This window comes from Bufo gargarizans, chromosome 3 (assembly GCF_014858855.1).
Source record: "Bufo gargarizans isolate SCDJY-AF-19 chromosome 3, ASM1485885v1, whole genome shotgun sequence".
NCBI classification, from domain to species: domain Eukaryota; kingdom Metazoa; phylum Chordata; class Amphibia; order Anura; family Bufonidae; genus Bufo; species Bufo gargarizans.
This window is the reverse complement of record NC_058082.1, coordinates 335,364,558-335,652,915: the sequence shown is the minus strand read 5'-3', so window position 1 is coordinate 335,652,915 and position 288,358 is coordinate 335,364,558. Positions and strand designations below refer to the sequence as shown.

The following is a 288,358-nucleotide window of genomic DNA, read 5'->3' as shown; positions in this document are numbered from 1 at the left end:
TAAAGTCCATGGACAGATGTGTCCAAGGACAGGAAGGAATGGGTAAGGGAAGGAGAGGACCTGATGGCCATGAATGAGGGACTTTGGCACGAGCGCAAGTCTCGCAGGCTGCCACAAAACCCTCAACCGACTTACGAAGCGCAGGCCACCAGAATCTCTGAGCGATGAGATCCAGTGTGGCTCTTGCCCCCGGGTGCCCAGCAAGGACCGTATCGTGGTGTTCCTTAAAAATCTTGTGTCTTAAAGCGAGAGGCACAAACAACCTCCCAGGAGGACAAAGATCGGGAGCCTCTGACTGGGCTGCCTGCACCTCTGCCTCCAATTCAGAAAAAAGAGCAGAGACCACCACACCTTCAGCGAAAATGGGACCCGGGTCTTCAAAATTCCCGCCTCCCGGAAAACAACGTGACAGGGCATCTGCCTTCACATTCTTAACTCCAGGGCGGAACGTGACCACAAAATTAAACCTAGAAAATAACAAAGACCATCTGGCCTGTCTCAAGTTCAGACGCTTGGCTGACTCCAAGTAGGCCAGATTTTTATGGTCAGTAAATACGGTAATAGGGTGTCTGGCTCCCTCTAGCCAATGGCGTCATTCCTCAAAAGCCAACTTGATGGCCAACAATTCCCTATCTCCCACATCGTAATTTCTCTCTGCGGAGGAGAGTTTTTTCGAGAAAAAGGCACACGGTCACCATTTGGCAGGAGAGGAACCCTGAGACAAGACCGCCCCCACACCCACCTCAGAAGCATCAACCTCCACTATGAAGGGGAAAGAAATATCAGGTTGCACCAAGATGGGAGCGGAAGCAAAACTCTCCTTGATATTAGAAAAAGCCTTACGCGCCTCTACTGACCAAGAAGAAAAATCTACCCCCTTTCTGGTCATATCAGTGAGTGGTTTAACAATAGAGGAATAATTCAAAATAAACTTCCTGTAATAATTGGCAAAGCCCAAAAACCGCATCAGCGCCTTCTGATTCTCAGGAAGCTCCCACTCAAGCACAGCGCGGACCTTCTCGGGGTCCATGCGAAAACTAGAAGCGGAGAGAAGAAACCCCAGAAATTGAATTTCTGGAACCGCAAACACACATTTTTTCAGTTTCGCATATAATTTATTCTCCCGCAGGATGAGCAAGATCTGACGTAAATGTTCCTTATGAGTTTTGAAATCAGGAGAAAAAATCAAAATGTCATCCAAAGACACTAATACAAATTTTCCCATCAAATGATAAAAAATGCTGTTCACGAAATGCTGAAAAACGGCTGGGGCATTGATCAAACCAAAAGGCATAACCAAATTCTCAAAATGGCCCTCAGGGGTATTGAAGGCCGTCTTCCATTCGTCTCCTTCTCTGACCCTGACCAGGTTGTATGCCCCTCTTAGATCTAATTTGGAAAATACTTTAGCCCCAACAACCTGGTTAAACAGGTCCGGGATCAGAGGAAGCGGATAAGGGTCACGAATAGTGATACTGTTCAGCTCCCTGAAATCCAGACAAGGTCTTAAAGAACCATCTTTTTTCTTAACAAAGAAAAAACCAGCTGCAACAGGTGACTTCGAGGGTCATATGTGTCCTTTTCTCAGACTCTCAGAGATATAAGCACGCATAGCGATCCTCTCAGGTTGGGAAAGATTGTATAAACGAGATTTAGGCAGTTTGGCGCCTGGGATGAGATTAAAAGGGCAATCGTACTCCCTGTGTGGGGGCAAATCCTGAACTCCACTCTCAGAGAAGACATCCGAAAATTCAGAGAGAAAAGATGGTACAGTCTTAGTAGCAACCTCAGAAACAGATGTCGTGAGGCAATTCTCTCTGCAAAAGTCACTCCAACCATTGATTTGCCTCGCTTGCCAATCAATGGTGCGGTTATGTTTAGTGAGCCAGGGTAGCCACTAGAGGAGTAGGCAAACCGCTAAGGACGAAACATGACACATCCTCAACATGAGCATCACTCACAATTAAACGGATATTGTGAACTATGCCATTTAATGATTTCTGAGAAAGTGGAGGATCAATAGCATCAATAGCATCAATAGCAAAAACAGGAATATCTTTTCCCAAAGTGCGCACCTGGAAACCATGAGTTATCGCAAATTGATTATCAATGAGATTGACCGCTGCTCCACTATCCACAAAAATCTCACAAAAAATGTTCTTGCTCTCTAGCGCCACCCTAGCCGGCAGGACAAAACAGGAACTACAAACAAACGGAAAGCCTTCAATTTCCGCCTCAACCCTGCCAATAGTAACAGACGGAACATTTTTAAAAGATTTTTTCCTGTTTGTTTCTTTATTACTCCCAGAAAACTGCCTGAATCTCCTAGAGGGACAAATATTTGCCAAATGATTTATACCTCCACAACAAAAATAAACCCTCCCATGCGAGCTGAATCTTCTATTGTCAGAAGCAATCAACCCCAGCTGCATTGGCTCCTGCTCAGAAGGGGCTGACAGCGACTGAGACCCCTGCGCACAGAATGGGACCGCTGCACTGTCCTGGGACTGAGTATGACAGGAAGGGGACATCTCTCCTCTCTCTCTAAGACGCCTGTCAATACGAACGGCCTGAGACATAGCAGAGTCCAAAGAAATAGGCCTGTCATGAAAGGCAAATGCATCTTTCAATCCCTCTGAAAGACCATGGCAAAATTGACTTCGGAGTGCAGCATCATTCCAACCAGTATCAACTGCCCATCTCCGAAATTCTGAGCAGTATATTTCTGCGGATTGTTTACCCTGGCATAATAGACGTAGTCTAGACTCAGCCAGAGCAATACGATCCGGATCATCATATATCTGACCCAGGGCTAAAAAGAATTCATCCACTGCACGGAGAGGCCGTGCCCCCTCCGGCAGCGAAAAGGCCCAGGACTGAGCGTTACCCCTGAGCAGCGATATAATGATCATCACCAGAGGAATGGGGAAGAAGGCGAAAATGGAGTTTGCAAGCCTCTCTAAAACGCACAAAATTCTCACTACCCCCGGAGAACGTATCCGGGAGCGAGATCTTAGGCTCAGAACAAACTCCATGAACGCAAGCTGAACCGGTCACTTGAAGCTGAGAAAAAGTCTTACGGAGATCAGCTACCTCCAATGACAGACCCTGGAAGCGTTTAGCCAAAAGTGAAACCGGATCCATGCTTGAGACGGTTTTGGCGGCTTATAATGTCACCGACGGTGTACAGGAAACAAGACAAAGCAACATGCATATATGACTGAGTGGATCCAAAGCTAAGGAACCAAAAGGGAGACCCCTGCACAAGACCTGAGATTTTCCCTGGCTGCTCAGCCTATGCAAAGATCCCAGAGGTGGAAGTTTGCATATCCACGTACCTCGACTATATAACCCCTGAACACCCTACAATAGTGAGGGGATACGACCACCGGCTCCCTACACCAGACACGGAGGGAGTCAGGGTCACCTGGGATCCAGCAAACAGAAAATAACAGATAAATGTTCAGCACTTAACTTTGTAGCAGACTGGAAAACAAGATCAGCATGCACAAATACTCCAGGAAGTAGTATAAGCCACCCAGTAATGCACCATGGGGAGGAATTTAAAGGGAAGCAATCAGTCCAACTCCATGACAGCTGAGAGAGGCTAACGAGATGAGGAACTGAACAGCACAACAAAGAGAACTCAAGGAGGAGGTTCTGAAAGGCCTCTGTCAGTGCTTCTCAGCTGTCTGGTTGTGACACCTGGCCTCCACAGTCACCGGACCTGATCCCAATCGAGATGGTTTGGGGTGAGCTGGACAGCAGAGTGAAGGCAAAAGGGCCAACAAGTGCTAAGCATCTCTGTGAATTCCTTCAAGACTGTTGGAAGACCATTTCAGGTGACTACCTCTTGAAGCTCATCAAGAGAATGCCAAGAGTGTGCAAAGCAGTAATCAAAGCAAAAACCTAGAATATGACATATTTTCAGTTGTTTCACACTTTTTTGCTATGTATATAATTCCACATGTGTTAATTCATAGTTTTGATGCCTTCAGTGTGAATCTACAATTTCCATAGTCATGAAAATAAAGAAAACTCTTTGAATGAGAAGGTGTGTCCAAACTTTTGGTCTGTACTGTGTATATATATATATCTATATATATATCTTTATATCATTAGTATAGAAAATATAAAAGGTGGCCAGTCGCCGCTCACCCCCTTAGTAGGTACCAACGTTGCAGTGGCAGGAGGATCATCAGGAGTATCTTTCCTTTCTTTCTCCATCATGGCTTGCCTGGAGGTCCAGTGCTCCTAATCCGGGTTTTCTTCAGGGAAACCACCAGGAGACACTCACATGCGGTTTGTATTCCCGCTAGACCTGCTGGCAGCTCACTTCCAGGTTGCGCGCATTATATGCGCCTCCCCTGACGTCATCAATGATAGCGCTGTTCTTCCGGCGCTGTTCACCATTAAAAACTACAACTTGCCCCGTAAAACACAAGCCCTAATATGGCTACATAGATGAAAAAATTAATTTAAAATAAAAAAGTTATAGCTCTTGGAAGGCGACAATGAAAATAAATAAATAAATCTCCTGGTCATTAAGGTCCAAAACAGGCTGATCACTAAGGGGTTAACGGCAGCTTACTGGTCTTCAGAATGCACTTCCATGTAAGGCTACTTTCACACTGATGTTTTGAATTCTGTTTGTGAGATCCATTTTAGGATAAGGATCCGTTCAGAATGCATCAGTTTGGCTCCATTCCGCTCTGGATGCGTACACCAAAACACTGCTTGCAGCGTTTATGGTGTCCGCCTGGCAATGCGGAGCCAAACGGATCCGTCCTGACTTACAATGTAAGTCAATGGGAGCGGATCCGTTTTCACTGACACAATATGGTGCAATTGAAAACTGATCCGTCCCTCATTGACTTTCAATGTAAGTCAGGACGGATCAGTTTTGACTTTGTCCTTCATAATGTAAACGGATCCGTTCTGAACTGATACAATTGTTTGCAATATAGGTGCGGATCCGTCTGTGCAGATACCAGATGGATCCGCACCTAACGCAGGTGTGAAAGTAGCCTAATTCTATTGGCGGCCATCAAAAATTTAATATTTACAATTTGTGAGAGCTACCAGGTGTGTGCTACTTTACCTATGTAATGGAGAGTGCCAACTAACCAGTTTGACTTTCAGCTAAACCTAAGGGTGTTGTCGTTACAGTAACAGTACACCCTCCTGCTTAAGCCCTCTCTTATTAGAGCCGGATTGTGCAAAGTATTTCTTCAGGATGACTGGAGCATTGATGGTTTCTGCAGGCTCCCAAGACCCCTCCTTATGACCAAATCACTTCCAATCCACAAGATAAAAGGTCTTGCCCCTGACCTTTATATCCAATGTATTGCTGACCTCAAATTAATCTTCAGCACCAATAGGAACAGTAATGGAAGACTTGGAGTAGCAGTTTAATACAAGGGGTCTTAGAAGTGACATATGAAAGGAATGCAGAGAGATGGTGACAGATGAAGCTAACTGGAGAAATAATTTTGAAGGACCCCAAGAACAGAGAAGCAAATTTGAAAGATGAGACTGGAGATGAGCGAATTTTCCAAAAAGATTTGATTTGATCCCAATTTATTTGTGACAAATCGTGTAAAAAATCTGCTATTTTCTGGCTGCAGAGAGCCTGTATATTGGTGTAGAACACTGTGCATTGCAGAAACTTGCATAGGTAGTTCGCTGTGGTAGTGAAACAGTTACTTTGCGTCTGTATGACAGGCAGTTGACAAGCGTCACTCTTAGAATCACTTCATACTTCACTTATTAAGTCAGTTATGGGGCCAAAACTGACCAAATAACTCAAGTGTGAACTCAGCCTTACAGGTCAATGTTAGCGTCAGTTATAAAGAACCGTGCAGTGGCCTAAGATTGTACTATAGAGTGAAAGAGCGCACACTACTTTTACACCATCAGCTGATTCCGCATAGATTTCTACAGAACCTGTTCTGTTACACGCTGATACAACAAGGCCCCATTTCCCGACAGAGTGGAGAAGGTGTCAGCACTAAGTTTGCGTTGACGTCACTGTTTATTTTGCCCATCTACTGATCCGTCATAAGAATAACCCCCAAAAAAAGGATCCTGTCTTTTGAGTATCCGCCTTCACACGGTCAGCATTTGGTCAGTAATCCATCAGTATTGCTAAGACCCCCAAAAAACAGGAGTGGATCCAAAACAGAGATGACACGTGATTGGAAAGTTTGCATGTCTTCTGTGTTTTGTACCCACTCCTGCTTTTGGCTTTCAAATCATGAGCATATTCTGATGCAAAATAGGGACCGTGTGATACAAGCCTCACGGATGCTCCAAAGACAGGATCCATTGTGTTTATCATTTTTATGTACTTCTGACAGATCATAAGGGTTAAATAAATAGTGTTGTCAACAAGCCTGAACAGGGACAATAGTGGCCCTGTCATAGAGTGGGGAGGCTGGCAACCACATGAGGAGTCAACACAATGGCCTAGTTACAGAGTGATGAGGTGGCAACCGCTTGAGGAGTCAACATAGTCGTCAGTCACAGAGTGGTGAGGGTAGAAAACGCATGAGGAGTCAACACAGTGGCCCAGTCATGAAGCTGGGAGGGTGGGGGCAACAGCAGTGGCAGGAGAACATGGCAGCAGAGGGAGCAGGTGTGTGGCATCAGGCAGGTGGCAGCATCAGAAAAGTGATTGAAGCAGGTGGCTAGAAGAAACAGGTTTCTTTTCACAAAGTTTGGGTGTGGACCCCAGAATGATCTAGTCTGATGCATCAGGCACTGGCATGTGGAAATCCTGGCTGATCCACTCCTAATTAATCTTCATAAAGGTCAGTCTCTCCACATTTTGGGTGGAAAGGCGAGTTCTCTTTGGGTAACTATGCCCCCGCCGCACTAAACAACCGCACACTACTGGCCGGGCAGGAAAGCTTGTCCAGGTCAAACTCAGCCAGTTGCGGCCACAAATCAAGTTTGGCTGCACCATAGCCCAAGAGATCTTCCATGTGGGATGGCAGGGTGCAGTCCAAGTATGCCACCACCTGCTGGTTCAGGTTCTGCTTCATGTCTTGCTGCTGGGTGGTTTCTTCAGTAGGGAGGTGAAGAAAAGTGCTCATGAAAGATTCCAGACTTTAGATGTTGCTGATAGAGCTGGTGCTGCTCCGGCCCCCCATCCATCAGCCATGGCAGTGGAACGTGAGTGCAGAGGACCCCCAGGTCAGACCTTCGTGGTGTAGGTGTAGACATAGGATAGACCTCAATAGACCCCAATTTTGGAGTGGTCTAACATGGTGGAGAGCCAGTAGTCATCCCTCTGCTGAATGGTGATAATACGGCTGTCACTATGCCAGCAAATCTGCATGCATCTGGCCATTTGCGCAAGGGACTCGGAGGGACTCCATCTCCACTGCATACTGCCACAGTGTGTCGGGTCATCTGCCTCCTCTCTTGTCACTTGTGCAGAAAAACCACCCATGTCTGTATACATTGCTTGTGCATGAATGTCCTCCCGTTCAGCCCCCACAGGGCTCAGGTGGCAGTGAGATGAAGGCGCCAACCTCTTCTGTCCCCTGGCCAGCCAGATTTATCAGCATCTGCTCTAGGACGCGAAGGAGTGGAATGATGTCGGTTATCCCGTAGTCCTGGTAACTGACTAATAAAGTGGCCTCCTCAAAAGGTCTGAACAAATGGCAGGTGTCACGCATGAGCTGCCATTGCCAACGTCGAAGTTACACAGGGAAGTGCTCCTGTCTGCCTGCATCATCAAGAAATTGTTTACGGCCTTTCTTTGCCCATATAGTCAGTCCAACATGTGGAGCAGTTCCTTCCCAATGTGACTCCGTTCGCCCAGGCAAACCAGGTGCAGAACATTGTGACACCACCGTGCTCTGTATAGGTGGTATGCTGGAATACCACTCCGAATTGTGCCTGCAGTGGAGGCTCTGATTTTAGATGGCTTTGAGTGCCTATGTTTAATTATTCTTGAACATATCCACAAATCAACTCAATCTAGATTCAAAAGATTGGTAAATAGAAAATGTTTCTGGATATTTCAATTAAGTACTTTCTTAGTGGTCTGAATGAGACTATTGAACTAATCAAGAAGTAATTTGAAAACGGAAAAATTAATTATTATTATTATTATTATTTTTTGGGGTGAGGGGGTTTATACATGTATTATGAATTCACTTGGTGACCTATCAAATTCACCTTTCTGACATTGAATTTACCTTGTGGTGGTATATTCTTGTATGGCACTTTATGTGAACATCTATTATATGGGTGTAGTTTACTATTGTTTACACATTAGTAGTATTCCACTATGTCTAGATCTATTATTGAAGAGAATGTATTTGTGCGCAGATGTACAGGTGCATCTCATGTATGTCTATATTTATGGATAGCTGGATCCACATAAATTATATATCTGTATTCACATGAACCAACGTTTAGATATCTGCATCCACATGAATATTATATTAAATTATGGTCTGATTATGTTTTCATTATTTTGGATCATGCTTTTTCTCCCCAATCTTTTTTATTCTTTCCTTTTATTTGAGTCCACTTCATGTATTTTGGATGTCTTTGTAGTTTCTTCTAGTTCACTTCATTTGAGTCCACTCTATGTATCTTTTGTTTTTCTTTTTCTGCACCTTGTTGAGCGAACGTGTTTTTTTAACCTTTAGAGGACCTTGCAATTTTCCATTTTAGTTAATCACTCCCTGCATTTAAAGAGCCGTAACTTTTTTATTTTTCCATTCACATAGCCTTATGAGCGCTTGTTTTTTTTTTGCCGTTCAAGTAGCATTTTCTAAAGACACTATTTAATATAACATATGTTGTACCGGGGAGCTGGAACAAAAATCCAAATGGGGTGAAAATGGGAAAAAACGCATAAATGCAAAAGAGGTTCCCTATTGACCTAAAACCTTAATTCTCCAGGTGAGTACAATTACGATACCAGACTTGTATAGCTTTTCTTGCTTTTTAATACCGGAAAAAATAAAAACCTTGAAAAAAATAAATGTTTTCTTTGCCATATTCTGACCTGTATAACTTATTTGAAGTTAAGTATATGGAGCTGTATGAGGACTCATTTTTTTGCAGGGGGATCTGTACTATTTAGTGATACCCTTTTGAAGTGTGTGACTTTTTGATCACTTTTTTAAAACATGTCTCACTTCTTACCTACTTTCAGAGACTTGCCTGCAATGACATTTTATATTATGTTGGTATATGTTCTAATTTGATGGTTGTGCTTTGGTACTCCAAAGTCTTTGCTGTTAGTCACCCACATTGTTGCTTTCTAGGATCTCTTCCATTTAATGCATAATGGGTCATTGACAATGGGACTAGGGGCCTATGGCCTGAAACTATTTTCTACACCTCCTCTACTTGACAGTACAATTTTTCTCCTGTACTGTCTCATATTTTATTCTAGTTTTCTTATTTTTTCCTACCTTTGCCATTACCCTAACCTCCACCTGCCAGGCCAATGGCTAAAAACTCTTCCTGTCTTTCCCCTTTTAGTTTGCCAGATACAGAAAGCTTGGCAGGCTGAGAGCCTGAGCCTGTCGGAGATCTTAACACAGATGTGGTAGAGGTCTTAAAGATCAGCTCGCCGAAGCTTTACAAGATATTAAAGGGGTTATCTAAGACTAAAAAACGATGGAAGCTGAGTCTACCAGACTAAACAGACCAAAGCACTTTATAATTTTCTAAAAGCTCCTCATAATTTGCTTCCTGGGCAACCCCTGCTTAAAAACTTTATGTAGGCAAATTGTAATAAGCCATAGAAAAAGACAGATGTAGGGTCCAGGTTTAAGTCTATGTATGCCCAAAGTGGACTTAACTATTGCCAGACATTCCAAGAAGTCTATGGGCCAGATTATTAGCTAAAATCGAATTTATGGCGTGAAAAAGTTTCAAATTTTTGTACAATCGATAAAACTGTGCAAAAATTTGCAACTTTTTCTGGCTCTGTGCTATGCTCGCAAGTTTTCTGAAAGTGGCATGAAAGTGGGCGTGTTTTCTTATGTAAATAAATCTCTAGACATATTTACTATTGCAACAATTTAAAAAAGTCACAAAAAATTGTGCAATTTCACTCCAGTGAGGACCATGCTTATGTTGGGAACATTATATATATATATATATATATATATATATATATATATATATATGTCCTGCGCTTATAACATTGGCATAAAACTGAAGACTCTTTTTACCTTTTTTTATCTTTCCTTTAAAAATGTTGAATGTTAAATGTAAAAATGTTCATCAACATAAATTAATTTGTTTTCATTATTTTACTAGAATTAATAATGTTTTATTAATGTATATTTGGTTAAATATATTGTAAACTATAACATGTATTTTTTTTTTAAAGCAATTTTTTTTAAGTTTCATAAAAAGATATATTAATAAAAAAATATATTTCAAAATATTATTTTTGGTTTTGCACTGGTTTTTTCAAAAAACTAAAAACATTTGTTTTCTATAAATGTGGACAGTCGGATGGGTATCGCAGACCACATTTAAAGTGAATGGGTCCTATATCTGTATGCGGCGGTCCCACGAACAGATGACACAATGGATGTTACAAAGGGACACACATCAAAAAAGACAAAAAAATTGCACTTCACATTCAAATATTACACTATACACACTTATTACACTTTTTAACCGATTCCTTTTTTTTTTTTTACCTTTTCAACTAATACTTTTTCTTCTTCTCTAAAATTCTTCTTTTACCATCATCAAAAAGATCTGCCATCAAAGATGGGTCCATATTTGCCATGTTCTCTCAGGTACAACTGATAATGCAGTAAATCTTGCGACTTTTCTGTCAGAAACCTATAAACCTGTGACTTTTTATCTATAACATATGCAAACGTGCAACTATTTAATTAGAACGTGCAAATTTTTCGTAAAGACGTGCGACTTTATTAAAGCCACTTACTGAAGGATAAACTGCTACTGTCAAACCACATTTATCAAAGTATTAAAGTACCATTAATAAAAGTGACTTTGGACATATGTAAAAGTGGAGTAAGATGTAAGTGTAATTATAAAGAATCCTTTATCTGAAGAATCCTCACTCTTATAAGATGCTATGGACAGGAGGAGAGAGGCCTCCTTGAATAGAATCTACCCTGCAGCAGCTTCTGCTACTATACCTGCGGCTAGAGCCTTAAGAATATGGCTTTTACAGCTTTCCATGGGATTCCTAGTGACCCAATTTTGGAGGGTCTTCGGACATCAAGTTGGGGGAAGATTTCCTCAAGATGATCTTTTGAAATTTCTCAGGCTGGATAGAATTGTAGCCCTTTCTACTGCCTCTAGACGAGCTCTACGGCTCAAGGAATGGTCAGGTGATATTCTGTTTAAAAAACACTCATGCTTACTGCCGTTCTAACCTATTTGGGCTCCAATTGGACAAAATTCTGGAACTGCACAATTAGTGTTAAGGTGTAGTTTTACTTCAACAATACAGGAAACCTAGAGTCATGCCTATCAGAAGGCAGTTCACAAGATCTCTCAGGCGCAGTGGCAATGGCAGGTTCCCAGACAGACAGTAGTCCAGATCTAGAAGAGATATACCATCACCCTCTAAGAAAAAATCTTTTGCTGGTCCAAAGACCCTAGCCTTTGACGCAAGGCATCAGGCACCCAAAGTTGGAGCGAGACTGTCCCAATTTCTTCCTGCATGGCAAAATACCATACGCTTGGGCTCTGTATATAGTTCGTAAAGGTTATGCTATCAAGTTCTTCCAGATCCCTCTAAGTCTGTTTCAAACATATTTCTGCTCTGGTTCATGAGTTTATTCGCAAAAAGGGAGTTAGAACTGGGACCCATACACTAAAGAGTTTGGGGTGTCTACCCCAGAGTTTTTGCTGTGGTAAAGAAAAAAAAGAACTTAGCATTTAGTTATAGATCTGACTTTCCTAAACAAGTACATGGCCAAAAAGAGGTTCAGGATGGAGACGGTCAGGTTAGTCATGTCTATGCTTCAAGAGGAAAATTTCATAGCCACCATCGACCTAAATGATGCCTACCTTCACGTACCAATCCTCAGGGCCCACATCAATGGCGGATCCAGAGCCTGGTCTCGGGAGGGGCACTTTCAGATTATTTTCTGTCCGCCGCCAGAAAACAATGGTGCTTATAGAACAGACTACACAGTGTAGCTGTATATTGTGTGGCACAGTGTATGCTATATGTGTATAACAAACATATTTCACATGAAAACTTACAATTACTTGGCTTGGCCCTTGGGGATCTCGGACACCACTTCAACACTTTGGCCGGGGGCTCGGCGGAGCTGATGTTCTGTTTTATCCTAATGAGAAAGATTTCATAATAAGGATTTGGAGAAGGGGCAGATGGATAGCAGAGCAGGGAGAGGCCGGTGCTGCTACTAGGGGGTCATACCATGGGGGAGTAATAAAGCCCACCATAATGCCCCCCCCAGTAGTAATAATTCTCCTTATAATGTGACAGTGCAAAAAATACCCCCTTGTAATGCACCCAGTTGAGCTAATGTCCCCATAGTGCCCCCATAATGTGCCAGTATAAAATACCCCTATATAGTGCCCCTAGTAAATGACCCCATAGTGCTCTACACCCTCCTTCCTCCTAGTGCCCCCCATAATGTACCAGTATAAAATGCTCCAGTAGATGCCCTCAGTGTCCCCCATAATTTGCAAGTATAAAATACCCCTTCTTAGTGCCCCCCGTAGATGACCCCATAGTACTCCTCTCCCCCGTTCCCCATAGTACCCACCATAATGTGTCCCAGTATAAAATTGTACTGTACAGAGAGCCCATATAAAATACCCCTTCTTTGTGGCCTCAGTAGATGCCCCTATAGTGCCCCCAATCATGTGCCAGTATTAACAGCCCCCCTGCCAGTAATAATAGCCCCCTATGCCAGTAATAGCAGCCCCCAGTAATAACAGCCCCCCTGTGCCAGTAATAACAGCCCCCAGTAATAACAGCCCCCAGTAATAAGAGCCCCTCTGTGCCAGTAATAACAGCCCCCAGTAATAAGAGCCCCTCTGTGCCAGTAATAACAGCCCCCAGTAATAAGAGCCCCTCTGTGTCAGTAATAACAGCCCCCCTTTGCCAGTAATAACAGCCGCCAGTAATAAGAGCCCCTCTGTGCCAGTAATAACAGCCCCCAGTAATAAGAGCCCCTCTGTGCCAGTAATAACAGCCCCCAGTAATAACAGCCCCTCTGTGCCAGTAATAACAGCCCCCCCTTTGCCAGTAATAACAGCCCCCAGTAATAACAGCCCCCCATTGCCAGTAATAACAGCCCCCTTTGCCAGTAATAACAGCCCCCCCTTTGCCAGTAATAACAGCCCCCAGGTGCCAGTAATAACAGCCCCCAGGTGCCAGTAATAACAGCCCCCCCCTTTGCCAGTAATAACAGCCCCCCCTTTGCCAGTAATAACAGCCCCCCTTTGCCAGTAATAACAGCCCCCAGGTGCCAGTAATAACAGCCCCCCCCCCTTTGCCAGTAATAACAGCCCCCCTTTGCCAGTAATAACAGCCCCCCGCCAGTAAAAGTATTGTATATAATAAAATAAAAAAACACATACTTACCTCCATGTCAGTGATGTGATGCAGGCCTCTTCTGGCCTGTGTCCCACGCTGTATGGCTCAGGCGGTGCGATGACGTCATCGCGCCGCCTGCGCCGGCCTCTGATAGGCTGCAGGCACTAGGCCGGCAGCCTATCAGAGGAAGGGAAAGGGACACGCCTCTCCCTCCCCTACCGCAGCACAGGCAGCCATCTGTATCGCTGTCCTGAGGACGGCGATACAGATGACTGGAGATGAGCGCTCATCTCCCTGTGCCCAGCCGCCGCCAGCTCGGGGGGGGGGGGGGCAATTGCCCCGTTGCCCCCCCTGGATTCGCCACTGGCCCACATACGCTTGCTCCACATAGCCATATCTTATGGAGAATCTCCAGTTGACTACCAATTCACCTGTCTCATGTTCAGCCTGTCCTCTACTCCCGGAGTGTTTGCAGAGTGAACAGTCATTATTGCAGCAGCTCTCAGATTGCAAGGCAAATTTGATATCCCGTACTTGGACGGCTCCTGAAGGTATCATCAGAGACTCTTCTGTCCTATCAAGTAGATCAGGTTGTTTATCTACTACTTCAGCATGGGTTTGGAACCAGCCACAATCCGCAGCTACTTGGGGTTTGTCATCAACTCCGAAGCCATGACTCTGCAGTTGTCCCCACAAGGTTCCTGGTGGAAAGGTTCATGTCGACTGAGGACTACCTCCGTGATATCCCTACCGCAGCAACACCTCCCCGGAGTCATCTGTGGGTAAGAGAGTTACGGCTGTTGGGGGGGTGTGGAGGGGTGCAAGAGGGAATAAGGCTCTAGAGGTTGGGCGTGGGCATAAGGCTGAGTCTCCCGGGCAGTCCGGACCCGGAGAGGTTTTCTCACCTAGAAGACCTGGGGCGACCCAGTGCTGGAGGTGCCATGAGTGGGGAAACATTGCTGCCTATTGCCCTCTGACCTCAGAGCTCATGGAGTGTGCCGGGAGCCGGAGACAGTCGCTGTATGCGGTGCCAGTGTGTGCGGCCTCCCCAGGACTAGAGACTGAGCCGCAGATGTGTACCCTGGTGATAAATTACTGCTCTGTCAGGGCTCTGTTGGACTCCGGTAGTCTGGTCACCTTAGTGCATGCCAGCTTTGTGGCTGGTAATTATGTGCCGGACAAAAGAGTAAGTGTGCTGTGCATCCATGGGGATGCAAAATCATACCCGGTGGCTTGCGTTAAGCTAGAGACTCCGGCTGGGACTGTATCTTATGAAGTCGGGGTCGTAAAAAGACTTATGCATGATATGATATTGGGCCGGGACTTCCCCTTGTTTTGGAAGTTGTGGGAGAAGAGAAACATTCCTGCAGAATCTGTGCCGTCTCCTTTAAATAATCATTGCTATGAGGGGCCCATTGAATCCAATGGTTTAAAGGAAAAGACCATTGAAAACAATGGTGCCGATAAGGTGCAAAATGAAGATGTCATGGTAACTGAAATGTCTGATGTAAATATGGGGTTATGTGATGTACCGACCTGATAGAACATTCTGTGAGAACTGAGCCCCACAGTAAGGTGAATTTAAAGCCCTACAGGATACCAGAAGCACTCAGAAAAGCGGTATCCTCTGAGGTCAGGCGCATGCTTGAGTTAGGGGTCATTGAGGAATCTACCAGTGAGTAGTCAAGCCCTATTGTCTTAATCCCGAAGCCTAATGGGACTTGGAGATTTTGTAATGATTTCCGGAAGCTAAATGAGGTATCAAAATTCGATGCGTACCCCATGCCCAGAGTAGACGAACTAATTGAGAGGCTTGGGAAACTAAGGTACATAACGACCCTTGACCTTACAAAAGGGTATTGGCAGATACCATTATCAGATAATGCTAAAGAAAAGACGGCATTCTCCACTCCAGAGGGGCTGTTCCAGTACACAGTGATGCCGTTCCGGTTACATGGAGCCCCTGCTACATTTCAGAGGTTGATGGACCTGATCTTGAAGCCACATCGTGACTATGCTGCCGCTTACCTTGATGATGTGGTCATTTTTTCATCTGATTGGAGAAGTCACTTCTGGAAGGTACAGGCCGTTATAGACTCAATTAGTGATGCTGGCCTAACCATAAACCCTGAGAAGTGTGCAGTGGGTCTAGAGGAAGCAAAATATCTGGGCTACATTATTGGTAAAGGGCTGGTTAAACCCCAGATCAATAAGGTAGAGGCGATACAAGACTGGCCTAGGTCCTTAACGAAGAAACAAGTCAGGGCCTTCCTTGGCATGACAGGGTACTACCGCCTGTTCGTACCGAATTTTGCCTTGATGGCAACACCATTGACTGAGTTAACGAAAGGCCCTAAGTCAGTAATGGTGAAGTGGACCCCAGAGGCAGAAAAGGCCTTTCAAAGCCTAAAGTCCGCTCTCTGTCAACAGCCAGTGCTCATTTCCCCGGATTTCAGAAAAGAGTTTCTGGTCCAGACTGATGCATCTGAGACAGGCTTGGGAGCAGTCCTGTCACAAGTGATAAATGGGGATGTACTCCAGTGATGTAGGAAGTTGACTCCAGCAGAGAAAAATTATGCCATAGTGGAACGAGAGTGTATAGCCATTAAATGGGCTCTGGAGTCACTTAAATATTACCTGCTGGGTAGGAAATTTCTGTTGGTAACAGATCACGCTCCTTTAACTTGGATGAAACAAAACAGGGAGAAAACCGCAAGAGTGACAAGGTGGTTTCTCTCCCTGCAAAATTTTAATTTCAAGGTTGAACATAGGCCGGGGAAATTACAGGGGAACGCAGATGCTTTATCCAGGATACACTGCTTGTTGGCTAAAAATATCCAGACCTCCGGTCTGGAGAAGAGGGGGGGGGGGGGGGGGATATGTGGTAAGGTAAACAGAAAAGTGTATGGTAAAGTCCTGGAAGGGGTGTATATCCCACCCAGCTTCCTCAACTGGGTGAGGTAAATAAAATCCAGGACAGGTTTTCCCCTAGCTTGAGGAATGCCTGGAAAAAGCCTGGGAAGATGGCTGCGCTGCTGGCTAGAGAAGCCGAGATCTCTGTGTGACCTGTGTTCAATAGGTGAGCTAGGATCCTTACTGTATTAGCCAGGGCCCAGACGGGCAGGTGTTTATTTTAGTTTGGTTTATGTGTTGTGGTGCTGGTCCTTCACCTTACCCAGTGAATTATAACTGGGGTTGCCTGTATTGCTGGAGTGTGATAAATAAAGCAGCATTTGGACTTTAACCCTGTGGTCTGCAAGAGAATCTGTCATCGCCGCCCAACCTGAGAGTGTAACCCCTTACAATATATATATATATACTGTATACATATATATACACACACATACCGTACATATATATATATATATATATATATATATATATTCAAATCAAATCAATCCCTTTCCCATATTAAAAAATAAATAAATATAATTGCCATCACCATGTCCCAAAATGCCCATACTATTAAAATATAAACTCTATCCTGTACAGTGTTTCGATGGTTTTTCATCACTTCGCCTCCACAAAAAAATTGAATAAAGTGATCAAAAAGTCATACACACCCCTAAATGATATAAATAAAAACTAGATTGCCCTGCAAAAATTGTCTTGTTAGATAAACACCCTGTATCTATCACTTACCATATTTCTTGCTTTATAAGATGCACCTAGGTTTTAGAGGGGGAAAAAAATATATATATTTTAATCAGACCCCAGAACAGATGTCCAATCTTCATCAGACCCCCCCAAATTAGACCTCTAGTCTTCAGATCAGACCCCCCATGTTAAACCCCCATCAGAGCTCAGGGTTTGCCTTTATGTAAAGTTCTGTCGAAAGCCCACACTCCAGGAACATATAAGAGAGGGAAATGAACATGCAGAGAAACTGAGGGTAGAAATACATGCTGCTGCCATACGGAGACCTGACTGGACACCGGACAGCCTTGTGAAAGGATCTCTACTGTTGACTCGAGTGAACGCCATCTATCTGACTGTTCCTCCTCACTTGACCTATTACTTCTCCTGCACTCTTGAGCTAAGTATCATGGCTTGGCAAATGAATTGTTGAAATGTTGCTGCTATCAATTGTGCCCTTAGCTATAACCATCTTGTTAATGCTAGGCCACTTTTCTGTTTGCAAGTCCCCTGATGATCTGGCCTAACAGCCATTGAAACGTGTCAGGACACTGATTTATGTGTTGGGACACTGAATTGTCCGCTATTACTAGTATTTCTGCTGCTGCTCCTTATTCCCTCATGAAGCTGGGCAGTCGACTGGCGCAGCACAGGGATAAAGAGGACTATACTGGTAGGCAGGGGTGTATCTATCACAAGGCAAACAAGGCATTTGCCTAGGGCGGCACTTGCCAATGGGGCAGCAAAATGCCTTGTTTGCTTAGTGATAGTTACACAATATGCTAAATATTTTGTTTGCCCCTTGTCCGATCCAATCCTTCACTATGCGAGCGGCATCGCCGGCGACTCATAGTGAAGGAGTTGAAAGACTTACTTCCTCCTCCTCCTAACTTCCTCCCGACCGCCCCCTGCCTTTTGCGTCCCCGCGTTGCTGTCGTGACGTCACACGGAGGTGGAGTCATGGGCTGGCAACGCTAGGGTGAGCCTTATCACCTTCAAGTGCAGAACGGATCCTGCACACGGTCACCGTGAACACTGAGGCCAGGCCCAGGCCACCAATGCACTTATCCCTGAGCCTGCTGTCTTCAAAAACTACTTAAATTACAGTAATTCACAAAAAATCTATTACTTAGTTGTTTTATAGGGTAAGGGGGTTGGGACCCGTTGGGTGGTTAGTGGGGGGAGAATTAGGGAGGGGTTAATACTGTACTATCTCTAGCTGCACATTGTTTAAAAAAATAATAAAAATCTGTAAAATACATTTGTGTTAGAAGTTGTGCTTTTTTAATTTTTAGAATAATGATACAGCCATTTTATTTAATGTATTTGTATCATGTGGACTGACCACATGCTAATTCAAACAATTTGAGTGTCTGTGATCAATATAGTATAGTTGACCTGGATGACTGACCTTTGTAAAGTGGTTGAATTTACACTTTATATGATTATATGTAAAGATTCTCTTAAAATAATAGATGCAACATTTGGTACAGAAAACACAAAATATTGGCCTCTGTTATTCACTTTTAAATACAGAAAGGAAGATGTGAAGCTCTAACAGGAAAGGGTGGAGCCTAAAGAGGAAGGGGTGGGGTTATAGAGGAAGGGGTTTGGCCTTGACAGGAAGGGGTGGGTCAAATTTATATTAGGGGGGTGTCCGAGTTTAGTCTCGCCTAGGGCAGCACAAAACCAAGATACACCACTGCTGGTAGGTAGGAGTGTCAAAGGGGCTATCCTTGCAAGTACTATTGTGCATTGCCCCCGACATCGGTTTGAGAGTAGGGATATTTAGGGACAGAGACCCAGCATCCGGATCCCACCCCTCCCTACTCCAATCCTTTAGATAGACCTTGTAGAAAAGTTTATACTCCTCCATAATAATGCAGCGCGTTTTTTTTCAGCACCTCGATGTGCTTTTAATTGTTATATGCACTAGCATGACTTTTTAATAGAAGGCTTAATAAAAGTTAAGTATTAATTGAGGTACTTTCCATTGTTATTTAATTGAGGTACTTACCATTGTTATTTGTTGTTAGAAATACATGGAGGCAGAAAAAATATAAAATACTGATAGGAGTTTGTTATAAGCCACTTAATATACCAGAGTTCATAGGACATCTACTACAAAGGGAAATAGATAAGGTGGCAAATCAGTGTGGTAGTTATCATAGGAGACTACAACTTATCACATATAGACTGGGAAACTGAAACCTGTGGATCTCATAAAGGAAACAGTGTCTTATCAATAATGAACTGGTTTGAGATCCTACTGGAGGGATGGACTTCGTATTAATCTGACAGAACAACAGGCATGCAGGTTGGGGGAACAACTGTGAAATAGTGACCGTAAAATAATAACCTTCCAACTGTCATTCAAAAGAGTGTTTCTTGAGGGAGGCACAAAAACACAGAACTATCAAAAAGGAAAAATGTGACCAGCTAAGAGAAGCCATTGGCCTCACTGACTGGAACATTGTCCTCAAAAATAAAAATTCAGCCACAAAATGGGATATTTTCAAAAGCATCCTAAACTCTAATTGTGAAGGGTACATACCTTATGGGAATAAAAGGATTAGGAACCAGAAAAATAAAATAAAAATACAAATGTAAAAGGGGGAAATAAATCCCCCCCCCCCCCCAAAAAAAAAAAAAGAAAAAAGCATTTAAATCAACAAAACAGGAAGATAGCAAAGAAGCATTTAAAAACTATAAGGAGAAAAATAGAATATGTAAAAGACATAAAAAGCAGCGAAGCTGGAGACAGAGACTCACTGCGAATTAGAGTAAAAATAACCCTAAAATGTTCTTCAATTATATAATTGGTAAAAGGTTTTAAATATGTGGCCTGTCTGACCCAGGAAGAAGTGCAGCGGAGTCCTAAAAAGATGAAAATGGACAAATCACCGTGTCCAGTCGGCATACATCTCCGTATTTAAAGAGGATTAAGTAATTTCATAGAAAGACACTTATTTCTGACATTTAAGGGCTCTATAATGACAGGATTGGTGCTTAGCTAATGTAGTGCCAATATTCAAAAAGGGGTAAAAAAAACTCGTTGTGTTTAAAGAGTTTAAAGGTTTTCTAAGAAATGCTATCCTGGAGTATGTCAATGAAAATAAGCATATCACGTCGTATATCTATGGCTTCATAAAGGATGTGAAACTAACTTAATCAGTTTCTATGAAGCGGTAAGTTCTAGACTACACCAGGGTGAGTCAATGGATCATGATTAACAACGAGGTCATGATTAAGAACCATCTGGTTCGAAACATGTAGACCGTACTGGGGCTTATTTTTGGAGGTTTCTATCACCGCTGTACATTTGGTTTGTGGAATAAACGTCAAACAAGAAAAACAAGGTGCTGGATCTTTCTTCCTTTCTGAGTCAATGGATGTCATACAGTCCTGATCAAAAGTTTAAGACCACTTGAAAAATGGCAAAAAATCATATTTAGCATGGCTGGATCTTAACAAGGTTCCAAGTGGAGCTTCAACATGCAACAAGAAGAAATGGTAGGGAGACAAAACATTTTTTTGAGCATTCAATTTAATGAAAACAACAAATAAACTGAAACAGGCTGTTTTTCAGCTGATCAAAAGTGTGGGACCACACCTCCCAAAAAAAACGAAACCCCCCCCAAACAGAAAACCAACTTCCAAACATGAACTCAGTAATGAGTAGCTCCGCCGTTATTGTTTATCACTACAAAAATTCGTTTCAGCATGCTTGATGCAAGCGTTTCCATGAGGTGAGTGGGAACATTTCTCCAAATGGTTAAGACGGCCGCACGAAGGCCATCTACTGTCTGGAACTGTTGTCCATTTTTGTAAACTTCCCTTGCTATCCATCCCCAAAGGTTCTCAATTGGATTTAGATCAGGGGAACATGCAGGATGGGCCAAAAGAGTGATGTTATTCTCCTGGAAGAAGTCCCTTGTCTTGCGGGCATTGTGTACTGTAGCGTTGTCCTGTTGAAAAACCCAGTCATTACCACACAGACGAGGGCCCTCAGTCATGAGGAATGCTTTCTGCAATATCTGGACATAGCCAGCGGCCGTTTGATGCCCCTGAACTTCCTGAAGCTCCATTGTTCCACTGAAGGAAAAATCACCCCAGACCATTATGGCTCCCCCTACACTGTGGCGCATAGAAAACAACTCAGGTGGGATCTGCTTGTCATGCCAGTAACGTTGGAAACCATCATGGTTACATTTTTTCTCATCAGAGAATAAAACTTTCTTCCACCTTTGTTTGGTGCTCTCTTGCAAAGTCCAAACAAGCAGTTCTGTGGCGTTCAAGGAGACGAGGTCTTTGAAGACATTTTTTTGTTTTTGAAGCCCTTCAGCCTTAAATGCCGTCTGATGGTTATGGGGCTGAAGTCAGCACCAGTAAAGGCCTTAATTTGGGTCGAGGTTCGTTCAGTGTCTTGACGGACAGCCAATTGGATCCTCCGGCTCAGTGCTGGTGAAATTTCCACTTGACTTTTTTGTTCCATAACCCTCAGGATCATTTAAGAAATTCCAAATGACTGTCTTACTGCATCCCACATCAGCAGCGATGGCGCGCTGTGAGAGACCCTGCTTATGCAGTTCAACAACCTGACCATGTTCAAAAAGGGAGATTTTTTTTGCCTTTGCCATCACAACGTGTGACTACCTGACAGAAAATGACAATGAATCCACATCTTTGCACAGATTTGGCCTTTTAAAGGCATGTGGTCCTAAAATTTGGATCAGCTGAAAAACAACCCATTTCAGTTTAATTGTTATTTTCAATTAATTGAATGCTCAAAAAATGTTTTGTCTCACTCTCATTTCTTCTTGTTGCATGTTGAAGCTCTACTTGGAACCTTGTTAAGATCCAGCCATGCTAAATATGATCTTTTGCCATTTTTCAAGTGGTCTTAAACTTTTGATCAGGACTGTATAAACTACTCACAAAAAGTTAGGGATATTTGGCTTTCGGGTGAAATTTATGGAAAACGCAAAAAGTTCATACTACAGTGATTATACCATGAAAGTAGGGCATTTATGTAGAAGCATGCAATGCAATGGTGATTTCCTCATCTTAAACAATTTATTGATGGGTATACCACAACAAAAAATGTCAATGTCTCAAAAACTTGTCATGTGGCTTTGAGCATCATTTATAGCTTGACGATGTCTCATGCTGTTCATGAATCAAATTATTATCTGCTGAGGCATGGCATCCCGCTGTCATGGTAGGTAAGATAAGGGAAGGAAACAGAACACGGTAAAGCAAACAAAACAACTGACTAGGCCCCAAATGCTAGGGAACAAAGGGGTCACCGCCTATCAATCCCTAAAGCACTTTCCCTAAGCTGCTATGCCCATGTGCATATCTCGATGGCAGATATGAATATGCCCACGTACCTGACTATAACACACTGAACCAAACCCTCAGCTGTAGGAAATAGGAAAAGAGACACCCAGCTCCTTCAACAACCAAAGGAGCTAGCATCACCCTAGAGGCCTAGTAAAAACAGAAGGAAAAAGGACTTATCTAGAGATGTGTTGGAGCAGACGATCCACCAAACTTCCAGAGCTCACACAAGGCAGAATTATGTTTAATCATATTTTATAAATCTTTTCAAAAGATCAAAGTGTATAATAAAGCAGACGAACACCTTTAACCCCTTAAGGACTTAGGGCGTACCAGTACACCCCATTTTCCCGAATCCTTAAGGACTCAGGGCATATCCCTAAGTTTAAATCGCGATTGCGGCACCACGGGGGTTAATCCGAACATGATGCCGGCTGAAATCAGTCAGCCGGCATCCTGTCACAATGCCAGGGGGGGTCATGTGACCCCCCGTATCGGCGCTTTCTGCAGTTTCTGATCCCCGCAGTCCAAAATGTAGATTTTTCACCCCCCTGCACCCCTGAATGATTTTATGCTGGTGGGTGGTGCGGGGGGGGGGGGGGGGGGGTTGTGGGTGGTGCGGGCAGGCCTCCTCTTGAAAATTAATTGGTGTCCAGTGGTTATACCAGAGTGTCAGCACATTGCTGACACTCTGGTATAAACAGCTGACATCTGTGCAGATGTTAGCCGTTTAACCCTTTCCATACCGCGGTCCGTACAGACCACTGTATGGAAAAGGTTAACAGTCAGGGAGCTCCCTCCCTCTCCCATCAGGGGGCTGCTGTGCCTTTGCAGCCCCCAGACAGGATGGGGTCACAGAGGGAGGGAGCCCCCCTCCTTACCCTTCCCCATCTGCTCAGTTGTGGCCACAACCGAGCAGACGGGGAAGGTTCCCATGGCAACAGGATGCCTTCTCAGGCATCCTGCTGTCCATGGTGCTGAACAGATCTGTGCTAAAGGTATAGATCTGTTCAGACAAATAGTAAGTAAAATACAGTACAATACGCTATATAGTGTACTGTACTGTATTATACAGACATCAGACCCACTAGATATTCAAGAACCAAGTGGGTCTGGGTCAAAAAAATGTAAAAAAAAAAGTGAAAAAAGTAAAGATAAAAAAAACATTTATCACTGAATAAAAAAATAATAATATACATTACACATATTAGGTATCGCCGCGTCCGTAACGACCTGATCTATAAAACAGTCATGTTACCTTCCCTGCACGGTGAACGTCATAAAAAATAAAAATAATATGAGAAAATTGAAATTTTGCCCACCTTAATTTCCAAAAAAGGTAAAAAAAGTGATAAAAAAAGTCGCATGTACGCCAAAATAGTACCAATCAAACTGTCATCTCATCCCGCAAAAATCATACCCTACCCAAGATAATCACCCAAAAACTGAAAAAACTATGGCTCTTAGACTATGGAAACATTAAAACATTATTTTTTTTGTTTAAAAAATGAAATCCCCCAACCCGAAACTGTCATCTCATCCCACAAAAAAATGAGATCCTACCTAAGATAATCTCCCAAAAATGAAAAAACTATGGCTCTCAGAGTATGGAGACACTAAAACATGATTTTTGTTTCAAAAATGAAATCATTGTGTAAAACTTACATAAATAAAAAAAAGTATACATATTAGGTTTCGCTGTGTCCGTATCGACTGGCTCTATAAAAATATCACATGATCTAACCTGTCAGATGAATGTTGCAAATAACAAAAAAAAACTGTGCCAAAAAAGCTATTTCTTTGCTGTCACCACCAGACATCTGAGAAGCTCTGACAGATGTGCTTCAGAACCTCCTGCTTGAGGTTCCTTTTGTTTTGCTTTCGTTTTCTCATCTCGTTAGCCTCTCTCAGCTGTCATGTAGTTGCACTGATTGCATCCCTTTAAATCCCTTCCCATACTGCATCACTTTACGGTTTATACAACTTCCTGGAGTGTGCTGATGCTAGAAGCTGTTACTACTGCATCCACAAGATAAGTTTGTTTTCTTTATTTCTGTTTGCCTGTGGGCTTGATCCTAGGTGACCCTGACTCCCTCCGTATTAAGTGTAGGGAGCCGGTGGTCGTGTCCCCTCACTATTATAGGGTGTTTAGGTGCATACAGTCGAGGAACGAGGATATGCAATTTTCTACCATTGAGATGTTTGCATAGGCTGAGCAGTAAGGGAGAGAGCTAGGGCTCTTACAGGGCTTACCCTCCTGTTCCTTAGTTTTGGATCAAGTCAGTCGGATCTTCATTTGTGTCTTCTAGTTTTCTGTAACACCATCCGTGACATTATAAACCGCCAAAACCGTCTCAAGCATGGATCCGGTTTCACTTTTGACTGAACACATGCAGGGTCTTTCATTGGAGGTAGCAGATCTCCGTAAAACTGTTTCTCAGTTTCAAGTGACCGTTTCAGCTTGCGTTCATGGAGTTTGTTCTGAGCCTAAGATCTCGCTCCCGGATACGTTCTCCGGGGGTAGTGAGAATTTTGTTCGTTTTAGAGAGGCTTGCAAACTCCATTTTCGCCTACTTCCCCATTCCTCTGGTGATGAGGAGCAGAGGGTGGGGATCATCATCTCGCTGCTCAGGGATAACGCTCAATCCTGGGCCTTTTTGCTGCCGGTGGGGGCATGGCCCCTCTGTTCTGTGGATGAATTTTTTTAGCCCTGGGTCAGATATATGATGATCCGGATCGTATTCCTCTGGCTGAGTCTAGACTGCATCTTTTATGCCAGGGTAAACAGTCCACAGAGATATACTGTTCAGAATTTCGGAGATGGGCAGCTGATACTGGTTGGAATGATGCTGCACTCCGAAGTCAATTTTGCCACGGTCTTTCAGAGGGATTGAAAGATGCATTTGCCTTTCATGAGAGACCTACCTCCTTGGACTCTGCCATGTCTCGGGCCGTTCGTATTGACAGGCATCTTAGAGAGAGAGGAGAGATCACTCCTTCCTGTCATACTCAGTCCAAGGACAGTGCGGCGGTCTCATTCAGTGCGCAGGGGTCTCAGTTGCTCTCAATCTCCTCTGAGCAGGAGCCCATGCAGCTGGGTTTGCTTGTCTCTGACAATAGAGGATTCAGCTCTCATAGGAAGGTTTGTTTCTGTTGTGGAGGTATAAATCATTTGGCAAATGTTTGTCCCTCTAGGAGATTCAGGCAGTTTTTTGAGAGTAATAAAGAAACAAAAAGAAAAAAATCCTCTAAAAACATTCTATCTGTTACTATTGGCAAGGTTGATGCGGAAATTGAAGCTTTTCCGTTTGCTTGTAGTTCCCGTTTTGTCCTACCTGCCAGGGTGGCGCTAGAGAGCAAGAACATTTTTTGTGAGATTTTTGTAGATAGTGGAGCAGCTGTCAATCTCATTGATAATCAGTTTGCTATAACTCATGGTTTCCAGGTATGCACTTTGGGAAAGGATATACCTGTTTTTGCTATTGATTCCATTCCACTTTCTCAGAAATCATTAAAGGGCATAGTTCACAATATCCGTTTGATTGTGAGTGATACTCATGTTGAGGATGTGTCATGTTTCGTCCTAAGCGGGTTACCTACTGTGTTGGGGCTACCCTGGCTCACTAAACATAACCGCACCATTGATTGGCAAGCGAGGCAAATAAATGGTTGGAGTGACTTTTGCAGAGAGAATTGCCTCATGACATCTGTTTCTGAGGTTTCTACTAAGACTGTACCATCTTTTCTCTCTGAATTTTCGGATGTGTTTTCTGAGAGTGGTGTTCAGGACTTGCCCCCTCACAGGGAGTACGATTGCCCTTTTAATCTCACCCCAGACGCCAAGCTGCCTAAATCTCATTTATACAATCTCTCCCAACCTAAAAGGGTCGCTATGCGTGCTTATATCTCTGAGAGTCCGAGAAAGGGACACATACGACCCTCAAAGTCACTTGTCGCCGCTGGTTTTTTCTTTGTTAAGAAAAAAGATGGTTCTTTAAGACCATGTCTGGATTTCAGGGAGCTGAGCAGTATCACAATTTGTGACCCTTATCCGCTTCCTCTGATCCCAGGCCTGTTTAACCAGATTGTTGGGGCTAAAGTTTTTTCCAAGTTGGATCTAAGAGGGGCATACAACCTGGTCAGGGTCAGAGAAGGAGACAAATGGAAGACGGCCTTCAATACCCCTGAGGGCCATTTTGAGAATTTGGTTATGCCTTTTGGTTTGATGAATGCTCCAGCCGTTTTTCAGCATTTTGTGAACAGCATTTTTTATCATTTAATGGGGAGATTTGTATTAGTGTATCTAGATGACATTTAGATTTTTTCTCCTGATTTCAAAACTCATAAGGACCACCTACGTCAGGTCTTGCTCATCCTGTGGGAGAATAAATTGTACGCTAAACTGGAAAAATGTGTGTTTGCGGTTCCAGAAATTCAATTTCTGGGGTTTCTTCTCTCCGCTTCTGGTTTTCGCATAGACCCCGAGAAGGTCCGCGCTGTGCTTGAGTGAGAGCTTCCTGAGAATCAGAAGGCGCTGATGCGTTTTTGGGGTTTTGCCAATTATTATAGGAAGTTTATTTTGAATTATTCCTCTGTTGTTAAACCACTCACTGATATGACTAGAAAGGGGGTAGAGAGGCGCGTAAGGCCTTTTCTAGTATCAAGGAGAGTTTTGCTTCTGCTCCCATCTTGGTACAACCTGATATCTCTCTGCCCTTCATAGTTGAGGTGGACGCTTCTGAGGTGGGTGTGGGTGCGGTCTTGTCTCAGGGTCCCTCTCCTGCCAAATGGCGACCGTGTGCCTTTTTCTCGAAGAAACTCTCCTCCGCAGAGAGAAATTATGATGTGGGAGATAGGGAGTTGTTGGCCATCAAGTTAGCTTTTGAGGAATGGCGCCATTGGCTAGAGGGAGCCAGAAACCCTATTACCGTGTTTACTGACCATAAGAATCTGGCCCACTTGGAGTCAGCCAAGCGTCTGAACCTGAGACAGGCCAGATGGTCTTTGTTCTTTTCAAGGTTTAATTTTGTTGTCACGTTCCGCCCTGGGGTTAAGAATGTGAAGGCGGATGCCCTGTCACGTTGTTTTCCGGGAGGTGGGAATTTTGAAGACCCAGGTCCCATTTTGGCTGAAAGTGTGGTGGTCTCTGCTCTTTATCCTGAATTGGAGGCAGAGGTTCAGGTAGCCCAGTCAGAGGCTCCTGATCTTTGTCCTCCTGGGAGGTTGTTTGTGCCTCTCGCTTTAAGACACAAGATTTTTAAGGAGCACCACGATATTGTCCTTGCGGGGCACCCGGGGGCAAGAGCCACAGTGGATCTCATCGCTCTGAGATTCTGGTGGCCGGCAGTTTGTAAGTCGGTTGAGGGTTTTGTGGCAGCCTGCGAGACCTGCGCTCGTGCTAAAGTCCCTCATTCACGGCCATCAGGTCCTCTTCTTCCGTTACCCATTCCTTCCCGTCCTTGGGCACATCTGTCCATGGACTTCATTACGGACCTGCCTCGTTCCTCGGGGAAGACTGTGATTCTGGTGGTGGTGGACCGTTTTAGCAAAATGGTGCATTTCATTCCTTTTCCTGGCTTGCCAAATGCTAAGACGCTGGCGCGGGCATTTATTGATCACATTGTCAAATTGCATGGTATTCCTTCAGACATAGTCTCTGATAGGGGCACGCAGTTTGTTTCCAGATTCTGGAAGGCTTTCTGTTCTCGCTTGGGGGTTCGGTTGTCATTCTCTTCTGCTTTCCACCCACAGTCGAATGGCCAGACAGAGCGCGTCAATCAGAATCTGGAGACATATCTGCGCTGTTTTGTGGCGGAGAATCAGGAGGATTGGTGTTCTTTTTTGTCCCTTGCGGAGTTTGCTTTAAATAACCGTCGTCAGGAGTCCTCTGATAAGTCACCATTTTTTGGTGCATATGGGTTTCATCCGCAGTTTGGGACATTCTCTGGAAAGGGGTCTTCTGGTTTACCCGATGAGGACAGATTCTCCTCGTCTTTGTCATCTATTTGGCAAAAGATTCAGGATAATCTAAAGAGCATGAGTGAGAGATATAAGCGTGTGGCGGATAAGAGACGTGTGCCTGGTCCGGACCTGAATGTTGGTGATCTGGTGTGGTTGTCTACTAAGAATATCAAATTGAAGGTTCCCTCCTGGAAGTTGGGTCCTAAGTTTATTGGGCCTTACAAAATCTTGTCCGTCATCAATCCTGTTGCCTACCGTCTTGATCTTCCTCAGACTTGGAAGATCCATAATGTTTTTCATAAGTCCTTATTAAAACCTTATGTCCAACCCATTGTACCCTCGTCTTTGCCTCCTCCTCCGATTGTGGATGATGGTAATCTTAAATTTCAGGTGTCTCTAGGATTGTGGATTCTCGTGTTGTCCGCGGTTCTCTCCAGTACCTCGTTCATTGGGAGGGTTATGGTCCTGAGGAGGGGATGTGGGTCCCAGTGACGGACATTAAGGCCAATCGTCTCATTAGGGCTTTCCATAGGTCCCATCCTGAGAAGGTGGGCTCTGAGTGTCCGGAGTCCACTCGTAGAAGGAGGGGTACTGTCACCACCAGACATCTGAGAAGCTCTGACAGATGTGCTTCAGAACCTCCTGCTTGAGGTTCCTTTTGTTTTGCTTTTGTTTTCTCATCCCGTTAGCCTCTCTCAGCTGTCATGTAGTTGCACTGATTGCATCCCTTTAAATCCCTTCCCATACTGCATCACTTTACGGTTTATACAACTTCCTGGAGTGTGCTGATGCTAGAAGCTGTTACTACTGCATCCACAAGATAAGTCTGTTTTCTTTATTTCTGTTTGCCTGTGGGCTTGATCCTAGGTGACCCTGACTCCCTCCGTATTAAGTGTAGGGAGCCGGTGGTCGTATCCCCTCACTATTATAGGGTGTTTAGGTGCATACAGTCGAGGAACGAGGATATGCAATTTTCTACCATTGAGATTTTTGTATAGGCTGAGCAGTATAGGAGAGAGCTAGGGCTCTTACAGGGCTTCTAGTCTTCTAGTTTTCTGTAACACCATCTGTGACACTTGCCTCACAAAAAGTGTAATATAGAGCAACCAAAAATCATATGTACCCTAAACTAGTACCAACAAAACTGCCAACAGTCCAGCAAAATCTGCCTTCCAAAAACAGTATGGCATTCCTTTCCTTCTGCGTCCTGCCGTATGCCCGTACAACAGTTTATGACCACATTGTCATGGTCTTACCTCCTTGCTGTTCTCCTTCGTTTGACATGTGCTGGCGGCCATCTTGGTTTCTGGGTTTCTTGTAGCCTCCCACCCTGCGGCTCCTCCTTCCCACTGGGAGGAGCTGGATGCCTAGCTCATATATATAGGAGGTCTGTGGCTTCAGTTCCCTGCTTGGTCCTCCTGTGCTCACATGCTTCTAAGACTGCTGCTGCTTCTGGTTCCTGATCCTGGCTTCGTCTGACTACCCTGCTGATTCCTGATCCTGGCTTCGTCTGACTACCCTGTTGGTTCCTGATCCTGGCTTCATCTGACTAACCTTCTGGTTCCTGATCTCTGGTTTCGCAAGACCCTGCTTCGGTTTAGCCATCCGTTTGGACTTTTGCCTTACAGCTTTATTTTCAATAAAGCCTTCTTATTTCCACTCATCTCTTGTTGTACGTCTGGTTCATGGTTCCATGACATTAGGACCAAGCCATGAATTCTGACGGTACAGGGCCATCCTCGCTACCTACGCTGGTTGCCAGACTTGATCAGCAGGGTCACCTGTTGGGTCGGTTCGCTGTGGCGTTGCAAACCCTGCTTGAACGCATGGCTCATTTAGCTTCCGTTGCCGATGGGTCGGTTGTTGCTCCTGGGCCCGCTCCTACTGCCGCTCCGGTTGTTGCGCCAGAGTCTACCCCGACACCTGTTGCTGCGCCTGCGGTGTTTCGGGGTATGACCGGTTCTGCCCCCCTTCCACAGCGCTTTGGAGGAGAGCCAACTCAGTGCCGAGGTTTCCTTAACCAGGTGGGCATTTACTTCGAGTTGCTGCCACATGCCTTTCCTACTGAGAGATCAAAGGTGGGCTTCTTGATCTCGCTGCTCTCGGACAAGGCCTTGGCCTGGGCCAGCCCTTTATGGGAGAACAACAATCCGGTGGTGGCCGAGTTTTCCGGTTTTGTTGCTTCTCTTCGGAAGGTATTCGATGTGCCGGCTCGTGCTGCCTCTGCTGCGAAGCTCCTTATGTCCATCAGACAGGGTTCACGATCCGTAGCTGAATACGCCATTGAATTTCGTACCCTGGCAGCAGAGGTGGGCTGGAATAATGAGGCTCTGGTCGCTGCTTTCTCTCATGGTCTCTCGGATGCCTTGAAGGATGAGGTTGCAGCTAAGGACCTACCTGTGGAGCTCGAGTCTCTTATTTCTTTCCTGATTTTGATTGACACCAGACTCAGGGAGAGACCTTCCTTTCAGGAGAGCCTGCGGAGGCCTTCTAACAGATTGGCGCCTACGTTTGCTGTCCCACCCGTGCCTCCCTCTCCTCCCACGCCTCCTGGGGATGACTTGTCTGGGGGTGAACCCATGCAGCTGGGGTTTGCTCGCCTGTCCGAGGGGGAGAGGGTACTCCGGAGACGCGAGGGCCGATGCATGTACTGTGGTCTCGGTGGGCATTTTCGGTTGGCATGCCCGAACCGTCCGGGAAAACGCTCGCACCCGAGATCCTGTCGGGGGCAGATCTTGGGTGGAGTCTCCTCGTCCCCGGTTTCCCGTGTTGACAAACCACTGATTACTGTTGTCCTCTCCTGGGTCGGGGGCTCGGTGACGACCCAGGCGTTGGTGGACTCTGGTGCTGGTGGTTTGTTCATTGATAGTGTGTTCGCTGCCGCCAATTCCATTCCTCTGCAGCCTCGAGGTTCCCCACTGGCTCTTGAGGCGATAGATGGCAGACCCCTTCTGCCGCCACACGTGACTCATGAGACCCTTCCAGTGGGGATGGCCATTGGTGCCGTTCACAGAGAGTCGGTCTGTCTCCAGGTTATTTCGTCTCCACACTACTCGGTGGTCTTGGGGTACCCCTGGCTCCAGAAGCATAATCCGACTTTCGATTGGAAATCGGCCGAGATCCTCTCGTGGTCACCGCAGTGTGGGGCTAGTTGCATCCATGGGCCTGTCAAGTTGCTGTGTACTTCCTCGGACTCTCTGTTGCCTCCTGAATACGAGGAGTACCGGGATGTATTCGATAAGGTGCGTGCGGTTGCCCTACCTCCGCACCGCCCATACGATTGTGCCATAGAGTTACAATCTGGTGCCGTTCCTCCTCGTGGCAAAGTCTATCCACTGTCGGTAGCGGAGAATGAGGCCATGGAGGAGTACGTGAGGGAGGCGCTTTCACGCGGACACATTCGCAAATCCTCGTCCCCGGCAGGGGCTGGATTTTTCTTTGTGAAAAAGAAGGGCGGTGAGTTGAGGCCTTGCATCGATTACAGGGGTCTCAATCGCATCACGATCAAGAACGCTTACCCGATACCCTTGATTTCCGAGCTGTTCGATCGCCTCAAAGGGGCCACGGTCTTTACCAAACTCGACCTGAGGGCGGCATATAACCTGGTAAGGATCAAGGCGGGCGATGAGTGGAAGACCGCGTTTAACACCAGGACCGGTCATTATGAATCCTTGGTTATGCCCTTTGGGTTGTGCAATGCGCCCGCAGTCTTCCAGGAATTCATCAACGATGTTTTCCGTGACCTGTTGCAGCAGTGTGTGGTGGTCTATTTGGATGACATCTTGGTATATTCTGAATCCATGGAGGCCCACATTCTGGATGTCAGACGAGTGTTGCAACGGTTACGAGAGAACAAGCTGTTCGGTAAGCTTGAGAAATGCGAATTTCACCGATCCCAGGTAACCTTCTTAGGTTACATCATTTCCGCTGAGGGGTTCTCCATGGATCCTGAGAAGGTTTCGGCTGTCTTACAGTGGCCCCAGCCCAGTGGTCTTCGTGCCCTGCAGCGCTTTTTGGGCTTCGCCAATTATTATCGGAAGTTCATCAGGGACTTTTCCATGCTAGCCAAGCCTCTCACGGATCTGACCAGGAAGGGCAGTAATCCCCAGGTCTGGCCGCCCGAGGCCATCCGAGCTTTTGAGGCTCTAAAGTCCGCCTTTGTGTCGGCTCCGATTCTGTCGCATCCCAACCCTGGGTTGCCGTTTGTCCTCGAGGTGGACGCGTCTGAGACGGGAGTAGGCGCCCTCCTGTCTCAGCGTAGAACACCAGAGGGTCCTCTGCTTCCTTGTGGGTTTTACTCCCGGAAACTGTCTTCCGCGGAGTGCAACTATCAGATTGGTGACAGGGAGTTATTGGCCATCGTGCAGGCCCTTAAAGAATGGAGGCACTTGCTCGAGGGCTCGGTGGTTCCGGTTCTCATCCTGACGGACCACAAGAATCTGACCTACCTCTCTGAGGCCAAGAGATTGACACCACGTCAGGCCAGATGGGCTCTGTTCTTGTCACGTTTTAATTACGTGGTCTCCTACCTACCCGGTTCCAAGAACATCAGAGCGGATGCCTTATCACGGCAGTACTCCGAGCTGTCCGGGGAGGAGTCGATTCCGACTTCGGTCATACCTCCGAATCAGATCCTGGCCGCCATTCGCACCAGCCTGACCTCTCCCCTGGGTGAGCAGATTTTGGCGGCTCAATCTGGTGCTCCCTCTGGGAGACCCAACGGCAGGTGTTTTGTGCCTGAGGAGTTGCGCACTCGGTTGTTGCGAACCTACCATAACTCCAAGGCCGCGGGGCATCCTGGAAAGAATCAGCTGTCCTGGGCTGTTTCACGTCTGTTCTGGTGGCCTTCTCTACGTTCCGACATCGCCGCATATGTAGCGGCATGCTCCGTTTGTGCCCAGAGTAAGTCCCCTCGGCACCTTCCGTTGGGCCTTTTGCAACCCATAGCCACCGGGGAGCGTCCATGGTCACACCTGGGGATGGATTTCATTGTGGACCTCCCTGCATCCCGAGGCCATACGGTCATTCTCATGATAGTGGATCGGTTTTCCAAAATGTGCCACTGTGTACCTCTCAAGAAGTTACCCTCTGCACAAGAGTTGGCCTCGATTTTTGCCAGGGAGGTCTTCCGGTTGCACGGTTTGCCCAAGGAGATTGTGTCAGATCGGGGGAGTCAGTTTGTGTCCAGGTTCTGGCGCGCCTTTTGCTCCCAGTTGGGGATTCATCTCTCTTTCTCATCGGCCTACCACCCTCAGTCCAATGGGGCCGCAGAACGATCCAATCAGGCCTTGGAGCAATTCCTTCGTTGCTATGTCTCCGATCACCAAGACAATTGGGTTGACCTCCTGCCTTGGGCTGAGTTTGCCAGGAACACGGCGGTGAACTCTTCCTCTGGGACGTCTCCCTTCATGGCCAATTATGGGTTCCAACCTGCCGTGTTACCGGAGGTATTCTCTCCCCAGGATATTCCGGCTGTGGAGGATCACCTTTCCGTCCTACGTGCTTCTTGGGTACAGATCCAGAGGTCCCTTGAGGTCTCTGCGCAGCGCCAGAGACTCCAGGCTGATCGCAGGCGAGCGCCCGCTCCTTCCTACCAGGTCGGAGACCGCGTATGGTTGTTCACCCGCAACCTCAACCTTCGAGTGCCCACTCCCAAGCTTGCTTTGTTGGTCCCTTCCGAGTGCTTCGCAGGGTAAACCCGGTAGCCTATGCCCTTGCGCTTCCTCCTGGCATGCGGATCTCCAACGTGTTTCATGTCTCCCTCTTGAAGCCACTGGTGTGTAATCGTTTCACTTCCTCGATTCCTCGGCCTCGTCCGGTCCAAGTGGGCAATCGTGAGGAGTATGAGGTGAGCAATATCCTGGACTCACGCCTGGTCCGCGGCCGGGTGCAGTTTTTGGTCCATTGGCGTGGTTATGGTCCAGAGGAGCGTTCCTGGGTTCCCTCCGCAGATGTCCATGCTCCTGCCTTGCTCCGAGCCTTCCACGCACGCTTCCCTCAGAAACCGTTCCTTACTCCGCGGAGGAGGGGCCCTTGAGGGGGAGGTACTGTCATGGTCTTACCTCCTTGCTGTTCTCCTTCGTTTGACATGTGCTGGCGGCCATCTTGGTTTCTGGGTTTCTTGTAGCCTCCCACCCTGCGGCTCCTCCTTCCCACTGGGAGGAGCTGGATGCCTAGCTCATATATATAGGAGGTCTGTGGCTTCAGTTCCCTGCTTGGTCCTCCTGTGCTCACATGCTTCTAAGACTGCTGCTGCTTCTGGTTCCTGATCCTGGCTTCGTCTGACTACCCTGCTGATTCCTGATCCTGGCTTCGTCTGACTACCCTGTTGGTTCCTGATCCTGGCTTCATCTGACTACCCTTCTGGTTCCTGATCTCTGGTTTCGCAAGACCCTGCTTCGGTTTAGCCATCCGTTTGGACTTTTGCCTTACAGCTTTATTTTCAATAAAGCCTTCTTATTTCCACTCATCTCTTGTTGTACGTCTGGTTCATGGTTCCATGACATACATATGGAGTGTTTCTGTAAACTACAGAATCAGGGCCATAAATAATGAGTTTTCTTTGGCTGTTAACCCTTGCTTTGTAACTGAAAAAAAAAATTAAAATGGAAAATCTACCAAAAAAGGGAAATTTTTAAATTGTATGTCTATTTTCCTTTAAATCTTGTGCAACGCCTAATGGGTTAACAAAGTTTGTAAAATCAGTTTTGAATATCTTGAGCGGTGTAGTTTCTTAGATGGGATCACTTTTATGGAGTTTCTACTCTAGGGGTGCATCAGGAGGCTTCAAATGGGACATGGTGTAAAAAAAAAACAGTCCAGCAAAAGCTGCCTCCTAAAAACATATGGCGCACCTTTCTCTCTACGTCCTACTGTGTGCCCGTACAGTAGTTTCCAGCAACATATGGGGTGTTTCTGCAAACTACAGAATCGGGGCAATAAATATAGCATTTTGTTTGGTTGTTAACCCTTGGTTTGTTACTGGAAAAAATGGATTAAAATTGAAAATTTGCCAAAAAATCAAAATTCTGAAATTTTAACACCATTTGCCATTAACTTTTGTGGAACACCTAAAGGGTTAAAAAAGTTTGTAAAATCAGTTTTGAATACCTTGAGGGGTGTAGTTTATAAATGGGGTCATTTTTGGGTGGTTTCTATTATGTAAGCCTCGCAAAGTGACTTCAGACCTGAACTGGTCCCTAAAAATTGGGTTTTTGAAAATTTCTGAAAAATTTCAAGATTTGCTTCTAAACTTCTAAGCCTTGTAACATCCCCAAAAAATAAAATATAATTCCCAAAATGATCCAAACATGAAGCAGACATATGGGGAATGTAAAGTAATATCTATTTTTGGAGGTATTACTATGTATTATAGAAGTAGAGAAATAGAAATTTGGAAATTTGCCATTTTTTACAAATTTTGGGTAAATTTGGTATTTTTTTTAAATAAAAATGAATTTTTTTACTTCATTTTGCCAGTGTCATAAAGTACACTATGTGACAAAAAAACTATCTCAGAATGGCCTGGATAAGTCAAAGCGTTTTAAAGTTATCAGCACTTAAAGTGACACTGGTCAGATTTGCAAAAAAGTCCTTAAGGGGTTAAATTAAGCGCTCTGAATCAATCTGTAGATACTTCTAACAAGGCAGAATTATAACCCGCAAAGGCTATAGGGACAGGGAGGAATAAATAGCCTCACCAGTTACCTAAAGAACAACACCTGGGAGGAGGTGGGATTCAGTTCAAACCCACAACAAAACAAACTGTCAGATCGAGTCACGTGCAGCAACTCTGACGGATCTCCTCAGAACACCCACAGGGCAGGGCGTGACACCTACTCTTCATGAAGGTCAGCGCTCCGGTCATTGAGGTTCTTGGGTACAGAGTTACTAGCGCCTACATGGCAACTCAGCTGATCCCATAGGTTTTCAATGAGATTCAGGTCTGGAGAAAGTGCAGACCACTCCATGAGGTACCCCACTCTCAAGAAACTGTTCCCTAATGATGAGACCTCAATGAGCTGGCGCATTGTCGTCCACGAAGATGAAATTAGGCCTGTGTTGTTCATGCAGAGGCACAATGACTGGATTAATGATGTTATTCAACTAGTATGGGATTGTCACTGTACCATTCACAAAGTGTAGAGCTGTTCTGTATTGACCACACACCTGTCCACACTGTAACACCACTACCACCACCAAAGGCTCGTCTGGTGACAACAGTGGCTGATGCATAGCACTCTCCTTGATCTCTCCAACATCGTTGGCGACCATAATTCCTGCTCAGCGTAAATCGACTTTCATCAGTGAACAGCAATGAGGCAAACTGGTCCAGCGTCTGGCCCATGTAAGATGATGACGCCTGTGCCTGGTTGTGTGGTCAGGTACCCTTGCAAGTCGTCTAGCATGCCGACCATGCTGATGGAAATGGATTCAAATGGTCTGACGTAACACATGTACTGTGCCCACTGCCCACCACTCATATCTGGTGGCACAGTACCTTGCAGATAAAAAAGTAATACAATTTTTTCTCTGTAACATAATTGCAGTTGCCTGCCAGTGTGTGTCAGGCCCACAGACTGTACTGTGCCCACTGCCAGTGCCCACCACTCATATCTGGTGGCACAGTACCTTGCAGATAAAAAAAGTCATTACATGTTTTTCTCTGTAATATAATTGCAGTTGCCTGCCAGTGAGTGTCAGGCCCACAGACTGTACTGTGCCCACTGCCCACCACTCATATCGGGTGGCACAGAACCTTGCAGATAAAAAAGTCATTTAATTTTTTCTCTGTAATATAATTGCAGTTGCCTGCCAGTGAGTGTCAGGCCCACAGATTGTACTGTGCCCACTGCCCACCACCCATATCGGGTGGCACAGTACCTTGCAGATAAAAAAGTCATTTAATTTTTTCTCTGTAATATAATTGCAGTTGCCTGCCAGTGAGTGTCAGGCCCACAGACTGTACTGTGCCCACTGCCCACCACCCATATCGGGTGGCACAGTACCTTGCAGATAAAAAAGTCATTACATTTTTTCTCTGTAATATAATTGCAGTTCCCTGCCAGTGAGTGTCATGCCCACAGACTGTACTGTGCCCACTGCCCACCACTCATATCGGGTGGCACAGTACCTTGCAAATAAAAAAGTAATTGAATTTTTACCCTTTAATATAATTGCAGTTGCCTGCCAGTGTGTGTCAGGCCCACTGACTGTACTGTGCCCACTGCCAGTGCCCACCACTCATATAGGGTGGCACAGTACATTGCAGGGCGCACAAGCAGTGCCCCAGATTGGGAGTAAGAGGACCGACCAATCATCTTTTTCCATCTCCCGGTTCCTAAAATCTATTCCATGCACCGGCCCCTGATAGGGGACGTAACAGGGATTAAACTGATAGGAATAGTACTACTTAACACACCACTCATATAGGGTGGCACAGTACATTGCACGGCGCACGCGCCGTGCCCCAAATTGGAAGTAAGAGGACCGACCAACCATCTTTTTCCATCTCCTGGTTCCTAAAATCTATTCCATACACCGTCCCCTGATAAGGGACAAAACAGAGATTAAACTGGTAAGAAGGGATTTTTTTAATTTAAAAAAAAAAGAGGACAGCCTCTGCGAAGCTGGGTATTTTTTGGCCGCGTTACTGAACGCTCATGCACAATGGCTGTAGGCTCATGCGTCCTTTTGCGGAGGTGACAAACCTGGTCAGTCAAACCCAAGGCAACATCATCGACCTCATCCCATATGCGTTTTTTCTGGAACGTGCCCTGCGAAGAGTGCTGGATCAGGCCGTAGATGAGCATGAAGAGGAAGAGTTGTGGTCACCATCACCTCCAGAAGCAGCCTTGTCGTCGTTAATTGCTGGACCTGCAGCAACGCAGAGAGAGGAGTCTGAAGAAGAGGAGTCAGAGGAAGAAGGTGGCTTTGAGGAGGTGGAAGACCAACCACAGCAGGCATCCCAGGGGGGCTTGTTGTCACCTTTCGGGGACCCTTGGTGTACGTGGCTGGGTGGAGGAAGAGACCTTCAATGATGTCAGTGAGGACAAGGAACGGGACATGGCTAGCTTGGTATCCAACCTTGTGCAAATGGGGAGTTTGTGGTTGTGCAAATGGACTGTTTGCGGTTGTTTGCGGTGTGTTAAATGGGGAGTTTGGTCTGTCAGAGTTTGGTCTGTCACTGTGAAGCGGGCGTAACCCTTATACTGCCTGATCGATACAACATCATGCCTGATGTTTTAAAGCACGTTATTCCAAACAATTTAGGAATGTTAGGTGATTTATGCCCTTTATAGATTAAAACCCGACTCTGCGTCAACTACGTAATTTTCCATGGGAGTTTTGCCATGGATCTCCCTCCGGCATGCCACAGTCCAGGTGTTAGTCCCCTTGAAACAACTTTTCCATCACTATTGTGGCCAGAAAGAGTCCCTGTGCGTTTTAAAATTCGCCTGCCTATTGAAGTCTATGGCGGTTCGCCCATTCGCGAACATTTGCGGAAGTTCGCCGTTCGCAAACGGAAAATGTTATGTTTGCGACATCTCTACTGCTGATGATACTCTGTGAAACTAAGCTCAGTGGCCACATCCATCTGAGAACATACTGCTTGAGGCTCGCAATGGCGAGGTACTGTTGGTCTTATGATGTCAAAATGTGAACAGCATGATGACGACTGTTTAAATACCAATTCTAATTGAACCAGGAAATCTATTGGCTGACTCAATAATCACACACCTGTTATGAATTTTACCATTAAGCTCCTTGTTAGAGAACAGCAAGTTGTGCAAAAAGTACTGAAACGCTGAATAGTTGGACATGTGCATTGAAAAGTTTAAAAAAGGTCACATTAAGTTCACCTGTAAAGGTTAGAATACATTTTAGGCTACTTTCACACTTGCGTTTGGGGTTCCGCTTGTGAGATCCGTTTGAAGGCTCTCACAAGCGGCCCCGAACGGATCCGTACATCCCCAATGCATTCTGAATGGATGCGGATCCATTCAGAATGCATCAGTTTGGCTCCGTTCCGCCTTGACGTTGACACAATATGGTGCAATTGCAAACGGATCCGTCCCCCATTGACTTTCAATTAAAAGTCAGGAGTCCCTATTAATATACCATCGGATCAGAGTTTTCTCCAATCCGATGGTATATTTTAACTTGAAGCGTCCGCATCACCATGGGAACGCCTCTATGTTAGAATATACCATTGGATTTGAGTTACATCGTGAAAACTCAGATCCGACAGTATATTCTAACACAGAGGCGTTCCCATAGTGATGGGGACGCTTCAAGTTAGAATATACTAAAAACTGTGTACATAACTGCCCCCTGCTGCCTGGCACCACCCGATCTCTTACAGGGGGCTGTGATCTGCACAATTAACCCCTCAGGTGCCGCACCTGAGGGGTTAATTGTGCGGATCTCAGCCCCCTGATAGGGTGCTGCGGCCAGACCCCCTCCCTCCCCAGTATTAAAAGCATTGGTGGCCAGTGCGCCCCCCCTCCCTCCCTCCCGAGTATTAGCATTGGTGGCCAGTGCGCCCCCCCCCCCTCCCTCCCTCCCCAGTATTAGCATTGGTGGCCAGTGCGGCCCCCCTCCCTCCCCAGTATTAGCATTGGTGGCCAGTGCGTCCCCCCCTTCCTCCCTCCCCAGTATTAGCATTGGTGGCCGGTGTGCCCCCCCTCCCTCCCGAGTATTACAAGCATTGGTGGCAGTGGCCACAGGCTAACAACCCCCCCATCATTGATGGCAGCGGAGCGGCATTTCCGATCGGAGTCCCAGTTATCGCTGGGGATCCAATTGGTTACCATGGCAGCCAGGACACTACTGCAGTCCTGGCTGCCATGGTTACTTAGCTTATACTTACCTGCGCTGTCTGTGGCCGACCGACGCTCCTCCTACTGGTAATTGACAGGTCTGTGCGATGCGCACTGCCCACCAATGCTAATACTAGCGAGGGGGGGCCACCTGAGGGGTTAATTGTGCGGATCACAGCCCCCTGTAAAAGATCGGGGGGTGCCAGGCAGCAGGGGGCAGTTATGTAAACTCAGATATGAAAAAGCTGTTATGCAGACGGATCCGTTCTGAACGGATACCATCATTTGCATTATAGGTGCAGATCCGTCTGTGCAGATACCAGACGGATCCGCACCGAACGCAAGTGTGAAAGTAGCCTTATCTGAGTAAACAGCAGCAGCAGCCTCCAGCAGTGAACACTTCATCCAGGAAGTAGTATAAACCGCAAAGTGAGGCAGTATGGGAGTGAATATAAAGGAAGACGATTAGTCTAAATAGGTGACACCTGGGAGAAGGAAAGGAGATGACAAAGTGAAACCAAAACAAAGAACATCATGCAAGAGGTAGAGAAGGACGTCTGCCAGACCTTCTCACAGAACTGGCGGTGACACCTAGGTGGTTTAGTATTGCAAATATATCTATTTAACTGGCTTTGTGCCTTTTTAAAAAATGAGTTTGGGACGGATATAGGCAAAGTGCGGAATATGTATATCAATTTAGGGAGGGTCATCATTTGAAAGGATGATACTCTGCCTATCCATGACATCTCCTTCATGGCATACCCTTTGAGATCTGTTTCAATTGTGTCTAATAGGGGCAAGTCATTTCTCTTATCTAAGTGGTAGTTGGATTTAAAGGTCCGAAGATATGCTGCACCTATCTGCATTGGCAAGGCTTGGGATTTAGACTCATAAATTTTATAATATGATAAGATTCTGAAATTAATAAGTTATATGGCTTTTTGTAGCGATTGCCCCGGATTCGTCAAGGTGAGCATATCGTCTGCATATAGTGCAATCTTGTACGTTTGTTGGCCAATAGTTATCCCTTCAATATCTATTTAGCTACTAATAAGTTCTGCTAAGGGCGCCAAAATAAATATTAAAGGTGACAGAGGGCACCCTTGTCTCAACCTGTTTGTTAAGTTAAATCTATTAGAGAGGACTCCGTTAGCAAACACCTTCGCTGATGGATTTGCGTATAGGCTAGAAATAGCATTCTTAATTAGTCCCTGGAATCCCATCCTGTCCATCACCGGGAAGGCGTAGGACCATCTGAGTCTGTCAAAGGCCTTTTCTGCATCTAATGTTATAGCAAGAAGTGGTATATTCTTCAATTCCGCATAGTGGAAGATATCTAACATTCTTTTCGTCTGGTCCGTTTTAACTAATGAAGGCAGTATAGGGGCCAAGCGACTTGCTATCAATTTAGAGAACAGTTAATTATAGAGCTGCTCATAGTACGATCTAAATTGATCCACTATGTCTCTGGGATCTATAAGTTTAACTTGGTTTTGAGGATGCAATATATGCTCAATATGAGATCTCGTGTAAATTGATTTCAATTTGGATGCCATAAGTTTCCCAGCTTTATTCCCTTGCATGTAGTATCTAGCTTTGGTCTGAGAAAGGGCTTTCTCATAGTTAAATAAGAGAAGGTTACGCAGCTTTTCTCTTTCCAATGCTATTTCTGCTGAGCGTGCGACGGTAGGTCGCTGCTTGTTTACCTTTTCTAGCTTAGTCAAGTGGGTAATGATGTCCTATCTTAATCATTATTCCCCTAATGTATGCTTTGTGAGCTGGTCCGCCACTGAACCTACATTCAAAGTGAAGTACTCAGTAATCGCTTCTTTCAGTTCTTGGGAATACTCATTATGAATGCGTTATTTCTCCAAATTGGATTTCTATGTGCTTGAGATTGTTCTGTGATAGCTAATGTTATTGGGGCATAATCTGACCATTTGATGAGGCCTATTGTAGTGGATTTTTTGAGTAGCTCGGTCAACCAAGAATAAATCTAAGCGGGAATAGGATGTGTATGAAGTAGAGAAATATGTGTAATCTCTTTCATGTTGGGCCCTCTAAACATCGTATAGGCCCTCCGCTTGTATCAGAGCAGAAAGACCCCTATCTGTTCTGCGACTTGTGTTGGTAGAATCAATAGACGGATCCACTATGGTATTAAAATCCCCACATACAATCAGTTTACCCTGTTTTACGCGGTTCACTTTTTTCATAACTTCTTCTCAGAAATACCATTTGGTGCACATTGGGGGCATATATATTCACCAGGGTATATACTACATTATTCATAGTACATACTAGCATGACATATCTACCTTTACTGTCTATATGTTGGGAAATCTAGGAAAAATTCTGCGAGTGTCGTAGGGCGATGAATAACCCTTTTGTTTTCTTTGTATTGTGTGCATGAATTATGGTTGGGAAAAGGTGGCGTGACTCCTGTACACAGAAGATATCCGCTTTCGCGGTCAACGCCTCTCTCCAAGCATAAGTTCTCTTTTGAGGACTGTTCAACCCTCTTACATTAAGTGACATTAGAATAATCGCCATTTGACCCACAAACCCAATCTTGCAAGTACGCCAAACACTGGATGATTGAGATAATATACTAACCAATAACTCAGTAACTGTAAAAACATACAACTGACATTAATAGACCCATACGGTACTTCGCCACTCGCGGCCATTGGGGGTGAAAGTTCCATGTAGTTACCAGACAGGTTCCAACTGCCCGACATTTCCCGGCAATTGAATAACTATGTACGGATCATCTCTTGTGCGGTTTTCTATTTGAGACTGTAGCCCAGTCTTTGTGCAGAGGGGGAGGAGGCGTCTTCCCTTTTTCTTTGTACGCTTAGATCTTGATCTTCTATCCCTGAAGCAACTGTTCCCCTTCTTCAAAGGTTTTTACCACGTGCAGTGATCCTCCCTCATGTATAAGGAGTTTTAGCGGATAGCCCCACTTATATGCAATATTGTGAGCAGGTAATGCTGATGTTATGGGGATAAGAGTCCTCCTTTGGCGGAGTGTAGCAGCCGATAAGTCCATAAAGAACTTGACGGATTGAAAAGGAGGTGGCAAGGTCTTGTGTTTACGTGCAGCTGTCATCATGGCTTCCTTGATGTGGTAGAAATGTATTCTCGCCAAAGTGTCCCTTGGAACATCCTTGTCTAAAACTTGTGGTTTGGGCACTCTGTGTGCTCTATCAATTATTAACTCTTGGGGTATGAGGTCCGGTAGCAGCGCCGAGAACAGCTTGTGGAGATATGGTTGAAGTTCAGCATTAGTCACATTTTCTGGTATCCCTCTGAAATTTATGTTGTTGCGACGGGAGCGATCCTCCATGTCTACAATCTTCGACTTTAGCATCTCCACCTCATCTGCCATATCATTATGCGTGTCTATAATATTATTCTGAGATGTAGCTTAATCTCCCATTTTGTTCTCTATGTGATGCACCCTTTCCTCCAAGTTTTGTATAGAGGTTGAGAGGGTGGGGAGTAGTAGCTGAGTCATGTCAGTATGCAGGGAGCTCTGTAAGGCCACAAGCATCTGCTTAATGGTGGCTTCTGAGGCCATCTTATCTGAGGTAGAAAAACTCAGTATGGATTCTGATGGCTGTATTGCACTCAGGAAGCTATTGATATGTGCCCCCACCTGGGTTATGTCTTGCAAGTCCAGCCGCCATTTTTGTGTCTGCATGCTTCCCAGTGGTATGGTAACGCTTCCACAGGCCTGTCCGCCATCTTGCTCTCTCCCTTCCTCCCTTTGCAGCGCTTTGATGTCATCTGGCGTCGGAGGGAGAGAAGGTTCCGATATGCTAGAGGAGAGCTGAGCGCCCCAATCTGCTGCTGGGGAATTGGAGCGGGGTGAGTGTGCTCTGGAGAGATAATGCTGCTGGTTCGAGTCCTCCATGTGGCGGTGCTCCTCAGCGCCATGTTTCACCCCGGTCTTTGTCAAAATACAGCTCCAGGTTGTTAGCGATTTTGGGGAACAGCCTCCGTGATTTCCCCATCATCTGCTGCATCAGACCCGACTGGGTGTCCAGTTTGCGCTAGGTTTCCTTCTATGCAGCCATTTTCTCCGGCAGCCTAGCCACGCCCCCGCTGAACTGGCTTTTAGATACCATGTCCCATTTGAAGCCCCCCCGATGCACCCCTACTACAGTAGAAACTCAAAAAAGTTACCACATTTTGAAAACTACGGGATAGGGTGCCAGTTTTGTTGGTACTATTTTGGGGTACATATGATTTTAAATTGCTCTATATTACGTTTTTTTGTGAAGCAAGGTAAACAAAAAATTGATGTTTTGGCACCGTTTTTTTTAACAACATTCATCTGACAGCTTAGATTATATGCTATTTTTATAGAGCAGGTTGTTGCGGACGCAATCATATCAAATATGTCTACTTTCTATGATGTTTGTTTCAGTTTTACATAATAAAGCATTTGTTAAAACAAAAATTAAGTTTTTGTATCTCCATTTTCTGAACACCCTATTTTTTTTATTTTTCTGTCGATCGTCTTGTGCAGGAGCTTGTTTTTTGCAGGAAGAGTTGACGTTTTTATTGGTACTATTTTTCGGTACATATGATTTTTTGATCATTTATTATTACACTTTGTAGGGCATGGTGACCAAAAAATTTGTTGTTTTGGCGCAGTTTTTATTTATTTTTACAGCGTTTACCTGAGGGATTAGGTCATGTGACTTTTTTATAGAGCAGATCGTTACGGATGTGGCAATACCTAATATGTCTACTTTTTCTTATTTAAGTTTTACACAATAATAGCATTTTTGAAACCGAAATATTGATATTTTAGTTTATCCAGTCTGAGAGCCATAGCTTTTTTATATTTTGACTGATTCTCTTAGGTAGGGTCTCATTTTTGAGGTAACGGTCTAATTTGTACTTTTTGATCACTTGCTGTTGCAATTTTTGTGATGTAATGTGACAAAAATGGCTTTTTTTTTACAGTTTCTAAAAATATCACAGTTAGGTCATGTGATATTTTTATAGAGCTGGTTGTTACAGACGTGGCGATACCTAATATGTATACTTACATTTTTTTTTTACTTTAGCACAATAATAGCAGTTTTGAAGCAAAAAATAATCATATTTTAATGTCTCCGATGTCTGAGGGATAGCTTTTTTTTTTTTTTGACCGGTAAATGTATTTCAATTTAGCACAATAATAGCAGTTTTGAAACACAAAAAAATGATGTTTTAGTGTCTCCATGTTCTGAGAGCTATAGTTTTTTTAATTTTTTGGGGGGGATGGTATTAGGTAGGGGCTCATTTTTTGCAGGATGAGGTGACTGTTTTATTGATACTATTTTGTGGGACATACGCCTTTTTGATTGCTTAATGTGGCACTTTTTGTGATGTAAGGTGACAAAAATGGCTTTTTTTTACATTGTTTTTATTTTTTATGGTGTTTATCGGACAGGGTAGATCATGTGATATATTTATAGAGCCGGTCATTATGGACGCGGTGATACCTAATGTTTTTTTTAAATATAAAGTAAGGGGAAATGGGTGTTTTATTTCTTTTTTTACTTTAATCTTATTAAAACACTTGTTTTCTTTACTTTATGTCTGATGTTCACTTTTGGGGGTCTGATCCCCCCTGCAATGCATCTGTATTGTAATGCATTGCCTGTTAGTGTGACACTGAGTCATACACTAACAGGTTGCCTAGGATACCCAGCCTGAAACTCCTTGGCATCCGTAGAAGGCAGTTCCCGATGCAGGCATTGGGCAGCCTCTGCACGGCATCAGGTCCCTGCCACAGCGTGGGGACTCAATGCACTCACTCACCCGACGCAAACCCCTTCTATGTCACGGACTGCGGCATAGAAGGGGTTAATCTGCCGGCATCAGCTTTTACAGCGATGCCGGCAGATACAGCAGGGGTGCGCGCGATCACCATGATGTATTATTACGTCAAAATGCAGGAACACAGTGGTTCCCATGACAGAGTAGTACGTCATGTGTCGGGAAGGGGTTAAACTATTTATTTGGTATTGCTATAATTGCACTGATGCAGAGAGAACATTTATCATGTTATTTATTCCACACGCTTTGCAATCCGTGCTTTTTTTTTTCACACTAACGCTAAAATCTTCTGGCAGGTTGTTCCGGAAAGAGAAATAGCATGCTGGAGTTCTTCATATCTGGGATAGCTGTCTACCGCCTTTTCACATCGCAGCCCATTGACTCTAATGGGATCGGGCCTGTTTCCAGTATTAGCGCCAGACAAAAAACAATGCTGGTGGCATACAAAACCAGATACTGTGCTAACATGGTTGCAGCATATTATACATCCTACTTTCACTGTTATTGTGCACAAACCCCAAATACCAGCATTAAATCTGTATACAACTGCTTCTAGGACTACTAAAATGAACTCAGGCTAGTGCTAGTATGAATGCCAGCCATATTCTGTTCATTCTACTGATATGAATTAGAATCAAACTACAAAACATATTGCCCTAGTAAAATAATGTGTTACAGGTGATTTTCTTTCAAAATAAAAGTTGAGCTAAACTACAGCTTGTATTTAAAAAATAAAAGGCTTTATATAGCTACATCAATGGAAAAATGCAAACTTATTGCCCTTGTAATTTGACTATTCATACATGAAGGATGTGTGTTTGGTCCTTGTGTCCGTTTTTTGACCTTCCGTGTGCCAACCGTATTTCACAGACAATACTCAGCTGAAAATTGATTTCAAGAGCATCTCCTAGCAACGATCTGGGATGCCATCAATACCATCCATGTTATGTCTGTGTTTTTTCACTGACCCATAGACTATATTGGGTGTGATAGATGCACGGACAAAAATAGGGCAGGCTGCTATGGTGTATTTCTTGACCCCCGGACCATGGTAAATCACAGATATGTGAATACATACATTAAAATCAATGGGTATGTGTGCGGTCTGTGATTCACTGATGTCTGAATAAGGCCTAAAATGGGCTAGTCACGTCAGTAAATAACATTTATTATGTAGAGAAAGTTAATACAAGGCACTTACTAATGTATTGTTATTGCCCACATTGCTTCTTTCGCTGGCTAGATTTGTTTTTCCATCACATTATACATTGCTAATTTCCATGGTTACAACCACCCTGCAATCCATCAGCGATGGCCGTACTTACACTCGACAGAAAAAAATCACCAGCCTATGTGCACTCCCATGGTCCCGGCCACCAGAAAAGCCAATACTTTTTTCCATAGTGTGCAAGCAGCCACTGCTGATGGATTTCAGGGTAGTCATAACTATGGAAACAAGCTGTGTAAAATGTGATGGAAAAATTAACCAAGCCAGCAAAGGAGGCAATATGGACATTCATAGTACATTAGTAAATGGCTTGTAATAACTTTCTCTACATGATAAATGCAACTAGCTGAAGTGAGACAGCCCCTTTAACCACTTCAGCCCCGCTAGCTGAAACCCCCTTCATGACCATAGCACTTTTTACACTTCGGCACTACACTCCTTTCACAGTTTATCGCTCGGTCATGCAACTTACCACCCAAATGAATTTTACCTCCTTTTCTTCTCACTAATAGAGCTTTCATTTGGTGGTATTTTATTGCTGCTGACATTTTTACTTTTTTTGTTATTAATCAAAATATAACGATTTTTTTGCAAAAAAATGAAATTTTTCACTTTCAGCTGTAAAATTTTGCAAAAAAAACGACATCCATATATAAATTTTTCGCCAAATTTATTGTTCTACATGTCTTTGATAAAAAAAATGTTTGGGTTACTCCCCGGCTAGCTGGGAGCTGGACCGCTTGGATAGTCTGGATCTCTGTTTAGGGAGAGAGAGAGGAGCCGCTTTGTCGCGATATCCAGAAGGATCCTGTAAATGTAGAACAATCCCGGTAATGATCTTTCAGCTAGGATAATCCTTCCCCCCTCCACAAACGAGTCGAGGCTGCGATTTGAAGGTTAAGCAAGACTGATGTTTATTGACCCGGGGCCTCCTTTTATGCCATCCTGCCCTGGGAAGGGCTACATTTACATGATTACCACAATACACAATTACATGTCTGGGACAGCCCCCACGTCTCCTCCCCTCAGATAAGCCTTTAACATAATCAACCCACACACAATGTTACCCAAGTTCTGGATGTACCCCAAAACCAGGGGGTACATCTTTACATTCGGTATCCTCAGACAGTCCTGGTGTAGGGGAACAACATATCCAAAATCCGGCTCCGTCGGTCCAAGGGTTCGGGAGTTACGGGTCCCTGAAGTCCTGACCGACCGCACACAGTGTAATTAACAGTTTTGTAACAGTGTAACTAACAGTTTTGTAACAGTGCTCCCTTTTTGTGGAACACTCTGGCAGACACTGTCTGACCCCTTTTCGGGGCAGACTAAGGCTGTCCAGACCGCGGGTTATGCTGGGCTGAGGTCTGTTTGTCTGGACAACCCGTCCGCGTTGCCATTCTGTTTCCCAGGTCTGTAGGTAATGGTGAAGTTGAAGGGTTGTAATGACAGACTCCAACGTAAAAGTCTGCCGTTATCCCCCGAGACCCGGTTTAGCCACACCAACGGGTTATGGTCAGTAACCAGAGTGAACTCTTGTCCATACAAATAGGGAGTCAATTTCTTTAGTGCCCACACCAAAGCCAAACACTCTTTTTCTACCGCTGCATAGCTGACTTCGCGTGGCAGGAGCTTACGGCTGATGTAGACAACTGGGTGCTCCCCTCCGTCTTCGCCTACTTGGCTGAGGACAGCTCCCAGCCCGAACATGGAAGCGTCTGTATGGACGATAAAACGTTTGTTAAGGGCTGGGGCCGCCAAGACAGGAGCGTTGACAAGAGCAAGTTTGAGAGCTTGGAAAGCCGTTTCACAGTGGGGAGACCACAGGACCTGTCGAGGTAAGTTTTTCTTGGTCAGGTCAGTCAGGGGTTTGGCAAGTGTGCTGTAGTCTGGTACAAACCGTCTGTAGTACCCTGCTGTGCCCAGGAATGCTAGGACCTGAGTCTTAGTGGTGGGGGTGGGCCAATTGGCAACAGCTTCTATCTTGGCCGGCTCTGGTCGCTGTTTCCCACACCCCACCCGGTGACCCAGGTACTGTACCTCGGCCATCCCAAAGTGGCATTTTTCTGGCTTCAGAGTCAGGCCCGCAGTCCGGATCTGATCCAGAACCATTCCTACGTGAGCTAAGTGGTCCCCCCAGGACTCACTGTGGATCGCTATGTCGTCCAGGTATGCGCAAGCAAAACTCTGGAAGCCATCCAGGAGCCTATCAACCAAGCGCTGGAATGTAGCTGGGGCATTCTTCATCCCAAACAGCATTACCTTAATATGATATAAGCCGAACAGGGTGACGAATGCTGACTTGGGGACAGCCTCCTGGGCCAGGGGAATCTGCCAGTAACCCTTGCAGAGGTCGATGGTGGTCAGATAATTTCCCCTGGCTATACGATCGAGTAGCTCGTCTACCCTGGGCATAGGGTAAGCGTCCGTCAATGTCTTTTCATTGAGCCTCCGATAGTCTACGCAAAACCGGGTTGTACCATCTTTCTTGGGCACCAGGACCACTGGAGAAGCCCAGGGACTATCTGAGGGCTCAATTACCTTGAGTTGGAGCATCTCATCGATCTCCTTCTTCATCTCTGCCCTAACTGCCTCGGGGATTCGGTAAGAAGCCTGGCGTAAAGGAGCTTGTCCCGGGGTATCTACCTGGTGGGTGGTTAAGGTAGTGTACCCTGGCTTCTGGGAGAAAGTGGGGCTTTTGGACTGCAGAAGTTGGTTAAGCTGCTCCCTTTCAGTGGGGCTAAGTCGGTCCCCTATCTTGACCTGAGCTACTATATCTGCGTGGGGACTTTTTTCTAACAGATCTGGAATGGGTAGACTGTCGGGGTCTTCCTGAGGGGGACAGCATATGGCCGTCACGTTCTCCGGCCGCTCAAGATATTCCTTGAGCATGTTCACATGGAATGTCTTTCTAAGATTGCTGTCATGGCAGCTAGCTATTACGTAGGTGGTGTCTCCCCTTTTCTCCACTATCTGATAGGGGCCCTGCCAGGACGCCTGTAATTTGTCTGTCTTAACTGGCTTAAGCACTAACACCTTTTGTCCTAGGGTAAAGATTCTCTTTCGGGCCCCCCGATCGTACCACACCTTCTGTCTTCTCTGGGCCGACTGGAGGTTAGCCTGCACTGATTTAGCTAATTGCTCCATTCGGTCCCTGAGTTCCAGCACGTACGGCACAATGGGGACACCGTCAGTCTCCATCTCTCCCTCCCAGTGCTCCCGGATCAGGTTTAGGGGTCCCCGTACTTTTCTTCCGTAGAGCAACTCGAAGGGCGAAAACCCGGTCGTTTCCTGGGGCACCTCCCGATAAGCAAATAGGAGGTGTGGCAGAAAACGCTCCCAGTCTCGGTATTCCTGAGTAAATGTTTTGAGCATTTGTTTGAGGGTCCCGTTGAACCTCTCACAAAGTCCGTTTGTCTGGGGGTGGTATGGAGAGCTCAGGAGGGACTTAATTTTGCAAACCTGCCAGAGTTGCTGAGTCAATTCGGCCGTAAATTGGGTGCCTCGGTCGGACAGGATTTCTTTCGGAAATCCTACCCGGGAAAACACCTGCACCAGCGCATTCGCTACCGTATCCGCTTGGATGTTGGATAGGGCGACAGCTTCCGGGTACCTGGTAGCGTAGTCCACTACGGTAAGAATGTAGCGCTTACCGGAGGGACTAGGGGTAGCCAGCGGTCCCACTAGGTCAATAGCAACCCTGCTGAAGGGTTCCTCCACAATGGGCATATTTACTAAATGAGCTTTAGGGTGATCGCCTCTCCTCCCTACTCGTTGGCACACATCGCAGGTCTTACAATAAGTCCTAACATCAGCGTGTACCCCTGGCCAAAAGAATGTGTGAGTAATGCGGTGTAGTGTGCGGGTTACAGCTAGGTGGCCTGCCAAGGGAATGTCATGTCCTATCTTGAGTATTTCTTGACGGTATTTGTGGGGCACTACCAGCTGTCGCCTCTGCTGCTCCCTTTTCTCCGTCAAGCGATACAGCTTTCCCTTTTCCCATAAAAAGGTTTCGTTATCTGACCCGCTCCCTCCGGTCTCTGCTCGTTCCCGGTACTTTTGTAATGTCGGGTCAGTCTTAGACTCTGTCTCGAAAGCATCTGGGGTGTCCCAGGGTATGGGACCTAACGGGTCAGTCGAGGTCGGGGTAGGTCTTACCTGTGTCTCCCGCACCGGTGATAGTTCTTGCTCCGTTCGGGCTTGGGCTCTGGTAGTCACTGGGTTTGCCTCGTTGTTGTACACTGGAGCATAGGCAGAAGTCATGGGGCCCAAATCGTTGCCCAGTAGTACTTCGGCAGGTAAATTATCCATTATGCCCACGTTTACGGACCCCTTTCCCACTCCCCAATCAAGATGTACTTTAGCGGTCGGAATTTTGTACACATCCCCTCCCGCCACTCTAACGGCCACAGTCTGCCCTGATCGCTTGTGCTCCGGCACCAAATGGCTCTGGACTAGTGTAATGGTAGCCCCCGTGTCTCTTAACCCCTCAGTAGATCGCCCCTCGAGCCATACCTTCTGCCGATGGTGCTGGCGGTTATCCGAAGCAGCATATGCCGGATCTGCTTCGTGAAGTGGTCCCAAATATTCCTCCATAGGGGCTTCTTGGTTAACACAGAGCGCCCGGGCAGGACGAGATGACCCAGGGGGGTAATTATAATTCCGGGGGGTCTGGTGTGCATTAAGGGGGCAGCTAGCCATGCGGTGGCCTGGTTGATTGCATCGGTAGCAGGTCGGTCTGGGACGATCAGAGTTGTTATTCGGTGGTCCTGAGTAACGTGCGGGGCCCGCGGGCACCGAGGCTCGGAATTCAGTATGTGGTGGCGTGCGGTAAACATCTTTGTGTTCGACCCGTGCTGGGGCTCGGTAGTTCGTGGGTTCGTGTAGACGGGAGTCGTAATGTTCATCGGCCAATTTGGCTGCTTCTTCTAAGGTAGAGGGTCGTCTGTCTCGCAGCCATTCCTTCCCCTGCTGCTCCATGCCGTTATAAAAATGTTCTAAGAGAAATAATTGTAAAATTTCCTCACCAGTCACAGCTTTACTTCCGCTCATCCAGTGATTTGCCGCTCTCCGCATTCGGTGCGCCCATTCCATATGTGTGTCGTTAGGCTTCTTTCTCGTGCTACGAAATTGTCGGCGATACGTGTCAGGAGTTACAGCGTACCGCCGCAACAGTGTCTCTTTGACCAGCGCATACTGTGTCACTTCCTCAGCGCCCAGAGTCCGAAATGCTTCCAGAGCTCGCCCGGATAGTTTTCCAGACAATATCGTGGGCCACTCTCTGTTGGGAATCTGGTGCAGGGCACATTGCCTCTCGAAGTCCGCCAAATATTCATCGATTCCTGTCTCGCTTTCTAGGAAGGGTCTAAAAGCCGCATAGGGTATCTTTGGCCTCCCGGCGTTTCCGACAGGAACGATTACCTGAGGTGCTTCGGCATTGCGGTGTGCGGTCACTAGGCTGAGTTCGTGGGCTCGAGCCTTCCGTATATCCTCGTCCGCTTCTGCCATCAACTGCTGTACCAGTTCCATAGGTGGGTTCGGCCCGTATAGAGAGAGCCTCTCCCGAACAATCCTGGTCTTTTCGTCACTACTCGTGGTCGGGGTTTCTGCCATCGTGAAGCCCTGATCCAGTTCGGTTAGTTCTGCGATCAGTTCCCTTCTCGGACGGTTGCTGGCGTTCCCCCCTCTGCTTTCGAGTAAATCCTTCAGGGTCGCACGTTTAAATTTTTCGTAAGCGCTCTCCATCCGTTCAGTACCTCTCCTAGGAAATCCAGGACAATCCCACCGCTGCCATCCAAATGTTACGGTTACTCCCCGGCTAGCTGGGAGCTGGACCGCTTGGATAGTCTGGATCTCTGTTTAGGGAGAGAGAGAGGAGCCGCTTTGTCGCGATATCCAGAAGGATCCTGTAAATGTAGAACAATCCCGGTAATGATCTTTCAGCTAGGATAATCCTTCCCCCCTCCACAAACGAGTCGAGGCTGCGATTTGAAGGTTAAGCAAGACTGATGTTTATTGACCCGGGGCCTCCTTTTATGCCATCCTGCCCTGGGAAGGGCTACATTTACATGATTACCACAATACACAATTACATGTCTGGGACAGCCCCCACGTCTCCTCCCCTCAGATAAGCCTTTAACATAATCAACCCACACACAATGTTACCCAAGTTCTGGATGTACCCCAAAACCAGGGGGTACATCTTTACATTCGGTATCCTCAGACAGTCCTGGTGTAGGGGAACAACATATCCAAAATCCGGCTCCGTCGGTCCAAGGGTTCGGGAGTTACGGGTCCCTGAAGTCCTGACCGACCGCACACAGTGTAATTAACAGTTTTGTAACAGTGTAACTAACAGTTTTGTAACAAATGGTTTGGGTAAGTTATAGCGTTTACAAACTATGGTACAAAAATGTGAATTTCCACTTTTTGAAACAGCTCTGATTTTCTGAGCACCTGTCATGATTCCTGAGGTTCTACAATGCCCAAACAGTAGAAAACCCCCACAAATGACCCCATTTCGGAAAGTAGACACCCTAAGGTATTCGCTGATGGGCATAGTGAGTTCATAGAACTTTTTATTTTTTGTCACAAGTTAGCGGAAAATGATGATGATTTTTTATTTTCCTTACAAAGTCTCATATTCCACTAACTTGCGACAAAAATAAAAAATTCTAGGAACTCACCATGCCCCTCACAGAATACCTTGGGGTGTCTTCTTTCCAAAATGGGGTCACTTGTGGCGTAGTTATACTGCCCTGGCAATTTAGGGGCCCATATGTGTGAGAAGTACTTTGCAATCAAAATGTGTAAAAAATGACCGGTGAAATCCGAAAGGTGCACTTTGGAATATGTGCCCCTTTGCCCACCTTGGCATCAAAAAAGTGTCACACATCTGGTATTGCCGTACTCAGGAGAAGTTGGGGAATGTGTTTTTGGGTGTCATTTTAGATATACCCATGCTGGGTGAGAGAAATATCTTGGCAAAAGACAACTTTTCCCATTTTTTTATACAAAGTTGGCATTTGACCAAGATATTTTACTCACCCAGCATGGGTATATGTAAAATGACACCCCAAAACACATTCCCCAACTTCTCCTGAGTACGGCGATACCAGATGTGTCACACTTTTTTGCTGCCAAGGTGGGCAAAGGGGCACATATTCCAAAGTGCACCTTTCGGGTTTCGCAGGGCATTTTTTACACATTTTGATTGCAAGGTACTTCTCACACATTTGGGCCCCTAAATTGCCAGGGCAGTATAACTACGCCACAAGTGACCCCATTTTGGAAAGAAGACACCCCAAGGTATTCCGTGAGGGGCACTGCGAGTTCCTAGAATTTTTTATTTTTTTTGTCACAAGTTAGCGGAAAATGATGATTTTTTTTTTCTCTTTTTTCCTTACAAAGTCTCATATTCCACTAACTTGCGACAAAAAATAAAAAATTCTAGGAACTCGCCACGCCCCTCACGGAATACCTTGGGGTGTCTTCTTTCCAAAATGGGGTCACTTGTGGCGTAGTTATACTGCCCTGGCAATTTAGGGGCCCATATGTGTGAGAAGTACTTTGCAATCAAAATGTGTAAAAAATGACCGGTGAAATCCGAAAGGTGCACTTTGGAATATGTGCCCCTTTGCCCACCTTGGCATCAAAAAAGTGTCACACATCTGGTATCGCCGTACTCAGGAGAAGTTGGGGAATGTGTTATGGGGTGTCATTTTACATATACCCATGCTGGGTGAGAGAAATATCCTGGCAAAAGGCAACTTTTCCAATTTTTTTATACAAAGTTGGCATTTGACCAAGATGTTTATCTCACCCAGCATGGGTATATGTAAAATGACACCCCAAAACACATTCCCCAACTTCTCCTGAGTACGGCGATACCAGATGTGTGACACTTTTTTGCAGCCTAGATGCGCAAAGGTGCCCAAATTCCTTTTAGGAGGGCATTTTTAGACATTTGGATCCCAGACTTCTTCTCACGCTTTAGGGCCCCTAAAAAGCCAGGGCAGTATAAATACCCCACATGTGACCCCACTTTGGAAAGAAGACACCCCAAGGTATCCAATGAGGGGCCTGGCAAGTTTATCGAAAAAAATTTTTTTTGCATAAGTTAGTGGAAATTGATTTTTTTTTTTTTTTTTTCTCACAAAGTCTCACTTTCTGCTAACTTAGGACAAAAATTTAAATCTTTCATGGACTCAATATGCCCCTCAGCAAATACCTTGGGGTGTCTTCTTTCCAAAATGGGGTCAGTTGTGGGGTGTTTGTACTGCCCTGGCATTTGAGGGTCTCCGCAATCATTACATGTATGGCCAGCATTAGGAGTTTCTGCTATTCTCCTTATATTGAGCATACAGGTAATGAGATTTTTTTTTCCGTTCAGCCTCTGGGCTGAAAGAAAAAAATGAACGGCACAGATTTCTTCATTCGCATCGATCAATGTGGATGAAAAATTCTCTGCCAAAAAAAAAAAAATTTAGGGGAAAGGCGTCTGCCAGGACATAGGAGCTCCGCCCTACATCCATACCCACTCAGCTCGTATGCCCTGGCAAACCAGATTTCTCCATTCACATCAATCGATGTGGATGAATAAATCATTGCCGGGATTTTTTATTTTTTTTTATGCCTCAGCTTGTATGCCTTGGCAAACGTATCTGTTACTGCAGAGGAGAAAATCTCGTCTTGCAGCACCGCATACACCGACTTGTGTGTAATCTGACAGCAGCGCAATGCTTCTGTCAGAATGCACATCAGTGCTGCAGCTAGTAGATCGGTTGGTCCACCTGGAAGGTAAAAAAAGAAAAAAAAAAAAAAAAAAAAAACCAGGCTACAACGCAATAATTTTATTAACTTTGGAACAGAACATGTAAACTTTAACTTTTTTAACTAAACATTAACGTGTTTGCTTACTGGTGTTTTTTTTTTTTTTTTTTTTACCTTTATAGAACAAACCTCTCCTTCCCCATGGGTCAATGTGCAAAGCGCAAATCGCCCAAAGATGTGGCGAAGTGCGTTATGCACTTTGTCCCATGTGAAAGGAGACGTTTGCAGCAGCTGTGAGTGAATGGGCCCTAATAGCCCTGTGTGCCTGTCCTGGTGAGATGATCCCTATGCTAGGTGTACCTGTGTGTGGTACTTCCGGAAACACTCCCCTAAGCATAGGGCAGGGTGGTCAGGACAGTCAGGACAGAAATAGCGGGTGTCACGCCTTATTCCACTCCTGCTACAGACACAACATCTTTTTCGGGGTGACGGGTGGGTTGAGGTACCAGCAACGACATTGGGGAAATGTCGCTCGTGTAGACGGCTAACTACACTGGTGGATGGGGCCACGGAACCTCCTGGGTACAGGAGGTTCTCGATGATCTCTTCCTGAAATTTGAGGAAGGATCCAGTTCTCCCAGCCTTATTGTAGAGAACAAAACTATTATACAGAGCCAATTGAATTAAATATACAGACACCTTCTTATACTAGCGTCTGGTTCTGCGGGAAACTAAATACGGAGACAACATCTGGTCATTGAAGTCCACCCCTCCCATGTGAAGGTTATAGTCGTGGACTGAGAGGGGCTTTTCAATGACACGGGTTGCTCGCTCAATTTGTATTGTCGTGTCTGCGTGAATGGAGGAGAGCATGTAAACATCACGCTTGTCTCTCCATTTCACCGCGAGCAGTTCTTCGTTACACAGTGCGGCCCTCTGCCCCCTTGCAAGACGGGTGCTAACGAGCCGTTGGGGGAAGCCCGCGCGACTAGTTCGCGCGGTACCACAGGCGCCAATCCGTTCTAGAAACAAATGCCTAAAGAGGGCCACACTTGTGTAAAAATTGTCCACATAAAGATGGTACCCCTTGCCGAATAAGGGTGACACCAAGTCCCAGACTATCTTCCCACTGCTCCCCAGGTAGTCAGGGCAACCGACCGGCTCCAGGGTCTGATCTTTTCCCTCATAGACACGAAATTTGTGTGTATAGCCTGTGGCCCTTTCACAGAGCTTATACAATTTGACCCCATACCGGTATAAGGGACTCGTCTACGCAGATGTTTTGCTCTGGGGTATACATATCTGCAAATTTCAGGTTGAAATGGTCTATGAGGGGCCGAATTTTGTGGAGCCGGTCAAAAGCAGGGTGGCCTCTGGGACGGGAGGTGCTGTTATCACTAAAGTGCAGGAAACGCAGGATGGTCTCAAATCGTTTCCTGGACATAGCAGCAGAGAACATGGGCATGTGATGAATTGGGTTCGTGGACCAATATGACCGCAATTCATGCTTTTTAGTTAGACCCATGTTGAGGAGGAGGCCCAAAAAAGTTTAATTTCGGAAACTTGGACTGGTTTCCACCGGAAAGGCTGGGCATAAAAGCTTCCCGGGTTAGCGGTTATAAATTGTGTGGCATACCGGTTTGTCTCTGCCACAACTAAGTCTAAGAGCTCCGCAGTCAAGAACAGCTCAAAAAATCCCAGGGCCGAACCGATCTGAGCTGTCTCAACCCGAACTCCAGACTGAGCGGTCAAAGGGGGAACTACAGGTGCGGCTGAAGTTGGGGACTGCCAATCAGGGTTTGCCAGCACCTCTGGGATTCTAGGGGCTCTACGGGCACGTCTTTGCGGTGGCTGCGACGGGGTCACTACTGCACGTGCCACCGTACCAGCTTCAACTGCCCTTCTGGTGCTCGCTACTTCACCATGTTCTACGGCAGTGCTGGTACTAGGTCCAGGAAGGGCTGGGCTGCTGGTGTATGCCTCACCACGTAATCCGACAGCACCAGCCCCACTCTGCTGCTCTTGAAGCGGATCCTGCGCAACCTGCGGTCTAGCGACACGGGGCCGGGTACGCCTGGTGCTATCAGGGACCTCAGCCTCCTCGTCCGAACTTTGGGTCAGAGAGCCACTGCTTTCTACAGGTTCGTATTCTGACCCGCTAGATTCATCAGATGAGGGTTCCCACTCCTCATCCGACTGGGTCAGAAGCCTGTAGGCCTCTTCAGAAGAATACCCCCTGTTTGACATGTGGGCAACTAAATTTAGGGGTATTCCCTGAGACTACCCAAGAAAAAAAAAAAAAGCAAGCCTGTCTTACAAATGGGAGGCTAGCGAAGTACCGGAGGCCGCTGCGGTTGATAAAAAATATCAAAACTGATTTTTTTATCGCCGCAGTGCGTGTAAAGTGAATGTGCAGCGATCAAAAAAAAATTTTTTTGTCACTGCGGTGGGGCAGGCGTGGGCGAACGCACGTGTGGGCGAGCGATCAGGCCTGATCGGGCAAACACTGCGTTTTGGGTGGAGGGAGAACTAAAGTGACACTAATACAATTATAGATCTGACCGTGATCAGTTTTGATCACTTCCAGATACTATAAAAGTACAAATGCTGATTAGCGATACGCTAATCAGCGAATAACGGACTGCGGTGCGGTGGGCGCTAACTGATCCCTAAACTACCTAACCAAGGGGCCTAAACTATACCTAAAACCTAACGGTCAATACCAGTGAAAAAAAAAGTGACAGTTTGCACTGATCACTTTTTTCCTTTCACTAGTGATTGACAGGGGCAAGAAGGGGTGATCAAAGGGTTAATAGGGGTGATCTGGGGGCTAAGTGTGGTGTAGTGGGTACTCACAGTGATGTGTGCTCCTCTGCTGGAACCAACCGACCAAAAGAAGGAGCAGAGGAGCACAGCAGCCATATAACTCCATCATATTTACTAATATGATGGGTTAAATGGCTGCTGATTGGTTTTTTTAAAAATCAGCAACCTGCCAGCCAATGATCGTGGCCGGCAGGTTGCTGACGAAATACTTTGCTACGAAATGCCGGCCCGCGATGCGCGGGCCGGCTGTGACGAAATCTCGCGTCTCGTGAGATGACGCGCCGATGCGTCCAGGAGGAACAAATCAACCACCTCCCGGACGCATCGGCGTGTTAGGCGGTCGGGAGGTGGTTAGGGAATTAAAGTGTGAACCCTAATGCTTGTCATCTCTTCTGTTCTAGCTGGGGAAAAGCAAATTTTAATCTGTCTGCTACCTGAGCCTGTTAGGTAAAGTTGTTTTAAACAACATTTACTAATGTTGAGGGCACCTTTGATAGCTAGGCACAAAGAACCTTTCTAAAACTGCCAAATTGTAGCAAAATTTGGCAGTTTTAGAAAGGTTCTCTGTGCCTAGCTCTCAAAGGTGCACGACTTAGCGGGAAATGGGGTGTTATCAATTTTCTCCAAATTTGCTCAACATTTCTGGCATAATATTCTGGTGCAATTTAAGCCAACCAATAGTTGGTGTAAGGTTAGATTAAGGCTTGTTTCACACGGGCGTTGCAGGAAAAGATGCGAGTGTGTTGCAGGAACATGCGCAATTTTTCCGCATGTATTGTTCGCCGTATGGTCGCCATCTATCCTATGGAGATGAGCAGATTCGTTTGCATTCGCGTTCACATCTGCGCAGAGACTTTCTCACAATGGTCTGGTCGTCCCGACCTGTAGCTGATTTGTGCCCGGCCTGGTATTACTGCAGGATACCAGTGTCATAGCGCCGGCTGAGGAGGGATGGGGACCGTTGAGCGGGGGTTTCTTCATCCACGAGGATAAGCGCAGCAACGGAAAGGGAGCGAATATGTGTGTGAACGCGCGAAGTTCGCGCGATCATTCACATCTTTGCCAGCCAATCACTTCATACCATAACCTGTCTCCTCATTGGTCATGATTTTAAGACTGCCTTTCAGCCAATCACTTCATACCATAACCTGTCTCCTCATTGGTCATGATTGTAAGACCGCCTCCCATCTTCTGGTATAAATAGAAACCACGCCTAGCCGCTGGGAGGCAGGCACATTATTGGAACCTACTTGAGAACGTCTCTGTGATGCTATTTTGGAGGAATTGCGCACACATCGACGCACACTACACCAGGGATTTTCCTGTACTGGGATTGTACTTCTGGCGGTCATTTTCGGTTGTGAGAGCGAGACAAAGGAGCCCACGGCGACATCAGTTGGCGAGCACAGTTAGAAAGCTAATTATTTTCCTCATTATCAGCAGAGCTTAAATGAGACAGCTTAATTTTCGAAAAAGCAAAAAACGCCGGCATAAGGTATGAAAATCCTTTTCCTTACTCTCATTTTTGAGAAAGTTTTGCTCTTTGTGAATTTAAATCTGTGTACTCCAATCTGCTGATATCGGGAAAGAAATCTACTTAAAGAACCTTTTAGTGTATGTTTTTCCAATAATAGCTGCCCAGATACTTGTTGCATGTTTGCATAACTGCTGTGGGGGATTCTTAACTGTAAAGGGTGGGTCAGTGCTCTGCTGGGACAAAGGATTTATGGTGGGAGATCCAACAGAGGGCTTTGTGTGTCAGGTCGGCTGTTTATAGTTTAACACTACAGCAGGCGGATATTGCCATCAGTATCTAAACAGGGGGTTTGTTGAGGTACGTGCTTTTCCGTTGTGTAGTTTTTGGTGGATCTGAGTTGATTGTACAGAGATTGTATGGTGAGATTGTGATGTGTTTGCTGAGCAGTGCAGAGTATTGTGTTTTTGTTGTAACTTTTTAACTTTTATCTTAATCTGAGTTTGTCGGCCATTTTATTTTCCATTGTGTGTGTGAAAGCTATGTGTGCTTGTCGGCCATTTTATTTTCCATTGTGTGTGAAAGCCATGTGTGCTTGTCGGCCATTTTATTTTCTATTGTGTGTGTGAAAGCCATGTGTGCTTGTCGGCCATTTTATTTTACATTGCGTGTGTGAAAGCCATGTGTGCTTGTCGGCCATTTTATTTCCCAATGTGTGTGTGAAGACTGTGGGTTTGGCAGACATCTTGATTAGTTTGGCTGTGCCCTAACTGTTGTATTGTTAGAAACTGTTTCGGGATATCTCTCTCTCTCTCTCTCTCTCTATATATATATATATATTTGTGTAAGGGGCTTACGGTAGTACAGTGAAGAGCCCTGGGAAAGCAGGGAATGAGTGCAGTCGGTTGTGGTGTGCCGAAACCGAGGATGAGGTAGGCCTGAGAAAGAAGAGGGCCCACCCAAGGAAAAGATATGGAAGAAATGAGTTGTAAAAGAGTGGAGTGGTGGGAGGGTCAAAAGCTCAGACCTCAATGATGCAGGAGCCAGGTAAGGGGAGTGCCCTAAATAGGCTGGAGGCGGACCTCAGCCCCTCCCACAAATCCAGGCAATCTGCCTTAATACTTGTGTAAGGGGCTTACGGTAGTACAGTGAAGAGCCCTGGGAAAGCAGGGAATGAGTGCAGTCGGTTGTGGTGTGCCGAAACCGAGGATGAGGTAGGCCTGAGAAAGAAGAGGGCAAAAATGGAAATAACCAGTTTATTGTAACCAATTGATGTATCAATGGCTTAACCCGACATGTTTTGGAAAGCCACTCTTGACTCTTGTGTTGGATTGGGAATGTATTGCGCGTAGCGGATGACTCCCAGCGCCCCAATCCCCTGATGACATGAGTGAGGATGTTGGCACTGGAGGCCGTGGACGTGGCTCCAATGCGACAGGAGTGCCCTGAGTAGTTGGCTGCGTTGAGGCCTAGTTGTGTGAGGGATGACCCGGCATGGGTCATGAAGGTGGTGGTGGTGAGTACCGAACCATGTAGTTGAAGTAGCGGTTGAGAGGGTAGAACTTGTGACGCTGATTGTGAGCATCCAGGACCCTGACTGGAACTGTTGTGCGTGGGGTAATGAAATGTTGACGGGTAAGTGCTGACTATTCTTGGAGTGAGGTAAGGACAGGATGTAGGGAACCATGTGTTTTGACAAGTGGGAGACAAGAAGACAAGGTGAGGTTCGGGTCGTGGAGGCTGTAGTGAATTTCCAGGAACTCAGGAATCCGTAGATGGTCAAGTAAATTGCTGTTTTGATGACGGAGTTGGTATCTGTTCCAAGAGGCGTGGCGTCCAGTAAGTCGGATAATGCTTTGAAGATCCGATTGACTATGGGTAGCCTCTGGGCTGGTCGTGCGGGTTCCGTTTCCTGAATATCTCTGTGTATGGATTTGATCTGGTGCGAGGACATGAAGCTGATATTATTGGGGTGTGTGATTAGCATATGATGTTGACATGCCAGTGAGATATAGTTTGATGGTGTTGTATGACATGATTTTGAGGTGGCAAAAAGAAGCCAACCCCGGAAGAGACTTCATGATAAAAGGGGTGCGGGATGTTGTGTTCCAACAGGACCTGTTGAATAGTGTGAACGCTCTGTCGTGTGTTCTATGTGTATCGTCTGATAGTGCTGAGCGGGACAAAGACTGGCTATGCCGCATGATGCCTTCTGATCCAGAATGAGCTGTTTGAATGATGGAGTGATGGAGGCCGTGGGTGACGCTGATGGGAGAGCTTGATGAAATGCCTGAAATTTGACGCGAGACAGACTGACAGCTGCCGTATTGCCCACCCCTGGGAAATGGAAACAATGTGAGAAGAAATTATTATTGCAAGTGGCCAACCAAGGAAGTCTCCGCAGAAACCTCACGATTGTGAGAGATTTGGAACGATCCTGTTGATGAACTGGCAGGTCGTATGGTTGTCTGGCTAGCACCGGACCGACATGTTTGCCCCTGAATGACCCCACGCTACGGCAGCCGCCCCGACGGGGTAGAACTTGAAAAGCGCTGAGGCAGCGGAGAATCCCTCTACACCCCGGACTGCAGGAGGCCAGCTGCCCCACAGCCAATCGTTCCCAAAAATGGCCGCGAAGCCTGTGGTAGATGCCGCATCTGACCAGATAGAGGGGGAAGAGTCCGACGGCTGAGGGAGAAACAAGCCCCCGCCACTCCAGGCGGACAGAAATCTCCCCCACATGCCCAGAGCTGCCTGCAGCGTGGGCATCCAGGGACACCCCGTGCGAGTCGTGTAGGAGAAAGGGGAGAGGTGCAGGAGCCGTGATATAAATGAGCGACCCTGAGGTGGATGCGCATGGCAAAGATCAGGGAGCCCAACAGGGACTGCAGTTCTTTGCGGTTGCCGGTGCTGAGTTGAAGGTAGTTGACTATGTGGGCGAGAATGTCCTGGATCTTCCCGGATGTCAAACTGGCTTGCATTGAGGCTGAATCCAACTGGGTACCCAGGAAAGGTGATGACCGTGTCTGGCCCTTGTGTCTTCTTGGTGGCGATGGGTACCCCAGGTTCCTCCTCCGGTATTATGTGCGCCGGGCTGACTTCTTGGTCCTCCAGGCTAACGGTCGACGTGATCACTGGCAATCCGGCCGGCGCCGGTGATGCTGCCGGTGGTGGCCCTGCCAAGGAGAGGGTCGCGGTGACTGATTCCAGCCTCTCCAACCTGGCATTGACTTTAGACATGGATGACATTTAGGGAGGACAGCATGGTATGTATATCCCCTGTGCTGGACTGGCTAGGTCCTTCCCCTGCCTCCCTGTTTATCGATTGGCGTGTGCAGCAGCCGGAAAAGCTCTGCTTTCCTCGCCGTGGCGGGGAAGGGAACATGCAGTCACCTTGACTCTGTCGTTATGCGCGGGTTTGTCCAGGATCTGATGGGTGCTGGACTGGCTAGACCGTCTCCCTGGGTAGCAGTGACGGATCTAGCAGGGGTGCCAGGTAGGGAGAAGTTCTCTATCCCTTCCAGAGACATGGTAAAACAAAACAGTTGATTAGCTTGGGGAAACACAGGATCGTGCTGGCAGGCTAGCTAGGCCGGATGGCGAAAAATTATACTTGCATGGTGACAGATGAGGCCCTGCTAGTTGCCAAGCGGCTTTGAGAGGCTCTACCTATGATTTGGCGCGAGGGGATAATGAGGCCACTCGAGGTAGTGGCAGGATCGTTGGCCTCTCGGTGACTGTAAGACAGGACTAGGGGAAGGGAGTGACAGGTGAGGCCCTCTCTATGCGACATGCGAGGCGGCTTACTAACGAGATGGCGCGTTGGGCAGGTGCCTCCGTACGTTTGAGGCGGGGTGTCGGCCTCGCGGGACCACTAACTACTGGCGAAGCCAAAGAAGGGGGGGGTACCTAGTGGGATGATGGTGGCCCTAAAGCCAGCACGCTGACCCTAACGGGACCGTCCGAAATGTGAGGAAGATTTAGGTAAATGAGCAGGTGAACGTACCTGGTACCAAGAAAAAATTCTCCGGCTACACGGTAGTGTAAACAGTATAGGTTAACCGCCTAAAACACAAGGGGGGGGGGTAGACATGACAAAGTGTGAGAAAATGTGTAAAGCATGTGGTACATGTGCATGACCGGGAGGATCATGGTGGTTGTCCGTGAAATGACAGCTTGCGCCTGGTATGAAAGGGGGGGCCGGTGCGTGCCGTGTGGCCATGCCCAGGTGAAAGTGCGTGTCTGCAATTGGATGGCGCATAGGGACCGTGCCCCAGCCATTCCACCTGTCCATTTGTGTGTGAAGCGGCGACGTGAGTCTTTTATTGTTTTTTTTTTTTTCCCCGTCCCCTGATGATCTGATTATCAAAAGGGGAATGAAACATGCATCACACTGCCGGTCCAACTGATGAGATTCACATTTGGCACTGAAATCCATTGCAATCCGTGGGACATGCTGAATCCCTGGTGAACACCGGTAAGAAGGATGATTGTGAATATGCAAATTGCTGCTGCATGATGATGGTAGTGCCCATGATGGAGAACAGGGGGGGGGCTGCTGGGGAGTATGATGATGGGGCGTGCTGGGAGGTTCTCTCGTCGTCCGCCGGCGTGCCCCCCGCACCCGATGCGGCCCGCACGGCCGCCGGGACACCGCGCACGCGGCGACGGAATCGCCACGCATGCGCCGAATCCCGGCCGCGCATGCGCAGACCAGGCGCCAGGACGCGGGCGGGCGCCACCGGCCGCGCGGCGGGAGGAGTGGTGATCCAGCAGGATGTAGCGGGGAGGGGACGACAGGGCCGCGGTGAGCCCTGTGAAGGTGAAATGAGCCGCCCGTACTGACCGGGGGGGGGGATGAGTGTGTGCGGGTGTGGTGTGCGCAGGAGGCGGCGGGGAGCGCCAGCCTGATGATGACATGAACGGGGGAGGAAGGGGGGGCCTGACTGATGGTGGCCGCATGGAGCGACATCGGTGACTACCCCCTGGCGGCGAACCCATGCGCCCGGATACCGCGCACGCGCCGAGAAAATCGCCGCGCACGCGCCGAGAAAATCGCCGCGCATGCGCAGAACCGGCCCCAGGACGCGGCCGGGCGCCATTGGCCGCGTGCAAGCGGAGCGGCAACAGGCAGGAGGCTGCGGGTCAGGAGGTGAGAGTCTTCCCACGTGAGTGAGACAACGAGTGGAGAGGAGGCCGCAACAAGCAAAGGAAAGTTTGGCTGTTGTTTACCTTGGTGATTTGTCTTCTATGCAGGATTCTGCCATCCGCATGGGGCCATACTATCTGTATGTAAGAGCGCCAGCCTGGTGAAGTGGACATGAACGGGGGAGGAAGGGGGGGGCCTGAATGATGGATGTTGGGGGGTGATCCCACCAGGGAATGGGGCTGGGACCGACAGGGGCTGACCGGAATCTGCTGGGGAGACGTGAGAAATGCCTGAGAACGAGCTGGCGGTGACTGCTGCGAGAAGCCGTGACCTGGGTGCAGCGTGTGTGGGACCAACAGAAAAGGGGGGACCCTGCCGCATGCCGTCAGAGTGTAAGGCCGGAGGTGGTGCAGATGTGAAAGAGAATGCATGCCCAGGTGTGACAGAAATGTTTAGTGACTTGTATTGAAACCGTGACATTGGTGCGCCATGATGAAGAGCTGAACCAGTACTGGGGCAACCGTGAGGCCCTGCTGACCCGTACGAAATAACTCATACGCATTTGTGCCCCTGCAGCCGTGCACATGAACATGAGGAGGAGGAGGGGGGGGGGGCATGAATGTGGATGATTGTGGGGTGATATGGACTGAAAAGGAAATGGGGAACGAGCCTGGAAACCACAGGGGTGCTGACCGCAGTGTTGCCTGTGGGAAGATTGCTTGAACGAGACATGACAAAATGAGATGCTGGTGACTGTGAGAAAGGCGTGATATTGCGCAGCGTCTATGAAATGAAATAAACAGAAATGGGGGATTAGGCCAGAAACCATGTCGCATGCTGCAGAGGTGTTGACCGGAATGGTAGTACGGTGTGGACAAATTGCGCATGAACAAGGCGTAACAGAAATGAATACTGGTGACTTGTATGAGAACACAGTGACATTGGTGCAGCGTATGCTGAAATGAAATGAACCGGTACAGGGGCACCCGTGAGGCCCCGGCTGTACCGTATGGATGACTCAGAACCCACTGCCTGCAGCCGCAGGGGTGTTGTCCGGAGTGGTGATACGGTGTAGGTAAATTTATACATGAACAAGACATGACAGAAATGAAATGCTGGTGACCTGGGCGAGAAAGCTGTGACATTAGTGCAGCGTTTGGTGAAATGAAATTAACAGAAATGGGGGATTGCCCAGGAAACGACTGCATGCTTGCCGCAGGGGTGCTGACCGGAATAGTGGTACGGTGTAGACAAATTGTGCATGAACAAGGGGTGACAGAAATGAAATACTGGTGACTTGTATGAGAAAACAGTGACATGGTGCAGCATTTGGTGAAATGAATTGAACCGGTACAGGGGACAACCGTGAGGCCCCGGCTGCACCGTATGGATGACTCGCAAATTAACAGGCAAAACGTGACCCCCAGTGAACCTGAGTAAAGCCGGAAAAATAGAACCGAAATGCTCCAAATCCAGAACTGATGGCAACGAAAAACTCCCAGAAATTCAGCGACTCGCAGGCAACTCTCCAGACACTCCACAAGCGACCTCCTCTCTCAAAAGCTCAGACCTCAATGATGCAGGAGCCAGGTAAGGGGAGTGCCCTAAATAGGCTGGAGGCGGACCTCAGCCCCTCCCACAAATCCAGGCAATCTGCCTTAATACATATATATCTTTCTATATATACATATAGATATATATATATATATACACACTCACCTAAAGACTTATTAGGAACACCATACTAATACAGTGTTGGACCCCCTTTTGCCTTCAGAACTGCCTTAATTCTACGTGGCATTGATTCAACAAGGTGCTGATAGCATTCTTTAGAAATGTTGGCCCATATTGATAGGATAGCATCTTGCAGTTGATGGAGATTTGAGGGATGCACATCCAGGGCATGAAGCTCCCGTTCCACCACATCCCAAAGATGCTCTATTGGGTTGAGATCCGGTGACTGTGGGGGCCATTTTAGTACAGTGAACTCATTGTCATGTTCAAGAAACCAATTTGAAATGATTCGAGATTTGTGACATGGTGCATTATCCTGCTGGAAGTAGCCATCAGAGGATGGGTACATGGTGGTTATGAAGGGATGGACATGGTCAGAAACAATGCTCAGGTAGCCCGTGGCATTTAAACGATAGCCAATTGGCACTAAGGGGTCTAAAGTGTGCCCAGAAAACATCCCCCACACCATTATACCACCAGCACCAGCCTGCACAGTGGTAACAAGGCATGATCGATACATGTTCTCATTCTGTTTACGCCAAACTCTGACTCTACCATTTGAATGTCTCAACAAAAATCGAGACTCATCAGACCAGGCAACATTTTTCCAGTCTTCAACAGTCCAATTTTGGTGAGCTTGTGCAAATTGTAGCCTCTTTTTCCTATTTGTAGTGGAGATGAGTGGTAGCCGGTGGGGTCTTCTGCTGTTGTAGCCCATCCGCCTCAAGGTTGAGCGTGTTGTGGCTTCACAAATGCTTTGCTGCATACCTCGGTTGTAACGAGTGGTTATTTCAGTCAACGTTGCTTTTCTATCAGCTTGAATCAGTCGGCCCATTCTCCTCTGACCTCTAGCATCAACAAGGCATTTTCGCCCACAGGACTGTCGCATACTGGATGTTTTTCCCTTTTCACACCATTCTTTGTAAACCCTAGAAATGGTTGTGCGTGAAAATCCCAGTTACTGAGCAGATTGTGAAATACTCAGACCGGCCCGTCTGGCACCAACAACCATGCCACGCTCAAAATGGCTTAAATCACCTTTCTTTACCATTCTGACATTCAGTTTGGAGTTCAGGAGATTGTCTTGACCAGGACCACAACCCTACATGCCATGTGATTGGTTGACTAGATAATTGCATTAATGAGAAATAGAACAGGTGTTCCTAATAATTCTTTAGGTGAGTGTATATATCTCTCTCTATTCAAAGAGTTTTCTTTATTTTCATGACTATGAAAATTGTAGATTCACACTGAAGGCATCAAAACTATGAATTAACACATGTGGAATTCTATACATAACAAAAAAGTGGGAAACAACTGAAAATATGTCACATTCTAGGTTCTTCAAAGTAGCCACCTTTTGCTTTGATTACTGCTTTGCACACTCTTGGCATTCTCTTGATGAGCTTCAAGAGGTAGTCACCTGAAATGTTCTTCCAACAGTCTTGAAGGAGTTCCCAGAGATGCTTAGCACTTGTTGGCCCTTTTGCCTTCACTCTGCGGTCCAGCTCACCCCAAACCATCTCGATTGGGTTCAGGTCCGGTGACTGTGGAGGCCAGGTCATCTGGCGCAGCACCCCATCACTCTCCTTCATGGTCAAATAGGCCTTACACAGCCTGGAGGTGTGTTTGGGGTCATTGTGCTGTTGAAAAATAAATGATGATCCAACTAAACGCAAACCGGATGGAATAGCATGCCACTGCAAGATGCTGTGGTAGCCATGCTGGTTCAGTATACCTTCAATTTTGAATAAATCCCCAACAGTGTCACCAGCAAAGCACCCCCACACCATCACACCTCCACCTCCATGCTTCCCGGTGGAAACCAGGCATGTAGAGTCCATCTGTTCACCTTTTATGCGTCGCACAAAGACACGGTGGTTGGAACCAAAGATCTCAAATTTGGACTCATCAGACCAAAGCACAGATTTCCACTGGTCTAATGTCCATTCCTTGTGTTCTTTAGCACAAACAAGTATCTTCTGCTTGTTGCCTGTCCTTAGCAGTGGTTTCCTAGCATGAAGGCCTGATTCACACAGTCTCCTCTTAACAGTTGTTCTAGAGATGTGTCTGCTGCTAGAACTCTGTGTGGCATTGACCTGGTCTCTAATCTGAGCTGCTGTTAACCTGCAATTTCTGAGGCTGGTGACTCGGGTGAACTTATCCTCCGCAGCAGAGGTGACTCTTGGTCTTCCTTTCCTGGTGCAGTCCGCATGTGATCCAGTTTCTTTGTAGCGCTTGATGGTTTTTGTGACTGCACTTGGGGACACTTTCAAAGTTTTCCCAATTTTTTGGACTGACTGACCTTAATTTCTTAAAGTAATGAAGGCCACTCGTTTTTCTTTACTTAGCTGCCTTTTTCTTGCCATAATACAAATTCTAACAGTCTATTCAGTAGGACTATCAGCTGTGTAGCCACCTGACTTCTCCACAAGGCAACTGATGGTCCCAACCCCATTTATAAGGCAAGAAATCCCACTTATTAAACCTGACAGGGCACACCTATGAAGTGAAAACCATTTCAGGTGACTACCTCTTGAAGCTCATCAAGAGAATGCCAAGAGTGTGCAAAGCAGTAATCAAAGCAAAAGGTGGCTACTTTGAAGAACCTAGAATATGACATATTTTCAGTTGTTTCACACTTTTTTGTTATGTATATAATTCCACATGTGTTAATTCATAGTTTTGATGCCTTTAGTGTGAATCTACAATTTTCATAGTCATGAAAATAAATAAAACTCTTTGAATGAGAAGGTGTGTCCAAACTTTTGGTCTGTACTGTATATCTCTCTATATATATATATATCTCTCTATATTTATTTCTCTCTCTCTCTCTCTATATATATATATATATATAAGCGATGAAAATTCAGAGCGGCACTCCTGGTAGTAAATGTGTGGGTGCCAGCGGTGAACACACCTTACCAAGGTGTAAATTCTAGAATAAATAAAAGACACCGCAGCACATCCGTTTGGTGAAAAAAAGTGGGACCCTTTATTCACCTGTGCGACGTTTCGGTCCGCTCACTGGGACCATTCTCAAGCAATACAGCATTGTGAAGACTGTGAGTATTTATGCAGTCATAACAAATTAACATACTAAAGTGATCATTAACAAAAAATACAAAATACATATATAAGTGCATTACATAAATATATCAGAGTTACAAGCCTGGAAGGTAACCAAAGTCCACATCATAAAATGATATATTCAATGCTTCCAGGTATAAAGGTTCCGTAAAATTACAGTGTAAAAATAAAGTAATAATCAACCGTGAATCATCATCACCTGTAGATATGTGAACTTCACAGGACCATGCGTGGAGGCAGGCGAGCTCAATGGTGGGAGGATACAAAGTTGCGAAATACAGCGCATGAATCCGGCGTCCCGGAAGTGTTAATGCGCATGTCCGTGATGTCACACTAGCCGACTCACGTGATCGCTCCGTGCGGCATCACGTGACACGCAACACTATACGTCATTATGCAAGGCAAAGTTAGTAATACATTCATCAAAAAAATGCTACAAGTAGAGAAATAATTAGCGGGAATGCATACCTTAGGTAAGACGGCGAATGACGTGCGCATATATAGTGCACTGTCATTCGGCGTGTGCGGCTGACAAAAGGGGAGGCGGCAGAATCAGCCATCATCCTCCCACTCAGTTCGTCGCAAATTAACCCTTGATAGGTAGAGAGACATTCTTCACTATGATTGTATAAATGTACATGAGTAATAGATGAATATATAATAAGCAAAAGGTGGAGTGCGCGTATTCAAAAGAAAGCATCCCGCTCCCCGTTGAGCAAGGCCATTCCAACTGCAGGTCCTGTAAGTGAAATAAAAAATATATTATCCAAATATATTAATTAAAAACAAGAAAAACAAATTCTTCAACACATACACCGTCAGGGACAGAACCGAGGAGAGTCAAATGAACAGCCATGGTCTATATTCAACATTCAAGCCCATAGGTTTAATAGATTGTAGCCTGAAAATCCATTCTGACTCTCGTTTTTTAAGCATCTTTATACGGTCACTCGGGCAATGATGCGGTCACTACCATATAGTCAGTTCATCAGAGCCAAACGTATAGTCAGTGATACCTCAATATTAGACAAGACCTTGAAAACTATGACACAAAGTTTCAAACGAAGACAATATCCAGCTTCTGTACTACAGCAACAATTAACACGTATTGAACACAAAGAAAGGAGAGAATTATTTCAGGGTACCAAAAAAGATCAACAACAGCGAATACCTTTCGTTTCTACATTTGGTGAAGCAAGTTCACATGTCAGCAAAATTTTAAACAGACATTGGTCAATTCTCAAAACTGAATATAAAAATATTCCTGAATTTTGTAATAGACCATTGATATCCTATAAAAGAGGTCGTAATTTAAAAGATAAATTAGTTAAGAATGACATAGGTTCACAAAAAATTGTACGTCAGTCCTTTTTGGCCCCTAAAAATAGTGGCAGTTTCCCGTGCCTTCACTGTGTAAATTGCAAATACATGGTGAAGGGACGTGAATTTATTCATCCAAATACAGGGGTTAGTTACCCTCTTAAGTTCTATTTGACCTGTGATTCGTGCTTTATAATTTATGTTCTTTGGTGCCCATGCAAATTATTATATGTGGGTGAAACCACTTGTGATTTTAAGTCCCGCTTTAACCAACATCGCTTCTCTATACGAAAAAAGCGTAAGGATTTACCTGTCTCGAACCATTTCGCGGCCCTGGACCATGTTGAGGGAGACCTTAGGTTTATGATCCTTGACCATGTTCCGATGCCGCGAACTGGGGGTGACCGTATAAAGATGCTTAAAAAACGAGAGTCAGAATGGATTTTCAGGCTACAATCTATTAAACCTATGGGCTTGAATGTTGAATATAGACCATGGCTGTTCATTTGACTCTCCTCGGTTCTGTCCCTGACGGTGTATGTGTTGAAGAATTTGTTTTTCTTGTTTTTAATTAATATATTTGGATAATATATTTTTTATTTCACTTACAGGACCTGCAGTTGGAATGGCCTTGCTCAACGGGGAGCGGGATGCTTTCTTTTGAATACGCGCACTCCACCTTTTGCTTATTATATATTCATCTATTACTCATGTACATTTATACAATCATAGTGAAGAATGTCTCTCTACCTATCAAGGGTTAATTTGCGACGAACTGAGTGGGAGGATGATGGCTGATTCTGCCGCCTCCCCTTTTGTCAGCCGCACACGCCGAATGACAGTGCACTATATATGCGCACGTCATTCGCCGTCTTACCTAAGGTATGCATTCCCGCTAATTATTTCTCTACTTGTAGCATTTTTTTGATGAATGTATTACTAACTTTGCCTTGCATAATGACGTATAGTGTTGCGTGTCACGTGATGCCGCACGGAGCGATCACGTGAGTCGGCTAGTGTGACATCACGGACATGCGCATTAACACTTCCGGGACGCCGGATTCATGCGCTGTATTTCGCAACTTTGTATCCTCCCACCATTGAGCTCGCCTGCCTCCACGCATGGTCCTGTGAAGTTCACATATCTACAGGTGATGATGATTCACGGTTGATTATTACTTTATTTTTACACTGTAATTTTACGGAACCTTTATACCTGGAAGCATTGAATATATCATTTTATGATGTGGACTTTGGTTACCTTCCAGGCTTGTAACTCTGATATATTTATGTAATGCACTTATATATGTATTTTGTATTTTTTGTTAATGATCACTTTAGTATGTTAATTTGTTATGACTGCATAAATACTCACAGTCTTCACAATGCTGTATTGCTTGAGAATGGTCCCAGTGAGCGGACCGAAACGTCGCACAGGTGAATAAAGGGTCCCACTTTTTTTCACCAAACGGATGTGCTGCGGTGTCTTTTATTTATTCTATATATATATATATATATATATATATATATATATATATATATATATCTATATATACAGGTCCTTCTAAAAAAATTAGCATATTGTGATAAAGTTCATTATTTTCTGTAATGTACTGATAAACATTAGACTTTCATATATTTTAGATTCATTACACACCAACTGAAGTAGTTCAAGCCTTTTATTGTTTTAATATTGATGATTTTGGCATACAGCTCATGAAATCCCCAAATTCCTATCTAAAAAAATTAGCATATCATGAAAAGGTTCTCTAAACGAGCTATTAACCTAATCATCTGAATCAACAAATTAACTCTAAACACCTGCAAAAGATTCCTGAGGCTTTTAAAAACTCCCAGCCTGGTTCATTACTCAAAACCGCAATCATGGGTAAGACTGCCGACCTGACTGCTGTCCAGAAGGCCATCATTGACACCCTCAAGCAAGAGGGTAAGACACAGAAAGAAATTTCTGAACGAATAGGCTGTTCCCAGAGTGCTGTATCAAGGCACCTCAGTGGGAAGTCTGTTGGAAGGAAAAAGTGTGGCAGAAAACGCTGCACAACGAGAAGAGGTGACCGGACCCTGAGGAAGATTGTGGAGAAGGACCGATTCCAGACCTTGGGGGACCTGCGGAAGCAGTGGACTGAGTCTGGAGTAGAAACATCCAGAGCCACCGTGTACAGGCGTGTGCAGGAAATGGGCTACAGGTGCCGCATTCCCCAGGTCAAACCACTTTTGAACCAGAAACAGCGGCAGAAGTGCCTGACCTGGGCTACAGAGAAGCAGCACTGGACTGTTGCTCAGTGGTCCAAAGTACTTTTTTCAGATGAAAGCAAATTTTGCATGTCATTCGGAAATCAAGGTGCCAGAGTCTGGAGGAAGACTGGGGAGAGGGAAATGCCAGAATGCCTGAAGTCCAGTATCAAGTACCCACAGTCAGTGATGGTCTGGGGTGCCATGTCAGCTGCTGGTGTTGGTCCACTGTGTTTTATTAAGGGCAGGGTCAATGCAGCTAGCTATCAGGAGATTTTGGAGCACTTCATGCTTCCATCTGCTGAAAAGCTTTATGGAGATGAAGATTTCATTTTTCAGCACGACCTGGCACCTGCTCACAGTGCCAAAACCACTGGTAAATGGTTTACTGACCATGGTCTGTGCTCAATTGGCCTGCCAACTCTCCTGACCTGAACCCCATAGAGAATATGTGGGATATTGGGAAGAGAAAGTTGAGAGACGCAAGACCCAACACTCTGGATGAGCTTAAGGCCGCTATCGAAGCATCCTGGGCCTCCATAACACCTCAGCAGTGCCACAGGCTGATTGCCTCCATGCCACGCCGCATTGAAGCAGTCATTTCTGCAAAAGGATTCCCGACCAAGTCCCGAGTGCATAACTGAACATAATTATTTGAAGGTTGACTTTTTTTTTGTATTAAAAACACTTTTCTTTTATTAGTCGGATGAAATATGCTAATTTCTTGAGATAGGAAATTTGGGTTTTCATGAGCTGTATGCCAAAATCATCAATATTAAAACAATAAAAGGCTTGAACTACTTCAGTTGGTGTGTAATGAATCTAAAATATATGAAAGTCTAATGTTTATCAGTACATTACAGAAAATAATGAACTTTATCACAATATGCTAATTTTTTGAGAAGGACCTGTATATATACACATCTATATCTCTCTCTCTCTATAAATATATATATATATATACACAGGTCCTTCTCAAAAAATTAGCATATTGTGATAAAGTTCATTATTTTCTGTAATGTACTGATAAACATTAGACTTTCATATATTTTAGATTCATTACACACCAACTGAAGTAGTTCAAGCCTTTTATTGTTTTAATATTGATGATTTTGGCATACAGCTCATGAAAACCCAAATTTCCTATCTAAAAAAATTAGCATATTTCATCCGACCAATAAAAGAAAAGTGTTTTTAATACAAAAAAATTCAACCTTCAAATAATTATGTTCAGTTATGCACTCAATACTTGGTCGGGAATCCTTTTGCAGAAATGACTGCTTCAATGCGGCGTGGCATGGAGGCAATCAGCCTGTGGCACTGCTGAGGTGTTATGGAGGCCCAGGATGCTTCGATAGCGGCCTTAAGCTCATCCAGAGTGTTGGGTCTTGCGTCTCTCAACTTTCTCTTCCCAATATCCCACAGATTCTCTATGGGGTTCAGGTCAGGAGAGTTGGCAGGCCAATTGAGCACAGTAATACCATTGTCAGTAAACCATTTACCAGTGGTTTTGGCACTGTGAGCAGGTGCCAGGTCGTGCTGAAAAATGAAATCTTCATCTCCATAAAGCTTTTCAGCAGATGGAAGCATGAAGTGCTCCAAAATCTCCTGATAGCTAGCTGCATTGACCCTGCCCTTGATAAAACACAGTGGACCAACACCAGCAGCTGACATGGCATCCCAGACCATCACTGACTGTGGGTACTTGACACTGGACTTCAGGCATTTTGGCATTTCCCTCTCCCCAGTCTTCCTCCAGACTCTGGCACCTTGATTTCCGAATGACATGCAACAGTCCAGTGCTGCTTCTCTGTAGCCCAGGTCAGGCGCTTCTGCCGCTGTTTCTGGTTCAAAAGTGGCTTGACCTGGGGAATGCGGCACCTGTAGCCCATTTCCTGCACACGCCTGTACACGGTGGCTCTGGATGTTTTTACTCCAGACTCAGTCCACTGCTTCCGCAGGTCCCCCAAGGTCTGGAATCGGTCCTTCTCCACAATCTTCCTCAGGGTCCGGTCACCTCTTCTCGTTGTGCAGCGTTTTCTGCCACACTTTTTCCTTCCCACAGACTTCCCACTGAGGTGCCTTGATACAGCACTCTGGGAACAGCCTATTCGTTCAGAAATTTCTTTCTGTGTCTTACCCTCTTGTTTGAGGGTGTCAATGATGGCCTTCTGGACAGCAGTCAGGTCGGCAGTCTTACCCATGATTGCGGTTTTGAGTAATGAACCAGGCTGGGAGATTTTAAAAGCCTCAGGAATCTTTTGCAGGTGTTTAGAGTTAATTAGTTTATTCAGATGATTAGGTTAATAGCTTCTTTAGAGAACCTTTTCATGATATGCTAATTTTTTGAGATAGGAATTTTGGGTTTTCATGAGCTGTATGCCAAAATCATCAATATTAAAACAATAAAAGGCTTGAACTACTTCAGTTGGTGTGTAATGAATCTAAAATATATGAAAGTCTAATGTTTATCAGTACATTACAGAAAATAATGAACTTTATCACAATATGCTAATTTTTTTAGAAGGACCTGTATATACAGGTCCTTCTCAAAAAATTAGCATATTGTGATAAAGTTCATTATTTTCTGTAATGTACTGATAAACATTAGACTTTCATATATTTTAGATTCATTACACACCAACTGAAGTAGTTCAAGCCTTTTATTGTTTTAATATTGATGATTTTGGCATACAGCTCATGAAAACCCAAAATTCCTATCTCAAAAAATTAGCATATCATGAAAAGGTTCTCTAAACGCGCTATTAACCTAATCATCTGAATCAACTAATTAACTCTAAACACTTGCAAAAGATTCCTGAGGCTTTTAAAAACTCCCAGCCTGGTTCATTACTCAAAACCGCAATCATGGGTAAGACTGCCGACCTGACTGCTGTCCAGAAGGCCATCATTGACACCCTCAAGCAAGAGGGTAAGACACAGAAAGAAATTTCTGAACGAATAGGCTGTTCCCAGAGTGCTGTATCAAGGCACCTCAGTGGGAAGTCTGTGGGAAGGAAAAAGTGTGGCAGAAAACGCTGCACAACGAGAAGAGGTGACCGGACCCTGAGGAAGATTGTGGAGAAGGACCTTGGGGGACCTGCGGAAGCAGTGGACTGAGTCTGGAGTAGAAACATCCAGAGCCACCGTGTACAGGCGTGTGCAGGAAATGGGCTACAGGTGCCGCATTCCCCAGGTCAAGCCACTTTTGAACCAGAAACAGCGGCAGAAGCGCCTGACCTGGGCTACAGAGAAGCAGCACTGGACTGTTGCATGTCATTCGGAAATCAAGGTGCCAGAGTCTGGAGGAAGACTGGGGAGAGGGAAATGCCAAAATGCCTGAAGTCCAGTGTCAAGTCCCCACAGTCAGTGATGGTCTGGGGTGCCATGTCAGCTGCTGGTGTTGGTCCACTGTGTTTTATCAAGGGCAGGGTCAATGCAGCTATCTATCAGGAGATTTTGGAGCACTTCATGCTTCCATCTGCTGAAAAGCTTTATGGAGATGAAGATTTCATTTTTCAGCACGACCTGGCACCTGCTCACAGTGCCAAAACCACTGGTAAATGGTTTACTGACCATGGTATTACTGTGCTCAATTGGCCTGCCAACTCTCCTGACCTGAACCCCATAGAGAATCTGTGGGATATTGGGAAGAGAAAGTTAAGAGACACAAGACCCAACACTCTGGATGAGCTTAAGGCCGCTATGGAAGCATCCTGGGCCTCCATAACACCTCAGCAGTGCCACAGGCTGATTGCCTCCATGCCACGCCGCATTGAAGCAGTGATTTCTGCAAAAGGATTTACCACCAAGTATTGAGTGCATAACTGAACATAATTATTTGAAGGTTGACTTTTTTTTGTATTAAAAACACTTTTCTTTTATTGGTCGGATGAAATATGCTAATTTTTTGAGATAGGAAATTTGGGTTTTCATGAGCTGTATGCCAAAATCATCAATATTAAAACAATAAAAGGCTTGAACTACTTCAGTTGGTGTGTAATGAATCTAAAATATATGAAAGTCTAATGTTTATCAGTACATTACAGAAAATAATGAACTTTATCACAATATGCAAATTTTTTGAAAAGGACCTGTATATATATATATATATATATATATATATTTCTCTCTCTGATTTGGTTGGGAGACCTTTCTTTAGTTACTGGAGGTCTTGTGATATTGTGTGGGAACTACTGTCTGAATTCAAGGGTTGCTGCTGAGTGAGAGGTTTTTGATCAGTCACTGCAAAAAGGGCTTCGTGTGCTGTTCAGCTTGACTATATAGAATAATATAGGCAAAGGAAAGTGAGTTGATGAGCTTTTTTTTAAGGCGACAAGGTGATATATATATATATATATATATATCACCCGGGCATACCAATAGCTGTGTGAGTAACCCCTTTCCCCACAGGAGTACTGTGTGTTTGTTTCCTGTGCGCCCCTCATCCCCACAGAAGATACTGTATGTTCTCTGTGCACCCCTTTTTCCACTCCAGGTCAATTAGAAGCCCTATCCTGTGGTCAGGTCACTATTTAGAGCCAAAACCGAGGCTGGTATATGTCATTAGGAGACTCAGAGGGCCGCCGTGTGTCGGCGAGAGCCATTTTTCCTTACACTGATTACTCCTTTTCCTGAGGTCTAACTAGGGTGAACGGAGTCCGTGTGTCGGTGCCAGAAATCCTAGGGCAACTCAGAGGCGAACAAAGGGGAGTAGCAGCCGTCCAGGCGTTTGTCGCGGGACACTGTAGGTGGACGCACCTACTTTTAGAAGGCTCGAGCATGGGTTTAGGGAAATCTAGGGAACAGAAGGGTACCACTTCTGACTATATGACAGCCAAGGAGCACATGAAATCCATCTATGGAGGAGGAGTTGTTAAGCCCCTCAAAGATTGGCACCAATGGACTGTAGGTTCAGAGTGGACCATCCCCAAAGAAGGGACCTTTGAGGTCTGGATTTGGGAAAAGTTTGTCCGTGAATTCCCCACTAGACTCCAAAGCCATGGTTCCCTCCAGAAGGCAGAACTGTGGCTGCACGAATCCATTGAGCTCCAGCAACAAGGCATTCAAATGTCCCAGACAGTGCGAACAAACACTGTCATGTACTCCCGTCCAACTAAAACTATGGAGTCCAATAAAACCAGGGATGAGACCGAGCTGCAGGCAGACTTAAACCTACTGGCTACACAGGCCATACCAGCAGCCTCAGCCACTCTGTCTCCATCTCCACCACCAACTCAGGGACCGGCAACCGATGTCTCTGATAAAACAGATTACCGACACCTTGGGAAATCCGATTTAGTCACACTATGTGAAGCCAGAGGCATCTCCATAATCAATAAACCCAAACCAGAGTGCATAGCGGTTTTAGAAAGGGATGATTTCCAACAGAACCCGGAGGGGGATTATAGGCGCTATCGAGAGGAACAGTTGAGGGCCAGACTCAGGGAGGTTTATGGAGTCACGTTTGATGGTAGTCGGAGACTACTCATTAACAAATTGTGGCAATTAGATGCAAGCCTAAACAGGCAAACACCTCCAGTTGAACCGACTCTGAGCCAACAGCTAGTTCTCGAAAAATAGAGCCTTTGCATCCGTCTTTGGCCAATCTGGGGGAAACGGTGACTGTGGCGGAGCCTCTCCAACCCCCTTCCAGCAACTTACTACCTTCTAAGAGGCCTCCCGCTGAGGCTGGTCCACCTCCCGGGGTGTTTCCAGTCTGGGTACAAGAATGTTAGGGACCCCCCGGACAAAACCTTTTACCGCAGGGGAGATCAGGGAGATCTTGAATGACCTCCCGGATCACAGGACTAATCCGCGTGGGTTTGCCAAGAAAATGAATGTCAATCAGCTGAGCTATGGGATGAGTGGAGCAGATTGTGCACGCATCCTCAGAACCGCTGTAGGTGAAGAGGTTGCAGATGACATCGTTTCCAGGTGTGGTATAACCACACATGAGCAACTCACGACGGGGGGGGGGGGGGGGGGGGGGTGAAGAATTTTGCAAACACTTGGCAGACAAAATGCCTACCATGTACAGTGTTGTGTCCCCCTTCCAGTTCATGACAGCAATCCAAGGTCCAGATGAGGATGCCTCAGTCTACTGGCGGAGATTAAAACAAGGGGTATCAGACGCAGGGTTCGAGGCAGGTCCAGATGTCCCCGATAATTCACAACTAGAGTTGAGCGAACACCTGGATGTTCGGGTTCGAGAAGTTCGGCCGAACATCCCGGAAATGTTCGGGTTCGGGATCCGAACCCGATCCGAACTTCGTCCCGAACCCGAACCCCATTGAAGTCAATGGGGACCCGAACTTTTCGGCACTAAAAAGGCTGTAAAACAGCCCAGGAAAGAGCTAGAGGGCTGCAAAAGGCAGCAACATGTAGGTAAATCCCCTGCAAACAAATGTGGATAGGGAAATGAATTAAAATAAAAATTAAATAAATAAAAATTAACCAAAATCAATTGGAGAGAGGTTCCATAGCAGAGAATCTGGCTTCCCGTCACCCACCACTGGAACAGTCCATTCTCAGATATTTAGGCCCCGGCACCCAGGCAGAGGAGAGAGGTCCCGTAACAGACAATCTGGCTTCATGTCAGCAGAGAATTAGTCTGCATGTCATAGCAGAGAATCAGGCTTCATGTCAGCCACCACTGCAACAGTCCATTGGCATATATTTAGGCCCAGCACCCAGGCAGAGGAGGGAGGTCCCGTAACAGAGAATCTGTCTTCATGTCAGCAGAGAATCAGTCTGCATGTCATAGCAGAGAATGAGGCTTCACGTCAGCCACCACTGCAACAGTCCATTGGCATATATTTAGGCCTAGCACACAGGCAGAGGAGAGGTTCATTCAACTTTGGGTAGCCTCGCAATATAATGGTAAAATGAAAATAAAAATAGGATTGAATGAGGAAGTGCCCTGGAGTCCAATAATATATGGTTATGGGGAGGTAGTTAATGTCTAATCTGGACAAGGGACGGACAGGTCCTGTGGGATCCATGCCTGGTTCATTTTTATGAACGTCAGCTTGTCCACATTGGCTGTAGACAGGCGGCTGCGTTTGTCTGTAATGACGCCCCCTGCCGTGCTGAATACACGTTCAGACAAAACGCTGGCTGCCGGGCAGGCCAGCACCTCCAAGGCATAAAAGGCTAGCTCTGGCCACGTGGACAATTTAGAGACCCAGAAGTTGAATGGGGCCGAACCATCAGTCAGTACGTGGAGGGGTGTGCACACGTACTGTTCCACCATGTTAGTGAAATGTTGCCTCCTGCTAACACGTTGCGTATCAGGTGGTGGTGCAGTTAGCTGTGGCGTGTTGACAAAAGTTTTCCACATCTCTGCCATGCTAACCCTGCCCTCAGAGGAGCTGGCCGTGACACAGCTGCCTTGGCGACCTCTTGCTCCTCCTCTGCCTTGGCCTTGGGCTTCCACTTGTTCCCCTGTGACATTTGGGAATGCTCTCAGTAGCGCGTCTACCAACGTGCGCTTGTACTCGCGCATCTTCCTATCACGCTCCAGTGCAGGAAGTAAGGTGGGCACATTGTCTTTGTAGCGTGGATCCAGCAGGGTGGCAACCCAGTAGTCCGCACAGGTTAAAATGTGGGCAACTCTGCTGTCGTTGCGCAGGCACTGCAGCATGTAGTCGCTCATGTGTGCCAGGCTGCCCAGGGGTAAGGACAAGCTGTCCTCTGTGGGAGGCGTATCGTCATCGTCCTGCCTTTCCCCCCAGCCACGCACCAGTGATGGACCCGAGCTGCGTTGGGTGCCACCCCGCTGTGACCATGCTTCATCCTCATCCTCCTCCACCTCCTCCTCATCCTCGTCCTCCTCGTCCTCCAGTAGTGGGCCCTGGCTGGCCACATTTGTACCTGGCCTCTGCTGTTGCCAAAAACCTCCCTCTGAGTCACTTCGAAGAGACTGGCCTGAAAGTGCTAAAAATGACCCCTCTTCCTCCTCCTCCTCCTCCTCCTCCTGGGCCACCTCCTCTTCCATCATCGCCCTAAGTGTTTTCTCAAGGAGACATAGAAGTGGTATTGTAACGCTGATAACGGTGTCATCGCCACTGGCCATGTTGGTGGAGTACTCGAAACAGCGCAACAGGGCACACAGGTCTCGCATGGAGGCCCAGTCATTGGTGGTGAAGTGGTGCTGTTCTGTAGTGCGACTGACCCGTGCGTGCTGCAGCTGAAACTCCACTATGGCCTGCTGCTGCTCGCACAGTCTGTCCAGCATGTGCAAGGTGGAGTTCCACCTGGTGGGCACGTCGCATATGAGGCGGTGAGCGGGAAGGCCGAAGTTACGCTGTAGCGCAGACAGGCGAGCAGCAGCAGGATGTGAACGCCGGAAGCGCGAACAGACGGCCCGCACTTTATGCAGCAGCTCTGACATGTCGGGGTAGTTGTGAATGAACTTCTGCACCACCAAATTCAGCACATGCGCCAAGCAAGGGATGTGCGTCAAATTGGCTAGTCCCAGAGCTGCAACGAGATTTCGCCCATTATCACACACCACCAGGCCGGGCTTGAGGCTCACCGGCAGCAACCACTCGTCGGTCTGTTGTTCTATACCCCGCCACAACTCCTGTGCGGTGTGGGGCCTGTCCCCCAAACATATGAGTTTCAGAATGGCCTGCTGACGTTTACCCCGGGCTGTGCTGAAGTTGGTGGTGAAGGTGTGTGGCTGACTGGATGAGCAGGTGGAAGAAGAGGAGGAGGAAGCCGAGAAGGAGGAGGTGGCAACAGGAGGCAAAGAATGTTGCCCTGCGATCCTTGGCGGCGGAAGGACGTGCGCCAAACAGCTCTCCGCCTGGGGCCCAGCTGCCACTACATTTACCCAGTGTGCAGTTAGGGAGATATAGCGTCCCTGGCCGTGCTTACTGGTCCACGTATCTGTGGTTAGGTGGACCTTGCCACAGATGGCGTTGCGCAGTGCACACTTGATTTTATCGGATACTTGGTTGTGCAGGGAAGGCACGGCTCTCTTGGAGAAGTAGTGCCGGCTGGGAACAACATACTGTGGGACAGCAAGCGACATGAGCTGTTTGAAGCTGTCTGTGTCCACCAGCCTAAATGACAGCATTTCATAGGCCAGTAGTTTAGAAATGCTGGCATTCAGGGCCAGGGATCGAGGGTGGCTAGGTGGGAATTTACGCTTTCTATCAAATGTTTGTGAGATGGAGAGCTGAACGCTGGCGTGTGACATGGTTGAGACGCTTGGTGACGGAGGTGGTGGTGGTGGTGTTGGTGGTACATCCCCTGTTTGCTGGGCGGCAGGTGCCAACGTTCCTCCAGAGGCGGAGGAAGAGGCCGAGGCGGCAGCAGCAGAATAGGCCGAGGCGGCAGCAGCAGAAGAGGTAGCAGGGGGAGCCTGAGTGACTTCCTTGGTTTTAAGGTGTTTACTCCACTGCAGTTCATGCTTTGCATGCAGGTGCCTGGTCATGCAGGTTGTGCTCAGGTTCAGAACGTTAATGCCTCGCTTCAGGCTCTGATGGCACAGCGTGCAAACCACTCGGGTCTTGTCGTCAGCACATTGTTTGAAGAAGTGCCATGCCAGGGAACTCCTTGAAGCTGCCTTTGGGGTGCTCGGTCCCAGATGGCGGCGGTCAGTAGCAGGCGGAGTCTCTTGGCGGCGGGTGTTCTGCTTTTGCCCACTGCTCCCTCTTTTGCTACGCTGTTGGCTCGGTCTCACCACTGCCTCTTCCTCCGAACTGTGAAAGTCAGTGGCACGACCTTCATTCCATGTGGGGTCTAGGACCTCATCGTCCCCTGCATCGTCTTCCACCCAGTCTTGATCCCTGACCTCCTGTTCAGTCTGCACACTGCAGAAAGACGCAGCAGTTGGCACCTGTGTTTCGTCATCATCAGAGACATGCTGAGGTGGTATTCCCATGTCCTCATCATCAGGAAACATAAGTGGTTGTGCGTCAGTGCATTCTATGTCTTTCACCGCTGGGGAAGGGCTAGGTGGATGCCCTTGGGAAACCCTGCCAGCGGAGTCTTCAAACAGCATAAGAGACTGCTGCATAACTTGAGGCTGAGACAGTTTCCCTGGTATGCATGGGGGTGATGTGACAGACTGATGGGGTTGGTTTTCAGGCGCCATCTGTGCGCTTTCTGCAGAAGACTGGGTGGGAGATAATGTGAACGTGCTGGATCCACTGTCGGCCACCCAATTGACTAATGCCTGTACCTGCTCAGGCCTTACCATCCTTAGAACGGCATTGGGCCCCACCATATATCGCTGTAAATTCTGGCGGCTACTGGGACCTGAGGTAGTTGGTACACTAGGACGTGTGGATGTGGCAGAACGGCCACGTCCTCTCCCAGCACCAGAGAGTCCACTAACACCACCACGACCATGTCCACGTCCGCGTCCCTTACTAGATGTTTTTCTCATTGTTATGGTTCACCACAACAACAAATATATTATTTGGCCCAATGTATTGTATTCAAATTCAGCGGGATATAAATTTGAGGCCTAGTATTTAGGCGCTGGGTGACCGGTATGGATTTAGTGACAGAATTAGACTTGGAAATGCACAGAAGCGTGTGTGTGAAGTTATTCTGAATGACCCTATGTGCACCTTCAATATGATCTACCCTTTTAGGGATAGATTTCAAATAGCTCTGATATAGCAGAAACGACTAAATTATGAAATTGCTAAATTGGGAATTGTATTTCAACCCAGAACAAGAAATGTGCTTGAACGGACACTAAATAACTCGCCCAGCTACAGCACTAGGGACAGATTTAGCGGGATATAAATTTGAGGCCTAGTATTTAGGCGCTGGGTGACAGGTATGGGTTTAGTGCCAGAATTAGACTTGGAAATACACAGTAGCGGGTGTGTGTGAAGTTATTCTGAATGACCCAATGTGCACCTTGAATATTATATACCCTTTTAGGGATAGATTTCAAATAGCTCTGATATAGCAGAAACCACAAAATTATGAAATTGCTAAATTGGGAATTGTATTTCAACCCAGAACAAGAAATGTGCTTGAACGGACACTAAATAACTCGCCCAGCTACAGCACTAAGGACAGATTTAGCGGGATATAAATTTGAGGCCTAGTATTTAGGCGCTGGGTGACAGGTATGGGTTTAGTGCCAGAATTAGACTTGGAAATACACAGTAGCGGGTGTGTGTGAAGTTATTCTGAATGACCCAATGTGCACCTTGAATATTATATACCCTTTTAGGGATAGATTTCAAATAGCTCTGATATAGCAGAAACCACTAAATTATGAAATTGCTAAATTGGGAATTGTATTTCAACCCAGAACAAGAAATGTGCTTGAACGGACACTAAATAACTCGCCCAGCTACAGCACTAGGGACAGATTTAGCGGGATATAAATTTGAGGCCTAGTATTTAGGCGCTGGGTGACAGGTATGGGTTTAGTGCCAGAATTAGACTTGGAAATACACAGTAGCGGGTGTGTGTGAAGTTATTCTGAATGACCCAATGTGCACCTTGAATATTATATACCCTTTTAGGGATAGATTTCAAATAGCTCTGATATAGCAGAAACCACTAAATTATGAAATTGCTAAATTGGGAATTGTATTTCAACCCAGAAAAAGAAATGTGCTTGAACGGACACTAAATAACTCGCCCAGCTACAGCACTAAGGACAGATTTAGCGGGATATAAATTTGAGGCCTAGTATTTAGGCGCTGGGTGACAGGTATGGGTTTAGTGCCAGAATTAGACTTGGAAATACACAGTAGCGGGTGTGTGTGAAGTTATTCTGAATGACCCAATGTGCACCTTGAATATTATATACCCTTTTAGGGATAGATTTCAAATAGCTCTGATATAGCAGAAACCACTAAATTATGAAATTGCTAAATTGGGAATTGTATTTCAACCCAGAACAAGAAATGTGCTTGAACGGACACTAAATAACTCGCCCAGCTACAGCACTAGGGACAGATTTAGCTGGATATAAATTTGAGGCCTAGTATTTAGGCGCTGGGTGACAGGTATGGGTTTAGTGCCAGAATTAGACTTGGAAATACACAGTAGCGGGTGTGTGTGAAGTTATTCTGAATGACCCAATGTGCACCTTGAATATTATATACCCTTTTAGGGATAGATTTCAAATAGCTCTGATATAGCAGAAACCACTAAATTATGAAATTGCTAAATTGGGAATTGTATTTCAACCCAGAACAAGAAATGTGCTTGAACGGACACTAAATAACTCGCCCAGCTACAGCACTAAGGACAGATTTAGCGGGATATAAATTTGAGGCCTAGTATTTAGGCGCTGGGTGACCGGTATGGATTTAGTGACAGAATTAGACTGGGATATGGCCAAAAAATAAACAGACTATTGCTGGTTAAATGCACTTGGTGTGACAGCTTCACCCTGATGTAGGCTTTAGCCAAAAAACAACCACACCATTGAGGGTTAAATGCACTTGGTGACAGGCGCAGCTTGCCCCTGATTTAGTATATGGCCAAAAAATGAACAGACTATTGCTGGTTAAATGCACTTGGTGTGACAGCTTCACCCTGATGTAGGCTTTAGCCAAAAAACAACCACACCATTGAGGGTTAAATGCACTTGGTGACAGGCGCAGCTTGCCCCTGATTTTGTATATGGCCAAAAAATGAACAGACTATTGCTGGTTAAATGCACTTGGTGTGACAGCTTCACCCTGATGTAGGCTTTAGCCAAAAAACAACCACACCATTGAGGGTTAAATGCACTTGGTCGCAGCTTGTGCTGGCGCACCACAAGACACAAAATGGCCGCCGATCACCCCAGAAAAATGTGACTGACAAACGGTCTGGGCAGCCTAAAAACAGTGAGCAATTGAGGATCAGCAGCTCAATGATCCACAGCTGCAGATCGATCAGTTAATCAAGTCCTTTGGAGGAGTTAATCTGCCTAATCTCGCCCTACTGTCGCAGCCGCAACCTCTCCCTACGCTAATCAGAGCAGAGTGACGGGCGGCGCTATGTGACTCCAGCTTAAATAGAGGCTGGGTCACATGGTGCTCTGGCCAATCACAGCCATGCCAATAGTAGGCATGGCTGTGATGGCCTCTTGGGGCAAGTAGTATGACGCTTGTTGATTGGCTGCTTTGCAGCCTTTCAAAAAGCGCCAAGAAAGCGTCACAAAAGCGCGAAGAAAGCGACGAACACCGAACCCGAACCCGGACTTTTACGAAAATGTCCGGGTTCGGGTCCGTGTCACGGACACCCCAAAATTCGGTACGAACCCGAACTATACAGTTCGAGTTCGCTCATCCCTATTCACAACCCATATCTCCAATCCACCTGATGGTGAAGGCCAAATTCCTGGCTAGATTAGTGCCTAAATTGAGGGATAGGTTAATGATGGCACGGCCGGAAGCTCACTCCATGGACTTCCACTCCCTCATGGCAACAATCCAGGCCATAGAGCTGGACTTGCATGCAAGGAAGGAGACCAAGTCGGCCAAAATCATGACAGCGTATGAGTTAATTGCCCAGAGTAACCATCCTAGGCTAAGGAGAAACAAAGGGAATAAATATCCTAGTCCTGTCTGTTTCCTTTGCCGTCAGAGAGGTCATGTAGAAAGCCACTGTCCAGAGTATGAGGATGAAGAGGACCAGGATTCTCCCAAACCTCATAAGACCACCCCTGACCGGCCCTATGCACATAAACCAAACCCAGGGAAATCGTACCGCAATACGGATGGCCCTCCGGGAATCTACCATTTCATCCCCGATCCCGTACATACCCAGAACATCGGAGCTGTTACACAGTCGAACAGCTCAGCCCACTAAGGAAACGGCAAACTGGTGTCAACTCATGTCAATCTGTTTCTTGAGGAATTGCCATACCCTCTATCCTGCCTCATTGACACCGGCGCAGCCAGAACTGTCCTAAAAATCCAAGACCTTAGAGGCAGGATTCTACTTTCTGGCAAGACTACCCCCACCGTTGGACTTACAGGTCAATCAGTGTCTCTCAGAGAGACTAAACCATTGCACTGTAAGTTAGGCCAACACACAGAGGCAATTAGATCTTTGTTGATCTCAGATGATGTCCCTATTAACCTTTTGGGGGCAGACATTCTGTCAGAAATTCAGGCCAAAATCTTCTATACCCCGGAGGGTGTTGTGGTTACTAGTGCACTCACAGATGAGCTGCTGTGTGCAGTGGTGGCATTTCCTTTTACTGGAGAACCTGGCAACTTTGTGCCCCTGGATGTGCTGGCCGAGGTAGATCCTTAAATTTGGGCGGTTGACAAGTATGATGTCAGCCTGCTGCCAGTACCTCCAGCCACTATACGGATTGCCCCCGCTTGCGTATTACCAAGATTACCACAGTACCCGCTGAGCATAGCGCAGATGGACAGCCTCAAAATCCAGATCAACAGGTATCTCCAAATCAGGGTCTTGACCCCAACTCAATCCCCATGCAACACTCCTCTATTTACAGTGGCAAGGAAATCAGCCAAGGGCCAGGAAGCCACTTACCGACTGGTCCATGATCTCAGAGCCATTAACAAAATCATTGTGAATGATGCCCCGTTAGTGCCTAATCCTCACACATTACTTGCTTCCATCCCTCCTAAGGCTTCGTACTTTAGTGTCATCGACTTGTCCAATGCTTTTTTCTCTGTACCACTGGATCCCCAGTGTCAATATCTCTTTGCTTTTTCATTCCAGGGTAAACAACTCACATGGTCCCGGTTACCACAAGGGTCCATGACTAGCGCATCGGAATACAGTTGTAAGCTAAAGGTGGTATTAGATCAGTGGGTGCCAGAGGATCCGGAGGTCGCCCTGTTGCAATATGTGGACGATTTGTTGGTTTGTTGCCCGCATAAGGAGTCATGCTATAGGCATACCACCTCGTTGCTTAACCATCTGGCATCCACTGGGAATAAGGCTAGCAAGGAGAAATTGCAGTTTTGTATGGAGAAGGTTACTTTTCTAGGCCACTGTATCTAAAAAAAAAAAACTTTACTCTACCTCGTAATGCCCGACAGTTGAGAGCCCTTCCAGGTCTAATCAATTATAGCAGAGATTGGATCCCTAACATCTCATCCAAACTGGGACCTCTCTATACTCTTCCGTCACAAACACCATTTCAATTAACTGATGAAAACTGGTCAACCCTCCAGGATCTGATCCAGGAACTTTCTAGAGCCCCGGCACTAGGTATTCCCAACTACAATCTACCCTTTTCTGTCAAGAAAGTAAAGGGCATGCCACTGGTGTACTGACCCAATTACACGGATCTGGGTGTAGACCCATCATGTACATTTCAACTGAACTGGATCCGGTAATCAAAGGCTCACCTGGGTGCGCCCGAGCTGTAGCCGCCTGCGCTGTACTATTGCACAAAGTAGGTGAAATAGTTTTAGATTCCCCTTTGACACTTTTCACCCCACACTCTGTCCAAGAGATCCTTAACCAGGTCCAAACCAAACATCTTTCGGCCGCCCGTTTGACCAAATATGAAGTGGCTCTCCTCACCCCTACTAGCCTTACACTAAGACGATGTACCATCCTCAATCCTGCATCTCTTCTTCCGACCCAATCAGACTCGGACGGAGAGAGGGAGGACGAAAGGATTGCGACCGACGCTAACACGACCATGACTGAAAACTCAGAAGATGACAACAGTTTTGAGCTCATGGAGCTTGAGACTGAAGCAGTTAGCCCTTTCAAGGGAGCTCCCCTTCTGGAAGCAATAAATCTTTTTGTAGATGGCTCCGGGTATTACACATCAGATGGTAAACCTGACACGGCCTACACTGTAACAACAGTCAACAAAATAGTACAAAAAGACTGTCACGGCTGGCGGTGGGGGAAACCCCCAGCCGTGCGGTGCCAGGAGATGGTAGGGTTACCCCTTGGCCGGGACCACAGAGTTAGGGAGGAGGTCACCTCCTATTGCGTCCCTAACGCTGACCCTGTCTCCTGTCAGTATGAGCCGACCTTGGTGGTAGGAGGGCTCATACGCCGGAACCTAAAAGTCCCTACGAGCCCTCAAGTCGGCCCTGAACTAGGGGACAGAGTAAGACAACCTGCTGTCATGGAACCATGAACCAGACGTACAACAAGAGATAAGTGGAAAATAAGAAGGTTTTATTGAAAAGCAAGCCGTAAGCAAAAGTCCAAACGGAAGGCTAAACCGAAGCAGGGTCTTGCGGAGACAGAGGTCAGGAACCAGAAGGGTAGTCAGACGAAGCCAGGATCAGGAACCAACGGGGTAGTCCGACGAAGCCAGGATCAGGAACCAACGGGGTAGTCAGACGAGGCCAAGATCAGGAACCAGAAGCAGCAGCAGTCTTAGAAGCATGTGAACACAGGAGGACCAAGCAAGGAACTGAAGCCACAGACCTCCTATATATATGAGCTAGGCATCCAGCTCCTCCCAGTGGAAAGGAGAAGCCGCAGGGTGGGAGGCTACAAGAAACCCAGAAACCAAGATGGCCGCCAGCACATGTCAAACGAAGGAGAGTGGTAAGAAGGTAAGACCATGACAGTACCTTCCCCTCAAGGGCCCCTCCTCCGCGGAGTAAGGAACGGTTTCTGAGGGAAGCGTGCGTGGAAGGCTCGGAGCAAAGCAGGAGCATGGACATCTGCGGAGGGAACCCAGGAACGCTCCTCTGGACCATAACCACGCCAATGGACCAAAAACTGCAACCGACCGCGGACCAGGCGTGAGTCCAGGATATTGCTCACCTCATATTCCTCACGATTGCCCACTTGGACCGGACGGGGCCGAGGAACCGAGGAAGTGAAACGATTACACACCAATGGCTTCAACAGGGAGACATGAAACACGTTGGAGATCCGCATGCCAGGAGGAAGCGCAAGGGCATAGGCTACCGGGTTTACCCTGCGAAGCACTCGGAAGGGACCAACAAAACGAGGCGCCAGCTTGGGAGTGGGCACTCGAAGGTTGAGGTTGCGGGTGGACAACCATACACGGTCTCCGACCTGGTAGGAAGGAGCGGGCGCTCGTCTGCGATCAGCCTGGAGTCTCTGGCGCTGCGCAGAGACCTCAAGGGACCTCTGGATCTGTACCCAAGAAGCACGTAGGACGGAAAGGTGATCCTCCACAGCCAGAATATCCTGGGGAGAGAATACCTCCGGTAACACGGCAGGTTGGAACCCATAATTGGCCATGAAGGGAGACGTCCCAGAGGAAGAGTTCACTGCCGTGTTCCTGGCAAACTCAGCCCAAGGCAGGAGGTCAACCCAATTGTCTTGGTGATCGGAGACATAGCAACGAAGGAATTTCTCCAAGGCCTGATTGGATCGTTCTGCGGCCCCATTGGACTGAGGGTGGTAGGCCGAGGAGAAAGAGAGATGAATCCCCAACTGGGAGCAAAAGGCGCGCCAGAACCTGGACACAAACTGACTCCCCCGATCCGACACAATCTCCTTGGGCAAACCGTGCAACCGGAAGACCTCCCTGGCGAAAATCGTGGCCAACTCTTGTGCAGAGGGTAACTTCTTGAGAGGAACACAGTGGCACATTTTGGAAAACCGATCCACAATCATGAGAATGACCGTATGGCCTCGGGATGCAGGGAGGTCCACAATGAAATCCATCCCCAGGTGTGACCATGGGCGCTCCCCGGTGGCTATGGGTTGCAAAAGGCCCAACGGAAGGTGCCGAGGGGACTTACTCTGGGCACAAACGGAGCATGCCGCTACATATGCGGCGATGTCGGAACGTAGAGAAGGCCACCAGAACAGACGTGAAACAGCCCAGGACAGCTGATTCTTTCCAGGATGCCCTGCGGCCTTGGAGTTATGGTAGGTTCGCAACAACCGAATGCGCAACTCCTCAGGCACAAAACACCTGCCGTTGGGTCTCCCAGAGGGAGCACCAGATTGAGCCGCCAAAATCTGCTCACCCAGGGGAGAGGTCAGGCTGGTGCGAATGGCGGCCAGGATCTGATTCGGAGGTATGACCGAAGTCGGAATCGACTCCTCCCCGGACAGCTCGGAGTACTGCCGTGATAAGGCATCCGCTCTGATGTTCTTGGAACCGGGTAGGTAGGAGACCACGTAATTAAAACGTGACAAGAACAGAGCCCATCTGGCCTGACGTGGTGTCAATCTCTTGGCCTCAGAAAGGTAGGTCAGATTCTTGTGGTCCGTCAGGATGAGAACCGGAACCACCGAACCCTCGAGCAAGTGCCTCCATTCTTTAAGGGCCTGCACGATGGCCAATAACTCCCTGTCACCAATCTGATAGTTGCACTCCGCGGAAGACAGTTTCCGGGAGTAAAACCCACAAGGAAGCAGAGGACCCTCTGGTGTTCTACGCTGAGACAGGAGGGCGCCTACTCCCGTCTCAGACGCGTCCACCTCGAGGACAAAGGGCAACCCAGGGTTGGGATGCGACAGAATCGGAGCCGACACAAAGGCGGACTTTAGAGCCTCAAACGCTCGGATGGCCTCGAGCGGCCAGACCTGGAAATTACTGCCCTTCCTGGTTAGATCCGTGAGCGGCTTGGCTAGCATAGAAAAGTCCCTGATGAACTTCCGATAATAATTGGCGAAGCCCAAAAAGCGCTGCAGGGCACGGAGACCACTGGGCTGGGGCCACTGTAAGACAGCCGAAACCTTCTCAGGATCCATGGAGAACCCCTCAGCGGAAATGATGTAACCTAAGAAGGTTACCTGGGATCGGTGAAATTCGCATTTCTCAAGCTTACCGAACAGCCTGTTCTCTCGTAACCGTTGCAACACTCGTCTGACATCCATAATGTGGGCCTCCATGGATTCAGAATATACCAAGATGTCATCCAAATAGACCACCACACACTGCTGCAACAGGTCACGGAAAACATCGTTGATGAATTCCTGGAAGACTGCGGGCGCATTGCACAACCCAAAGGGCATAACCAAGGATTCATAATGACCGGTCCTGGTGTTAAACGCGGTCTTCCACTCATCGCCCGCCTTGATCCTTACCAGGTTATATGCCGCCCTCAGGTCGAGTTTGGTAAAGACCGTGGCCCCTTTGAGGCGATCGAACAGCTTGGAAATCAAGGGTATCGGGTAAGCGTTCTTGATCGTGATGCGATTGAGACCCCTGTAATCGATGCAAGGCCTCAACTCACCGCCCTTCTTTTTCACAAAGAAAAATCCAGCCCCTGCCGGGGACGAGGATTTGCGAATGTGTCCGCGTGAAAGCGCCTCCCTCACGTACTCCTCCATGGCCTCATTCTCCGCTACCGACAGTGGATAGACTTTGCCACGAGGAGGAACGGCACCAGATTGTAACTCTATGGCACAATCGTATGGGCGGTGCGGAGGTAGGGCAACCGCGCGCACCTTATCGAATACATCCCGGTACTCTTCGTATTCAGGAGGCAACAGAGAGTCCGAGGAAGTACACAGCAACTTGACAGGCCCATGGATGCAACTAGCCCCACACTGCGGTGACCACGAGAGGATCTCGGCCGATCTCCAATCAAAAGTCGGATTATGCTTCTGGAGCCAGGGGTACCCCAAGACCACCGAGTAGTGTGGAGACGAAATCACCTGGAAACAGACCGACTCTCTGTGAACGGCACCAATGGCTATCCCCACTGGAAGGGTCTCATGAGTCACGTGTGGCGGCAGAAGGGGTCTGCCGTCTATAGCCTCAAGAGCCAGTGGGGAACCTCGAGGCTGCAGAGGAATGGAATTGGCGGCAGCGAACACACTATCAATGAACAAACCACCAGCACCAGAGTCCACCAACGCCTGGGTCGTCACCGAGCCCCCCGACCCAGGAGAGGACAACAGTGATCAGTGGTTTGTCAACACGGGAAACCGGGGACGAGGAGACTCCACCCAAGATCTGCCCCCGACAGGATCTCAGGTGCGAGCGTTTCCCGGACGGTTCGGACATGCCAACCGAAAATGCCCACCGAGACCACAGTACATGCATCGGCCCTCGCGTCTCCGGAGTACCCTCTCCCCCTCGGACAGGCGAGCAAACCCCAGCTGCATGGGTTCACCCCCAGACAAGTCATCCCCAGGAGGCGTGGGAGGAGAGGGAGGCACGGGTGGGACAGCAAACGTAGGCGCCAATCTGTTAGAAGACCTCCGCAGGCTCTCCTTAAAGGAAGGTCTCTCCCTGAGTCTGGTGTCAATCAAAATCAGGAAAGAAATAAGAGACTCGAGCTCCACTGGTAGGTCCTTAGCTGCAACCTCATCCTTCAAGGCATCCGAAAGACCATGAGAGAAAGCAGCGACCAGAGCCTCATTATTCCAGCCCACCTCTGCTGCCAGGGTACGAAACTCAATGGCGTATTCAGCTACGGATCGTGAACCCTGTCTGATGGACATAAGGAGCTTCGCAGCAGAGGCAGCACGAGCCGGCACATCAAATACCTTCCGAAGAGAAGCAACAAAACCGGAAAACTCGGCAACCACCGGATTGTTGTTCTCCCATAAAGGGCTGGCCCAGGCCAAGGCCTTGTCCGAGAGCAGCGAGATCAAGAAGCCCACCTTTGATCTCTCAGTAGGAAAGGCATGTGGCAGCAACTCGAAATAAATGCCCACCTGGTTAAGGAAACCTCGGCACTGAGTTGGCTCTCCCCCAAAGCGCTGTGGAAGGGGGGCAGAACCGGTCATACCCCGAGACACCGCAGGCGCAGCAACAGGTGTCGGGGTAGACTCTGGCGCAACAACCGGAGCGGCAGTAGGAACGGCCCCAGGAGCGACAACCGACCCATCGGCAACGGAAGCGAAATGAGCCGTGCGTTCAAGCAGGGTTTGCAACGCCACAGCGAACCGACCCAACAGGTGATCCTGCTGATCAAGTCTGGCAACCAGCGTAGGTAGCGAGGATGGCCCTGTACCGTCAGAATTCATGGCTTGGTCCTAATGCCATGGAACCATGAACCAGACGTACAACAAGAGATAAGTGGAAAATAAGAAGGTTTTATTGAAAAGCAAGCCGTAAGCAAAAGTCCAAACGGAAGGCTAAACCGAAGCAGGGTCTTTCGGAGACAGAGGTCAGGAACCAGAAGGGTAGTCAGACGAAGCCAGGATCAGGAACCAACGGGGTAGTCAGACGAAGCCTGGATCAGGAATTAACGGGGTAGTCAGACGAGGCCAAGATCAGGAACCAGAAGCAGCAGCAGTCTTAGAAGCATGTGAACACAGGAGGACCAAGCAAGGAACTGAAGCCACAGACCTCCTATATATATGAGCTAGGCATCCAGCTCCTCCCAGTGGGAAGGAGAAGCCGCAGGGTGGGAGGCTACAAGAAACCCAGAAACCAAGATGGCCGCCAGCACATGTCAAACGAAGGAGAGTGGTAAGAAGGTAAGACCATGACACCTGCTCCTCCTAGACACGGAGGAGCAGGAGTCTCAACGGCCAAGCAACACAGGGGGATACAATAACAGGCTTATGGCGGTGACAGGCAAATGGGACCAACACATCACTCACCTGCCAAAGACAACAAACCCTGGATCCCATGTGCAGGTGCTGCGGTTCAGACACCGACGAACACAGCACACACCAGACATCCCACAGGAACCCAGGACCACAAGCTGCACTAACATAAAACCCCACACACACCTAAATAACACCGTGAAACATAGAAATTCCCGACAGAGGTTTTATGACCAGAAGGATGGTCCCCACTGGTAGATGGTGGAAACAGGAGGCTGCTCCAGCCAGCATGGCTGAGAGCAACCTACTGAACCAAGCCAGGAACTGAGGCTTTATAGGCCAAGTGGCCCCACCCACCGATCAGACACACCCAGTGACTCACAGACACACTGGGAAGGGAATTAACCCTTCCAACACCACAGAAGGGAAGGGAAGACAGCAACTAAAAGGAACAGTGTCCACACACAACAAACACACTGTGCCCACCAATAAAAGGCACACCTAAAGGAGAGGTTGCCAGGTGCAACCGCATGCCTACCGCAGCAAGCTGCCTAACACCGCTCAGGCAGCGCTGCTGCCACATATCCAATGTTGCCAGCGGCAACCACACCTAGACCGCAGGCAACTGCATGCGGTCACAAGAAGTCACGACCATGACCAAAGGTCGTGACAAAGACTCACTCAGCAGCCACATGTCGGGCCAAGAGGCCGAATTACACACATTGGCCAGAGCCTGTGAGAAACATGAAGGAATAAGGATCAATGTACAGGGAGTGCAGAATTATTAGGCAAATGAGTATTTTGACCACATCATCCTCTTTATGCATGTTGTCTTACTCCAAGCTGTATAGGCTCAAAAGCCTACTACCAATTAAGCATATTAGGTGATGTGCATCTCTGTAATGAGAAGGGGTGTGGTCTAATGACATCAACACCCTATATCAGGTGTGCATAATTATTAGGCAACTTCCTTTCCTTTGGCAAAATGGGTCAAAAGAAGGACTTGACAGGCTCAGAAAAGTCAAAAATAGTGAGATATCTTGCAGAGGGATGCAGCACTCTTAAAATTGCAAAGCTTCTGAAGCGTGATCATCGAACAATCAAGCGTTTCATTCAAAATAGTCAACAGGGTCGCAAGAAGCGTGTGGAAAAACCAAGGAGCAAAATAACTGCCCATGAACTGAGAAAAGTCAAGCGTGCAGCTGCCAAGATGCCACTTGCCACCAGTTTGGCCATATTTCAGAGCTGCAACATCACTGGAGTGCCCAAAAGCACAAGGTGTGCACTCAGAGACATACCCAGTGCACACCTTGTGCTTTTGGGCACTGGCATGGCCAAGGTAAGAAAGGCTGAAAGACGACCACCACTGAACAAGACACACAAGCTGAAACGTCAAGACTGGGCCAAGAAATATCTCAAGACTGATTTTTCTAAGGTTTTATGGACTGATGAAATGAGAGTGAGTCTTGATGGGCCAGATGGATGGGCCCTGGGCTGGATTGGTAAAGGGCAGAGAGCTCCAGTCCGACTCAGACGCCAGCAAGGTGGAGGTGGAGTACTGGTTTGGGCTGGTATCATCAAAGATGAGCTTGTGGGGCCTTTTCGGGTTGAGGATGGAGTCAAGCTCAACTCCCAGTCCTACTGCCAGATTCTGGAAGACACCTTCTTCAAGCAGTGGTACAGGAAGAAGTCTGCATCCTTCAAGAAAAACATGATTTTCATGCAGGACAATGCTCCATCACACGCGTCCAAGTACTCCACAGCGTGGCTGGCAAGAAAGGGTATAAAAGAAGAAAATCTAATGACATGGCCTCCTTGTTCACCTGATCTGAACCCCATTGAGAACCTGTGGTCCATCATCAAATGTGAGATTTACAAGGAGGGAAAACAGTACACCTCTCTGAACAGTGTCTGGGAGGCTGTGGATGCTGCTGCACGCAATGTTGATGGTGAACAGATCAAAACACTGACAGAATCCATGGATGGCAGGATTTTGAGTGTCCTTGCAAAGAAAGGTGGCTATATTGGTCACTGATTTGTTTTTGTTTTGTTTTTGAATGTCAGAAATGTATATTTGTGAATGTTGAGATGTTATATTGGTTTCACTGGTAAAAATAAATAATTGAAATGGGTATATATTTGTTTTTTGTTAAGTTGCCTAATAATTATGCACAGTAATAGTCACCTGCACACACAGATATCCCCCTAAAATAGCTAAAACTAAAAACAAACTAAAAACTACTTCCAAAAATATTCAGCTTTGATATTAATGAGTTTTTTGGGTTCATTGAGAACATGGTTGTTGTTCAATAATAAAATTAATCCTCAAAAATACAACTTGCCTAATAATTCTGCACTCCCTGTATACACGGATTCAAGGTACTTTTTCGGAATAGCCCATGATTTCGGTCCAATTTGGAAGGCCAGAGGATTCCTCACTAGCTCGGGGAAACCTATGAAGCACGCCGAACTAATCAATAGATTGTTTGTAGCGTTTACACTCCCATTAGAAGTGGCTATCTTAAAGGTCAAGGCTCACACCGCAGAGACCACCATGGAAACTAGGAGCAATGCAATGGCAGATCTGGCTACTAAAGAAGGAGACCTAGACCTCCCTCCCCTGACACTAATGCTAAACCCACTGATGTGTCGTTGGATGAGTTCAAGAAGTTGCAGGCTCAGACAGAGAACTCAGAGAAGCGGAAATGGGCAGCGTTGGGGGTAACTGAGGGGGCTGATAAGATTTGCGGTCTCGGTGGTAAGTGGTGCTTGCCAAGAGTATTGTATCCAATGATGGCCCATTTAGCTCACTACCCCAGTCACCAGTCCAAAACTGTCATGTGTGCTCAAGTGGAAGAGTACTGGATAGCTCCAGGATTCTCCACCACAGCCACCAAATTTTCTAGTGCTTGCCTGGTCTGTGCTTTACACAACTCTGGACGACCGGCTATAACCCCAAAGAAACATTCCCCAAAACCTGAGTACCCTTCCCAGAGAATCCAAATTGATTACATCAACATGCCTAAGAGTGGGCCCCACGAGTATGCTTTGGTCTGTGTAGACATGTTTTCTGGATGGCCGGAGGCTTGGCCCGTTAAAAAAGCTAATGCCACAACGACCTCCAAAAAGATCCTTTCTGAGGTTGTCTGTCGATGGGAAGTACCCGAAACCATTGAATCCGACCGGGGGACTCACTTTACGGGACAAGTTTTCAAGGAGATATGTGAGGCTCTCCACATCAATCAGGGTCTCCATACTGTCTCCATACTCCTTACCATCCCCAAAGCAGTGGCAAGGTAGAGAGACTAAACGGTACTATCAAGAACAAGATCTCTGCCGACATGGGTAAACCATGGCCCAAGTGTTTGTCCATTGCTCTATACTCTGTGCGCAATGCACCAAGACGGCCTCATGGGCTGTCCCCATATGAGATTCTGTTCGGGAGTAGACCAAAGACAGGGTTGTACTTTCCCCAGCAGCTGTCATCTTTACACTCTCAGCTGACGGGGTATGTGCAGTCTCTTCAACGGGAACTCCAAAAGATACACCAGAGAGTTTATGAATCTATTCCTGATCCAGAATCTATAACTGGTTTGCATTCCATACAACCAGGCGATTGGGTGGTCGTTAAAAAACATCAACGCCAGGGACTGGAGGCGAGATATACCGGGCCGTACCAGGTTCTACTTACAACACCAACCTCCCTCAAGGTCGAGGAACATGACGGATGGATCCACGCCAGCCATTGCAAGAAACTACTGGGCCACAAAGCGCAATGATCAGCAGGTACCTCATATTCCTTTATTCTTGGGGGGCGTGGCTTGGCGATGGAGGAGTGAGACGCACATTGCTTCAGCTCCTGTGCTCCGCTCTGTAAAGAGACGACACTGCGCCGATCAGAGACCAGACTTTCCTTCAAAATGGTCATTAAGAAGAAGAAGCCGACCCAGGCGACCTCCAGCCAGCTGGAATCCACTCCATCTGCCCAGAGCATTGAGAAGTTCTTCTCCGCCTGGGATCAGCGTTCCTCCCTGGGGGCTCCAAGATGGCCGACGCACGCGCTGGAGCAGACGAGCCTCTGCAACAGTCAGGAGCGGAATCCTCAGATGAGTCAGCCGGCGCAATCAGCCGACGAGGTACTGGGGGGGGGGGGGGGAGACACAGACGGAGGCTTACTCACCACCTCCATGTTCCCCTACCACAGAAAGGCGGGAGGGCGCCATCTCAGGAGAGTGGAGTGAATGGGAGCAGGACTTCCCCCCACTGGGCCCCCCCAGATGTACCGTTAGATCCCTCAGCTTTACCCCCCACAGTGGCACATACCTCGGTTAGAGGCTTTGCCAAGGTGGCAGCACGCAATACCCTTTCTTATTCAGAGTCAGTAACTATGGCTGAAATAAGGGTCATTCGCAATCAGATCTCATCTATGCCCACTAAGTCTGACATGGAGTCTTATATTGCCAGGCTGGAGAGAGTCTATAGGGCAGAAATGAACACCATTAAACATGAACTGCTCGCAATAGGAGAGAGGGTCACAGAGGTTGAGCATTCAGTGTTATCTGTTAGCACTAAACAGGATTCACAGGAAGCCATCTTGGAATCCCACGCCTTCCAAATACAGTATCTTGCTTACATGGTAGATGATGCAGAAAATAGGGGAAGGCGAAATAATATAAGAGTCAGGGGCCTTACAGAAGAGGTGACTCCTAAGGATCTGGACAGCACACTGCAACAAATCTTTATTGATATTTTGGGGTCCCCCTCTGATGCCCCTCTAGAGCTGGACAGAGCTCATAGAGCCCTTGGTCCCAAGCCCACCGACTCTGACAGGATCAGAGACGTCATCTGCCATGTGCATCATTACAAACAAAAGGCGGACATTATGCAAAAAGCAAGAGAAGCAGGGCAAGTGCTTTATAAAGGCGCCCCAATCCAGATTTTATCTGACCTCTCACGCCGCACATTGCTGAAAAGAAAGGCTTTGAGCCCTCTGCTATCTATTTTACAACAACATAGTATTGCTTACACTTGGGGATTCCCCTTCCGCCTACAGGTCCGAGTTGATGGGCGAATGATTTCTCTTTCTCATCCTAGAGATGTTCCGTCTTTTTCTGCTGCAGTGGGTGTTCCACCTGTAAAGATCTCCGACTGGCCTTCCTTGCCAGACAGCACCAGGATGGACTTACCGCCCAGACCACAGAGGGAACCCAAAACTCCTCGCCGCAACCCTCACCGCAACATAAGGAGCCAGGGTCCGAGGGACTCTCATGATGGATTGGACGTTGCTTAGCAGATCTGAGTTGGTTGTCGTTCTTTTTTATAATCACTAGAGGGTGTTTTTGTAGGAATGTTCTCCATGCTCACAATGGAGGGTTACACATTGTCCTCAAACTCATGGTCGTTTATGTTTTCAGGTAACTTTTGTATTGCTCCAGCATGCGTTGGTCCCGTGGTGGCTCTTCTCCTATGGTTCGGCCCTCAGGCTGGTCCAGTGGGGGGGGGGGGGGGCATCTAGGAATCGGCACTAACCGTGGGGAGTCGGGGTCCATGGGACCTTTGGGATGGAAGGGTTACTGCTTAACAGATTAGAGTTGGTGGTTCTTTGGGATTGTTGGGGGGCTTTTGGGTGGAAATGCCCTACATGTTCTTGATAGAGGACAACACACTGTCCTCAAACCCAAGTTTGTTATGTTATGAATAGTGCATTTATGCGCATTGTTTATATCTTCAGATAACATCTGACTCAAAAAAAGCATACATGGATCCCGTGGTGGCCCATTCTCTAGGGATCGGCCTCTGGGCTTGTCTGGGTGAATGGGTCATTGCGGAATCAGTATTGCTTCAGATAATATTATTTCACGTGCAGTTACCCCTCCGGCATCCTAGGTTTGCATTTCTGTCCTTGGCGGTTCTCGGGTATATAGTTATACAGGGGACTGTCTTGGCTGGGGCGGAGGTGATTCGTGCGAACCATGAGCGTGGTGTTAATGATTCATATTGGCCCTTATGCGCGGGCCTCCTCCCCCAGCATGTAGACACTTTGAGGGGTTTGGTCGGATGAGGTAGCCCTGTCAGGTCTAATCGGGCCTTCTGATTACTAGAGTATACAAATGGTTTCATATGTTCTTCTGTTTTTTTTTTTTTTTTGGTCCTCTGATTGATTAGTCCACAATACGTTCAGCTTTACATAAGTCTCTTATAGAGTCGGAGCCGGGAGCGGCTCTTCTGTCGAAAACTCGTTTCCTATTGGGACATACACAAACCTTATTTGTGTAATACAATTTTCCCAGTACTCTTTAGTAGATCACTATCTCACAAAGTGTTTTTGTGTTCTGCTTCCTATTGTCTCTCTAATAGGTGACATTTCTAACTTCTCTTACTTTTCCTCCCTTCTTATCTCCCCTCTTTTCCTTCCTAACTTTTCTTCTCATTTTTCCTTTCCTTATCCTGATCCACTTTCCTGGTAAGATGAGTACTTTTAAAGTGGCATCATTAAACGTCCGGGGGTTCAGTACACAGCAGAAAAAGTCTCAGGTTCTCTATCATATGCACAAACAAAAGGTCAATGTTTTATTGTTGCAGGAGACTCACTTTAAAATGGGACATGTGCCGACGCTTAGGAATAAATATTTTTCTCAGTGGTATCATAACCCTAGTCCGGATTCGCGCACTAGAGGGGTTTCTGTGGCCTTACATAGATCATTTAAGGGAACCATTGTTGATGTTTGCATGGATGGGGAGGGGCGCTATATCTTTATCAAATTTCAGATCAACTCATCAATATTCACGTTGGTAAACTGGTACTTACCTAATGTAAAACAGCTTTCTACTTGCAGATATTTCCTGAGCAAATTGGAAGACTTTATGGAGGGCCTGGTGATTGTCGGTGGAGATTTCAATTTCACTCTGAATCCGGCTATAGACACCTCGGCAAGGCAGAGCACTACCCCTTGTAGACAACTACGTTCATTACTCACACGCTTTCACTCCCTCCAACTCACTGATATATGGAGGATTTTGCATCCGCAAGGTAGGGATTACACTTTCTTTTCGCCTCCACATCAGTCATACAGCCGTATTGACTTCTTTCTTGTCAGCCATCATATTTTGACTTGGAATCCTGAAGCCTCCATTGGGGACATTTTGTTTTCAGACCATGCACCCATTTTTTTTGCGGTCCAGTTGCCCAATTCTTTGGCCAAACCATGGAATTGGAGACTAAACAATAATCTCCTGAAGGATGTGGTGTGCATGGTGGACGTGCGAAATGTAATCAATGAATTCTTACAAATTCACTTCTCCGACCCCACTCCCCTTCCGATCCAATGGGAGGCATTAAAATGTGTCCTTAGAGGCACATTCATAAAACATGGCTCCAGATTTAAAAAAGAAAAGGCACTCTCGCTTACGAAGTTACTTACTCAAGCTCATGAGCTTGAGACACTACATAATCAGACACTATCCAACGCCACGTTCGTGGAACTCCTCAAGGTAAGAGACTCCATTAAAACCCTATTAGATCAGAAATTTAGAAAATACAGTGAATGCGGGAAAATACTTTTTTATGAGTTCTCAAATAAGTGTGGTAGACCCCTAGCTTGCTTATAACATCCCAGAGGCCCGCAAACTTTTATACCATTCATTAAAAATGGAAGTGGTCATAACACCCATAATCCTAAGGAGATTTTAGAGGTCTTTCGTTACTATTATTCTAAGTTATATAACCTTAAAGGCCAGTTCTCTGACATGTCACAAACTTCTTTAGAAAAGTGGATCAAAGATTATATTGCAGAAACTGCTTTACCTACAATTTCCACTTCGGATAGAGACTCACTAGACTCTGACATCACTGAGGAAGATGTAAAAATTCTCCTGCAGGGAAATGCCCAGGCCCCGACGGCTTTACAACGGCCTTTTATAAACAACTAATGGATCTCTTGTCCCCTTTCCTCGCGAGGGTTTTCAATAGCATTGGCCCAGACACTCTATTCACCAGGCAGTCGCTAGAAGCTCATATTAGTCTACTACCCAAGCCAGGAAAGGACCATTCCCTCTCCTCGAATCTCCTCGGCCAATCTCATTGATCAATATAGATATCAAACTATACTCGAAAATACTCGCGGATAGATTGGCCCCTTTAATTCCCAGCATTGTGCATACAGACCAGGTTGGATTTGTCCGTGGGAGAGAAGCGCGAGACAACACGATCAAAACCCTGCTCTTTACAGACATAGCGAGAAATAGTGCCTCCCCCTCTGTCTACTATCAATTGATGCGGAGAAGGCTTTTGATAGGGTCCAATGGTATTTTCTCGATCATACTTTACAACAAATCGGGATTGGCCCCAAATTTTTGAATGGTATTCGTGCATTATATTCAGACCCCACTGCTAAGGTACGAATCAATGGACTCTTGTCTTCATCCATACCAATTCGTAATGGAACTAGACAGGGTTGCCCCCTCTCTCCACTGAAACTTGCTAGTGATGGAACACCTGGCCACAGCCCTTTGTAAAAATTCATCTTGTCATGGCCTTGCAGTTGATGGTAAACAGTACAAGACGGCCTTATATGCCGACGACCTTCTACTGTATATCACTCTACCACATATTTCCATCCCTTTGATCCTAAAGTAATTTTAAAGTCAATTACACCAAATCTGAAATTCTCAATGTAACGGTTCCACACGGCGAATTCGCTAGGTTATTGTCCTTCTTCAAATTCAAACATCAACCATCTGCCATTAAATACCTAGGTATCTAACTACCAGCCGATAGTAAACATTTACTGAAACCTAATTATTTTCCATTACTAGATAGGATACTGAAGGATCTTGAGGCTTTTAATAAAAAAGAGTTATCGTGGTTCGGGCGAATTAACGCATTAAAAATGGACACTTTGCCCAAATTATTATATATATTTCAGACAGTCTCACTTGTTCCACCACCCTCCTTTTTTAGGAAAGCTAAAACTGCTTTTTGTCGCTTTATATGGGGACGGGTAAGTCAGAGAATAGGTCATTCCATTCTGGTTAGATCGAAACTCCTTAGGGGTGTGGGTCTTCCTGACCTAAAATTATATCATACAGCCGCAATACTCACCAGAGTGCTAGATTGGAAGCACAATGAAAGCACAAAACAGTGGGTGGGGTTAGAACAGACCTTATGCCCTCTCCCACTCAAACATATTCCGTGTCTATCACCTGTTGACCGCCCTTGGATGCTTATCCATCACTTATTATTTCAACATACATTCAAAATTTGGGACTCTTTGACCCGCAGGGGGGTGGGCACCAGAAAACTTAGCCCGCTTAACCCCATTTTCCAAAATCCAGCGTTTCCTGCCGGAATGGGGAAAGACTCATTCTTAGGCTTGAAAATTGCAGATGATCCTCGCTTTTACCACTTGATGTCAGGGAATACATTCCCTTCCCTTGCTTCCATCTCATCTAAATTCCCAAATACACGGATCTCCTGGCTAGAATATGAACAAATCAAATCCTTAGTTTTGTCCAGGAGTGCTCAGTGTCCTTTTGGAGCCACACTAACAGAGTTTGAAAAATTGTTCACATTGACTTCTCCACCGACTCATCTCCTTTCACTTCTTTACCAGATTCTTCTTACATGCTCTCACGAGGTTCGTCCTAATTTCATTAGGGGTTGGGAATCAGAGTTAGGTATTGTCTTAGGAGAAGCTGACTGTCAAAAAGCATTCTTATACTCTCACAAGCTCTTCATGGCATGTGCTGCTCAAGAAAAGAATTATAAGATTTTATCTCGGTGGTATAGATACCCAGTGAGACTCCATAGAATTTTCCCTTCAGTGACGGAGCTTTGCTGGCGCTGTTGTAAGGATAGAGGCACGATGCTTCATATTTGGTGGGGATGCGACTTAATCCAACCCTTTTGGGACTCAGTATTTGAGGCTTTTAATAAAATCTCACCAAGACAGGTGGATAAGTCTCCTCAAATAGCGCTCCTCTCCATCCTGCCGAGCTCAATATCATCCCAAAAAGGGTCCCTCCTTAAATTTTTTATTACGGACGGTAGAACAGTGATTCCTAGATATTGGCGTTCGACACATGCCCCCACTATGAGGAAATGGTTCCAAGAAATGCAACAGATAGCTAGGATGGAAGAAATTTTGGCTGACGCAAACGATTCATCTACTAAATACTGTAAGGTTTGGGCGTGTTAGATAAATGCATTAGAATCTCCTGATTTCCTTGCTTTGCTGGCTGTATAAAACTTTATTATGTCTACGGTGAACACCACGGTATGGCTCTCTTCCAGTGCTAGAGACCCATAATGTACTCATCTCACCATCCTCTACCTTTCTCCTCCCCTCTTCCCCCCTCCCCTTTCTCTTTTGCCTTCTCTCTTTCTTTTCTTCTCTGCCTTTAGCTTTATAAACTATGGACCTAAGACCAAGTGGGTTTATGGATTGTTTTTTGGGGATACTTGAAAACTGATTTGTCATATGTTTTTTCTGTGAACCCATATTGTACCTTCAGGTCTCAGAATTGCTATGATTCTATAAAGAGCGCCTAGTGTGTAGGCGTTTCTTTTGCTGTAACGTACTTCATATTTTTTCTAAATAATAAAATATGATTAAACATATTCCTTTATTCTTCCTGTCTAATGCACTTTGGAAAATGTTTTGAGGAGTCATATCCGAATTTGTTATTCAGAATGCATTTAGCAAAGACTACAAATAGATCCAACTGCTGGGTGTGCTCCAAACCACCTCCGGGTCAGAGCCTCCCGGCCATGGCGGCAGTTCATGCCCTTTATGACATCAGGGTGGGCATGAGAAAAATCAACCCTTTAGGTAAATCTATGGAGCGTCACCTATCCGTAGAGTTCAACCATACATTCTTAGATGGTAACGTCACTTATGGTCTTGATTTCAGCCCTGAGACTTGTAGTAGGCTTAGTAGACCCGTGTGGGTATCCGGTCAATTAGGCGACCCCAGATTTGTTTTAATATCAGCTCTGGATTTGCAGCTAAGTCCATGGGTCGGACCGAGTGCCCATCTGGGATCACTGTCCAGATCGACCATAGAATCCCTGATCGTAACAACCTAACCACCAGACGCGACTATATCTGCTGGGGGGAGGGTGTGACATTCAGGACGGTGCAGCAATCCCTTTATCCATCCAGCTGTTGCTCAACTCCCGTAACCGGAACCCTAATGACCTTTGTGTCTCTCTAACTGGGCCCTATTACTTCTTGTGTGGGAAGGCTGCTTACAGAGTCATTCCAACGAATGCTAGAGGGTCATGCTCCTTAGTCAGGTTAGTCCCAACCTTCTACATTGCTGATGGCCACAAGGATCTGATGGTGCAGAGGAGGGTGAGTATGGGAAGAAGGACTAGGAGGGAACTGTTCTCTGCAGGGGACCGTGCTTGGGCATGGTTTCAAGCATTGACCGGATGGGGTGTAGAACTTATGAAGCGGCGGAACAAATTTTCTACCATAGTGGATGAGATGTTCAACAAGACAGTCGAAGCCATGAGAGAAGTCTGCTCCGAACAGCGACAGTTAAAAACTCTTCTCCTCCAGAAGATGCCTCTCGACTATTTTTTAGCTGAAAAGCGGGGTTTCTGTGAATTCATCGGGGAGGATTGCTGCACCTGTGTGGAAGATACTGGTGACAAGGTTCAGGCCCATCTAGATAGAGTTAAGGCTTTACAGGGGCAAGCATGTGTGATTGCAGATGAAGGTTGGAACCCCTTTAAAGGTCTGTGGGCTTTGGTGATATGTTGTTCTCTATAGGATTGTGGCTTAAGGAAATAGGAGTGTATGTCCTGTTACTGCTGTGCTTTCTATTTTTTTTCTATGTGGAGGTGAGAATGACCTGCTGCTTGATGAATCGAGTCGCGACATGGTTATAAGGGAAAATAATAGCATTCTTAATACAGAATGGATAGTACAATAGGGCTGGAGGGGTTAAACAAATAAAAATAATTGAACTCACCTTAACCCACTTATTCGCACAGCCCAGCTTCTCTTCTGCCTTCATCTGTGAGGAAAGGGACCTATGGTGACATCACTGCGCTCATCACATGATCCATCACCATGGTGAGAATGGAGCAGAGAAAGTTGAGGAGGTCACACTGCGCATGCACAACCGCCCTCCATTCATTTCTATGGAGCCGCCGAAAATAGTCGAGCGCTGGCTCGACTATTTCCGTTGGCCCCATAGAAACGAATGGGAGCGGTGCGCTCCCATTCACTTCAATGGGAGAGGAGGGGAGCCGAGCCTGGGTCCTCCAGCCACAACTCTCCCCGTCCTCCCTGTAGGTGCGGGTCCCAGGTGGGACCTGCACCTATCAAACAATGGGGGCATATCCTAGCCATATGCCCCCATTGTCTAAGATGGAATAACCCCTTTAACAGTGGACAGAAATGGAACAGAAGGCTCTGTCCACTGTATGGTGGTCTTTCCAGTGTATTGCAACTAGAAAGATAGCTGAGCTGTAGTATGCCCGTGTCAAAAACTACACAGTTGATGGAGCCTTCATCTTCCAGCTCTGTCCACTGTTTAGTGATCGGTAACTGCCAAAAACAGCAGATTGGTATAGGTCCCAGGTATCAGACCTTCAATATCAATAACTTGGAATACCTTCATAATGTTAACCAACTTTTACAGACAAAAAAATCCATTTAGGGGTCTCTAACTAATCCTAAAATATATCTTTATTCATTCATTGCTAAAATCGTGATACATTAATTCTATAAGGGACATCTAGTATTAAAACTTTCAGAATACAGTGAGATGTTGAATATATTTTGACTTCTCATATATTTAACTATCCACTGTTGCTTATTATTGGCAACAACTCAGGGATGTAGTTGCAGTGAGCATATGTTCATATATATTCATATCATGGTATTTCACCCATGGAGGTACTTAGAGCAGGGAATCAGTTTAGTGTACTCATATGTATCCAGTTAGACCAGAAATACATGTGGCTATCACTGTCTTAGGCTACTTTCACACTAGCGTCCGGGTGTCCGCTTGTGAGGTCCGTTTGAAGGGGCTCACAAGCGGCCCCAAACGCATCCGTCCAGCCCTAATGCATTCTGAGTGGACGCGGATCTGCTCAGAATGCATCAGTCTGGCAGTGTTCAGCCTCCGCTCCGCTCAGCAAGCGGACACCTGAACGCTGCTTGCACAGTTCGGGTGTCCGCCTGGCCATGCGGAGGCAAGCGGATCCGTCCAGACTTACAATGTAAGTCAATGGGGACGAATCCATTTGAATATGACTGTTGTGCATTTTCATACGTATACAATATTATCTAATGACATTATGATCAAGATGTATGCTCATCTCATTGCCTTTAAGAATAAAATCAGCCTGAACCAAAGTTCTATTATGTGGCTGAGGAAGCCAAGATGAGTTCATGGCAAGTTCAATTTATAAAAAAAATAATTGTGAACATAAACGGACATTTTGTTTAAAAGTTATTGCTAAAGATATGGGACCATCTGTAAGGAGTAAGTCAACTCCCTAAAACATATATGTCTGGAGGGAACAAGGTTATTTGATAAGGTTTCATGTCCTTGAGGCACACCTGTTATATGAAGTTCAATTTATATATTCATAATTATATTATATATATCTCTGCATGGTATATTTAGTTTACAACATATGTTAATCAATAATTCATATAATGTATTATTTATGTGTAACAATGTATCGATTTATATATATATATATATATATATATATATATGTTATACCATGTATTTATCATTTAGAAGGTATTGTAGAAGGTATAGAATTAAGTAAGTTTATGTTAATTGTGTTTTCTGAGAAGAGAAAATGTTAATTCAAAACAATAGTTATTCATGGATGTAGATAAGTGAAATGTACAAGTTCCGATGCCAAGCATCAAAGCCGCTATATAAAATTTTCATCAAGTCAAACTATATTTCAAAAAGATAGGAGAAGACAGTCAACTCCAACAAATCCAGGATATAGGTAATTAAAAGTGTCAGGGAAAGACCTTCCTCAATGATTTATTAAGAATCGGCTGTGAACGTATTATTAGATATTTAATTTTTATACTTAAAAGTTGTGATGTTCATTTACAATACTGCAGTGCCATCTGGAGGCAGATGGACAATATTATATTATTTCATTATTTGTTCTTGACCATATTAGGAGTTGACATGACATCATGGTATTATTAGCATGCAAGTACACCCACCTTAGCTGATTGGGAATCCCTAATCTAAAGGGGATGATTCTTAGATAAGGGGGAGAATAATTACTCGTGTGCGGGGTAGCAAAGGGGGAACTAGAGAAAGAGGAAAAAGATCCATATATCCATTGATCCATTCATTCAATCAAAAAGAAAAACTTCATCAGAAGAAACTTGGATTATTCTTTTTGGATTACTAGGAAAGTTCTTCAGAACTGGTCCCATCTGAACTCTGTCTACCTTTGACCCAGTAACGTATATTTTGTTTACTACTCATGATATTAATAAGATATTTCTCTCGGTATATAGCCAAGAGTTCCCATACTGTGGGATATATAGTCTTAGGTGCCTCCATAATGCTGATTATTCTCTTAGCAAAGATGCATATTGTTAATGGAAGATCTGACATTATTTGAAAAGAGGACTTAACCCTTGGAAAGTTATTTTTCCTTAGTCTGATTGCCGAGCTGAATATTTTATCATATTAATATCATATATTTTGATTGGTCATAGGAAAACAGAGTCAAGGGATAACAGTTATTTTCCTGTAAATCCGTGTTTTATTGTTATAGCCTGTTCGATAACAGAAGATCCTAAGTTTCTCTTGATGAGTCCGTTTGTTAAAAGTATGACACTGGTTGTCATAAATCACCAGGTTATACTGTGCTGATCAGATAGGGGTGTGTTAGCACCACTGTGTGGTACATTTTGGGTGTTACTTTGTAACTTCATCATTTGTTTTGCAGTTGTATTGTTTTATATTCTTGGGTTTTATAATAAACGATTATATATTTTTGCATATACAATTGTTCCTTTGTTTCACTGCTTGCACAAATCAAATTAAGATACTTGATAAAAAGAACTTAGAGGCGTTTTTTATGTCCGCCTGAAGGACAATATGATTTCTATATATTTTTTTATCCTCTCTTCTATATGAAGATTCTTTCATATAGAAGATATATGACATGACATACTATGGCTCAATCTTCAAACGGATCCGTCCCCCATTGACTTTCAATGTAAAGTCTGGATGGATCTGTCTGAGGCTACTTTGACACTTAGAATTTTTTTTACAATATAATGCAGACGGATCCGTTCTGAACGGATCCACCGTCTGCATTATATGAGCGGATCCGTCTCAGACGGATCCGCTCTGAACGCAAGTGTGAAAGTAGCCTTATCATATCCTGAAATATGGGCCGGATGAGAGTTAGTTGATTTTAATTTTCTATATGATTTGTGCTATACCACTCAGTACACCGTGTTCCTAAAACGTAGCCACTTAAAGTAGTGGGTCGTTTGTCTCAACTGTTCACACACACAGTGTATCTACCACTTAGTACTTTAGAGAAGATTGTACGTTGTTGCAACAACTACCAATATTTTCCACCAGTTGGCAACACTTGTATATTATCTCTCTTGTATTGGTAATCCTGTGTGCTGACAGTTGATTGTAACACAGTAACTGAGTTTAGAGATCTCTCTTATATTCAATTCACTCTTAGCTATGCCTCATATTAAGAATTAACTATAGGGCCAGGTATGTCAGACAGGCCCACTAAATCCCAAAATTATGTAGCATGAATACTAATCCCGTAGGACAGAGGGATAAAACTTAACAGCTGACAGCCTGCCCCTGGATTAACCATCCTGTGGCCTAGTGTTATCCTATAGCTGGCACCCACTGGTGCATCTATATTGATTAACATATTCTTTAATGCGGTCATGCCCTGTGTGTTTTAGCCTGACTGGCTACACACGTTTTCAGGCCTCTGACCCACGTTAAAAAACCCTTTTTTTCGTACTACTCTGTCTCTCTGGTCGCACAGGCCCAATCCATAGCCCTGTGTGTACCATTGATCTCCCCTGATGATTTTCTGTGACGAACTGAAACGTGACACGTAGGGAGCATTTTTTTAGGGACTACTAGGGTTTCTGTCCCCACAGGGACAGGTATCCAGACGGGGACGCTCCTTGCGGGGTAAGTCCCCGTGTAGATAGGTAGGGCATACAAGCCCCTGCCCCCCTTCTTAGGGTTGCCTAGGGCTAACCACCCCGTTACCCACCCAATCCAAAGGGGCACACCTATCCTTTTTGTGTGAACGAGAAGCATCAAAGGACCGTTTCCACCTCCAGTCTTCCTCATGAGACATCCTGATCCACAACCGGGTGAGAACGTTCCTGCTTTTTCCAAACCTCTGGTCACACTGTCTTTATATGTACCATTTTGCCCGCTGGGCTGTCTTGTTAAATTTTGTTTTGTATAGAGGCTCCTCCTCTGGTGTCTATAATTTTAGATTGACCAAAAATTAAATGTTAAGTTTTATCCCTCTGTCCTACGGGATTAGTATTTATGCCTCATATTACTATTCAGCTGTGCCTCAGCTTGCTGGATATTGACAATGTGCCATTAGACGATTGCTATCTGGTCTAAAGCTGGTCCTGTGTTCTCCTGCTAATTCACTCACTGTATTACTCACATACCGTGCGCTCGCTTTTCTTGGATTTCCGGTTCTGCGACGTTGGTATCTCCTCCCCTCCACTTGCGCCGGCCGTCCTTCAACCTGAGCAGACCTCAGACTCCTCCTCCTAATACATTCATCTGCCATCCTAGGTAGGATTGACAATCCTCAATTCCAGATGACCCGTATTCCTTCTATATCCGTAGCACTGGACTAAGAAAACATAACGGCCTCCTATAGACAAGCTGGCATGCTCATATTTGTCATATGTTACTAATCGCTCTGTACTGTATGCTTAACACTCCGCATACTGGTTTACAAACTTTTCCTTTTTTACTATCAATAGTTGAATGTTTTGATGATTTTGAATTATAATTCACTCGGGCACATGCCACGGTTTATTCTTGGAGGGGGAGATAGATGGGGAAGTGTAGTGCTGTCAGTGTCTCTACTGTCCATAAGATTTTGGAAGCACGTAGGGAGCATTTTTTTAGGGACTACTAGGGTTTCTGTCCCCACAGGGACAGGTATCCAGACGGGGACGCTCCTTGCGGGGTAAGTCCCCGTGTAGATAGGTAGGGCATACAAGCCCCTGCCCCCCTTCTTAGGGTTGCCTAGGGCTAACCACCCCGTTACCCACCCAATCCAGCACCGCCTCTATTTTTGTACTCCCTAAACGGCCAAACCTATTTCTTGCGGGGCAATTTTGTATACAATCCTTTTTCCATTGTACAGTATGTTACTGTTACCCTTAGGGAATTTGGCTGATTTAACTATAACAATGGAATTGATCAGAACTGTGGATTTACTGGGCGGATATAAATTTATTTGCAAATATACAAGGGTCCATGATGATTCCTTATTATGAATTTTTGTGGAATCACATTTGTATTATTTTCCTAAAAGTACATTATTGGCATGTTAAATGAAGGCGGTGTACGAAAAACCCTCATTCAGACCTTTCAGGCTAAGGGTCTGTAATCTATGGATCCATTTCGCTTCTTCCTGGAGAAGTTTCTGGTCCAAATTGCCACTTCTTGATCCCAATTTAATTTAACCAGTCCCCAAAATTTTACGACTTCTAAGTTTCCACTATGGGTGTACGTGATAGGTCTATAAAGTGAAGTATCCTTCTCTGTATTAATGGTACTGATATGCCCTGATATTCTCCGTCTGAGTTCCTGTGTCATTTTGCCCACATATAATTTCGGGCAAGTGCATGACGCCACTTAAATAATGCCACTACTGCGGCAATTAAAGAAATCTCTGGGTTCTTGAATTTCTTGATTCTCGGAATATATTTACAAAATGTGCAATTGCCACATGGGAAGGAGCCCACAATGCTCAATTTTAACCAGTTTTCACTTTTTGTCTCTCTTGTAGGTAAAAAATTATGGACAAGTTTGTCCAAGATGTTGTCCCCTTCTATATGTGACGCTGGGGTATGGTGATAATACAGTGTTCAATTCTCAATCACTGGTAAGTATCTTCCAATGTTGTTGTTTTTTTGACGATTGCAATCATAGGTTCTGATGCACCTTTTTGGTATCCTGCGTAGGGTCATTTTTGGGATAATAAATCCTCTTTTTAATTTTTTTGCACGATTAAATGCCCTTTTTAGGCTTTTCCGCGGATACCCCCTCAACTCTAAATCATTTAAAAAGTTCATTCGCTTCTTTTTTGAAGGCCTCTTCAGTAGTACAATTTCTCCTCGCTCTTAAATATTGTCCCACTGGTATTCAGTTTTTCAATGTAGTTAGATGCCAACTTGACCAGTGGAGGAGACTGTTTGTTGAGGTCGGTTTACGATAGATCTCTGTTAAAATTTGGCCCATTTCTCCTTTTTGGATTGTTAAAGCCAAGAAGCAGATTTTGTCTGGGTGGATTTCATAGGTAAAGTGCATCCCTATGTCATTTTGATTCAATGTATTGACAAACTCGATAAACTCTTGCTTAATCGCCCTCCAAAAATAACAAAACATAATCAATGAATCTACCCCAAAATAAAATGTGACTAGTGAAACGTGCAAGTGTCTCGGAAAAAACAAGTGTCCTCCCACCACCCTAAAAATAAATTTGCAAAAGTCGGTGCACACGGTGTCCCATAGTGGTACCTTTAATCTGCTGATAAAAGGTACCATTAGAATGGAAAGTTTTTGTGAGCAAGTATAAATCTCAATAAGATTAATACAAAATTGTGTTCATGGAAACAGGTGCTTTTAGTGTCCAGTATTTAGTGGATTTGTTCCCTAATTCATGCTTGATATTACCGTATAACGCTCACTTTCCATCTGTAGACTGTCTAAGGTGTATGCTGCTTGTTGTTCTCTCTGGATTAATTTGCCAGTATCAGAGGTTGTCCTAGCAAATTGTGCAGTGCTATCTTACATGAAAATAAATTAATATCCTTCACTCAACTAAACTTGTCAAATCATGGTACAGGAGTGAATGTAAGTCCTCTCTTTAATAAGGCAATTTGTGCTTCTGATAAGAACAGTGTTGCCTGATTAATTATCTGGGTTGCCTGTGAGTTTTCCATTAGTTTATCACCTTTGTCAAAGCTTACATTTCCGCAGTTGTCCAAGTCGTTTAATTCTTTGTCCATCCCAATTATTTTGCGTTGTAGCCCCATTTTTCCCTATGCCTTAGTTGGACATTGCTCTGTCCTAAAAAATAAAAAGTATGTGTTTCATGCACACTTTGCTAAACGTACAGAAGATTTGAAATTAATTAAAGAGGACCTTTCATCGGTCCAAACATCGTGAACTAAGTATCATGATTATATACAGCGGCACCCAGGGATCTCACTGCACTTATCCCTGGGAGCCGCTCCGTTCTCCTGCTATGCCTTCCGGTATGTTTGGTCACAGGGTTGAACTAGGCGAAGACTTGGGGGGACTTGGTTAAAGTAGGAGGAGACTGCCCTTGTTCCCCTGGCTGTAGCGCTGGCCAATCGCAGCGCAGAGCTAACAGCCTGGGAGGTTTTTCTGTCCCAGGCTGTGAGCTCTGCGATTGGCCAGCGCTACAGCCTAGGACAGGCATCCTCAAACTGCGGCCATCCAGCTGTTGCAAAACTACAACTCCCAGCATGTTCGAACATCCTACAGCAGGGCATTGTGGGAGTTGTAGTTTTACAACAGCTGGAGGGCCGCAGTTTGAGGATGCCTGGCATAGGAGGAGACGCCCAGGAGAACAAGGGCAGTCTCTTCTTACTATAACCAAGTGACCGAACATACCGGAGGGCATAGTAGGAGAACGGAGCAGCGCCCAGGGATAATAGTAAGTGCAGTGAGATCCCTGGGCGCCGCTGTATAGATCATGACACTTAGCTCACAATGTTTGGACCGATGAAAGGTCCTCTTTAACCACTTCAACCCCGCTAGCTAAAACCCCCTTCATGACCAGGCCACTTTTTACACTTCTGCACTACACTACTTTAACCGTTTATCGCTCGGTCATGCAACTTATCACCCAAATGAATTTTACCTCCTTTTCTTCTCACTAATAGAGCTTTCATTTGGTGGTATTTTATTGCTGCTGACATTTTTACTTTTTTTGTTATTAATCAAAATGTAATGATTTTTTTGCAAAAAAAAAAAGACATTTTTCACTTTCAGCTGTAAAATTTTGCAAAAAAAACGACATATATAAATTTTTCGCCAAATTTATTGTTCTACATGTGGTACAAAAATGTGAATTTCCGCTTTTTGAAACAGCTCTGACTTTCTGAGCACCTGTCATGATTCCTGAGGTTCTACAATGCCCAAACAGTAGAAAACCCCCACAAATGACCCCATTTCGGAAAGTAGACACCCTAAGGTATTCGCTGATGGGCATAGTGAGTTCATAGAACTTTTAATTTTTTGTCACAAGTTAGCGGAAAATGATGATTTTTTTTATTTTTTCCTTACAAAGTCTCATATTACACTAACTTGCGACAAAAAATAAAAAATTCTAGGAACTCGCCATGCCCCTCATGGAATACCTTGGGGTGTCTTCTTTCCAAAATGGGGTCACTTGTGGCGTAGTTATACTGCCCTGGCAATTTAGGGGCCCATATGTGTGAGAAGTAGTTTGCAATCTAAATCTGTAAAAAATGACCGTGAAATCCGAAAGGTGCACTTTGGAATGTGTGCCCCTTTGCCCACCTAGACTGCAATAAAGTGTCACACATCTGGTATCGCCGTACTCAGGAGAAGTTGGGGAATGTGTTTTTGGGGTGTCATTTTACATATACCCATGCTGGGTGAGAGAAATATCTCGGCAAAAGACAACTTTTCCCATTTTTTTATACAAAGTTGGCATTTGACCAAGATATTTATCTCACCCAGCATGGGTATATGTAAAATGACACCCCAAAACACATTCCCCAACTTCTCCCGAGTACGGCGATACCACATGTGTGACACTTTTTTGCAGCCTAGATGCGCAAAGTGGCCCAAATTCCTTTTAGGAGGGCATTTTTAGACATTTGGATCCCAGACTTCTTCTCACGCTTTAGGGCCCCTAAAAAGCCAGGGCAGTATAAATACCCCACATGTGACCCCATTTTGGAAAGAAGACACCCCAAGGTATTCAATGAGGGGCATGGCGAGTTCATCAAAAAAAAAATTTTGTTGCATAAGTTAGCGGAAATTGATTTTTTCTCACAAAGTCTCACTTTCCGCTAACTTGGGACAAAAATTTAAATCTTTCATGGACTCAATATGCCCCTCACGGAATACCTTGGGGTGTCTTTCCGAAATGGGGTCACATGTGGGGTATTTATACTGCCCTGGCTTTTTAGGGGCCCTAAAGCGTAAGAAGAAGTCTGGAATATAAATGTCTAAAAAATGTTACGCATTTGGATTCCGTGAGGGGTATGGTGAGTTCATGTGAGATTTTATTTTTTGAAAACAAGTTAGTGGAATATAAAAAACAAACAAAAAAAAATATTTCCGCTAACTTGGGCCAAAAAAATGTCTGAATGGAACCTTACAGGGGGTGATCAATGACAGGGGGGTGATCAGGGAGTGTATATGGGGTGATCACCCCCGTCATTGATCATCCCGCTGTCATTGATCACCCCCTGTAAGGTTCCATTCAGACATTTTTTTGGCCCAAGTTAGCGGAAATATTTTTTTTTGAATGGAGCCTTACAGGGGGGTTATCAATGACAGGGGGGTGATCAGGAAGTCTATATGCGTGATCACCCCCTTGTCATTGATCACCCCCCTGTAAGGCTCCATTCAGACGTCCGTATGCGTTTTGCGGATCCGATCCATGTATCAGTGGACCTGTAAAAATCATACGGACGTCTGAACGGAGCCCGACAGGGGGGGGGGGGGGGGGTGATCAATGACAGGGGGGTGATCAGGGAGTCTGTATGGGGTGATCAGTGGTTCATAAAGGGTTAATAAGTGACCAGGGGGGGGGGGGGGGTGTAGTGCGTTACTTTACTGAGCTACCTGTGTCCTCTGGTGGTCGATCCAAACAAAAGGGACCACCAGAGGACCAGGTAGCAGGTATATTAGACGCTGTTATCAAAACAGCGTCTAATATACCTGTTAGGGGTTAAAAAATAAACATCTCCAGCCTGCCAGTGAGCGATCGCCGCTGGCAGGCTGGAGATCCACTCTCTTACCTTCCGTTCCTGTGAGCGCGCGCGCGTTCACAGGAAATCTCGGCTCTCGCGGGAGGACGCGTATATGCGTCCACCCAGAAGAGCAGGACCGCCGGCAGGACGCAATCCTGCGTACGGCGGTCCGGAGAAGGTTAACAGACGCAATTGTTTCCCCAGTACATGAATGGTTTGAAGCCACCATTACTCATCCTGTATGTATGTTTTTATGTCAGAATTCCACATGTATGCAAAGTGTGAAGTTGTATGAACTACTATAGAGAGAAGAAAAAAAAAAAAGTACTTAAAATCAGAAGTTAGGGTTGATTATTGGGAGAAAACATTCATATAAACTCTTGTTTACGATAATTGCCCCTTGCAAAACAACTGTTCGGTGGCAGATAAAACCATAGAACGATTAGTCTATGAGGTGATTGCTACATGTAAATTCAGATATTTTTTCCCAACCATTGCCTTGTGTATTGACCCATATAAGTATAAGCAGCTGAAAATGCTTGGTCAATAGTTCTTACTTGCAGAGACATTAGCATGCTCTGTCACTGCTACAGGACCCACAGTATCAGGGGGCCTGGACACTAGCCAGCATCAAGACATTGTGTGTGGCTGTGCAAACAAGGTATATTGAGCAGGGCAGCATGGTGGCTTGCAGTCCTGGGTCCAGAACTCTTTATTGGGCGGACCTTAAAACTATGGGGAAAAACATACTACAGTGGACCATGCTGCTACGCAACTATCCTAGAAGTCCTTTAATCTATCTGAGGAATCTTACCTGCTTAAAGACCCTATGGACAAGAAAATGTATTCACTAAAGTATATGTTAGCAGCATCATCTTGCAGGACAAAAGCTTCAGTGCCAATTGCCAGGCCATTGAGGGTCTGGCTTAGTCATATGACAAGACCTTTATGGAGGTCTACAAAGAGATTGTGAAGAAAGTGCCCATCCTCAAACTAGCATCTGAAATTATGTTGGATACCCGCCATATATCAAGAATATGGCTCTTTCCACATGCACTAAAAGAATGGGCAGGAGCTTATTTAGCCCTCAAAAAAAGACAGACGTCTTTTAGTTACGTCAAGGGTTCAGGCCCTCACACAACTGGCTATACCATCAGTGCAAAAATCCACTGGCATCCCCCACTTTCAGGAAGAAACAGTTCTTGGACTCAGACCTATGACATCATAAGCACTACATTTATGGAAGAATGCCTTCAGAAATTTGAATCTAGGTGATACTAAATCACATCACAATCTTGGGTCTTATGTTGCTGCTAAACAAAGCCCCATTATATCAGAGACTAATGAATTTATTCAAGGATCTTTGGTATACCCTAGCACGGCGATAGGCAAACTGCGGCTCTCCAGCTGTTGCAGAACTACAACTCCCAGCATCCAAAGACGTAGTTTTGCAACAGCTGGAGAGCCGCAGTTTGCCTATCACTGCGCCTAGCAAGATCTATGACAAGTCTTCAACCTTGATCTTGCTAGGCGCAGTGATAGGCAAACTGCGGCTCTCCAGCTGTTGCAGAACTACAACTCCCAGCATCCAAAGACGTTGTAGTTTTGCAACAGCTGGAGAGCCGCAGTTTGCCTATCACTGCGCCTAGCAAGATCAAGGTTGAAGACTTGTCATAGATTTGACATTCCTGACCATAGAGTCAAAGTTAAAGATGGAATCTACAGTATTGTACAAAAGAGTCAGATAAGTCTTGCTCCACTTCCAGGAGTCCATGTTACTTCATGCAGAATATACAGTGCCTTGAAAAAGTATTCATACCCCTTGAGTTTTTCCACTTTACACCCAAACATTAATGTATTTTATTAAGATTTTATGTGATGGATCAACCCAAAGAAGCATGTGTGTTTGAAGTGAAGAGTGATATGGTTTTCAACATTTTTAGTAAATATAAATTTGAAAAGTGTGGCATGCATTTGTATTCAGTCCCCTGTACTCTGAAAGGCCTCATTCACATACATGGACCGTGGTCCATGAAAACCCAGCCTGCCAAGTGCACGACATCATTGGTTGATATGACACCGTGTGCTTTGTGCTACTGTACAGTAAAACTCAAATCATACGAGCATTAATGTACAGCAGAGGCGGCACGAAGTACACAGCAGCAAAGCAACCAATGACGCCATGCACTCAGCAGGATGGGTTTTCACGGACCGTGGTCCACATGTGTGTGAATGAGGCCATACCCCTAAATAAAATCCAGTTCAGAAGGCACCTTATTAGTAAATGGGGTCCACATGTGTGTGTAATTTATTCTCAGTATAACTACAGAAGTTCTATGAAGGCCTCAGAGGTTTGTTCGAGAACATTAGTGATCAAACAGCATCATAAAACCAAGGACCAGACAGGTCAGGTATCTTAATGATATTGGTTGTTTTCATGCTACAAAATAAATTTAAACACTCCTATTTTTGAAAGCATTCAATTTAACCAAATTACTAAAATAAAATTAACTAGATGCACCTGTAGATGCGAGAGTAAGAACACCATTATTATGGTTTTATTTCCCTATACACTGATCAAATTGTTTGCCATTACCTCAGGGACATTTATCAAGACTGGCATGCCTGTTGCATGCATACCTGCCAGCTGAAAGTATCCTAGTTGATCAGTGTAGAATGCCAAGAGACAGACCCCCACCAATCATTTTTGCTGTAACCAGAGGATGGGCCATCAGAATCCCAGCTTAGCTAGGATGAGAGGGCACCTTCCTGACATCCCACACATTTAGCTACACAATGACATGCATTTTGTTCACACCATGTTTTTTTCCCCCTTCATTTTATGTTGGGGTTATTAGAAATAACCCCTTTAACTGTGAATTCACATGCAGCAGCAGAAGAGAGAATTCCCATGCTGGGCTCTGTAGAACCCCATATCTTGCAATGAGGCCCAATACCATGTCATAAGACATGGGTAGGACGTCAAATTCTACAGAGATTGGGCATGGGACTTGACAAGCTCCAGAGAAGGAGAGTATTAATTTGCTTTAATTTGAGAATTTAGAAGAGTTTGCTGCAGATCCATTAGTAAGCTAAAGCAAAAAAAAAACGATCAGGTTTGTTGGGCAATTTTAAAAAGACTAATGATAACCTATCCTCTGGAGCGAGTGGGTGCTGACACACTGTTTAAAGGAGTTGTCCAGGTTCAGAGCTGAACCTGGACATACCTCTATTTTTCACCCAGGCAGCACCCCTAACAAGAGCATCGGAGCATTTTTATGTTCCAATTCTCTCTTTTGCCATGCACAGAATTGCGCAGGGCAAAGGCATTTTCAGGAAATCCGGTAAAGTACTGGGCTCGCTTTAGGGTGGCCTGTAAAATGGCTTGGGCAGCGCCAAAGCTGGCCCATCAGAGCCGGTGACCTCACCGAACACACTGTTGGGCGTAAGCCTACACCCAGCAGTGTATTGTAAATAAAAAAAGCCCTTGCCCTGCGTGATCCAGCAAAGGGCAAGGAAGCACATCAGAGCATGACATGCTCCGATGCCAACAACAGGGAGAGGCTGTCTGGGTGAAAATATGGGTATGTCTGTGTTCAGACCTGAACAACCTCTTTAAAGAATGCACCAGCTCGCAGTAGTGCCAAGGCCTGCAACAAAACCATTACAACTCCACATGGCAAATTGACATGCTGCACATTTCAAAATCCTCAACCGGTTTTGCTGCATGCAAATTCACCCTTGCCTGTTTTAACAGGGCACACCCACAGCCCTACATTTCCAGCTGTAGGTCATGTCTGGTACTGCAACCAGTCCTCTTCCATTATCAAGCCTTTCAAGAGTATAATTGTGACCCCATGCTTGCACTGTGCATTCATAAAAAGGTTAAGTTTTTACCGACTTTCCTTGTAAAGCAGAAGGTACACACAAAAGAACACATTTAAATCATTTATTGATTATATGCAAACAAGATCCTCAAAAGCCAAATTGAAACCCTATTAAGAAAAAAAAATGAAAAAATTGACACCTACGATTCAAACTTAGAAACATTGTACCAATTTATTCAAACCCCCACCCCCATATCCCTTTTGATTACCATCTATTCGTGATGTATCCTTCCCAGAAGATGGCTCCATCTTGCCTCTGGCCTCCTCTTTATTAAACAAAAAAATTGCACTCCTTCTTGCATTCTAAGCGCTTCCAAAAATTTCTATACAATAGCCAATTGAGGATAAAAAAAAAATCCACATGAATGCGGTTAAGATGGGGCAGGAATCCACTCCTATGTTCCTTGTTATCTGATCCCGCTCCATGAATCCTGGTAATGCTTTCTCCCTATCCTATTCACTCCTTCCTATGATTTGAATCCAATGATCCAGTTCCAGGATTGGGATCCAGTGAGCCCTCTCCAATCCAAACCTTTACAACCAGCAAAACCAAAAAAAAGAGGCAGAGTTAGATATTATCAACACAGGTTTCTGGGAACTGATCAGTTAGGTTGTGTTCACATCACAATTTTATCCCATATTTAATGTATACACATCACCATATGGTTCCAATGTAAAAACATCCATTTAAACTATACTTTTTTTGCAAGCTGGAAAAGTGGAGTGTACTACACTCCTGCATCTTTTATTCCCCCAGCGTATATGTTAAACGTGGGACAAACATGATGTGAACCCAGCCTTGTATGTGCATCTTATTGGGGGAGGGGGAAAGAAAAAAAAAAAAAGGGGGGAGTACAGATAACTATTACATTCCCAAAACTAATGAATTCTGTGGTATATTTTGTTTCAAAGTTAAAGAATATTTTTACGTGATGTTCTTATTTAGGGTGCTTGAGAAGAAAATTATGCACCAACGCAGTCTGTTAGGCACATACCTGAAGGATCAGCAGCTTTTCAAGCTCAGCAATTATAATAAAAATAAAATAAAAAAAAAGAAACCCAACATTTTCAACACTTTATAGGCAAGGCGTCATTTATGTCCTAGCTGACTGTGGGCCAACTAAAATAATTAGGGGACGGCTGTGCTGTGGTCAAGAATCGTTCAGTTAGCCTAATGACAACCACACTGTATAGTCTTCATTGTTAATGGCCACACAGCACCTTCAATACGGTGCGGCCATTAACAGTGCCAACCGGCTATATAATACCTTCTTCATTAGTTAAACAAAAGTCGCTGCGGGCCAATAGGCTGCAAGTTTCTTGACCGCAGACATTTTTGGGGGAAGGACATGCAGCTGCATTACTTTTTCTGGTTATTAAAAAGGTGCATAATTGGTGGGCAACCTTCTGCACTCCAGCTGTTGTGAAACTGCAACTCCCAGCATGCATACTTGCTCTGCTCTAAGAACTCACAGAAATGAATGGAGCATGCTGGGAATTGTAGTTTTGCAACAGCTGGAGTGCCGAAGGTTGCTGATCCCTGGTGAACAACAATACCAGAAAATCCTTCACAAATTGTTATGAGTTTTTTTCAATAACTTGTTGCTTTTCCTTTTCAAGGAGCAGTCCAGCTTCGCATACAATTAAACTTACTAGGTTAAAGACCTGTCATTAGAGATTAGCTAATTTCAGGCTACGTTCACGCTTCATTTACTAGTAAAAGGCGAATTGAGTTATGGATTCCGTTACCACGGACCATAACGCAATTCTTTGAGGGAATGCATAAAGGAATGCCTTTAGAAGCATTCCGTCATAGTAGAAGTCTATGGGCTGCAAAACGGATCCGTCCCGTTTGTTATCTAGGAGAGGATTCCCCTACAAAATGGAAACGGGACAGATCCGTTTTGCAGCCAATAGACTTCTAAGCGCATTCAGTTGTAGAATTGCGTTATGGTCTGTGGTAACAGAAACCATAACGCAATTCGCCTTTCACCAGTTAACGAAGCGTGAACGACTTTCAAAATATGACATTTGCTTATCTCTACCCGTCACCACAAAATGCAGTAGTGCAGATAGTTTTGTGGAAAAAGCCAGTAAAATGTGTTATTTAGACATTTAAGTCTCTATTCTGGTGCAATCCCATGCATCAGTATCAGTGATTGGGAGCTGTAGTAGCATACTGTGTATACATAGAGGTCAGGATTAGAAAAGGCAGACATTTTTACCAAAACTACATGCTAAACAGCTCGGCTCCTCCTGCATTTCATGGAGACATGTTCTCTAAGGTAAACAGGCAGGACCTCCACCTTATAATGACTAGGTCAGGCTTACGCCATCCACATGTTACATAATGCATGTGCTTTCTCTGCATAGATTCCCATGCAGAAAATCCAGTGTATTAGGGTACTTTCACACTGGCATTTCTTTTCAGGTATAGAGTTCCGTCCTAGGAGCTCAATACCGGAAAAAAATAAAAAATTCAGCATTATCCTAAAGCATTCAGAATGGAGAGCAATCCATTCAGTATGCATCAGGATGTCTTCCCTTCAGTCACTGTACAGTTTTCTCCGTCCAAAATTCCAGAACACTTTCCGGAATGCCATATCCAGCCCTAAGGCCCCTTTCACACGGGCGAGTATTCCGCGCGGGTGCAATGCATGATGTGAACGCATTGCACCCGTACTGAATCATGACCCATTCATTTCTATAGGGCTGTGCACACGAGCGGCGATTTTCACGCATCACTTGTGTGTTGCGTAAAAATCGCAGCATGCTCTATATTATGCGTTTTCCACACAACGCAGGCCCCATAGAAGTGAATGGGGTTGCGTGAAAATTGCAAGTGCTGATGCGGTGTGATTTTCATGCACGGTTGCTAGGAGACGATCGGGATGGATTATTATTTTCCCTTATAACAAGGTTATAAGGGAAAATAATAGCATTCTGAATACAGAATGCATAGTACAATAGCGCTTGAGGGGTTAAAAATAATTTAACTCACCTTAATCCACTTGATCTCACAGCCCGGCTTCTCTTCTGTCGTCGTCTTTGCTGTGTGCAGGAAAAGGACCTGTGGTGACATCACATGATCCATCACCATGTTAAAAAGATCATGTGACGGACCATGTGATAATCGGAGTGATGTCACCACAGGTCCTTTTCCTGCACACAGCAAAGATGAAGACAGAAGAGAAGCCAGGCTGCGCGATCAAGTGGATTAAGGGGAGTTAAATTATTTTTAACCCCTCCAGCGCTATTGTACTATGCATTCTGTATTCAGAATGCTATTATTTCCCCTTATAACCATGTTATAAGGGGAAATAATACAATCTACAGAACACCGATCCCAAGCCCGAACTTCTGTGAAGAAGTTCGGATTTGGGTACCAAACATGCAGATTTTTCTCACGCACGTGAGAAACGCATTACAATGTTTTGCACTTGCGTGGAAAACTCGCGCATGTTCCCGCAACGCACCCACACCTTTTCCCACAACGCCCGTGTGAAAGAGACCCAAGTGTTGTAGAAAATCTAATCGGGTAAAAATTTGAAAAAGAAATACCGGATCCATTTTTCCAGATGACAACCGGAGAGACTGATCCGGTATTGCAATACATTTGTGAGATGATCCGAATTCGGACCAGACTACAAATGGTATGTGTTTGCATACAGATTGCCGGATCCGGCAGGCAGTTCCGGCAACAGAACTGCCTGCCAGAATCCAGCAACACTAGTGTGAAAGTACCCTTACAATACCAGCAAAGTATGAGTTTACACAAATCTCATGCACACTCTGCAGATTTTTTGTGCAGTTTCCAAAACGACAGCATGTCAATTATGTTTGCCTTTCTAGCTGTGGATTTCACCATTTTATAATCTGCAACAAAAACAGCTTTTTGGAATAGCAGATTTGGAAGCAGATATGGTACAGAAAAACTCATGTGCAGGTACTCTTAGGTTCCCAAAAATCAGTCGCAGATTCTCACAAATCCACAGACAGCCAATGGCATTTCACACACAGATTGTGACTTTGCGCATATTTCACCCTGTGCATTGCAAAAGGTGAAACTTGCAGTGAAAATCTATGGGAACAAAATTTACATGCTGCAGATTTGAAATCCTCATCTCATATCCATGCTGATATTTTAGTTGCATCTAGTGTAGGTGAGATTTCTTAAAAGATCATCTGCTTTCTTGCAATACAAATTTTCAGCTAATCCAGACAAACTGCAGTGTAACCACTATGTGTGAAGATACTCTTGGGGGTTGATTGAGTTGGACAGGCAAGTCTGCTGTATGCTCAGACTACTCTAGGGGGTTACTAAAGTGCAGCATGGGAACAAGATGGCCAGTACCTTCACTCATTACCATGACGTTTGTCAGTACCACATCCTTGTGGTTTCTTTGCTGACAGATTCCCTTTAATGTGGTACCAGATTTGTACTTCTGAAACTGGCTGACCTGTTGCATGTGAACTTGGAAGCTCAATGGATCTGTGTTGATGCCATGTTTATGTGTGCACGCATTGTTGAGAAAAAGGTTTTAATATAAGCAACATAGCCCACAGGAGCAACTGGGGTGTTACCGTTACACCTAGAAATTCTGCAACTGACATCCTATCTCCACTTTGACAGGGCCAGGCAGTCGTGAGGACATTTTCACTGCCTGGCCCTGAAAAAGTGCAGAACCTCTAGGTGTAACAGCAAAACTGATTTGCACACTCATTTGCATATAAGTATTAAAATATACATTTTCCCAGCTATGCAGGCGGTCAAGTGCACATGCAACAGGGTCAACCAGTGTTATAGGTACACATCTGCTGACAGATGTCCTTTAAAGATGGAAGTGTCTGTCACTGATCTGCTGCATGGTTTACAACGGGTAACTGTCAGGAACAGGTATTGTTTGTTCCTGATCAGTCCCTGCAAAAAAAAAAAAAATGAGAACCCAATGTTGGATAAGTTAACCAGCTTCAGCTATTACTGCCCAATGGCTGGACCACCCCTCTAAAGATAAAGGCAAGAAGTTGCTTTTCAAGGAAATTTTTAATAAAGACAACCAAATGTTGCCATTGCTTGAATGAATATGAGATTATTAAAAAGGGATTGAAATGAAACATCCTGCAATGGTGCAAGACAAATAATATCTTAACACTAGTGCTGATGGCCAATCCTGGTTCCTTCTGCTCCAGCTTGACAAGTTAGGCTGCTTTCACACTAGCGTTCGCTGGTCCGCTCGTGAGCTCCGTTTGAAGGAGCTCACGAGCGGACCCGAACGCAGCCGTCCAGCCCTGATGCAGTCTGAATGGAGGCGGATCCGCTCAGACTGCATCAGTCTGGCGGCGTTCAGCCTCCGCTCCGCTCGCCTCCGCACGGACAGCTGAACGCTGCTTGCAGCGTTCGGGTGTCCGCCTGGCCGTGCGGATCCGTCCAGACTTTCAATGTAAGTCAATGGGGACGGATCCGTTTGAAGATGCCACAATGTGGCTCAATCTTCAAGCGGATCCGTCCCCTATTGACTTTACATTGAAAGTCTGGACGGATCCGTACTAGGCTATTTTCACACTTAGCTGTTCTATGCTAAAAATAATGCAGACGGATCCGTTCTGAACGGAGCCTCCGTCTGCATTATTATGAGCGGATCCGTTCAGAACGGATCCGCCCGAACGCTAGTGTGAAAGTAGCCTAACACAAGTAGTGACAGCTGCAGCCATTCACTAGCTGTAGTGATAACATGTCAACAGCAGTTACTCCTGGGGCAATCAATGGTTGCAGCAGTCATAAGTTGTTATGTTAACACTGCTGGGACTGGAATAAAATTCAAGGACTTATCAGCACTGGAACTGTGCTAAAACATTACTTTGTTTTACACTACTGTAAGACAATTTTTTACATTAGACAGTCCCTTTATTGGACTGAGTATGCAGGAAAAACAATCCTCCTCAGATTCAAACTTTACAAGCCCACTCAAATTCTAACTAGTATTTTTTTTGTTTTAAGTCACTGGATCGCTTAACATACGATCTTTTGTGTTCTTAATGTGGCATTTTGATGGGTTACGTAAGTAATACAAGATAAAAGTAGACCAGTATGCTAGAAAAAGGATTGTTTAAAGGGATTGTCCAAGTTATCTTTTTATTCTTTGTATGTTTCTAACTAAGCAAAATGTTAGGAGTTTTCAATTCACTTCATCTACAGTGGCCCTGTTCTCCTAGTTAGCCGAGTGTCACATGACCTGATGTCAGTCTATTTCCCCTTCTCTGACATGAGGGAGCAAGCCTGCCTCTGTACAGTCACTGTGAAGGCTGTGCTGGTTGGAGGCACAACTCACGCCCCATGCACTGGTTAATCTGCTGGCTAAGCTGTCTGCCTTGTGTCTGACAGACCAGAGGAGTGGTCTCGTCTGTACTCTAGGGCTGTCTGCAGAGCATTGCACAAGAACAGGTAGGGGAAGATTCTGTGTGTATCTGCAATTTCACTGTACTGTACAGCAGGCACTTTTAGTCCTACACATACTGCAGACAGGCAGCAATTTTATTCACTCCCTTTGCATTGTAGAGAGGGGGGGGGGGGGGGGGGGGGGGGGAGGCAGCCTTCGACACCCTCAGATTGTTGTTACACGCCCCCACAGCTCTGCAACTGCATGTAAACAAAGGGGCCAGAACAGAACTAGGGAAAAAGGTCAATGTAATTTTTTTGCATAAAACATGCTAAGCTTATGTACATGTTGCTGACCATCAGATTTACATTGCTTTGTTTTTTATTTTTTTTTAAACTCAGACAACCCCTTTAAATAAAGCAGAAAAAAAAAAAATATCAGAGTTCCACCTACAGGTCTGTATTACAACTATTAAGATTAGTAGGTGGGACTCTGAATCAAAACATCTGCCAATGTATAGCAATCTACACAAAAAGTTTGAAATGTATTTTAATTGACATTAAAAAATATAGTAAATTAATAGTCACAAAGAGGACATGCAGAGTTAGCAGTACTGATATTATACTCTACACGTTAGCAAGTCCACAAAACAAGTGTATTGTGGCACATTTGCTAACAGACATTACCAACATTAAGTTACAAAAGGAAAGCAACATTTGGTTGCCTGTACTGGTCTTAACCCAATATAGCATATAACTTCAATACTGCCATTTTCATCTCACAATAGCACTTGGAGTCATACCATGGCCTCCACATTTGATTTGATCCTCCTCAAGCCTCCATTTGACAATCCTAAAATGATTGAAATGTCCTCCATTATCCTTTAATCCATCTCTTCAGATATGTCTACAGAAAGACACATGAAAAGGCAAGGTAAAATAAGGTTTCCCCACAAAGGATTTTTTTTTACCATAGTCACCCAAATCCCCATGTCAAACATTGCAGTCAACACACCAGTGCTGGTGCTTCTGAAAAGTGGCTAGCTTAACTGCAGTTTAGTTCTGCCTACAGTTGTTAAAATGCACCTCTAGGCAAGACTCAATTGAGAAGGAATATGTAGGTATAAGGACTAGCCTTACTATTCTACACAACAGGATTAACACTTTAATAAAACAGTAAAATAAAAAAGTAAAGGACTTAAACTGTGTATACAATGAAAGGGTCTACAAAAAACAAAAAAAAATAAAAAAATAACACTGTCAGCTATTTATGTACGTGAACGAGATCTGCTGTGGCGGGGAGAGTAGCGAGGGGATCCACGGCTTCTTCTTGGAGAGTAGCTGCGGCTGCGACTGTTGCTTCTACTACGGCTCCTGCTACGACTATGACTGCGAGAACGCGATCTTCCATAGCTTGGGCTTCTTGGACCATCAACTTTAACCCGAATGTAGGCAGTTTCTCCCTATTAAACAGATAGAACCTGGGATTGAACAAGCCAAGCTTAACCAGCTTTGCAATTCAGGCAAGATGTAACGCTACGTTTGAATGTAGATGATGGAATCCATGTTCTGGTGAGCCCCCCCTCTTACCTTCTGACAATAAAGTTAATAATTAATAGCCATGCAGCAAACAGAAGGGATGCAATGAAAAGTACCTACCTCATGTGACCTAAATTTAGTGTTATCCAGTTTCCGCACAGCATAGGTCATATCTTCCTTCCGCACAAATTCGACAACACCAGTACCATCCCGGTAAACGTCGGCATAACATACATCACCTGCCTCACGCATGTGATCCTTCAAATCCTGCCAGCTTCCACTTGGAGGCAGTCCTGACGGATAAAAAAATAAAAATAGTATTTGAGTATCACTAAAACATGGGACATTTATTACACAGACAAACCCTGCCAAAAACACTTCCATCACAGTAGGCAGGGTCAGGAGAAATAGTAAGAAAATATATTTCACCACATTTAAGCAATGTGTCTCTTTGGTGTAAGAACATAAAGTGAACAGTGATGAGCAACAAATACTCTTATGCCATTTTCTAATCCACATACCAAAATAACAGTTCTGCTCTGCAAAATTGTCATTTCAGATCCTCTAGAAACCTTGCTTAAAAGTATTTTCCCAAAATACATACTGCTGCTGGGACACCCACCCATCAAAATAATGGGGGCCCCTATGACCCCATATGCCACTCCATTCACCGCTAGAGATTGAGTGCAGTACTCTCATTTTCAGAAGTCCACAAAGTGAACGAGCAGACAATACAAACTCAACCAGCCACGCCATAAGAGTACACTGGGCCACTTGTTCTCGGGTTTGGTGGGGGTTCCCAGAGGTAGGACTCTCAATTAGATACTTTTTCCCTTCCCCAAGTTTCAGTCGATATTTCACCTTTAGTCACAATTTTCTATATTTGAATTTCTCTACTTTTAAAACAGATAGTAATACCTCAAAATAGTTCATCAACATTACATATGTCTACTTTATGTCGGCATTTTGTAAATTTTAGGACGTTAGAAGGCTTAGAATTTTAGAAGCAGATTTTCAAAAAAATTAACCCCTTCAGGACCCTGCCATATTTCACCTTAAGGACCAGGCCATTTTTTGCAAATCTGACATGTAACTTTGTGGTGATAACTTTAAACCGCTTTTACTTATCCAGGCCATTCTCAGATTGTTTTCTCATCACATATTGTACTTCACGACAGTGGTAAGTCAGAAAATTGAATATTTATAAATTTCTATACTTTTATAATAGATAGTAATACCTCCAAAAATAGTTATTACTTTACATTCCCCCATATGTTTACTTCATGTTTGGATCATTTTGTGAATGCCATTTTATTTTTTGGGGACGTTAGAAAGCTTAGAAGCAAATCTTAAAATGTTTCTGAAAATTTCCAAAACCTACTTTTTAACCCCTTAAGGACTTAGGACGTACTGGAACGCCATGTTTGCAGAGTCCTTAAGTTTAAAACTAGATTGCGGCACTGCTCGGAACAGGATGTCCGCTGAAATCATTCAGCGGGCATCCTGTCACAATTCAGACCTGCGGTTTGCGGCTTTTACCTTATGCGGCGGCGATCGGAGGTGCCATCCAATCCCCATGCAGCTGTAGGGTGACCCGATGGCATGGAAGGCAGCGCGATTCCTTCCTTAGGCATCTGCGCTGCCTTCCGGTGACGAGCCTGTGAGATCCAGCCCCCTGGATCTCACAGGCCGGAAGCTGTATAAGTAATACACAGTATTACTCATACAGCCAACGCATTCCAATACAGAAGTATTATTGGAATGCATTGTAAAAGGGATTAGACCCCCAAAAGTTGAGGTCCCAAAGTGGGACAAAAAAAAAAAAAGTTGAAAAAAAAAACAAAAAAAAAAAAAAACACACTGCAAAAACAGCTATTTATTGTTACCTTGCCTCACAAAAAGTGTAATAGAGCAACCAAAAATCATATGTACCCTTAACTAGTACCAACAATACTGCCACCCTATCCCGAAGTTTCTAAAATGGGGTCACTTTTTGGAGTTTCTACTCTAAGGGTGCATCAGGGGGGCTTTAAATGGGACATGGTGTCAAAAAAAAAAAAAAAAACACGGATGACATCGGTTTTTTGCAGATCCAGGTCGTTCTTATCTAGATTTATAACTTGGTCCTAGGTTTAGGTCAGAGGTTATCTTTTACAAAAATTTAAAGAAAATAGAATTAAGGGTCATTACACACAGGTTTGTGATATAGAACCCTAGTGCCCTCTGGTGGTGAAAATCAGTATGAAACAATAGTGAAAAAAAAATACTAACATTATGTCATTAGTCACGTGGAAAATCAGGTCAAGCCCACTGTGCCAGGGGGATAAGAATAGCATGGGATACCATACTATTGTAATCTGTAGTGAATGTGATCTTCTCGTCAGTGACTGTATGTGTGTCATTTGACCAACTCTCTGATCTCCAACTGACACAGGACAGGAAGTCAGTTATGTCTATTCACTCCTATGAGACTGAGGCTCCCATAGGAATACATAGAGAAACTGACTTCCTGTCCACACACAAGATCCTGTGTTATTTGGAGAGCCAAGCAGCATAAGGGAGGAATAGCTCACAAATACAGCCACTGGTATGATAATTACATTCACTACAGATTACATCATGTACCTTTCTAGTGGGTCAGAATAAAACATTTTTGTGGGAGTTATTCTTTAAAGGGGTTGGCCACTTTCTGGCTACTACTGAAAAATGTGCAGGTAAGATAACTATATGAGCCCAATACAATAATTCTGTGTCTTTACCAAGTCCTTTGTGCTGTCCACAGGGGAGGTCCTGTCCTCAGGATGGATGCTGATGGAGGATCATGTGCCAGATATCACTCAGCCTCCTCCATTGAAAAACACTGCACAGTACTCCTTATAGTGATACTCTGCAGCTGCTGTCTAAAGAATCTGAATGGAGGTGATCAGTCTGGTCACTTGAGCTTCCATCAGCAGCCATTTTATGACAGGACCTTTGCGTGGACAGCACAAAACACTTAGGAAACAAAAGGCTATATTAAGTGCCATATAATCATCTTACAAACACATTGGTCAATATCAATACCCAGAAAGTGGCTGACCCCTATAATGAGGGATTGATATTTTTTTATTTCATGTCCCACCCTCCTTGATGTGAAAAAACAATGTTTCCATTGCCTGCTGGCCTGGTTAAGGGGCAGAATACATAACGCTAGCTAGAGATTCACTGACACATGCGCTGTGGTGCTAGAACAGGGGGCAGGCCATGGATGTGTCAGTGATGACTGACATCCATTGGGGGTTGTAACTTGGCTAGGATCACAAGCTCCAGGAAGCACCTTCAGTAGAAGTTGACCAACACTGGCTCTGTGGGCAGATATTAATACCCATCCACGGAGAAATGGTTTTTCCACATCAAAATTCTGCAACAGATATTGTGAAGGATCTTCTGGGTAGAAAAAACCAGTGTGAACATACACTGAACTTAAAATATTTTTAAAGGGGGTTATCCAAGAGTTAGACCTCCCAGAGTGGCCCATGGTAGAGATCATACTTACTGGGTCCCCACTCCCCTCTACTGGGTTATGTGTAATACTTCTGGGCCAGCTATTCCTTTCTGCCGCACTGAGATCAACATTAACAGGGGGGGTTGCAACACAACTGGTCACATGACAACAAGAGCAGGTCACTGTTGCAGCCTGTGATTAGCTGCACATGACCCCATGTTAGTGCATGTTGACCGCAGCATTAGACAATGAACCCAGTGATGGGGGACACTCCACTGCGGGTCCTGTCCAACTGGCTGTGGAATCTGACCAAAGATATTGGCATGGATGTTTGCATGTTTCTTTGTGTTTGCACGTGTTTCCTCCCACACTCCAAAGACAAACTGATAGGGACTTTAGATTGTGAGCTCCACTAGGGACAGCCTAATGCTAATGTCTGTAAAGCGCCGTGGAATATGGTAGCCCTATATAAGTGTGTAAAAAACTCTTGGATAACCCCTATAACTAAAATGTATCACAAACATACCTGATACTACTACTCTGTACTCTGAGCGTCTAGATGGAGGCCCATATCTTCCACGTGGTGCTCCACCACTACCTCCTCCTCCTCCTCCTCCTCCGCCGCCGCCTCCTCCTCCACCACCACCTCTTCCTCCTCCGCCTCCTCCTCCTGCCCCTCGACCACTCCGTGGAAATTCAACGCGTAGACGGTACCCATCATAATCATACCCATCACGTCCGTAAACAGCATCTTCTGCATCCCTATATATAATAAAAATTGTCTTAAACATAGAAATAACCATCCCCTCTCCCCCACACCCCATTACCAGACACACAGCAAGTCCAATATCATCAAAAATGTGATCACTGGCGCTATTTTGCAATGCAGACTTAGGTTACTTTCACACTTGCGGACGGATCTGTTCACCAGGCTGTTCACCATGTCGGATCCGTCCTGCAGCTATTTCGCAGTGCCGCCGCTCCGTCCCCATTGACTATAATGGGGATTGGGGCGGAGCTCTGGCTGGGCACGGCGAAAGGCCGCCGGACAAAAATTACTGCATGTCAGTCTTTTTAGTCCGGCGGCTTTCGTCATGCACCGCTGTAGCTCCGCCCCCCCGTCCCCATTATAGTCAATGGGGACGGAGCGGCAAAATAGCCGTAGGACGGATCCGACATGGTGAACAGCCTGTCGGATCCGTCCTGCCGCAAGTGTGAAAGTAGCCTTAAAGTGCTGCAAGAAACTGTTGGTGGCGCAACAGACTAAAGATAATTGCATAAAGTATTGTTTCTGCGCAAACTATCGGAGCGTGAGCATCAAATAGGAGGCGTGCTACTGGCTGGGGCATGCTTCCATCTGAAAGAAATAACTAAGGCTACTTTCGCACTAGCGGCACATCGGGCGAACATCCTGCCGCTAGTGATAGTGTGCCCCCTGATTGCCACTCCACCCCCATTGACTACAATGGGGACAGGGGCCGAGTTCCGGCAGAGGTGCGGCAAGAGGCTGCCGGAATAAAACTACATGTCCGACATTTATTCCGACAGCCTCTCGCCACCGTGCCTTCGCATTGCCCCCATTATAGTCAGTGGGGATAGAGCGGAAGTCCAGGGCACATGGTCATTAGCGGCAGGACTGATCCGGCAGGCTGTTCACCCAATGGAACAGCCTGCCGGAGGTCCGTGCCGCTAGTGTGAATATAGCCTGAACTGCCTCTAAAGCACTTGGATTGAGCCAAACGATTGGAGACTACTACAGCTGGACCAACGAAGGAATAGACCCATTCGTATAAGGGAATATTGGATGTGGTGGAATCTCAATAGGAGTCAATTAAGAGATCGTTTAATATTCTGCGCAGAAACAATACTGTTTTTCACATAGCAAGTCCAATGCATATAAGTGGAAGAAAAACGAACTCATTATATCCCTCTAAAGTGTGATAGAAAGACGCAGTACCTGGTGTATTATTATCAGCAGGTCCCATAACTAGCGTTACCGCACAGCATCATGAAACAAAGGGCAACCGCTGCGTGCAGGCTGCACTACTGACACAAAGACCGGCGTGAACAATGGCGCCTCAGGTGGTGGAAAGCGAACGGAGACACGTGCTAACGGCTGCAGCCACCGAACACCACAGCACGCGGTACCGCAATTACAGTCACCCCTCTCATTAAAAAAAAGCTTTAACTAATTCCGTACGGTAGGCCTCACTACAGTGGTGCAGCCTCGATATTTTCTACAGGGTACAACCAAGCGCAGGAGGGTGCATGCCACCTCCTTCACAAATACTTACCTCGGATCTTCAAATTCCACAAACGCGAACGGAGGACCTCCTCGCCTATTTTTCAGATCGATGTCCCGGATGGCGCCGTACTTGTAGAACACGTCCTCGATGTCCTTGGTTCGGATGTCAGGGGGCAAGTTCCCCACGTAAATGCGGCAATCATTATTGCCCGCCGGCCCCCTGATCACGCCACCTCCTGACACCTCCAGCTTGAGGCTTTAAGTGGGAACGATCTAACCGAAAACTGGAAGGTAGCAGAAGCGAGGGCTTCTCCCCGATGGTCGGCTAGTGAATTAGCTGCACAAAATGGCGTCTTCTGTCTTTTCGGTAATGCTTGTGAACACCGCCTCGCGGAGTGATACCAATAGCTGAATACACAGACCTTGCAGTAACCTTCCGCCAGGCGAGGAAGCGCAATGTGTATGAAGCGGGGAGGAGACAAGACATTGCCCGCGAAAATAAGAAAGAACTCTGCGTGGAAAGACTATATATAAAAGAAACCTGAGACGGCCTTTTTTTTTTTTTTTTTTTTTTTTTTTTTGCATTTTTAAATTCACCCCCGGAGGGCGGTGCGAATAAAAATTAGTGTGTGACATAGAAATATCAGATCACAAACCCGGTTTTTCTTTGGCGGGAAACCTTTTTGTTTCAGTTTTAATGGAGTTACAGATCCTGAAGTGCTTTCTGTCTATAGAAGCCGTCATGCGTTGTATTACCTCAGGTCTGCAGCCAAAGGGTGTGGTACTTCATAATGATATTGCAGGAAGCATTTTGGTTATAGGATTTCTTTAAAAAAAAATAATATATAGAGAGGCTAGTCCCCACGTCGGCCTGCTATTGGCTGTGAGACCGGGGAGATGCAGCAGTGGCCTTGCAGGGATCTGGATAACCCCTTTAAGGACCCTTACAAATTACAATATTGTTGGCTACACCTGCAGTTTTTAGCAGGAACTGCCAGCAGTCCAAGGGCTCATGCACACAAATGTGTGCCTGTATTGCCACCTGCACACAATCGAAGAGGCAGATTCACTACTGAAAACCATCCATGCCACAATAAATTTAGAGGAACCCAAAGAACCACTATCGGTGCAAGATCAGATGTTTGCAGGTTTGGCAGACAAGAAAAAAACTTGTTTTTCCAGTCCACAGCAGTATTAAAACCTCAATTCTCAACAAGTGGAAAGATCCTGAAAATAGACAGTCGGCATCGAAAATATCCTTTTTCGGAAGATAATTCAGTTACATGGGACAAGACCCCTAGGGTGGATGCACCAGTAGCAAGAATTCTGAAAAAAAAAACAGCACTACCCTTTGAGGATCTGGGTTTGCTCAAAGACCCAATGGATAAAAAATGCGAGAGTCTGCTTAAAAAAATGTGGGAGTCCTCCACTGCAGTTGTAAGGCCCGGAATCTCGGCGACCTACACAGCCAGAACCCTATCCCTGTGGTTAAGTCAATTAGAGGAACACATAGAGTCCAGCACTCCGAGAGAAGACATTCTAGCCTCAATCACCATGTTGAAACAGGCCGCAAACTTTATGGCGGACGCTTCCGCAGACATAGTGAGATTTTCAGCCAGAACAGCTGCCCTGTCCAATGCTTCTCGCAGAGCAATTTGGTTGAGAACCTGGTCGGGGGATACGGCATGAAAAAACAAGCTATGTGCCTTGCCTTGCGAGGGGGATAGAGTGTTCGGCTCAGCACTTGAAGATATTTTAGAGAAAGCTTCAGATAGGAAAAAAAGGCTTTCCCACGGAATCAAAGTTTTATCATCAGAGGTGATCCTTTTGGCCCCAAAGACGTGGTAGACCTGATCAGAAGAAAAAAGAATCGGGAACATCTTGGCAGTCATCCAAAGGGAAAGGCTTCCTATTTAATCCTGAAAAGTCTTCCTGGCCCACTACCCAATGACTCCAGAGGAGCAGGAGGGGGAAGGCTCATGTATTTTTACTCAGCTTGGGTAAATATTCAGGCCTCCCCTTGGGTGCTGGGGGTGATAAAAGAAGGCTACAGTCTGGAATTCATCCGCCTTTCCCCAGACCGCTACATGGAAAACGCCAGACTAAGGGGAAAAAAATCAGGAAGCGATGGACCAACAAATATCGCTCCTGTTAGAGAAGAGAGCCATCATTCCGGTACCAGTAGGGGAACGAAAGAAGGGTTTCTTTTCTCCTATATTTCTGGTGAAAAAAACAAACTGTACTTTCAGGGTGATAATAAATTTAAAGGCCCTAAACAAATACGTTGTTTACAAAAAATTCAAAATGGAGACTGTAAGATCTGTGGTCAATCTTCTGACTTATTTTCTGCTGGAGCAGAAACAACAGAATTTAATTTCCAGTATCAATAATTTCCAAAGACAAAGGATAGCCTCCTTCAGGGAAATAATGGTAATCTTGGGACTCATGACGACAACAATTTTGTGTGTAAAGTGGGCTTAGCACCACTCAAGGACGCTTCAAGCCTTCCTTTTGGAAAACTGGGACAAAAATCAGTCATCTCTAAACAAGAAGTTAAAATCCCATCAAATCTGAAGATGACCCTATCCTGGTGGACAAACCAGTCAAATTTATCCCGAGGGGTGGAGTGGAGACAGACGGACCAGTTAATCATCACAACCAATGCCAGTCAGCAAGGCTGGGGGGCCCACATGGATGGGAGGATGACACAGGGATAATGGAAGACACAGCTACAACAAGCTTCATCGAATATGAGGGAACTAAGTGCGGTCTGGGAAGCCATAAAAAAAGTTTTCTCCCTATATCTATCTGAAAAATGTAAAAATCCTCTCGGACAATTCTACCACAGTAGCCTACCTATCCAAACAGGGGGGAACAAGAAGCCACTCCCTGTCATTAGTCACGAAGAAGATCCTAGATTGGGCCGAGAAAAAGCTATGCTCTCTATCAGCAGCCCACGTAAGAGGTAAAGAAAATCAAGTGGCGGATTTCCTGAGCAGGGATCGGCTAAAGCCGGGAGAATTGAGCCTGAATCGTCAGATCTTTGCTCAAATTTATACCAGATGGGGCACTCCAAAGATTGACCTATTTGCCACAAGGAAAAACAGGCAAGTCGCGGGCTTCTTTTCCCTATCCTCTCTAGACCGGCGCCTAGGAGTGGACGCCCTGTCATCGCCCTGGCCTCCCGCCTTTTCCTCTAATACCGAGGGTCATTTCCAAGATCCTGGAAGAGAAAGCTCAAATTCTCCTAATCACGCCCTTCTGGCCCAGGAGAACATGGTTTCCAACACTGAAAAACCTAGCAGGAGAAGAATACTGGATGCTGCCGCCCCAACCAGATCTACTTCTCTAGGGACCAGTAAGGCATCCCAGAGTCAACCAGCTTCACTTGACAGTTTGGAAACTGAAAGGCGAATCTTAAGAGAAAAAGGTTTTTCAGAGGCGGTAATCTCCACTCTGTTGCAGAGTAGAAAACCGGTCATGTCAAAAATCATCTACTTGAGAGCCTGGGAGTCCTTTTTACGTTTTGGGGACGGCAGGTGGGATCCCTCCAAGAAACCAGAGGGGACCCTAATCCTGGACTTCCTTCAGGCAGGACTTGATAAATCTCTATCTGTAAGTACCATAAGAGTCCAAGGCTTTAAGCACTTTTCTAAATATCAAGATTTCAGATTTGAATGTAGTAAAGAGATTCCTTAAAGGGGCAAGTAGAATTCACCCTAGGCTTAGATCTTCTGTCCCTCCTTGGGACTTAAATCTGGTCCTATCCAGGCTAATGCATCCGCCTTTTGAACCTCCTCAGAGAGATCTCCTTGAGAACATTAATACTCAAAAAAGTATTCTTATTAGCTATCACCACTGCAAGAAGAATAGGAGAAATCCAGGCTTTCTCTATTTTACCTCCCTATCTTACGGTTTTAGAAGACAAAATTATATTAAAGTATGCTCCTGAGTTCCTTCCCAAGGTAGTGTCCAGGTTCCACTGTCAGCAGGAAATCACTCTTCTTTGTTCCCAGGCGACATCAGATAAGGAAAAGTTGTTCCATAACCTAGATGTTAGAAGGTGCGTTCTACAGTACTTGGAAGCAACCAAGAATCTGAGAAAGTCAAACCAGTTGCTAATACAATATCTGGGGCTTCACTGAGGCAAAGCAGCCAGCAAGACTTCCATCTCCAGATTGATAAAGGCCTGCATTACTTTAGCCTATGAGACTGAGGGCATTGCTCCGCCTCCTTCACTGAAAGCTCATTCCACCATAGCATTGTCAGCATCCTGGGCTGAGGGTGCCTCAGCCTCATTGGAAGATATCTGTCGAGCAGCCACATGGTCCAGCCCTTGTACTTTTTTTTTAAGCATTACAAGCTGGGTGTTTCTACCAATAGAGACTTTTATCTTTTGGCCGCAGAGTCTTACCTGCGGTGGTCCCACCCTAGTCATGTCTCCTATGTTATTCCTCCAGGTAGTGCCATTGTGGAGGCGTAGGGAAAATACATAAATTACTCATACCGATAATTGGATTTTCCTTTAGCCTCCACAACGGCACAGAATTCCCCCCCCCCCCCAAAAAAAAAGAGGGGGTATATAGATATATATTTTCACATGTATTTACTTTCAAATACCTTTTTGTTACGTATTATGAGCCGTTGCCTTTTTTTGCAGCACACTATTGAGTTTGAAGAACCTTATTTCAAGTGATATTACCTCTGTTTATGTTTATACCTTTATTATTAAATTACTCCTTGTTTGGGCACAGTCTCCCTTCACCTAACCCACTACTACTTGCTCGCCTTGCTAGGCACAGCCACATTGTATGTTGTGTAGTGCTTGCAAGCACATTGTTAATGTTTTATTGTTTAACAGTTACTCAAGGGGGTTATTCCTATTGTCACTATAGATTCCTGCAAGATCAGTCCAATTTAGAAATGTCCTATATTACTTCATTGTGTGTAAAATATTGACCCATAATGTACAGGACTTTAATTCCCCCAGAAAACACAAATCAACTTTTTCTACATACCTTAAACATCTACCTGATGTTATCTGCCTACCGGAATCGCACTTCACGCTCACATCACACCCAAAGTACTTCCACCAGCAATATACAAGATATTTCTCATCCACGTATTCCACTAAAAGCAGTTATTACCCTGTTAAAAAACTCCTTTCTGTTTTCCTTAACCCAGTCTATCATTAATCCAAATGGGAGATTTGTATTATTAATGGACAATTATAAAGAAGAAACCTTATCTATAGTTAACGTTTTATGCCCCAAATGACGAACCTATTACTTTTTTCAGTGATATGAGTCGCATAATTGAACCCCTCTCCTACTATAAGCTTTTATGGTGCAGAGACGTCAATTTTGTCCTCAAACATATATTGGATCGCTCATCCCCCAAGGCCCCCCCCCCTCCCCTCCCCCCCGGCCATCCTCACCCATCTACTCATACAGCCAAAATGCGTCAAGTCTTAGAATCTTTGTCTCTGGCTGACTCATGGAGAGAACACAACGCTCCACAAAGGGGCTATACTTATTACTCCCCAGCTCATAATGTATACACCTGTATTGATATGATATTGGTCACTTCATCCTGTCTTCCATATCTTTCCTACTCCAGACATATTGTCTCATCATGGTCGACCATGACATGGTTATGACAGAGATTGTTTCTGCGGACAAGTACAGCATTCCTTACTCTTGGAGGCTGAATGAATCCCTCTTAACACGCCCTGCTTTGTGTGGGCAGCTCCATGATGAACTAAATATTTTTTTACTATTTCTCCTGACATTGACCCTATGATGTTGTTGCTAACCCACAAAGCCTTTATGCAAGGGAGGTTAATCGGGGTAGCTTCCCGATTTAAAAAAAGGAAAGGAATTCAACCCAAATTGCTTTAGAAAGCTAAATTGGTCAGGTTGGTTTGAGCTCACCAACAATCCCTTCTCTTTTACCTTCTAAAAGCGGTCAAAGATGTTAAATTGCAACTAAATATGCTACTCTCCAACAATACAGAAAAAGCCCTCCGCTGGACAGCTTCCAACTATTATAAATATGCCAACAAACCTGACAAGATACTGACTCGCCAACTTAAAGCTAGACAGAAAATCAATCAGGCATTCCAAAACGCTCAGGACAGACCACATCAAACCCCGACCTTATATATGATAAGTTTTATGCTTTCTATAAACGACTCTATTCCAATACTGGGGTGCACCCTGGATCGAATGGGGAGGAATTCCTGTCTTCTATCTCACTTCCGAAACTCGCTCCTGAAGCGTCAACGTGTTTAGGCAAAGATGTTAAGGGGGGGGGGGGGGGGAGTAGAATTTACGATCAAAAACCTAAAACTTGGCAAATCACCTGGTGCTGATGGGTTTTCTGCACTGTACTGTAAGAAATTTGCCCCTTTGCTAATCCCGCACATCACTCATTACTGTAGCCATTTAATGCAGGGTTCCAAGCCCCCGACAGAATTTATCTCTGCCAAAATCACTGCAATACCCAAACGGAACAAGGAGCCCTTGTCGCCCTCTAATTACAGACCTATTTCCCTCCTCAATTTAGATAACAAAATATTCACCTCTATTCTAGCACGCCGACTTAACAGGCTGCTCCCTGACCTCATACATAAAGACCAAGCGGGCTTCATTTCTGGTAGAGAAGCCCCAGATAACATCTGAAAAATCTTGAATCTAATACAAAGAGCTAACAAAACCAATACCCCTCTAGCATTGCTAGCGATGGCTATAGAAAAGGCCTTTGACACTGTGACTTGGCACTATCTATGCAAGGTTCTCTCCTCCATGGGCTTTGGGGGGTCCTTCTTGACCGCGGTCCAATCTCTTTATTCCACACCGGAAGCAAGCCTTAAACTACCAGCCATATAGTTCTCCTATTCAGATTCACAGAGGCACACCTCAGGGGTGCCCTCTATCCCCGGCCTTATTTGCTTTAGCAATGGAACCCCTAGCTATTTACATAAGAACCCATTCAGATATTACCGGTATCTCAGTTGGAGGGAAGGAATATAAATTGAACCTTTTTGCAGATGATCTCCTATTATCCCTTACCAACCCTGTTATATTCTTTCCCTCTCTAATGAAGATGTTGGAATCCTTTTCAACGGCCTCAGGCCTTATGATTAACCATACTAAATCGGAACTTCTTCAATGCAATGTTACACCCCCAACTAAATCACTCATATTACAAAACTTCCCATTCCAATACAAACCTCATTATATCCCATATTTGGGAATGCAACTGCCCACGACAATTGACTCAGTTTACAAAACCAACTGCTTACCTCTATATCGCAAAATTAGAGAAGACCTTGCATCTTGGAACTTCCAGTATCCTGGGTCGGAAGGATCCACATAATAATAATGGTATTTCTTCCTAGACTTCTTTTACTTATTTAGAACCCTTCCCGTACCAATCGTTACCAACGACCTACGGGCTCTCCAAGCTGTTATCATGAAATTTATCTGTGCAAATAAACGCCCCTGAATATCTAGGATAACGATGTGCCGACATAAAACCCAAGGAGGTCTCTCAGTTCCAGACCTCAAAAATATTACATAGCAGCCAGACTGGCTCAATTGTTCCTAACCCATCTAGACCCTAAAACACATCCAATGTGGATTTCATTGGAACAATCACTGATTGCTCCTTACACTTGGAGAGCCCTAACTTGGTCTACCCTTCCCCTGCCAGATGCCATCCGCACTAATTCTATTTTGTCACATTTCTCCCTTCTCCTATGGAGATCTGTTAGATTTAAGTTTGAAATTCTTTATTTATACTTTGCAAAAAGTAAAAAAGTGACAACATGTTGATTCGCACACGTCATAAAGGTGAAGTCGGGACCATGCCGACAAATTAACATGGAATACAATCACACATCTATACAGCAATCACTAATGCCTATGTATGACATGCCTTCCGCGGTGAAACTTGAGCATCTTGATTTATATGGCATAAAGTAAACAAAACTCAAAGGGCCATACATAATGTAGACACAGCATGAAAAAATGCAAGACAAATATCCGGTACGAGGGGGGACACAGGACAAAGACACAAGGAGGAAAGTAGGGGGACAAGGGGATACGAGAACTGAGAGGGTGAGTGAAGCATACGGGAGGGCACCAGGCGACACTATCAAGTCAGCAAGGATTGATTCTCCGAGGAATCCCGCCGGGAAGTCTGGATGCCCCAGGACAGGAAACAATGGAGAAGGCGTAGGGGAGACTGTAGAGATTTGTTGGTACTTACAGAATTGAGTTAGGGTAGGGCCTATGATGGGATGAGAGGAAAGAGCACTAGGAACCTTCCTATCTGTCCATGGCAAAAGAGCTAAAGGGGTCCGGGACGAAAATTGCTCAATGGAGATCCATTGTTTGAACGGGGAGTGTCGGCACCAGTCTACCACCCGTTGCTGCATAGAGGCGGCATAATATTTTCTTAGGTCAGGAATCCCCAAACCCCCCCCTTTCTTTGGGTACATGCAGTAAGGATCTAGACAGTCTAGAACTCTTCCACGCCCAAATAAATTTAAAGAGGTCACGATGAGCGGTAGAGAAGAAACTAGCTGGGATATGAATGGGGAGGGTCTGGAACAAGTATAATAAGCGTGGAAGGACATTCATCTTAAAAATAGCACACCTGCCAAACCACGTATAGAGGCCTTTAGACCATCTCTTAAGGTCTTCTCTGATCCGACTCAGGAGGGGGGTGTAGTTCCTGGAGAACAGCTCCCTTAGATCCTTGGGAATCAACGTGCCCAAGTATTTAATGGCACCTGTCGTCCAACGGAAAGGTAAGGAGCTCTGCTTCCAAGGGAAGTCGGAATGGAGACATTAAGCGCTTCAGACTTCTGTAAGTTAATTTTCAGATTGGACAAGTTGTGAAATTCTTTGAATTCCTCAATTAGGTTGAGGAAGGTGATCCTAGGTTTGGTAATCATAAACATCAGATCATCTGCATAAGCTGCTATCTTAAACTCCTGTCCTCCCACCATCAAACCCGAGATGTCGGGATTTTTCCTGATAGTCCTCAGCAGGGGTTCTAACGTGAGGATAAAAATTAAGGGGGATAGCGGACAACCCTGGCGCGTGCCATTTCTGATCTCAAAGGGGGGCGAGAGGACACCATTAACCTTTGTGGATGCTGAGGGGGAGGAGTATAGAGATCGGATCCAAGCTAATAGAGGACCCTCCACACCCACATGGTTAAGTACTGCGAATAACCAGGGCCATCCCACCCTATCAAACGACTTTTCGGCATCCGTAGATAGGAGACAGACAGGAGCGTTGAATCTTGGCAAGGTGGACCAAGTTCAAAATTTTCGTGGTGTTGTCTCTCGCCTCCCTTGAGGGGATGAAGCCAACCTGATCTGTGTGTATAAGGTCCGACGGGAAAGGGGTTAAACGTGTAGCCAAAACTTTTGCGAATAGCTTAATGTCAACATTAAGTAACGAGATGGGTCGATAACTCGCACAGGCGGTTGGGTCCTTACCTTCCTTATGGATAACTGTGATGTGTGCACGTGACATATCCCTAGGGAGGGGGTCTCCAGAGCTAACTTTATTCAAGGCATGTGTAAGGGGTGCCCGCAGAAGGGGGAGGAATCTCTTGTAATAAGAAGCCGGTAGGCCGTCGAGGCCTGGGGCTTTACTAGGTTGCATCGACTTCAGAGCCTCCGTAATCTCATCAGCGGTGAAAGGGCTATTCAGACCTTCAAGGGCCCCACTCGGCAATTTAGGTAAACCTGACCTGGCTAAATAGGAACCCATGGCTGAGTTCAGGGCCGGGCTCACATGGCTAGACTGAGGAAGATTATACAGGTTCTGATAAAAGTGGGCAAAAGCTTCCGTTATGGAGTCTGGGTCGTTAAGCATCGGTCCCCGTGGAGGGGCAATGCGAGGGACGTAGTTCCTAGCCCTTTGTTCCCGTAAGGAACTGGCTAAAAGTCTGCCACACTTATTACCATATTCAAAAAAGTGCCTTCTACCCTTTGAGAGGAGAAATTTCGTACAGGTGTCCAACTTGTCTTTGAGCTTGCACCTAGCCTGCAAAAGTGTTGCGCGAACCGATTGCGCGTGAGAACGTTTGTGGACCTGTTCCAGGTCGGAAATCTCCTTCAAAATCTGGGATATTTCTAAAGCCCTCTCCTTACACCGAGCCCCATGTCTGATGAACTCCCCTCTTATCACACATTTGTGTGCAGCCCATACCATGAGGGGGGAGGCATTATCGACCAGGTTTTCCTTAAAATAGTGGGAAAGAGCCGAGTGAATATCTTGCGCGACTTCCAGATCCTGGAGTAGGGATTCATTAAGATGCCACCGCCAGGACTTGGGAGAGGGAAGAGGGGATTTCAAAGAGACATGCAGCATGGCATGGTCCGAGAAAGTGATGGAGGCAATGAGAGGGACTGCTGCATGTCTAAGGAGGAAATAATCCAATCTGGAGTAAACATCTCTAGGGTTGGAATAAAATGTGAAATCCCTAGCCTCAGAATTAATCACACGCCACACATCTACCAGCTGATGAGAATGAAGGAGGCCCCTAATGCGGCGAATGTACGAGTAGGGTAGGTGAGAAGAGCCCTTAGAAACATCTACCTGTGGGTCCAGTGCAACATTAAGATCCCCATCGACCAGAAGCGTGCCTTCCGCAAAACTATCCAGTTTCGACAGAATTCTAGTTAGGGCTCTAAATTGTTTCGTATTGGGTAGGTACACGTTGGCCAGAGTGTATGTCTGGCCGCTGAGCCTGCCCTTAACAAACAAAATACTGCCAGTATCATCAGAGCTAGAGTCCAGAAACTCCCATGGGGCGGATCTAGCTATGAGGATACTCACACCTCTCGATTTAGAATCACTATAGCAGCTGTGATAGGCGTCAGGATAACGGGGGGAGCTAGAATTCGGCATAGTATCTCTGCGAAAGTGAGTTTCCTGAATGAAGGCAATCTGTACCTTTTTACTCCACAAGAGCCGGAGAATGGAGGAACATTTCTCAGGAGTATTCAGCCCATTGGCATTAATGGATGCAAAGGTGATCTCCGACATGGTCTGGACCTGAAGGAAACAAAAGGCAGGGGGAGGGGAGTAGAGGGGGATGTAGTGGGAAAGGGAAACAAACACAAGGGTGGGTTGACAACACTAAAGGTTAGAAAAACAAGTACAAATACGCCTGAAGGGCGAAGTATCAGAACCGGCTAATCCAGCTCAGATGAGAACTAATTTAAACAAACAAAACAGTGGAGAAAGCAATCCACTATGCGACTCTTGGTGGACCCAAAATGATCCAACCAAGACTCACGGACTTAGTGGGGGTGAAGAAGAGCACTCAATAAGGCTGCCCTTTCCCCTGGCCCAGGGAGTAGTGCAACAATAGTACAAACTAAGGGAGGAAGAGCAGTGGACAGGCCGCCGCCATAAGAAATGGGATACAATCAGCAGTAGTGTCTAGGCAGCACCCCGTCCCCTGCACCACCCTCCAGACTGGCACAACATCAGGCATTATGGGTCAAAAAGTAGGAGTTGTAGTCAACACATAGAATCTGGAGCTTTTCATACTGAGGACAGTCCCCTATCCAGGAGGGTGTGGAACCGGAGGACGGGCTTGACGATGACCATCATTCACACGTGAGGGAGGTCTCCCTGCAGGAGAAGAAAATACCGGGACATCTAGCCAGTCCGGTAGGGAGATGAGTGGACAGTCCAGGAACCGACAAAGCTCATCCGCCTGGTCTGGAGAGTGCAATGCAAACGTAGATCCGTTCTTGCGGATTATTAGGTGAAAAAGGTGGCCCCAGCGGTATGTGGCCCCAGCATTTGTGACAATTTGCAGGAGGGGTTTGAGAGTACGTCTCATAAGCAAGGTTCTCCTGGATATGTCAGGGAGGATATGGATCTGGCATCCGCTGAATGAAATAGGACCTTGTCTCCAGGCTCTTTGCAAAAGTTCCTCTTTTTCTCTGAAGAAGTGAACTCTCCAGAGGACGTCACGAGGAGCAGAATTCTCTGAACGTCTAGGGCCTAGAACCCTATGCACCCTGTCCAGCTCAATTTCAGAATCTTCAGGTCTGTCAAGAAGAGAATTGAATACTGCAGACACCACCTTCCTTAAATCTGCGGACAGGACCTCCTCAGGGATCCCACGGATTTTAATGTTATTACGCCTGCCCCTGTTTTCTTGGTCATCCATTTGTAATAATAGGTGTCTGTTTAAGACCTGCTGTGATGAGACCATCTTTTCCACACTCGACAGGCGGGCATGCAGTTCAGACGAAATTTGGACTTGCGAGGTCACTTTGGTGGAGAGTGTTAAGTCCGCCTTGACTTCAGTGATAGCCTGATCATGTTTGGTTTCTACCCTCTGTATGATCACCTCCAGGTCTGCCTTAGTCGGAAGCATGCTTAGCAGTGACCAAATGTCCTTCAACTTGGGACGTTTAGCAGATCTGCCATGGGAGGAGGAGGCAGAGGACGAGTCCCCTGATGAATCAGAGGCGGCTAAGGGATGGAAAACAGCCGGAGTGGAGGGGAGATCAGGTGAGTGAATCTGGGGAGGCCGCTCACCTCTAAACGCAGCCTGCGTGCCGTTCGGGGCCTGCATATCAGGTGCATGTGACAGGGATCCCTGTGGAGCGTTGAGATCACCCGACTGTGGGACTGGAGGTTCTGGGTGACTAGGATGGTGCTTCTGGACGGGCAAGGCGCTGGCTGTCGGCCTAGGAGGGGTTTCGCAGCATGTCGCACTCACCGGGATTGAAACGGAGGTCCTGCCAGAGTCCATGGGCCCGGGAGCGGATGCAGAGAATTGCAAGCGTGGATCTCCTCCGGTTGTGGCAGGAGGTAAGTAGGCCGCCTGCTGTGTGGCCTGTGTGTTGAAGCCCTGCGAGCCCTCCGGCATGGCATGAGCCTCCATCTCCTGTGGTCCGTCCGGCCATCTTGGGCCATGAGGCCGCTTGAACATAGGACTTCCTGCCCGGCCCGTATGTGTGGCCCACGGGCGTGGAAGTCACTGCGGGCCAGTCCGAGGTCAGTGACAGCGACTGGTGTCTGTACTGGGCCGCTAACCCCCAGATTCGCCAGGACCGGATGGCATACACCCCCGTATCCTAAGGGAATTAAGTAATGTCATAGCCAGACCCTTATTCCTGATATTTGCAGACGCTATACTGATAGGGAATGTCCCACAGGATTGGCACATAGCAAATGTGGTGCCAATATTCAAAAAGGGTCCAAAAACAGAGCCTGGAAATTATAGGCCTCTAAGTTTAACATCTGTTGTGGGTAAACAGTTTGAAGGTTTTCTGAGAGATGCTATGTTAGAGCATCTCAACCGAAATAAGCAAATAACGCCACATAAAAGGTTAGTATATAAAATGAGAATGCTCGGACTGGGAGAAAACGTCCATGTGGGTAAGTAACTGGCTGAGGGATAGAAAACAGAGGGTGGTTATTAGTGGTACACACTCAGATTGGGTCACTGTCAAAAGTGGAGTACCTCAGGGGTCAGTATTGGGCCCTATTCTCTTCAATTTATTTATTAATCTTGTAGAAGGCTTGCATAGTAAAATAAATTTTCGCAGATGACACTAAACTGTGTAAAGCAATTAACACTGAGGAGGACAGTATACTACTACAGAGCGGTCTGGATAGACTGGAGGCTTGGGCAGATAAGTGGCAGATTAGGTTTAACACTGACAAATGTAAAGTTATGCACATGGGAAGGAATAATGCAAGTCACCCGTACATACTAAATGGTAAAACACTTGGTAACACTGACATGGAAAAGGATCTAAGAATTTTAATAAACAGAAAACCAAGCTTCAAAAACCAGTGTCAGGCAGCTGCTGCCAAGGCCAATAAGATAATGGGTTGCATCAAAAGGGGCATAGATAGCCGTGATGAGAACATAGTCCTACCACTTTACAAATCGCTAGTCAGACCACACATGGAGTACTGTGTACAGTTCTGGGCTCCTGTGAACAAGGCAGACATAGCAGAGCTGGAGAGGGTCCAGAGGAGGGCAATTAAAGTAATAACTGGAATGGGGCAACTACAGTACCCTGAAAGATTATCAAAATTAGGGTTATTTACTTTAGAAAAAAGACGACTGAGGGGAGCTCTAATTACTATGTATAAATATATCAGGGGTCAGTACAGAGATCTATCCCATCATCTATTTATCCCCAGGACTGTGACTGTGATGAGGGGACATCCTCTGCGTCTGGATGAAAGATGGTTTGTACACAAACATAGAAGAGGATTCTTTACGGTAAGAACAGTGAGACTATGGAACTCTCTGCCTGAGGAGGTGGTGATGGTGAGTACAATAAAGTAATTCAAGAGGGGCCTGGATGTATTTCTGGAGTGTAATAATATTACAGGCTATAGCCACTAGAGAGGGGTCATTGATCCAGGGAGTTATTCTGATTGTAGTCGGGAAGGAACTTTTTATTCCCCTAAAGTGGGGAAAATTGGCTTCTACCTTTTTTTTTGGATGACAGGTCAAATTGGATGGACAAATGTCTTACGTTCTATTTGACTATGTTACACGGTGACTCAGCTGATCCTGTATATTTTCAATCTGATTGAGGTCTGAAGAAAGTGCAGGCCACTCCATTTGAGGTACCACAGTCTCCAGTAGCCGTTCCCTAATGATGCAACCTCGATGAGCTGGCACATTGTCATCCATGAAGATTAAATTAGGTTTGTGAGGCACAATGACTGGATTAATGATGTTATTCAAGTAGTATGGGCTTGTCACTGTATCATTCACAAAGTGTAGGACAGTTCTGCATTGACTAGACACACCTGCCCACACTGTAACACTTCCACCACCAAAGGTTTGTCTGGTGACAACATAGAGCTCTCCTTGGTGTCTCCAACATGGTTGGCGGCCATCATTTCTGCTCAGCGTGAATCGATTTTCATCAGTAAACAGCACTGAAGCCCACTCGTCCAGCGTAGATGCTCCTTTGCCCATGCAAGATGATGACACCTGTGCCTGGTGGTGTAGTCCTGTACCCTTGCCAGACCACATGGATGTAAACCGTTTCTAATAGTCTGACGTGACAGTTGGGTGCCTCTCGCCTCCCTTAAATGTCCCTGGAGTTGTGGATCATTTATCATCCGGTTCCGCAGGGCATTGTTCGCAATGAAGCAGTAATCAGTGTGTGATCTGGCCAAAGAATGTCCACTTTTATGCCTTTCTCTGACTCTTCCAGTCTCTTGCATTCTGCTGATAACACTCTAAGCTCAGTGGTCACTTCTCTCTGAGAACATACTTCTTAAAGCCTCGCAATGGCGAGGTACTGTTAATCAATTGTTAGGTGTCGTCTTGATACTCATTTATAGGTGGTTAAAAACATAAAAATACACTACATATAATTGGTATCTGTAATGACCTGATCTACAAAAATATCACATTGCTTATTCTGCCTGGTGTAAATGGAAAAAAAAAAGGGATTGCTGTTTTTGTCACCTCCAATCACAAAGAAATTATATAAAAAGCAATCAAAAGTTGTTAGTAACCAAAAATGGTACAACAAAACTACAGCCTGTACCACAAAAAAGCCCTCACACAGGTGCCTCAGAAAAATAAAGTTTAGATAAGGCAATGCAAAAAATAATAATATTTTTTTAAAGAAAGAAAAAAGTGATTTTATGATGCAAATGTGGGAAAACCTGAAAGAAACATGGTAGCATAGTTTGTAGGGCTAAAAAAGAAATACATAGGTTCATTCTGTTATCTTGTAAGCTGATCCAGATGAAGGCAAAGAAACACATGAGGTAGAAGCTAATTTTCCTCATTTTAGGTGAAACAATTCCTTTCCAACTCCAATCAGGCAATCAGAATAACTCCCTGGATCAATGACCCTTCTACAGAAATCTAGTAACTATAAACTGTAATATTATTACACTCCAGAAATAAATCCACGTCCCTCTTGAACTCTTTTAGTGAATTACCATCACCACTTCCTCAGGCAGAAAGTTCCATAGTTTCACTGCTCTTACCATAAAGAATCCTCTTCTATGTTTGTGTAGAAACCGTCTTAGTACGGCGCTGGGGGAAGTGACTTCCTGACCAGCTTCTACAGGTACGGCACGCTGATTGGGCGGGTGCAGACGCTGTGCCCGCCCGACCAGCAGCAGGAGCCTGGCAGTCATTAACAGCCGAGCCCCTGCTGTATGCACAGTAATGTGTTTTTTCATGCTTGTTTTTCCACCCTTGCTATGCCGCGGTTAGTGCTGACTATGACGTGTGTGGAGGGAAGGAGCTCCCTCCCTGTCCCCATCGGGTCCCTGTGCTGCGTTGGCAGAGACCTGATGTCTGGCAAGGCAGCCCGATGCCTTCCATAGGCATCGTGCTGCCTTCTATGGAAGCCTGTGAGACCCAGCCCATGGATCTCACAGGCAAGCAGGCTGTAAGAGTATTACACTGTGTAATACACTGGCAGCCAATGCATTACAATGCACATGTATTGTAACACATTGTATAAGGGATCAGACCCCCAAAAGTTGAGGTCCCATAGTAGGACAAAAAGAAGTGTTTGACATAAAAAAATAAAAGTTCCAAGTCAGAAAAAAAAGCTCCCTTTTCCTTCAATTAAGTTATATAAAATTGTAAAAAACTGGAAAAAAATAAAAGTAGACATATTAGGTATTGTCATGTACGTATCGACCGGCTCTATAAAAATATCACATGATCCACCCCATCAGATGAACTCAGTAAAGAACAAAAAGGGGCCCAAACTGCAATTTTTCTTATCAACTTGCCTCAAAAAGTGTAATACCAAGTGATCAGAACGTTGTATGTAACCCACAATGATATGAATCAGACCGTCATCTAATCCTGCAAAAAATGAGACCCTACATAAGACAATCGCTCAAAAAAAAAAAAAAAAAAATATGGCTCAGAAAATGGCAACACAAAAACAAGATATTTTTCTTTAAAGAAATGCTTTTAGTGGGGGTGGAGCCTGACTGCACAGCATGATGGACGCTTGTTAGATAGCTCCTTCATCACAGGCCTGTGTTACTGCCATATAAGCTGCTCACCTAACTTTAAGATGGTGGAAATAGGCAAGGACAAAGCCAGAGACAAAAGACCGGACCGCAGCGGGACCGACATGGAGAGATCTCAACAAAGCAGCTGCCTCTCCTGGAGTTTGCGTGTGCAATATGGCGCGAAGGGGAAGAGAGGAAACTTGGCTGACTCAGATGCAGACAGTTTGTCAGACTCGACTGTGGCCAGCGTGACAAAAGATCCCACACAAGTCTCCCGGCGGTTCTTGAAACAAGCTTTTTCCAAGCCATAATGCCATGAGAGAACTAGCAGAGATAAAAAGTGACCTCAATAAACTTAGTCACAGAGTGGAAGCCCTGGAAACGAACCAGGTAGCCATAATATAATTTAACCCTGCCCTGGGAAAGAGCTGTGCCGCACAAATGGACTCCCTCAACACAGCATTTGCCCTAATTAAAGATCAGGAAAACCGCAGCCACTGAAACAATATTCGGATTTGCAGGGTGCCTGAAACCACAGCTCACGACCGACTACTAGACTGCGGCCGCCATTTTTACTGACCTGCTGAGAGAAGCAGCAGTCATAGTGGAGAGAATTCACAGATCGCTAAAGACGGTACCGAAGCAGAATGAGCCTCCAAGAGACATAGTGTGCGGCCTGCTCAGCTACCTAGACACTGCTGCACTACTGAAAGCTGCTAGAAAGAAGGAAGATCTGCAATTCGAAGATGAGCGCATTCTTCTCTTTCAAGACATAGCGCCCCAGACTTTATACAAGAGACGGCTACTATGTCCTCTAATGGACCACTTGAAGGCCAGCCATATAGCTTTTTGGTGGCTTTTTCCCTTAATTTCACCAAAAGTGGGGAAAGGTGCACCATTAGAACGCCAGCAGATCTCCCAGCAGTATGGTCTCTATTGCAAATACCTCCACTAGACATTCCATCCTGGTTATCTGTCGCCACACACCAAGATTTGTTGCCAGCCTTACCAGATCCCGGTACCTGGTTGGTGGTAGGAAAAAAGAAGTCACCCAGCCCCAGAAAATCCACTACTTGAACTGTTAGAACAACACTGGTTTATTCAGACTGGCCCATGGAGTGGTAATGTATACCGCCAATAAAGTGCTTGCCTTTTGGATATATAAGAGGACGCTTACTACATGTTTTCAGGCACTTCACTCCTCACAGGATGGACAGATGCCAAAGCCTGTCTGTGGCCCTTTCCCTTCTAAGGTTTTACCAAGTGCCTTTTACCAGAATTACTTGTTCTAACAGTTGTTTATTCGTGGTTTATAATGTTAACCTTCTAATACTAGCTGTTAATTCAAAGTCAAGCAGCCAGCTCAATTTAGCTAATTTCTAGTGACACAGGCCCTGTTTGCTCTTATTTCAAGACCTACAAGGTTTTTAGAGTTCATATATACCTGTCACTTCCCGCCATTAGCTGGGTACTTTTGCCTGCAAGTGATATGGTGTGCCTTATGGTACTTCTCATGCTAATGAAAATCGCATTGTATAAGAGATTTAATGTACCACCACACCGTCTTGTATCAATTTTATGGACCTTCAGTTTGTTCTTATTTCTATCCTTTTCTCTCCTGCCCCACCTTCCCTCACCCTCTCCACCCTCCCTTTTTCATGCAGCACATCTCTGGATCATATGCATTAGGATGTTTGTGAAGGGAGAATATTAATTACCAATATTTAATGCAAATATCAATAATTAATACTCATAAATAGGTGTAAACCGTCTACTGATGACTCCGCCTATTTATTCCTTAAATAAAGATATCACACTATTCCTTTGCTTTACACTACCCGCTAAACTAGCTGCAAGCGCCTAACTGAGCTAGCGACCACACGTTACACAGTAGGTATAATACAAGATATTTATTATCACCTACAGTACACAAAACACACAATACAGCACCAAAAATACAGAACTAAATACATTATTAAATCCCAAGTTCCACACACAAACTAACTAATACACACACACACAAACTATAGCAGCCCACCCCACCTGTCTCTTAACTATCCCTAAGGGAATAACGAAGGGATGACGGTGGCACTGCAGGGGTGAATGCAGGCCACAGACACAGGGTAAATGCAGGAATAGGGAGCAGGGACGCTCCTGCAGGGAATTGGTGGTTCAGGGGTTAATATGGCAGGGGAATATGGGCAGGTAGGGGTTATAAGAAAATATGGGCAGGTAGATAGTGGTAGGGGAATATAAGGGTTAAATATAGGTAAATAATAGTTAGTGGGATAGTGGTCGTTGGTGGGATAGCGGTAATACTCAGCCCTCGGGGGGGGGGGGGTGGGCGGCTCGACTCTAACGCCTCAGCGAGCGCTGTCACTACGGGCTGATGACGTCACTACGCCAGCCCATGCGTCTCTGCACGTGCGCAGCAGGTCCGCGAGCCTTTGATCTCCCGCCTATAGCACTTTGCATTCCGGGCAGGTTTCTCCCTTCCTTCTATCATGCATAATTATCTCCAGGAGCGCTGGTGATAATTAAAACAAAGGACTCAGATTCTGTTGAATCTGAGTTCTTTGTAGTCATCAGGCTGACCGGACCCTTGTCCGGTCATTCTGATGCAATCAACCAGATTGCATCAGTGTGAATGCTTGGGGCACATTCACACTGATGTACCTGGTTTCAGGTCAATTTGGGGACATATAAAGGGGCCTATGGAGGGGGATATAGGGGACATAAAAAGGGACATATAAGGGGGCACATATTTAGGGGACATATATACAGTGGGATGCGAAAGTTTGGGCAACCTTGTTAATCGTCATGATTTTCCTGTATAAATCATTGGTTGTTACGATAAAAAATGTCAGTTAAATATATCATATAGGAGACACACACAGTGATATCTGAGAAGTGAAATGAAGTTTATTGGATTTACAGAAAGTGTGCTATAATTGTTTAAACAAAATTAGGCAGGTGCATAAATATGGGCACTGTTGTCATTTTATTGATTCCAAAACCTTTAGAACTAATTATTGGAACTCAAATTGGCTTGGTAAGCTTAGTGACCCCTGACCTACATACACAGGTGAATCCAATTATGAGAAAGTGTATTTAAGGGGGTCAATTGTAAGTTTCCCTCCTCTTTTAATTTTCTCTGAAGAGGAGCAACATGGGGGTCTTAAAACAACTCTCAAATGACCTGAAGACAAAGATTGTTCACCATCATGGTTTAGGGGAAGGATACAGAAAGCTGTCTCAGAAAAGCTGTCTGTTTCCACACTTAGGAACATATTGAGGAAATGGAAGACCACAGGCTCAGCTCAAGTTAAGGCTTGAAGTGGCAGACCAAGAAAAATCTCAGATAGACAAAAGCGACGAATGGTGAGAACAGTCAGTGTCAACCCACAGACCAGCACCAAAGACCTACAACATCATCTTGCTGCAGATGGAGTCACTGTGCATCGTTCAACCATTCGGCGCACTTTACACAAGGAGATGCTGTATGCGAGAGTGATGCAGAGGAAGCCTTTTCTCCGCCCACAGCACAAAAAGGGCCGCTTGAGGTGGACTAAAGCACATTTGGACAAGCCAGCTTCATTTTGGAATAGGGTGCTGTGGACTGATGAAACTAAAATTGAGTTATTTGGCCATAACAAGGGTGTTATGCATGGAGGAAAAAGAACACAGCATTCCAAGAAAAACACCTGCTACCTACAGTAAAATATGGTGGTGGTTCCATCATGCTGTGGGGCTGTGTGGCCAGTGCAGAGATGGGAATCTTGTCAAAGTTGAGGGACGCATGGATTCCACTCAGTATCAGCAGATTCTGGAGACCAGTGTCTAGGAATCAGTGACAAAGCTGAAGCTGCGACGGGGCTGGATCTTTCAACAAGACAACGACCCTAAACACTGCTCAAAATCCATAAGGCATTTATGCAGAGGAACAAGTACAACGTTCTGGAATGGCCATCTCAGTCCCCAGACCGTAATACAATAGAAAATGTGTGGTGTAACTTAAAGAGAGCTGTCCATGCTCAGAAGCCATCAAACCTGAATGAACTAAAGATGTTTTGTAAAGAGGAATGGTCCAAAATACCTTCAACCAGAATCCAGACTCTCATTGGAACCTACAGGAAGCGTTTAGAGGCTGTAATTTCTGCAAAAGGAGGATCTACTAAATATTGATTTCATTTCTTTTTTGTGGTGCCCAAATTTATGCACCTGCCTAATTTTGTTTAAACAATTATAGCACACTTTCTGTAAATCCAATAAACTTAATTTCACTTCTTAAATATCACTGTGTGTGTCTCCTATATGATATATTTAACTGACATTTTTTATTATAACAACCAACGATTTATACAGGAAAATCATGACGATTAACAAGGTTGCCCAAACTTTCGCATCCCACTGTATATCCATATGTCTCAACCCTTCCTCAACAATCCCCCTGTTGTCGTAAATACGACAATATTTTTGGGGAAAGGGTTGAGACATATTTGTCCCCCTCAACCCCATCCTTGGTGATAGTTCAGGAAGAACTGTAGTGCACAACTGATCCTTAGGTACCTAGACATCACCCCTACCTTTCTCCGACCTGCTCTTCACCGTAACCAAACTCCTCCATCCACAGGATATACCGTAGTCGTCTTCTTCTTGCAGGAAACTTTCTGAACGTCTTTTCCTTCCATCTTCCGGTATCAGCCCCTCCTACTGTTGTCTTTTCCTGACTTCCGGAGCGGCTTGACCCTCACAGAACAGGCCTTTCTTTTAGGGAACCATCTTCCGGTGTCGGCCACCCCCAATGTTGGAGTGGCCACACCCCCACAGTCTCTCGGTATTAATGCCGATCTTGAGGTGTCGCCCACCCCCAAGGAACCCGGAGCGGGTTCACCCTCACAGACTCAATTTTCCATCTATGCCAACTTTCTTTAAGCAAGACTTTCGTCCGACATCTCTTGTTCTGTCTTGATTGAAGGATGAGTGCTGTCCTCTCATGGACAGATGAGTAGGTCTTTACAAGGCAGGTCAGATTTTTCATTAAGTGAGGTGATGTCATGGTATCTAAATTCTACCTGCGGGAAATAACTCCGCCACACTACCCATCCAGTCCTTCCCTTATGAACTTCACCGTTCATGGGTTCAAGGTGGCAAACGGCGAACAGAGGGGGCCTGTCCCCAGTGTGCCCTACTCTTGTCCCCATTCGCACACAACACATACACAGTTCCCCTCCCCCAACCCACCTAAACCCGAGGACATTTTTGACACAATACTATGAGGTCTCAGGAAGGCATAGGATGTACCTCCCAAAACCTCATATGAACCAGTTCAATATCCATTTCATGGGGTCTCAGGATAATTTGAGATTTTTCATCCTGAACCACCACACGATCTGACATGTCCCTTGGATCTTAGGCTTCAGGATTTTGGTGAGATTAAGTCCTGAGCCTCCGGCGGTTGAGTTCGTAAGGTGCCGTCTGGTTCTGGTTCAGATGACCAGATGACCAGAACCAGGAGATGGATCCGGACAGGTTCTTCCACCCGAACACCTCTAAGTATTAAAATGTGGATCCGGACGGGTTCTTCCTCCCGAACACCTCTACCTCAGGAACCTCACAAGTGTCGGGGCGGATGACTGTATCTTCTGTGGCATCTGGGTTTTCCCCCTGCTTCATAGTAAATATACCTATGACAGAAGAAAATACCAGGCCCTCCGGTGCAGTTAGTTGCACTACCCCAGCCCCTGTACCTTTGACCCATGAAGAGAAAGGCATTGGGCTGACCTCCATCTCACAGGACCCTTCGTTATCCCAACACTGGTGTGAGAATACCCTACCGCGTCTCCCCATCCCTCTGCTCCAACAGATCAGGATGGGTACCTTACTAAGATATCCAAGGGCAGCTGCAGATGAAACACCATCTAGTAGTTGATGGCACTGTATCCCTGTCCACTCATGTGTACTCGAGCTGATTTCCCCCTGTCATCCTGTTTTGTGGAAGCCGGCAGAATCCATGGCATAAGTCCTGCCTAGACTCTTCAGGACTCCACAACACAAGAACACAGTCCACACTCCGCTGCCAATCACCCTGTGCCCAATCCCAATCAGAGCTGTGCCACCTGGTCGGACCAGAATGAAGTGGGCAGCGCAACATCACACCAATGTTGCCTGTCCGCCTTAGTCCCCAGTATAACACAGCCCCACCAAAAATCTTGAGCACAACAGTGTTATCTGTATCGATCTGGGACCCTGGTTGCCCAGAATAATATCACACCATCCTTTGTGTGCTGCATGGAGAAGGTCCTTTAATCCGAAACGCCTTCTCCCGACCAGCAGGACTTGCCGTGTGAAATTATCTGCTCGCGAACCTATGCTTTCCCGATCCACAGTATAACACTGTCCCACTCCAAGGGGACACAAGAATGAATCAAAACAGCAGCGACTGGACTCACAGCGGGGAATGTCAACAATCAGCAGAGTGAGACACATTCATAGACAAGGACCTCTGCCGTCCACATAAAAAACATACAAACAGGTAACAAACACACAACATGGACATACACGGGGAACAGACGGTGTAACAAATAGTACAGGGGTTTCAAATGTTGCCCAGCCTAGATTGGCCATTCTGACCCCTCAGCGCCTGGTGAGGTATGTGCCGCTGAGAGGTAACCCCTTTATGGCCAATCTGACTAGACCCCACTGCACGATTTGTTACCTGGCAAACACTACCGGACACATTGAAATTACTTGTACAAGGGCAATTCTTTGCAATGTGACCCTTGTTCCCACACGTGAAGCACCTGACCTGGCTTCCTATCCTTCATTTTTTTTCCTTACCTGTTTTGCAGTGCTTCGCTATATGACCTAAGCCACCACATACAAAGCATCTGATGTTTGCTCGGCATGGCTTAGGTCTATCCACACTGCAACCGCGCTCCCTGAATTGTTCCATCCTCAGGGAGGCACCTTTCACGATATTTCTTTTTCCCAAAGTCAGGGAAAAATCTCTGTTAGTCTGGACAGTCTTGGTCTGGTGATTTGGCCTGTCACAGACTACTCTCCCCCCTTCTTGCCCTAGACAGGGCAAAGTTTTGGGAGATTCCGGCCCTGACTTTACGGAAAAAGAAAGGGCCAGCACCAAATTGGTGATGACCTGTTGCATGGCAGTCATTATCTAGGAGCTTACAGCAACCTGAGCCTTCAATTTGGCTACCGTCACATCAGTAGAGGCAGTCCGCTCCTTGAAGGCCTTGACCTCAGTATAAGACTGAGTCAACTTCACCTCAATTTCCTCCTTCTGCCTCTGCAGCTCTACCAACTGTGACTTTAACCTAGCCACCTGCGCATCTCGGTCTACGGTAGATTGTATATTCTCTGCCAGCTGTGCCCACAATGCTGAAACCTGGTCCAAATTACTGGCACAGCACTGGCAGTGAATGGTCGGAGGAATTGTCTCCGTTGACTGAGACACCAGCGCAACTTCCTTTGGCAGATGCTAACCTAACATGTATTCACAAGTTTAGCTAGCATCTCAAGCCGTTTGGTGGATTTATTTAACACCGTCCGTTTGTTAACACATAGCTTGTCATAGCTACAAGCCTGTGCTAACTAATCGGACCACAGCATTTCTGCTGACTTGTATGTGGTGGGGAGGATGGGATTGAAAGTGCTGTGTCTGCTCAAGTGTTGTAGTGTGGAGAAGTCCATACTCAATTTTTGCTAAGCGTCCATCTTCTCATTGGTGCCGTACCTCTTCTTCCTACGCAGCTGCTTGGAGAAGGTCCTTTGTTTCCCGGATCGCCTCTTCCCGACCAGCCAGACTTGTACGCAGCTCCAACGAAGATGGATCTCTTCCAGTGATGTGTCCTCTTCTTCTTTGCAACACTAGAGCGATGCAGTGAGCGTGTAAAGCAAACAGCAAAATATTAGTACACAGATAGATTATAGATTCTCTGCTAGAGATTTTGATCTGCGTTTGGTAATATAAGGAGGAATCGTGTTACCTGTCCGTATTATTTGGTCCTAGACGCCGAGACCGCTGACCGCGTCTCTCTTGCCTGACAATTCACAGTATAAGTGATCTCTAGCCTTAAGATCAAATACAGATTTCAAAATCTAAGCAGTGGGCCTGGCTCGCCAGGGAGAATATTAATTACCAATATGTATGCAAATATCAATAATTAATATTCATAAATAGGAGGAGTCGTCTACTGATGACTCCACCTATTTATACCTTAAATAAAGATATGTCACTATTCCTTTGCTTTACACTACCCGCTAAACTAGCTGCAAGCGCCTAACTGAGCTAGCTACCGCTAATAACCACACGTCACACAGTAGGTATAATACAAATAATACAAGATACAGTTGCAAGAAAAAGTATGTGAACCCTTTGGATTGATATGGATTTCTGCACAAATTGGTCATACGATGTGATCTGATCTTCATCTAAGTAACAACAATAGACAATCACGGTCTGCTTAAACTAATAACACACACAGAATTAAATGTTACCATGTTTTTATTGAACACACCATGTGAACATTCACAGTGCAGTTGGAAAAAGTATGTGAACCACAAGACTAATGACATCTCCAAGAGCTAATTGGAGTGAGTTGTCAGCCAACTGGAGTCCAATCAATGAGATGAGATTGGAGATGTTAGTTACAGCTGCCCTGCCCTATAAAAAACACACACCAGTTCTGGGTTTGCTTTTCACAAGAAGCATTGCCTGATGTGAATGATGCCTTGCACAAAAGAGCTCTCAGAAGACCTACGATTAAGAATTGTTGACTTGCATAAAGCTGGAAAGGGTTATAAACGTATCTCCAAAAGCCTTGCTGTTCATCAGTCTACGGTAAGACAAATTGTCTATAAATGGAGAAAGTTCAGCACTTCTGCTACTCTACCTAGGAGTGGCTGTCCTGTAAAGATAACTGCAAGAGCACAGCGCAGACTGCTCAATGAGGTAAAGAAGAATCCTAGAGTGTCAGTTAAAGACTTACAAGTCTCTGGCATATGCTAACATCCCTGTTAGCGAATCTACGATACGTAAAACACTAAACAAGAATGGATTTCATGGGAGGATACCACAGAGGAAGCCATTGCTGTCCAAAAAAAAACATTGCTGCACGTTGACAGTTTGCACAAGAGCACCTGGATGTTCCACAGCAGTACTGGCAAAATATTCTGTAGACAGATAAAACCAAAGTTGAGTTGTTTGGAAGAAACACACAACACTTTATGTGGAGAAAAAGAGGCACAGCACACCAACATCAAAACCTCATCCCAACTGTGAAGTATGGTGGTGGGGGCATCATGGTTTGGGGCTGCTTTGCTGCGTCAGGGCCTGGACGGATTGCCATCATCGAAGGAAAAATGAATTCCCAAGTTTATCAAGACATTTTGCAGGAGAACGAAAGGCCCTCTGTCCACCAGCTGAAGCTCAACAGAAGATGGATTTTGCAACAGGACAACGACCCAAAGCATAGAAGTAAATCAACAACAGAATGGCTTAAACAGAAGAAAATACGCCTTCTGGATTGGCCCAGCCAGAGTCCTGACCTCAACCTGATTGAGATGCTGTGGCATGACCCCAAGAAAGCGATTCACACCAGACATCCCAAGAATATTGCTGAACTGAAACAGTTCTGCAAAGAGGAATAGTCAAGAATTACTTCTGACCGTTGTGCAAGTCTGATCTGCAACTACAGGAAACGTTTGGTTGAAGTTATTGCTGCCAAAGGAGGTTCAGCCAGTTATTAAATCCAAGGGTTCACATACTTTTTCCACCTGCACTTTGATTGTTTACATGGTGTGTTCAATAAAAACATGGTAACATTTAATTCTTTGTGTGTTATTAGTTTAAGTAGACTGTGATTGTCTATTGTTGTGACTTAGATGAAGATCAGATCACATTTTATGACCAATTTGTGCAGAAATCCATATCATTCCAAAGGGTTCACATACTTTTTCTTGCAACTGTATTTATTATCACCTACAGTACACAATACACACAATACAGCACCAAAAATACAGCACTAAATACACTATTAAATCCCAAGTTCCACCCACAAACTAACTAATACACACACACACACACACACAATAGCAGCCCACCCCACCTGACTAAAACTATCCCTAAGGGAATAATGAAGGGTTAACGGTGGCACTGCAGGGGTGAATGCCTGCCACAGACACAGGGTTGTAGGAGTAAATGCAGGAATAGGGAGCAGGGACGCTCCTGCAGGGAATTGGTGGTTCAGGGGTTAATATGTCAGGGGAATATGGGCAGGTAGGGGTTATAAGGAAATATGGGCAGGTAGATAGTGGTAGGGGAATATGTAAGTTGGTGGGATAGTGGTAGGGGAATATAAGGGTTAAATATGGGTAAATAATAGTTGGTGGGATAGTGGTAATACTCAGCCCTCCAGGGTGTATGCTCGTTGTCCAGAGGATGATTCTCCGGGGGACGCGGCTCGGCTCTTCCGCCTCAGCGAGCGCTGCCTGCGCTTTCGGTCTCCTCCTCCTCCTCATCTGCTGGGGGGTAGGGCTCCACACTTCAGCGCAGGGGCTGCCGGATATTTATACCCAGCAGCCCACACTCCCGGGCCGCTCGCACGCCACATGCAAGGCCACGTGGGCCGTCGCAGCAAGATGGCGTCACTGTGCCAGCCCGCGCGTCCCTGCATGCGCGCAGCAGGGCCGTGCCACTTGTGGACAGGCGGGAGAAGCCTTTGATCTCCGCCTGTAGCACTATGCATTAGTAATCGCGCTGTTGAATCTGAGTTCTTTGTAGTCATCAGGGTGACCGGACCCTTGTCAGGTCATTCTGATGCAATCAACCAGATTGCATCAGTGTGAATGCTTGGGGCACATTCCCAAATATCAATAATTAATATTCATAAATAGGAGGAGTCGTCTACTGATGACTCCACCTATTTATACCTTAAATAAAGATATGTCACTATTCCTTTGCTTTACACTACCCGCTAAACTAGCTGCAAGCGCCTGACTGAGCTAGCTACCGCTAATAACCACACGTCACACAGTAGGTAAAATACAAATAATACAATATATTTATTATCACCTACAGTACACAGTATGACAGTTTTCTATGGCCCAGGTTAAATGTACTACTTACAATGTGAATAGCATAAACACGCCGCAAAAAAGGTCTCAATTATGTTGTTTATTACATAAATCCAAGACATATACAGTGGATATAAAAAGTCTACACACCCCTGTTAAAATGTCAGGTTTCTGTGCTGTAAAAAAAATTAGACAAAGATAAATCATTTCAGAACTTTTTCCACCTTTAATGTGACCTATAAACTGTACCACTCAATAGACAAACAAACTGAAATCTTTTAGGTGGAGGGAAGAAAACAAAAAAATCTAATAATGTGAAGAGGGCTGTGCACAGGAGATGCAGGTGGATTTCCTGTAACCTCTGAGGCAGCGCTGTCCAACATAAAAGAAATGCACCCAATAGAGGCCAACAATAGCTCAAAATCACATTGGCCAAATTATATCAGTTCGCTGAAGGTATCCGTATAGTAGGAGGTGACATCAACATTGCCATATCACCTATTCTTGATACCTCCACACATTCTGAGGTATCTCTAGGGCAAATACATAGAACACTAAAGGATACTTGCTTAGTTGATGCATGGCGACTCATATACCCAACTACCAAAGCCTATACCTTTTTCTGTAATGTGCACAACACGTTCCAGAGACTAGATTACATCTTTGTCTCAGAGAGGCATATTGACTTACTGCACTCAGCCAATATTGAGCGAATCACTATATCCAATCATGCACCAGTGAATGTATCCTTATGCTTTCTAAAGTTACCAGCTAGAACATGGTCTTAACACCTGAAAGAGACATTGCTGGATAGGGACGTAGACTTGCAGTCAATGCAGCAGAAGCTTGCCTTTTCTTTCAGCAGAATCTGTCGGGAGACCCCTAAGGCTGTAATGAGAGGGGAACTGATCTCCCTAGGTAGAAAACTGAAAAAAGAAAGGCAAAAGCTGTTGAACTCCCTGCTTTCACAAATAGCCACAATTAAGGCACTCCATAAAAGGACTAAAGTTTTACAGACACACCAGGAGCTGGTATATTTGAGACAACAATTGAGAGACTTGCTCAATATACAATCAGCGAAGTCCTATGAATACTAATTTTGATTTTATGCTCATGGCGACAAGGGCACAAAACTTATGTCTTGCCTCCTGAAGCAGCATAAGGATGCCACCGTCATACATTCAACTAAGAAGGCTCAGGGCTGAAAAGTAACGAAAACTGCTGATATTGCAGCTGCCTTTTAGAAATTTCATGCCCAGCTTTATGGTTTGAGGGAGGAGGGAGACCCAATGGAACAGGATTTTTGTGGGATCATTGATAGCTTTTTAGATACTCTGCACTTTATGACGATCCCTCACTTCTGCATCAACCGGTAACGGAAGATGAGGTAGCCAAAGTCATAAAGTCAATGCCGTTAGGCAAAAGTCTGGGCCCAGATGGCTTCCCATTGGGCTATTATTTATATTATTCCTGTCCACCCTTCTCCCTCAAATCACAAAATGGCGTGGGTCTCTAATCTCAGGTGCCGCCCTGCACCCTCAGGCTTTAGAAGCATTTGTTACCATTCTACCCAAAGAGGGAAAAGATCGAGAGCAATGTGGGAGTTACAGACCCATATCACTTCTAAATGTAGATGTCAAAATATGGGCAAAGCTTCTTCCTTCCAGGCTAAGCTCTCTTCTCCCGAACCTGGTTAGTCACGAACAAGCAGGGTTTGTTCCAGGAAGGGAGTAGAATCACAACTCTTGTAGGATCCTTAATTTCATCTCCTATGCAAAGGCGTCTAAAAAGTCATTGGTCCTTCTTAGTGTCGGCGCAGAAAAGGCCTTTGAGTCAGCTGGGCTTTTATGCAGAAAACTCTTTTGAGAGTTGGCATCCCTGCTGCCTTTGTCAATGCCATAATGTCATTATATAGGTCCCCTAGCGCAAGAGTCAAAGTTGTACCCTGTTTTCTGTATTTCCTATTAAAAATGGGATGAGACAAGGATGCCCCCTGTCCCCCACCCTTTTTGTTGTGGTAATGAAGACGTTATTACAAGGCATTAGAGAACATCCCCAAATACAAGGACTTAATCTACTTAATAAACTACCCACTTACTATACAGCTGCATTTGCAGATGATCTACTCATCTTCATAGCTAATCCCTCACGTGCCTTCCCTCCTCTGCTAGACCTTTTTGAAAAATTTGGAACCCTCTCTAACTTTAAACTTTAAAATAAATCACACTAAATCAGAGGTGCTCTATATATAACGGAACCAACCTCAGTAGTGTCTAAACTTGACTCAGCTACCTCTTTTAAGTCCCAAACCTCATATCTCACCTATCTTGGCATTAAGATCCCTTCGGACCTTACGAGGGTCTTGCTTATCAATTATCCACCTCTGATACGGGAGCTTCAGGCCTACTTAAAATCCCTCCAAGTCCTGTATATTTCCTGGATGGGTCGCAAGTTGCTTAAGACCTTTATAATGCCCAAATTGCTTTATGTCCTACAGATGCTGCCGATACATGTTCCCATGCACTTGTTTAGACAGATTAAGTTTGCATCTGCAACCTTCTTATGGAACAAAAAGAAAGCACGCTTAGCATATAGCAGACTTGTGTTGAGAAAGGAACATGCTGGCTTTTCTCTCCCTGATCCATTGACCTATTATAGAGTAGTTAATCTAAAACGGCTCCAATTAAATATAGCAAATAACTAAGTCATAGGTACTGAACTAGAATTGCAATCTATAATACCAGAACAGCTTGCAGCCCTGTGGGGACTGGGAGCAGTGGCGTGCCTAGGGTGTTTTGCACCCGGGGCGGGTCCTTTCTCTGGCACGCCCCAATGCTTGACCACATACCTCTTACATCCAGGGACATCTGTCATGTAGACCTTTTTCCTCTTCTCCTCTGTTAGACCGCCAATTTATTTCAGCCCCATCTCGTCTCTACAGACTTTGTTATACAGACACGTTATATTTCTCAATTTATCCATCAACCTCCCCACAGTGTCATCCTCAAATAATAGTGACATAATTGGGGTAATTTATCAAACGGGTGTAAAGTAGAACTGGATTTCCAAAAGAGCTGTCAAAAATGAAAGGTGGAATCTGATTGGCTGCTATGGGCAACTAAGCCAGTTCTACTTTAGACCAGTTTGATAAATTACCCCAAATGTCCCTATAGTGTCCACAGCAGTTATAATGTCCCCTAGAGTGCTCCCAGTAATAATAACACCCTATATTGTGCTCCAGGCAATAATCCCTGTATAGTGTCCCCAAAAATAATAGAATTGCCCCTACAGTGCCTCCCCAATAGCAAGGCCCCCATGTTGTCCCATATAGCAATTTCCCCCACACTACCCCCATATAATAATTTTCCCCACACAGTAATTTCCCCCCACACTGCACCCACACAGTAATTGCCCCCACACTGCCCCCATACAGTAGTTTCCCTCACACTGCCTCCCACAATAATTTCCCCCACACAGGCCCCTACACAGTAGTTTCCCCCATACAGTAGTTTCCCCCACACTGCCCCAACACAGTCATTTCCCCCACACAGTAGTGTCCCCCACACTGTAATTTCCCCAACACTGCCCCCATACAGTAGTGTCCACCACACTTCCCCCATACAGTAGTGTCCCCCACACTGCCCCATACAGTAGTGTCCCCCACACTGCCCCAATTCAGTAGTGTCCTCCACACAGTAGTTTCCCCCCACACAGTAGTTTCCCTCACACTGCCCCATACAGTAGTTTCCCCCCACACTGCCCCCATACAGTAGTTTCCTCCACACAGTAGTTTCCCCCACACTGCCCCGACAGAGTAGTTTCCCCCACACTGCCCCAACACAGTAGCTTCCCGCACACATTTATTTCCCCCACACTGGCCTCCCATAATTATTGCCCCCACATAGTAATCTCACCCATAATAATTTGCCCCCACACAGTATACCATCATATTTTCCCCCACATGTCCTCCTGTGTGCACCCCCCTCATGTCCCCCAAAGTTGGCACATAAAAAAATAAATAACTTGCCCCCACATAGTATTCCACCATATTTTCCCCCCACATGTCCTCCTGTGTGCACCCACCTCAAGTCCCCCAAAGTTGGCACATAAAATAAATAAAAATATTTGCCCCCACACAGTTTCCCACCATATTTTCCCCCCCACATGTCCTCCTGTGTGCACCCCCCTCATGTCCTCCAAAGTTGGCACATAAAAAATAAATTAAAGCTAAATACTCACCTGCGCTTGCTCGCAGAGACCTGGGACTTTGCTGCTGAGTTCCGGCACAGGCGCGCACGATGATGTCATCTCGCGCCTGTGCCGGGATTTCACTACCGCAAAGGCCTCAGGCCCACTAGGCCTAAAGCCTATGGCGATGATCGGCGGCGGGCAGGGAACTATGTGCTCCGCTCCCATGCCCCGCCGCAGTATGTGGGTGTCAGCGCTTCAGCAATGAGCGCTTACATCTGTATTGATGGAAGCGCTCATTGCTTCTGGGCCTGGCAGTGGCACCGCTGTGAGAGCCTGCAAAAGAAAGGGCGTTAGTCAGCACATCCCAATGCGCAGGTGCACGCTGCCATGGCTAGAAAAATAGAGAAAAAAGACAATGCAACAGCACTCTGCAATAATGCCATAGTCACAAAGAATATTTAAGTGCTAACGCTACACTTATTTATAAATTGAGATGCTTGGCAAATGCATTTTGTACAAAACCATTTGGGCCCTCCTGCCAAACGTCAAGGCGATCTCTGTAAGATGGGAGCCTAACACTAAATGCTACCTGTTATGCGCCATAATGGCCGCCATAAAGTTCAGGAAGTGTTGGTCCCACATGCATGCTGGGTCCACTCTGCCTTTTACCATTTTTGGTGCCATAATGGCCTCCATTACTTCCAGGGGGTGCATGTAGCAACATGCATGCCGTGTCCACTCCATACCTCTACTGGCGCCAGATTGCTTCCAATGAATGTAGTGAGAGCAGGTCACAGCTTTATACTGAAACTAATTAAAATCAGCCTATGGGGCAGACAGGCTAATCAGGAGTTCACGACTCGCTGGAGTGCCACACCTCCAGCGCTGTAAATCTGCAAATGAAAGGGGGTTAGTCAGCACATCCCATTGCGCAGGTGCACGCTGCCATGGCTAGAAACATAGAAAAAAAAAACAATGCAACAGCACACTGCAAACCAGATAAAGTGCTAATGATACGCTTATTTATAAAGTGAGATGCTTGGAAACTGCATTTTGTACAAAACCCATCATTTGGGCCCATCTGCCAAACGTCAAGGTGATCTCTGTAAGAAGGGAGCCTAACACTAAATACTACCTGCTATGTGCCATACCTTTGTTCTCATGGCTTTCCCAGATGTGTGAGAATCCAGGAACACTCATATAAGTGATGACACATTGGTATAATACCCCTAAACAAATGCATCTATTAGGCTTGCAGTCATCGGAACTGTGTTGGAAGATGCGAGGACAGGGAGGGTACACTGAGTCACATCTTCTATTTCTGCCCAAAGATTTCAAATTATTGGGAAGAGGTAACGAGAGAGGTTAATATGATTACCTCGGATAATATTAAGCTAACTCCAGAGTCAATCTTATTACGGCTCCCAAATGATACTTGGCGCCCAGCGAATTACCTAGCCACCCATCTATTACAAGCGGTAAGGCTATTGATTCCTCTCAAATGGCTTAGTATGGCTAAGAACCCCCCACTTTGGAGCAATGGGTCGATAAAGTGGATCAAGTATGTCACTTTGAAGAACTAGCGGGGTGGAAAAACAGGAATCACTATATATACATATATATATATATATATATATATATATATATTGTGAGAGAGTGACTGGAAAAGTAGTAGCAAATCGTTATATTTCCCCTAGGTTTCTTTCATATACCATGTACTATGCTACAGGAGGTGGATATCTCAACTAGGAAACTGGGTGAGATATCAGAAATCCAGGAAAAGCTGGTCTGCCTTAGCAAAGCATAGTTTGCTGAGGACTTTGGTAAATTGTGTTGTCGGGCCTGGATTTTAATGGAATGAGGATGCAGGTTGGTAGTGGGGACTGGTTGAACTGACTGGCTTTCACCATTGCTACAGAAGTCTGCTAAAGCAACAAAAGGACACTGTGAGTTTATTTTGAATTATGTTGTGTGGCTGGTAGTAGGCCGCCCGTATAGAAAGGGGGATTTTATGTTTAGTTAGTGCTCAGCCGAGCAGGAATTTATTTTGTATCTTTGCCTGAATGTAAAGGTCTTATATTTTGTTTATGGACGAAAATAAAGAAAACAGGCAAATCCCTGTGTGTACTGTGCCATTGTGTCACTGTCTCTGACTGCTGTGCCCACTACTATTGAGCTAACCCCCCCACATATGGTGGAGGATGCGGGCAGTTGGATCCAAAAATGCAGTCTTAAAGAGACAAACACCTAAAAAGTTTGTTGCACAGACCTGCCAGTTCACTTCACGGCTGGTGTAATGGAGGACTTTGGCAAACAGTTTGGACAAGCCATTCTTCAACAGCAACAGCTGATTTTGCAGCAGCAGCAAAACTTTGCACAGTCTGACAAACGACAGCACCAGGCACAGGCCAGGCAGGATGAGATGAATCGCCAATTAATGGAAAAAATGGCGGTGCTGAGTGAGGCAATGGCGGCTTTGCGACTTACCAGTGAAAATGCTGCCGTGTCAGGAAGCCGGGGAGCGTTACCAACAGCACGGGCTGCGGTACAAAGTTCACTCCAAAAGATGACTCCCACAGATGACGTGGAAACCTATCTCATGGTCTTTGAGAGAGTAGCAGAGCGTGAAAAGTTACCAGTCGACCAGTGGGCGGATGTGGTGGCGCCTTTCTTAACTGGGAAACCGCAGAAGGCCTACTACGATTTGAGTGAGCCAGATGCGAGAAATTATGCTAAACTTAAGGGTGAGATACTTGCTCGACTTGGAGTAAACATGCATGTGCGTGCAGGCCGTGTGCACAACTGGCCTTTCTCTGAGAGCTTGCCACCCCGTTCACAGATGCACGATCTGATCCATCTTGTGAGAAAATGGCTGCAGCCTGAGGAATGTACCCCAGGTCAAATTGTAGAGAGAGTTTGTCATGGTCTTACCTTCTTGCTGTTCTCCTTCGTTTGACATGTGCTGGCGGCCAACTTGGTTTCTGGGTTTCTTGTAGCCTCCCACCCTGCGGCTTCTCCTTCCCACTGGGAGGAGCTGGATGCCTAGCTCATATATATAGGAGGTCTGTGGCTTCAGTTCCTTGCTTGGTCCTCCTGTGTTCACATGCTTCTAAGACTGCAGCTGCTTCTGGTTCCTGATCCTGGCTTCGTCTGACTACCCTTCTGGTTCCTGATCCTGGCTTCGTCTGACTACCCTGCTGGTTCCTGATCCAGGCTTCGTCTGACTACCCTACTGGTTCCTGATCCTGGCTTCGTCTGACTACCCTTCTGGTTCCTGACCTCTGGCTTCGCAAGACCCTGCTTCGGTTTAGCCATCCGTTTGGACTTTTGCCCTACAGCTTGATTTTCAATAAAGCCTTCTTATTTCCACTTATCTCGTGTTGTACGTCTGGTTCATGGTTCCATGACATTAGGACCAAGCCATGAATTCTGACGGTACAGGGCCATCCTCGCTACCTACGCTGGTTGCCAGACTTGATCAGCAGGATCACCTGTTGGGTCAGTTCGCTGTGGCGTTGCAAACCCTGCTTGAACGCACGGCTCATTTAGCTTCCGTTGCCGATGGGTCGGTTGTCGCTCCTGGGCCCGCTCCTACTGCCGCTCCGGTTGTTGCGCCAGAGTCTACCCCGACACCTGTTGCTGCGCCTGCGGTGTTTCGGGGTATGACCGGTTCTGCCCCCCTTCCACAGCGCTTTGGGGGAGAGCCAACTCAGTGCCGAGGTTTCCTTAACCAGGTGGGCATCTATTTCGAGTTGCTGCCACATGCCTTTCCTACTGAGAGATCAAAGGTGGGCTTCTTGATCTCTCTGCTCTCGGACAAGGCCTTGGCCTGGGCCAGCCCTTTATGGGAGAACAACAATCCGGTGGTTGCCGAGTTTTCCGGTTTTGTTGCTTCTCTTCGGAAGGTATTCGATGTGCCGGCTCGTGCTGCCTCTGCTGCGAAGCTCCTTATGTCCATCAGACAGGGTTCACGATCCGTAGCTGAATACGCCATTGAGTTTCGTACCCTGGCAGCAGAGGTGGGCTGGAATAATGAGGCTCTGGTCGCTGCTTTCTCTCATGGTCTCTCGGATGCCTTGAAGGATGAGGTTGCAGCTAAGGACCTACCAGTGGAGCTCGAGTCTCTTATTTCTTTCCTGATTTTGATTGACACCAGACTCAGGGAGAGACCTTCCTTTAAGGAGAGCCTGCGGAGGTCTTCTAACAGATTGGCGCCTACGTTTGCTGTCCCACCCGTGCCTCCCTCTCCTCCCACGCCTCCTGGGGATGACTTGTCTGGGGGTGAACCCATGCTGCTGGGGTTTGCTCGCCTGTCCGAGGGGGAGAGGGTACTCCGAAGACGCGAGGGCCGATGCATGTACTGTGGTCTCGGTGGGCATTTTCGGTTGGCATGCCCGAACCGTCCGGGAAACGCTCGCACCTGAGATCCTGTCGGGGGCAGATCTTGGGTGGAGTCTCCTCGTCCCCGGTTTCCCGTGTTGACAAACCACTGATTACTGTTGTCCTCTCCTGGGTCGGGGGCTCGGTGACGACCCAGGCGTTGGTGGACTCTGGTGCTGGTGGTTTGTTCATTGATAGTGTGTTCGCTGCCGCCAATTCCATTCCTCTGCAGCCTCGAGGTTTCCCACTGGCTCTTGAGGCGATAGACGGCAGACCCCTTCTGCCGCCACACGTGACTCAGGAGACCCTTCCAGTGGGGATGGCCATTGGTGCCGTTCACAGAGAGTCGGTCTGTCTCCAGGTTATTTCGTCTCCACACTACTCGGTGGTCTTGGGGTACCCCTGGCTCCAGAAGCATAATCCGACTTTCGATTGGAGATCGGCCGAGATCCTCTCGTGGTCACCGCAGTGTGGGGCTAGTTGCATCCATGGGCCTGTCAAGTTGCTGTGTACTTCCTCGGACTCTCTGTTGCCTCCTGAATACGAGGAGTACCGGGATGTATTCGATAAGGTGCGTGCGGTTGCCCTACCTCCGCACCGCCCATACGATTGTGCCATAGAGTTACAATCTGGTGCCGTTCCTCCTCGTGGCAAAGTCTATCCACTGTCGGTAGCGGAGAATGAGGCCATGGAGGAGTACGTGAGGGAGGCGCTTTCACGCGGACACATTCGCAAATCCTCGTCCCCGGCAGGGGCTGGATTTTTCTTTGTGAAAAAGAAGGGCGGTGAGTTGAGGCCTTGCATCGATTACAGGGGTCTCAATCGCATCACGATCAAGAACGCTTACCCGATACCCTTGATTTCCGAGCTGTTCGATCGCCTCAAAGGGGCCACGGTCTTTACCAAACTCGACCTGAGGGCGGCATATAACCTGGTAAGGATCAAGGCGGGCGATGAGTGGAAGACCGCGTTTAACACCAGGACCGGTCATTATGAATCCTTGGTTATGCCCTTTGGGTTGTGCAATGCGCCCGCAGTCTTCCAGGAATTCATCAACGATGTTTTCCGTGACCTGTTGCAGCAGTGTGTGGTGGTCTATTTGGATGACATCTTGGTATATTCTGAATCCATGGAGGCCCACATTCTGGATGTCAGACGAGTGTTGCAACGGTTACGAGAGAACAAGCTGTTCGGTAAGCTTGAGAAATGCGAATTTCACCGATCCCAGGTAACCTTCTTAGGTTACATCATTTCCGCTGAGGGGTTCTCCATGGATCCTGAGAAGGTTTCGGCTGTCTTACAGTGGCCCCAGCCCAGTGGTCTTCGTGCCCTGCAGCGCTTTTTGGGCTTCGCCAATTATTATCGGAAGTTCATCAGGGACTTTTCCATGCTAGCCAAGCCTCTCACGGATCTGACCAGGAAGGGCAGTAATCCCCAGGTCTGGCCGCTCGAGGCCATCCGAGCTTTTGAGGCTCTAAAGTCCGCCTTTGTGTCGGCTCCGATTCTGTCGCATCCGAACCCTGGGTTGCCTTTTGTCCTCGAGGTGGATGCGTCTGAGACGGGAGTAGGCGCCCTTCTGTCTCAGCGTAGAACACCAGAGGGTCCTCTGCTTCCTTGTGGGTTTTACTCCCGGAAACTGTCTTCCGCGGAGTGCAACTATCAGATTGGTGACAGAGAGTTATTGGCCATCGTGCAGGCCCTTAAAGAATGGAGGCACTTGCTCGAGGGCTCGGTGGTTCCGGTTCTCATCCTGACGGACCACAAGAATCTGACCTACCTCTCTGAGGCCAAGAGATTGACACCACGTCAGGCCAGATGGGCTCTGTTCTTGTCACGTTTTAATTATGTGGTCTCCTACCTACCCGGTTCCAAGAACATCAGAGCGGATGCCTTATCACGGCAGTACTCCGAGCTGTCCTGGGAGGAGTCGATTCCGACTTCGGTCATACCTCCGAATCAGATCCTGGCCGCCATTCGCACCAGCCTGACCTCTCCCCTGGGTGAGCAGATTTTGGCGGCTCAATCGGGTGCTCCCTCTGGGAGACCCAACGGCAGATGTTTTGTGCCTGAGGAGTTGCGCACTCGGTTGTTGCGAACCTACCATAACTCCAAGGCCGCGGGGCATCCTGGAAAGAATCAGCTGTCCTGGGCTGTTTCACGTCTGTTCTGGTAGCCTTCTCTATGTTCCGACATCGCCGCATATGTAGCGGCATGCTCCGTTTGTGCCCAGAGTAAGTCCCCTCGGCACCTTCCGTTGGGCCTTTTGCAACCCATAGCCACCGGGGAGCGTCCATGGTCACACCTGGGGATGGATTTCATTGTGGACCTCCCTGCATCCTGAGGCCATACGGTCATTCTCATGATTGTGGATCGGTTTTCCAAAATGTGCCACTGTGTTCCTCTCAAGAAGTTACCCTCTGCACAAGAGTTGGCCTCGATTTTTGCCAGGGAGGTCTTCCGGTTGCACGGTTTGCCCAAGGAGATTGTGTCGGATCGGGGGAGTCAGTTTGTGTCCAGGTTCTGGCGCGCCTTTTGCTCCCAGTTGGGGATTCATCTCTCTTTCTCCTCGGCCTACCACCCTCAGTCCAATGGGGCCGCAGAACGATCCAATCAGGCCTTGGAGCAATTCCTTCGTTGCTATGTCTCCGATCACCAAGACAATTGGGTTGACCTCCTGCCTTGGGCTGAGTTTGCCAGGAACACGGCGGTGAACTCTTCCTCTGGGACGTCTCCCTTCATGGCCAATTATGGGTTCCAACCTGCCGTGTTACCGGAGGTATTCTCTCCCCAGGATATTCCGGCTGTGGAGGATCACCTTTCCGTCCTACGTGCTTCTTGGGTACAGATCCAGAGGTCCCTTGAGGTCTCTGCGCAGCGCCAGAGACTCCAGGCTGATCGCAGACGAGCGCCCGCTCCTTCCTACCAGGTCGGAGACCGCGTATGGTTGTCCACCCGCAACCTCAACCTTCGAGTGCCCACTCCCAAGCTGGCGCCTCGCTTTGTTGGTCCCTTCCGAGTGCTTCGCAGGGTAAACCCGGTAGCCTATGCCCTTGCGCTTCCTCCTGGCATGCGGATCTCCAACGTGTTTCATGTCTCCCTGTTGAAGCCACTGGTGTGTAATCGTTTCACTTCCTCGGTTCCTCGGCCTCGTCCGGTCCAAGTGGGCAATCGTGAGGAGTATGAGGTGAGCAATATCCTGGACTCACGCCTGGTCCGCGGTCGGGTGCAGTTTTTGGTCCATTGGCGTGGTTATGGTCCAGAGGAGCGTTCCTGGGTTCCCTCCGCAGATGTCCATGCTCCTGCCTTGCTCCGAGCCTTCCACGCACGCTTCCCTCAGAAACCGTTCTTTACTCCGCGGAGGAGGGGCCCTTGAGGGGGAGGTACTGTCATGGTCTTACCTTCTTGCTGTTCTCCTTCGTTTGACATGTGCTGGCGGCCAACTTGGTTTCTGGGTTTCTTGTAGCCTCCCACCCTGCGGCTTCTCCTTCCCACTGGGAGGAGCTGGATGCCTAGCTCATATATATAGGAGGTCTGTGGCTTCAGTTCCTTGCTTGGTCCTCCTGTGTTCACATGCTTCTAAGACTGCAGCTGCTTCTGGTTCCTGATCCTGGCTTCGTCTGACTACCCTTCTGGTTCCTGATCCTGGCTTCGTCTGACTACCCTGCTGGTTCCTGATCCAGGCTTCGTCTGACTACCCTGCTGGTTCCTGATCCTGGCTTCGTCTGACTACCCTTCTGGTTCCTGACCTCTGGCTTCGCAAGACCCTGCTTCGGTTTAGCCATCCGTTTGGACTTTTGCCCTACAGCTTGATTTTCAATAAAGCCTTCTTATTTCCACTTATCTCTTGTTGTACGTCTGGTTCATGGTTCCATGACAGAGTTGTCCTGGATAAGTTCATCAGGTCAGTACCCCCCAAGATCCAGCGCTGGATTGGACAAGGAGGACCTACAACGGCTGACCAATTGGTGAGTCTCGTGGAGCAGTACATTTCAACAGAGGACCTACTCCAAGCATCGTCCAGGTATGCCAGCCCCAGGGACAGCAGGTCCCCGAAGTCTACTGGTAAGACTGTACCAATTGCTAGAGATGTGAGAAATGCTTTAAGGGGAGATGGCTCAAAGGGGGAGTCAGCTGGGCCACGTTCCGCTGGGACCTGGAGGTCCAGGCCAGGGTCCTAAAATGGGGAACAGTACCGTGTACAGTGCTGGCGGTGTCATGAATTTGGACATGTGGTTGCTAATTGCCCCCTCACAACTGAGCCAATGGATTGCAATATGTCCAGACGTATTTCTCTGTTTGCACAGCCCGTGTATTCTGCAGAAACTGTGTCTAAGTTAGAACCTCAAATGTGTACTGTGTCCATAGGAGGTTGTACAGTTGAGGCGCTGTTAGACTCTGGGAGCTTGGTGACCTTGGTACACGGCTCTCTGGTAAACCCTGGGACATACAGTGGACGTACTGTTGGGGTACTATGCATACATGGAGAAACCAGAGAGTACCCAACTGCTCGGGTCACAATAGAAACTCCCTGTGGTGTATCATGTCATGAAGTGGGTGTGGTTAAATCACTAATGCATAGTGTGATACTGGGAAGAGACTTTTCCCTGTTCTGGGACTTGTGGAAGAGCAGAAATGTAACCTGTGGAGAAAATCTGACTGATAATGTATGTATTGAGGTGGTTATCCCTGAACCATATGACCCAGATTCTGAGGTTCCCACAGTAGGGGTGACCACTGACAAAGTTGATAATTTTCCTCTAGCCGTTCTAGTTGGTGATACTGAAGATGTGGGGGAGGTTCCTGATATGCCTAATTTAGAGTTGTCTCGTGACAATTTTGGGACTGCTCCGCTCAGAGACCCCACTTTGACACGATCAAGGGAAAATGTGAAGGTGGTAAATGGTGTACCACAGTATCCAGGTGCTGATGGTGAGCTTCCCCATATGGCTGTTAACCAGGATCTATTATATCGGGTAGATAAAATATGTGGGGTAATTGTTGAGCAACTGGTGGTGCCCCAACCGTATCGCAGACTGGTATTGGATCTAGCACACAAGCATGTGCTGGAAGGTCATCTTGGGTCTGAAAAGACCAGAGAACGCATCCTCCAGCGTTTCTTTTGGCCAGGGATTTTTTCTGAGGTACAGAGGTTTTGTGAATCCTCCCTAGAGTGTCAACTAACCTCTCCTCTGTCACATTTTAGAAGTCCTCTGGTCCCCTTGCCAATTATAGAAGTACCATTTGAAAGGGTGGCCATGGATTTGGTGGGCCCTGTTGTAAAGTCTGCACGGGGACATCAACATATACTTGTGGTGTTAGATTACGCCACACGTTATCCTGAGGCAGTGCCTTTACGAAACACCTCTGCTAAGCTTATTGCCAAAGAGCTTTTTTACATGTTTTCTCGCACAGGCATACCAAAGGAGATCCTTACGGATCAGGGGACTCCTTTCATGTCCAAGGTCACTAAAGAAATGTGTAAGCTCTTGAAGATTAAACACCTGCGTACTTCCGTGTATCACCCTCAAACTGATGGCCTAGTTGAAAGATTTAACAAGACACTGAAGGGCATGTTAAAAAAAAAGTGGTTAGCAAGGATGGAAAGGACTGGGATTGTTTATTACCTTATTTGATGTTTGCAGTTCGGGAAGTACCGCAGTCCTCAACAGGTTTCTCCCCATTTGAGCTCTTATATGGCAGACACCCACGTGGTCCCCTTGACATTGCTAAGGAAACTTGGGAACAAGAACCCACCCCTTACCGAAGTGTAATAGAGCATATTGCTCTTATGCAAGACAGAATAGCTGCTGTCATGCCCATCGTCAAAGAACACTTAGAGCAGGCTCAGGAGGCACAAAGTTGTGTCTACAACCGGTCAGCTAAAGTTAGAACCTTTAACCCCGGTGACCGAGTGTTGGTGCTAGTGCCCACTGTAGAAAGTAAATTCCTGGCTAAGTGGCAAGGGCCATACGAGGTAATAGAAAAAGTGGGAGAGGTAAATTATAAAGTTTACCAGCCTGGTAAAAGAAAGCCTGAACAGTTGTATCATATAAATTTGCTCAAACCCTGGAAGGACAGAGAGACTCTGTCAGCAGTGAGTTCCCCTTGCAGTGTTGCCCCAGAGTTGTCTGCAAATAAGATAAACAACCCTTGTAATAATACTGTAGGTGTGCATATTTTAGAATCCTTGTCCAAGTTTCAAATGCAGGAGACAAAAGAATTTGTCTCAAGAAACACTGATGTGTTCTCAGATTTGCCTGGGCGCACTTCAGTTATCAAACATGACATAGTCACTGAGCCACAGGTACGAGTTCACTTGAAACCATATAGGGTACCTGAAGCTCGGATACAAGCTATATCTGAAGAAGTAAAAAATATGTTAGAACTTGGGGTGATTGAAGAGTCGCAAAGTGAGTGGTCTAATCCCATAGTCCTAATCCCAAAGCCAGATGGTACAGTGAGGTTCTGTAATGATTTCCGAAAATTAAATGAAGTGTCAAAGTTTGACGCATACCCAATGCCAAGAGTAGATGAATTAATTGAGAGACTTGGCCATGCAAGGTATTTCTCTACCCTTGACCTAACCAAGGGGTACTGGCAAGTGCCCCTTACTGACAGTGCTAAAGAAAAAACGGCTTTTGTTGTTCCAAAAGGCCTTTTTCAGTATGTCACCATGCCCTTCGGGTTACATGGGGCTCCAGCAACCTTCCAAAAGTTAATGGATGTCATCCTTAAACCTCATCGTAGATATGCTTCTGCTTATCTAGATGATATCATCATTTTTAGTGATGACTGGGAAAGTCATTTACCAAAAGTGCAGGCGGTGTTGGATTCCCTCCGGGCAGCCAGGTTAACAGCAAACCCTAAGAAGTGTGCTTTAGGTCTTGAGGAAGCACGTTATCTAGGGTACCAAAAGTGCAGGCGGTGTTGGATTCCCTCCGGGCAGCCAGGTTAACAGCAAACCCTAAGAAGTGTACTTTAGGTCTTGAGGAAGCACGTTATCTAGGGTATATAACTGGGAGAGGTGTAATAAAACCTCAAGTGAATAAGGTAGAAGCCATCCAAGATTGGCCCCGGCCCTTAACCAAAAAACAAGTGAGAGCCTTTTTGGGAATTGTGGGGTATTACCGTAGGTTTATCCCAAACTATGCTAGTGTAGCAGTACCCTTGACAGACCTCACTAAGGGAAGTAAGTCGGTGTCATGGAACCATGAACCAGACGTACAACAAGAGATAAGTGGAAAATAAGAAGGTTTTATTGAAGAGCAAGCCGTAGCAAAGTCCGAACGGATGGCTAAACCGAAGCAGGGTCTTGCGGAGACAGAGGTCAGGAACCAGAAGGGTAGTCAGACGAAGCCAGGAACAGGAACCAACGGGGTAGTCAGACGAAGCCGGAATCAGGAACCAACGGGGTAGTCAGACGAAGCCGGAATCAGGAACCAACGGGGTAGTCAGACGAGGCCAGGATCAGGAACCAGAAGCAGCAGCAGTCTTGGAAGCATGTGAACACAGGAGGACAAAGCAAGGAACTGAAGCCACAGACCTCCTATATATATGAGCTAGGCATCCAGCTCCTCCCAGTGGGAAGGAGGAGCCGCAGGGTGGGAGGCTACAAGAAAACCCAGAAACCAAGATGGCCGCCAGCACATGTCAAACGAAGGGAACAGCAAGGAGGTAAGACCATGACAGTACCTCCCCCTCAAGGGCCCCTCCTCCGCGGAGTAAGGAACGGTTTCTGAGGGAAGCGTGCGTGGAAGGCTCGGAGCAAGACAGGAGCATGGACATCTGCGGAGGGAACCCAGGAACGCTCCTCTGGACCATAACCACGCCAATGGACCAAAAACTGCACCCGGCCGCGGACCAGGCGTGAGTCCAGGATATTGCTCACCTCATACTCCTCACGATTGCCCACTTGGACCGGACGAGGCCGAGGAATCGAGGAAGTGAAACGATTACACACCAGTGGCTTCAACAGGGAGACATGAAACACGTTGGAGATCCGCATGCCAGGAGGAAGCGCAAGGGCATAGGCTACCGGGTTTACCCTGCGAAGCACTCGGAAGGGACCAACAAAGCGAGGCGCCAGCTTGGGAGTGGGCACTCGAAGGTTGAGGTTGCGGGTGGACAACCATACGCGGTCTCCGACCTGGTAGGAAGGAGCGGGCGCTCGTCTGCGATCAGCCTGGAGTTTCTGGCGCTGCGCAGAGACCTCAAGGGACCTCTGGATCTGTACCCAAGAAGCACGTAGGACGGAAAGGTGATCCTCCACAGCCGGAATATCCTGGGGAGAGAATACCTCCGGTAACACGGCAGGTTGGAACCCATAATTGGCCATGAAGGGAGACGTCCCAGAGGAAGAGTTCACCGCCGTGTTCCTGGCAAACTCAGCCCAAGGCAGGAGGTCAACCCAATTGTCTTGGTGATCGGAGACATAGCAACGAAGGAATTGCTCCAAGGCCTGATTGGATCGTTCTGCGGCCCCATTGGACTGAGGGTGGTAGGCCGAGGAGAAAGAGAGATGAATCCCCAACTGGGAGCAAAAGGCGCGCCAGAACCTGGACACAAACTGACTCCCCCGATCCGACACAATCTCCTTGGGCAAACCGTGCAACCGGAAGACCTCCCTGGCAAAAATCGAGGCCAACTCTTGTGCAGAGGGTAACTTCTTGAGAGGAACACAGTGGCACATTTTGGAAAACCGATCCACAATCATGAGAATGACCGTATGGCCTCGGGATGCAGGGAGGTCCACAATGAAATCCATCCCCAGGTGTGACCATGGACGCTCCCCGGTGGCTATGGGGTGCAAAAGGCCCAACGGAAGGTGCCGAGGGGACTTACTCTGGGCACAAACGGAGCATGCCGCTACATATGCGGCGATGTCGGAACGTAGAGAAGGCCACCAGAACAGACGTGAAACCGCCCAGGACAGCTGATTCTTTCCAGGGTGCCCCGCGGCCTTGGAGTTATGGTAGGTTCGCAACAACCGAGTGCGCAACTCCTCAGGCACAAAACATCTGCCGTTGGGTCTCCCAGAGGGAGCACCAGATTGAGCCGCCAAAATCTGCTCACCCAGAGGAGAAGTCAGGCTGGTGCGAATAGCGGCCAGGATCTGATTCGGGGGTATGACCGTAGTCGGAATCGACTCCTCCCCGGACAGCTCGGAGTACTGCCGTGATAAGGCATCCGCTCTGATGTTCTTGGAGCTGGGTAGGTAGGAGACCACGTAATTAAAACGTGACAAGAACAGAGCCCATCTGGCCTGACGTGGTGTCAATCTCTTGGCCTCAGAGAGGTAGGTCAGATTCTTGTGGTCCGTCAGGATGAGAACCGGAACCACCGAGCCCTCGAGCAAGTGCCTCCATTCTTTAAGGGCCTGCACGATGGCCAATAACTCCCTGTCACCAATCTGATAGTTGCACTCCGCGGAAGACAGTTTCCGGGAGTAAAACCCACAAGGAAGCAGAGGACCCTCTGGTGTTCTACGCTGAGACAGGAGGGCGCCTACTCCCGTCTCAGACGCGTCCACCTCGAGGACAAAAGGCAACCCAGGGTTGGGATGCGACAGAATCGGAGCCGACACAAAGGCGGACTTTAGAGCCTCAAAAGCTCGGATGGCCTCGAGCGGCCAGACCTGAGGATTACTGCCCTTCCTGGTCAGATCCGTGAGAGGCTTGGCTAGCATGGAAAAGTCCCTGATGAACTTCCGATAATAATTGGCGAAGCCCAAAAAGCGCTGCAGGGCACGAAGACCACTGGGCTGGGGCCACTGTAAGACAGCCGAAACCTTCTCAGGATCCATGGAGAACCCCTCAGCGGAAATGATGTAACCTAAGAAGGTTACCTGGGATCGGTGAAATTCGCATTTCTCAAGCTTACCGAACAGCTTGTTCTCTCGTAAGCGTTGCAACACTCGTCTGACATCCAGAATGTGGGCCTCCATGGATGCAGAATATACCAAGATGTCATCCAAATAGACCACCACACACTGCTGCAACAGGTCACGGAAAACATCGTTGATGAATTCCTGGAAGACTGCGGGCGCATTGCACAACCCAAAGGGCATAACCAAGGATTCATAATGACCGGTCCTGGTGTTAAACGCGGTCTTCCACTCATCGCCCGCCTTGATCCTTACCAGGTTATATGCCGCCCTCAGGTCGAGTTTGGTAAAGACCGTGGCCCCTTTGAGGCGATCGAACAGCTCGGAAATCAAGGGTATCGGGTAAGCGTTCTTGATCGTGATGCGATTGAGACCCCTGTAATCGATGCAAGGCCTCAACTCGCCGCCCTTCTTTTTCACAAAGAAAAATCCAGCCCCTGCCGGGGACGAGGATTTGCGAATGTGTCCGCGTGAAAGCGCCTCCCTCACGTACTCCTCCATGGCCTCATTCTCCGCTACCGACAGTGGATAGACTTTGCCACGAGGAGGAACGGCACCGGATTGTAACTCTATGGCACAATCGTATGGGCGGTGCGGAGGTAGGGCAACCGCGCGCACCTTATCGAATACATCCCGGTACTCTTCGTATTCAGGAGGCAACAGAGAGTCCGAGGAAGTACACAGCAACTTGACAGGCCCATGGATGCAACTAGCCCCACACTGCGGTGACCACGAGAGGATCTCGACCGATCTCCAATCGAAAGTCGGATTATGCTTCTGGAGCCAGGGGTACCCCAAGACCACCGAGTAGTGTGGAGACGAAATAACCTGGAGACAGACCGACTCTCTGTGAACGGCACCAATGGCCATCCCCACTGGAAGGGTCTCATGAGTCACGTGTGGCGGCAGAAGGGGTCTGCCGTCTATCGCCTCAAGAGCCAGTGGGGAACCTCGAGGCTGCAGAGGAATGGAATTGGCGGCAACGAACACTCTATCAATGAACAAACCACCAGCACCAGAGTCCACCAACGCCTGGGTCGTCACCGAGCCCCCGACCCAGGAGAGGACAACCGTGATCAGTGGTTTGTCAACACGGGAAACCGGGGACGAGGAGACTCCACCCAAGATCTGCCCCCGACAGGACCTCAGGTGCGAGCGTTCTCCCGGACGGTTCGGACATGCCAACCGAAAATGCCCACCGAGACCACAGTACATGCATCGGCCCTCGCGTCTCCGGAGTACCCTCTCCCCCTCAGACAGGCGAGCAAACCCCCGCTGCATGGGTTCACCCCCAGACAAGTCATCCCCAGGAGGCGTGGGAGGAGAGGGAGGCACGGGTGGGACAGCAAACGTAGGCGCCAATCTGTTAGGAGACCTCCGCAGGCTCTCCTTAAAGGAAGGTCTCTCCCTGAGTCTGGTGTCAATCAAAATCAGGAAAGAAATAAGAGACTCGAGCTCCACTGGTAGGTCCTTAGCTGCAACCTCATCCTTCAAGGCATCCGAGAGACCATGAGAGAAAGCAGCGACCAGAGCCTCATTATTCCAGCCCACCTCTGCTGCCAGGGTACGAAACTCAATGGCGTATTCAGCTATGGATCGTGAACCCTGTCTGATGGACATAAGGAGCTTCGCAGCAGAGGCAGCACGAGCCGGCACATCGAATACCTTCCGAAGAGAAGCAACAAAACCGGAAAACTCGGCAACCACCGGATTGTTGTTCTCCCATAAAGGGCTGGCCCAGGCCAAGGCCTTGTCCGAGAGCAGCGAGATCAAGAAGCCCACCCTTGATCTCTCAGTAGGAAAGGCATGTGGCAGCAACTCGAAGTAAATGCCCACCTGGTTAAGGAAACCTCGGCACTGAGTTGGCTCTCCCCCAAAGCGCTGTGGAAGGGGGGCAGAACCGGTCATACCCTGAAACACCACAGGCGCAGCAACAGGTGTCAGGGTAGACTCTGGCGCAACAACCGGAGCGGCAGTAGGAGCGGGCCCAGGAGCGACAACCGACCCATCGGCAACGGAAGCTAAATGAGCCGTGCGTTCAAGCAGGGTTTGCAATGCCACAGCGAACCGACCCAACAGGTGATCCTGCTGATCAAGTCTGGCAACCAGCGTAGGTAGCGAGGGTGGCCCTGTACCGTCAGAATTCATGGCTTGGTCCTAATGTCATGGAACCATGAACCAGACGTACAACAAGAGATAAGTGGAAAATAAGAAGGTTTTATTGAAGAGCAAGCCGTAGCAAAGTCCGAACGGATGGCTAAACCGAAGCAGGGTCTTGCGGAGACAGAGGTCAGGAACCAGAAGGGTAGTCAGACGAAGCCAGGAACAGGAACCAACGGGGTAGTCAGACGAAGCCGGAATCAGGAACCAACGGGGTAGTCAGACGAAGCCGGAATCAGGAACCAACGGGGTAGTCAGACGAGGCCAGGATCAGGAACCAGAAGCAGCAGCAGTCTTGGAAGCATGTGAACACAGGAGGACCAAGCAAGGAACTGAAGCCACAGACCTCCTATATATATGAGCTAGGCATCCAGCTCCTCCCAGTGGGAAGGAGGAGCCGCAGGGTGGGAGGCTACAAGAAAACCCAGAAACCAAGATGGCCGCCAGCACATGTCAAACGAAGGGAACAGCAAGGAGGTAAGACCATGACAGTCGGCCATGGTAAAATGGAGCACAGAAGCTGAGAGTGCATTTCAGGAGTTAAAGTCTGCCCTTTGTAGACAACCAGTGTTGATGACCCCAGATTTCAAAAAGGTGTTTACTGTACAGACTGATGCCTCTGATGTTGGTTTAGGGGCAGTCCTGTTACAGGAGGTTGGGGGAGAAGAACACCCTGTGACATACCTGAGTAGAAAACTTACTCCTGCGGAGAAAAATTATAGTATTGTTGAACAGGAATGTCTGGCAATAAAATGGGCTCTAGAGACTCTAAAATATTACTTGTTGGGTTGACAGTTCAGGTTGGTGACAGATCATTCCCCCCTTACATGGATGAGTCAGGCCAAGGAGAAAAACGCGAGAGGTGGTTTCTGACTTTACAAAACTTAAAATTTTTGGTTGAGCACAGGTCAGGCAAACTGCAAGGGAATGCCGATGCCCTATCCAGAACACACTGTTTGGTGAGTAAAAGTGTTCGGCCCCACAGGTTCGAACAAAGGGGGAGGGTATGTGAGAGAGTGACTGGAAAAGTAGTAGCGAATCGTTATATTTCCCCTAGGTTTCTTTCATATACCATGTACTATGCTACAGGAGGTGGATATCTCAACTAGGAAACTGGGTGAGATATCAGAAATCCAGGAAAAGCAGGTTGGTAGTGGGGACTGGTTGAACTGACTGGCTTTCACCATTGCTACAGAAGTCTGCTAAAGCAACAAAAGGACACTGTGAGTTTATTTTGAATTATGTTGTGTGGCTGGTAGTAGGCCGCCCGTATAGAAAGGGTGATTTTATGTTTAGTTAGTGCTCAGCCGAGCAGGAATTTATTTTGTATCTTTGCCTGAATGTAAAGGTCTTATATTTTGTTTGTGGACGAAAATAAAGAAAACAGGCAAATCCCTGTGTGAACTGTGCCATTGTGTCACTGTCTCTGACTGCTGTGCCCACTACTATTGAGCTAACCCCCCACAATATATATATATATATATATATATATATATATATACAGTACAGACCAAAAGTTTGGACACACCTTCTCATTCAAAGAGTTTTCTTTATTTTCATGACTATGAAAATTGTACATTCACACTGAAGGCATCAAAACTATGAATTAACACATGTGGAATTATATACATAACAAAAAAGTGTGAAACAACTGAAAATATGTCATATTCTAGGTTCTTCAAAGTAGCCACCTTTTGCTTTGATTACTGCTTTGCACACTCTTGGCATTCTCTTGATGAGCTTCAAGAGGTAGTCACCCAAAATGGTCTTCCACTTGTTGGCCCATTTGCCTTCACTCTGTGGTCCAACTCACCCGAAACCATCTCGATTGGGTTCAGGTCCGGTGACTGTGGAGGCCAGGTCATCTGGCGCAGCACCCTATCACTCTACTTCATTGTCAAATAGCCCTTACACAGCCTGGAGGTGTTTTTGGGGTCATTGGCCTGTTGAAAAATAAATGATGGTCCAACTAAACGCAAACCGGATGGAATAGCATGCCGCTGCAAGATGCTGTGGTAGCCATGCTGGTTCAGCATGCCTTCAATTTTGAATAAATCCCCAACAGTGTCATCAGCAAAGCATCCCCACACCATCACACCTCCTCCTCCATGCTTCATGGTGGGAACCAGGCATGTAGAGTCCATCCATTCACCTTTTCTGCGTCGCACAAAGACACGGTGGTTGGAACCAAAGATCTCAAATTTGGACTCATCAGACCAAAGCACAGATTTACACTGGTCTAATGTCCATTCCTTGTGTTCTTTAGCCCAAACAAGTCTCTTCTGCTTGTTGCCTGTCCTTAGCAGTGGTTTCCTAGCAGGTATTCTACCATGAAGGCCTGATTCACACAGTCTCCTCTTAACAGTTGTTCTAGAGATGCGTCTGCTGCTAGAACTCTGTGTGGCATTGACCTGGTCTCTAATCTGAGCTGCTGTTAACCTGCGATTTCTGAGTCTGGTGACTCGGATGAACTTATCCTCCGCAGCAGAGGTGACTCTTGGTCTTCCTTTCCTGGGGCGGTCCGCATGTGAGCCAGTTTCTTTGTAGTGCTTGATGGTTTTTGTGACTGCACTTGGGGACACTTTCAAAGTTTTCCCAATTTTTTTGGACTGACTGACCATTTCTTAAAGCAATGATGGCCACTCGTTTTTCTTTACTTAGCTGCTTTTTTCGTGCCAAAATACAAATTCTAACAGTCTATTCAGTAGGACTATCAGCTGTGTATCCACCTGACTTCTCCACAACGCAACTGATAGTCCCAACCGCATTTATAAGGCAAGAAATCCCACTTATTAAACCTGACAGGACACACCTGTGAAGTGAAAACCTCTTGAAGCTCATCAAGAGAATGCCAAGAGTGTGCAAAGCAGTAATCAAAGCAAAAGGTGGCTACTTTGAAGAATCTAGAATATGACATATTTTCAGTCGTTTCACACTTTTTTGTTATGTATATAATTCCACATGTGTTAATTCATAGTTTTGATGCCTTCAGTGTGAATGTACAATTTTCATAGTCATGAAAATAAAGAAAACTCTTTGAATGAGAAGGTGTGTCCAAACTTTTGGTCTGTACTGTATATGTATATGAAACTTTAGGGACCTGGGAAACAATACTGTGCTTCAGGACCTAACAAAGAGCCATAGACACCCCATCCTTCTATCTGGGCAGCCCTATCTATGCAAGCATATAGATCACACCCTGTCACTTATGGAATACTGAGGTTGTCAAAGAGGAGCAATAATCTGAGCTTGTACCCTGTCCTTGTCACAGATCCGTATGGCTATCTAGTGGAGAATAGCTGGCCACATGGACCCGTCCTCTCCCTCTCTTCGCCTATCTGATTCTTCCCTATTCCTCATCTTCCTTATCTCTTATTTATTATTTCAGTGTTTACACATCGTTTTGGTTTGTTTATATTCGGTTCTGCAAAACTAAACCCAGTGATAGTAGTCTGACTTTCACTCTTTATATCAAAGAGAATGATAACAACATCTCCTAAAAATGGTGTCAGACGTTTTACCTTTATTTGTATTTGCGAACTTGAGATATTTGGGAATTACAATGTATGTTTTCAAATTCAACTGTACAATTCTGTTGATTAATAAAAATAATTTTGAAAGAAAAATGCTTTTAGTGTGTGAAACTTAACAAAAAATAAAATAAAAATAGACATATTAGGTATTGCTGCATCCATAACAACCTGCTCTATAAAAATATCAAATGACATTCCCTGTCAGGTGAATGCTGTAAACATAAATAAATAAAAACTGTCCCAGTCATTTATTGTCACCTCGCCTTGCAAAATGCCTAATATCGAGTGATCAAAAAATCATATATATTCCCAAAATGGTACTAAATGAAAATGTCACTTCATCCCGCAAAAAATGAACCCTCACATAAGACAATCACTCACACCATCACATATGGGGTGTTGCCGTATTCAGGAGAAAATTGTCACGAGGGTGTCGCAACCTATCGCTGACCCTGTGGTGCCTGGGGTCAGAAGGTCGCAGCGGGTGGCTACTCGCCTGATTTTAAGGGATCACTCCATGACCTAGTTGTGGGAATGGATTCCAATCCAGGTTTTTCTGTTTTGGTTTATTATCCTTTTTGTCCTATCTAGGTATCGGTAGTTTTCCTTTCAGCTGTTCTGGGTCTGCCACTCCCACCCACTATTTAGTCTCTCTTCCTACTTCCTTTGTTGCCAGATATAGACCTTCCTTTCAGGTTATCTATTCTGACCTCAGGTGGTGTTGCTGTGGAGTTGCTGGAGCAGTTGGAACCAGTGCGGTTGGATTTCCGGTCCTCTTCAGTTTGTTGTATACTGTTTGTTGTCTCCCTTCGGGGTTATCTGTGGTGTTTGTGGTGTTTGTCCACTCCCTGTTGTTACCCTAGGTGTCAGTGGTGAGGACTAGTGCTCCCACTGCCCTACTCACTACCTAGGGCTTCTTCCAGGGTAAGTCAGGGACGAGGCACGTGATCGGCATAAGGGTGAGTAACCCATTTAGGGACATCAGGGTAGCTAGGTGCCAATGCTAGGTGAGTTAGGGGTCAACACTACTCCCTCTCCCTTGTTTTAGGGCACATCTGGTACCTGCCATACCGCACGTGATATGATATCTGGCCCTTATTTTGAAAAAAATAATATTTTTTTATTTTATTTTTAAGATCCACTATGGATCCTATTGCTGCTTTGGCAAAGCAGCTGCAAGGTCTGTCTCTTGAAGTGACAGAATAGAAGGCGTCGGTCCTTCAGCAGCAGCAACTGCAGCAATCCTTGAGACCAGTGGTTACCATGGGTAACCAGGTTAATCCAAAACCTAAGATTGCTCTCCCTGGCAGATTTTCTGGAGGAAGAGACAAATTTGTGGTGTTCCGTGAATCCTGTAAATTGTATTTCAGGCTGCGCCGAAATTCCTCAGGTAATGGTGGGTATTGTTATCTCCCTTCTTCAAGGGGATCCTCAATCCTGGACTTTTTCTCTGCCAGCTTGTGCCCAGGCCCTCCGGTCGGTAGAGAGGTTTTTTGAGGCCTTGGGTCTCATATACGATGACCCTGACCGAGTCTCTCTAGCTGAGTCCAGATTACAGCGGCTTCAGCAGAGAGATCAGTCAGCAGGGGTTTATTGTTCTGAATTTTGGAGGTGGGCCATGGATTCTAAGTGGAATGACCCGGCTCTCAGGAGTCAGTTTTGCCAAGGGTTGTCAGAAAACATAAAATATGCGCTTGCGCTGTACGAGATTCCTATATTCCTTGAGGCTGCTATGTCGCTATCTATAAGAATTGATAGAGGCCTTAGGGATAAGCTGAGGAGTTCTTGTCCCCCACCAACTTTTCTCAAGCAGGAGTCAGCTGGTCCGGACTCAGACGAACCTATGCAACTAGGGGGAGCACTCGTCAGGTTGGTCCTCCTCTGGGGTTTGTATTTTCTGTTGTCAGAGGGGTCATTTCATTGGTGTTTGTCCATCTGTACCTAAGAAAGAAACAACCAGGTTGTGCGGAAGATGACAACCTGGGTGTATACATTAACTCCATACGTACCTCTCAGTTTGTTTTGCCAGCTACGGTAGTGTCATGTAATAAAACTAAGAAGATTTCTGTTTTCTTAGACAGTAGGGTGGGGGTCAATTTGGTGGATGCTCAGTTTGCTCAGACTTTAGGGTTTTCTTTTAGTCCATTACTTAGATCTATCCCCATATTTGCTATCGACTCTGCTCCTCTTACTCAGGGGAACATGACACACATTGTACATAACATTCGTCTTCGGGTGGGGGCCCTCCATAATGAGGTTATTTCTTTCTATGTCCTGGATGGACTTCCTACTCCTATGGTATTAGGTCTTCCCTGGTTGGTAGGGCACAATCCTGTTGATTGGCAGGCCAGAGAGATATTGGAGTGGAGTGAGCATTGTAGGTACAATTGCTTAAGTAGCAGTTGCTCAGCCGCCTCCATTACAAACTTACCAACATTTGTGAACGATTTTGAAGATGTTTTCTCTGAGAAGGGTTGTCAAGAGTTACCACCCCATCGTCCGTATGATTGCCCGGTTAACCTGCTCCCTGGGGCAAAGTTACCCAAGACCAAGTGAAATAATCTTTATGGCCCGAAAGACAAGCCATGAAGGATTATATTTTCTAAAGGACATATCAGACCCTCTTCTTCACCCGTGGATGCAGGGTTCTTCTTTAAGAAGAAGAAAAATGGGTGCCTGTGTCCACTCCTTCTCATTCCCGACCTATTTAATCAGATTGCTGGTGCGAAGTGGTTTTCCAAGATGGAAACCTGGTCATGCCTTTTGGCCTGACTAATGCTCCTGTTGTCTTTCAACACTTTGTCAACGATATTTTTTGTCATCTTATCGGCAGATTTGTTGTAATATACTGTATATATATAATTATAGGCAGATATCAGACTTTAACGTATAGTATTTTAACCACCTCCCGTCCGTCCATAGACTATAAACATCCAGGAGGTGGTTCTCTCTCCTAATGGACGTTTTAAAACATCCTTTCAGAGATCACAGCTGCACGCTAATTGTGCAGCTGCTGATCTGGTTGCCCGCTGTCAGTGACAGCAGGGCAACTCTTAGAGAAGGCAGGGACAGTTCCCAGGTGTCCCTGCCTTCTAGATCGCTGTATACACAGTGCTCACCGAGCGCTGTGCATACAGAACAGGATGCGCTATGCGCTTCCTGTTCCGGCCGGGCGGTCATGTGATCGCCGGGAACGGAGAGTGCAGGAGCTGTGTGAGGTCTTTCAGAGACCTCGATCAGCCCTGCACTGAGGCTGTACAGTGCTGTATTGCGTTGTACAGCCTCTCTGGGGGGTGCATTTCTTCTGTAACTGATTACAGGAGAAATCAACAGTGAAATAAAAAAATGAAGTAAATGTCCCCCAGAGGTCTTGTATGAGCTTATGGGAGACACAAAGTGTAAAATAAGAAAAAAAAATATTAAGTGTTAAAAAAAAAAAAAAAAAGGTTTCACATGTAAAAAAATAATTCCCCATGTAAGGAATAAAAAAATATATATTTAAAAATAGAAAAAATAAAATAGACATATTTGGTAATGCCGCGTCCGTGACGGTCGGCTCTATAAATATATCACATGATCGACCCAGTCAGATAAACACCATAAAAATAAATAAAAAAATGTGTCAAAAAAAGCCATTTTTGTCACCTTACATCACAAAAAGTGCAACACCTCATCCCGCAAAAATCTTGCCCCTACATAAGAAAATCGCTAAAAAAAAATAAAAAACCTATAGATCTCAGAACATTGAGACACTAAAACATAATTATTTTGGTTTCAAAAATGCTTTTATTGTGTTAAAGTGAAATACATTTAAAAAAGTATACATATTAGGTATCGCTGCATCCGTAACAACCAGCTCTATAAAAATATCACATGACCTAACCTCTCGGGTGAACACCGTAAAAAAAAATAAAGAATGTAAAAAAAGAAGCCATTTTTGTCACCTTACATCACAAAAAGTGCAACACAAAGTGATCAAAAAGGCATATGTCCCGCAAAATGGTGCCAATAAAACCGTCACCTCATCCAGCAAAAAATGAGCCCCTACATAAGAAAATCGTTCAAAAAATAAAAAAACTATAGCTCTCAGAACATGGTCACATTAAAACAATTTCCTTGTTTCAAAAATGCCATTATTGTGTAAAACTTAAATAAATAACAAAAAGTATACATATTAAGTATCGCGATGTCCGTAACTATCTGCTCTATAAAAATGTCACTTGACCGAACCCCTCAGATGAACGCTGTAAAAATAAATCAATAAAAACTGTGCTAAAATAACCAATTTTTTTTGTCACCTTGCCCCATAAAGTGTTATAATGAATGATCAAAAAATCATATGTACCCAAAAACAGTACTAATAAATCTGGCACCTTATCCCCTAGTTTCCAAAATGGGTCACTTCTTGGGAGTTTCTACTGTAAGGGTGCATCAGGGGGGCTTCAAACGGGACATGGCATCTAAAAACCATGTGGCACTCCTTTTCTTCTGCGCCCTGCCGTGTGCCCATACAGAATTTTATGACCACATGTGGGGTGTTTCTGTAAACCTCAGAATCTGCGTTATAAATATTGAGTTTTGTTTGGCTGTTAACCATCGATGTGTTAATTAAAAAATTGGATTAAAATGGTAAATCTGCCCAAAAAGTTAAATTTAAAAATTTGATCTCCATTTTCCTTTTAATTTTTGTGGAACGCTTAAAGGGTTAACAAAGTTTGTAAAATCGGTTTTAAATAACATATGGGGTGTAGTTTCTACAATGGGGTCGTCTATGGGGGTATCCACTATGTAGGCCCCACAAAGGGACTTCAGACCTGAACTGGTCCTTAAAAAGTGGATTTTGGCAATTTTCGTAAAAAATGTAAGAATTGCTTCTAAACTTCTAAGCCTTCTAACGTCCCCAAAATATAAAATGACATTTCCAAAAGGATGCCAACATAAAGTAGACATATGGGGAATGTTAAGTAATAAATATTTTATGAGGTATCACTTTCTGTTTTAAAAGCAGAGAAATTGACAATTAGAAAAATGCGAATTTTTAAAATTTTTGGGTAAATTTGGGATTTTTTCATAAATAAAAGTGAAATATATTGACTCAAATTTATGACTAGCATGAAGTACAATGTGTCACGAGAAAACAATCTCTGAATGACTTGGATAAGTAAAAGCGTTCCAAGGTTATTACCACATAAAGTGAGATATGTCAGATTTTCAAAATTAGGCCTGGTCAGGAAGGGGGCAAATGGCCCGGATGAGAAGTGGTTAATAAATACCTGTCACGGAGCGCCGTGACTTTAAGACTTAGTATGTTGCCCTTTGCTATCCCCCCCATTGACTTGCCCTGTGTGCTCCTATGTGTCCCCCTGTCCCAGGACCATGTTACTTGTCCACCTAAAGGGAAATGTGTGGTATTTCTGTGTATTCCCCACCCCCCAGCGTCCTCACATATCTGAGAGATAGGGAAGCTTCAGATTTCTGACTTTCTTATCTATCAGACTCAGAGGCATCCTAGGAGTGGCTACAATGTTCAATCTGTTTGTGCCCTGCTGTGTCCAGGGGTATATAAGATGTGTGTTTTTAATAACTAGAGAGCATTCTGCCTGATTCAATAAACAAAGGAAGTTGTGTGCACTTATTTGAATCATTGCAGCAGGGATCCAAACTGGCTTATCCTAAGAGAGCTAACCAAGGAAGAAGAAATACAGAGAGCCATCCAGGTTGGAGGAGAATTTGTAAAGGCACAGTGCAAGCACTGCACCCAGACAAGTGAACCCATTACACTGGTGGCATGCGGCGGGGTTCTCCTCAAACAAAGGAACCGCAGCGCAGAGAGATGGCAGAAAGCTACAAACTGATGAACGTAGCAACACTTCAAGATCTACTAATGCAGAGAGGGGAAGATGCAGCAGGACTAAAAAAAGCGGAGCTAATTGCCACCCTCATAGATCTTGATTAGTGAGACGAAAGACAGCATGACATGGACGAAAGAGAAACAACTCTGAGACAAAATGGCTATGAAGCCACTCCCCACATAGAAATGGATGTAGTCTCCCAGCGGGTAAGGAGCAGACTGGCAGTATATGGGCCAAATCCTCCCTTTGAATTGATAGACTGGGTAACTCAAATGGTGGAGAGAGAGAAAGGGCTAGTGAAATAGAAAGCAGCCGCAGCAGGAGCAGTTCTGGAGACACCACCTCCAACCGGAGCGCAACTTTCAGCAATAGTCTAAAGGTGACCCATCAATCCTTCAAAGTGTTTGAGGACAACCCTGGGGACATTGATGGATTCCTCCAGGACTTCGAGAGGCAGTGTAAACTACACAACATTGCCGACTCTGAGTGGGTCCCCATCCTGGCCGGCAAACTAACAGACCGAGCAGCAGAAGCATACCGGGCCATTCCAGATGAGCAAAGCAGAGACTATGCAGAGGTAAAAAAACGCCCCCTAGCCCGGTATGCCATTACCGCCGACACGTACCGGCGACGCTTTTGAGAGGCAAGGATGGGACCAAGAGACACTCACGCGGAATGGGCGCACAGGATGAATCATGCCGCCCGCAGCTGGTTACAAGGGTGTAAGGCCAACACCTTTGAAACCATACTACAGCAAGTACTAATGGAGCAATATTTTCTCAATATTGCTGGGGACATCAAAGACTGGGTCAGGGACCACAACCCAAAGACACTTGAAGAAGCGGCAGAAATGGCCGACAAGTTTATGGACATCAGGAGGCCCCTCACCAGGATTAGCAACACTTACCCCCCGCCTTCGGGACCTAATTTTCCTCGTTCCCGAGCACAGCCACTGGCACCCCAGACACATGTTCCAGTCTCCTAACAACCCCAGTACCTGGCCCTAGCCCGCAACAATACCCCTGCAGATGGGTGCTTCCACTGCAACCAGCCTGGACACTTAAAGAGGAACTGTCCCCACCTCTGGCCAAGGCCCCGTCACAACCCACACCAAGCTTTACCTGCACCCAGACAAGCCTATTGCCTTCAGGGATCAACTAGAGACCAGGACACCTACCCTGAGGAAACCTACGACACCTACCCCATGCCTCAATATACAAACGACGAATGGGGCTATCCGCATGAAGTCTCCCTTGTCCAACAACCAGCACTAGACAACAGGGAGCACCACTACCAGCCCGTATGGGTTAATGGGCAACAGAAGGAAGGACTCAGACTCAGGGGCTACCCTGACCCTGGTACAACCCAGCACATTGCTGCCAGCTCAGCCGCTAGGTAGCTGGCGGACAGGTCCATCAAATTGATATAGCCCTGGTCCACCTAGACTGGGGCGCAGACAAAGGTTAAAGAAAGGTGGGAGTCATGCCAGGGCTCCCCACGGATGAATTATTGGACAATGATCTGGGGCGGCTGGAAAGCCACTTTGTAGCCCCCGAAGAGGACAACACCAACCCTGAGTGCCTAGCAGTGACCCAGAGCCAAGCCCTCCGCCCCAGGACCCAGGTACGCTCTGACCCAGACCCCCCCTCCCATGACTGATCCCACACCTATTCCAAGACCAGACCTGTACTGACCCAACCTTGAAACTGTACAGGGAACAAGCAAAATCAGGAGGGGTAGGCCCATATGCTGACCAGATAGTCTGGAATGGAGGCCTACTCTACCAATCCACCTCGGTGATGCTAGGGGCCACACAGCTGTCCCTAAACTCTAACTAGTAGTCCCAGCCGCCCACCGTCCCACACTTCTAGCCTTAGCCCATGAAGCTCCACTGGCCGGCCACCTAGGGATTGCTAAAACCACTGACCGCCTATCCAAGGCATTTTTCTGGCCCGGGCTGTCCCAAGAAGTGGCCAAGGATTGCCGCTCGTGCGATCTGTGCCAGCGGGTAGGAAAACGTAAGGACTCCTCAAAGGTCCCCCTTCAAACCCAACCACTCATAGGCGATCCCTTTCAGAAGGTAGCAGTAGACATTGTTAGCCCCCTAAAAAAAAACACAGCAAGTCAGGGAAACAATACATCCTTACCGTGGTAGACTTTGCTACCCGATACCCCAAAGCCATTGCGCTCCCCAACATTATGGCCACCACTGTAGCAGATGCACTACTCAAGGTATTCTCCCGAGTAGGGTTCCCCCAAGAGGTCCTCTCTGACCGGGCCACTCAGTTTATGTCCGAAATACTCCAGCGGTTATAGGCGCTCTGTGGTGTCAAAGCGCCCCATACAACCCCCTACCATCCTCAGGCCAACGGACTCTGCGAAAGGTTCAATGGAACCTTGAAACAGATGCTACGAATGTTTGTAGCCCAGCACGCTGACTGGGAGCGGTTCTTACCCCATTCCCTGTTTGCGTACCGAGAGGTACCCCAGGAATCGACTGGGTTCTCGACATTTGAATTGTTATATGGCCGGCGGGTCCGAGGGCCCCTAGATATATTACGAGAGTTCTGGGAGAAAAAGGGAAACCTTGAGGAAAACACCAGCCATTACTTACAGTACAGACCAAAAGTTTGGACACACCTTCTCATTCAAAGAGTTTTCTTTATTTTCATGACTATGAAAATTGTAGATTCACACTGAAGGCATCAAAACTATGAATTAACACATGTGGAATTATATACATAACAAAAAAGTGTGAAACAACTGAAAATATGTCATATTCTAGGTTCTTCAAAGTAGCCACCTTTTGCTTTGATTACTGCTTTGCACACTCTTGATGAGCTTCAAGAGGTAGTCACCTGAAATAGTCTTCCAACAGTCTTAAAGGAGTTCCCAGAGATGCTTAGCACTTGTTGGCCCTTTTGCCTTTACTCTGCGGTCCAGCTCACCCCAAACCATCTCGATTGGGTTCAGGTCCGGTAACTGTGGAGGCCAGGTCATCTGGCGCAGCACCCCATCAATCTCCTTCATGGTCGAATAGCCCTTACACAGCCTGGAGGTGTGTTTGGGGTCATTGTCCTGTTGAAAAATAAATGATGGTCCAACTAAACGCAAACTGGATGGAATAGCATGCCGCTGCAAGATGCTGTGGTAGCCATGCTGGTTCAGTATGCCTTCAATTTTGAATAAATCCCCAACAGTGTCACCAGCAAAGCACCCCCACACCATCACACCTCCTCCGCCATGCTTCATGGTGGGAACCAGGCATGTAGAGTCCATCTGTTCACCTTTTCTGCGTCGCACAAAGACACAGTGGTTAGAACCAAAGATCTCAAATTTGGACTCATCAGACCAAAGCACAGATTTACACTGGTCTAATGTCCATTTCTTGTGTTCTTTAGCCCAAACAAGTCTCTTCTGCTTGTTGCCTGTCCTTAGCAGTGGTTTCCTAGCAGGTATTCTACCATGAAGGTCTGATTCACACAGTCTCCTCTTAACAGTTGTTCTAGAGATGTGTCTGCTGCTAGAACTCTGTGTGGCATTGATCTGGTCTCTAATCTGAGCTGCTGTTAACCTGCGATTTCTGAGGCTGGTGACTCGGATGAACTTATCCTCCGCAGCAGAGGTGACTCTTGGTCTTCCTTTCCTGGGGCTGTCCGCATGTGAGCCAGTTTCTTTGTAGCGCTTGATGGTTTTTGTGACTGCACTTGGGGACACTTTCAATGTTTTCCCAATTTTTCGGACTGACTGACCTTCATTTCTTAAAGTAATGATGGCCACTCGTTTTTCTTTACTTAGCTGCTTTTTTCTTGCCATAATACAAATTCAAACAGTCTATTCAGTAGGACTATCAGCTGTGTATCCACTTGACTTCTCCACAACGCAACTGATGGTCCTAACCGCATTTATAAGGCAAGAAATCCCACTTATTAAACCTGACAGGGCACACCTGTGAAGTGAAAACCATTTCAGGTGACTACCTCTTGAAGCTCATCAAGAGAATGCCAAGAGTGTGCAAAGCAGTAATCAAAGCAAAAGGTGGCTACTTTGAAGAACCTAGAATATGACATATTTTTTGTTGTTTCACACTTTTTTGTTATGTATATAATGCCACATGTGTTAATTCATAGTTTTGATGCCTTCAGTGTGAATCTACAATTTTCATAGTCATGAAAATAAAGAAAACTCTTTGAATAAGAAGGTGTGTCCAAACTTTTGGTCTGTACTGTATGTCGTCGAACTCCGGGCAAAACTGGCCCGACTCATGGAACTAGCCCAGGGCAACCTGAAGGCCGCCCAAGCCAAACAGAAACAGCAGTGTGGTGCCCACACCAGACCCGGGAATTCATCCCGGGGCAGAGGGTACTGATGCTCAGACCCACGCGCCAAAATAAGCTACAAACGGCATGGGAGGGACCCTATGAGGTATTAGAAAGGAAGGGAGAGACTACCTACGTTATTGCCAAGGAGGCTCAACAACAGGTCAAACGCATCAGCCATGTGAACGCGCTCTAGGCATATATAGATCGCGCTGCGGACGTGGCGGCAATTTGCACCCCTTCCCATACCGAAGCAGGCGATAGGGCAATCCCAGATCTGCTAGCCGAAATACGAAATGTTAGCAGCCTAGAGCAGCTTAAACTGGGCTACTGTCTGAGCCCAAGCGAGCAGAACCAGTTACAAGCAATTCTGCATGCCAGGGCCCCCCTCTTCTCAGCCCACCCCGGGGCTACAACCCTGACCAGTCACAAAGTAGAGACCCCAGGCCAAGCTGCCCTACGCCAACCTGCCTACCGAGTCCCCGAAGCCGTGCAAAGGCACATTCGAGATGAACTTGACGAGATGAAAGCCCTAGGAGTAATAGAGCCCTCCAAAAGCCCCTGGGCCTCCCTGGTAGTTTTAGTCCCCAAAAAAGATGGGACTATGAGATTATGTGTAGACTACAGAAAACTAAATGATAGAACCACGACTGACGCCTACCCCATGCCCCGAGTAGATGAGCTCCTAGACCGATTAGCAGGTGCCTCTTGGGTCACCACCCTTGATCTCAGCCGTGGTTACTGGCAGATCCCCTTGGCCCCCGATGCCATCCCCAAATCAGCCTTCATCAACTCGTTTGACTTATTTCAATTTAAAGTTATGCCGTTCGGGATGAAGAATGCCCCAGCCACATTCCAGTGGCTAGTAGATCAGCTGCTGGAAGGCCAACAGGAATTTTCCTGTGCTTACCTGGATGACATAGCCATGTTTAGTGGCTCTTGGGGTGAGCATTTGCAACACCTAGATGCAGTCCTGGGTAGGATACAGCAGGCAGGGATGACCATACGCCCCGAAAAGTGTCAGATAGGGATGGCAGAGGTTCAGTATCTCAGCCATAGAGTGAGAGGGGGAACCCAATGACCCGAGCCAGTCAAGATAGATGCCATTCTCAATTTGCCGGTCCCCCAAACCAAGAAACAGGTGTTAGCTTTCGTGGGGACAGCTGGATACTATAGAAAATTTGTACCCCATTACAGCACGATGGCCAAGCCCCTGACCGACCTAACCAAAAAGTCCCTTCCCCGAGCTGTCCTGTGGTCCCCCGAGTGCAACAAGGCTTTTGAAAAACTGAAGACTGCCCTAGGAGGCGGCTCTGTACTGGCTGCACCTGATTTTAACCGCAAATTTCTCTTCCATACAGACGCCTCCATGTACGGACTCGGGGCGGTGCTGAGCCAAGTCATCGACCAGGGGGAAGAACATCCTGTAGCCTACAAAAGTCGGAAGCTGCTGGACCAAGAGGTGGGGTACGCTTCCATAGAGAAAGAGTGCCTCGCCCTTGTATGGTCCCTCAAGCGCTTCCAGCCTTACCTCTATGGGCGAGAGTTTACTGTCCTAACAGACCACAACCCCCTGGTCTGGCTCAATCGGGTGGCTGGAGAAAATGGACGTTTGCTACGCTGGAGCCTTGCCCTCCAACCTTTTAACTTTTCAGTACAGTTCCAGCCTGGGAGAGACAATAAGAATGCTGATGGCCTGTCCCGGCAATTGGATGCATAAGTAACCCTGCACCCCTGGCACCAGACCACCTAGCGAACAGTCACAAGGTTACCCGTCAAGGCAACGCCAGACTGGCACTCCATGAAATGGGGAGTTATGTCACGGAGCACCGTGAATTTAAGACTTAGTATGTTGCCCCCCATTGACTTGCCCTGTGTGCTCCTATGTGTCCCCCTGTCCCAGGACCATGTTACTTGTCCACCTAAAGGGAAATGTGTTGTATTTCTGTGTATTCCCCACCCCCCAGCGTCCTCACATATCTGAGAGATAGGGAAGCTTCAGATTTCTGACTTTCTTATCTATCAGACTCAGAGGCACCTGGGAGTGGCTACAATGTTCAATCTGTTTGTGACCTGCTGTGTCCACGGATATATAAGATGTGTGTTTTTTAATAAACAGAGAGCATTCTGCCTGATTCAAAGAACAAATGAAGTTGTGTGCACTTATTTGAATCATTACAGCAGGGATCCAAACTGGCCCATCCTCAGAGAGCTAACCAAGGAAGAAGAACTACAGAGAGCCATCAAGGTTGGAGGAGAATTTGTAAAGGCACAGTGCAGACAAGTGAACCCGTTACAATACCTTTTATTTAATCACCGTGTGTGGTCTCTTATTGTAATAGGCGCCGCAGCAATAGACGTAGGCAGTTCAGAGTAGAATAAGGTAATCGGTAGTGATTGGTATAAATTGGCGGAGGCATCACTAGACTCACGCCTATTTATAAATATTAATTATTTAGATTAGCACAAATTTCAATAATTAATATCCCCTTTAACAGGACCTGTGGTTCCTGATATTCTGTGCATTAATTTATGCTGAGAGTATCCAACTGCAATGTATGCGGTGTGAGGAGGGCTCAGATATCCCCCCTGGGCATCGGCCCACCGGTAAATTTCCCAGTAGGGTCTATGGCCCTCCTGCCCCTGGGAACAGCTCTTAACCCTTTCAGCCATTTTTTGGGTCACTTTATTGTATGCAACCCAAAAATGATACGAATAAAAACTTCAGTTCGTCCCACAAAAAAACAAGCCCATCAAGCTCTGTGTAGGGAAATAAAATAAATGTGTTTTTTTTAAGTCACCTCTTTTTACCCTATAGAGTTGCGGACATGCACGGCTAGATCACCACTAGCATGTCCACAATATACCTGTCCCATAGCTCTGCCTGGTTTTATTGAGTGTAAAAAATGATTTTATATATATGTAAATCAGCCTGGTAAGGATCCCAAGGGGCTGTACTAACCGTTCTGGAGTCCAGCCACCCCCCCTGTGAAGGAGCCCAGCACCGCCTGTATGTCACGGTGGGGAGTGGGGCAAACCCCCCACCGTACGATGACTGGGGATAAGGAAAGCAACTAGGCCTGAACACAAGGATAAGGGAGCAGGTTACCTCCTAATGCATCCCTATACCTAGCCCTAACTCCTCACCGTATGAGCGGACCTGGATGGTCGGACGGCTCATACCATGAATACCTGAGGCCCTGAGTCGCCCTGAGAATCCCTCACAAAGGAGCTGAGGAGAGGCTCCCTGTTCTTCCAGGACACAGAAGAACAGGAGTCTCAAAAGGCCTAGAAGCAGGGAAAGGAAGCAAGAGAATCGGCAGGTAATAAAACAAGACAACACACCTACCTGCCGCTGCCACCACGACTGGAACCCGTGAATACGTATCGGAGCCCTAACACCAAACAGGATACCATACCAGCAACTCACACAGGTATCCAGCTCACCAGACTCCGCTAGGACCCCCATGCCGCAAGGTGCATGGCAGCCCCAGGCGGCACTGCATACAGGCTTGTGGTTCAATTGCAACACACCAAATCATAACCCCACACCACACATACAACACATGAAGACATCGCTGGAGACCTCGATGTCCCACTAGGAGGCCCTCACTCTGGGAGACGGAAACATGAAGACCAGGAGCATAACTCCAACACACACCATGGCTGGAGTACCACTGACCCCTGGCCTCTAGCCACAGGTAAGATTAAGCACCTAGTGACCATGCCCAACAAGGTGGTCAACCCCTCCAGCACCAAACAGAGGAGGAAACAACTGACAGGGGAAGTGCACACACCAGCATAAAATGCTACACGTTGCCGCAGGCAACAACATGCAAGGCAACCATGTCACGGCACACACCACAAAGGCCGTGACATTGCCCCCGCATGCTGAAACAGCAACACGTTGCCATAGGCAACAGCAAGCGTGGCATAAGTGTCACAGCGCACACCAAAGGCCGTGACCCTGTATCCACAAATCTCCTCCTTGCTCAGAAAGTCAGATCGCCGTAATCTCGCGATGCTCGAGCTCACACGTGTGCAGTTCCTTCCCTGAAGCAAATGCCAGCACTGCGCATGCGCGAGCTCGCGCATCGCGAGGTTACAGCGATCTGACTTAGTGAGCAAGGAGGAGATTCGTGGATACTGGTGGTGCTGGGCTCCTTCACAGGGGGTGTGGCTGGGCTCCAGAACGGTTAGTACAGCCCCTTGGGCTCCTTACAAGGCTAATTTACATATATACAAAATCATTTTTTACACTCAATAAAATCACACAGAGCTATGGGACAGGTATATTGCGGACATGCTAGCGGCGATCTAGCCGTGCATGTCCGCAACTCTATAGGATAAAAAGAGGTGACAGAATCCCTTTAAGTACTAAAACAGTAAAAAAGTATATGTTTGGTATTGCCATAATCATATTGAGCTGCAGAATAAGAACGTTATGTCATTTATGACATTGAACGCTGTAATATTAAAATCACAAAAACTTTGTCACAATTGTTTTTTTTTTCAATTTTACCCCACAAAGAAATTATACATTTTACCCCACAATACAAGAAATTATAAATTAAATGACGCCATAAAAAATGCATCTTGTCCTACAAAAAATAAGCCCTCATATGAAGAAAAAAACTAAAGCGTTTTGCACAGCTCATCCTAAGGGCTCGTTCACACAAATGTATTTTGCGTTCCGTATACGGTCCGTTTTCTGTGTTCTGCATACGGTTCGTATATGGAACCATTCATTTTAATGGGTCCACAAAAGATTCAGACAGCACTCTGCGTGAGGCATGTCCTATTCTTGTCCGTTTTGCTAACAAGAATAGGCATCTCTATAATGGCCTCCTGTTCCGTTCCGCAAATTGCGGAAGGCACACGGGCAGCATCCGTGTTTTGCGGATGCACAATTTGCGGACCGCAAAAAACAGCGTGGTCGTGTGAATGAGCCCTAAGTTTTCTTGATCCAGACACCCCCGTAATGTGACATAAAAGGCAACACGGATAAATCCCCTGGATCTGGGGTCATGAGAGACTTCAGTGACAAGTTTTCCAGCCCTTTGGAATTTATGACATGGCATGTTTCGTGCAAATCGTGCTTCATCAAGCCCTAGTGAGGACATTCTCCAGGAGGAATTTAAAATTCATATTGACCAATGGAGTGAAGGGTAAACCTGATACGTCACCGACGCTCAGGTGGGGAAAATGTTCTCATGTTAGTGTGCAAGTTCAAATATTTAAAAACAAGTGCTGGTCATATTAGGTATACATCCACTGGCATAAGCAATAAAAATTTATAATAATAAACAGGTTAGGCAGAGTATCATAGATGAAAAACGTATCCGCTGTTTAAGGTTGCATGCAGTAGCGCTGATTGGAATTACATGCAGATCTCTGTGTGAACACGTACTAAAATGAGAGGCATAACATATGAGTGGATCATGGCTGGTTTAAGTGCGTATATGTGAAAAAGCCCAGTGAAGCTCTCCTAAGTTTAATGCATGCCATGAAGACACATGTGTATCAGTTAAAATGTAGACATAGTTCTATAAAATGAGACCGCGCAGCTCATACACCACCAACGGGAATATACGCAGTCAAACTTGAAGCAGACTTCACATGTATTTAATCACTGGTCTTGCGGTCCGACTCCAACAGTCATTCACTCTATTTCCTAGATGTCGTACGGAAAGAGCTTTGACATAGTGAAGTACCGCAAGTATTTCATTAATCACACATTTATTGTTAAACTCACAATATAAGGCTACATGCACACGACCGTTGTGTGTTTTGCGGTCCGCAAATGGAGGATTCCGCAAAACACGGATGGCGTCTGTATGCGTTCCGCAATTTGTGGCACGGCATGGACAGCCTTTAATATAACTGCCTATTCTTGTCTGCAAAACGGGGACAAGAATAGGACATGTTATATTTTTATTTCGGGGCCACGGAACGGAGCAATGGATGTGGACAGCACACGGAGTGCAGTCCGCATCTTTTGCGGCCCCATTGAAGTGAATATGTCCGCATCCAAGCCGCCAAAACTGCGGCTTGCATGCGGACCAAAACAACGGCCGTGTGCATGAGGCCTCAAATTGATCAGCACATATAAAACCATATGAAGTATTTTTTCAGTTTTACGCCTGCCGACCCTGTTTTCGCTTTCGCTTGCTTCGTCAGGGGCAACTCTATGTTTTAATTCCCAGCCGCCCTTTCATAATTATGTGGGCGTTATCGACATTCATCCAGCTTCACTAAAAAAGGTCTGGACTTACTTATACTCCTCCTTACTAATACACTTCAAAAACATAAAAACCATTAAAAAACTATTAATCTTAAAAGCTTATAGCTACAATATGTTTTTCATACAAATAATTTAGACCTTTTACTAACATATATTCCATACTCCAATATAGCCTACCTATATGCATTATCAATCCATATAGAGAACATAATTAATTTGGGCTGTGTTTACATTGCTCATAAACCGCATCTATCTAAAACACTTGAAATTGTATCTATACCTCATTTATAGGGTAGAGAAAACTGTAAAGTTTGGGTTCGTACCGAACTTTAGGATTTTTGGACCCCAGACCCGAACTTTTCAGTAAAAGTTTGGGTTCGGTGTTTGGCAAGTTAATGGTGCTTTTTGAACTCAGCGATCCACCTATATCTACCTAGATTTTGTTTTGTGAGTACAGTGCACAATCTTTTTACCCTGCCCTAAGCCCAGTGACACAGAAAAATAACTTTTATCCGTCTTTTAGTTAGGTTGGCAGTGGCAGCCATTTTATGCAAGTTCAGTGCACCAGCACAGCATATGTGCATTTGTGATAGTCAAATAGAAGCTTGAAATACTGCAATTATATTCTGAGTTAAAAAAAAATCACCCATTTTTGGCAATATCCTACAACTGGTGCCTTTGCAGCATTTGTCATTGTTAAATACAAGCTTGAAAGACTGCAATAAGTTTCTTGGTTTAAAAAAGCACCCCTTTTTGGCAATACCCTCTATCTGGTGCCTATGCAGCATTTGTCAGTGTAAAATGTAAGCTTTAAATATTGCAATAATTTTCTGGGTTTTAAAAAACACCCTTTTTGGGCAAAATACTACATTTTACAGTCCTTGCTGCATCTGTCAGTGTGAAATACAAGCGTTAGATAATGCTGTCATATTCTGTTATTTAAAAAAAAACACCTATTTTGGGCAAAAGCCTAATTTTTTGCGGCATTTGCTGCATCTGTCATTGTTAACCCTTTCATGACCAAGGGTCATTGATGCCCCAATGTCCAGGTCAAAATTTACAAATCTGACATGTGTCACTTTATGTGGTAATAGCTTTGGAACACTTTTACTTATCCATGCTATTCTGAGATTGTTTTCTCGTGACACATTGTACTTCATGATAGTCATATATTTGAGTCAATATATTTCACCTTTATTTATGAAAAAATCCCAAATTTACCAAAAATTTTGAAAAATTCACAATTTTCCAAATTTCTATTTCTCTGCTTCTAAAACAGAAAGTCATACCTAATAAAATATTTATTACTTAACATTCCCCATATGTCTACTTTATGTTGGCATCATTTTTGAAATGTAATTTTATTATTTTAGGACGTTAGAAGGCTTAGAAGTTTAGAAGCAATTCTTACAATTTTTAAGAAAATTTCCAAAACCCACTTTTTAAGGACCAGTTCAGGTCTGAAGTCACTTTGTGGGGCTTACATAGTGGAAACCCCCCATAAATGACTCCATTGTAGAAACTACACCCCTCAAGTTACTCAAAACTGATTTTACAAACTTTGTTAACCCTTTAGGCGTTCCACAAGAATTAAAGGAAAATGGAGATGAAATTTCAAAATTTCACATTTTTGGCAGATTTTCCATTTTCTAAAAAAAAATTCTTTAACACATTGAGGGTTAACAGCCAAACAAAACTCAATATTTATTACCCTGATTCCGCGGTTTACAGAAACACCCCACATGTGGTCGTAAACTGCTGTACGGGCACACGGCAGGGCGCAGAATGAAAGGAATGCCATACGGTTTTTGGAAGGCACATTGTGCTGGATTGGTTTTCTGAACGCCATAGGTTTTTTATTTTTCTGCCGATCGTCTTGTGCAGGGGCTCGTTTTTTGCAGAAAGTGTGGAGGTTTATATTGGTACCATTTTTGGGTACATAGGATTTTTTGATCATTCATTATTATACTTTATGGGGCAAGGTTACCCACAAATTGGCTGTTTTGGAACAGTTTTCATTTATTTATTTTTACAGCGTTCATCTGAGGAGTTAGGTCATGTGATAGTTTTATAGAGAAGATCGTAACGGATGTGGCAATACCTAATATGTATACTTTTCCTTATTTATTTAAGTTTTACACAATAATAGCATTTCTGAAACCAAAAAAATGTTTTAGTGTCTCTATAGTCTGAGAGCCATAGCTTTTTTATTTTTTGGGCGATTGTCTTAAATAGGGTATAATTTTTTGCGGGACGAGGTGACAGTTTGATTGGTACTATTTTGGGGGTCATACGCCTTTTTGATCGCTTGCTGTTGCACTTTTTGTGATGTAAGGTGACAAAAATGGCTTGTTTTTATTTAAAAAAATTTATGGTGTTTATCGGACGGGGTCTATCATGTGATATCTTTATAGAGACTGTCGTTACGGACGCGGTGATACCTAATATGTGTAGTTTAATTTTTTATAGGAAAAGGCAATTTTTTTTATTTTACATTTTTATTTATTTATTTTAACTTTTATTTTTATTTTCAATTTTTTTTTTTTATCAAGTCCCTCTTGGATCATGAAGATCCAGTGGGGCTGATGGCTGTACTATACTTTGCAATGCTCTTGCATTGCAAAGTGTAATACATTCAGATGCCCTGTAGGTGGCAACAGCGGACGCTTTTGCAAAGCGTCCGGTTGCCAGGGCAACCATCGGGGCTGCCATCGCAGCACAGCAGCCCCGATGGTGGAGAGAGGGAGCCCCCTTTCTCTATGAACCCCATGGATGCCGCTGCCGCGGCATCTATAGGGTTACAGAATTTACAGCAGAGTGTCAGCATAGAGCTGACACTCTGATGATGGCAGCGGCTCTGGAATGGAGCCGCCGCCATCAAACAGCAGGGGGGCAGACGGGGGTCAGCGCTGGAAGGGGGGGGAGTTATGTCACGGCAGCAGGGGGCGGACTCAAGGAGGGAGCAGCGCCGCAGCACTAGGAACAGACGGAGGGGGCACAGATAGGCAAGCACAGATCGGGGCGGGGGGGGGGGTAAGTGCACGCACAGATCGGGGGCGGGGGGGGGGGGATTTGGTGTCTGCACGTACAGATCGGGGGGGGGGGGGCTGCACAGATGGGGGGGCTGCGAGGACACTGCTTTCAGGCTCTGATCTGCAGAGCGCAGATCAGAGCCTGAAACCGGCATTTTAACACTGCAGCGATCCGATTGGTTAGTCTGCACAGACTAACCAATCGGATCGATTGCCGGCAAGGGGCCACTCTGATTGGTCCCTTGCCGGCATTACTGCACTGCATGCTGTCCGTGACAGCATACAGGGCAGGGGCAGAAGCTTTAATCCAAGCGCTTTGCAGCACTTGGATTAAAGAGCTGCCAGAACGTATATATACGTGGTAGCTGCACGGGGTATGTGCAGCTATCACGTATATATACAGATTGCGGTCGGGAAGGGGTTAAATAGAAGCTTGAAAGACTGCAATAATTTTCTGGGTTTTAAAAAAACACCCATTTTAGGCAAAATACTAAATTTGCGGCCTTTGATGCATCTGTCAGTGTGAAATACAAGCGTTAGATACTGCTGTCATATTCTGTTATTAAAAAAACACCCATTTTGGACAAAATCCTAATTTTGCTGCATTTGCTGCATCTGTCATTTTTAAATACAAGTTTGAAAGACTGCAATAATTTTCAGGGTTTTAAAAAACACCCTTTTTGGGCAAAATACTACATTTTACAGGCCTTGCTGCATCTGCGGAGAATGAGGAGGGCGTTGAATAAGGGACGTGGTCCCGGTCATGGTGCTGCTGGTGGAGCTCCTGTTGCAGGAAGAGGACGTGGTCGATCTGTGCCAGCTACACGCACAAGTGAAACACCTTCCTCAGGTGCGAGTAGGCAACAGAACCTTCAGTGTTATTTGGTCGGGCCTAACGCTGCTCTATGAATGCTGAGGCCAGAACATGTACAGGCGATAGTAGATTGGGTTGCTGACAGTGCCTCCAGTTCCTTCACATTATCTCCCACACACTCTGCTGCTGAAAGATCAGAATTAGCACCTGCAGCCGATGTGCATCAGTCTTTCACCTCACCACCTTGCAAATCAGCCAAGCAGTTTGAGCCCCAAGTCATGCAGCAGTCTCTTCTGGTTTTTGATGACTCTGCTAGCAGGGTTTCCCAGGGCTATCCACATAACCCTGCCCCAGAAGTGGAAGAGATTGAGTGCACCGATGCCCAACCACATATGTTTCAAGATGGGTACATAAGAGGACCACCGCAGCACGTCTCGGATGATGACGAAACACAGGTGCCAACTGCTGTGGCTTTCGAAAGTGTGCAGACCGACAAGGAGGGCAGGGGTGAAGAGTGGGTGGAAGATGATGTGGAGGACGATGAGGTCATCGACCCCACATGGAATCAAGGTTATGCGAGTGACATGTGTAGTTCGGAGGAAGAGGCGGTGGTCGCACAGAGCCACCAGCACAGCAGAAGAAGGAGCAGGGTGCAAAAATGGAGCGGCCGTCCCCTAGACAGTATGCTTGCTACTGCCCACTGCAGCAAGGGACAGAGCACACCAAAGCCAGCTCCAAGGAGTTCCCTGGTGTGGCAGTTCTTCAGACAATGTGCTGACGACAAGACACGAGTGGTTTGCACACTGTGTAATCAGAACAAGGCATAAACGTTCTCAACCTGAGCACAACCTGCATGACCAGGCATCTAAGTGCAAAGCATGAGCTGTAGTGGAGTAGACACGTCAAAAACAAAGAAAGGTCTCTGGCCCCTCCTGTTTCCTCTTCTGCGGCAGTCTCGGCCTCTTCATCCATCTCTGGAGTGACAGTGCCTCCTGCCATCCCGCAAACAGAGGATCTGCCAGCAACACCACCACCTGGGTCACCAAACATCTCCACAATGTCCCACGGAAGCGTTCAGCTCTCCATATCCAAAACACTGGAGTGGAAGAGGAAGTACCCCCCCCCTACCCACCCACGATCCCTGGCCCTGAATGCCAGCATTTCAAAATGACTGGCTATTGAAATGCTGTCATTCCGTCTGGTGGAGACAGAGAGTTTTAAAAGCCTTATGGCGGTGGCTGTCCCACAGTACGTCATCCCTTCCCTGCACAACCAAGTTACAATGTACCATTTTCTCCATTTAATGTGTTTGTAGATTTTGTCTCTGAACAAGCAAAAATCAGAAATGATCCTAGCTTTGATTTCATGATGTTATGTGCCACCACCACAGTCAGTAAGCCTCATAGGGCAGCGGTGGAGGTCCACAAAATTAACGTTTCTTCCACAGATTCAGTCCATAAAGAGTTCAGTTCAGGAGACAAACCCAAGGACCCAGGCAGACAGTGTCCCTTACACAGGAAGCCTCATTCCCTACTTAAGTGCAGAACCTTCAAGTAAAAGTCATTAAAAGACCGCAAGATCTTCCTCAAAGAGAACAACATCTGTTTTAAATGCTGCTCTTCAACTTCGCACTTCGCCACGGACTGTGAGGTTAGTACAAAGTGTGCCGAATGTGACAGCACAGATCATACCACAGCTCTACACCCTGGGCCACCATCGTGGTCTTCACCCAAAACCCAAGAGCATAGCGGGGAGCTGAAGGACACAAATACTAACACTTTGGCAGTTACTTCTAAATGTACAGAGGTTTGCAGAGACCTCAGAGGTGGCAGATGGTTCTCTAAAATCTCCCTAGTGAGGGTTTACCCAGCAGGCGACTGAAGCAAAGCCATCAAAGTGTATACAATTCTAGATGATCAAAGTAACAAGTCGAAGTCTGCCTTCTTTAATAGCTTCGACATCAGAGGACATCTGAGAACTTGTGCAGGTACTGTGGAAACAGCCGGAAGGAGGGCAAGCGGCTACATAGTTGAGTCTAGCGATGGTCAAGTGCGTCTGCCTTTACCAACTATACTGGAATGTAAATATGGAAATATGTGCCTCCTTTAGACTGTGCCCCTTATAATATATATAGGGCTGTGGCCCCTTATGTAAATGTATATATATATATATATATATATATGTGTGTGTTTAGGATATATATGTATATATATAAATGTGCCCCTTATGATATGTATCCTCCTGAGATATATATATATATATATATATATGTATATATATGCTATGTATCCCCCCCTCCTCCTGTTACATGGACCCAGATGCATCAATGTGAATGTGGCGAAACCAACCTCGCCACTGGGTTTTGGAGAGGGCTGTTTAAAAGCCTCTTGCCTCAGGATTATGGCCCATAGTAACTTTAAAGGAGAAAACAGACCGGCCGCACAGCTTAAATCTGTCTGTAGAATTGTGTTTTATGTTATTATGCGTTCGGTTAAATTGTATGTTATGTGAGGGTACCCAGATAGCTAATATTATTGTATTCGTGTATTCTGAGTGCCATTCACCTAATGATATGCACTCAGACTTGAGCTATCTGGGGATATGTTAAATGTCTGTGTTTGCTGTGGGGGTGTGCCATTGTGTGTTTGGGTGGTGATTCCTGTCCTGTTGTCTCCACATGTGTATTGGTGATCTCCCCTTTGTCCTGAGAGATAATTGGATTGTCTTCGGTCGTCTCCGGGACAGAGGGGAGGAAACCATGATGCATTGTGGGGATATGTTGTATCTGCAACAAACTGTAATAAAAACCAGGCTGGGTGTGCCAGCACTTCAGATCACTGCTGACCCTCAAGACGGAGCCTTGTCTCGTTATTGGGGGGATTCCCTGTATGCTGTTAGAGACTGATTGCCAGGAGTGTAAGCTGATTGGATCCTTTTCCTGTTCGTCGACTGACAGCTATTTGCGAGGTTCCAGTTTGGAGTGCTATTTTGTATCCAGTTCGGGAGGTTGGTGTTCTGCAGTAGCTGTGCCTGTCTCTCGGAAAGGGGCATATCGCCTAAACGGACTTTAACCCCTTGTCTGCTGAAACGGTGCCGTTACATTGGTGGCAAGCAGCGGGATCGTTCCTACAGCCAGAAGGACAGCTACAGGAGACACCATTTCTGTGGATTCTACAATTTAAGGGCAACGCATGTCTCAGTACAGTGACCCTAAAAGCACCAGGATGGAACCAGCAGTGGAGTACAGATACTCTGTGGAGGAATTTGACCGTATGATGTGGTTGCGGCTGAACTTCTTCGGACCCAATCCAGCTGAGAAATACGTGAAGTTCGTGAGGAATCTAGTGTCTAAGACCCTACTATACCGGGCAGAAGGTGACGGTCAGCTGCCACGTTGGGTGGACCTCCATCGGAGGTTACGGTTGTGGGACAGTGGGAGCCTAGTCTCCATTCCCCAGCGACAGTGTGAAGTGCAGGGAGAGGAGAGCAGTGGCCTCCCTCCCCAGCGGCAGGCTGAGTTACAGGGGGCAGAGGTAGTTGTTCCTGCCCCCCAGCAGCAGCATGATTTTTTGGGAATTGGGAGCCTAGTCTCCATTCCCCAGCGGCAGTGTGAAGTGCAGGGAGGGGAGAGCAGCGGCCTCCCTCCCCAGCGGCAGGCTGAGTTACAGGGGGCAGAGGTAGTTGTTCCTGCCCCCCAGCAGCAGCATGATTTTTTGGAAATTGGGAGCCGAGTCTCCATTCCCCAGCGGCAGATGGAGTTACAGGGGGCAGAGACAGTCGGTCCTGTCCCCCAGCGGCAGAGTGTCCTACAGGGAATAGAGAGCCCAGTCTCCTTTCCCCAGCAGCAGGACACTGTATTGGGAGCGGAGGCGGTCGGTCGCCCTCCCCAGCGGCTGGAAGTATGTATGGGAGAGGAGCTCGTTACCCCCTCTCCCCAGCGGCAGCTTAATGCACCGGGGGGAGACAGTAAGCCCCACAACTGTGCAGATGGGACCGTGGTCTCTGCACTTACAGCACAGGGGGTAGGGACAGTCGGTCCTGTCCCCCAGCAACAGGGCAGTTTAGCCAAAGGGGAGACAGTCTGTTTCCCCCTCCAACAACCAGACTCCAGCCAGGCTTCTTCCGTGGTAACGCTGGCACCAGGGCAGAGTCCCGCTGATCCCTGCCCACAAAGCAACCTCCACTCCAAGCCAGGGAGCAACTCAGAGACCGGGAGTACCAGCTACAAATATAATCTTGGTGGATTCACTGGACAGAGACAGGCTACGAAATTCAGTAGGTCCAGTATTTTGTTGTGGGTGGCCTGCCAGACTAACTCAGGTACCGACCGGCGTGAGGTCAGGTATCTGGTTAGTCTTCCCTGGGGGGGGGAGATGTGTGGCGAAACCAACCTCGCCACTGGGTTTTGGAGAGGGCTGTTTAAAAGCCTCTTGCCTCAGGATTATGGCCCATAGTAACTTTAAAGGAGAAAACAGACCGGCCGCACAGCTTAAATCTGTCTGTAGAATTGTGTTTTATGTTATTATGCGTTCGGTTAAATTGTATGTTATGTGAGGGTACCCAGATAGCTAATATTATTGTATTCGTGTATTCTGAGTGCAATTCACCTAATGATATGCACTCAGACTTGAGCTATCTGGGGATATGTTAAATGTCTGTGTTTGCTGTGGGGGTGTGCCATTGTGTGTTTGGGTGGTGATTCCTGTCCTGTTGTCTCCACATGTGTATTGGTGATCTCCCCTTTGTCCTGAGAGATAATTGGATTGTCTTCGGTCGTCTCCGGGACAGAGGGGAGGAAACCATGATGCATTGTGGGGATATGTTGTATCTGCAACAAACTGTAATAAAAACCAGGCTGGGTGTGCCAGCACTTCAGATCACTGCTGACCCTCAAGACGGAGCCTTGTCTCGTTATTGGGGGGATTCCCTGTATGCTGTTAGAGACTGATTGCCAGGAGTGTAAGCTGATTGGATCCTTTTCCTGTTCGTCGACTGACAGCTATTTGCGAGGTTCCAGTTTGGAGTGCTATTTTGTATCCAGTTCGGGAGGTTGGTGTTCTGCAGTAGCTGTGCCTGTCTCTCGGAAAGGGGCATATCGCCTAAACGGACTTTAACCCCTTGTCTGCTGAAACGGTCCGTTACAGTGAATGTGCCCCAAGCATTCACATTGATGTAATCTGGGTGAGGGCACCAGGATGACCAGACAAGGTCCGGTCATTCTGGTGAACACAAAGGATTCAAATTCTAAAGAATTTGAATCCTTTTGTTCTAATTATCTGCAGCCCTGCTGGAGATAATTATGCATAATAGAGAGAGGGGAGATACCTCCCCTCCCTCTATTATGCGCATTCCTGCAGCGCAATTACTATCACGCTGTCCAGAATGCAGAAAGCTACAGGCGGGAGATCAAAGGATCTCCCGCCTGTCAGCAAGCTCGAACGGCCCTGGGGCGCGTGCAGGGACGCGCGGGCTGGCGCGGTGACGTCATCTCACCGCGCCGGCCCACGTGTCCTTCACAGTGGTGCGCGCGCCACTGTGTGGGCGGTACGGCAGTGCGGGCAGCCGGACATATAAGTCCGGCAGGCCCTGCACTTGAGAGAGAGAAGAGAGCCGGCCGCCCACCCTAGAGAATCACCCCCAGGACGACGAGCATCCCCTGGACAATGAGCGGCAACCCCGGAAGGGCTGAGTATCCCCCCCACTATCCCACCAACGCTTTCCATTAACCCCCACTATCCCACCAATGCTATAACCCTATACCTCCTCCATTAACCCTATCCCACCAACGAACCCTTACCTCCTCCATTAACCCTATCCCACCAACGAACCCTTACCTCCTCCATTAACCCTATCCCAACAGCATACCCCAGCTCCCCTGCTGGTATTCCTGCCAGATCCCAATATACCCCAGCTCCCCCGCTGGTATTAACCCCTATTACACTCCCCCTTTTAGGGATAGTATATTGTTAGGTGGGGTGGGCGGTCATAAGTAAGTGTGTGTGTATGTGTGTCATGTATAGCTAGTTTTGTGGGTGGAATTTGGGGATTGAATAGTATAGCTAGTATTGTATTTGTAGTGCTGTGTATTTACTGTATATCGTGTGCGTCAGGTGTTAATAAATACCGTTATATTTGTACCCTTTGTGTAGCGTGTACTTGTTAGCGGTAGTGAGTTAGTTAGGCGCACGCAGGTAGTAAGTGTTAGTGACCGTGTGTTAAGCAATAGATAGCGTATAATTAAGGTTATAAATAGGCGTGACTATCTATCGACGGCCTACGCCTATTTATGAATATTAATGACCGATATTTGCATAAATATTGGTGATTAATATTCCCCCTTAACACCCAACAATAGAGAACAAGTTTTCAAACGTTTTGTCCCTTTCAGGCACAGCCTAGCTAGTAAACCTGAGATTAGAGATCACTTCTTTACCTTCATGGAAAAGATATTCCGGGACGGTCATGTAGAGCTAGCACCTGTACTTCGAGACTCGGAAGAGCGCTGGTACCTGCCCATGTTTGGGGTGTATCACCCGAAGAAGCCAGGTCAGATCAGAGTAGTGTTTCACTCAAGTGCCAAGTATTAAGGCATATCATTGAACAATGTTTTGCTGACAGGCCCGGGTCTAAACAACAAGCTCACAGGAGTGCTTATCCGTTTTCGCAGAGACTCCGTTGCATTCACGGCTGATATCCAACAGATGTTCCATTGCTTCCTAGTTAAAAAGGAACATAGAAATTTCTTGAGATTCCTATGGTTCAAGGACAACGATCCCTCTAATGATGTTACAGAGTATTGTATGAAAGTTCACATCTTCGTCAATAGTCCTTCTCTTCCAGTTGCCATCTATGGATTAAGACGCGCAGCTCAGAAAGTAGAAGAAAAGTATGGAGCGGATGTCAGACTCTTTGTAGAGAAGGACTTCTATGTGGATGACTCTGAAATCAATGCCCTCAGATGAGACTGCAATCAGTCTTCTTAAAAGAACCCAGGAGATGCTCTATCTGTCTAACCTGAGGCTACACAAGATCGCTTCTAACAGCCAGAAATTGATGGAAGCCTTTCCTTCTCAAGACCATTGAGAAGACTTGAAGTACTTAGAGCTAGGCTTTGACTCACCTCCGATGCAACGGAGCCTTGGCCTATTCTGGGATCTAAAAGCTGATATCTTCACCTTCCAGGTTAACAGGGAAGGAAAACCCTTTACTCGCAGAGGAGTACTGTCGGCCATAAGCAGTTTATATGACCCACTGGGATTTGCAGCTCCTATACTCATCGAATGTAAAGCTATGTTAAGAGACTTCACCAGAGAAGGGTCCAACTGGGATACTCCCCTTCCCATGAAGGAAAGAACCACGTGGATGACCTGGAAGAATTCCCTTACAGCCTTATCTGATATTCACAAAGCTTGTCCATATGTTTTTTTACCAACTACCAGGATTGAGACACAAAAGCTTTGTGTTTTCTGTGATGCTTCAGTCAAAGCAATTGCGGCTGTACCTTACTTGAAGACGCTAGATACCAGCGGACAATTCCATGTAGGATTCGTCATGAGTAAAGCGAAACTAACGCCACTCTATGAACACACAGGGCCAGATTTATCATTAGCTCAGGTCAGAATAATGGAGTGAAAAAGTCCCCCAAAAATGCGTAAAACGAAAGACCAAATTATTCCTCAGACCAGTAGGGGAACTCGTTCTACTGTTTGCACACAACAAATACAATAGTGATATCGGTTTGACGTCAAGCGGGGAGTAATCTGTCCCCAGATGCAGATCCAGTTGTTTCTGTGTGTTTATCAGTTTGACATTGCATCTACCTATGTTGTAATTCATGTGCATTATATTGTATGGTAACAGCACCATCTACTGATGAGTTCATGTATTTCATCCAGCCTGTTTTTCCTATGCATTATGGGAGTCTCAGGGCATTGTGGGTAGTTCCTGGTTCTTTCTAGTCTTGTGCTTGTATTGCAAGCAGTAGCCATCTTATGTCTCAAGAACCACACTCTCTAGCTGGTTTTCCTGTAGTGTTGCCACCCGTCCGGGATTCACCCGGACAGTCCGGGTTTGTAATCCTGTGCCCGGGTACAAGCCTTTCTTAGACCCGGGCACAGGATTATTCATTCAAACTGCAGTGTGGTCCGACCGAGACTCCGATCGCATATTTAAGCTGTCACTCCGGGTGATCAGCTGAGCGCAGCGCTCCGAGCCTCCCCCCTCCCTCCTCCCTCCCTCCTCCCTCCTCCCTCCTCCTCCTCCTCCATCCTCCAGTGATGCCAGGCAGCGCTGTGTGTTCACTCACTGTTCAGGCTCCTCCTCTGCCTCCCAGTCCCTCCCTCCCTCCCTCTCTCTCTGATAAGGAACAGGAAGTGATGACATCAGAGAGAGAGGCAGAGGGAGCTCCGTGGGAGAAATCATTCTACTTCTCCTCTCCAGCCCAGCTCCAGCAGCCTGCCCATGTAGTGGCCAGCCAAGTGCCCACTGTGCCCTACATGCAGACAACCTGACCAAGACAGTCCTAACTCCTGAGTCCTGACACCTGTCCTAGTCTGTCACTCACTTCTAAAAAGGTATACATAGAAACTGTTACATACAATTACACAATTCAAATGTTTTATGTCCCCCCACTAAACTCTTTTTTTTGCCTTCTTATAATCCCTATACTGCGATATATGAATACATAATGTTATTAGTCATTTTGGTTTAGTAGATAATGAATAAAACAGACTTTTATAATATGTAAATTACCTGTCTACCAGCAGGTAGGGCGGTTACTTGCTGGTAGCAGCCGCATGCTCTTTTCATAATGACGCCCCCTCCTCATGTCGATTGACAGGGCCAGCGAACGCGATCGTTCTCTGGCTGGCCCTGTCTGGTATCAAGATCTCGCGCCTGCGCCGTAACGGTCTTCAGTTGGTGCAGGTGCACTGAGAGGAGGACACTCGCTCGGCCGCTCCATCCTCAGTGCGCCTGCGCCGGGTGTAGATGTGACGTCATCGGCGCAGGAGCATTGAGGATGGAGCGGCCGATCGAGTGTCCTCCTCTCAGTGCACCTGCACCAACTGAAGACCGTTACGGCGCAGGCGCGAGATCTTGATACCAGACAGGGCCAGCCAGAGAACGATCGCGTTCGCTGGCCCTGTCAATCGACATGAGGAGGGGGCGTCATTATGAAAAGAGCATGCGGCTGCTACCAGCAAGTAACCGCCCTACCTGCTGGTAGACAGGTAATTTACATATTATAAAAGTCTGTTTTATTCATTATCTACTAAACCAAAATGACTAATAACATTATGTATTCATATATCGCAGTATAGGGATTATAAGAAGCCAAAAAAAGAGTTTAGTGGGGGGACAGAAGCCCTTTAAACAGGTTTCTGAATCTGTCAATCATCAGAAAAAACGTTATGTTATGTAGCTGACTGAGGTTAGCGATGTGCTAATACTACATAACAGTATGTTTTATAACTCCCTGCCGCTGCCGCCGTTCTCTTAAAATAAAGACTTATAATATGCTAATGAGCCTATAGGTGCTATGAGGGCGTTCCTGCAGCACCTAGAGGCTCAGTCTATTCACCCTTTGTCAGTGGCACGCCCATGTCCAGTTGATTGACGTCCAAGTTCTCCTCTTCGTCCCGTAAATCCCGCGCCTGCAGCGAATACTAAAAGGGACAGCGCAGGCATGGGATCAGGGGCGTAACGATTGCGGTGCGACAGCGACCAGGGGTGGAGACGGGACATGGTTGGAGGCGGGACATGGGCGTGGCTGGAGGCGGGGCCTGGAAGGGGGCCCTCCCTCCCTTCTGTTCGGGTTTGGCTTGAAGAAAAGGTGGCAACCCTATTTTCCTGCCCCATGATCTGTTATTCAGCCTGTTTTTAAGCATAGTTCATTATGTTTCTTGTATTGATAGCTCATTATCATTGAATTATCTCATGTACTGTATGTACAGCAGATTTTTTTGTGTCGTATGCCATGTACCATAGATATTTAAGTTCTAAAATACTACAGTTTTATTCTGTAGTTTCACCTTCCCTGTCAATATACTGTCAATAAAGAGAAGGTTAAAGCAGTACAGTTTTCTCTTCTTATCAAGACAGAAGGTTAGCTACATGTCAGGTTACACACCGTGCTAACGTGTATGAGGACAGTATAGGGGGCGTTATGGTGGGGTGGGCGGTCATAAGTAAGTGTGTGTGTATGTGTGTCATGTATAGCTAGTTTTGTGGGTGGAATTTGGGGATTGAATAGTATAGCTAGTATTGTATTTGTAGTGCTGTGTATTTACTGTATATCGTGTGCGTCAGGTGTTAATAAATACCGTTATATTTGTACCCTTTGTGTAGCGTGTACTTGTTAGCGGTAGTGAGTTAGTTAGGCGCACGCAGGTAGTAAGTGTTAGTGACCGTGTGTTAAGCAATAGATAGCGTATAATTAAGGTTATAAATAGGCGTGACTATCTATCGACGGCCTACGCCTATTTATGAATATTAATGACCGATATTTGCATAAATATTGGTGATTAATATTCCCCCTTAACACCCAACAATAGAGAACAAGTTTTCAAACGTTTTGTCCCTTTCAGGCACAGCCTAGCTAGTAAACCTGAGATTAGAGATCACTTCTTTACCTTCATGGAAAAGATATTCCGGGACGGTCATGTAGAGCTAGCACCTGTACTTCGAGACTCGGAAGAGCGCTGGTACCTGCCCATGTTTGGGGTGTATCACCCGAAGAAGCCAGGTCAGATCAGAGTAGTGTTTCACTCAAGTGCCAAGTATTAAGGCATATCATTGAACAATGTTTTGCTGACAGGCCCGGGTCTAAACAACAAGCTCACAGGAGTGCTTATCCGTTTTCGCAGAGACTCCGTTGCATTCACGGCTGATATCCAACAGATGTTCCATTGCTTCCTAGTTAAAAAGGAACATAGAAATTTCTTGAGATTCCTATGGTTCAAGGACAACGATCCCTCTAATGATGTTACAGAGTATTGTATGAAAGTTCACATCTTCGTCAATAGTCCTTCTCTTCCAGTTGCCATCTATGGATTAAGACGCGCAGCTCAGAAAGTAGAAGAAAAGTATGGAGCGGATGTCAGACTCTTTGTAGAGAAGGACTTCTATGTGGATGACTCTGAAATCAATGCCCTCAGATGAGACTGCAATCAGTCTTCTTAAAAGAACCCAGGAGATGCTCTATCTGTCTAACCTGAGGCTACACAAGATCGCTTCTAACAGCCAGAAATTGATGGAAGCCTTTCCTTCTCAAGACCATTGAGAAGACTTGAAGTACTTAGAGCTAGGCTTTGACTCACCTCCGATGCAACGGAGCCTTGGCCTATTCTGGGATCTAAAAGCTGATATCTTCACCTTCCAGGTTAACAGGGAAGGAAAACCCTTTACTCGCAGAGGAGTACTGTCGGCCATAAGCAGTTTATATGACCCACTGGGATTTGCAGCTCCTATACTCATCGAATGTAAAGCTATGTTAAGAGACTTCACCAGAGAAGGGTCCAACTGGGATACTCCCCTTCCCATGAAGGAAAGAACCACGTGGATGACCTGGAAGAATTCCCTTACAGCCTTATCTGATATTCACAAAGCTTGTCCATATGTTTTTTTACCAACTACCAGGATTGAGACACAAAAGCTTTGTGTTTTCTGTGATGCTTCAGTCAAAGCAATTGCGGCTGTACCTTACTTGAAGACGCTAGATACCAGCGGACAATTCCATGTAGGATTCGTCATGAGTAAAGCGAAACTAACGCCACTCTATGAACACACAGGGCCAGATTTATCATTAGCTCAGGTCAGAATAATGGAGTGAAAAAGTCCCCCAAAAATGCGTAAAACGCTAAAACTGCGCACAAATTTGCGACTTTTTTCTGCTCTGCACTATGCTCGCCAGTTTTCTGAAGGTGGGCGTGTTTTCTTATGTAAATGAATCTCTAGACAGATTTACTATTGGGACTATTTAAAAAGTCGCAAAAAAGTTGCAATTTCACTCTAGTGAGGACCATGCTTATCTTATGAGACTTTTTAATAGAACATGCAACTTTTTCATAAAAACGGGCAACTTTTTTGTAAAGATGTGCGACTTTTGTAAAGCTGCTTACTGACGGATAAACTGCTACCGTCAAACCACATTTATTACAGTCTTAAAGGGCCGATCATAAATCTGACTTGGCTAAAACTGACTTTAGCCATATGTGAAAGTGGAGTGAGCTGTCAGAGTCATGATAAATCTGTCCCACAATACCACGCCTGGAACTAGGTGCCATGGCGTTAGCGGTGGAGTTAGCCGAACTCATCGCTACAGAAATAGACCTGGAGATTAAAGACTCTGAGTTCTATACTGATAGTAAGATAGTACTAGGATATATCTGTAATGAAGCTAGACGCTTCTATGTCTACGTCAACAATAGAGTTCTAAGGATCAGAAGATCTACCACTCCTGAACAATGGAAATATGTGCCTACGCATCTCAACCCTGTGGACTAAGCAACTAGATCTGTCGCTGCTGACCGTCTCAAGGATACAATTTGGTTTACAAGCCCCACCTTTTTGTATAGGCCGACGCCCAACACAGCAGAAACTGCCATATTCGATCTAGTAGACCCACATACTGATGTTGAGATACGTCCTCAAATATCTGTGTTACATACAGAGACTCTGGACCACCACCTGAAATCCCATAGATTCAGTAGGTTCTCTACTTGGAGATCTCTTGTCCATGCCATCGCTTGACTGACATTGCTCATTCGTACAAAGCAAACTCATCGGCAGATACAAATATCTGTAGAGGTTGGCATCATTTTAAACATGTTTACACAGCTCTGGATCTAGAGCGGTCAAAAAATGTAATCATCCAAGCTGTACAGCATGAAACCTATGCAACAGAAATCAACTGTGTAGTCAGCCAAAGACCCGAACCCAAAGGTAGTGTTTTAAGGAAACTTGACCCAGTGATCAATGTAGATGGTCTCTTACGAGTAGGTGGATGCCTTATGGAAGCCAATGTAGGCCTGGCAAAGAAACATCCTGTGATAGTTCCTGGACAGCATCATATACCTACTCTGCTTGTGCAACATTACCATGAACAGACAAAGCACCAAGGTCGTTTGTTCACTGAAGGAGCTCTAAGAGCAGCTGGACTGTGGATAGTTGGAGCTAAAAGATGTGTATGCAGATTCATATTTAAATGTATTACCTGTCAGAAACTTTGTGGTATGTCACAGGCACCGAAGATGTCGAGCCTCCCGTATGACCGACTAAGTATGGATCCACCCTTCACCAATATTGGCCTAGACGTGTTCGGCCCTTGGCCTGTGGTTGTGTGGCAAACCAGGGGAGGTCATGGGAAACGTTGGGCGATTATGTTCACTTGTCTGTCCATCAGAGCTGTCCATATTGAAGCAATTGAATCTATGGATACTTCATGTTTCATTTAATGCTTTCCGAAATTTCATTGCCATTAGAGGACCTGTCAAACACATTTGTTCTGACTGAGGCACAAACTTCGTCGGGGCAGCGAGAGATCTCCAACTCTCTTCCAACTTAGACGTTAACAATATAGAAAGATACCTCAGTGAATGAGGATACACTTGGACATTCAACTCACCACAATCTTCACACATGGGAGGTGCCTGGGAGAGGATAATAGGCATCGCATGGAGAATCCTCGACTCAATCTATTTACAAGAAGGATCTTCAAAACTGACTCATGAAAGCCTGACTACCTTAATGGTGGAAGTATCGGCTATCATAAATGCAAGACCACTAACTCCGATTTCTAGCGATCCTGATGACCCAACAGTTCTCACACCCACCACACTGCTTACCCAAAAGATTGAACACATTTATGCTCCACCTGGAGAATTTAATTCCAAAGATCTTTACAGGAATCGATGGAGACAAGTACAGAGTCTCTCAAACTCGTTCTGGGACAAGTTGAAAAAGCTATATATTCCCACTCTGCAACCGAGGAGAAAGTGGCAAGCCAGCAAGCCTAACCTTCAGGCCGGCGATGTAGTCCTAATGAAAGACTGCCAGTCACAAAGAAATGAGTGTCCATTAGGTCTTGTTACTAAGACATTCCCAAGTAAAGACAGAATTATTCATAAGGTAGAATTGAAAATACAGAGACAGGGAAAGACCAAATTATTCCTCAGACCAGTAGGGGAACTCGTTCTACTGTTTGCACACAACAAATACAATAGTGATATCGGTTTGACGTCAAGCGGGGAGTAATCTGTCCCCAGATGCAGATCCAGTTGTTTCTGTGTGTTTATCAGTTTGACATTGCATCTACCTATGTTGTAATTCATGTGCATTATATTGTATGGTAACAGCACCATCTACTGATGAGTTCATGTATTTCATCCAGCCTGTTTTTCCTATGCATTATGGGAGTCTCAGGGCATTGTGGGTAGTTCCTGGTTCTTTCTAGTCTTGTGCTTGTATTGCAAGCAGTAGCCATCTTATGTCTCAAGAACCACACTCTCTAGCTGGTTTTCCTGCCCCATGATCTGTTATTCAGCCTGTTTTTAAGCATAGTTCATTATGTTTCTTGTATTGATAGCTCATTATCATTGAATTATCTCATGTACTGTATGTACAGCAGATTTTTTTGTGTCGTATGCCATGTACCATAGATATTTAAGTTCTAAAATACTACAGTTTTATTCTGTAGTTTCACCTTCCCTGTCAATATACTGTCAATAAAGAGAAGGTTAAAGCAGTACAGTTTTCTCTTCTTATCAAGACAGAAGGTTAGCTACATGTCAGGTTACACACCGTGCTAACGTGTATGAGGACAGTATAGGGGGCGTTATCACAGACAAGCGCAGCTGCCTGTCCACAGCCAATGTGGACAAGCTCCCGTTCATTAAAATGAACCAGGCATGGATCCCACAGGACTTGTCCGTACCTTGTGTAGAATAGACATGTATACCGGCCTTACACAGCCATTGTTATACTCCAGCGCAATTGCTCATTGTTTTATTGTTTTCCCACTCTTTTATGGTGTACCCTAATTTAAACAAAAAAAAAAATGTTAAACAAAAGACCAGTGTTGGCTACCTCCTCCACCGCCGCTTCCACCTACACCGCTACGTCCACCTCCACCTCAACCTCCTGCTGCATATGGATCTCCACCTCATAGATCAAGATTATTATTTTTAATTTCTACGTATTTTATTTTAAGTAATTTCACTAATTTGTCTCTATACATTATTGGGTGACATATCCCAAATTTTTGGCTGTGATATACCCCTGCTCTAAATTTTAGACAGGAAAATACCTTTTACAAATTCGTCTGTGACATTGTTAGGTGACATTCCCAATTTTTTGGCTGTGATATACCCCTGCTCTACATTGTGGACAGGGAAATACATTTCACTAATTTGTCTGTTACATTGTTGGGTGACATTCACCGATTTTTGGCTGTGATATACCCCTGCTCTACCTAGTGGACAAGGACATACATTTCACTAATTCGTCTGTTACATTGTTGGGTGACAAATGCTCATCTTTTGCGCTAGAAAGTACATTTATGACCTACACTGCATTTAGGACAGTACGAATGGTGAGGACAGAACAAGTACAGACTATAGTAGATTGGGGGGCTGGCAGTGCCTACAGTTCCTTCACATTGTCTTCCACCCAGTCCCCTGCTGAAAGATCAGAGTTGGCACCTACAGCCCATGGCCATCTGTCTTTCAACTCACCCCCTTGCAAATCAGGCAAGCAGTCTGAGTCCCAAGTCACGCAGCAGTCTGTTATGCTTTTTGATGACTCTGCTGGCAGGGTTTCCATGGGCCATCCACATAGCCCTGCACCAGAAGTGGAATCGATTGAGAGCACTGATACCCAACCACTTATGTGTAGGGGTAAAGAGTGGGTGAAAGACGATGTGGAGGATGATGAGGTACTAGACCCCACATGGACTCAAGATCATGCGAGTGACCTGTCTAGTTCGGAGGAAGAGGCGGTGTTCGCACAGAGGCACCAGCACAGCAAAAGAGGGAGGAGGGTACAAAAGCATCTGTTACATTCTTGGGTGACATTTTAAAATTTTGGCCATGAATAAACCCCTGCTCTGCATAGGTAACAGGGACCTAATTTAAAAAAAATTATCTGTTAGATTGTCAGGTGACATTTTTTCAATTTTGTCGTATACAAACCCCTGCTCTGCATAGGTGACAGGGAACTAATTTTTGTAAAATCATCTGTTCAATTGGTGGGTGACATGAACACAGTTTTGCCGTGAATAAACCCCTGCTCTGCATAGTTGACAGGGACCGAATTTTTTTTAAATTGCCTGTTCCATTGGTGGGTGACATTAACCCATTTTTGCAGATGAAAAGCCCCTGCTCTGCATAGGTGACAGGGACTTAAATTTCTAAAATTCGTCCTTCCGCTTTAATAACTTGTCCCACATTTCCGCTCAATCACATTTCAGCCATTGACCTCCCTTGGATGTGGTTTCCCTTTCTCACATTGAAAGTTGATAGAGAAGATATCCAATTGGATTGTGGACGTCACAGGGAAGTGCGATCAGGCAGAAGTTATCTAGAGTCAACAAAGCGACAGCAGGGCCTCTCCTGTCTAACGTTTCCAAATCCAAAATACCCTAGTGACATTGACTGTAATTTTTTATTAATCATTCCAATAACAGGGCATTTTAAGAGTCATGTATTGTTATTTATCGTCACTACCTCCCTGAGTCGGCAGTGGGTAATTGCCGCATGCCCCCTCCTTTACTTTGATGCTTCCGCTTTAACAACTTGTCCCACATTTCCGCTCCATCACATTGCAGCCATTGACCTGCCTTGGGTGTGGTATCCCTTTCTCACCCTCCCTCTCCGGCATTGAACCCTGATTCCCCTTTACCAGTGATCACCATGGTGGGCGCATAAAAGAACATCGAAAGTTGATAGAGAAGATATCCAATTGGATCGTGGACATCACGGGGATGTGCAACATGTTGGAGCAGTATGTGTGCACACTCCTACACGTACTGACTGATGGGTCTGCCCCCTTCAACTTCTGGGTCTCCAAATTTGGCACATGACCTGAGCTTGCCCTCTACGCATTGGAAGTGCTGGCCTGCCCTGCAGCCAGTGTATTGTCTGAACGTTTATTCAGCACGGCAGGAGGGGGTTATCAAAGAGAAGTGCAGCTACCTGTCCACAGCCAATGCTGGCTGGCTGGACAAGCTCACATTCATTAAAATGAACCAGGCAGGGATCCCACAGGACTTGTCCATACCTTGTGCAGAATAGACATGTATACCGGCCTGACCCAGCCATTGTTGTACTGCAGCGCAATTTCTCTGTTTTATTTTTTATATTTCCCAATGTTTTGGGGTCTACCCAAATTTAAACAAAAAAATTAAAAATAAAATAAAAAACAAAACAAAAAAACAGTCTTGGCTACCTCCTCCACCGCCGCTTCCACCTACACCGCCACATCCACCGCCTCCTCAACCTCCTACTCTATATGGACCTCCTCCTCCTAGATCAAGATTATTATATATTTTTTTTACGTATTTTATGTTATTTGAAGTAATTTCCCTATCCACATTTGTTTGCAGAGCACTTGCCATGCTCTTAACCACAATTTTGCTGCCATTTGCATCCCTCTAGCCCTTTCCATGACTTTTTTAGAACCATTTAAGTGCTCCAAAGTTGGATCCCTATTGACTTCAATGGGGTTCGGGGTCAAGTTCGGGTCCCGAACTTGAACCTTTTTGTGAAGGACGGTTGAACCCGTCGAACCTGAACATCCAGGTGTCCGCTCAACTCTAGTCTTAGGTAAATACAGCGGCATAAAAGGCCTTTTCTGTCCGGTAAATGCCTAATGTTTGGGACCTCTGAGGAATTCAACACCTGTGACGACCACGTGTTATCGAATTTTAACTATTATCATTTGTTTTTTTTTCAAGAGGGGGGATTTCGTTAGCCATGTTTTTTATCCAATTGAATATTTTTTGTTCTTTTAAACATATGTATTTGACATCTTTTTGTACTGGCCTGCAGTAAAATTGATATCTAATGACCGTCTAATATACCTCCAGCCACATAATTACTTGTTCTTTTCTGTCCGGTGAATGCCTAATCTTTGGGGCCTGTACTCCACTGGCCTACAGTAAAATTGTTATCCACTGACCGCCTAATATACCTCCAGTCACATAATCACTTGTTCTTTTCTGTCCGGTGAATGCCTAATGTTTGGGGCTTGTACTACACTGACCTGCAGTAAAATTTATATTGAATGGCTGTCTAATATCCCTCCAGCCACATAATCACTTGATCATTTATGTACGTTGAATGCATCATTTTTGGGGCCTGTAATCTAAATGGCAAACAGTAAAATTGTTATACGGTGACCGCCTAATGTACCTCCAGCCACATTATCAATTGTTCTTTTCTGTACGGTGAATGCCTAATGTTTGGAGCATGTACTCCAATGGCCTGCAGTAAAATTGTTATTCAATGACCGTCTAATATACCTCCAGCCACATAATTATTTTCTGTCTAGTGAATGCCTAATGTTTCGGACCTCGGAGGAATTCAACACCTGTTGACGACGACCACGTGTTATCGAATTTCAACTATTATCATTTGGTTTTTTTTCAAGAGGGGGGATTTCGTTAGCCATGATTTTAATCCAAATTTATATATTTTTTGTTCTTTTAAACATATGTATTTTACATCTATTTGTACTGGCCTGCAGTAAAATTGATATCCAATGACAGTCTAATATACCTCCAGCCACATAATCACTTGATGTTTTCTGTCAGATGACATGCGTAATTTTTGGGGCCTGAACTCCCGTGGCCTAAAATAAAAAAATTTCTAGGCTCCAGCAGGCCACATTTTTGACAGTTTCCCTTTAAGAGGCATAAAAATGGCCCCTGATTAAAATACTTATTTTTTGTAGAAATTTTTGCAATTGATCCCCCTCTGGTATGTCACTGTCCATGTTGTGGGACGATTTGTGTACTTCTTGTATTTGGCGGCTGCAATAATGACCTTAAGGGTTTTCAGGTTTGCCTGCCATTAAAGTGAATGGGGCCTGCCGCTAACTTGCGGTTCGCAAACATTTGATCGTCCCGACCGATGTTCGTCCATCACTACTGGTTAGTCTCCTGCTGCTGCTTATTAGCCTTGCGTTGCTGCAGGTTTGTCTCTCGCTGCTGCAGATTAGCCTCCATTTTGTCGTAATACAGCTGGTTCATTGTACGACATACATCCGTGCCTGAAAAATGCAGAAACAAAAAATATTGGTATTTACGCCAGCCTCACTGCTCTTGCTCGCATCCTCCACCAATTGTGGGGTTTCGCTCTGGTAGACAGGATTAGCGGACGCAGTATAGAGGCAACAACAAGTTCTTTGGATCAAACAGTTCAGTGTTTTATTCACACTTTAGGCAAGTGACAAAACAAGCAGCCATAAACAAGCAAAAGGTCACCTTGCGGTTTTGGTAGTAATTTACTCCATGCGGCAATTCTGCCTCGAAGAGTCCTTGAGCATAGCAGCACCAACCTGTTTTTATGCCAAACAAGTAGCAAGCCTTCATCCAGACACAAGGCGCCCAGATCCTAACACAGAGACCTCGCTTCTGAGCCCAGCTGCCTATTTAACCACTTCAGCCCCCCTAATGACCAGACCACTTTTTACAATTCTGCAATACACTACTTTCACGGTTTATTGCTCGGTCATACAACTTACCACCCAAATTAATTTTACTTCCTTTTCTTCTCACTAATAGAGCTTTCATTTAGTGGTATTTCATTGCTGCTGACATTTTTACTTTTTTTGATATTAATCGAAATTGACTGAAATTTTTGCAAAAAAATGACAATTAAAACTACATTTCTATATAAATTCTTCTCTAAATTTATTGTTCTACATGTCTTTGATAAAAAAAATGCAATAAGTGTATATTTATTGGTTTGGGTAAAAGTTATAGCGTTTACAAACTATGGTGCAAAAATATGTTTACGCTCTTTGACTTTCTGAGCACCTGTCATGTTTCCTGAGGTTCTACAATGCCCAGACAGTAGAAACACACCACAAATGACCCATTTCGGAAAGTAGATACCCTAAGGTATTCGCTGATGGGCATAGTGAGTTCATGGAAGTTTTTATTTTTTGTCCCAAGTTAGCGGAAAATGATTTTTATTTTTTTTCTTCTTACAAAGTCTCATATTCCACTAACTTGTGACAAAAAATATAATTTTACATGAACTCACCATACCCCTCACGGAATACCTTCGGGTGTCTTCTTTCCAAAATGGGGTCACTTATGGGGTATTTATACTGAGCTGGCAATTTGCAATTGCGGACAAGAAAAGGCATTTTCTATATAGTTCTGGCAATGTGCGGATCCGCAAAATGCGGAAAGCACATTGCCGGTGTCTGTGTTTTACAGATCCGCGGTGTCCGTGTTTTGCGGATCCACGGATCCACAAAACACATACGGACGTCTGAATGGAGCCTTGAATGGTGATCAATGACAGGGGGGTGATCAGGGGTTAATAAGAGACGGGGGGTATAGTGTAGTGTAGTGTGCTTGGTGCTACTTATTACAGAGCTGCCTGTGTCCTCTGGTGGTCGATCCAATCAAAAGAGACCACCAGAGGACCAGGTAGCAGGTATATCAGACACTGTTAACAAAACAGCATCTGATATACCTTTTAGGGGTTAAAAAAATGGTAAAAGTTGTCTTTTAGAGAGATATTTCTCTCACCCAGCATGGGTATATGTAAAAAGACACCCCAAAACACATTGCGCTACTTCTCCTGAGTACGGCGATACCACATGTGTGACACTTTTTTGCAACTTAGGTGCGCAAAGGGGCCCAAATTCCAATGAGTACCTTTTAGGAGGGCATTTTTAGGCATTTGGATTCCAGACTTCTTCTCACGCTTTAGGGCCCCTAAAATGCCAGGGCAGTATAAATACCTCACAAGTGACCCCATTTTGGAAAGAAGACATTGCATTTGGATTCCTTGAGGGGTATGGTGAGTTCATGTGAGATTTAATTTTTTGTCACAAGTTAGTGGAATATGAGACTTTGTAAGAAAAAAAAAACATTTCCTCTAACTTATGCCAAAAAAAAAATATATTCAAGATACTTGCCATGCCCCTCAAAAGTGATCTTTATAGCGCCGCAGCGATTTTACCGTGTTTTTGCAGTGATCAGAAAAAATATAATTCTGTCACTGCGGTGAGGCGGACTGAACGCAAGTGTGCGCACAAGATCAGGCCTGATCGGTTGAACACTGCGTTTTTTGTAGAGCCTATAGAACATGTCCTATTCTTCTCCGCAATTGCGGACAAGAAAAGGCATTTTCTATATAGATCTGGCAATGTGCGGATCCGCAAAATGCGGAAAGCACATTGCTGGTGTCTGTGTTTTGCAAATCTGCGGTGTCCGTGTTTTGCGGATCCGCGGATCCGCAAAACACATACGGACGTCTGAATGGAGCCTTACAGGGGGGTGATCAGGGGTTAATAAGGGGTTAATAAGTGACGGGGGGGTGTAGTGTAGTGTAGTGTGGTGCTTGGTGCTACTTATTACAGAGCTGCCTGTGTCCTCTGGTGGTCGATCCAAGCAAAAGGGACCACCAGAGGACCAGGTAGCAGGTATATCAGACGCTGTTAACAAAACAGCGTCTGATATGCCTTTCAGGGGTTAAAAATCGCATCTACAGCCTGCCAGCGAATGATCGCCGCTGGCAGGCTGTAGATCCACTGGTTTACCTTCGGTTCCTGTGAACGCGCGCTCCTGTGTGCGCGCGTTCACAGGAAATCTCGCCTCTCGCGAGATGACGTGTCGGCGCATCTAGGAGGAATAACAGGGCCGCCGCCAGGACGCAATTCCTGCGTGCGGCGGTCCTGGGATGGTTAAGGACAGCCAGGTGCTGCCAAAACCCGGAACGGCACTTAAAATCCGGTCTGGTATTTGACCTCATCTGGCTGTAAATCAGCCCAGCAGCACATGCTGGGAGGAAAATAACTGTTTTTCCAGACCAAATCTCTTACTGTGTCACACATCGCAGACATGGACGTGTGAAATGTCTGATTTTGCTTGCATGTGTATGTCCTCTGTTTGTTGTGGAATATACTGGCTCTATATAAAGATTATTATTATAGCATCCATGTGCTGTCTGATTTTCTCACACACCTATAGTCTTGCAGGAAAATCAAAGCTAGATGGTGCATGCTGCGATTTTACTGATACCCTATGTGAATAATCACATGTGTGAATTGCCTCATGAACTTTAATGGGTCAGTGTTTATTCCACTTGTTTGTCTGAATGAGCACTTAATGGCCCAGATTCATGAATGTGTCTATAAGACCTCTTAAAATACATGACCGGAATCAACACCAGTCAATATATATATATCAGTTAATGGCACCCATAAGTATTGAAAATCTAATATGAAATTGTGGGATTACCTAAAAAATAACTTTTAATAGTCAATGATAAAATAATAGGCCCATAGATAGTTGCCAAATTAAAACATGCATGCATCCGTGATCATGCACCACCGAATATTGAAGGTATAGGCAAATGTAGGATGTACACAATTGCTAGGACTGTGAGTTAGAGAAACAGGGATGACGTTTAAGAGGGAGACAAATGCTGGGTCTCTTCCCTTATATCGCCCTATATTCTAAATCAAATTAGAACCCTTACTGTATGTCCCTGGGTGTCCCTTAATTGCAGTAGCGATGACTGCCCAGCTTCGTCAGAAAGCAGGACACACCAGGGTACACACATAAAGTACTTAATCAAACTCGTCCAGACGCGTTTCAAAGGCACTCAGCCAGATCATCAGGAAACATACACTCACCTAAAGAATTATTAGGAACACCATTCTAATACGGTGTTGGGCCCCCTTTTGCCTTCAGAATTGCCTTAATTCTACGTGGCATGGATTCAACAAGGTGCTGATAGCATTCTTTAGAAATGTTGGCCCATATTGATAGGATAGCATCTTGCAGTTGATGGAGATTTGAGGGATGCACATCCAGGGCACGAAGCTCCCGTTCCACCACATCCCAAAGATGCTCTATTGGGTTGAGATCTGGTGACTGTGGGGGCAATTTTAGTACAGTGAACTCATTGCATTGTTCAAGAAACCAATTTGAAATGATTCGAGCTTTGTGACATGGTGCATTATCCTGCTGGAAGTAGCCATCAGAGGATGGGTACATGGTGGTCATGAAGGGATGGACATGGTCAGAAACAATGCTCAGGTAGCCCGTGGCATTTAAACGATGGCCAATTAGCACTAAGGGGCCTAAAGTGTGCCCAGAAAACATCCCCCACACCATTACACCACCACCACCAGCCTGCACTGTGGTAACAAGGCATGATGGATACATGTTCTCATTGTCATGGTCTTACCTCCTTGCTGTTCTCTTCGTTTGACATGTGCTGGCGGCCATCTTGGTTTCTGGGTTTTCTTGTAGCCTCCCACCCTGCGGCTCCTCCTTCCCACTGGGAGGAGCTGGATGCCCAGCTCATATATATAGGAGGTCTGTGGCTTCAGTTCCTTGCTTGGTCCTCCTGTGTTCACATGCTTCCAAGACTGCTGCTGCTTCTGGTTCCTGATCCTGGCCTCGTCTGACTACCCCGTTGGTTCCTGATTCCGGCTTCGTCTGACTACCCCGTTGGTTCCTGATTCCGGCTTCGTCTGACTACCCCGTTGGTTCCTGTTCCTGGCTTCGTCTGACTACCCTTCTGGTTCCTGACCTCTGTCTCCGCAAGACCCTGCTTCGGTTTAGCCATCCGTTCGGACTTTGCTTACGGCTTGCTCTTCAATAAACCTTCTTATTTTCCACTTATCTCTTGTTGTACGTCTGGTTCATGGTTCCATGACATTAGGACCAAGCCATGAATTCTGACGGTACAGGGCCACCCTCGCTACCTACGCTGGTTGCCAGACTTGATCAGCAGGATCACCTGTTGGGTCGGTTCGCTGTGGCGTTGCAAACCCTGCTTGAACGCACGGCTCATTTAGCTTCAGTTGCCGATGGGTCGGTTGTCGCTCCTGGGCCCGCTCCTACTGCCGCTCCGGTTGTTGCGCCAGAGTCTACCCCGACACCTGTTGCTGCGCCTGCGGTGTCTCGGGGTATGACCGGTTCTGCCCCCCTTCCACAGCGCTTTGGGGGAGAGCCAACTCAGTGCCGAGGTTTCCTTAACCAGGTGGGCATTTACTTCGAGTTGCTGCCACATGCCTTTCCTACTGAGAGATCAAGGGTGGGCTTCTTGATCTCGCTGCTCTCGGACAAGGCCTTGGCCTGGGCCAGCCCTTTATGGGAGAACAACAATCCGGTGGTTGCCGAGTTTTCCGGTTTTGTTGCTTCTCTTCGGAAGGTATTCGATGTGCCGGCTCGTGCTGCCTCTGCTGCGAAGCTCCTTATGTCCATCAGACAGGGTTCACGATCCGTAGCTGAATACGCCATTGAGTTTCGTACCCTGGCAGCAGAGGTGGGCTGGAATAATGAGGCTCTGGTCGCTGCTTTCTCTCATGGTCTCTCGGATGCCTTGAAGGATGAGGTTGCAGCTAAGGACCTACCAGTGGAGCTCGAGTCTCTTATTTCTTTCCTGATTTTGATTGACACCAGACTCAGGGAGAGACCTTCCTTTAAGGAGAGCCTGCGGAGGTCTCCTAACAGATTGGCGCCTACGTTTGCTGTCCCACCCGTGCCTCCCTCTCCTCCCACGCCTCCTGGGGATGACTTGTCTGGGGGTGAACCCATGCAGCGGGGGTTTGCTCGCCTGTCTGAGGGGGAGAGGGTACTCCGGAGACGCGAGGGCCGATGCATGTACTGTGGTCTCGGTGGGCATTTTCGGTTGGCATGTCCGAACCGTCCGGGAGAACGCTCGCACCTGAGGTCCTGTCGGGGGCAGATCTTGGGTGGAGTCTCCTCGTCCCCGGTTTCCCGTGTTGACAAACCACTGATCACGGTTGTCCTCTCCTGGGTCGGGGGCTCGGTGACGACCCAGGCGTTGGTGGACTCTGGTGCTGGTGGTTTGTTCATTGATAGAGTGTTCGTTGCCGCCAATTCCATTCCTCTGCAGCCTCGAGGTTCCCCACTGGCTCTTGAGGCGATAGACGGCAGACCCCTTCTGCCGCCACACGTGACTCATGAGACCCTTCCAGTGGGGATAGCCATAGGTGCCGTTCACAGAGAGTCGGTCTGTCTCCAGGTTATTTCGTCTCCACACTACTCGGTGGTCTTGGGGTACCCCTGGCTCCAGAAGCATAATCCGACTTTCGATTGGAGATCGGCCGAGATCCTCTCGTGGTCACCGCAGTGTGGGGCTAGTTGCATCCATGGGCCTGTCAAGTTGCTGTGTACTTCCTCGGACTCTCTGTTGCCTCCTGAATACGAAGAGTACCGGGATGTATTCGATAAGGTGCGCGCGGTTGCCCTACCTCCGCACCGCCCATACGATTGTGCCATAGAGTTACAATCCGGTGCCGTTCCGCCTCGTGGCAAAGTCTATCCACTGTCGGTAGCGGAGAATGAGGCCATGGAGGAGTACGTGAGGGAGGCCCTTTCACGCGGACACATTCGCAAATCCTCGTCCCCGGCAGGGGCTGGATTTTTCTTTGTGAAAAAGAAGGGCGGCGAGTTGAGGCCTTGCATCGATTACAGGGGTCTCAATCGCATCACGATCAAGAACGCTTACCCGATACCCTTGATTTCCGAGCTGTTCGATCGCCTCAAAGGGGCCACGGTCTTTACCAAACTCGACCTGAGGGCGGCATATAACCTGGTAAGGATCAAGGCGGGCGATGAGTGGAAGACCGCGTTTAACACCAGGACCGGTCATTATGAATCCTTGGTTATGCCCTTTGGGTTGTGCAATGCGCCCGCAGTCTTCCAGGAATTCATCAACGATGTTTTCCGTGACCTGTTGCAGCAGTGTGTGGTGGTCTATTTGGATGACATCTTGGTATATTCTGCATCCATGGAGGCCCACATTCTGGATGTCAGACGAGTGTTGCAACGCTTACGAGAGAACAAGCTGTTCGGTAAGCTTGAGAAATGCGAATTTCACCGATCCCAGGTAACCTTCTTAGGTTACATCATTTCCGCTGAGGGGTTCTCCATGGATCCTGAGAAGGTTTCGGCTGTCTTACAGTGGCCCCAGCCCAGTGGGCTTCGTGCCCTGCAGCGCTTTTTGGGCTTCGCCAATTATTATCGGAAGTTCATCAGGGACTTTTCCATGCTAGCCAAGCCTCTCACGGATCTGACCAGGAAGGGCAGTAATCCTCAGGTCTGGCCGCTCGAGGCCATCCGAGCTTTTGAGGCTCTAAAGTCCGCCTTTGTGTCGGCTCCGATTCTGTCGCATCCCAACCCTGGGTTGCCTTTTGTCCTCGAGGTGGACGCGTCTGAGACGGGAGTAGGCGCCCTCCTGTCTCAGCGTAGAACACCAGAGGGTCCTCTGCTTCCTTGTGGGTTTTACTCCCGGAAACTGTCTTCCGCGGAGTGCAACTATCAGATTGGTGACAGGGAGTTATTGGCCATCGTGCAGGCCCTTAAAGAATGGAGGCACTTGCTCGAGGGCTCGGTGGTTCCGGTTCTCATCCTGACGGACCACAAGAATCTGACCTACCTCTCTGAGGCCAAGAGATTGACACCACGTCAGGCCAGATGGGCTCTGTTCTTGTCACGTTTTAATTACGTGGTCTCCTACCTACCCGGCTCCAAGAACATCAGAGCGGATGCCTTATCACGGCAGTACTCCGAGCTGTCCGGGGAGGAGTCGATTCCGACTACGGTCATACCCCCGAATCAGATCCTGGCCGCTATTCGCACCAGCCTGACTTCTCCTCTGGGTGAGCAGATTTTGGCGGCTCAATCTGGTGCTCCCTCTGGGAGACCCAACGGCAGATGTTTTGTGCCTGAGGAGTTGCGCACTCGGTTGTTGCGAACCTACCATAACTCCAAGGCCGCGGGGCACCCTGGAAAGAATCAGCTGTCCTGGGCGGTTTCACGTCTGTTCTGGTGGCCTTCTCTACGTTCCGACATCGCCGCATATGTAGCGGCATGCTCCGTTTGTGCCCAGAGTAAATCCCCTCGGCACCTTCCGTTGGGCCTTTTGCAACCCATAGCCACCGGGGAGCGTCCATGGTCACACCTGGGGATGGATTTCATTGTGGACCTCCCTGCATCCCGAGGCCATACGGTCATTCTCATGATTGTGGATCGGTTTTCCAAAATGTGCCACTGTGTTCCTCTCAAGAAGTTACCCTCTGCACAAGAGTTGGCCTCGATTTTTGCCAGGGAGGTCTTCCGGTTGCACGGTTTGCCCAAGGAGATTGTGTCGGATCGGGGGAGTCAGTTTGTGTCCAGGTTCTGGCGCGCCTTTTGCTCCCAGTTGGGGATTCATCTCTCTTTCTCCTCGGCCTACCACCCTCAGTCCAATGGGGCCGCAGAACGATCCAATCAGGCCTTGGAGCAATTCCTTCGTTGCTATGTCTCCGATCACCAAGACAATTGGGTTGACCTCCTGCCTTGGGCTGAGTTTGCCAGGAACACGGCGGTGAACTCTTCCTCTGGGACGTCTCCCTTCATGGCCAATTATGGGTTCCAACCTGCCGTGTTACCGGAGGTATTCTCTCCCCAGGATATTCCGGCTGTGGAGGATCACCTTTCCGTCCTACGTGCTTCTTGGGTACAGATCCAGAGGTCCCTTGAGGTCTCTGCGCAGCGCCAGAAACTCCAGGCTGATCGCAGACGAGCGCCCGCTCCTTCCTACCAGGTCGGAGACCGCGTATGGTTGTCCACCCGCAACCTCAACCTTCGAGTGCCCACTCCCAAGCTGGCGCCTCGCTTTGTTGGTCCCTTCCGAGTGCTTCGCAGGGTAAACCCGGTAGCCTATGCCCTTGCGCTTCCTCCTGGCATGCGGATCTCCAACGTGTTTCATGTCTCCCTGTTGAAGCCACTGGTGTGTAATCGTTTCACTTCCTCGATTCCTCGGCCTCGTCCGGTCCAAGTGGGCAATCGTGAGGAGTATGAGGTGAGCAATATCCTGGACTCACGCCTGGTCCGCGGCCGGGTGCAGTTTTTGGTCCATTGGCGTGGTTATGGTCCAGAGGAGCGTTCCTGGGTTCCCTCCGCAGATGTCCATGCTCCTGTCTTGCTCCGAGCCTTCCACGCACGCTTCCCTCAGAAACCGTTCCTTACTCCGCGGAGGAGGGGCCCTTGAGGGGGAGGTACTGTCATGGTCTTACCTCCTTGCTGTTCTCTTCGTTTGACATGTGCTGGCGGCCATCTTGGTTTCTGGGTTTTCTTGTAGCCTCCCACCCTGCGGCTCCTCCTTCCCACTGGGAGGAGCTGGATGCCCAGCTCATATATATAGGAGGTCTGTGGCTTCAGTTCCTTGCTTGGTCCTCCTGTGTTCACATGCTTCCAAGACTGCTGCTGCTTCTGGTTCCTGATCCTGGCCTCGTCTGACTACCCCGTTGGTTCCTGATTCCGGCTTCGTCTGACTACCCCGTTGGTTCCTGATTCCGGCTTCGTCTGACTACCCCGTTGGTTCCTGTTCCTGGCTTCGTCTGACTACCCTTCTGGTTCCTGACCTCTGTCTCCGCAAGACCCTGCTTCGGTTTAGCCATCCGTTCGGACTTTGCTTACGGCTTGCTCTTCAATAAACCTTCTTATTTTCCACTTATCTCTTGTTGTACGTCTGGTTCATGGTTCCATGACACTCATTCTGTTTACGCCAAACTCGGACTCTTCCATTTGAATGTCTCAACAGAAATCGAGACTCATCAGACCAGGCAACATTCTTCCAGTCTTCAACAGTCCAATTTTGGTGAGCTCGTGCAAATTGTAGCCTCTTTTTCCTATTTGTAGTGGAGATGAGTGGTACCCGGTGGGGTCTTCTGCTGTTGTAGCCCATCCGCCTCAAGGTTGTGCGTGTTGTGGCTTCACAAATGCTTTGCTGCATACCTCGGTTGTAACGAGTGGTTATTTCAGTCAACGTTGCTCTTCTATCAGCTTGAATCAGTCGGCCCATTCTCCTCTGACCTCTAGCATCAACAAGGCAATTTCGCCCACAGGACTGCCGCATACTGGATGTTTTTCCCTTTTCACACCATTCTTTGTAAACCCTAGAAATGGTTGTGCGTGAAAATCCCAGTAACTGAGCAGATTGTTAAATACTCAGACCGGCCCGTCTGGCACCAACAACCATGCCATGCTCAAAATTGCTTAAATCACCTTTCTTTCCCATTCTGACATTCAGTTTGGAGTTCAGGAGATTGTTTTGACCAGGACCACAACCCCACATGCATTGAAGCAACTGCCATGTGATTGGTTGACTAGATAATCGCATTAATGAGAAATTGAACAGGTGTTCCTAATAATTCTTTAGGTGAGTGTATATAGGACATATATAACCACAAGTACTAATGAATAGTCAGGCAGTTCTAAAATACAAGTCGCTTACTGGTTCAATGGAGAGAACAAGCAAAGAGAATAGCAATATTACATTGCATTAAGCAGATACTTAGCCCTCCATGCATTGATGTCCATGGCCCAACTCCTCTCCTGCATGTGGCAGTGACGGAGAAGAATGCCTGTGCTGGTGTTCTTTAAACCAGCGCGGGTTTAGGTGAGTTCGCCCTCCAGATCACATGACTAGTCACATGATTCCTGCATCACGGAGGAAGACCACGTGATCAGAACCTCAGAGGGAGGTGTGTCTGCGCTGCCCATACCTCCCTGCTACAGTCAGATGGAGCAGAGACAGGCCGGACAGCGTGAGGGGGCAGAACTATGGGGAGATGGGAGATATAAAGATGGGCTTACTCGAATCTCCCTACATCCACCATGCTTGATAGCATTAATAAACAGAAGGTGCAACCAGGGTATTAAAACGGCAGGTTACATAGGCAATAAACCAGTAAAGATGATTACATCTTTTTGATTTGGAAAGGGGACTTTGAGAACTTGACACAGTTTGTGAATATTTTTTAAACATCAATAATATTGGATTGAAATGTACAGGACACACGCCCATTCTTGGACATTACCATAATGAGGGGTGACCGGGGGGAATTTCTAACAAAAACTTACAGGAAACCGACAGCCACCAACTCCGGAAAAAGGGTATCCCGAATCTACCTTAAAACAAGCATATCAGAGGGGGCGGAGCTTGCCAATGGCTGAGTGAGACGCTTCTTGTGTGTGCTCCTGAAAGCATTTCCACTTCCAGCAGGACTTAGTACGCTTTCAAGACCCCATGGGTGGCCGTAGAAGAGGGGCCCCATCTACTCCAGCTCCTTCCCTGAGATCCTCGAGAGCGATTACTCGCTTTTTTACCACCCCTAACCAGTCGGGTGCACACGGCGGGAACAACGCGGTGTCCAAGATGGCGCAGGCTCCGAGACAGACGGATGCTCCCTCCAGCAGTGCGCTGAGCAACCCAGATCAGGGCTCTATGCCTGGAAACAGAAGCCCGCCGAGTAGCCACTCACCATCTTCTTATGCAGAGGCGGTGAGTCCATCCTCGGCTCCCCCGTCCTTTTCAAGACGGTGGGCGCATCCCTGAGCTCCTCACCATGTGTCCGCAGCTCTCCAGAGACAACACCCAGGTCAGTGAGCCCGTGTGTCCCGCAACATGATGGGGGTGACTGGGACTGGAAAACTCATCTCAAGTCCCTTCCCACTAAACAGGAGATGGATGGATTATTTATGAGACTTGAGGCGCCCCACAAACAAGACATGGCGGCTATACAGCATGACATACAGGTCCTTCTAAAAATATTAGCATATTGTGATAAAGTTCATTATTTTCTGTAATGTACTGATAAACATTAGACTTTCATATATTTTAGATTCATTACACACCAACTGAAGTAGTTCAAGCATTTTATTGTTTTAATATTGATGATTTTGGCATACAGCTCATGAAAACCAAAATTTCCTATCTCAAAAAATTAGCATATTTCATCTGACCAATAAAAGAAAAGTGTTTTTAATACAAAAAAGTCAACCTTCAAATAATTATGTTCAGTTATGCACTCAATACTTGGTCGGGAATCCTTTTGCAGAAATGACTGCTTCAATGCGGCGTGGAATGGAGGCAATCAGCCTGTGGCACTGCTGAGGTGTTATGGAGGCCCAGGATGCTTCGATAGCGGCCTTAAGCTCATCCAGAGTGTTGGGTCTTGCGTCTCTCAACTTTCTCTTCCCAATATCCCACAGATTCTCTATGGGGTTCAGGTCAGGAGAGTTGGCAGGCCAATTGAGCACAGTAATACCATGGTCAGTAAACCATTTACCAGTGGTTTTGGCACTGTGAGCAGGTGCCAGGTCATGCTGAAAAATGAAATCTTCATCTCCATAAAGCTTTTCAGCAGATGGAAGCATGAAGTGCTCCAAAATCTCCTGATAGCTAGCTGCATTGACCCTGCCCTTGATAAAACACAGTGGACCAACACCAGCAGCTGACATGGCACCCCAGACCATCACTGACTGTGGGTACTTGACACTGGACTTCAGGCATTTTGGCATTTCCCTCTCCCCAGTCTTCCTCCAGACTCTGGCACCTTGATTTCCGAATGACATGCAAAATTTGCTTTCATCCGAAAAAAGTACTTTGGACCACTGAGCAACAGTCCAGTGCTGCTTCTCTGTAGCCCAGGTCAGGCGCTTCTGCCGCTGTTTCTGGTTCAAAAGTGGCTTGACCTGGGGAATGCGGCACCTGTAGCCCATTTCCTGCACACGCCTGTACACGGTGGCTCTGGATGTTTCTACTCCAGACTCAGTCCACTGCTTCCGCAGGTCCCCCAAGGTCTGGAATCGGTCCTTCTCCACAATCTTCCTCAGGGTCCGGTCACCTCTTCTCATTGTGCAGCGTTTTCTGCCACACTTTTTCCTTCCCACAGACTTCCCACTGAGGTGCCTTGATACAGCACTCTGGGAACAGCCTATTCGTTCAGAAATTTCTTTCTGTGTCTTACCCTCTTCCTTGAGGGTGTCAATGATGGCCTTCTGGACAGCAGTCAGGTCGGCAGTCTTACCCATGATTGCGGTTTTGAGTAATGAACCAGGCTGGGAGTTTTTAAAAGCCTCAGGAATATTTTGCAGGTGTTTAGACTTAATTAGTTGATTCAGATGATTAGGTTAATAGCTCGTTTAGAGAACCTTTTCATGATATGCTAATTTTTTTAGATAGGAATTTTGGGTTTTCATGAGCTGTATGCCAAAATCATCAATATTAAAACAATAAAAGGCTTGAACTACTTCAGTTGGTGTGTAATGAACCTAAAATATATGAAAGTCTAATGTTTATCAGTACATTACAGAAAATAATGAACTTTATCACAATATGCAATTTTTTTTAGAAGGACCTGTACAGCATATCGGCAACCAGGTGGAGGAAATTGAATCTGCCCAAGAGCAATTTCAGGCGACCGTGGAATCGCATAGGCAGGTCTTGCAAGACCACACTGACCAGATTCAAGATATCCTCTCCCATCTTGAGGACATTGAAAATTGTAACCGGAGGAATAACCTTCGGATACGGGGCCTCTCTGAGAATATACTCCCTCAAGACCTTGAAGCCTGGGCCCTGTCCTTTTTTGGGTCACTCCTCCAAAAAAAACCTAATCAACATATTGAACTGGATGGGATCCATAGGGCGCTAGGCCCCAAGCCGAGTGACCTAACGCGTCCCCGTGACGTTATCTGTAGGGTGCACTTTTACAAGGATAAGGAAGCAATCCTAAAAGCCTTCAGAAATGCGGAACCTGTCTGGTCTGAAGATAAAGAGATCCTCATCTTGGCAGATTTGGCTAGACGCACTTTACTCCAGAGGAAGGCCCTGAAACCCCTTCTTTCTGAGCGACAGAAGCGCTCTATACCGTATAGATGGGGTTACCCGTTTCAACTAATCGCCAATAAGGACCGGAAGACGGGGTCATTCAAATCTATAGCGGACCTTCCTAAGTTTCTGGAGACCTTTGATCTACCTCATCTGGACTTGCCGGAGTGGCCTAGACCTCGAGAAATCTCTGCGGCCCCACGTCGTGAGCAATGGCAGAGTGTGGCGGCTAAGCCGAAGAGGCCTCCCAGACGTCCGCCTGTGACATCTGATTAGCCTATATTGTCTCGCTTGCCACTTGTGGCTTTGAGTAATGCGCTTCTCACATTTAATTCGGAGACTGCGCCTTTGTTGTTATACTACTAATGTAGTTTTTCTTCTTATGTCATTTACACGGGTCATACTGTGTGTTTTATCTGTCCTGCACTGTTATAAGTTCACTTTCTTATGATGCTGGAGTTTAAGGTGGAGTCCACTTAGTTCTAGTCTTCTCCTTCTCCCACCTAGGGTCTGCGGTAAGCAATACTGCCGGTGACGGTTCCCCGATTATCGTAGGTGGCGACTTCAACTTAGTGATGGATCCGGCCCTAGACTCGTCCACTGGTAAGTCCTCAGTCTCCTCGGTGTCTATACATCAATTTCAGAAGGACTTAGGTGTCCTTGGGTTAGTGGATATGCGGCGTGTACCCAGGCATCAGGGATTACACCCGTTTTTCCCATAGCCATAATAGATATGGCAGGCTGGACCATCTTTTCATCTCACAGAAACTTCTTGACCTTGATCCCAAGTACTCCATAGACACTATTGTGTATGGCCCCTGTGTATGGCCTTCTGATGGGTTCCTCACTAGGAAATCGGGCGTCCTCATGGCGGCTAAAAGACAATCTGCTGAATGACAGGGTGTGTATGGCTGACATCAGGAAAGCCGTGGCGGATTTTTCTTTAAATCACGAATCCGACACTACCGCTCAACAGGTGAAATGAGAAGCCCTCAAATGTGTATTACGTGGCCTCTTTATCTCCCATGGGTCGAGGTTGAAAAAAGAGCGTGCCTTGGAACTTTCCAATTTTTTTTCTGAGCTTACTCAGAGGGAAGAGCGGATTAAGCTGTCTCCCACGGATTCTCTGAGAGCGGACATTTCTTCCCTACGTCAGCAGATTTTTAAAATCTTAGATCAGAAAGCCCTATGATTTTTATGAATATGGGGCAAGAGCGGGCGGTGGTTAGCACGTGCCCTCCATCCCAAGCCCCCAGTGACACACGTACATTCGATCGATACAAACACAAATGGTTTGGCCCATGCCCCATCGGCGATCTCCGTGGAATTAAAAAACTATTACTCCGCCCTTTATGATCTGCAGGCCTCCCGAGACGTATCTTCGGCACCCTCGTCGGAGGACATACGTCAGTACCTAGCCTCTAACGGCCCCAAGCCTTTAGATACTGTGACTTCCTCTGACCTGGAAAGTGATTTTTTCCACCTCTGAAATTAAAGCAGCAATCCAGGACCTGAAAATAGGGAAATGTCCCGGACCCGACGGGTTCACCCCCCGTTTCTACAAAGCCCTGTCAGAGGACTTAGCTCCAGTCTTAGCTGAGACCTTTAATTCTATTTCTTCTGTATGCCCCTTTCCATATCAGGCCTTGCAGGCACATGTAGTGGTCATCCCTAAGCCGGGTAGACACCCTACGGTTTCTGGAAATTATAGGCCCATTTTGATTCTTAATGTCGACCTAAAAATGTATGCTAAGATATTAGCCACGCGATTGCGCCCACACATTCCTGGTAGTGTTCACAAAGAACAGGTGGGATTCGTCCCTGGCCGAGAGGCCCGTGATAATACCCTGAAGTCTCTGGGACTCATAGCCAGAGCAAGACAATATAAAACACCTCTGTGTCTTCTGTCGATTGATGCTGAGAAGGCATGGAGTGGACTGGAGGTTTCTGTCTGAAACCCTAGCCCACCTAGGTCTGGGTGACAAGATGCTCCAGCGCATCATGGCTCTTTATTCTTCACCATCGGCATGTGTACGGGTCAATGGCACCCTATCCTCACCATTTCGGATTCGAAACGGTACCCGCCAGGGTTGCCCCTTGTCTCAGTTTTTGTACATACTGACTATGGAGTCCTTGGCCAATGCCCTTAGAGCAAATACAGCCATCAACGGTTTTCGGATCGGACGAACCGAACATAAGTTATTGTTGTTTGCGGACGATTTGCTTTTATATCTCACGTCCCCCAGAATAGGCCTTCCGTCCGTTCTTAAGGAATTTAGTATGTTTGGACGCCTCAGTAACTTCAAGGTTAACGTACATAAGTCCGAAATTCTGAATGTTACACTCCCCCAAAGGGAAGTGCAATCCCTCAGAGAATCTTTCTCCTTTAAATTGGCGGAAGGCTCTATTAAGTATTTGGGAGTTCACATGCCTGCCAATCCTTCACACCTACTTAAACTTAATTATACTCCTCTCCTTAAATCCATTACAGCGAGTCTTCAGAACTAGGCTCCCTTACGAATTTCATGGTTTGGTAAAATCAATACCCTTAAAATGGACATATTACCACGCCTGCTCTATTTATTTCAAACTATTCCCTGTAAGATCCCCCTGATCTACTTTACTCGCCTCCGGCGCTTGACTTCTCACTTCGTGTGGAATCAGTCTAGAGCACGGCTCGGCCATAGTCTTTTGACTCGCCCTAAATTAGAGGGAGGGACAGGTTTACCTAACTTTTTCTACATACTATAGGGCTGCAGTTGTGAACTGCCTCTTGGATCTCTTTCATAATAAGGATACTAAGATGTGGGTAGAAATTGAACATGTAACAAATCCCCACCTTGCAACAGGTATATTTTGGCTGCCCCCTAATTCCTTATATAATCTCCCGCGTGCCCAATCTGATATGCTCCTCCCTACTTTAGCCGTCTCCTGGATTAAGTTTGCACCTAAACTAAATTTAGCCAAGATTACAGGTCCCCTCTCAATGCTTACTGATCATCCAGATTTACCTGTGGGACTTAATCAGGTTCCCGCCTTTCGAGTTGATCACACATCTACTGTCAGACTGAGAGACGTCTGTTCTTCAACTGGGGTGCGCCCTCTAGAGGACCTATCACATATACTCCCACCATCTCCCGGAAGATGGCTCCTCTATTTTCAGCTCAGGGGGTTCGTTGGTTCTCTGATGCCTGGTTTGCAGTCCCGCACATCTCTAACGGAGTTTGAAAAGTTATGTGTTGCTCAGTCGGCACCTGGCCATGCTATTTCTCTACTTTATGCCATGCTGAACACCGAGGTTACTGGGGACAGCCAATCTGGAGATTCCTATCCCAAACTCAAGTTTATGTTGGATTGGGAGGCGGAATTGGGTGAGACCTTTACTGGGGATCAATGGAGGCGTTCTATGTTTCTTTCTCATAAGATCTCTATATCGTGTAATTTGCAAGAACTCAATTATAAAATACTCACCAGATGGTATCGGACACCGGAGAAATTGCATCGGTTCTATCCCTCTGCTTCTGAGCTATGTTGGAGGTGCCTGGGTGCTAGGGGGACCATATATGGTGGGAATGCCCGAAGCCTAACCCGCTGTGGGTAGATGTTTTTAAGATTTATAATTTTCTATTCCCGGCCAACACAGCTTCCTCCTCCTCCATCGCTCTTCTATCTATTTTCTCGGGACGGATCTCGCATATTAAAAAGGGTTCTTTGCAGCTTTTTATGTTGGCCATGAGACAAATTATACCGCGCAATTGGAAGTCGACCAAGGGTTTGAGAAGGATTACTTGGGCCTCTGCACTGGATGTGCTGATTTACAAAGAAGAGATGTGTGCCTCTGACCATAACAAGAGTCCGGCATTTCTCAAGGGTTGGGAGCCATGGTCCAGGTTTAGAGCCTCTTCCTCGTTCTACCTGATTTCCCTCCATAAGTTTGCCTAGCTACTCACTTGCTATGTCCTATGATTTTTTCCCCTCCCCTCCTCTTGTGTGTCGTCTTGTCTCCCCCCTTCTCTGTCACTGTTTGTCTAGAATTATTTGCCTATATAGCCTATGTTAGAGGCCGTATTAAATCCTCTAGGGTTTAGATTCCTCTGACTATATGTCAGTTTATTGTTTGCAGTAAAGTTATCTGCTTCTTCCATGTCCTTGATGAAGATATGCACTATTTGACACTATACTGTTGTTTGCGACTGCATGACGTGCTGTAACTGTATGTGTGGTTTCTATACTGCAATTTGTGATGTTTCTTTTATGAATATAAGATAATAAAATCTTATTGAACCATAAAACAAGCATATCAGAGAGCCCGCTCAAAATATCGAACTTAACTCCTTTACCCTAAAACAGAACAAACTGCAACTAACCTCATACGCCTGATAGGCACCTATGATGGTGCCGCAAATGAAGTAAGGAATGTAGTATCTAAACATTGGGGAATCCTACAACTGGATCCCGACATCAAACAAGTTGCTGCAGAAACCCCACAAATCACCTACCGTAGAGGCCATAGCTTACGAGACCGCCTAGTCCACAGCCACTTGATCGAAATCAATGATAGAACAGGATCATGCCTTAAACCGTTGATGGGTTGTTTTCACTGTAGTGGCTGCGCTGCATGTCCCTTTATCACCAGGGGCCGTGAATTTATGAGCAATGTAACGGGCAAGACTTACACCATTAGGTGCTTTCTTAACTGTCGTTGAAAGGGAGTTATTTATAATGCCACCTGTCAATGTGGCCTTGAATACGTGGGTTAAACCACCCGGGAACTTCTGAGATGGGTTGGGGAACATCCCGGTGATATGAGACATGGCAGGGATACTCCCCTAGCCAAACATATAGAATTGAGCCACAATGGTGATTTAACAGGAATTACATTTATGGCCATTGAATTGAGGGGACTGGGACAGGAAAATACTGCAAAGGGAGGCATGGTGGATATTTGAGTTAAGAACTGTACAGCCAAGGGGCCTCAATGAGCAGCTTTCATTCGGTTGCTACATTGAGGAAACAAGGTTGTCTTGGCGCTAGTCCTCCCGAATAGAACTAACAACATCCCCTAGGACATTTGAGGTAGTAATAACATCTCCTAGGATATTTTAGGCAAATTTCCAGTACAACATAGATATCATACCTCTGTAGGACACATGAGGAAAAAATTCCTACAGTCCGCTATAAATAAATAGGATTTAGGTGCACCTTGCCTCCTGATTGGGGGGAGGGTTCATAACTGTAAATTTGAACATCTGGCTTTGTCTGTTGGAACGATCTTCACTGTATATAATTTTCTTTACTGGTTTATTGCCTATGTAACCTGCCATTTTAATACCCGGGTTGCGCCTTCTCTGACACATAGAAGTGACGCACCTTCTGTTTCCTATTGCTATCAAGCATGGTGGATGTAGGGAGATTCGAGTAAGCCCATCTCTAAATCTCCCATAGCTCCGCCCACTTGCGCTGTCCGTCCTGTCTCTGCTCCATCTGACTGTAGGGGGGAGGTACGGGCAGTATCACGATCGGCGTAACTGTCACATACGTGACACGGAGGGAGGAAAAGAGGGAGGCCCTGCCCTAGTGAGAGGGAAGGTGGTGACCCCTGACTCACCTTGCGGCTGGCGCCTGGCTGCCCTGTCGTCCCTAGACGGGTTCCTCACCCGTACGCCGATCACGTGCCTAAAACCCTGGCTTTCCCTAGGATGAGCCCTAGATAGTGAACAGGGCGGTGGGAACACTAGTCCGCACCACTAGCTCTAAAGGAAAACACCAAGGGGAGGACAGACAATACAAACTAAACATATAATCCCAGGTGGGCAACAACAGGAGACAACAAAAGCCCAACAGGGATCCGGAGGGTAGCACTCTGGAACAACAACCAGATTCTCAGCTCCAGTGGGTCAGCATAGATGTCCAGGCAGGAAGCTCTATAACTGGCAACAAGAGAAGTGTGAGAGGAGAATATAAGGAGTTTGGGAGTGGCAGACAAGAAACAGCTGAGGAGGAGAAGCTACGGATCCCTGAGTGAGACAAAAAGGATAGCAAGGCAAACACAGAAAACAAACACTAAGAAACACCGTGATCTTTAGACATAGAGCGCGCAGCCACCCGCTGCGACTTCCTGACCCCGGGTATAACGGAGTCAGACGTGGCTCTTGACACCCTCGTGACAGGCAGCGCAGACACATCTCCCACTGAGGTTCTGATCACGTGGTCTTCCTCCGTGACGCAGGGGAACATGTGACTAGTCACGTCACTGCTCGTGTGACTAGTCATGTGATCTGGAGGAGCGGACTCACCTAAACCCGCGCTGGTTTAAAGAGCGCCAGCACAGGCATTCTTCTCCGTCACTGCCACACGCAGGAGAGGAGTGTAGCCGGACTATGGACATCAATGCACGGAGAGCTAAGTATCTGCTTAATGCAATGTAATATTGCTATTCTCTTTGCTTGTTCTCTCCATTGAACCAGGAAGCGACTTGTATTTTAGAACTGCCTGACTATTCATTAGTACTTGTGGTTATATATGTCCCCTGATGATCTGGCTGAGTGCCTTTGAAACACGTCGGGACGAGTTTTATTAAGTACTTTATGTGTGTACCCTGGTGTGTGCTGCTTTCTGACGAAGCTGGGCTACTGCAATTAAGGGACACCCAGGGACATACAGTAAGGGTTCTAATTTGAGTTAGAATATAGGGAGATATAGGGAAAGAGACTCAGCATCTGTCTCCCTCTTAAACTACATCTGTGTTTCTCTAACTCACCCTCCTAGCAATTGTGTACATCCTACATCTGCCTATACCTTCACTATTCGGTGGTGCGTGATCACGGATGCATGCATGTTTTAATTTGGCAACTATCTATGGGCCTATTATTTTTATCATTAACTATTAAAAGTTATTTTTTAGGTAATCCCACAATTTCATGTTAGATTTTATAAGACCTCTTGCACACGACTGTGGTTTGGTTCCGCATCCGCAAATAATGTGGCTCGGGTGCGGACCCATTGACTTCAATGTAAATGAAGAAGGAAATCCAGCTTCCTTCCTTATTTACATTTCTACCATCGCTTAGTTCCTGGCTGAATATCCGTGCTCCCATTGCAACTTGGGACCAGGTGAGCCTTGACAACTGCTTTTCTTGGATTCATATTGACTTCAATCGGGCCACAAAAGATGCGGACAGCACTCCGTGTTCTGTCCGCATCCGTTGCTCCATACCATGTCTACGCAAAAATTATAGCTCATATCCTATTCTTGTCAGTTTTTATGGACAAAAATAGGCATTTCTATAATGGGCTGTCTGTTCCGTTTCGCAAATCGTAGAAGGCACACGGGTAACATCCATGTTTTGCAGATCCGCAAAACATGGCACATTCGTGTGCAAAAGGCCTAAGTCTGTTTTCTCTGAGGGTATCTGCACACATTGCAGATTACGCGCATTCTGTGTGGAAAAACGACAGCGTAATACAGTACCAGCAAAGTGTATGAGAATAGAAAATTCTCTTGTACACTTTGTGGATTTTTTATTTGTGGAAATTGACCTGCCAATTATATTTGCGGTTTTAGCTGTGGATTTCCCCTTTTTCAAATGAAGGGTAAGATCTGCACCAAAACCTCAAAAAATCTGTTCCAAAAACTGCAATTAGAAAATGGAGATTTTTGGTGTGGTTTGGGTGCAGAAACGCACAGAAATCCATGCAAATCTTCTGCATGCTTACCATCAGTGAAGGCCAGTTCGCCGTGTTCGCCCGCGAACATGCGGGCTGCCATCTTAAATCACAAGTCCGGTGATGCACAGGTAAGTTCTTACCTGTGCCTGCACCGCGATCCGGTCTGAAACAAATGCGGACACCGTGAGGCAGTTCCGAGAACAGCTGCCGGGGGCCTTTATCGGGCTGTTCTCGGAACTGCCTGCTCCCGGTGACCGCATTGGTTTCAGACCGGGTGGTGGCGCAGGCACAGGTAAGGACTAACCTGTGCATTGCAGGACTTGTGATTTAAGATGGCAGCCCGCATGTGTTCGCGGACGAACACGGCGAACTGGCCATCACTGCTTACCAGCACCTGTGTCCTGCTTTTCAGCTAAAGCCCGAAGTGGATCCAGCAGGAAGGAGAAGTACATTTAGGCCCCTTTCACACGAGCGAGTTTTCCGCACGGGTGCAATGCATGACGTGAACGCATAGCACCCGCACTGAATCCTGACCCATTAATTTCAATGTGTCTGTGTACATGAGCGTTTTTTTCACGCATCAGTTCTGCGTTGCATGAAAAAGGCATGTTCTATATTCTGCGTTTTTCACGCAGCCCTGGCCCCATAGAAGTGAAAGGGGCTTCAGTGAAAAACGCATTGCATCCGGAAGCAAGTGCGGATGCAATGACTGATGGTTGTTTGTAAACCTTCAGTTTTTTATCACGCGTGTAAAAAATGCATCAAAATGCAGACAAAACTGAGGCCCCTTTCACACAAGTGAGTATTCCGCGCGGGTGCAATGCGTGATGCCAACGCATTGCGCCTGAACGGAATCCGGACCTATTCATTTCAATGGGTCTGTGTACATAAGCGTTGGTTTTCACGCATCACTTGTGCGTTGCGTGAAAATCACAGCATGTTCTATATTCTGCGTTTTTCACGCTGGCCCCATACAAGTCAATGAGGCTGCGGGAAAATCGCATCTGCAAGCAAGTGCGTATTTTTTTTTTATCATACACGTGCAAAACGCATTAAATTGCATTGCACCCGCGCAATAAAAACTGAACAACTGAATGCGATCGCAAACAAAACTGAATGGACTTGCTTGCGAAATAGTGCAGTTTTCACTGAACACACCCTGAACACATCCGGACCTAATCCGGCCTTACAATTCTATTCACATCTATATCTGGCTTTGGCTAAAAAACCTGCAGCAAAATATGCCACAAATCCTCAAAAACTCAGGGTCAACCTTCTCTTAGGATATGTTCGGACGGAGGATTATGGGTGCGGGCTTCAGTGCAGATCCTGTGCTGAAAACTGAGCCAAATCTCTGAAATCGCCTCCCATTGTTTTCAAAGGAAGGTCACACCGTAGTTCATGTGGCAAAGGATTTTTACTGCGTGGTTTTCAAGACTGTGCCAAGAATGAACAGGCCCATTCTTGGTGCAGTTACTGGGCGAACTCCTCACAAAGCCTTAGAGGGAGCCTGCTCACGGTTTACCTGCATTCAATGGAGCTCAACCTAGAGCGGGTAGCCATGAAAACCCAAGGCAGAAACAGCAGTACTGTGTAGCGGTTTCTGTGGTGAGATATGTGGCGGGTAAGGCCACATGGTCAGTTTTTGAAGCCAAAATTATAAAAGGATCATAAAAGGAGTGAAAGTGTTAAGGGCAGATATAACATGACAAAAAATTCACTCCTGATTTTGGCTTCCAAAACTACATGCAGAAACCTGACCGGCACAACGCGTTTGGCTGTACCCTAAAAAGTGGTGCAATCTGGCACAAATAGGTTCTCTCCTATTTTTTCACACTCACTCGAGAAAGGGGTGGCTTCATAAGGGATGGAGCTAAAATGCTTCAAAATGTGACACAATTCTATAGAAAAAAAACTGCCACGAACTAGGCTAGCTAACTGTAAATTTATGTGGTCAGATTTATCATACAACCCGGCCAATGTTTATCCTCTCTTATAGAAAATCTAGGCCAATGTCAATATCTTCATTTTCTAATCTATTGGCTTCTATTAGTTAGCATTTTGGTGATTTATTTTGGTTTTTTACTTTAGTTGTAAAAGACGGTGCGCAATCCTGCTCGAAGCAGGAAGTGCGGGTCATCCATAACTGAACCTAATGGCCTGGTACAATTTGGGCCTACTTTATAATCCTCACCTGTACCTGCGCCGCGATCTGGTCTAAAACAAATGCGGTCACCGAGACAGGCTACCTACAGCTATCAGCCTACAGCAGGGCATGGTGGGAGTTGTAGTTTTACAACAGCTGGAGAACCTCAGGTTGGCCATGCCTGGGCTAGGCAATTCAGTTTTGCCTTTCAAGAATTCATAAAAACACATGATCCTAGAAACAGTACACGGACTGGGGAGATTTATCAAAACTGGTGTAAAGGAACAGTGGCTTATTTACCCATAGCAACCAATCAGATTCCACCTCACATTTTTGAGAGATCCTTTGGGAAATGAAAGATGGAATCGATTGGTTGCTAGGAGCAACTAAGGCTACTTTCACACTCGCGTTTAGTGCGGATCCGTCATTCAGATAATACAACCGTCTGCATCATCTGTAACATAGCCAAAACGGATCCATCTTGAACACCATTGAAAGTCAATGGGGGATGGATCCGTTTTCTATTGTACCAAATTGTGTCAGTTTGGCTTAGTTTCATCAGACGGACACCAAGCAGCGTTTTGGTGTCCGCCTCCAAAGCGGAATGGAGCCAAACTGATGCATTCTTAGCGGATCCTTATCCATTCAGAATGCATTAAGGGCTAAACTGATCCGTTTTGGACCGCTTATGAGATCCCAGAAAAGAAACAAAACGCCAGTGTGAAAGTAGCCTAAGCCAGCTCTCCTTTACACCAGTTTTATAAGTCTCCCCCACCGTGCCATGTTTTACACAACTTTCAGTCAAGAGATTTATCAAAACAGGTATGAAGGAAAACAGTCTTTGTTGCCCATAGCAACCAATCAGATTCCACCGTTCATTTTCCAGAGCTCCTTTGGAAAATGAAAGGCGGGATGTGATTGGTTGCTATGGGCAACTAAGCCAGTTTTCCTTCACCCCAGATTTGATAAATCTCACCACAAGTATGTTTATTTGCGGCTATCTATAATGTGTACTGTATCTATACACGTTATTTCTAGTCCATGCACGCACATACACCTATATTCATTTATATAGAAAATGAGCGTTGGGCGTCGGGAGCTCTGCAATTTTCTCACAGCATTGTGGGATGAAACAAGATGTAGGCAGAGAAGAGCGGGAGGAAAATGCCCGCAGTGCTGGGGGAGGCGCGGCCTCCACCAATGGCCGGAGCGGTTGGCTGAGCCACTGCAGGGGGAGGCGCCGCTATTTCAGAGGGGCTGCTGGAGTCAGAGCGCTAGTCAGGTCCAGAGAGACGTACAGCTTGCGGAGAGGGCTGCTCTACACTGTGACAGGCGAGGTAAGGGCGCTCTCCACATGAATCCCGGGGACCGGTTGGGCGGGAACTTATGGTGCTGGTGGGCAGAAGGGTGGGTGTCCTCCCTGAGCCCTGCTGCTCGCTGTTCTATTGCACATAGAGAATGGCGCGATGAGGCCTGTGCCTAGTGCATGTCGCTGCCTCAGAGGCGCCCACACTGCTGCTCTCCCCTCAGGCTGTGTAGTGTGGCCCTGTTATGTAATTGGCGGAGCAGCAGGGGCCCTGATATGGCGGCTGTATTGGGACCTGTTGGGGTGGGTCTCCTCCGTGTAGCTGCATCATCTAGCATGGTAGCTCAGGGCCTGGTGTGCCCTGTTAGAGGGGGCTTTTTCAGGTGCATCCTGAAAACCTGCTGATAAAGATCAGTGAGGAAGAGCATGGTCCTCCCCACATCCTATGAGTTCCCTGCCCAGTCTATAGGATGGCCATGTTTTCTGAAGAATGCCATTCCAGTTGGATGAGTGAGAGCCAGTGTATAGGCTGGTGCGCAGCGTGGCTACGTTAATGTAGTGCCAGAGGCCATGTGCCCTGCTGCATTTCTGTTGTGACCCACATCTCATTGTCGCTGTACCATCAAATGCATTAGGTCGCTAGCAGCTTTTTAGAAATGATAAAAAAAAAAAAAAAAAAATCTGCAAAATTCTAGGTTGAGTCTTTCAAGCCCCCCTCCCAAAATATAAAAGGGTTCACATGGCTGTGTATCCTGAAGGCTCTAATGAAATGTATAGTTAACAGCAAAAGCTATTGTTTCATATCTGGGAATAAAAACTAAAGTTGTCCAGTAGGTTGCATGCAGGAAGTTCATAAAGGGTCTTATGTTACTACTGCCCACCACCACAACTCATTATTGTACGGACACTTGATTATCCCATAACGTACTTTCACACACGCGGCAGTGTGATCAGGCAGTTCCGTTGTCGGATCTGCTGATCTAGCTGTGACTGAAAGCATTTGTGAGACTGATGTGGATTCGTCTGAAAACGCATTGCAAGAACGGATCTGGCAACTAATCAGGCATTTTGGCCGTAGATGATGCCGTAGTGTGCGTGCTTGTCCTGATCAGACAAAATGACTGAAGACAACCTGATTCATCCTGAATGGCTTGCTCTCCATTCAGAATGTATGGGGATATGCCTGATCAGTTTTCCAGTATTGAGCCCTAACCTTGATAATCCTGCAAATTTAACAGTATCCATTAAGCCTAATGGGTCGCGATTTCCTCCTCTGTTCAGGTAGGCTGCTGGCCTTCATCGGATTGGACATCGTTGGGTACTTCCATTCTTTTCGATACTGCCCTGCGCTTCTGCGCAGTCTAGTATCTCTGGACATGAGCGGGCTGCTCTCAGCCCACTTATGTTCCCCCAGCAGCACAGGGGATAAGGAAGCAGTCTCTCCCTCCCCTCTGTGCTGCCACCAGTGGGGGAGAGGGGTGGGCGCACTGCGCCACCAATGATAGGACCTTTCATGGGTCTGGACTTTAACCGCCTAACGCAGGATTGTGGTCCGGTTTGTTCCTCTTCGGCGCATCATCTAGCGAGATTTCCTGTGAACGCGGCAGGTAAACAAGTGCATCTACAGCCTGCCAGCAGAGATCATTCGCTGGCAGGCTGTAGATGTGTGTGTTTTTTTTGTTTTGTTTTTTAAATACCCTTCAAAGGTATCAGATGCTGTTTTGTTAAGTCTGATATACCTGCTACCTGGTGGTCCCTTTTGCTTGGATCGACCACCAGAGGACACAGTAGCTCTGTAAGTAGCACCAACACCACTACACCCCCCCTGTCACTTATTAACCCCTGATCACCCCATATAGACTCCCTGACAAAAAATAAAATCTCACATGAACTCGCCATACCCCTCACAGGATTTAAATGCGTAAATTTTTTTAGACATTTATATTCCAGACTTCTCACGCTTTAGGGCCCCTAAAATGCCAGGGCAGTATAAATACCCCACAAGTGACCCCATTTTGGAAAGAAGACATCCCAAGGTATTCCGTGAGGGGCATGGCGAGTTCCTAAAGTTTTTTTTTTTTTTGGGCACAAGTTAGGGGAAAATTTTATTTTTTTTCTTACAAAATAATTTTCCGCTAACTTGTGCCCCCCAAAAAATATTTTAGGAACTCACCATGCCCCTCACAGAATACCTTGGGGTGTCTTCTTTCCAAAATGGGGTCACTTGTGGGGTATTTATACTGCCCTGGCATTTTAGGGGGCCCTAAAGCGTGAAGTTTGGAATATAAATGCCTAAAAATGCCCTCCTAAAAGGTACTCATTGTAATTTGGGCCCCTTTGTGCATCTTGGCTGCAAAAGTGTCAAACATGTGGTATCGCCATACTCGGGAGAAGTAGGGCAATGTGTCTTGGGGTGTATTTTTACATATACCCGTGCTGGGTGAGAGAAATATCTATCAAATGACAACTTTGTATAAAAAAATTGGAAAAGTTGTCCTTTTAGAGATTTCTCTCACCCAGCATGGGTATATGTAAAAATACACCCCAAAACACATTGCCCTGCTTCGCCTGAGTGCGGCGATACCACATGTGACACTTTTTAGCAGCCTAGGTGCGTGAAGGGGCTGAAAGTCCAACGATTACCTTTAGGCTTTACAGGGTTGCTCACAATTTATCCACACCCCACAAATGACCCTATTTCAGAAAGTAGACACCCCAAGGTATTTGCTGGGCATATTGAGTCCATGAAAGATTGAAATTTTTGTCACAAGTTAGCGGAAAGGGAGACTTTGTGAGGGGAAAAAAAAAAAAACCAAAAAACACTTTTCGCTAAAAATGCCAGCAGCAATGAAATGCCACCAAATGAAAGCTCTATTAGTGAGAAGAAAAGGAGGTAAAATTCATTTGGGTGGTAAGTTGTATGACCGAGGAATAAACCATGAAAGTAGTGTAGTGCACAATTGTAAAAAGTGGTCTGGTCCTTAAAGGGGTTTAAAGGGAACCTGTCACCAGTTTTATGGTGTCCTAACTAAGGGCAACATAAATAAGTGACTGATTCGCTTATCAAAATGCTGGGTCACTTTCTTTAATTGACCCAGTCAATCTGCCAACATCTTGTATTGAAAAGCTCCAGCTGATAATGAGTCATGAATATTTATGAGCTCCTGACTCTCCCCCACCCACCTGCTGCTGAGTGACAGTTTGTTGCCATAGGAATCAGCAGCAGATGGGCGGGGGAGTGGCTATAGCTCTGAATTAAATATACGCTGGACTCGATGACCTCATGCCGGACTCGAAACAGCTCATTAGCATGCAACATCTTTGTGTGTATATTATGAGGTAACCATCTGTCACACCAGTAAGTGAATACATCCAAGGCACTTTTTAGTAGTTAATGATTGTATATAATTAGTTAGATTATAATCAAATAGCCACATGACAGGGTCCCTTTAAGCTAGAGGAGCTGAGGTGGTTAAGCAGCAGGCTACACAGAGCGGCGCCCAGAGATGTCCAGCACTTACTATTATTCCTGGGTGCCACTCTGTTGGCCCGCAGTGCCCCATTAGTCTCCTGCAGTCCTGCTCCATATGCTAATTACTATCGGAGCAATGGGGAGGAGACAGCAGCTTCTCTAGTGGGCGTTCCTTCTCCTCTGGCTGTAGTGCTGTCCAATCGCAGCGCAGGGAGAAGGAACTCCCACTAGAGAAGCTGCTGTCTCCTCTCCATTGCTCCGACAGTAATTGGCATATGGAGCAGGACTGCAGGAGACTGAAATGGGGCACGGGCGAACAGAGCTGCGCCCAGGAATAATAGTAGGTGCTGGGACATCCCTGGGTGCCGCTCTGTGTAGCCTGCTGCTTAACAAAGTCGGGACCCCATATAAGGTTTTTTTGTTTTTTGTCTGGAGCACTGCCCTCTTTCCCAATTTTACATATAAGATATATAAACAATAAATAAACATCATGTCCAAAAATCTGCGCGATTCACTTAACTGAATGCCGATTTTTCTCTCAGGCTATGAGCTGAGCACTGCGATTGGCCAGCGCTACAGCCTGGGAGAAGGAGATGCCGGCAGGCTCCTCCCAGTTGAGCCGAAAATGTGAAGCTACCAGAGCCTATACCAGGAGAACGGAGCGGCGCCCAGAGTTAATGGGAAGTGCAGGAAGATCCCTGGGCACTGCTCTCCATGTCAGCATACTTGGTTTAGATTTTTTTTTTTTTTATTGTAATGAAAGGTCCTCTAAGATATTTTAGGCCTAGTGGCCATTGCAAGAACTGGATTTTTTTATTTATTTTTTAATGGTGACATTGAAGATAAAAACAAATTCTAAAAAAAGTTAACATATAAAATTATGTAACGTCACGTTCAGATTCCCTTTAAATTGGTTTCACATGTTACAAACTGATGGCAACATGTCATGATTTGCTTTGCAAGGGGTGAAATCCTTGTAAGGCTACTTTCACACATGTGGCAAGCAGTTCAGTTGCCGGAACTGCCTGCCGGATCCAGCAAAATGAGCCCCTAGGATGGAACTTAATGCCGGAAAAGAATAATGCTAGTGTGAAAGTACCCTAAGATGATCATGCTGGAAATGCAAAGCGTGCCCTGAGACATCTCCAGCTACATGTCAGGAGTTTTGATATCCTTTTATATTTGTGGTACAGTAATTTGACTTGTCTAGAAACTGTCTTATGCATCAGGACTAGATTCACACGACCATATGAACGAGTCTGCATCTGGTCCGCAAATGTGCGGACCCACTCATTTTCAACTGTGCTGCGAAAGGTGTGGACAGCACACCATGGTCCTGCAAAAAATAGTCTGTCTGGAATACAAGAATATGCGTTTTCTATGGTGGCCATGTGCAGTCCACAGATTGCGGAAAAACACTATGGTCATGTGGCTGTAGCCTTAGAAATGTGTTTCTGGGGGTCATGCAAAGTGAGAAATGTATCCCCTATCCACATTGTGCGCTGCAGAATGCAGGCTGTTGTAAGCCTGTCATTGGGAATAGTTATGGCTCCACCTCAGGAAGAGTGATATGGAATCTGTCAGTGATTGTTCTGCAGGCAAGTTTGATCTTTTGTTTTTGTTGCATTTTCACATGTGATGAAAACTAATAACCATTTACATCTAGTAATTGTGTTTAAAAAAAAATAAAATAAAATCTGGATGACTTTTATTTCTCGTGCAAATCCATTTATTTTCAGGGGCCAGGGCTGCTCCTGTGCACAGGGTTTCCCTTACCTTTACAAAGCTTGTTCATGTCCTCCTATAATACTCCTAAGTGCACTGATGTCTTAGGACTTGGCATTTATTTCTGGATGGAGAACTTACCAGTACTTGTCTTGTAGGTGCATCATGTCTGACAGAAAGGCTGTGATAAAGAACGCTGACATGTCTGAGGACATGCAGCAGGATGCAGTGGACTGTGCCACACAAGCCATGGAGAAGTATAACATTGAGAAGGATATCGCAGCTTACATAAAGAAGGTATGTTGGACATGGTCACCCATGATGGCTTATATAATGAATATGGGCGGGAATGCTCTTGTGCATCAGCTGAATCTTGACAACTAAGATCTGGTCATGTAAATGCTAAAATCTTTTATTTTTTTTAAATTGCAGGAATTTGACAAGAAGTACAACCCGACTTGGCACTGCATTGTCGGCAGAAACTTTGGCAGCTATGTAACACATGAGACAAAGCATTTCATCTATTTTTACTTGGGCCAGGTTGCAATTCTCCTCTTTAAGTCGGGCTAGAAAGAAAGAAAATCATGGACTGTAATGCACTGATGGCTGGAGCCAGGATCCCCTCTAACATGGCTGTGCAGCTGCATGGACTGTATACTATATTTAATGTGTATATGTTGCAGTAAAATGACTTTTGTTTAGTTGCCTGGAGACAAGGCGGCTTTATTTTGTTACTGCTTTTTCTTTTTTCCCCTTTTTGTTGTATTGCACTTGGGGAAACTGTAAATGCTTTTCAATGGCCTTTAAACAGGAAGAAAATAAACGATTCTACATTAAACACTATGCCAGTGACGCATATTTTTCCCATCACAATAACTTTAGTCAGTTGCATTTGGCTGGTATGATGGCCTGAAGTGTCAATATGTATGGATCTTTCTTTTATGGCAGGCTTTGGGACTTGGCACAATAGTGGAAGTCAGAGCTGAGTAAATTGCTGTGAATTGTCCAAGTGTTGACTCGCACATGACCATCTTATCAGCTTCATGAGGTTTTGTGTAAAATCGCCAAGATTTTCTCTATTAAGAGAACTGCCTGACTTGAAAGGTGTATAGCCACCTTGTGTTATCTCCATCCTTTTAAATGAAGTCAAACTGCATCAGTAAAAATACAAAAACTGTAGTGAGAAGATTGTATTAGGCCTGTATATTGATGTGAAGGTTTAGAGGTGACTCGTTCCTGTGTTCTCACAGCAGGCTTGTTGCCACCTTCACTACAATATGGGGGACAAAGTTAAAATGTGACAGCATAAGCACCTTGAGATATACAATTGCTTCTTAAGGCATGTGGACTGAAGGGAATTACTTCCACACAGTACAGTAGCTTCCCCTCCCATTCAATTTGGATGCTATTCAGGTAAACGCTGAAGAGGACGCAGCACTTGCATGAATGTCATAGCACTTTTTAAACAGCCAATTGGTGGGGATGTCAAGAGTTGGACCCCTGCAAAGTGATGACCTGAGTGATCAATATGTCACTGCACAACCCCTTTAAGGCCTTGTGTTTGAAAGAAACTGCATTTGGGGTTACCAGTATGGATGGTTTCAGGAGGGCCATACTGGCTCTCAACGGTGTTTGGAGTTGCCGCTTGTAGTCCACTGGACAACTGCAAAACACGGGAATATTGGGCACAGGAAAGTCGGTTGTTGGGGGGGGTTGGATTATGTGTAATTTCTACATGCTAAAACTCAGAACTGCAATGTGGTGGAAACATGGTGTAAATTACAATAAGCCTGAAAATACAGGTTTATTTTTTTTTTCTAGCTGTATACATGGGAATATCACAAATGTTCACCCATAATCTAAGGCTCAGGTTTGTCTGTAGCCCAGATAAACTTTACAGATTCCAAGGATGGTAGGTGTTCACTATATGGCTTTAATCTAAAATGGTTGCACGCAGTCATGATGTGGTCTATGGTGTCGAGATATTTATTTTATTTTTGTCTGCTGCCCTGCAATCAGCAGGGTTCACATCCACCATTATTAATGCTTGTGACATAAATGGTGAGGACTTGGGGACACCAGAAGCTTGCCAATGCATAGGGAACCAGATTGGAAAAATCAGACTGGCTACTCTTGGAGTATGAATAGACTGGATGCTACAGATGGCTGCAACCCTGCCCATATGATTCAGGCATTTGACTTTGTCAAAAACCACCATCCACACTTGTTTTGCAAGAGAAACACTGCTCGAAAAAATGCATACAGTATGGGGGGGACTAGGATTCTATGGCTTATTTTGTTCTGTAGAGGTCAAGTGCCAGAGCAGACTGGTATGTAGGGGCCCTTGAACAACAATTATTTCTCAATCACTTGGGCGTAAACTGTTCAGTGCTTCTGGTTTTCCCTCATGAAAGTGCATTGGAACTCGTGGCAACCCCAGCACTAAATTATTGGGTCCCTTTGGCTGGCTGTTTAAGGAGAACTAGCATAATTTTAATAGCCTACCTCTTTACTTTTCTGTAGGTGTTTGCAGGATGGGGAGAAGCAGTTTCAGAATGACTACTCTTCATGTCCATTTGGGGTTGGTGATGAAATTTTGTGATAAGGTTTGAGGTAAAGCACATTGTGTCCTTAATTATAGAAGAAACTGTTTATATCAACCAGTCAGAGCTCTGCTTTCATTTTGTAAACTGCACTGGATAAATGATGTGCTGAGGCCAACATTGGCCAGTGTTTTTATTTCAAGGTTTTTGATGGCTAAAGCCTACATTTCTTTAATGGGAACATTGGTAAATTCTGGGACAGTGCACAGGCCTGTAAAGCGGGCTCCACCTGTGATCTATGAGGTGTCCTAATAGAAGTCTCTGCAGCTGAATGTTTAGAAGCTGGATTTTCTTTTCTCTGTATATACATACTTATTCAGAGCTTCATTATGCTAAGCTGTGGGAGTCCTTCCTTTGTCTAATGAGGAACTGTAAGGTGCATGCTTTTCACTTTCTTTGCCCTCTTTCTTTCCAGTTTTATTTTTATTTTTTATTGATCCACTGTTCTATTTTGAAAAGGCTTAACTTGTGCACCTTACATACCATTAGTACCTGCAGTGTATGTTATCCGACAGGTGTTGGTTTACTGTTCGTATTTTGTTTGGCAAAATGTTCCATATTTGCCACAAAATTGTGCTTTATATTTTGAAAATAAATTGTATTTCATTGTGAAAACTTATTGTGACTTTATTTTTATTTCCGTGAATAGGCTAAATAAAGTGTGCATTATGAGCTTATGCTCAATACCAAAGCAGTGGTTTGACTTTTTTTGTGTAGGCTCATTTCTGTACATTTGGCTGCACCCATCCTATTGCTAAATGATGCGGACTGATTTTCAGTTAAAGGGGTTGTCTGAAATTTGAGTGGGTTTTTTTTTTTTTTTGCAGGAAGCTTACTATGATGGACGAAGCTTCATTGGCTCCCAGGCTATCGTAGTAACTGATCAGTGCCTTGCTGCATCCTTTGCCTAACCTCTCAGATGCCACTATCAATGTTGAATGCAGCATCTGAGGGGGTTAAATGACTAGGTTCAGCGTGATCACCATTCCCTGTCATTGTGGCTGGCACCTGTTGCATATATAGTGGGCTTGTGTACGGTCCTGCCCTTTGAGGATGCAGCCCAATTAAAAGTTCCCATGGACAGAAAGGCAGAGAGCTTACTCAAAAAAACCTGGGAAGCCACTGCAGCCCTATTAAAACCAGGGGCTGCTGCGACCTGTGTAGCCCGCACCTTAGCTGTATGGTTAGAACAGTTGGAGCTACACCTAATTAACAAGACCTCTAGGGAGCAAATCCTAGATAGTCTCCCCTTACTCAGGAAGGCCACAAATTTCCTAGCGGACGCTTCCGCTGAGTCGGTCAGACTGTCTGCTCGCACTGCAGTGCACTCCAATACCATCAGGAGAGTCCTCTGGTTAAAAGCTTGGTCAGGAGATATGGCTTCTAAGAATAAGCTGATATCTTTACCATTCCATCGACAATGTGTTTGGTCCTGATTTGGACAAAATTTTAGAGCACGCCACTGACAGTAAAAGAGGCTTCCCCGAAGATAAATCTGGAAATAGAAAAAAGTTTTTCCGCAAGCAGCAGCAGGATTCCAGACCTGACCGTGGAAGGTCGGGAGGATGGAATTATACCAGGGGGAATAGAGGGAAAAGCTTTCTCTTTAATCCCAACAAGGGTGGTCCCTCCACCTCCTCTTCCAAACAATGACATCATCAGAGTCGAGGGAAGGCTCAGTTCCTTTTTAAGTTTCTGGGAACAGACCATCACAGACCCGTATATTATCAGCATCATAAAAAACGGGTATTCTTTAGAGTTGGATTCCCTTCCCCTGCAAAAGTTGGTAATAACCCAACTCCAGGGATCTCTGAGGTCCTCCCCTGTCCGAAAGTATAAAATAACTCCTGTTCCTAGGGGCAATAGAAGACGTCCCCAGGGAGGAATGGGCACTACTCGCCTCTATTCATGGTCCGGAAACCAAACTGGAGATTCCGAACCATCATAAACCTAAAACCACTAAACAAACATATTTCATATCACAAATTCAAAATGGAAACTGTCAAGACGGCAGTAAAACTTATCAAGAAGGGGGCTCAAATTATTACAATAGATCTCAAAGATGCTCATTTCCACATTCCAATACATCCCCTCTCCAGAAGGTACCTGAGGTTTGCAGTGAAGCTGAAGAGAAAGATCCCCCACTATCAGTTCACCTGTCTACCTTTCGGCAATTGCCTCAGCTACTCGTATCTTCACCAAGGTTATGGCAGAAGCCGTGGCCTCTCTAAACCGCAGGGGGATTTTAGTGGTCCCTTATCTCGACGACTTGCTGGTAGTGGCAGAAACGTTAGATCTCCTCCTCATACATCTACAGGTGGTCCTCTCACTTTCAGAACCTGGGGTGGATCATCAACAGGGAAAAGTCCAGTCTGACTCCAAGTCACCGGAGAGTGTTCTTGGGTATTCTACTGGATTCGACACTCCAGAGATGTTTTCTTCCTCCTACAAAAATCCAGGATTTAAAACTAAGAATCCAACAATTCCAAAAAATGCGTTCTTGTTCTATCCGGCAGGCCATGAGGGTTCTAGGTCTCCTATCCTCCTGCATCCCAGCCGTTGACTGGGCCCAATTTCACATGGGGCCTCTGCAGAGCCTTGTCCTCAAAAGGTGGAACAGATCCCAGTTGACCCTAGAAGAGAGGATGCCAGTAACCAGAGACATGAAGGCCTCCTTAATTTGGTGGCTCTCAGACAGGAACCTGAAGACGGGGGTTCCCTGGAGCCAAGAAAAGGTACTATCACTGATGACGGATGCCAGTTCCTGGGGTTGGGGTGCCCTTGCTGCCACCAGTTCCTTTCAGGGTGCCTGGTCAGAAACTCAGAAGAGAATGTCATCCAACTACAGGGAACTCTGTGCTATATGGGAAGGCCTCAAAGCAATCCAGATTCAGGCCAAAAACCGTCATGTTCTAATACATTCAGACAACTCCACAGCGGTAGCGTTCATACAACATCAAGGAGAGACGAGGCACGGTCATCTTCAGAACCTCGCAAGACAGATATTCCTCTGGGCAGAAAGGAATGTGAAATCATTAGGGGCGGTACATCTGAAAGGCTCACTCAATACTCAAGCAGATTTCCTAAGCCGGCAGAGGCTGGATCCAGGCGAATGGTCTCTGTCACAACCTGCCTTCCAGAAAATACAAAATCAGTGGGGCATTCCATCTCTAGACCTATTTGTCTCAAAAAGAAATCACTAAGTACCACATTACTTCTCTCTAAACCCGAGGGATCCATGTGTGGCAGTGAATGCCTTCACCCAGGACTGGACGTCGGGGCTGGTGTATGCCTTCCCCCCCCAATTCCGATGATCCCAAAAGTCCTCCAAAAATTCCAAGCAAAGAGATGCGTCCTTATCCTACCCGTTCCCTTCTGGCCCAGGAGAGGCTGGTTCGGTCTCCTCTGGTCCCTCAGTCAGGAGGACCCAATCCTATTTCCCCTGGAGAAAAATCTTCTAATGCAGGGTCTAATCCCACACCCGAATCCCAGACTCCTCAGTCTATCAGCTTGGTTACTGAGAAGTCCATCCTCTTAGGCCGAGGCCTCTCTCAAAGGGTAGTGGATACTCTCCTACTTAGTAGGAAAACAAGTATCTGTAGGTCCTACCTTAACCCCTTAAGGACACAGGGCGTACAGGTACGCCCTTGTGCCCTGGTACTTAAGGACACAGGGCGTACATGTACGCCCTGTGCATTTTCAATCACCGCCGCGCGGCCGGCGGTGATCGGAACCCCGTGCCTGCTCAAATCATTGAGCAGGCACTTGGGGCAAATGCGTCGGGGGGTCCGGTGACCCCCCCATGTATGCGATCGCAGAAAACCGCAGGTCAATTCAGACCTGCGGTTTTCTGCGTTTCCGGGTTATTCGGGTCTCTGAAGACCCGATAACCCGGAACAGGATGGTGATGGTGGTGTGATTTCACTCCACCAATCACCATCCAGCGATCCTGAGTGGTGATGGTGACATCACCACTCAGGATCGCTTTCTGATTGGTCTGTGGGCGGTCCGGCGGCAGATTCAAAAGAGGCAGGCGCCCCTCTCCTCCTCCTTTTGTGTTCCGGAGCCGGAGGAGAGAGGAGCTGCCTGCACGTGTCTGCTGCCACCGCTGCCTGCACCCGATCTGTGCCCCCCCCAGGACCCGATCTCTGCCCCCAGCACCCCATCAGGTACATAGGGACAGCTAGGGAAAGTTTGGTTTAGGCAGGGGAAAAAAAAGGGAAAGGTAGTTTTTTTGAACTTTTATTGCATCACCCCAGTTAGGGTGTCTGGGGTCCACAGCACAGCTGTGTGACCCTAGACCCCCCAGGGGTGCTGCCACTTGCCCCCCTCCCCCTGCCACCTGCCCCCCCCCACCTTTTTTGGGGTGCTTTTATATATTTTTTTTATTTATTTTTTTGAGTTCGCTGACTGTGGCCGGCACTTAGCGTCCGGCCACTGTTAGCGCATCGCACACCCCACCGCTGAGCAACTTCGGACGGTTGATCAGCAGTTTTGAATTTTTTTCCCCCACATTTTTTGCCCTTTTTTTAGTTAGTTTATTTATTTTTTCTGTTAGTTTTAGGGTGAGTTCGTGAACACCCGTGCCCCCTCACACACGCACACCAAATAAAGAGTTACACACACGCACATATACACGCAGACACACACTCCCCTATGGCCCGCCGGACGTTCTCGGCCGAGGAGGCATACGCCCAGCTTGCCTCCGAGTCCGAGAGTCCCAGTGAGGATGAGGATGACCCCACATTCCTGTTGTCATCCGCATCCTCCTCATCATCTAGCGATGATGATGAGCCCCCAAGGCGGCGGAGACGCCGCCAGGCGGAGCAAGGGGACCGCCATGTTAGGGACCCTGTGGCCCACACTAGTACGAGCAGCTCTGGGGCTCGTACTGGTTTCCCGGCCCACCAGTTAAATCCACCGGAGCACCCTGCCGGTGAACTTGTCTGGTGTAGCCCAGAGCGATACGAGCCCGTGATTCCCGATTTCGTAGGCCAATCAGGAATCCAGATTTCCACAGTGGGCTACACTGAATATGACTTTTTTTGTCATTTTTTCAGTGACCCACTGGTAAATCTGATGGTGGAGCAGACGAATCTGTACGCCCAACAGTTCGTCGCTCAACACCCGGGCTCCTTTTTGGCCAGGCCCGGTGGCTGGACGCCGGTCAGTGCAGCCGAAATGAGGACATTTTGGGGCCTCGTGCTGCATATGGGCCTGGTCAAGAAACCCAGTGCCAGGCTGTACTGGAGTGGGGACGTCCTATATCAGACCCCACTTTACAGTACGGTTATGACACGCTCCCGGTTTGAGGCCATCCGGAAATGTCTGCATTATTCCGATAATGCAGCATGTCCACCCCGAGGTGATCCTGCCCATGACCGTCTGTATAAGATACGGCCGGTCATCGATCACTTTGGGGCCAAATTCATGGAGGCCTATGTACCTGGAAGGGAGGTCGTGGTTGATGAGTCTCTCATTGCGTTCAAGGGGAGACTCATTTTCCACCAGTATGTGCCTTCCAAGCGGGCGAGGTATGGCGTGAAGCTATACAAAATTTGTGAGAGTACCTCAGGGTACACTTACAAATTTTGTGTATACGAGGGGCGAGATTCCCGGATTCAACCCCCAGAATGTCCCCCCACTCTGGGTGTTACCGGGAAACTTGTGTGGGACCTTATGCACCCACTGCTGGATAAGGGTTACCACTTGTACGTGGATAACTTTTATACCAGTATCCCCTTGTTCCAGTCCCTTGCCGCCAGATCCACGTCCGCTTGTGGGACCGTGCGGAAAAATCAACGCGGCCTCCCTGCCCACCCCCTCCAGGTACCTATCCCCAGGGGTGAGACCCGTGCCCTTACCACTGGAAACCTGTTGCTGGTCAGATATAAGGACAAGAGGGATGTCCTTATGCTGTCCACAATTCATGGTAACGGCATCACCCCTGTCCCTGTGCGAGGTACCGCGGCAACGGTCCTCAAGCCCGATTGTATCGTCGCCTACAATCGGTATATGGGAGGAGTTGATCTCTCGGATCAAGTCCTCAAGCCATATAACGCCATGCGCAAAACCCGGGCATGGTACAAAAAAGTTGCGGTCTACTTGGTACAGGTTGCCATGTACAACTCTTTTGTACTATCCCGAAGCGCTGGCAGCACAGGGACATTCCTCCAGTTCTATGAGGCAGTCCTCAAGGCCCTGATCTTTTCGGACCGGGAAAGAGCAGGCCGGAGTACCTCGGGAACTGTAGGCGCCCGGATCGTCCCTGGCCAACACTTTCCAGGTGTGGTCCCCCATACTGGAAAGAAGGGACGAACCCAAAAAAAGTGCAGAGTGTGTCGCAAGAGGGGGATACGGAAGGACACGACTACTCAGTGCGACACATGCCCCGATCATCCGGGCCTCTGCATTGACGGTTGCTTCAGGGAGTATCACACTTCCATGGAGTACTAAATTTATATCCCAATTTAGCACTGACATCGGATAAAAAAAAATGGTTCTCAGACTTGAGACACCCAAAAAAACTAAAATAATTTATTAAAAGTAGACATAGGTATTGCCGCGTCGGTAATAATCTCCTCTATAAAAATGCCCCATGACCTAACCCCCCAGATTAACACGGTCCAGAAAAAAAAAAAAAAGGTGCAAAAAAAGTTTTTTTTGTCACCTTACATAACAAAAAGTTTAATAGCAAGCGATCAAAAAGTCATATAGCCCCCAAAATAGTGCCAATAAAACCGTCTGCTCATCCCGCAAAAAATGAGCCCCCACATAAGATAATTGGCTAAAAGAAAATAAAAAAATGACACTTAGACTTTAGAGATACCCAAAAAAAATGTTGTATCAAAAAAGATAATATAGTCAAAAACCTAAATAATTGTAAAAAAAAAAGTAGACTTATTAGATATTGCCGCGTCCGTAAGAATCTCCTCTATAACAATATCCCATGACCTAACTACCCAGATTAACACGGTTAAAAAAAAAACAAAAAAACGGTGCCAAAACCGCTATTTATGGCACTTTTCCATTTCAGTCCGTTTTTTCCGGTAACAAAACAAGGGTTAACAACCAAACAAAAGTTAAAATTTATTACCCTGATACTGCAGTTTACAGAAACGCCACATTTGTGGTCGTAAACTGCTGTATCCGTAAAAGGGAGGCCGCAAAAGGAAAGGACTGACATGGTTTCTGGAAGGCCGATTTTGATGGCCTTTTTTATTGACACCATATCCCTTTTGAAGCCCCCCTGATGCCCCCCTAGAGTAAAAACTCCCTAAAATTGACCCCATCTAAGAATCTACACCCCTCAAGGTATTCAAAAATAATTATACAAACTTTATTAACCCTTTAGGTGTTCCTCAACAGTTAATGGCAAATGGAGATGAAATATCAGAATTTCAATTTTTGGTAACCTTGCCTCACAAAAATGTAATATAGAGCAACCAAAAATTATATTTGCCCTAAAAATACTCCCCCAAAAAATGCCACCTTATCCCGTAGTTTCCAAAATGGGGTCACTTTTAGGGAGTTTCGACTCCAGGGGTGCATCAGGGGGGTTGAAACAGGACACGGTGTAAATAAACCGGTCCATAAAAATCAGCCCTCCAAAAACCAAACGGCGCACCTTTCACTCTACGCCCCGCTGTGTGGCCGTACAGTAGTGTACAGCCACATATTGGGTGTTTCTGTAAACGGCAGAGTCAGGGTAATAAAGATACAGTCTTGTTTGGCTGTTAACCCTTGCTTTGTTAGTAGAAAACATGGGTTAAAATGGAAAATAAGGCAAAAAAATGAAATTTTCCAATTTCATCCCCATTTGCCAATAACTCTTGTGCAACACCTAAAGGGTTAACGACGTATGTAAAACCAGTTTTGAATACCTTGAGGGGTGTAGTTTCTTAGATGGGGTCACTTTTAGGGAGTTTCTACTCCAGGGGTGCATCAGGGGGCTTCAAATGGGACATGGTGTAAATAAACCAGTCCATAAAAATCAGCCCTCCAAAAACCACACGGCGCACCTTTCACTCTACGCCCCGCTGTGTGGCCGTACAGTAGTTTGCGGCCACATATTGGGTGTTTCTGTAAACGGCAGAGTCAGGGCAATAAAGATACAGTCTTGTTTGGCTGTTAACCCTTGATTTGTTAGTGGAAAACATGGGTTAAAATGGAAAATAAGGCAAAAAAAGAAATTTTCTAATTTCATCCCCATTTGCCAATAACTCTTGTGCAACACCTAAAGGGTTAACGACGTATGTAAAACCAGTTTTGAATACCTTGAGGGGTGTAGTTTCTTAGATGGGGTCACTTTTAGGGAGTTTCTACTCCAGGGGTGCATCAGGGGGCTTCAAATGGGACATGGTGTAAATAAACCAGTCCATAAAAATCAGCCCTCCAAAAACCATACGGCGCACCTTTCACTCTACGCCCCGCTGTGTGGCCGTACAGTAGTTTGCGGCCACATATTGGGTGTTTCTGTAAACGGCAGAGTCAGGGCAATAAAGATACAGTCTTGTTTGGCTGTTAACCCTTGATTTGTTAGTGGAAAACATGGGTTAAAATGGAAAATAAGGCAAAAAAAGAAATTTTCTAATTTCATCCCCATTTGCCAATAACTCTTGTGCAACACCTAAAGGGTTAACGACGTATGTAAAACCAGTTTTGAATACCTTGAGGGGTGTAGTTTCTTAGATGGGGTTACTTTTAGGGAGTTTCTACTCTAGGGGTGCATCAGGGGGCTTCAAATGGGACATGGTGTAAATAAACCAGTCCATAAAAATCAACCTTCCAAAAACCATACGGCGCACCTTTCAGTCTACGCCCCGCTGTGTGGCCGTACAGTAGTTTACGGCCACATATTGGGTGTTTCTGTAAAGTGCAGAGTCAGGGCAATAAAGATACAGTCTTGTTTGGCTGTTAACCCTTGCTTTGTTAGTGGAAAAAATGGGTAAAAATGAAATATTAGACATAAAAATGAAATTCTCAAATTTCATCCCCATTTGCCAAAAACTCTTGTGCAACACCTAAAGGGTTAACAACATATGTAAAATCACTTTTGAATACCTTGAGGGGTGTAGTTTCTTAGATGGGGTCATTTTTGGGTGGTTTCTATTATGTAAGCCTCGCAAAGCGACTTCAGACCTGAAATGGTCCCTAAAAATTTAGTTTTTGTAAATTTCTGAAAAATTTCAAGATTTGCTCCTAAACTTCTAAGCCTTATAACATCCCCAAAAAATAAAATATCATTCCCAAAATAATTCACACATGAAGTAGACATATGGGGAATGTAAAGTCATCACAATTTTTGGGGGTATTACTATGTATTACAGAAGTAGAGAAACTGAAACTTTGAAATTTGCTAATTTTTCAAAATTTTTGATAAATTTGGTATTTTTTGGTGCAAAAAAATATATTTTTTTGACTTAATTTTACTAGTGTCATGAAGTACAATATGTGACGAAAAAACAATGTCAGAACGGCCTGGATAAGTCAAAGCGTTTTAAAGTTATCAGCACTTAAAGTGACACTGGTCAGATTTGCAAAAAATGGCCTGGTCCTAAGGTGTAAAAAGGCTGTGTCCTTAAGGGGTTAAAGTCTGGAAGAAGTTCGCTGCCTGGGCAAATTCAAGGTTTAACCAATCCTCACCAGATATCGCTCTCATCTTGGAGTTCCTCCAGGATGAGTTGGATATGGGCCTCTCCTCTAATACTCTTAAAGTACAGGTTTTTGCCTTAGGAGCCCTTTACAACACCAGTTTTTATGAGAATGCCTGGGTGTCTAGATTTTTAAAGGCAGTTAAAAACCTGGTCGCTCCCTGGAACCTGAATACTGTACTATCAGGCCTATCAGATACTCTCTTTGAGCCTTTGGATTCCCTATCCATTAAATGGCTCACGCTCAAGACCATTTTTCTAGTGGCCATTTCTTCTGCAAGAAGAGTATGTGAGCTTCAGGCCCTGTCGATTCAAGAACCCTTTCTTTCCATTTTAGAGGACAAACTCATCTTTAAATTAGACCCTGGGTTCCTCCCCAAGGTGTTGTCCACCTTCCACAGGTCCCAGGATATTGTTATTTCCTCCTTTTTTCCCAATCCTAGGAATGATCAGGAAGTAAAGTATCATAACCTAGACGTTAGAAGATGTTTCTTCATTATATGGAGGTCACAAAAAGTTGTCAAATTGATACAAATTTATTTGTGCAGTTCTGTGGCCCCAATAAGGGAAAAAAGGCAGCAAGGAGCTCTATATCCCATTGGATCAGGTGTGCCATCTCTGAGGCCTACATAGCTTCCGGCAGGGAGCCTCCTCAGTCTCTCAAAGCCCATTCTGTAAGATCTGTTTCCACCTCTTGGTCTGAGAGGGCCTCTGCATCACTAGAGCAGATTTGCAGAGCAGCCACGTGGAAGAGGGCCCATACCTTTACTAAACATTACAGAGTAGATGTTTTTGTTAATGAGGACATGACCTTTGGACGCAAGGTCCTGGGTGCTGTTGTCCCTCCCAAATAAGGTTACTTTGTTAGTTCTCAGGTTGTGCTGTCATGGAGACGACTGGGAAAATGAGTATTACACTCACCGGTAATCCGGTTTCCTGGAAGTCTCCATGACAGCACACATATATCCCACCCTTTTTTCTTTATTGGTTTCAGATTCCATTAATAGTTCCTTTCCCCTTTCCTGGTTCTGTTAAAAATACACTGGTGATGAGGGGAAGGGGTGGGGTTCTTAACCTCTCTGTGTTTTTTCCTGTCCTATCAGAGGAAGTCAATCTCAGGTTGTGCTGTCATGGAGACTTCCAGGAAATCGGATTACCGGTGAGTGTAATACATATATATATATATATATATATATATATATATATATATATAATTAATGAATGAGAAATAATGAAGAAGCAGTTCATAAAATACAATAAATGCTAGGCAATATTCATATGCTGTTCTTTTCTTTTTGAAAACCCCCCATTTATAACATATATATATATATATATATATATATATATATATATATAAAATAAAATAAATCACAAATATTGCAGCAGCACAGTCAGATGTTGAGCACTGGGTGCAATTCCTCACAGAGGCCGGCCCCTCCTCCACGATATATACAGGACAAATGACGAGGCAGCACTTCCAGCTTTCAGTGATAGGGTGAAGACCCCAAAACAACTTTAATCAAGCAACGTTTCGGCCTGCTCAATGAGGCCTTTATCAAGCTACATAACAGTGCATAATAACAGGTATATATACCCACAATTAAATTCAAACCAATTGCAATCAGTGATTCCACATGTCATCAATCGGGTCACATGATCACCCACTACATTATCACGTGACATTTGTGCGTGGTAAACATTAATAAGTGATTCATACAAAAAGTATCACAACTACAAATAGTGGTCATCCAAAAATACAATGAATATATGCATTGACAATTATAATATGTACGTCTATAACTACACAGAGTTTCTGTCCCTTACGTCCATAACATCAGAACGTACATAAAGTGCAAATGTGCTCAGTGCATAAAAGGTTAAAAACTTTTATCAGTGATGCAGCTGCATCGTATCTAAACTTAAAAACAACCTGATGGAGCTCACCGTCCTTGGGCCCATAGTATCAGCCAGCGTTAGCGTCCCCCAATCTGCATTGCACATGCTCCGGGTCAGACGTCACTGGTCCCGCCCCCGACGTCACCGCGCACCTGCGTGTCAGCTCCATGGACCGCAACGTCATCCAATGGAGCGCATCGCAGGCGCAGCAGTGCAGAGGGGAGGGGGGCCAGGTCATGTGACACAGTACATGTCACGCAGCTACAAGGGGCGTATTCAGTGTCCATGGAGATGTGAGATACAAATCTCAATATGGGCGATTGCGGAGGTGCCAAAGTGTATGCTAATGTATATCAATGTATCTCACAATACATCAACCACCTCACTGTGTGGAGGGCGAACGGGGGGGAAGCTAGCAATCTGATTCGGCCATATAGGCCAGCGGGGATCGCCTCTTCCCCACCGGGTCCCTGTCACAGTATTCTTTCAGTGTGTGCAATTACAATGGGACAAACCCTTCCCATCTGTCTGCACACGCAAACTGTATTATCGGTGCCTATCCACTCACTATCCGGTTTGTGGCAAGTGTGATATCATATATCCACCCATAATAATCACTGCTTGTAAAATAACTTGTCGAGGTCAGCAAACACATTGTGCATCAGGTCGCCCATTTGGACACATATCCGCAGTCTCCCATCAGATCTCCTATAGTGGTCACTTCATGCACTGGCGTGTCCCGGGGTCCATAGGTGGCTCCATCAATGAAATAGATAAAGGGTCATTAAATTCATCCGACAGTTTATCTGAAAAACATGACAAAATAGTATCATCATACAGACGATAAAATAGATTTACAAACGAAAAAACACTGTTACATATCCCCCACACCAGACAAGATGAGACAGGACCCCCATAGGTCTAGCAGGCTAACAGCACATCCATTATCCACATAATTCCCATCTACATTCTGCATTGAGGCCATCAGGCTTCAATGTATGTAACCTGTGTATCCACATAATCTCACGTTGTTTAAGTAACCTTTCCCTGTTCCCTCCCCTTTTCAGTGGGGGGACATGGTCAATCACCCTGAATTTGAGGTCCTTCTCCCTGTGTCCAGCCTCAAGAAAATGCTTGGGCACAGGGAGATCTTTCCTCTTCTGACAGATGGAATACCTGTGATAGTTCATCCTGGTCTTCACGTCACAAATGGTCTCACCTACATAAAAAAGGTTACATGGACAAGACAAGAGATAGACCACGTAAGAACTATCACAGGTTAAAAAGTATCGTATGTCAAACTGCGTATTCAGTACTGGGTGTGTGAATTTCTCTCCTTTGAGCATATAGCTGCAGTTGACACAACTCAAACACGGATAACATCCGTATTTCTTACGACCTATATATGTCTGGACTTTCGCCCTATCTACAGCCACCTCTGTCCCTCAAACTGTCTGCTCTCCTATAAGACATTAGAGGAGGTACGGTGAATTCTTGAACTTTGCCAAAATTACTGCTGAGTATGAGCCAATGTTTTTTAATGGCACCTGCTATTTTGTAACTGCCCTCAGTGAAGGTGGAGATGAATGGCACCCTGACGCTTTTGTTAGCTTCTTTCGGGCTCTCTAATTCCAATTCATCTAGTTGTCTGCGGACTAGTTTTCTAGGATACCCTCTGTTGATGAACTTGTCTGCCATTTCGGACAGTCTCCTAGTTCGTACCTGTGGATCTTGTACTATACGCTGCACACGGACGAACTGACTCCGTGGCAGTGTTTTGACCATAGACCGCGGATGACAACTTTCAAACCTTAATAATTTGTTGCAGTCAGTCAGTTTAGTGTACTGACTGTATCATGTTTCATCACCATGGTGTCCAAAAATTGGACCTGCTCGGTGGAGTATGTGACAGTGAACTGGATCTCAGGATCCATTTCATTCAGGAATCCATGAAAACCAGCCAACTCATTCTCAGTGCCGTCCCAGATGACAAAAACATTGTCTATGTATCTCCACCACTCCCGCACGTGGCTGAAGTGGTGGGACACATAGACGTGTTCAGCCTCCAGGCCCGACATGAAAATGTTGGCGTAAGTCGGCGCCATGTTAGAACCCATTGCGGTTCCCCGCTGTTGTAGGTAGCTTCAATGGAGCTGCATCTAGCGACTCTAGCTTAGTACTACAAGTCGCACAGGATTCCAAGGGGGATGCGCTCCCAACTGAAGCCTAGCCTGTTTCCAGCTGACAGTAAATTTGCACTTAAATTCACACAGATTTCCAACAAATATGCCCTTGATGTTATACTGCTTAATCTGGAGTTTCTTCAGCACGAACTGGGTATGATACGTGAACAGCAAGATAAAGCTGATAACAAATTGAAGGAAGTTCTCCCTATACAGGAGTATGAGACATACCTAACTAATTGTTCAGCGTACTTGGAAAAATTTAGGAAGGAGCAGGAGGTGATCAAACGGCGAAAATGGCTACGTGATGAAGAGGATTACAGGCGAGGAAACGTCTACACAGGAGGATAAAGTGGCAGGAGCATAAAGGCCAGAGACGGCAACCTGCTTATGGTAGTTGCGGTCCATGGAGCTGACACGCAGGTGCGCGGTGACGTCGGGGGTGGGACCAGTGACGTCTGACCTGGAGCATGTGCAATGCAGATTGGGGGACGCTAACGCTGGCTGATACTATGGGCCCAAGGACGGTGAGCTCCATCAGGTTGTTTTTAAGTTTAGATACGATGCAGTTTTTAACCTTTTATGCACTGAGCACATTTGCACTTTATGTACGTTCTGATGTTATGGACGTAAGGGACAGAGACTCTGTGTAGTTATAGACGTACATATTATAATTGTCAATGCATATATTCATTGTATTTTTGGATGACCACTATTTGTAGTTGTGATACTTTTTGTATGAATCACTTATTAATGTTTACCACGCACAAATGTCACGTGATAATGTAGTGGGTGATCATGTGACCCGATTGATGACATGTGGAATCACTGATTGCAATTGGTTTGAATTGAATTGTGGGTATATATACCTGTTACTATGCACTGTTATGTAGCTTGATAAAGGCCTCATTAAGCAGGCCGAAACGTTGCTGGATTAAAGTTGTTTTGGGGTCTTCACCCTATCACTGAAAGCTGGAAGTGCTGCCTCGTCATTTGTCCTGTATATATATATATATATATATATATATATATATATGTTCATATATATATTTATATATATGTGTGTGTGTTATAATTTTCTTTTCCTTAGCATTTATTGTATTTTATGAACTGTTTCTTCATTATTTCTCATTCATTAATTGTATATATATATATATATATTATTTTTTTTCTCTCTCTCTCTCTATATACATATATCTATATATATATATATATATATATATATATATATATGTATATACAGTACAGACTAAAAGTTTGGACACATCTTCTCATTGAAAGAGTTTTCCTTATTTTCATGACTATGAAAATTGTAAATTCACACTGAAGGCATCAAAACTATGAATTAACACATGTGGAATTATATACATAACAAAAAAGTGTGAAACAACTTAAATATGTCATATTCTAGGTTCTTCAAAGTAGCCACCTTTTGCTTTGATTACTGCTTTGCACACTCTTGGCATTCTCTTGATGAGCTTCAAGAGGTAGTCACCTGAAATGGTTTTCACTTCACAGGTGTGCCCTGTCAGGTTTAATAAGTGGGATTTCTTGCCTTATAAATGGGGTTGGGACCATCAGTTGCGTTGTGGAGAAGTCAGGTGGATACACAGCTGAAATTCCTACTGAATAGACTGTTAGAATTTGTATTATGGCAAGAAAAAAGCAGCTAAGTAAAGAAAAACGAGTGGCCATCATTACTTTAAGAAATGAAGGTCAGTGTCAGGGAACCATGAACCAGACGTACAACAAGAGATAAGTGGAAATAGAAGGCTTTATTGAAAATCAAGCTGTGAGCAAAAGTCCAAACGGATGGCTAAACCGAAGCAGGGTCTTGCGTAGCCAGAGGTCAGGAACCAGAAGGGTAGTCAGACGAAGCCTGGATCAGGAACCAGCAGGGTAGTCAGACGAAGCCAGGATCAGGAACCAGCGGGGTAGTCAGACGAGGCCAGGATCAGGAACCAGAAGCAGCAGCAGTCTTAGAAGCATGTGAACACAGGAGGACCAAGCAAGGAACTGAAGCCACAGACCTCCTATATATATGAGCTGGGCATCCAGCTCCTCCCAGTGGGAAGGAGAAGCCGCAGGGTGGGAGGCTACAAGAAACCCAGAAACCAAGATGGCCGCCAGCACATGTCAAACGAAGGAGAACAGCAAGAAGGTAAGACCATGACAGTACCTCCCCCTCAAGGGCCCCTCCTCCGCGGAGTAAGGAACGGTTTCTGAGGGAAGCGTGCGTGGAAGGCTCGGAGCAAAGCAGGAGCATGGACATCTGCGGAGGGAACCCAGGAACGCTCCTCTGGACCATAACCACGCCAATGGACCAAAAACTGCAACCGACCGCGGACCAGGCGTGAGTCCAGGATATTGCTCACCTCATATTCCTCACGATTGCCCACTTGGACCGGACGGGGCCGAGGAACCGAGGAAGTGAAACGATTACACACCAATGGCTTCAACAGGGAGACATGAAACACGTTGGAGATCCGCATGCCAGGAGGAAGCGCAAGGGCATAGGCTACCGGGTTTACCCTGCGAAGCACTCGGAAGGGACCAACAAAGCGAGGTGCCAGCTTGGGAGTGGGCACTCGAAGGTTGAGGTTGCGGGTGGACAACCATACACGGTCTCCGACCTGGTAGGAAGGAGCGGGCGCTCGTCTGCGATCAGCCTGGAGTCTCTGGCGCTGCGCAGAGACCTCAAGGGACCTCTGGATCTGTACCCAAGAAGCACGTAGGACGGAAAGGTGATCCTCCACAGCCGGAATATCCTGGGGAGAGAATACCTCCGGTAACACGGCAGGTTGGAACCCATAATTGGCCATGAAGGGAGACGTCCCAGAGGAAGAGTTCACCGCCGTGTTCCTGGCAAACTCAGCCCAAGGCAGGAGGTCAACCCAATTGTCTTGGTGATCGGAGACATAGCAACGAAGGAATTGCTCCAAGGCCTGATTGGATCGTTCTGCGGCCCCATTGGACTGAGGGTGGTAGGCCGAGGAGAAAGAGAGATGAATCCCCAACTGGGAGCAAAAGGCGCGCCAGAACCTGGACACAAACTGACTCCCCCGATCCGACACAATCTCCTTGGGCAAACCGTGCAACCGGAAGACCTCCCTGGCGAAAATCGTGGCCAACTCTTGTGCAGAGGGTAACTTCTTGAGAGGAACACAGTGGCACATTTTGGAAAACCGATCCACAATCATGAGAATGACCGTATGGCCTCGGGATGCAGGGAGGTCCACAATGAAATCCATCCCCAGGTGTGACCATGGGCGCTCCCCGGTGGCTATGGGTTGCAAAAGGCCCAACGGAAGCTGCCGAGGGGACTTACTCTGGGCACAAACGGAGCATGCCGCTACATATGCGGCGATATCGGAACGTAGAGAAGGCCACCAGAACAGACGTGAAACAGCCCAGGACAGCTGATTCTTTCCAGGATGCCCCGCGGCCTTGGAGTTATGGTAGGTTCGCAACAACCGAGTGCGCAACTCCTCAGGCACAAAACATCTGCCGTTGGGTCTCCCAGAGGGAGCACCAGATTGAGCCGCCAAAATCTGCTCACCCAGGGGAGAGGTCAGGCTGGTGCGAATGGCGGCCAGGATCTGATTCGGAGGTATGACCGAAGTCGGAATCGACTCCTCCCCGGACAGCTCGGAGTACTGCCGTGATAAGGCATCCGCTCTGATGTTCTTGGAACCGGGTAGGTAGGAGACCACGTAATTAAAACGTGACAAGAACAGAGCCCATCTGGCCTGACGTGGTGTCAATCTCTTGGCCTCAGAAAGGTAGGTCAGATTCTTGTGGTCCGTCAGGATGAGAACCGGAACCACCGAACCCTCGAGCAAGTGCCTCCATTCTTTAAGGGCCTGCACGATGGCCAATAACTCCCTGTCACCAATCTGATAGTTGCACTCCGCGGAAGACAGTTTCCGGGAGTAAAACCCACAAGGGAGCAGAGGACCCTCTGGTGTTCTACGCTGAGACAGAAGGGCGCCTACTCCCGTCTCAGACGCGTCCACCTCGAGGACAAAGGGCAACCCAGGGTTGGGATGCGACAGAATCGGAGCCGACACAAAGGCGGACTTTAGAGCCTCAAAAGCTCGGATGGCCTCGAGCGGCCAGACCTGGAAATTACTGCCCTTCCTGGTCAGATCCGTGAGAGGCTTGGCTAGCATAGAAAAGTCCCTGATGAACTTCCGATAATAATTGGCGAAGCCCAAAAAGCGCTGCAGGGCACGGAGACCACTGGGCTGGGGCCACTGTAAGACAGCCGAAACCTTCTCAGGATCCATGGAGAACCCCTCAGCGGAAATGATGTAACCTAAGAAGGTTACCTGGGATCGGTGAAATTCGCATTTCTCAAGCTTACCGAACAGCCTGTTCTCTCGTAACCGTTGCAACACTCGTCTGACATCCATAATGTGGGCCTCCATGGATTCAGAATATACCAAGATGTCATCCAAATAGACCACCACACACTGCTGCAACAGGTCACGGAAAACATCGTTGATGAATTCCTGGAAGACTGCGGGCGCATTGCACAACCCAAAGGGCATAACCAAGGATTCATAATGACCGATCCTGGTGTTAAACGCGGTCTTCCACTCATCGCCCGCCTTGATCCTTACCAGGTTATATGCCGCCCTCAGGTCGAGTTTGGTAAAGACCGTGGCCCCTTTGAGGCGATCGAACAGCTCGGAAATCAAGGGTATCGGGTAAGCGTTCTTGATCGTGATGCGATTGAGACCCCTGTAATCGATGCAAGGCCTCAACTCACCGCCCTTCTTTTTCACAAAGAAAAATCCAGCCCCTGCCGGGGACGAGGATTTGCGAATGTGTCCGCGTGAAAGCGCCTCCCTCACGTACTCCTCCATGGCCTCATTCTCTGCTACCGACAGTGGATAGACTTTGCCACGAGGAGGAACGGCACCAGATTGTAACTCTATGGCACAATCGTATGGGCGGTGCGGAGGTAGGGCAACCGCGCGCACCTTATCGAACACATCCCGGTACTCTTCGTATTCAGGAGGCAACAGAGAGTCCGAGGAAGTACACAGCAACTTGACAGGCCCATGGATGCAACTAGCCCCACACTGCGGTGACCACGAGAGGATCTCGGCCGATCTCCAATCGAAAGTCGGATTATGCTTCTGGAGCCAGGGGTACCCCAAGACCACCGAGTAGTGTGGAGACGAAATCACCTGGAGACAGACCGACTCTCTGTGAATGGCACCAATGGCTATCCCCACTGGAAGGGTCTCATGAGTCACGTGTGGCGGCAGAAGGGGTCTGCCGTCTATCGCCTCAAGAGCCAGTGGGGAACCTCGAGGCTGCAGAGGAATGGAATTGGCGGCAGCGAACACACTATCAATGAACAAACCACCAGCACCAGAGTCCACCAACGCCTGGGTCGTCACCGAGCCCCCGACCCAGGAGAGGACAACAGTGATCAGTGGTTTGTCAACACGGGAAACCGGGGACGAGGAGACTCCACCCAAGATCTGCCCCCGACAGGATCTCAGGTGCGAGCGTTTCCCGGACGGTTCGGACATGCCAACCGAAAATGCCCACCGAGACCACAGTACATGCATCGGGCCTCGCGTCTCCGGAGTACCCTCTCCCCCTCGGACAGGCGAGCAAACCCCAGCTGCATGGGTTCACCCCCAGACAAGTCATCCCCAGGAGGCGTGGGAGGAGAGGGAGGCACGGGTGGGACAACGTAGGCGCCAATCTGTTAGAAGACCTCCGCAGGCTCTCCTTAAAGGAAGGTCTCTCCCTGAGTCTGGTGTCAATCAAAATCAGGAAAGAAATAAGAGACTCGAGCTCCACTGGTAGGTCCTTAGCTGCAACCTCATCCTTCAAGGCATCCGAGAGACCATGAGAGAAAGCAGCGACCAGAGCCTCATTATTCCAGCCCACCTCTGCTGCCAGGGTACGAAACTCAATGGCGTATTCAGCTACGGATCGTGAACCCTGTCTGATGGACATAAGGAGCTTCGCAGCAGAGGCAGCACGAGCCGGCACATCGAATACCTTCCGAAGAGAAGCAACAAAACCGGAAAACTCGGCAACCACCGGATTGTTGTTCTCCCATAAAGGGCTGGCCCAGGCCAAGGCCTTGTCCGAGAGCAGCGAGATCAAGAAGCCCACCTTTGATCTCTCAGTAGGAAAGGCATGTGGCAGCAACTCGAAATAAATGCCCACCTGGTTAAGGAAACCTCGGCACTGAGTTGGCTCTCCCCCAAAGCGCTGTGGAAGGGGGGCAGAACCGGTCATACCCCGAGACACCGCAGGCGCAGCAACAGGTGTCGGGGTAGACTCTGGCGCAACAACCGGAGCGGCACTAGGAGCGGGCCCAGGAGCGACAACCGACCCATCGGCAACGGAAGCGAAATGAGCCGTGCGTTCAAGCAGGGTTTGCAACGCCACAGCGAACCGACCCAACAGGTGATCCTGCTGATCAAGTCTGGCAATCAGCGTAGGTAGCGAGGATGGCCCTGTACCGACAGAATTCATGGCTTGGTCCTAATGTCAGGGAACCATGAACCAGACGTACAACAAGAGATAAGTGGAAATAGAAGGCTTTATTGAAAATCAAGCTGTGAGCAAAAGTCCAAACGGATGGCTAAACCGAAGCAGGGTCTTGCGTAGCCAGAGGTCAGGAACCAGAAGGGTAGTCAGACGAAGCCTGGATCAGGAACCAGCAGGGTAGTCAGACGAAGCCAGGATCAGGAACCAGCGGGGTAGTCAGACGTTCTTGATCGTGATGCGATTGAGACCCCTGTAATCGATGCAAGGCCTCAACTCACCGCCCTTCTTTTTCAGAAAGAAAAATCCAGCCCCTGCCGGGGACGAGGATTTGCGAATGTGTCCGCGTGAAAGCGCCTCCCTCACGTACTCCTCCATGGCCTCATTCTCCGCTACCGACAGTGGATAGACTTTGCCACGAGGAGGAACGGCACCAGATTGTAACTCTATGGCACAATCGTATGGGCGGTGCGGAGGTAGGGCAACCGCGCGCACCTTATCGAACACATCCCGGTACTCTTCGTATTCAGGAGGCAACAGAGAGTCCGAGGAAGTACACAGCAACTTGACAGGCCCATGGATGCAACTAGCCCCACACTGCGGTGACCACGAGAGGATCTCGGCCGATCTCCAAGGGTCTTGCGTAGCCAGAGGTCAGGAACCAGAAGGGTAGTCAGACGAAGCCTGGATCAGGAACCAGCAGGGTAGTCAGACGAAGCCAGGATCAGGAACCAGCGGGGTAGTCAGACGAGGCCAGGATCAGGAACCAGAAGCAGCAGCAGTCTTAGAAGCATGTGAACACAGGAGGACCAAGCAAGGAACTGAAGCCACAGACCTCCTATATATATGAGCTGGGCATCCAGCTCCTCCCAGTGGGAAGGAGAAGCCGCAGGGTGGTAGGCTACAAGAAACCCAGAAACCAAGATGGCCGCCAGCACATGTCAAACGAAGGAGAACAGCAAGAAGGTAAGACCATGACAGTCAGTCAGTCCGAAAAATTGGGAAAACTTTGAAAGTGTCCCCCATTGCAGTCACAAAAACCATCAAGTGCTACAAAGAAACTGGCTCACATGCGGACCGCCCCAGGAAAGAAAGACCAAGAGTCACCTCTGCTGCGGAGGATAAGTTCATCTGAGTCACCAGCCTCAGAAATCGCAGGTTAACAGCAGCTCAGATTAGAGACCAGGTCAATGTCACACAGAGTTCTAGCAGCAGACACATCTCTAGAACAACTGTTAAGATGAGACTGTGTGAATCAGGCCTTCATGGTAGAATATCTGCTAGGAAACCACTGCTATGGACAGGCAACAAGCAGAAGAGACTTGTTTGGGCTAAAGAACATAAGGAATGGACATTAGACCAGTGGAAATCTGTGCTTTGGTCTGATGAGTCCAAATTTGAGATCTTTGGTTCCAACCACCGTGTCTTTGTGCGACGCAGAAAAGGTGAACGGATGGACTCTACATGCCTGGTTCCCACCGTGAAGCATGGAGGAGGAGGTGTGATGGTGTGGGGGTGCTTTGCTGGTGACACTGTTGGGGATTTATTCAAAATTGAAGGCATACTGAACCAGCATGGCTACCACAGCATCTTGCAGCGGCATGCTATTCCATCCGGTTTGCGTTTAGTTGGACCATCATTTATTTTTCAACAGGACAATGACCCCAAACACACCTCCAGGCTGTGTAAGGGCTATTTGACCATGAAGGAGAGTGATGGGGTGCTGCGCCAGATGACCTGGCCTCCACAGTCACCGGACCTGAACGCAATCGAGATGGTTTGGGGTGAGCTGGACCACAGAGTGAAGGCAAAAGGGCCAACAAGTGCTAAGCATCTCTGGGAACTCCTTCGAGACTGTTGGAAGACCATTTCAGGTGACTGCCTCTTGAAGCTCATCAAGAGAATGCCAAGAGTGTGCAAAGCAGTAATCAAAGCAAAAGGTGGCTACTTTGAAGAACCTAGAATATGACATATTTTCAGTTGTTTCACACTTTTTTGTTATGTATATAATTCCACATGTGTTAATTCATAGCTTTGATGCCTTCAGTGTGAATCTACAATTTTCATAGTCATGAAAATAAAGAAAACTCTTTGAATGAGAAGGTGTGTCCAAACTTTTGGTCTGTACTGTATATATCTATATCTATATATATATATATATATATATATATATATATAATTTTATGTAATTAGGTTCCAGTTTGGAAATTTCTATTTTTATAGACTTTTCACTGTGATTTTGATATTATCCTTTTTTTTTTACTTGAAAGGGGTCATGTACCCCGAAGCGCGTTGTCTCGGATTAAACTAAATTAAAAGTATCTTTGACCATTGGTTGTGGTTTTGCGCCCTTCATTTTGTCCACTCCTCTATTGGACTTCCCTGGTCCAGTAATTCTACAGTACGCACACTCACCCGATTGGCGGTTTGGCCTGACCTAAGGGTGATTGGACAAGGCCGGCTGCACCAACCAATCCCCGCTATTTCTCATCCTTCATTGTAGTTGCACCCAATTAGGTGCAACCCCAACAGGTGAGCGTATTACCTCCCCTGGGTAAGAGAAAATTGTACTTTACTTATTCACCCTATGAGTACCTTTCTCTCTTTGTTGCCAACAAATTCTGTAGGGGCAGGAACAGAGAGGTCAAATTGCCCCCTCCCACCACCATTCCCCAGTGTTTCCTATCCCTGCAGAGAGAGGTCTCCCTTCATGTCGGGGAGTGGAAGATCCCCCCACCCCTTTATCTTTAACCTCCGGATTGGGGACAGTAGTCTCCTTGGCATTTATCTGCTTCCTAGTAGAATCCCCTGCTTGCCGTTTTGTCCCTGAGTGGGTTAAGATTGATTAGCACAGCTGTCATTGTGATACGCTGATGTCACTCCGTTACCGGAAGGGATAATCGCGTGTACCTGGAAGTACACAGGCAGGAGGTGATGTATGGCGCCAAGTCTCTGGTAAAGAAAACTGAGGGTTCCTACCGCACGATAATAAAGCTGAAATATCTAAACAAATGCATAACATAAAGGAAGTTCAGAATGTAGTTGCTATATTCCATAATTCCTCTGATAAACAAGAATGAATTAATGTGTGCAGTTGACTTAAAAGACACGTATTACCATGTTCCCATTCACCAAAGCTCTCGAAAATTCTTAAGATTCGCCCTCAGAGATCCTATGGGAAAAATATTTCCTTTCCAGTTTGTGGTGCTCCCAGGGTTTTCACCAAACTAGTTGTAGAGATGGTGGCATATCTGAGGAAGGAAGGGTTAATAATAGTTCCCAACTTTCTAATCATAGGCGATATATGAAATCAGATAACAGACAATTTGAACATATTCTTGTCCCTGATGTCAGATCTAGGTTGAGCTCCAGCCGTCAACAAGAGTGAGATTCCTTGCGATAGTTTTGGACAGACAGACCACCTTTCTACCTCAGGACAAGATAAAATCACTCAGACAAAAGATCCGGATATTTCAAAGAAGGGGGAAGTGTTCCATCAGAAAAGCTATGAGCCTTTTGGGTCTTCTAACCTCATGCATACCCTCTGTAACATGGAGTCAATTGCACTTCCGCACCCTCCCGTTATGGAGGCAGGACGGATCCGACAGAAATGGGACAGCCCTAAAAAAAAAAAATCCTAAGATTTTAAAGTATCCATTTCTGGGCTAGTAAAAACATTCCTCGCTTGGTGGACAAATTCAAAAAACCTGTCCAAGGGGGTAGTATGGAAGAAATCTCTGTCCATACAGATACAGAGGGACGCAAGCAAGTCAGGTTGGGAAGCCAGAATTGGAGAAAGGCTATACCAGGGCAGTTAGTCCTCGGTTGTAAGTGGCCACTCCTCAATTTCCTGAGAATTAACAGCAGTTTAGGAAACCCTAAAATCAGCCTCAGGAATCCTGGAGGGTCAGCATATAAAGATCTTAACAGATAACATGATGACAGTGGCATACCTCAGACATCAAGGGGGAACAAGGTCAGAGAAGCTACTAGGCCAAGGATCAGCAACCTTCGGCACTCCAGCTGCTGTGAAACTACAACACCGAGCATGCAAACATGCTTGGCTGTTCTAACTCCCACGGGACGTGAATGGGGCATTCTGGGAGTTGAAGTTTCTGAACAGCTGGAGTGCCAGAGGTTGCTGATACCTGTACTAGGCTTATCGGGGAAAGCGGAAAAAGAAAGTAACATACATACAGTACAGACCAAAAGTTTGGACACACCTTCTTATTCAAAGAGTTTTCTTTATTTTCATGACTTTGAAAATTGTAGATTCACACTGAAGGCATCAAAACTATGAATTAACACATTTGGAATTATATACATAACAAAAAAGTGTGAAGCAACTGAAAATATGTCATATTCTAGGTTCTTCAAAGTAGCCACCTTTTGCTTTGATTACTGCTTTGCACACTCTTGGCATTCTCTTGATGAGCTTCAAGAGGTAGTCACATGAAATGGACTTCCAACAGTCTCGAAGGAGTTCCCAGAGATGCTTAGCACTTGTTGGCCCTTTTGCCTTCACTCTGCGGTCCAGCTCACCCCAAACCATCTCGATTGCGTTCAGGTCCGGTGACTGTGGAGGCCAGGTCATCTGGCGCAGCACCCATCACTCTCCTTCATGGTCAAATAGCCCTTATACAGCTTGGAGGTGTGTTTGGGGTCATTGTCCTGTTGAAAAATAAATGATGGTCCAACTAAACGCAAACCGGATGGAATAGCATGCCGCTGCAAGATGCTGTGGTAGCCATGCTGGTTCAGTATGCCTTCAATTTTGAATAAATCCCCAACAGTGTCACCAGCAAAGCACCCCCACACCATCACACCTCCTCCTCCATGCTTCACGGTGGGAACCAGGCATGTAAAGTCTATCCGTTCACCTTTTTTGCGTCGCACAAAGACACGGTGGTTGGAACCAAAGATCTCAAATTTGGACTCATCAGACCAAAGCACAGATTTCCACTGGTCTAATGTCCATTCCTTATGTTCTTTAGCCCAAACAAGTCTCTTCTGCTTGTTGCCTGTCCATAGCAGTGGCTTCCTAGCAGATATTCTACCATGAAGGCCTGATTCACACAGTCTCCTCTTAACAGTTGTTCTAGAGATGTGTCTGCTGCTAGAACTCTGTGTGGCATTGACCTGGTCTCTAATCTGAGCTGCTGTTAACCTGCGATTTCTGAGGCTGGTGACTCGGATGAACTTATCCTCCGCAGCAGAGGTGACTCTTGGTCTTCCTTTCCTGGGGCAGTCCGCATGTGAGCCAGTTTCTTTGTAGCGCTTGATGGTTTTTGTGACTGCACTTGGGGACACTTTCAAAGTTTCCCCAATTTTTTTGACTCACTGACCTTAATTTCTTAAAGTAATGATGGCCACTTTTCTTTACTTAGCTGCTTTTTTCTTGCCATAATACAAATTCTAACAGTCTATTCAGTAGGACTATCAGCTGTGTATCCACCTGACTTATCCACAACGCAACTGATGGTCCCAACCCCATTTATAAGGCAGGAAATTCCACTTATTAAACCTGACAGGGCACACCTGTGAAGTGAAAACCATTTCAGGTGACTACCTCTTGAAGCTCATCAAAAGAATGCCAAGAGTGTGCAAAGCAGTAATCAAAGCAAAAGGTGGCTACTTTGAAGAACCTAGAATATGACATATTTTCAGTTGTTTCACACTTTTTTGTCATGTATATAATTCCACATGTGTTAATTCATAGTTTTGATGCCTTCAGTGTGAATCTAGAATTTCCTAAGTCTTGAAAATAAAGAAAACTCTTTGAATGAGAAGGTGTATCCAAACTTTTGGTCTGTACTGTATGTACTAACATAGTTTACAAGGCTCCTGTTATCCTTCAAGTTGAAGTGAAGTCAATATCAGCAGTTCACCTCAGATGTTTTCTAAATCAGGTAGCGGACTATCTCAGCAGACAGAGATTGGATCAGACGGAATGGTCTCTGAATCCAGAAATATTCAGGGGAAAAGGGGCTCTCCTGCTGTGGATCTGTTTACTTCAAGGGAAAATGCAAAAGTAGAAATGTTCTGCTCCTTAGACCCCAGGGACGATCCTTGGGCAATAGACATACTACTCACAGACATGGAATTGGGATTTGGCGTATGCGTTTTCCGCTAATTCCGAGGGTAATACAAAAGACTCTTCAAGAGAGTACTACTCTCATACAGATAACCCCGTTTTGGCCAATACTCTTTCTCTTAGATCCTTGGATTCCCCTCAACAGGAGAGACATTCTTATATCAGGGTCCCATTTTACATCCAGACTTCTTCAAACTGACGGTATGGATCCTGAGGTCGACATTTTAAAACATCAGGGTTATCAGATAAATTGATTTCAAATCTTAGATCCAGTAGGAAGTAGGTCACTTCAGCAATATATCTAAAGATTTGGAAAAAAAAATCTGCTCCTGGTCAGGTGTAACATCCCCTAACCAGGAAAAGCCGAGAATTTAAAAAGATATTAGAATTTCTACAGCAAGGTTACAGACTAAGGCCCTTATTGAGATCCCGAACTTCTATATGGGACCTAAACACGGTTCTTAATAAGAGGACCATTTGAACCCATAGAAGATTACTGTATCAAATTTCTTTCCTTTAAAACTGCCTTCCTTATAGCGATTACTTCAGCAAAGAGGCTAGGGGAGATCCAGGCTATTTCCATTAGGGAACCTTACCTAACCATTTCTGAAGACAGAATAGTCCTCAAACTAGACCTGGGATTCCTATGTAAGATGGTGACAGGCTTCCACTGGAATAAGGAAATAATCCTTCCTTCTTTTTGTAGTGACCCCAAGAGTAAGAAACAATATGAGTTTCATTCCTTAGATGTTAGGAGAGCTGTGTTGAGCTACTTGGAGGTTACTAAAGAATTCAGGAAGGTGGACGATCTCTTAGTTCAGTTCGCAGGCAAGAATAGAGGTGAAAAAGTGTCCAAATCTTCCATAGGCAGGTGGATAAGGAATACAATTACCTGCTTCTATGATTCCCAGGGTCTAGTACGCCCAGAAAATATCAAGGCCCATTTCACCAGGGTCATGTCCTCTTCATAAGTAGAAAAGGCAGGTGCTTCATTGGAGCAGATATGCAAAGCTGCAACCTGGTCCTATTTGCATACCTTTATAAAACACTATATGTTAGACTTATCGAGTACTACGGATCTGTCCTATGGACGTAGGGTCCTTCAGGCAGTAGCTCCCCCTTAATTGGTTATCCATACCACTGTTCACCACTTGGCGCTCCACTGATCTTTTTTTTTCTTTTTCCTTATAATTTGCCACGACCTACCAGCCAGAGTCCTTTAGTGTGAGCAGCCTCATCACTTTGTCCTTCCTCTCAGTCTTAGCCTTGGTATCCCCTGGCACCTCTCTTTCTACTTCTATCTTCTTCTCTTTACCCACCACTTAACACTCCCCCCCATCCCTCTATCTACCCATTTCCTACATCTCCCTACCCTATATGTCTATTCCTTTCCACCCCCACTATCTTCCCTAACCTATTAACCCACTCCATTCTCTTATTTACGCTCCCCTTTTTTCTATTTCTTTTGCATTCATTGGTTATCTGTTAGGTCTCCATCTATATGCCGTCACGGTGGTGAATAATATGGAAAATCGGAATTAGACTTAACGTGAACTCTGGTTCTATGAATCCACCCTGATGGCACGTTAAACCCTTACCAAATTTTATTAGATGGCCAGATTGATTTATCTCCTTTCGGTATGAAGAAATACAAAAAAAAAAACATTAAGATGCAGCAATTTGTCATTAGCTCTTTAATAATTTAGAAACATTGGGGAATGGTGGTGGGTGAGGGCAATTTAAAGGGGTATTTCCATCACATATAGTGGGGGCATATCGCTAGGATATGCCCCCATTGTCTGATAGGTGAGGGTCTCACCTCTGGGACCCACACCTACAACGAGAACAGAGCGGGGAGAGCTGTGGCTGAAGGACCCCGGATTTCTCGGGGTCCGTCCACCACCAAGCGCTACTCCCATAGAAATGAATGGGAGCGCATGCGTGGCCCCTTCTCCTATTCATTTCTATGGGACAGACGGAAATAGCCGAGCAAGTGGATCATTTCCCCGCTCCGTTCTCATTGTCCAACCTCTAGGACCCGCACCTATCAGACAATGGTGGCATATCCTAGCGATATGCCTCCATTGTCTGAGATGGCAAAACCCCTTTAACCTTTCTCTGTTCCTGCCCCTACAGAGGTCAGGGGTCAATCTCCGTATGTATGCCTTCGTGGTGATGAATTCATCGAAACAGAATTACCGATAAGTCTAATACCGATTTTTTTTCCCGTGTCTGTTCCATTTTTTTTTTTGCAGCCAATATGTGGAAGCATTCACCTCAATGGGTCCGCAAAAAATGGAAATGACTCCATGTGCATTGTTTCCGCATGGCCGTTCTGCAAAAAAGTATTTTTCTTGTCCATTTTGCTGAGAAGGATAGGCATTGTTACAATGGATCTGCCCAAAAAAACTGATGCAATACGGATGTCACAAGGACGTTATCCATATTTTTAGCGGATCTGTTTTTTTTTTCGGACTGCAAAGTAAATATGTTTGTGTGCATGAGCCCTTAGTGTGTAT

The 288,358-nt window shown here is 46.1% G+C and overlaps 1 protein-coding gene across 1 annotated transcript; it reads left to right on the top strand.

Moving 5' to 3' along the window:
* Window positions 1-251,571: 251,571 nt before the first annotated feature.
* Window positions 251,572-257,728, top strand: DYNLL2 (dynein light chain LC8-type 2). The gene is made up of 3 exons (XM_044287386.1): window positions 251,572-251,719; window positions 257,044-257,182; window positions 257,318-257,728. The coding sequence occupies exons 2-3, from the start codon at window positions 257,051-257,053 to the stop codon at window positions 257,453-257,455; spliced, it is 270 nt and encodes an 89-aa protein (XP_044143321.1). The 5' UTR covers window positions 251,572-251,719; window positions 257,044-257,050; the 3' UTR covers window positions 257,456-257,728.
* Window positions 257,729-288,358: the final 30,630 nt, after the last annotated feature.

Bases quoted from the DNA above. Each gene is read 5' to 3' on its own strand.
- DYNLL2 (XM_044287386.1), top strand. From the start codon at position 257,051: ATGTCTGACAGAAAGGCTGTGATAAAGAACGCTGACATGTCTGAGGAC. The intron at 257,183-257,317 runs GTATGTTGGACA...TTTAAATTGCAG, and splicing joins TCGCAGCTTACATAAAGAAG to GAATTTGACAAGAAGTACAA.